This window comes from Schistocerca nitens, chromosome 1, assembly GCF_023898315.1.
Source record: "Schistocerca nitens isolate TAMUIC-IGC-003100 chromosome 1, iqSchNite1.1, whole genome shotgun sequence".
Taxonomy (NCBI): domain Eukaryota; kingdom Metazoa; phylum Arthropoda; class Insecta; order Orthoptera; family Acrididae; genus Schistocerca; species Schistocerca nitens.
Window position 1 is genome coordinate 943,168,951 of NC_064614.1, and position 288,358 is coordinate 943,457,308.

Here is a 288,358-nt window from a genome sequence, read left to right on the forward strand (position 1 = left end):
GATGTTATTCAATCTGTATATTGAGCAAGCAGTAAAGGAAACAAAAGAAAAATTCGGAGTAGGTATTAAAATCCATGGAGAAGAAATAAAAACTTTGAGGTTCGCCGATGACATTGTAATTCTGTCAGAGACAGCAAAGGACTTGGAAGAGCAGTTGAATGGAATGGATGGTGTCTTGAAGGGAGGATATAAGATGAACATCAACAAAAGCAAAACGAGGATAATGGAATGTAGTCGAATTAAGTCGGGTGATGTTGAGGGTATTAGATTAGGAAATGAGACACTTAAAGTAGTAAAGGAGTTTTGCTATTTAGGGAGTAAAATAACTGATGATGGTCGAAGTAGAGAGGATATAAAATGTAGACTGGCAATGGCAAGGAAAGCGTTTCTGAAGAAGAGAAATTTGTTAACATCGAGTATAGATTTAAGTGTCAGGAAGTCTTTTCTGAAAGTATTTGTATGGAGTGTAGCCATGTATGGAAGTGAAACATGGACGATAAATAGTTTGGACAAGAAGAGAATAGAAGCTTTCGAAATGTGGTGCTACAGAAGAATGCTGAAGATTAGATGGGTAGATCACATAACTAATGAGGAGGTACTGAACAGGATTGGGGAGAAGAGGAGTTTGTGGCACAACTTGACCAGAAGAAGGGATCAGTTGGTAGGACATGTTCTGAGGCATCAAGGGATCACCAATTTAGTATTGGAGGGCAGCGTGGAGGGTAAAAATCGTAGGGGGAGACCAAGAGATCAATACACTAAGCAGATTCAGAAGGATGTAGGTTGCAGTAGGTACTGGGAGATGAAGAAGCTTGCACAGGATAGAGTAGCATGGAGAGCTGCATCAAACCAGTCTCAGGACTGAAGACCACAACAACAACAACAACAACAGTCTGTTTATATTGATTTAGCACTTTGAATCCCGTATGGCCACCTGTGGCCTCATGCTTAACACCATGTACCTGGCCTGGCCTGAAATATATAAAATGCACTAACTCAAGACATTTTTCCAGAGAGAAATCTGCTCTTTAATATAGGTGATAAGAGAGATGTCAGTAATTACCAACTTGTTTCACTGCTGACATCATTTTCCAAAGTTTTTGAGAAGGTGGATGTAATCTAGAATAGTACCTCACCTTTACAACAATAAAATCCTCAGCAAATCACAGTTTGAATTTCAGGAGGATCGTGCTACTGAGAATGCCATTTACATGTTCATGCATCAGATTTTACAAGCACTAAATAACGAAATAGTGCTCGTTGGTATTTTCTGTGGCTTGTCAAAGGCATATGACATCTGAATTATGATATTCTCCTAGATAAATTGAAGTTTTGCTGGATTGATAGTGGAACCAACCAACGGATAATGTCATATCTAACCACAAAAATGCAGAAAGTTCTACATGATAATTCAATCGATATAGTCTGGGGATGTAATTCTGACTGAAGAGAAATCACATATGGGTTCCCCAAAGGCTCAATCCTAGGTCATTATGTATATATATTCAATTTTAAAAAGACACAACATGTTCAGTTGTGCACATATAGGGGTACTACATCAATTATAAGTGAAACAACGATGAGGAAGTCACAAATTGGGTGGAAACTTCAAAATTCTTAGGTGTCCATACTGAGCAGTATTTAAACTGGAAAAATCACATTTTGGAACTCCTAAAACAACTTAGTTCAGCCACATTTGCACTTAGAATCATTGCAAATCTTGGGGATAGACAAATCAGTAATTTGATATATTTTGCATATTTTCGTTCAATACTATCATATGGAATAATGTTCTGGGGTAACACATCTTTAAGAAAGAAAGTCTTCATTGCAAAAAAGTGTGCTGTAAGAATAATATGTGGTGCTCACCCGCAATCATCTTGTAGACATCTGTTGAAGGAGTTGGGCTTTCTTACTACTGCTCCACAATACACATGCATCACTAAGCACGCAGCAGTCTATGCATTAATATATTTCAAAAGCTGCCACCCTGCAGCCCATTTGTTGCTCCCTGAGTCATCGCACTGGAGACTGAACATGTTGCTTGGAACACCTGGCTGTAGTCATGCATCTTAGATTTTGTGGCTGCAGGTGTCACTGCCATAACGTTAGAACTGCTGCTTCAGGCATAACTTGTAGGGGTGGTATACATGGGCAGTAACTCACCTAGCTCTTTGTAACAGATTGTTTCAAGGAATGCATGTAGTTCAAATGTGAGTGCAGTGAAAATTTTTAAACTTAACCAAGTGGAACTTCAGTGCACATATGCCTTTACTTACAACAGCACAAAATTCAAACAGAATTTGTCAAAATGATTATTTGAGATTAGGAATCAGAATACGAAATATCGGAAGGAAAGTTGGCTGTATATAATTAGCGCATAGAGCGACACTACAAAACTTCTACGGTATGCTCTGTGCAATCAAGGAAACAGTGGATCAAGTGTTAAAACTTGTCTATTTTAAGAATGAAGTGAAAGCCGCTTGAGAAGTTATGTGAAGTGTAATAGCTGATGTGATACGACTTCAGAAAGTAAGTTACACATTATTATGGCAGGCCAAGTAACATTTACTGAATGCTGCACTACATTTCAAAGTGAAACAGATATAGGGCACTAATTTTCAACATGGTTAGCAACTGTCTGTAAAGAGTCGTCAGAACTTTCTACCAATTGTTGAACTCCACGATGATAGCAGTTGGCTCCATGATATCATGGAGCCATTCAAGAACTATTGTGTGAATATCCTCATCATTGGAAAATCTCTTTTTCTCCTTCAGCAAGATATGAACTTCATCATCATCATCATCATCATCATCCATATATGTATGTCACCTTGTTCAAATTGTTGGCAGTGTTTCACTGTGGCTGGACGTGACATTGCATTTGGTCCATAAAATGCCAGAATTTCATGGTTAATCTGTTTGCAAAATAGATATTTTGCCCACAAGATTTGTACTGTGGTTTATATTTCAAGTGGAGTACATTTCCAATTGCCATGCCATTCGTGTCTCACACTGTGATGCATTTGTTATCCGTACCACAGCAGAATTTTGTCTGCGGGAAACCCAAACATGTCCTCTCTTTTGACAATGTGCCAATATTGTTGTGCAAGGGTCTTAAGATAGTACAACATGTGTAACTAACTTTATATATTCCTTACATACCTAGTAGAACTACTGAAAGACAAACAAAAGTAACTTAAAACCAATGTCTCAAATTATATTGTATTTTCTTTGTTGTAATTGGGCGGACTGATATTCAAAGTACAAGTGCAATGAATGTGCTCTTTATGTTCACCAAAGTATGTAAGTATTATGCAAGTAACCAAAAAGGAAATATTAAAAATTAATCATTTATGTAGCTTTTGTAATATTTCATGAGAAATATTGGAGTTTATGTAGGTCTGGCAGGCCCTTCTGTGAGCTATGGCTGTAATCTGCCAGTGTTTCACCTGAGAGACTAAAATTTCACACACACACACACACACACACACACAAATGATACTAATTTCTGATTGGAGATATTTTTATTAACCATAAACTCACTGCAAAATAACAATCTTTTATTTACTAAAACATCAGAATGACACTATTATAATACCATTTATAATTGTGTTTGATCTGTTTCAATATGATACAGTCAAACAGTCAAACTGAAATAACATTAAACATTATTCATTACTAACACAGACAGTAATGATGCATATCAGCTGTCTTAAAGGATTTTTTAAGTGTAAATTAATGTCAAAGCTTAATCTACATGACAATAATGAAGTCTTTATTAGAGATCTAATCTACATTTGCAGCATTAAGAGAGTCAATCATTGGCATTCAGCAATAAAGTCATGTTCAGTTACAAAAAATATGCAAGTAGTGTTTGTGGGTAATATTTTGATTGAAATGCTATTATTCAGTTGCAAAATTCATTTACATTACATTTACAGGCATTTATTGCATCTGCAAATGCTTTTTTATCTATATATCATACATTTTATGTTGTTTTTGTGCCTTCATCTCAGATTTTTAGTTACCTTACAGAAGTGTAAGTGAATTGGTAGACATTCAACTTCTACTGATATCTTCATACATCTTGATTTTATGGGTACTTGACGATAGGACACTGCAGAAAAAGAAGATAAATTATATTTAATGATAATTGAAAATGAATAAAATTAACTATTCTTATAGTAGAATGTTATACAATAGAATACTGAAATGGTAAAAATAATAATTGCAGTTAACTTCTTAGAACAAAAATGTCTTGAAAACTGACAATGTTAAACTCCCACAGCCCAATAAGATAGTTTCAAGGAAAGACTTGCCAGTAATTCATTTATGTGCTCTGAGAAATAGCATGAGGTAGCTATAGAATAGCAACTACAAATAGATTACTGCAGAAAACATAAATATTTTTTGTGATGTTCAAAAGATCCTTCTTGTTAACTTCAGAGAAGTCTGAACATAGACAAAAACAGAAACAAATCAGTCTTTAATCTTATTTAGTAAGCAATGCTAATAAATCAATTACAAGTCTAATTTATTGTTCGTATTTAAAAAAAAAAAAAAAAAAAAAGGAAGAAGTGATTTAGTAGAATAGAAAAGCAGAACAAACAGAAAAAAAGTGGTGTTGTGAAGATGAATATAAGCTTCTTGGTGACAGTAGATGTTTTTGTTTAGGTTATATGACAGTGTAAAATGTCTGTGTGAAAATTCGATGAGGGAAAAATAAATAAAAATAAAAAATAAAAAAAGAGAAACAAATGATCATGTGGCATTGTTGGCTGGGAGGCCACCGGCTTGCAGTCTTATTTCAAGTGACACCACACTGGGCGATTTGCATGTCGGTGGTGATGATGAAAATATGATGAGGACAACACAACATCCGTCCACTAGTGGAGAAAATCTCCAACCTGGCCAGAAATCAAACCTGGCCCACTGCATGGTAGGCAAACACATTACCACTCAGCTAAGCAGGTGGACATAACAAACACACTCAGTGTGTTTCCCAGCCTTTTGTTGTCTGTTATTGTTTCTTTTGTCATTTATTTGTCAATTTTTGCAGCCCCATCTTTTCTACCTCGACATATTGTTGTGCTCCACAACCCACCAATGTTACTGAGGTGATGCAGGCAGCCATACTGCAGGTGCAACTATATCAGAGAAGTATTCTCAAAGTGACCTGACAAGGATATGGTTTCTGAAGAAAAGCAGCAGCATTTTCAATAGTTGCAGGAACAGTGGTCTGGATGATTGAGTGATCTGGCCATGTAATGCCAAAATAGCCTTGCTATGTTGGTACTGTGAGTGGCTAGAAGCAAACTGAAATTATAGCAGCTATATTTCCTGAGGTTATGTAGCTCTACTGTATGACTTAATGGTGATGGCACCCCCTTTTGTAAAATATTCTGGAGGTAACGTAGTTCCCCATTTGGATCTCTGGGTGAGAACTACTCAAGAGGATGTTTTTACCTGGAAAGACAAATATTGCACCTTGCAGATTGGAGCATGGAATGTAATATCTCTTAATTGGGTGCGTATCTTAGAGAAATTAAAAGAGAACAGGGTACACTGTAATTAGATACAGTGGGAATTGGTGAAGTGCAGGTGCTGGAAGAATAGGGTTGCTAAACAGGTAAGAACAGAGTTATCAATGTAAAATTAAGTAGCAATAATGTAGGACTAGATCTGATAATCAATTAAAAAGGTAGGAATGCAGGTAAGCTGGGTATAACAGCATACTAAACACATTTTAGTAGCAAAGACAGATAAAGCCAACAACCACCACAATGATACATGTTTATATCTTGCAGGCAATGAAGAGAATGAAAGAATTCAGTCATACCAAACACTTGGTTTAAGAATCATGAAAGAAGGCTGTACACGTGGAAAAGATCTGGGAATACCAGAATGTTTCAGATAGGTTCTGTAATGGGAAGACATATTTTGATACCAGATTTTAAAATGCAAAACATTTCCAGGAGCAGACACAGATGCTGACAATTATTTTTTTGTTTATGAACTGTAAATTAAAACTGAAAAAAATTCTTAAAGTTAGATCATCAGAAAGATGATACCAAGATTGATTGATAAACCACCACCTGCAGAGAGTTTCAGAAGGAACATTAGCATGAGTGCAACAAGGCAACAAGAGACAGGACAATAAAGGACAGATGGGTAGCTTTTAGAGGTGAAATAATGGAAGCAGCAGAGCATGAAAACGGTAATACAAAAAGATCTCCTTGAACAGTGCATAAGATATTAAATCTAATTTATGAACTGAGAAAATGTAAAAATGAAGCAAGCAAGCAAGAAGAGAATACAGATGTATAAAAAATGAGATTGACAAAAAGTGAAAAATGCCTAAGCAGGGGTGGATAGAGGATAAAGGGAAGCTGTGGAGGCATGCATGACTGTTAGAGGGCTAGAGCCCAGATGAAAAGCCAGTACTAAGCAAAGAAGGGAATGCTAAAAATGGGGAAGAATATATAGAAGGACTACACAAAGTAAATTAATTTTAAGATAACATTATCAAAAAGGAAGGGAATGTAGATGAACATCAGATGATAGAAATGGCTGAGAAGAATTTACTGGATACTGAAAGACATTATTCAAAACAAGGAACCTGGAGCATATGACATTTTTTTCAGAATTGTTAAGATCTTTAACAAAACATACAGTACCCAAAGTATTCCATCGAATGCAAAAGATACTGAGACAATGCAAATACTCTCAAACAATAAGCACAATGTAGTAATTTCAACTCCAAAGGAGGCAGGTGTGAATATTACTGCACCATCAGTTTATCAACAATGTAGGAAAGGAGAGGTTGCTACTTACCATAAAGTAGACATGTTGAGTTGTAGGAGAAGACAGATTGCTGCTTACTGTGAAGAAAACATGTCAAAATGATGTGTCTTCTTTATGGTAATTTGAAGTAGCAATCTGTCTTTTCCTACAGTGTTGATATTCCTACCTGGAGTTTCCACTGTTTTATTTAAACTGTGAGTCTGTAAGTCATTGTAGCAAAGTACTGACACAAATTATTTGCAAAAGAAGGGAATGACTGGTAGAAGTTGACCTCAGGTAAGGTCAGTTTGGAGAAATGCAGAAACATGCAAGGCAATACTGACACTACAACTTGTCTTAGACTATGAAAAGCAAACATATGTTTATAGTATTTTTTTTGATTTAGTGAAGGCTGAGTGGAATCCACTCTGGCATTATAAAGGTAGCAGGGATAAAGTACAGGGAGAAAAATACCATCTATAACTTATTTGGAAACCAGACTTCAGTTATAAGTAAAATACATGAAAGGGAAACAGTAGTTGAGAAGGGAGTGACACAGGACTGTAGCCTATCCCCACTGTTATTTAATACATACACTGGGCAAGCGGTAAAGGAAACCAAAGACAAATTTTGAAAGGTAGTGAAAGTCCACGGAAAAGAAATAAAAACAGGTAGGTTTATCAGTGACATTGTAATTGTGGAAGAGACAGCAAAGAACTTGAAAGATCAGTTGAACAATATGAATAATACCTTGAAAAGAGGTTATAAGATAAGCATCAATAAAAGTAAAACAAGGATAATGTAATGTAGACAAATTAAACCAGCTGGTGCCAAGGGAATTAGGTTAGAAAATGAGGCACTAAAAATAGTAGATGAATTTTGCTACTTTGACAGTAAGATAACCTGCAATGACTGAAGTAGAGAGGATATAAAATGCAAGAAAAGTATTTCTAAAAAAGAGAAATTTGTTAACATCAGATATAAACTGAAGTTTTAGAAAATATCTTCCAAAGGTATTTATGTGGATATGGACTTGTATGGAAGTGAAACATGCACAGTAAACAGTTCAGACAAAATTTATGCTGAAGATTAAGTGAGTAGGTCAGAAAACTAATAAAGAGGTATGTAACTGCACTGGGAGAGTTGACTGATAGGACGTGTCCAGAGGCACCAAGGATGGAGGGAAGTGTGAGTATAAGAAGTGTACATGGAGACGGAGGCTTGACTACAATAAGGTGATTCAAATGATGTGGATTGCAGAAGCTATGCAAATATGGTGAGGCTTACATAGGACATACTAGCATGGAGAAGTGTATCAAACCTGTCTTCAGAGTGAAGACCACAAAAACAAATTTTTAAAAATTTATTATTGCTGTATTTTTTTCCCAGTTTAGAACGGTCCTGAATCTTGAAATTCTTTTGCCTGTGTTACCTTAAGGTTAAAATAAATTCAACTAATTTAGTGTTGGGGAGTTTGTACCATACTTCAGTATTCTCCACAATAATACCACTGTCTGAAACTGTCAGAAATTTTGAACATGGTTCTTCGGTGATCTTGAGACTTACCTATAATGTGTAAATGTATAATCTCCAGTTTAAGATAGCAAAATAAAATTTTACTTTGAAAATCAAATAAATGAAATAATACAACAGCTTGCAGGTCTGTAAACTAGAATAACTTATTCCTTAACACTGTATCAATGATTAAATAAGCTTAATGTACTAACAAAATCTTGTTGAAGAAATTATTGATTATTGTGTCTGTAGATGTAGGTGCATAATTTCTTTCAGTATAGGAATAGTAAATCAGTGCTGTTGAAATTACATTTGGAAGCCTGTCTAAATAATAATAATAATAATAATAATAATAAAGAATTTATTCAGCATATGTTGAAGTCAGTTGACAGGATGCCCAGAAACAGTCTGAAAACCTTGTAAGAGTATTGTAGGGGATGTTGTGCTGAGAAAAAAAAATTATATGTTTCACCATTGGCAATTAAATTAATCTTGAAGTTAGCCAATCAGGTCACTGCATGTACAATCAAGCAGCATGTCTGAGACAATGTCGCCAAACAAAGCTAACTTCTGCTCACCTAGCTTAAACTTGCCACTTCCATTAAAGGCAATTTTAACTGGTAATGAGTATTTGAACAAGTGGGAACTCACAGATCCACGTTTTAGCATGTGCAAGTGCATCAATTTGAATACACACTGACCTGACTGGCTAATTTTAATAACTCGTAAATGGTGCAACACACCGAATTTTTTACTTAACAGTTGTTTCTTAGCACAACTTCTCATGCCAGACCCTTTACAAGGTTTCCATACTGTTTCTGACCACCCTGTGAATGCATTTATGAATACAAAACTAACAAGTGAGAAAGCAGAGCGACATTTAGTTCATGATACGTGTTAAATAAATAAGTATATGACAAGACTTGCTCTGTGAAAACATTAAGTTTTAAGACAACTAACTAGTCATGTACTTTCTAGAAAGAGAGGAAAGAGTAGAAATTGTTATTCAATCAAGCTTTCAAAATTAAAATGTCAATGTTATTCACCACACATACCTCAACATGGTTAAGGCAGCACAACAGCGTCTTTGAAAAATCACACTTCATTTGGTCTGAAATAAATAGGTTACTGATATTAGAATTTGCTTGTATTCTCATCTGTATCATTTTATGTCACTCTTTTACATAGTTCAAAAATGAGATAAAAACAATATATTTTAATTTTTATATTTAACTTTAATTTTTATATTTTTATAGTATTCTTTCCAATATACCAATGCCATTCCTGGCATCATCTTCTTTTAATTGTTCTACTTTTTAGAGTGCAAAGTACAGTAGAGAGGACAAGGCCGCTGTAGTGGCGTTAGAGTGTTGGAAAGTATGGTACAGAAGAAATGAACTATAATCTATGGAGTTTTACATAATCACAATCATGAAAGTGTGCTTAACTATATAAATAATAAGTATCACATTCATTTATTCATCATATTCTATACATCTCATCTCAGGAATATGAAATGGGTCAAAGTATAACTTAACAAAAAGTAGCTGCCATTAGAAAATAAATTAATTATTAACTATTGTTAAGTTACTGGTACTACAAACTATTTGTGGTTGATTGGTCTAAACTTAATATAGTACAATCAGCAAGACCATTAATCTTTTTAAAGAAGCTGCTGCCATTTATCTTCTATATGTGGCTTAGTATTTACATGACATCTTTAGTATTTATTATAATAGAGAACTCCACACTGAACAAGGAGATAAAGTCAACATGAAAATAATTTTTCTGTTATATATTATCACTTTGTAAGTCACTATTCACCTGAAAGTGAGTTTTATTACTTAATAAATAAGTAACAATTACCACAAGGGCGTTGATGTTCAGTGAATTGGGTGTAAGAATTCCGAGATGTTTGAAAAGACTTCTTTGAGATGCTTTGTTACATACTCTATACCATATTCTTACTGCTAATTATTGCTAAATGAATATTTTATTTGCATTAGTTGCATTGTCAAAGCATGTAACTTGAAACAGCTACTCTTTATCTCCTGATAATGGTTAAAGACATATAACATGAAATTGCTACTCTTTATCTCCTGCTAATAAGTGAGTAATCACACTGTTGTTTATTTTAGAACAACAGTTATCCAGATACCATATGACTAGAGATTTATTTGGAATGAAATTGATACTTATCATGCAGATTAACTTTGTATTAATATTATTATATTTGATTAAAGACTTATTAGCTTAATGTGTCCTGAAGTGAGGGCTTCCTTATGATCCACTGCTAAGCACCATTTGAGTGGACGAGTAGTACATAGGAAGATGATAAGTAGGGTAGTCATGTGGACAGTTGCAGGTAATTAGCACAGATGAGCAATTAATACATTGGGACAGTGAAATAGCATGCAGATTAACTTTGTATTATTATATTTGATTAAAGACTTATTAGCTTAATGTGTACTGAAGTGAGGGCTTTCTTATTATCCACTACTAAGCACCATTTGAGTGGAGGAGTAGTACATAGGAAGATGATAAGTAGGGTGGTCATGTGGACAGTTGCTGGTAATTAGCACAGATGAGCAATTAATACATTGGGACAGTGAAATAAACTGTTAAGAAAAATAAATGCTCAAAGACAATGATAACACATACCTAAACTGAACTGTGATTTAGCTCATGAAGTATGTTCAAAACTGCATATTCTAATGTTAGTTGGATTACACAGATTGAACTGTGATTTTACTGGATGATATGTATGCCACAGATAAATACAGTTTTATCACAAACTATTGGTTGTGTAAGTCAAAATGAATTTGTAAGTGAGTAAGTGAGTAACGTACTTCAAAATGGGCTTGTAACCTGAAACCCGGGTTGTGCAGTAACTATAATAAAATTTGTGAAATAAGGCAAAAAACAATGTTTGTTTACTTAATCAAAATGAATTATTTGGAACAAACAATTGATACAAGACTTTCTGAGAGACTACAAGTATTTGTGTCTGGATTCAAGCCTAGAATCTTGCCTTTGGTGGGAACTATTGTTACCAGCTGAGCAAAACAAACACAACTCATGACTTGCATTCAAGCTTCATTTCTGTCAGTTTTGTTCTGAAAATTACACAGTTTTAATACTTTAGGTAGGTTCACAGCATTGTACAGTCTGCTGCAGACTGAAATATTCATAATAAATGTACTGTATGCGTAAATGCATACACTCATCATGTCACGAAAATGTGAGCAATGTAGAATATGAGACTCATCAGCAGTGTAGCAGTTACTGATAATGAACATTTCTGTGACAGACATTCACCAGTTTGATTTACATGAGTCAACAAAGTTCTTACTTATTAGTGCTTGCATACATCCTTTGTTTTTACTTAAACTTTTATGAAGAGCTAATATGAAACAAATGTTTTCATCTAACCTAAAGTACATCTTACATTGTTTTTAATGTTTGATTTATGTCACAACAAAAGAAAAATTGGTGTTTTGTATGAAAATCACAGCTAAAGTATAAACAGGTAAGAAGTATCCTAAATATAGTTAACAGTGGGAGTTCTTAAGAACAGTTTGGCAATTTTCAAAATATCAGGCAGCCAGGATCTAAGTGATACATTGGAAGTGGTTAACATGAAATTTTTTTTACTTTCTTTTGAATTCAGAGGAATTTGAATTCCTTAGTAGATTGTGGGTGAAAAGGCCTGCACAAGTGGGAGCTACATTTTTGGGTTTGATTTACTCTGAAAGAACACCTCTTTAAAATGTTAATGTGATAATGATATGTTTATCACATATACAAAAAACCTAGCCATTTATGACATATATGGCTTATTTGCTTACCTTGCATCTTAGAAGATGATTCTGTGCTTTTCTCAGTTTCCTCAGTGCTTTCAGTGCTACTTTCAGTACCTTCAGTTTCATCTTTCGATTCTATAAGACAGTGGTTTACTTGCTTCTTTGTCTGCTCTCTTTGTGTTGCATCTGTTACATTTGTTGCTAACCATGCTTCTATCTTAGACTTGCTGGGAACTCCAGCTTCATTGAGCTGAAATAGATATATTTTGGAACTTTGAAAAATGATATTAATTTTATTTAAGAGAATTTATAAACTGCATAGGTGCATTATTATACAGTTGATGGGAAGCATATGTTTGCAAATGCCACATTATTTCTCTAATTTCATGAATGTATTTATACATTTTTCAGTCATTTTAACTTTTTGAAGATATAGTTGTTTGTTACTCTTACTGTTTTTCAGAAAATAACTTTTATTTTATTATACTTAAAAATAGCTCTCCACTGTATGCAATAGAGAGGACAACAGAAAAAAATTAAAAGATGAAACAACATAATAATGAAAGTTTCATTACATTTAGCCAATTTTCTGATGTACACCTATTATTTAGCTTCACAATTCCTGACATATTGTATGACAAACAGTTAGTGGTATTTTTATTGCTTATGCTTCTTTTTATTCCATTGCTGCATGAGAAAATTACTATTATATGCTTCAGTATCTATTTTATTTATATCACTGTGGCCCTTGCACAATGTATTTGTATGGAGGATAAATATGTTTTTGTAATATTGTTCAAAGAGAGATTCCTAGAATTTTATAGGAAGCTTTTCACATGAAGAATTAATGAATAATGAATAAATAAATGAAGGAAAATTTGGATTCAAGAACCTGTTGACAAAAAGGGATACCTTAAATTGGATAACAATGACGAAGGAAAATGACCAAGTTCTTATCAAAGAAACCAACCTGACAGTCATGTTAATCAGTTTAAAGAAACTGTGGAAATGCTAAATCCAGATGGCCATATCAGATCATATGATGTATGATATATCTCTTGTGAGACCTGCCATTTACATTAACTGAACATCCCCATAATATCCTTGTGCTAAGAAAGTAGATCCACCACAAACTAAACAGATTTTTTGAGGATTTATAGTGTCTCCAGAGATTCCAAAATGATTATAATACCAGACAGCAAATATATATTCATGGATGGATCATTAGGGCACTGTGTAATTTACTCCTTCCATGGGGAAACTACAGTTTCACACAAGTTACCCAAAGCTAAAGTTTTAAATGGTACTATTGATTCTGGTGAGTGACTGCAAATGATACAGCTAAAAGTACTAGTAAATTTGGCCTATTTATGAAAATCATATTGTCTTTCCTTATGTTACAAGTACTGGTAGCTGCATCAAATATTAGTTTTCTGGACATCTTCCTGGATATCACACAAAGTACCTATGTAAACAACTCTATTATCTGCAAACAATCTCCACCTGCAATGAATAGCTATGTTCTACATTGGTCTAGGTCATAACTGATTACAATTTTGAAGTTGCTAACAAGGGAACCTCCCCATCGCACCCCCCTCAGATTTAGTTATATGTTGGCACAGTGGATAGGCCTTGAAAAACTGAACACAGATCAATCAAGAAAACAGGAAGAAGTTGTGTGGAACTATGAAAAAATAAGCAAAATATATGAAACTGAGTAGTCCATGTGCAAGATAGGCAATATCAAGGATAGTGTGATCTCAGGAGCACCTTGGTCCTGTGGTTAGCATGAGCAGCTGCAGAACGAGAGGTCCTTCGTTCAAGTCTTGCCTCTAGTGAGAAGTTTAATTTTTTTATTTTCAGACAACTATTTTGCGAAGTTGCACAGGTACAAAGGGCAGTATTGTTTACGTGATCGTGTGTCAATTATCAAAGTTCAGGCACTCACACATAATCAACTTCCCTCTCCAGAAATCCAGGACATGTTCAGATTTGCTTGGACATATGCAGGATTTGACGGTCTACACACGGAAAAATTTGAAAACGTTAAAAACATATGTTTTGACAGAGCATAGGGAAAACTGTGCGACTGTGAAACTGTTGCATTCATTTGTTGCAGTTTATGTGACAAACTTGATGTTTTCATCACTTTTTTGGGATCGATTATCACATGCACAAGAAAACCTAAATCGGGCAAGGTAGAAGAATCTTTTTATCCGTTCGCCATGTGTACAAGTTAGGTGGGTCAACAACATATTCCTGTCATGTGACGCACATGCCATCACCAGTGTCGCATAGAATATATCAGACGTGTTTTCCTGTGGAGGAATCAGTTGACCTATGACCTTGCGATCAAATGTTTTCGGTTCCCATTGGAGAGGCACGTCCTTTTGTCTACTAATCGAACGGTTTTGCGGTGCGGTCGCAAAACACAGACACTAAACTTATTACAGTGAACAGAGTTGTCAATGAATGAACGGACAGATCATAACTTTGCGAAAATAAAGAAATTGAACTTTTCACTTGAGGGAGGAAATTGAACCAAGGATCCTTCGTTCCGCAGCTGCTCACGCTAACCATGGGACCACAGCGCTCCTGAACTCACATTATCCTTAATTTTGCCTATCTTGCGCATGGACTACTCAGTTTGTATGTTTTGCTTATTTTTTTCATAGTTCCACACAACTTCTTCCTGTTTTCTCGATTGATCTGTGTTCAGTTTTTCAAGGCCTATCCACTGTGCCAACTTGTAACTAAATCTGAGGGGGGTGCGATGGGGAGGTTCCCTTGTAAGGAATAATCTTATTTTGTGTTGTTGGATTTCATCAACTTGGATACTGGCACACCAAGAGATGAGATTAAGTTCTACACAGAATACGTTGACTCAGTTCACAAAATACAGTAGGCATTTCCCACCATACACAGACACAGGGGAGCAAGAAGAAGAAAATATACCAGGTTTGATACTTAATAGGGACATGAATTATCAACACTCCAGAAGATCAACAGCAAATGTAACTACTTTGGATAGCAATGCATGCATGATTTGGAACTTTCTGGGACATGCCCCATAATGCTGTTTGCAGGTTCTGTAAATATGTTCTTCTAATATTCCCTTGTTTTGATTTGAGCTTCCAAGGGTTCTGTAACATTTGATTTTAGAATTATTATGTGGTACTGGTCTATCTGTAACTATGTATGTTCTGTCTACAATGTGTATGTCTGTATGTGTGCAAACAAACAAATATTCTAACATTAATTTTCTATCAATACCTTCACATTTTATGGAAAGATGAGCTAGCTGTATGGTGTTAGCTAAAGGTAAATAAATTAAATGTGGGGGCTCTAGTTGGTGGAATCATCTTTGCAATGTACCTTACTAGATAACACCATGCCTGTTCCACATGATCCAGAACCAGCAGAAATGTAGATTATTTGATTTGTCTGATGTCCTCACTCTCCAAACAGCTATGTTTTCACTGACATTATAATCTATGAAGATTAAGTTATGACACACTGCAGTATGGCAATTCAAACATAACCTTCATTACATCAGTAGAACATTTGTCCCTTGTGATGAATCCTTTGCTGAAGACATGCAAGAGTGTTGGTACACTCATCATAATAGCCACCTATATGTCCACCACAACTTTCACATTTCAGTGTTTTTGAATGTAGTACAGTTTTGCACATTTTCCCATCACCAGTCAGCAATGAAAATTAATTTTGGCACTGGAACATAACCCTCACCTTCTGTCACAGAAGTAGTATGGAATAATTAAAATGGGTAAGTGCTACGTTAAGTATGGAGAGACGAATAAGTTTTTGATGACGTTTGTATGGTCTCTGTATCACTTCATCTCTTACTTCTACACAATATTATACTGCTGGTTTCTCATGTTAGCAGGAAACCCTAGGACATGAGCCATACACTGGAATTCTTTTCTGTTTCTGATACTCTCTTGAAAAATACATATGGAACTGATGGTTGGAAAGTATTCTTTCTATAATGTGATTTACAATACCTTGTTGTCAGTCTGAATGAACTGTATGATAATAAGATAGCCACCATGAAATGCTCACTAACACAAAAATTATCTCCAAATGTTTAACCTACACTCAAAACTACTTGCACCAGGATGACACAGTTGGCAGCTGTAACACGTGGTACACATCTCTTTGCCTCTTTGCATCTTCCCACCACCTGCCTTCTTACAAGCATGGTGGACTAGTCCCAATACTATTGTTTATTACACCTCTGCAATTGAGCACTGCAGTTTGTGGCTGATATAAACTAGTAGATTTATGTTTTTGCTGTTGGGGCAAAGAGGAAAATTTATACAAAATAGTTGCAAAGGCACTACTAGAAAACTGAGATGGTGCCAACATAGACATTTTGGAAACTAACAGGTCCAACTTCCATGAAATTTTTACAGATGACGGGTGATCACAAAACAGTTGCAGAGGTGTTTGCTTATTTTTTTCTGGTTTTCTTTCTTTTATTGTTAAAAAAGCAAGAAAACTATTTTTGCTTAAAAATCAAGTCACATACAAATTGTGAATTACCACAACAAGTTTGACTTCCATGACTGCTTAATTTTCTTTTCAAACTTGACATAAAATTTTTGAATGGACTCATAAATACACGTTTCCAAAATTCATCTCCGTTCATACACTGAAGCACCAAAGAAACTGGTATAGGCATGCACATTCAAATAAAGAGATATGTAAACAGACACAATATGGTGCAGCAGTTGCCAATGCCTATAGAAGACAAATAACATCTGGCACAGTTGTTAAATTGGTTACTGCTGGGAAGATGGCAGATTTTCAAGATTTAAGTGAATTTGAACATGGTGTTATAGTTGGTGAATAAGCAATGGGACACACATCTCCAAGGTAGTGATGAAGTGGGGATTTTCCCCATACAACCATTTCACGAGTGTACTGTGAATATCAGGAATCAGTAAAACATCAAATCTCCAACACCACTGCAGCCGGAAAAAGATCCTGCAAGAAAGGGACCAATGACGACTGAAGAGAATTGTTCAACATGACATAAGTGCAACCCTCTTGCAAATTGGTGCATATTTCAATGCTGAGCCATCAACAAGTGTTAGCATGCAAACCATTTGATGAAACATGATCGATATTGGCTTTCAGAGCCGAAGGCCCACTCATGTAACATTGATGACTGCATGACACAAAGCTTTACGCCTCACCTGGGCCCGTCAACACCAGCATGGGACTGTTGATGGCTGGAAACGTGTTGCCTGGTCAGACAAGTCTCGTTTCAAATTGTATCGAACAGATGGACATGTACAGGTATAGAGACCTCATGAAGTGCAGCTGGAGTGACATGGGATCCTTGATAGTTTAGATATGACTCTGAGGGGTAACACATACGTAAGCATCCTGTCAGTGATCACCTGCATGCATTCATCTCCATTTTGCAATCCAACAGACTTGGGCAATTCCAGCAGGAAAATATGACATCCCACTCATCCAGAATTGCTAAAGAGTGGCTACAGGAACACTCTTCTGAGTTTAAACACTTCCTCTGGCCACCAGACTCCCCAGACATGGACATTAATGAGAATATCTGGGATGCCTTGCAATGTGCTGTTCAGAAGAGATCACCACCCCCTCATACTCTTATGGATTTATGGACAGCCCTGCAGGATTCATGGTGTCAATTCCCTCCAGCACTACTTCATACATTAGTAGAGTCCATGTCACATTATTTTGCGACACTTCTGCATGTTCACGGGGGCCCTACTTGATATTAGGCAGGTGTACCAGTTTCTTTGGTGCTTCAGTGTATGACAACAGTTTTAGATTTATAATGAACACTAGTAGACAAACCTGGAAATGCAATTTTATATTATAAATGAGTTTGTAGCATAATACTGAAAAAATTTCATTCCCATGTATTCGTGAAAACACCTTTGAAATTATGAAACAGTCATACAAAGAAATATACATTATTTACAAATGTATAAGTGCAGCTGCTTTAAGTGTCCACAACAGGATTTTGTAAACATTCTGTGGCAACACATCTCCATAGCTCTATAGATGGTTATTGTCCTCGCTTAGAGCCATTTGTGCTTTGCAAGTGAAAGCTGTCAGAAGCACTGCCTATAGTTAACTCAACTATAGGAGTGACTTAAGTGTAAAGGATAGTTACAGAAAAACTTCATATGGCATTTTTTCACCCATCTCAGTGTTCATGACATCACATCTCTTGAACTATGTGTTTTACAATGATGCAATTGTGCAGGTACATTCAGCAGGATGTGTGGCTACTGCATGCAAATTGTACTGTGAGTAGAGTTAGTAGCAATGAAGTAATAAATTAAAATGTCATGCATAATGTGGCAGTTTTTCACACATCTCAGTGTTTATGAACTATGTGTGGTACAGTAATATAATTTTGTAGGTGCATTAAGCAGCATATGTTGATATTGTCTATAAAATCTATTGTGAATAGTAGCACAGAAGTAATAAATTTAATGTCATGCATGATTTGGCAGTTTTTTATGCATTTCATTTTTTATGACATCATATCTCCTGAACTATGGATTTATGGACAGCCCTGCAGGATTCATGGTGTCAATTCCCTCCAGCACTACTTCATACATTAGTAGAGTCCATGTCACATTATTTTGCGACACTTCTGCATGTTCACGGGGGCCCTACTTTTAGTCCCACAGCGATTGTTGGCTGACAGTAAGGGATATGTGTACACATGCACACACACATATTCATTGTTATAATATTTATGGATTTCATTACAATGTTGTAGTATGAAGTTTGATTAATAAATTATGAACTTTGGTGCCATATGATATCAGGCTAGTGTAACATGATTGTATGTTTATACATGATAACAATTGTTGTGTGAACAATGCTGCACAAATGACAACAGTGAAATGTTAAAACAGACCAGAAAATTTTAGTTGAGGGAGTATAACAGTATCTTCACTTTTTCTGTAAGCATTTGAACGTGAACCTTCTAAATTATCTATGTAGTGTAAAATGGAACATAACATTACTTCTTACAGCACAAACAGATACATACATTGTGGATCAAAATATTTACATATTTTCTAGGAGGAATTAATAGGGTATGGCTTAGTGAAAACAATTTTGTACACACCTAACAGTAGATCATTTAATTGTTTAATGTCTTATTGTTCAGACAGTGAAATTCTATCACGTATCAATGGATTTAAAGTTTTTTGCTATTGCTACCATTAATGCTGTACTTTGCACTCATATTCTACTTTCACTTAGAGCCCAGTCACATAAGAGATATGCATATTCAAATTATGAGAATATTTGTGGCAACTGACTGTTGAGTGTTATATATTGACATGATCATTAAATTGTTAGCAGTATGATCACTCAATCATACTAGATTTATGTTTAGATATAAGGAATAAACAATTGCAGTTCTGAATATATAACAACAGTGCTGTGTTCCAATAGTAGAAATACTTCTCCCTGACGTTTCGTTGCCAGCTGCGGGCAACATCATCTAAGGTGAGTCTACGTCGTAGACTCACCTCAGATGATGTTGCCCGCAGCTGGCAACGAAATGTCAGGGAGAAGTATTTCTACTATTGGACCACGGCCTCTTAGCCCGGAAGTTTTAATTACTGAAGACGCCGGCCGTGAAAGCCTACACGCTATGATTAGTGCTGTGTTGTCACAAATGTAATTTTTTTACTGCACTTGAGTACTATTGAATTGGGAAATGTTTATGCCAGTATTTGTGGCTTTATCTCTTCTCATGGGTATCATTTAAATAGCCCGTCCCTTGTTTCTTCTTCATTCTTTCTTAGTTCTCACCTCCACTCTTCTTTTCTTCCTATTTGATATTTTTGCAGTAAAAAATTACTTCTTTTTTTTATGTGCTTCTACTTCCTTTACTCCTCTCACATATAATTAAATTACTGGTATTTATAATTTTGATGTGTTTAATTACCTTTCCTTAATTTTAATTTATGTCTTTTGTGCCATGTCGACATACAATTTGTTGCAATTGGCATACTGGACTTGTGTATAAAAATTGCAGTTTGATGATTATTAATTTTAAAAATTAATTAAAGAAACTAGACTGCTGATCACTGCTCAGAGTGCGAGGAAAGGTATGTTGTTGTTGAGGTCTTCAGTCCAGAGACTGGTTTGATGCAGCTCTCCATGCTACCCTATCCTGTGCAAGCTTCTTCATCTCCCAGTACCTACTGCAACCTACATCCTTCTGAATCTGTTTAGTGTATTCATCTCTTGGTCTCCCTCTACGATTTTCATCCTCCACGCTGCCCTCCAATAGTAAATTGGTGATCCCTTGATGCCTCAGAATATGCCCTACCAACCAATCCCTTCTTCTAGTCAAGTTGTGCCACAAATTTCTCTTCTCCCCAATTCTATTCAATACTTCCTCATTAGTTCTGTGATCTACCCATCTAATCTTCAGAATTCTTCTGTAGCACCCCATTTCGAAAGCTTCTATTGTCTTCTTGTCTAAACTATATATCGTCCACGTTTCACTTCCATACATGGCTACGCTACACACAAATACTTTCAAATACGACTTCCTGACACTTAAATCTAGACTCGATGTTAACAAATTTCTCTTCTTCAGAAATGCTTTCCTTGCCATTGCCAGTCTACATTTTATATCCTCTCTACTTTGGCCATCATCAGTTATTTTGCTCCCCAAATAGCAAAACTCATTTACTACTTTAAGCGTCTAATTTCCCAATCTAATTCCCTCGGCATAACCTGATTTAATTCAACTACAATCCATTATCTTCATTTTGCTTTTGTTGATGTTCATCTCATATCCTCCTTTCAAGACACTGTCCATTCTGTTCAGCTGCTCTTCCAGGTCCTTTGCTGTCTCTGATAGAATTACAATGTCATCGGCGAACCTCAAAGTTTTTATTTCTTCTCCATGGATTTTAATTCCTATTCTGAATTTTTCTTTTGTTTCCTTTACTGCTTACTCAATATACAGACTGAATAACATCGGAGGTAGGCTACAATCCTGTCTCACTCCCTTCCCAACCACTGCTTCCCTTTCTTGCCACTCGAGTCTTATAACTGCCATCTGGTTTCTGTACAAATTGTAAATAGCCTTTCGCACCCTATATTTGACCCCTGCCACCTTCAGAATTTGAAAGAGAGTATTCCAGTCAACATTTGTCAAAAGCTATCTCTAAGTCTACAAATGCTAGAAACGTAGGTTCGCCTTTCATTAATCTATTTTCTAAGATAAGTTGTAGGGTCAGTATTGCCTCACGTGTTCCAACATTTCTACAGGATCTAAACTGATCTTCCCCGAGGTCGCCTTCTACCAGTTTTTCCATTCATCTGTAAGGAATTCATGTTAGTATTTTGCAGCCGTGGCTTATTAAACTGATAGTTTGGTAATTTTCACATCTGTCAACCCCTGCTTTCTTTGGGATTGGAATTATTATATTCTTCTTGAAGTCTGAGGGTAGTTTGCCTGTCTCATACATCTTGCTCACTAGATGGTAGAGTTTTGTTAGGCCTGGCTCTCCCAAGGCTGTCAGTAGTTCTAATGGAATGTTGTCTAATCCTGGGACCTTGTTTCGACTTAGGTCTTTCTGTGCTCTGTCAATCTCTTCACACAGTATCATATCTCCTATTTCATCTTCATCTACATTCTCTTCCATTTCTATAATATTGTCGTCAAGAACGTCGCCCTTGTATAGACCCTCTATATATTCCTTCCACCTTTCTGCTTTTCCTTCTTTGCTTAGAACTGGGTTTCCATCTGAGCTCTTGATATTCGTACAAGTGGTTCTCTTTTCTCCAAAGGTCTCTTTAATTTTCCTGTAGTTAGTATCTATCTTACCCCTAGTGATATGCACCTCCACATACTTACATTTGTCATCTAGCCATCCCTGCTTAGCCATTTTGCACTTCCTGTCGATCTCATTTTTGAGACGTTTGTATTCCTTTTTACCTGCTTCATTCATTGCATTTTTGTATTTTCTCCTTTCATCAATTAAATTCAATAACTCCTCTGGTACCCAAGGATTTCTAATAGCCCTCGTCTTTTTACCTACTTGATTCTCTGCTACCTTCACTATTTCCTCTCTCAAAGCTACCCATTCTTCTTCTACTATATTTCTTTCCCCCATTCTTGTCAGTCGTTCTCTAATACTCTCCCTGAAGCTCTAAAACCTCTGGTTCTTTCAGTTTATCCAGGTCCCCTCTCCTTGAATTCTCACCTTTTTGCAGCTTCCTCAGTTTTAATCTACAGTTCATAACCAATAGATTGTGGTCAGAGTCCACATCTGCCTCTGGAAATGTCTTGCAATTTAAAACCTGGTTCCTGAATCTCTGTCTTACCATTATATAATCTATCTGAGACCTTCCAGTATCTCCAGGCTTCTTCCATGCATACAATCTTCTTTCATGATTTTTGAACCAAGTGTTAGCTATAATTAAGTTATGCTCTGTGGAAAATTCTACCAGGCGGCTTCCTGTTTCATTTCTTAGCCCCAATCCATATTCACCTACTACATTTCCTTCTCTCCCTTTCCCTACTGACGAATTCCAGTCACCCATAACTATTAAATTTTCGTCTCCCTTCACTATCTGAACAATTTCTTTTATTTCATCATCCATTTCTTCAATTTCTTCGTAATCTGCAGAGCTAGTCGGCATATAAACTTGTACTACTGTCGTAGGCGTGGGTTTCGTATCTATCTTGGCCACAATAATGCGTTCACTATGCTATTTGTAGTAGCTTACCCGCATTCCTATTTTCCTATTCATTATTAAACTTACTCCTGCATTACCCCTATTTGATTTTGTGTTTATAACCCTGTAGTCACCTGACCAAAAGTCTTGTTCCTCCTGCCACCGAACTTCACTAATTCCCACTATATCAAACTTTAACCTATCCATTTCCATTTTTAAATTTTCTAACCAACCTGCCAAATTAAGGGATCTGACATTCCATGCTCTGATCCATAGAACGCCAGTTTTCTTTCTCCTGATAACAACGTCCTCCTGAGTAGTCCATGCCCGGAGATCCGAATGGGGGACTATTTTACCTCCGGAATATTTTACCCAAGAGGACACCATCATCATTTAACCATACAGTAAAGCTGCATGTTCTTGGGAAAAATGATGGCTGTAGTTTCCTCTTGATTTCAGCCGTTCACAGTACCAGCACAGCAAAGGCCGTTTTGGTTAGTGTTACAAGGCCAGATCAGTCAATCATCCATCTGTTGCCCTCACAACTACTGAAAAGTCTGCTGCCCCTCTTCAGGAACCACACATTTGTTGGCCTCTCAACAGATACCCCTCCATTGTCATTGCACCTACGGTACGGCTATCTGTATCACTCAGGCACGCAAGCCTCTCCACCAACGGCAAGGTCCATGGTTCATGGAGGGAGAGGGGGGGGGGGGAGGGGGGAAGGTAAGTACTAGTTAAGTAAGTTCTTTAATCTTCTATAATCTGTAGTGGCATTACAAAAGAGTCTGAGTCTGTAAGTCATTATACTCTGTGTTCAAATAAATAACAAGGATGGTGCTGTACAGTGACTGAATATAGGTCTATACCGAGAAAACCAAAAATGAGTTTTAATTTTTGGACTGTGGGCCTACACATGTAGAGAAATAACTGCTAGATAGGAGGGTTATTCATTTTTGTACCAGTGGCTCATAATATAACACTAATGTCTACTTTGGCCTGTTCGTACGCACACACAGTGTTCAACAGTGTCATAAATGATGAATATAATGCAATAATATGTCTTCACATAGTTAGCCTAGACTTGGATGTTAAGGGAATTCAGATGATGCAATTCATAGCCAAACAGCATGGAATCATGCCAGTTTGTGTGCAAATATGAGTGTATAAAGTAAGCAAATAATATCACAATCTTGAAGTTAAATCTAGAAAGAAAGAATTTATATTTGTACGTAATGAACAGTTAGCAAATAAGAGAACAATGAAGATACTATGAACAAAAAATAACAAACATTTCATAAATATAGTATAGAATTATTTTCTAAACCCCAACAATAGATACGAAATAATATCCAGAGGAAAAGAAGCAAATAAAGTAGCTTGGAAACAATATAAATACTGTAAAACTGTCCGATTATGTATGTCTCTAGCCCGGATACACTCATCACATGCTTTTAAAATCCTGTAAGGTCATAGCTATTTATAATAAAACTGACTTGCATTATATATGACAAATGTGAGTTTGCTAAAATAAAACTGTTTCAGTATACATATGTTATAAGAAGACAAGGTGAAAATTTGTAGTGACATTGCCTCATGCTGTATTAAGTTACTGTACTGAGCAAATAGTTATATGGCAGAAAAAGGCATTACTCCATTGATAAGGATTGTCAAGATATTTAGCACAGGGCTGTTATTCCTTAGTTACAGAATGAAAGAAAAGTAATTTAAGAATTTCCAGCATGATGCTGTAAATTGTAGCTGTCATATTGTTTCATTACCAGTAACTCTACTAATTGTTTCAATTTCAATGAATCTTCCAAACACAACAATTTAAACTGTACATTATCAAAAATATTATATTTTATTTCATGAATACCATATAAGTGTAACAAGATAAAACATCTCTTGAAGGATAATTTGGTTATACTAAAATTGTAAGAAATGCTTTTGTGTATTCTTACTAATTATTTTTAGTATGGCTTCAGACTGATGAAGGAGTTTTTTTAAACAGTCTCACATTTTGCTTTTTGGTATAGTAATGCCACAGGGACACATAATAAATGTGGGGAACATAAGTTAAATTGCATGTTTTTGTAATAATATTGACTATATTTTTGGAACCTAACTTTTTAGGTGTCAGTCAGTCTGCTGAAAAAAGATCGAAAATTTTCCCAATCAGTTTATTTAATATAAAGAATTTAGTACATTTTCTTACCCAATCCAGCTTTTTCAGAAGACAGTGGTAGTAGAAAGACTGAAATAAATGAAGAAAATGGTTATTATTTTCATTTTATAGACAATCGTGTGAAATGATTCAGTTTTTTAAATATTCAGTAGGTGTGTGAGAGCAGTGAGCCTTGTGAAATAATGGTAATTGACTTCTACTAGTACAATTATATAGGATGACTAATAATGTGAAATTGTGTAAACAAATACATGCATGTGAAACAACTATGGAATAGTTGCAGTGAATATTCAGGGTTGTCACAAGTTTCTCCAAGTGAAATTCCCTGATATTTCCCTGATTTCCTGACAAATTTTAGCATTTTTCCCTGACAACTTTTGAGATCTCAAAAATATGTAAGGACGTCTGTATTTCTCCCTTGTTTGCACAAAAAATCTTAATGGCTAACATTAACATATTTCGTAATGAATTGTTTTTAGATGGAGAAAGCAAGTCAAATGGTTTACGTGTTTCATTAAAAATACTGTCCTTATTTTATTTCAATAAAATGAAACACATTTGGTGACAAAACACTTTTTCTTTGCAGTCATAAGATGTATTTAAAATACCTTCACTATTTTCAGAAATAACCTCATAAGAAATTAGACCTCTTGAAAGAGGGGTATAAGGCAGGGAAGAGTTGCGTAAACCAGCACTATAGCTGACCACCAATAAAATGTTGGTTCTACTATGTTCGTTATTGTTGGTTATTACCTGCTGTGTTATGTCTATTATTTTATAGGTATTGTGTGATGTTTCTTACAAGAACACAGCATACAAACCACCAGTGACTGCCAGAATTTTCTTCTTCTTATTGTCCACACCTTCTAATATATAAACTACTTTCGTAGTGCCAAAACGTATTAAATAAATAAAATATTTATAAGAAGCTGCACTGTACAATGCACTTTGATGAGACAGTCGCAATACCTGAAATCCATCCCCCATGGCTTCTGGCCTTCCGAGGTCCATGGATAAACCATGAAAATCTATTGCATTATGCCACACACAAACAGAGCCAGCCTGAGGACAGATTGGTGAGACTAGATTCCATTGGCAGGGCCTGCACATTAGTGGAAACAATGGGCTTCAGATCGGCAGGCCCTATCTGTTAGAGATACCTGCAGAAATGGCCTGCAGTTGTGGCCTGTCATGGAAATCCACTCATGTGGACAGCTATTCACTTGTCACAGACACCATTTTGATGAAATGAGACTGTGGTGATGAATCCATGCAACAGATAACTTGCACGAATACTTTGAGAATCAATACTAATGAGGATAGGTATCAACTCACTGTATAGATCAGGCTGTTCCAGCTCATCGGCTCCATTGTGAGTCGCGGAGCGCTCCCTGCTCCAGGGAGCCGTGTCGCTCGCTGTGACCATTCAAGTGGGCCAGCACGCCGGCACGTGGCACGGCTGGCTGAGGCAGGCGGCAAGGGAAGCGTTTCGATGTGCCAGATGCGTCTTACAAGATCGACAACCTCATACTCTTAGCTGCTAAGACGTGGTGACATGCTACACCAGGAAATACAATGTTCAGGAAATAAATAAAGACTGCAAGCTCAGCAAGTGCGGTGCTTTCGTCAAGCGCTAGCAATAATGCAACAAAGCTCTGCTCCTTTTTCCTGAGCTGTGTCTCTAAATCCACTGCCATGTCCAGGATTCGACGAGACATTGTTTGCTTTGACAAGCAAACCCCTTCAATTGCCTGCACCTCCCTTGGAAACAAACATTCTACAACTGCTACCATTCACGATTTTACGAGTGGTCCCACCGAAAACGGCTTGCCACTTGTCGCAATGATGTGAGCGACCCTGTAGCTTGCTCGAATTGCAGATTCAGTAGTGTTTTCTCCGCTCTCGTTCACCTGAAAATTATAAACACATTACAGAACACGAATTATGTTGCATGTTTTGATACCCTTCGTATTACGAAACCGTATTTAAACTTACGTCTCCTCGTATGTCGTTCTTAAGCCTGGCTACCAGTTCTCTGCGTGCAACGCCTTGTACTTGATCATAGTGCGCTGCGTGAAGATGTGTATAATGTCGTTGTAGATTGTACCTCTTCGCAGAATTAAATACTTTATGACATACAAGACACTGCAGATGACCATCCCTCTCAGTGAATAGAAAGGTATCCTCCAATAGAGGTACAGGGCTCCCGCGGCTAGTCATAGCTGTTATTGAACACAGATTATTGCGTCAGTTGTGGCTGCATGCGGCCAGGGGGCAGTGAGTACACTTTCCCCCTCCACGCCAGCTCCGAGCTGCCACAGTGAGCGCTCCGGAGCGCTCCGGCTCCCTGGAGTTCGGTTGGAACAGCCTGGTATAGATGATCGATGAGCTGCAGACAGGCACATACAGAAGACAATCACGCTCTCAGAATTAAATTTTTGGCTATAGCCTTTGTCAGAAAATGAGAGCACACACATTCACACAATCAGTCAGACACGACTCATTGATATATGACCACCATCTCCGGCTGCTGTGCCAACAATCTCTGAGAATCAGATCCAAACTAACAACACCTCATGCCTACCTGCCTCTTGTTGGCAGCTGCTAGGCTAGCAGCAAATAATGGTGGCTTACTGCAAACTGAGGGGAGAGGTAGGAAGGAGTGAAGCAGTAGGAAAGAGGGAGTAAGGAAGCAGCGGGCATATTCAGCTGCGCCCAACCACTGACGATGTATGACATCTCAGTATAAATAAACCATTTCATCTACTGAGACAAAAACAATATTTTTCCAGTGTTTTTTTGTCAAATGTCTCTGATATTTCCCTAATTTCCCTAAAACATTTGAAATTCCCTGATTTCCAGAACTTGTGGCAACCCTGATAGTCTATAAAAATACACTGATAGTAAAATTACAAAATGAAATCTATTTACATAAACACAGAGGGTGCATAAAAATATGGAAACACCAGAACAGAACACATTACCATGCCTAATACGGTGTAAGAAAAATTGCCATTCAAATCAGCTTCCAGTCATCTCCGAGTGGATGGATACAAGTTCTGTAGGGCTTTCAAAGGGATCTTATACAATTCTTCCTGCAAAATAGAGGCAAGTCAGGTAACAATGCTGGAGATGGATTGTGGTCTTGCACCTTCTCTCCAAAGCAGACCACAAAGACTCAATGATATTGCTGTCCAATAACTGTAGTTACCAGGTGAGATGCAGCAATTTATCCTAATGCTCACAAATCCAGTCCTGTATGATATGAGCTGTGTGAACAGGGCCCCTGCTGCCTTGGAACACAGCATCACCATTGGTGTAACAACCATTGTGTCATGGGATGGACCGGATCACCCAAAGTGTTCACATAATTGGTGGCTTTAATGTGACCTCGCAAGGTAGCAATGGGACCTATGGAATAATATGATACGGCTGTCCAAATCATCACTGAATGGGCAAGTAAACTTAGCCAGAGGTTGGAATCAGTATGAAACAAGACTCATCTGACCAAATGACCTCGTTTTATTGATCTTATAATTAAATGTTTCCCTGAGACATTTAAGTCTCTTTATTGTCTACGATAATGATCAAAGTAGAAGAAATGAGTAAAAATTTGTGCTGTGGCCAGGACTAGAACCCAGGTATTCTTGCTTGCTAGGCAGAAATGCTAACCATTACACCACCACAACACACCATTGTATGTGTACAATGATTTTTACAGCTGTCATCCTCATATTTTTTTTGTCAGAATCCTCTTCAGTGAATGTCTGTCATGATCACACAACACACACTATGTCTGCATTGACTTAGTGAACAATGTGTATCCTATTCCGCAGTAGGTGGTATGAATCTTCAATATGGTGCCTCTTGAAACACCAAGCACTTCATCTACCTTGGCTAGGGAAGCACCCACCATATGAGCACCAACATTTTGTCAACATTTGAAGTCACTTAGCTCTGACATGATGCACTCACAACTACAAGGGACACTATGATAATGATGGAAACTGAAGAAATGAATTAAAATTTGTGCTGCAACTGAGACTCAAACCCAGGTCTTGTTACTTATTAGGCAGAAATGCTGACCATTACACCATCATAGCACTATGGCCAACATTGTTGCATGGACTACCCAAGTCAAGTGCCCTTCCCAACACAAAATTCAACTCTTATCTTCAGCTTATTTTTCCCCTAAATTGTCACAATTTCCAGGGCTCTCTGGCTTTGGAATAGCACCCCAGTGTTGGACATAGAGGGGAAGTCCTGTACCTCATGTGATCTTATAGATCTTGCTATTTCAATGCCAGGGAGCTCTGGCAATAGTGACAATTTAGAGGGAAAATAAGCTGAAGATATGAGTTGAAGTTTGTGTTGGGGAGGGCACTAGACTTGGGTAGTCCATGCAACAATGTTCATCCCAGTGCTTCAGTGGTGCAATGGTCAGCATTTCGGCCTAGTAAGCAAGGAGACCTGGGTTTGAGTCCTGGCTGCAGCACAAATTTTAATTCATTTCTTCTGCTTACATCGTTGTCATAGATAAAGACGAGACTTAAATGTCTTGGGGAAAATTTAATTATAAGATCTACAAAGGACACTGTTTTGCCCATGACTGACACTTGCACGGTACTGTTTGTGGTGAAATACAACAGTACAACTTATGTTAAAGCTAGCATTTTTTGTGGTGTTTCCATGTCTTTGTCCAACCCCTGCATGTATGTGTGTGAGACTTTCAGGAAAAATAGAACATAAACAATCTCAAAAATAATTACAGTCTTATTCAATGTTGCATAGTATAAACATTTATAACAAATAATTTTGCGACCCACACTTACCATGTGAGCACGGTGCTTATGTCCTGGTGAATGTGTTGTCTCTTCTGAGGAGGCTGTATCAGGTACTGTTTCCAGCCTGATTGTTGCTGCATTGGGTGCCTCCTTTTGAATCACAAATATGTCTTTAGTTGGTGGAGCTGTAATGAAAGCAAGTTTCAGTGTTATAAAGTATTCAAAAATAAAAAGAACTACTCAAGTCCAGTTTCAAAACTAAGAAGATTTATATTAACAAATACTCCATTGTGCCTTGACTACTATCTATTTTTTAGTAAAAGGGCTATAATTGTCTTGATAATTCATTTATCTTTTGTTAACAACAGAGTCCTAGTTTATCTTTTGTTGCTGGGAAACTGCAGCCTGAGTAGTTCATAATCTTTAAGATATGTCCTAGCAAATGAACTGGACCACTGTTTTAGACAATTTTCCCGAATTTGTCTGTTTTATTAGTGGTTTAATCTCTAAGTGTTGCTTCTCTTACCATCTTGATAAAACAAAAATAACTCAATATGTATTTCTAGTAGGTTTAAAAACTTTTACAAAACAAGGCACTCTTTTAAAAAATTGTAAAGCTTTTGAAAACAAAATTATATGTACATTTCCTAAGAATCAACTTAAGCATACCATAATTATTTCTTTCATATAAACAAACATAGTATCATTGAGTTTTATTTTGTATTTTTCACTCCTGCTATACCACCTGCTAGTTCACTGGGAACTAGTGAGTGTAGTAATTACATTCATTTGCTTCAATATATATGAGTGTTAGAAGTGTGTGTTTGTCTTTAATGGGAGTATTTACAGAATGCTTCTGCATTGACACCAGTGGTAAGATTTCCTGTCAGTATCAGTACAAGTTGTGATTTGGTACTCGCATGCACACACTAATGAAAAAACAAAGTCATAGCCAGAAGTAGCACACCCTTCCACATTTATAGCAATGCTGACTTCTACCATACACTTTATAAGATGCCAAAAGCATTGAACAATCGTGATTTTAGTATCCCTGCCAATGGATATCAAGATGGATGCAAAGGAACCAGCTTGGTTATCGCAGTGTAATAGTATGGGGCACTGTCATGCAGGGCATGAGTGAAGTGTGGCCAGGGCAGAGCCACTGACTGAGATGTTTACCTGCTGGTGGCAATAGGCATGGATTGGCAGTTTTTACACTGATTTCAACTATCGTGGACCAGTCTCTCGTCTTATGCCATGCTCTGTCTTGTGCAAGCTTGTGACAGCTGTTTGCATAGTCCAAGTTTGTGTTCATCTCCAGGCTTCACCTGTACCCGGTATTTGGACTCCCTGCTCCCCTGTAGATTGACTCACACTTTGAGTTTCATCCCCTCTTCCAGCGGTCAGCTCGCAGCTTGTTGTCAAGCTACTGTTGACTTGTATAACATACATTCGTGCCAACAGTGGCAATTCATAACACACTGTCACATCTTGTATGGATACTAAAGTGGTGATGCAAATCCACTCAACAGCATCACAGTGATGTTTAGGACTGGGGTAGGAAATGCACACAATTCTGGCAGTGCACGTAATATGACTGACATCACATCAAAAGTCATGTATGTCCTCCAAGTCTATAAGATAACTTAAGTGAACATTTCATAGATATGTCTTATACATCTACAACTCCTAGCTAATATTTTATGCTGGCCGCTGGTGGCCGAGCGGTTCTGGCGCTACAGTCTGGAACCGCGTGACCGCTACGGTCGCAGGTTCGAATCCTGCCTCGGGCATGGATGTGTGTGTTGTCCTTAGGTTAGTTAGGTTTAAGTAGTTCTAAGTTCTAGGGGACTTATGACCTCAGTAGTTGAGTCCCATAGTGCTCAGAGCCATTTGAACCAATATTTTATGTTGTTTCCATGGAGGTGCATAAACACAAAAACAGAGAGGAATAGGTGTAATATGTGAACAGACAGAAGGTATATTACTGTGGTATTTAACTGGAAGAGAGGAAAGGATGTTATTTTGAGAATTGGTGATGGATGTCAGCTGAAACAGATAGCAGTGAGATATATTGGGAAAATTTGAGCATGTATTGAAAGGATAGCCTAATGGTAAATGGAGATGGTGTTTGTCACAGTAGACAAGAAACTAAAAGCCACCACAGAAATTGAAATTGCATGAGAGATTGTCTGGCAAGACTCTGTATATAAAGGATGGGCATAAACTTTTAACTGGAACCTTCTACCAATAACAAGACTCACCTTCAGAGGTAACTGAAAACTGTAAAGAAAACCTAATTTCACTACTGCATAAGTTCCCCAATCTGACAATTATCACTGAAGGAGACTTTTGACATCAAACAATCTATTTGGAAAATTACAATTTTGCAAGTGGGGAATGAAATATTATTAAATGCATTCTCTGAGAACCACTTAGAACAGACTTTTGGGAAGCCCACTCATGATGGAAATATATTGGATCTAATAGCAACAAACAGACCTGACCTCTCTGAGGATGTTGACATAGAAACTGATATCAGTAACCATGAGACAGTTGTGGTAATAATGATTACTAACATACAAATGGTGACTAAAACAAGTAGAATGATTTATATTTTCTGAAGTTTAGATAGATAGGCAGTAGTGTTGTACCTCAATAAGGAACTTGAAACAGTTAGTTCTGGACAGGAGCATGAAAAAGACGTGTGCCTCAATTTTAGAAGAATAGTTGACCATGTACTTGATCGTCATGTGCATAGCAGAACAATTCATAATAGAAGGGACTCTCCATTGTATACAGTCACTGTAAAGAAACTTCCAAAAAAACAGAGACTACTGCATAAAAGGTGTAAAACAAACAGGTAGAGATAGAGAGATGCTTAATGAAATGTGTTAGGCTGTCAAGAGGGCAATATGATGAAACCTTCAGCGACTGCCTTAGCAGAATATTATCAAACTCTCTCTCAAAAACCAAACAAATTCTGGTCATATTTAATGATTGTTAATGGTTCCTAAGTTAGCGCCCAGAACCCAAGGACGAGACAGAGGCTGAAATTAACAGTAGCAAATCAAAAGCAGAAGGGCTAAACTTGCTTTACAAAGGTTCCTATACAAATGGAGATCCAGGAGTATTGCCCCAAAGGTAATTATCACACCACTGCAAAGAAAAGTGATATAGATATTAGTGTCAGTGTTGTTGAGAAATATGTGAACTCACTGAAACTGAACAAAGTACAGTACCAGGACCAGATAAAATCCCTGCATATTCCATATTAATTGATGGCTGAGATAGCCTCGCTTTTAAATATAAACTGTTTATGTCCTTGAACAAAACACAGTTCCAGCAGTTGGAAGAATGCACTGGTCACACCTCCTCCATGTCAAATAGCAAGAATTGTTGAAACACTGATCATGTGAAACTCAACGTGCACTTTTCTCACACGACATACTGAAAGCCATGGATCACAGCAGTAAGGTAGATGTAGCATTTCTCAATTTCTGAAATGCATTTGACTTGCCACCACATGCTCCCTTATTACCAAAAGTACAATTGTATTAGATATGAAACGAAATTTATGACTGGATTGAGGATTTTTTGGTAGGGAGGATGCAACATGTTATCTTGGATGGAGAGTCATCGATAGATGTAGAAGTAACTTAGAGTGTGTGCCATGGAAGTGTGTTGTATTGGGATCTTTGCTGTTCATATTTTTAATGACCTTACAGGCAATATTAACTCAGACTTTTTGCAGATGATGCAGTCATCTATAATGAAGTATTGCAAGATAAAAAACTGCACATATATTAAGTGAGATCCTGATAAGATTTCAAAGTGGTGCAGAGATGGACAACTTGCTTTAATTGTTAAGAAATGTAAAATTGTGCAGTCCACAAAACAAAAAGACATAGTATCCTGTGACTGTTGTATCAATGAGTCACAGTTAGAATTGATCAACTCATACAAACAATTGGGTGTAGCATTTTGTGGGGATATAAAATTGAACAGTTATGTAGGCTTAAGTGTAGGTAAAGCAGGCAACAGATTTCAGTTTATCTGTAAAATACTAGGGAAATCCATATGACCCATCCTAGAATACTGCTGAAGTGTGTGGGACCTGTACCAAGTAGGACTAACAGGGGGTAAAGGAAGTATACAGAGAACAGCAGCATGAATGGTCACATGTTTGTTTGACCCATGGGAAAAAGTCACAGAAATGGTGAAGAAACTGAACAGGCAGACTCTTGAAGATAAAGATGGACTATCCCAAGAAAACCTACTTACAAAGTTTTGAGAAACAGCGTTAAACATCGACTCTAGAAATAAGCTACAATTCCCTACATATAGCTTCCATAGAGATTGTGAATACAAGCTTAGATTAATTATAGTGTACACAGATGTATTTGAGCAATAATTCTTCGAGTGTTCCATTTGCGAATTGAGAGAGAAAAAGCACTAATATCTTCTGTCATGCACTCCACAGTGATTTACTGAGTGTGGATGTAATTGTAACTCATAGGGCACCCACCCCCTTCAGTGGGCATTGAAAGCCATCAGCACCACCATCACCACCGCCAGCCGGTCACTGTTACAACTCATCTGTTTTTCTGCCTCTGCTACTGTGGGATTCAGCTGCCAAAAACAGGCATGGCTGCAAATCTGCTATGCAGGATGTCCATGCAGGTGTCCCCCCCCCCCCCCCCCCAGCACCATGCTGAGTCAGGATTCAGTATGGTCATCTTTTTATGTGGCTTCCAGTAGCCATTCAGTCCTTTTGTCTTTACTCATAATATTGTGCACTTATCATGTACAAAAAAAACTCTTCACTGTTATACTGAATTATTCTTTTGGCTTGTTCTTGGACAAATCTGTGACACTTGCATCAAAAGTGGACTGTAAATACATACTAAAACAATAAAAATCCAAAAAAAAAAAGATGCACCCCAAATGAATTATCTGAACGGGATGGAAAGAGCCTTCAGCCTGGAATCTCATTGACTGGAGAAGAACTGTCTTTAGTGATGAGTCATGCTTTGAACTGAACCCAAATGTCCAGCACAGATGTCTTTGTAGATGCCCCAGGCAGCAATGGGATATCAACCTGACTGTAACCCATTTTTGCAGCCTGAAAACCAAGAGTGATGATCTGGGATGCCATTTCTTTCCATAGCAGGATCCCTTCGGTCCATGGCATCCTTACAGCTCAGTGGTACATTGCAGATGTTCTGCACCTTGTTTTGTTGCTCTTCATGGCACGCCATCCAAGGCTTACATTTCAGCAAGATTTTGCCAGCCCACACATAGCAAGAGTTTCTACTGCTTGTCTTCATGCTTGTCGAACCCTATTTTTGCCAGCAAAGTCACCGGATTGCTCATTGGTCAAGAACATTTGGAACACTATGGGCAGGGTACTACAACCGTCTCAGAAATTTCTGACCGAGCGAGGTGGCGCAGTGGTTTGCACAATGGACTCACATTTGGGAGGACGACTGTTCAAAACCATGTCTGGCCATCCAGGTTTAGGTTTTCTGTGATATCCCTAAATTGCCCCAAGCAAATGCTGGGATGGTTCCTTAGGAAGAGCACAGCGAATTGCTTCACCCATCCTTGATGTAATCTGAACTTGTGTTCCGTCTCTAATGATATTGATGCCGACAGGGTGATAAACTGATTCTTCCTTTCCGTCCAGAATTCTGACAATTTAATGTGTCAATTGGACAGGAGTTGGTATGATATTCCTTAGGAGGACATCTAACAACCCTATGATTCAGTGCCAAGCCGAATAACTGCTTATGCTAGGACCAGAGGTAGACTGATGCATTATTGACTTGCTCAGTTTGTAAAGTTCTTTTGACTTGAATAAATCATGCAATTTTTCTGAAATTGGAATCATTTGTTTATCTGTGCATGTACAACAAACATATCCAACACTTCTGGTTCCATTCAGATAATTCCTTTGTGGTGTATCCTCCTTTTGGTGACAATTGTGGTCAAACCTAGTGTCACACTTTGTGAATGTTGATCCAGAGCGGCATCAGCCACTATCAGATGGTTGTTTATCAACAATTAGTATAGTCAACAAAGGAAAATTAGTGTAAAAATTGTGCAGTCACAAATTTTTTGCACAGTGCAAGGAGCAAGTGTCTTGAACAACATAATAAAAATCCTGAACAGTGGGGTGTGAGTTTTGGGGTGGGGCAGGGGTTATTTAAAGGTCACTTTTATATGTTTTTCTTGAATAACTTGAAATTCATGGCTTCTATGGAAAATATTTTTCAGTACAAAATTAGACTACATTAAATTCCTTACAAAGAATGTTTCCTGTAGGACGAATAATTTCCACATTGAAGGGAATGGAAAAAAGGGAAGATTATCAGAAACATTGTTTTAATGCTATAAAATTAATGTTCATCTTTGAATGAAGTTGGTTAAAAACAAATATTAAATGTGTGTACCACGTCTAAGTGTAGTAGAGATATATTAAGGCATAAATTGTCTTCTGGGGGTGTAACAGATTGAAGGGGGGAGTTGTGTGGGGTACAAGCGCAAGGGAAGGTAGGTCGGCGGATTGTGTTCATGCACTTTTCTCCTTCACAAACATGCAAAAGGAGAGAGGATGTGATTCCTCACTCCATCTACCCCACTACGTCACCAGAAGCAACTACAGAGTGTTTCATAAAGTTACACTGATTTTCTTCAGTGCACCTTATCAATCACTGACAACGCTCTGCAGGCACATGCCCATGGGTGTTCATTTTCCACAGAATGTGTTAATAGCAACTACATGGAATGCAGATACACACTAATAATATTGACACAAGTAAAGCATACACCTATGCTCACTGTTATAGACTTCTATATGGGAAATTGATTCTTAGTCGCCTTGTACAGCAGCTGTAGTGTTCTTATGGGAAAGGTTACTTCCCTAACCACAAGCACTGCTTGATTTTGATTTGGCAGACAGATTACACCTACCCAGCATTTCCTGTCCTTATCACAGTAGACAAAATAACTTCACTGAGCTTATGTTACCATAGTGGAGTTATTTTCAGTTTACTAAATGAGTGCACGTGTTAACTAAGCCTGTGTGTAAAATATGTTCTTGTAAACAATGACTGAGAAGTGTTAAGTAATATAATTTCCTGTGTGTTTAATTTGTAATTGTGTTGTCAGTGACCTATGTAGTGATGGTGGGAAAGGGATGTCACATTTTGCTGCTGTCTGTCATTGACAGCTTATTGTGATGTCATGTAATTATGATGCAGTGTGATGTGGTGGCTTAATGAATGACCAGAAAGTTACTGCACTTCTATCATCTCTTCCATTCAGGAATTACTGACACTGCTGGAGTGGGCTGCACTGAATGGAGCCACTTACAACATATCCACAATATATCTTCCAAACCATGTGTTTGGTGGAATGGGGCTGACCATGTTCAAGTCTAGAACAGTAATCTGATGTAAGGCATTGCTTGAATTATATTGAAGTATATCAAGTTTCATAACAGCTAGGTGACCTACATCTGATACAGAAGGATGCAGTTTAAGCCTCTGGGCCTCTTCAGATGTTGCAAGAGCTGAGATTGGGATGATGCATTTGTTACTTCTCAAGGAGCAAAAAGTATTCCAGACGGTGACATTGGAGATGATGAAATCGACATCATTGAATATATATTGACAGCATGTTACACTTGCAACAGACTCTTCAATGTGGTGAACAGTTGATAGCTCCTGCTGTTGAGATTTTTTACTAATAACTCACTTAACAACCACAAATAAGTCCTCACTTAATAAACTCAAAATAACACCACTCTATAAACATAAGCTCAGAGAAGTTATTTTGTCTATTCACATAAGAGAGCTGGACAGAAAATGCTGTGGAGATTTAGTATCTTTGTAAAGTGAATTTAAATAGCATTCGTTACGCGCGGGGGGGGGGGGGGGGCGGGTTCCTTTCCTGGAAGGACACTAAAGCTGCTGTACAGGGTGACTGAGAATCAGTTTCCTTCCAGCAGTGTACAACAATGTGCAGGGATTTACCTACATTCTGTTCATATTCGTTTCATGTATTAGTGTTATTAGCAGCTTATATTAGCATCCCACGTACAGTTAACACATTTTGTGGAAAATAAACATCCCCCATGCATGTCTCACACTACATCACCAGTGATTCATAGGGTGGGCTGCAGAGGGTTGGTTTAACTTTATGAAACCCCCTGTAGTTGCTTCTTGTGACATAGTGAGGTAGATGGAGTGGGGAATTACATACTTGATCTTTGTTTGTAGTCCTATGAAGGAGGGAATGAACACAATCCAGTGATCTACATTTCCTAATACTTGTACTCCCTCCCTCCCTCCCCCCCCCTCCCTTCACCCTGCTTCACCCCGGAACACAATTTATCCTTTAACATGGCTCTGCTCCCCCCCCCCCCCCCCCACCCATGAACCATAGACCTTGCCGTTGGTGGGGAGGCTTGCGTGTCTCAGCGATACAGATAGCCGTACCGTAGGTGCAACCACAACGGACGGGTATCTGTTGAGAGGCCAGACAAAAAGAGGGGCAGCAGCCTTTTCAGTAGTTGCAGGGGCAACAGTCTGGATGATTGACTGATCTGTCCTTGTAACACTAACCAAAACGGCCTTGCTGTGCTGGTACTGCGAACGGCTGAAAGCAAGGGGAAACTACAGCCGTAATTTTTCCCGAGGGCATGCAGCTTTACTGTATGGTTAAATGATGATGGCGTCCTCTTGGGTAAAATATTCCGGAGGTAAAATAGTCCCCCATTTGGATCTCTGGGCAGGGACTACTCAAGAGGATGTCATTATCAGGAGAAAGAAAACTGGTGTTCTACGGATCGGAGCGTGGAATGTCAGATCCCTTAATTGGGCAGATAGGTTAGAAAATTTAAAAAGGGAAATGGATAGGTTAAAGTTAGATATAGTGGGAATTAGTGACGTTCAGTGGCAGGAGGAACAAGACTTCTGGTCAGGTGACTACAGGGTTATAAACACAAAATCAAATAGGGGTAATGCAGGAGTAGGTTTAATAATGAATAGGAAAATAGGAATGCAGGTAAGCTACTACAAACAGCATAGTGAATGCATTATTGTGGCCAAGATAGATACGAAGACCATGCCTACGACAGTAGTACAAGTTTATAAGCTGACTAGCTCTGCAGATTACGAAGAAATTGAAAAAATGTATGATGAAATAAAAGAAATTATTCAGATAGTGAAGGGAGACGAAAATTTAATAGTTATGGGTGACTGGAATTCGTCAGTAGGAAAGGGAGAGAAGGAAACGTAGTAAGTGAATATGGATTGGGGCTAAGAAATGAAAGAGAAAGCCGCGTGGTAGAATTTTGCACGGAGCATAACTTAATCATAGCTAACACTTGGTTCAAGAATCATGAAAGAAGGCTGTATACATGGAAGAAGCCTGGAGATACTGACAGGTTTCAGATAGATTATACAATGGTAAGACAGAGATTTAGGAACCAGGTTTTAAATTGTAAGACATTTCCAGGGGCACATGTGGATTCTGACCACAATCTGTTGGTTATGAACTGTAGATTAAAACTGAAGAAAATACAAAAAGGGGGGAATTTAAGGAGATGGGACCTGGATAAACTGACTCAACCAGAGGTTGTACAGAGTTTGAGGGAGAGCATAAGGGAACAATTGACAAGAATGGGGGAAAGAAATACAGTAGAAGAAGAATGGGTAGCTTTGAGGGAGCAGAGGATCAAGTAAGTAAAAAGACGAGGGCTAGTAGAAATCCTAGGGGAACAGAAGAAATATTGAATTTAATTGATGAAAGGAGAAAATATAAAAATGCAGTAAATGAAGCAGGCAAAAAGGAATACAAACGTCTCAAAAATGAGATCAACAGGAAGTGCAAAATGGCTAAGCAGGGATGGCTAGAGGACAAATGTAAGGATGTTGAGGCTTATCTCACTAGGGGTTAGGTATATACTGCCTACAGGAAAATTAAAGAGACCTTTGGAGAAAAGAGAACCACTTGTATGAATATCAAGAGCTCAGATGGAAACCCAGTTCCAAGCAAAGAAGGGAAAGCAGAAAGGTGGAAGGAGTATATAGAGGGTCTATACAAGGGCGATGTACTTGAGGACAATATTATGGAAATGGAAGAGGAGGTAGATGAAGATGAAATGGGAGATATGATACTGCGTGAAGAGATTGTCAGAGCACTGAAAGACCTGAGTCAAAACAAGGCCCCGGGAGTAGACAACATTCCATTAGAACTACTGACAGCCTTGGGAGAGCCAGTCCTGACAAAACTCTACCATCAAGTGAGCAAGATGTATGAGGCATGCGAAATTCCCTCAGACTTCAAGAAGAATATAATAATTCCAATCCCAAAGAAAGCAGCTGTTGACAGATGTGAAAATTACCGAACTATCAGTTTAATAAGTCACGGCTACAAAATACTAACGCGAATTATTTACAGACGAATAGAATAACTAGTAGAAGCCGACCTCAGGGAAGATCAGTTTGGATTCCGTAGAAATATCGGAACATGTGAGGCAATACTGACCCTACGACTTATCTTAGAAGCTAGATTAAGGAAAGGCAAACCTACGTTTCTCGCATTTGTAGACTTATAAAAAGCTTTTGACAATGTTGACTGGAATACTCTCTTTCAAATTCTGAAGGTGGCAAGTGTAAAATACAGGGATCAAAAACTATTTACAATTTGTACAGAAACCAGATGGCAGTTATAAGAGTCAAGTGACATGAAAGGGAAGCAGTGGTTGGGAAGGGAGTGAGGCAGGGTTGTAGCCTGTCCCCAATGTTATTCAATCTCTATATTGAGCAAGCAGTGAAGGAATCAAAAGATAAATTCGGAGTAGGTATTAAAATCCTTGGAGAAGAAATAAAAACTTTGAGGTTCGCCGATGACTTGGAAGAGCAGCTGAACGGAATGGACAGTGTCTTAAAAGGAGGGTATAAGATGAACATCAACAAAAGCAAAACGAGGATAATGGAATGTAGTCGAATTAAGTCGGGTGATGCTGAGGGAATCAGATTAGGACATGAGACACTTAAGGTAGTAAAGGAGTTTTGCTATTTCGGGAGTAAAATAATTGATGATGGTCGAAGTAGACTGGCAATGGCAAGGAAAGCATTTCTGAAGAAGAGAAATTTGTTAACATCGAGTATAGATTTCGGTGTCAGGAAGTCGTTTCTGAAAGTATTTGTATGGAGTGTAGCCATGTATGGAAGTGAAACATGGACGATAAATAGTTTGGACAAGAAGAGAATAGAAGCTTTTGAAATGTGGTGCTACAGAAGAATGCTGAAGATTAGATGGGTAGATCATATAACTAATGAGGAGATATTGAATAGGATTGGGGAGAAGAGAAGTTTGTGGCACAACTTGACTAGAAGAAGGGATCGGTTGATAGGACATGTTCTGAGGCATCAAGGGATCACCAATTTGGTATTGGAGGGCAACGTGGAGGGTAAAAATCATAGAGGGAGACCAAGAGATGAATACACTAAGCAGATTCAGAAGGATGTAGGTTGCAGTAGGTACTGGGAGATGAAGAAGCTTGCACAGGATAGAGTAGCATGGAGAGCTGCATGACACCAGTCTCAGGACAGAAGACCACAACAACAACAACGGATCTGCTGCAGTTAGACATGGTACACACATTTAATGTTTGTATTTAACTGACGGCACTTAAGGATTTTATTGGTACCGTTAAAACAGTATTTTTAATAATCTGTGATTTTTCCACACCCTTCAATGCAGAATCTATAGAGCGAGAGAAAAAATGAATAGGAACTTTTTTTGCAGGAAATTTAATGTAGTTCAATTTTTACTGGGAAATATTTTCACTAGATACTCAGATTTCGAGTTATTCGATAAAAACATAAATAGTGACCTTTAAACTCTCTCACGCACCCACCCGCCGACCCACCCAACCAACACTCACACAGTAAAGATTTTTGGTATGCTGTTTAGGACACTCGCTCCCAGCACTGTGCTAAAATTTGCAACAACACGATTTTTTGCGCTAATAGGCTTTTCTTGGTCTTTGTTGACAGGGTTAAATCGTTGCAACAGCAGTTGGAAGAACAGAAGCGGTAGGAGGCCGTCTTGGTCAAATTGCTTTCCAGACACCTGCATATCTGCCACTGCTTCCGCCGTATAATGAAATGGCTGAAGTGATATGCGTACTAGACGCTATTCCGGCAACATTTCGCCGCATTTTCAGGAAACAGAGCTACATTTACATCTATATCTACACTCCTGGAAATTGAAATAAGAACACCGTGAATTCATTGTCCCAGGAAGGGGAAACTTTATTGACACATTCCTGGGGTCAGATACATCACATGATCACACTGACAGAACCACAGGCACATAGACACAGGCAACAGAGCATGCACAATGTCGGCACTAGTACAGTGTATATCCACCTTTCGCAGCAATGCAGGCTGCTATTCTCCCATGGAGACGATCGTAGAGATGCTGGATGTAGTCCTGTGGAACGGCTTGCCATGCCATTTCCACCTGGCGCCTCAGTTGGACCAGCGTTCGTGCTGGACGTGCAGACCGCGTGAGACGACGCTTCATCCAGTCCCAAACATGCTCAATGGGGGACAGATCCGGAGATCTTGCTGGCCAGGGTAGTTGACTTACACCTTCTAGAGCACGTTGGGTGGCACGGGATACATGCGGACGTGCATTGTCCTGTTGGAACAGCAAGTTCCCTTGCCGGTCTAGGAATGGTAGAACGATGGGTTCGATGACGGTTTGGATGTACCGTGCACTATTCAGTGTCCCCTCGACGATCACCAGTGGTGTACGGCCAGTGTAGGAGATCGCTCCCCACACCATGATGCCGGGTGTTGGCCCTGTGTGCCTCGGTCGTATGCAGTCCTGATTGTGGCGCTCACCTGCACGGCGCCAAACACGCATACGACCATCATTGGCACCAAGGCAGAAGCGACTCTCATCGCTGAAGACGACACGTCTCCATTCGTCCCTCCATTCACGCCTGTCGCGACACCACTGGAGGCGGGCTGCACGATGTTGGGGCGTGAGCGGAAGACGGCCTAACGGTGTGCGGGACCGTAGCCCAGCTTCATGGAGACGGTTGCGAATGGTCCTCGCCGATACCCCAGGAGCAACAGTGTCCCTAATTTGCTGGGAAGTGGCGGTGCGGTCCCCTACGGCACTGCGTAGGATCCTACGGTCTTGGCGTGCATCCGTGCGTCGCTGCGGTCCGGTCCCAGGTCGACGGGCACGTGCACCTTCCGCCGACCATGGCGACAACATCGATGTACTGTGGAGACCTCACGCCCCACGTGTTGAGCAATTCGGCGGTACGTCCACCCGGCCTCCCGCATGCCCACTATACGCCCTCGCTCAAAGTCCGTCAACTGCACATACGGTTCACGTCCACGCTGTCGCGGCATGCTACCAGTGTTAAAGACTGCGATGGAGCTCCGTATGCCACGGCAAACTGGCTGACACTGACGGCGGCGGTGCATAAATGCTGCGCAGCTAGCGCCATTCGACGGCCAACACCGCGGTTCCTGGTGTGTCCGCTGTGCCGTGCGTGTGATCATTGCTTGTACAGCCCTCTCGCAGTGTCCGGAGCAAGTATGGTGGGTCTGACACACCGGTGTCAATGTGTTCTTTTTTCCATTTCCAGGAGTGTACATAACCAATCCACCGCATGGTGGATGGTATCCCGTTCCTCTCCTGTTCCACTCGGAAATACAGCGAGGGAGAAACGACTGTCTGTACGCCTTTGTATAAGCCCTAATTTCACGTATCTTATCTTCGTGGTCCTTACGCGCAACTTATCTTGAAGACAGTAGACTCATTCTGCAGTCAGCTTAAAATGCAGGTTCTCTAAATTTTGTTAATAGTGTTCTTCAAAAAGAAAGTCCCCTTCCCTCCAGCGATTCACATTTGAGTTCAAAAAAATGGTTCAAATGGCTCTGAGCACTATGGGACTCAACCGCTGAGGTCATTAGTCCCCTAGAACTTAGAACTAGTTAAAGCTAACTAACCTAAGGACAACACAAACATCCATGCCCGAGGCAGGATTCGAACCTGCGACCGTAGCGGTCTTGCGGTTCCAGACTGCAGCGCCTTTAACCGCACGGCCACTTCGGCCGGCTCACATTTGAGTTCCTGAAGCATATCCGTAACACTTGCTTGTTGTCCATACCTACCAGTAACAAATCTAGCAGCCCGCCTCTCGAAGGGCTTCGATGCCTTCCATTGATCCAACCTGGTACGGATCCCAAACACTCGAGCAGTCCTCAAGAATAGGTCGTACCAGCGTGCTATATGCGGTCTCCTTTACAGGTGATCCACACTTTCCTATAATTCTCCTAATAAACGAAAGCCGACCATTCGCTTTTCCTACCGCATTACTCACATGCTCGTTCCATTTCATGTCGCTTTGCAACGTTACGACGTGACTGCGTCAAGCAGGAACATTATGGGTTTTCTTTTCCTATTCATCCGCATTAAAGTCCATTTTTCTACATTTACAACTATCTGCCAGTCATCATACCACCTAGAAACTTGGCCTAAGTCATCTTGTATCCTCTTACAGTCACTCAACTTCGTCACATTGCCGTACAACAGATGTATGTGGATGTAAATGTAGAACTGTTAAATAGATCTTTTTGTCTTGGATTCCACCCCAGACATATCGGCTTCTTTGCAAACTTGGCACCCTCAATGAACTGGCTCAGATCGCTTTGGATGAAACGTGTGATCTCTCTTAAATGCTCATTTTCAGTGGCATTGTCATATGGTATCGTCACGGATGGAATTCTAGCAATGTCGAAAACAGCCCAGCCTGTCACACCGCGCTGATCGGCTGAGCTACAGGGGCCCAGTAGACAGGGAGAAAGTTGGTGATTGAAATTTCCTGGGAAGGTCCTGCTGCAACGAAAAACGCGTTTGTTTTAATCATTGCCATCCAAATTGACATATCATGTCCGTGGCACTCTCTCCCTTATTTCGCGATAGTGAAAAACGAGCTGCACTTCTTCCTATTTTTTCGATGTTTCCCTCAACTCTTCTGATGCAGATCCCACACTGCACAGCAATACTCCGTAAGGGGGTGGACAAGCGTGAAACAAGTAGTCTCTATGGTAGACCTGTTGAACTTTCTAAGTGCTCTGTCAGTAAATCGCAATCTTTGGTTAGTTTACCCACAATATTATCTATGTGACCGTTCCAGTAGAAGTTATTCAGAATTGCAATCCCTAAGTATTTAGTTGAGTTTACAGCCTATATATTTGTGTGATTTATGGTGTAACCGAAATTTAGCCGACTTCTTTTGTACTCAACTGAATGACTACATATTTTTCATTATGTGGAGTCAATTGCCGCTCTTCACACTATACTGACATTTTGTCTAAATTATTTTGCAATGGATTTTGATCATCTGATGACTTTACAAGACGGTAAATGACTGCATCATCTTCAAACAACCTAAGAGAGTTGCTCTGATTGTCTGCCATGTCGTTTATGTAGATCAGCAACAGCAGGGCACCTATAACACTTCCTTGGGGAACGCCATATATCACTTCTGTTTTACTAGCTGACTTTCCGTCATTTACGACAAACTGTGACCTTTCTGACAAAAAATCGCGAATCCACTCTCATAACTGAAGCGATACTCCATAGGTGCGCAATTTGATTAGACGACGCTTGTGAGGAACAGCATCAAAAGTCGTCTGGAAATCTAAAAATATGGACTCAATTTGCATCCATTGTCGATAGCTTTCAATACTTCGTGAGAATAAAGAGCTACTTGTGTTTCACAAGAAAGCCATTTTCTGAATCCGTGCTATTTCTCAATAAATCGTTTTCTTGGAGGTAATTCATGACGTTCGAGCACAGTGAATGTTCCAAAATCCTAATGCAAATCGACGTTAGTGATATTGGTCTGTAACTCAGCGGATTACTCCTATTTCCTTTTTTGGGTATTGGTATGACTTGTGCAACTTTTCAGTCTTTAGGTGCGGACCTTTCGACAAGCAAGCGGTAGTACAAAAAAATGGTTCAAATGGCTCTGAGCACTATGGGACTTAACATCTGTGGTCATCAGTCCCCTAGAACTTAGAACTACTTAAACCTAACTAACCTAAGGACATCACACACATCCATGCCCTTGGCAGGATTCGAACCTGTGACCGTAGCAGTCGCGCGGTTCCGGACTGAGCGCCTAGAACCGCTAGACCACCGCGGCCGGCAGGTAGTACATGATTGCTAAGTATGGAGCTATTGTATCATCATACTCTGAGAGGAACCTGATTGGTATGCGTTCTGCACCGGAGGCCTTGCCTTTATTAAGTGATTTAAGCTGCTTCGCTACACCAAGGATATCTGCTTCTAAGTTGGCAGCTGTTCTAGATTCGAATTCTGGAATATTTACTTCGTCTTTCTTGGTGAAGGAGTTTCGGAAAGTTACTCATGTTTGCATTAATTCTTGATTGCATTTCTGGCATATTTACTTCATCTTCTTTGGTGAAGGAGTTACTTCCGCCAGTGCCTCATCTCCTATCTCCCAAACTCCACAGCAGGTCTCCCGCACACCTTTCAGGACTAGCACTCCTGGAAGAAAGGATACTGCGGAGACATGACTTAGCCACAACTTCGGGCACTGTTTCTAGAATGATTTTTTCAGTCTGTAGTGGAGCGTGTGCTGATATGAAGCGCCCTAGTGAAACTTTCTAGCCCTGCAAGTTACGCAGGAGAACTTCTGTGAAGTTTGGGAGGTAGGAGACGAGGCACTGGTACAAGCAAAGCTTTGAGGATTGGTGGTAAATCGTGCTCGGGTATCTCAGTTGGTAGAGCTCTTCGCTACGAAAGGTAAAGGTCTCAGATTTGAGTCCTTGCCCGGTCCACAGTTTTAGTCTCCCTGGAAGTTTCGTAAATGTGACTGGACTGAAGCAAACACAAGTTCACCTTATTAATATGCTGCCAGAGGAAAACCAGTGCATCCTTTTAGAGGTTTCCAATTCATTCAAGATTTATTGTTGCAATAGTGCATATGGAGTACATGAAATGATTACATTTACAAATCAGTAGCACAAGCAGTTCTGAGGTACCAGGTTTCGACTGATCTTTACAGGAGGCAATACAGGCAGTGACTCTGGCATCCAATCGACTGTACAGATGGCGAATACTGTCCGGGACGGGTTACGCCACGCCTGCTCGACCTGTTCACGTAGTACTGTAAGAGTAGTTGGCTGACGGGTCGCGCGAGTCATTTCTCTCTCATCGTATCCCACATATCTGACTTCGAAATAAGTGTCCAAGGAATAGAAAAGCAACTGAAATCACTCAACAGAGGAAAGTCCACTGGACCTGACGGGATACCAATTCGATTCTACACAGAGTACTCGAAAGAACTTGCCCCCCTTCTAACAGCCGTGTACCGCAAGTCTCTCGAGGAACAGAAGCTTCCAAATGATCGGAAAAGACCACAGGTAGTTCCAGTTTTCAAGACGGGTCGTCGAGCAGATGCTCAAAACTATAGGCCTATATCTCTGACATCGATCTGTTGTAGAATTTTAGAACATGTTTTTTGCTCGCGTATCATGTCATTACTGGAAACCCAGAATCTACTCTGTAGGAATCAACATGGATTCTGCAAACAGCGATCGTGTGAGACCCAACTCGCTTTATTTGTTCATGAGACCCAGAAAATATTAGATACAGGCTCCCAGGTAGATGCTATTTTTCTTGACTTCCGGAAGGCGTTCGATACAGTTCCGCACTGTCGCCTGATAAACAAAGTAAGAGCCAACGGAATATCAGACCAGCTGTATGGCTGGATTGAAGAGTTTTTAGCAAACAGAACACAGCATGTTGTCCTCAATGGAGAGACGTCTACAGACATAAAGTAACATCTGGCGTGCCACAGGGGAGTGTTATGGGACCATTGCTTTTCACTATATATATATAAATGACGTAGTAGATAGTGTCGGAAGTTCCATGCGGCTTTTCGCGGATGATGCTGTAGTATACAGAGAAGTTGCAGCATTAGAAAATTGCAGTGAAATGCAGGAAGATCTGCAGCGGATAGGCACTTGGTGCAGGGAGTGGCACCTGACCCTTAACATAGACAAATGTGCGAATACATAGAAAGAAGGATCCTTTATTGTATGATTATATGATAGCGGAACAAACACTGGTAGCAGTTACTTATGTAAAATATCTGGGAGTATGCGTACGGAACGATTTGAAGTGGAATGATTATATAAAATTAATTGTTGGTAAGGCGGGTGCCAGGTCGAGATTCATGGGGAGAGTCCTTAGAAAATGTTGTCCATCAGCAAAGGAGGTGGCATACAAAACACTCGTTCGACCTATACTTGAGTATTGCTCATCAGTGTGGGATCCGTACCAGGTCGGGTTGACGGAGGGGATAGAGAAGATCCAAAGAAGAGCGGCGCGTTTCGTCACAGTGTTATTTGGTAAGCGTGATAGCGTTACGGAGATGTTTAGCAAACTCAAGTGGCACACTCTGCAAGAGAGGCGCTCTGCATCGCGGTGTAGCTTGCTCGCCAGGTTTCGAGAGGGTGCGTTTCTGGATGAGGTATCGAATATATTGCTTCCCCCTACTTGTACCTCTCGAGGAGATCACGAATGTAAAATTAGAGAGATTCGAGCGCGCACGGAGGCTTTCCGGCAGTCGTTCTTCCCGCGAACCATACGCGACTGGAACAGGAAAGGGAGGAAATGACAGTGGCACGTAAAGTGCCCTCCGCCATACACCGTTGGGTGGCTTGCGGAGTATAAATGTAGATGTAGATGTAGCCCCTGAGAAGCTCATCTGCAGAAACCAGCACGGTTTTAGGAAACAGCGGTCGTGCGAGACACAGCTGTCCCTCTTTGTGCATGATATACAACAGGTTATAGATACTGGCTCCCAGGTTGATGCCATATTTCTCGACTTTCAAAAGGCGTTCGACTCAGTTCCGCACTGTCACTTGCTCCAAAAAGTGCGCGCTTACGGTCTATCCGATGACATATGCGGTTGGACAGAAAGTTTTCTAACAGACAGAGAGCAGTATGTCGTCCTGAATGGGGTGGCTTCAACAGAAACAAGAGTAACTTCAGGTGTGCCCCAGGACAGCGTAATAGGTCCATTGCTTTTTGCGATTTACATTAACGATCTGGTTGATGGTACTGACAGCGGCATTAGACTGTTTGCCGATGATGCTGTTGTCTACAGGAAAGTAGTGTCACACGAAAGTTGTGAACAAATCAATGAGGATTTGCAGAAAATAAATGCGTGGTGTAATGACTGGCAGTTCTCTCTCAATATTAGTAAGTGTGACCTACTGTGTATAACAAGGCGAAAATCCCCATTAATGTACGAGTACAAAATAAATGCCCAGTCTTTGGAAGCAGTAACATACGTCAAGTATCTGGGTGTGACTATTCGAAATGATCTCAAATGGAATGATCAGATTACACAAGTAACGGGCAAGGCGAACTCTAGATTGCAGTTTATTGGTAGATTCCTGAAGCGATGCAGTCCTTCAACAAAGGAAATTGCTTACAATACGTTAGTTCGTCCAGTTTTAGAGTATTGTTCGTCTGTAAGGGATCCTTACCAGTTGGGTCTGATTCAACAGATTGAGAAGGTCCAAAGAAGAGCGGCAAGATTCGTGACTGGTACATTTAGCCACCTCGAGAGCGTTACAGATCTCATAGAAAGTTTGAAGTGGGACACACTTGCAGATAGACGGCGCGCTAAACGGAAGGGGCTGCTCACTAAATTCCGAAGTCCGATCTTCGCCGAGGATGTAGAGCATATATTATTACCACCAACTTTCAATTCGCGCAATGATCACCATTCCAAGATTAGGAAAATTAGAGCTCGTACTGAGGTGTTCAGACCGTCGTTTTTCCCTCGTGCGATCCGCTCAGCGAGTGGAACAAAGGGGTGGTGTGTGTGTGTTTGGGGGGGGGGGGGAGGGGAATATGACTTTGGCGCGAATTGTGCCCTCCGCCACACACTGCTTGGTGGCTAGGGGAGTATATATGTAGATGTAGTTTGGAGACAAGTTTGGAAGTCGTGTTGGCCAGGGAAGTTGCTGCAAGCCTTGTAGAGCACGTTGAGTTTCACACGCTGTGTGTAGGTGAGCATTATCCTGTCGGTACAATACATCGCCCTCCTGTTGCAAGAATGGCAAAAGAACGAGTCTAACAACATTCTGCACGTACCCAGCGCCGTTTATCGTCCCCTCCAGAAATCCCATAGGTGAACAAGAATTGTTGCTTACCGCAAAAAATGTTCAAATGTGTGTGAAATCTTATGGGACTTAACTGCTAAGGACATCAGTCCCTAAGCTTACACAATACTTAACCTAAATTATCCTAAGGACGAACACACACACCCATGCCCGAGGGAAGACTCGAACCTCCGCCGGGACCAGCCACATAGTCCATGACTGCAGCGCATGAGACCGCTCGGCTAATCCCGCGCGGCGTTGCTTATCGCACCAGAGACCATATGGCCTGAGGTGGGCCCAGTTTGTCTCGGACGAATGCACTCTACAAGACAGTGCCCACCATGTGTACGTCATAGTCGCAAATGATCATCACTTGCATGCAGGCAAAATCTGCTTTCACCGCTAAAGACCACGGTGCCATCCAAGTGACCCTCTGACACCAGCCTAGCCGTCCACGTCGATGCTGTGGCGGGAGCGGAAGATGGGCAACAGGTGTGCGTGTCTGTAGTCCCCCGCTAATAAAAGTTTCCCAACAGTTAGTGTTGACATGCGTGGGCTCAAAAGCCCTCTTATCTGTGCCGTGGAAGCTGTACGACTACCACTGCTGCCCTTACAATACGACGATTCTATTGGGCGGATTAAAATTGTGTGCCGGACCGAGACTCGAACTCGGGACCTTTGCCTTCCGCGGGCAAGTGCTCTACCGACTGAGCTACCCAAGCACGACTCACGCCTCGTCTTCACAGCTTTACTTCTGCCAGTACCTTGTCTCCTACCTTCCAAACTTTACAGAAGCTCTCCTGCGAACCTTGCAGAACTAGCACTCCTGAAAGAAAGGATATTGCGGAGACATGGCTTAGCCACAGCCTGGGGGATGTTTCTGTGAGGACGGGGCGTGAGTCGTGCTTGGGTAGCTCAGTCGGTAGAGCACTTGCCCGCGAAAGGCAAATGTCCCGAGGTCGAGTCTCGGCCCGGCACACAGTTTTAATCTGCCAGGAAGTTTCCTATCAGCGCACACTCTGCTGTAGAGTGAAAATTTCATTCTAGATTCTATTGCGCGTTTGTGCTGTGTACGTTAAAAACCTCATCTACAGGTGTGAGAACGTTCACGTACCAGCATCATTGTACAAATGACGCAGCACGCCCAACTTGTGTGGCAGTTCTCTGAAAGGATCATCCGCCCACTCGCAAGGCCACAATTTGACCCATTTCAAAATCGCTCAGTTGGCTGTAGGAAGCACGGGTGCATCTCCTTGGCACCATTGCCTGCGTGCTTCACAAGTTTGCTCCACACTTGGCCTTCTTGATGTGACCATTCCTCATTAAACTGTAGACACTACGCTATCTGTTGACGGACGACGCTGAAACCATTATCAGTACATCTACTATTCCCCAGGTGGCATACGCTGTCATCCGATCAAAATCGGCATCATCTTTCCAGGTGTACTAATTTTTTCCGTTTGTGGTTCAAACGGCTCTGAGCACTATGCGACTTAACTTCTGAGGTCATCAGTCCCCTAAAACTTAGAACTACTTAAACCTAACAAACCTAAGGACAGCACACACATCCATGTCCGAGGCAGGATTCGAACCTGCGACCGTAGCGGTCGCGCGGCTCCAGACTGTAGCGCCTAGAACCGCTCGGCCACAACGGCCGGCTTCCGTTAGTGTATATGACAAGAAAAAAAAATCGGTTTATTAAGAATGATTAACCGTTAACGTCATCAGCTTGCCCCTGTCTCTCCTGTAATGCGGGAAATGCCATGTTATGAAGGTCGTGTGTACGTGTATCGTGGGGTCCTGTCCCGTCGGTAGAAAGAGCAGTGGCAGGCAGCGTGCCACAGTTCCGTAGGCGTGCTGTGCTCTGGCAGTGGGCGCAGGAAACGCCTCTCAGCCGACACATTTGTCCCAGCCACGAGATGACGCCTCGAGAAACAGCGATGATCAACACGCACAGCAGTTCAGAATCTACTACATGGCAATTCAGCGTTTGTTATAGTGCGACTCTTATAAGTACTCTTCAAACAATGACGCAGTAGGAAAATCGATCCTCATAGCATAACACCCCATAAGAACTGTATTTAGATTTTTCTTTCACATTAATAACCTTTTTTTCCTTTATTGTTATTTTAAAACCTTGTACAAAAGATAGGCCAGCAGCGGCCTCTCTACGCCACTCTTCAGACATAGAAAACCAGAGGACAGATAACATGTAGACAGATATACAGTAAAATATGAATATGAAAAAACAGATGACACACGCAATGATAATAACGAAGACTTTCGAACTGAAGACACTGAATTGCATAAGTAAGTGCAACTGTACACGAAGGCACAATGAGTACACTGTGGAACGATGGAGGACACGGAGAGACACAATTGCACTGGAACGGAGAAACACTGAACAGAAAACATTGACGATGATCTTTGACGCACTGCACACACTATTTCACAAAGAAAACGGGAGCTGCCACAGGGAATAGGGGAGGGGGTAGGAGGGAGGTGGGGAGGACACCAGCGGGAGAGAATAAATGATGGAGGGGAGAGGGTAGGGTTGGGTGTGGAAGTCGGGGGGGGGGGAGGAGAGGGAGAGAGGAGGGGGAAGGAAGTTAGGAGGGAGAGAAGGGAAAGAGGGAGTCCTGGAGAAAAAACTAATGAGGAGGAAGGGGAGGATCAAATATGGTAGGTGGGGTATATGGAGGGGATGAGGGCATCATCCAGGTGGGGGAGTTGGCGGAAGCCACCTTGGGAAAGGGTATGGGCGGTGCTAAGATGGAGAGCAGGTGGGATGCAGGAGTACAGGTGCGGTAACGGATTGGGGTGGGAAAGGACAGGAGAGACAAGTGGGTGAGGGGGATCAAGTTTACGGCAGGTGTAAAGGATCTGCATCCGTTCAAGGAAGAGGAGGAGGTGTGCTATTAATAACCTTTTTTTTCTTTATTATCATTTTTATACCTTACAAACAAGGTAGGCCGGCATCGGCCTATTTATGCCGCTCTTCAGCCATAGAAAAGACATACAGTACAACAGGAATACAAGAAAACAAACATACATGGAGGACAAAAACGGGAGACAAACATAGTAAAATAAACGAAGTCATTCACTGATGCACTGCTCCGATAAAAAAACATTCAACACTGCACACAATGGAGAATATAGAATGTCACATGTGAATGGAGGAGCTCAGATGGAGAGACACTGATGCACTGACGGGACGACAAACACGAGCACTGCGGCGACGATCTCCGGCGCAAGAAAACGCACTGTCCACACAAAAAAGCCGGGGGCCTGCCAGAGGGAAGAGGTGAGGGTAGGAGGAAGAGGGGGCAGGGATTGATGCCAGTGAGAGAGAAGAAGGGAGGGGGAGGGAAGAGGGTAGGGGGGTGTGTGAAACCCCAGTGAGGGGGGTAGGGGAGGGGAGGGAAGGGAAGGAGGAAGTAAGAAGGGAAAGGGGATGCCCTGGAGGAAAAACACAGGAGGAGGAAGGGGAGGATCAGAGTTGGTAGGAGGGGTAGATGGAGGGGACGAGGGCAGCATCAGGGAGGGGCAGTTGGCGGAAGCCACCTTGGGCAAGGGTATGGAGTGTATTAATCATCTGTCGTACAAGTCATAAAACGTCTGTGAAGAACCAAGTGCGTGTGAGCAGTTCAGTAAGAAGACCTATATCTAAATGACAACGTGCCTTGCAAATGCGTGCATGCGTGTGAACAGATATGTCTAGAAGCACCAAGTAGGGTCATTGAACACAATAACATATTGAGGATTTCTCGGCAGCTAGGACGTAGCCAGTTACCTCGGACGGAGAACAATCGACGGATGTAGATATGCCAGGTGTAGAAGTATGAAACCGGAATTATTCCTGTAGATGGTGCTAGCCGTAAGTGTAGGGCCCGTGAGACTGCGTCTGCAGCGCCATCTGCTTCCTGTAACGGCTGACGACGAATGTCAGCACACAGTAACCCAACTTCCATACATCGGTATCTGTTACAAACCTGTTAACATGTCGACTTTCGTGCCTGCGAACTACGATTTAGAGACAACATTGGTTTTCTGTTATCATTTTTAAAAAAACTGCTGCAGATTCGCATAGAATGCTTGTCGAAGCTTTCGGCAAACATACTCTTGGGACAACACAGCGTTTAGAATAGTCCAAAACATTCAAAAGTAGTGATTTTGACGTGAGAAACGACGAGCGCGGGAACCACCAAAAACGTTCGAACACAACGAATTGCAGGCCTTATTGGATGAAGATGATACTCAAACTCAACAATAACTCGCGGAACAATTGACTGTGATACGCAGAAAGCCGTTTCTCTTCGGTTGAAAGCTATCGGAAAAGTGCAGAAAATGGGAAAATGGGTTCCACATGAACTGAATGAAAGACAGGAAGCAAATCGAAAGACCATTTGTGAAGTGTTGCTCGCCGGATACAAAAGAAAGTCGTTTGTCCATCGAATGGTGACAGGTGATGAAAAATGGATATATTCTGAGAATCCTAAGCATCGTAAATCACGGATGAATCCAGGCAAACTATCGACATCCGTTGCAAGACCAAATCGCTTTGGAAAGAAGACAATGCTCTGTGTTTGGTAGGATCAGAAGAGTATCTTCTATTACGAATTGTTAAAACCTGGCGAAACTGTTAACACTGATCGTTACCTTCAGAAAATGATCGATTTAAATCGAGCATTACGTGAAAAACGATCGTAATATGGAAGAACGCAACACAAAGCCATATTACTCCATGATAGCGCCCCATCACACACAGCGAAACGGGTCAGGGAAACGATCGAGGCGTTCAATAGGGAAATACTAGGGCGTGCGGCTTGTTCTCGAGCCTTGGCTATGTCCGATTATCATCTGTTTGGGACACGCTCTCGCTGAACAGCGCTTCAATTCGTATGAAAATGTACGAAAATGACTCGCTGATTGGTTCGCTTCAAAAGAAGAGCTGTTTTTTTGGCGTGGCATTCATAGCCTGCCGGAGAGGTGGGAGAAATCTATAAACAGCAATGTAGATTATTTTGAATCAAATACTGTTTATCAGTTTCGAAACACAGACGTTTAATTATTGCAACCAAACTCCGATTTCATGCTTCTACACCTGGTAATTTCCAGAATGTCCCAGGGAAGTTTGTTGGAGCCCTTGCTGTTGATGTTGTGCATTAATAACATGTCTGACAACGTTAATAGTAACCTCAGACTCTTTTTGTAGATGATGCTGTTATCTATGAAGAAGAAGGCTGCTGTCCAAAAAAACCTGCACGGATATTCAGCCAGATATTGATAAAATTTCAAAGTAATGCAGAGATTGGTAACTTTTTATACAGGGTGGTCAGAAAGAGTCTGAAAAGCTTTTAAGGACGTTGCAGGGTACATTGTGCAGATAAATAATTGTTAAGAAAAAAATTCGATACTTTGCAACGTTTCCGATTTAATTAGCACTGACGTTAGCAAATCAGGTAATCAGGTCGTTGAGCGCGCAAATTCAAACACTTGCACGCGCTAAAATTCGATAATGCACAGACATCTTCGGGTCTGTGAGTTACCTCTTGTTCAAATGTTCATTACCAGTTAAAATGGGCCTTTTTCTAAGGTGATAAATTTGAGCCCGTTGAGAAAAATCTACGTTTGTTCGGTTTCAGGAAACCAAACATAGAACACGTTTGACGACATTGTCTCTGGTAGACTGCTTGGATTTGCGCTCCAAACGACCTAACTGGCTAACTTGAGTGTAAATAAAAAACAGCGCAACGTTTCTAATCGTTTTCTTAACAGTTATTTCTCAGCACAACCTCCCCTACAATACCCTTACAAGCATTTCAGTCTATTTTTAACCACTCTGTACATCTTAGGACAGGTGCAATTGTGAACTTCACAAAATGCAAAAAAAAAAAAAACTTGCTATCCTTCGATTGCAACATCAATCAGCCAGGATTGGAATTAATCAACTATTGCAAAGACCTGCGTGTAACAATTTGTGGAGATAAGAAATGGATTTGTCACGTGGCAGAATTCAGTTCATTGGTAGGATACCGGAAAAATTCAGTAAGTCTACAAGGAGATCGTATACAAAACGCTAATGCGACCTATTGTAGAATATTGCTGAAATTTGTGGGATCCGTACGAAACATATTCTTTAAATCGAATTTACGTGTATAAAACAGCTTCAAACGTCTAATTAGTAACGCAAATGAGTTAATGCGTCGAATATTTTACGTGAAGCATGTAAGAGAAGAAATTATGTAGATATATTAAAAAATATCCAACAGACAAGATCGCACAAGACATTTTTTTATTTAAGACAACCGGTTTCAACAGACAATGCTGCTGTCTTCAGATCTTAAAATCCTCTGTTGTAAAAAATGTTCATTTTACGCTGATTTCACGCACAAGATATCAAATGAATAAAAATAGCATATTATAAGAGGTTTGTCATCGCTAAAATATTTAACGTCGTAATAGTCGGACATGATACCATGTAATTTCTTATTCTTCGTTCCAACTCCTCTCTCCACGTAGATGCCAAAATATGTTGTATGTGCTCTATTTAAAGCAGCTCATAAACCAGTTAATAAGTTTTAGAAGTTAAATACTAAGTACTATAAACTATTTGTATATGTGTGTATGGGTAAATAAAGGATTTTTTTAAAAAAAAGAGCCTTTTAGACGTACTTTATGAAGTCGAAAATCAGTTTTAGTTGTGTTTGCTACTTATTTCGCAGCACTCGTATGAAAACTATACACAACTTAATAGGTGCGTCCTTCCTTAAATCTCTCTATTTCCGAAAAGACATCACAAAATCATTTGTTCCGGTGCTGCTCTAGCCTCTCCGTTCACTTTGGCAAAAAGTCCAGGCCGAAGACTTCCTATGCTTAGCTTTGACGCCTACAAGGAAGGCAACCGTAGCAGCTCGGCAGTACGCGTGCTTGCTAACCCTTTATCAAGCAAGTGCACTGGGGCATATTGTGTTTTACAGAAAGAGCAGCTCTAGGTTTTGGGGTTAACGTTGCTGCTTCTCGACCTCTGGTCCCAGGTTCGATTCCTAGCCGTGTGTGTGCGTTGTCCTCATCATCATTTCATCATTATCGATGCGCAAGTCACCGAAGTGGCGTCAAACAGAAAGAGTTGCACCAGGCGGACGAATTCCCCAGAGGAAGATCCCGGCCCAAATGCCATACGCACGTTTCATTTCATTTCACAGAAGGGACAATGAAACAGAACATTTCTGGTATTTGAAGCAGACAAATATTGCCGCTGTGTATGATGAAAAGTTAAGAGACTTGGCAGGACAGACTAGCGTAAAAAGTTGCATCAAACTAGTTTTCACGCTAAAGACACCACCACCACCAACAACAACAACATACAACAAAATTAACAGATTAGATTTGAATAACCTGATATTTTTGGGTAATTAAAACTCAATAATTATTTTACTACATTTTAACAGCTAATGTAAGAAGTGTGACCTGGAGTTATCACAGGTAAAAACATCAAATACTACTCCCTTGAGCTAATTCATTATGGAGGAAAGTCTTTTCAAAACTGTCACCGTAATCCGGGTACTACTATTCGAATGTATTAGAAAGGTCAAGTATAAGGGGCGATCAAGAAGAAACGACCCGGAGTCTGGAAAGGGCAAACCTGTGACAGGGGGGTAATATCGTGGCGTGTGTAGCGAGGTGTGGCTCCGACCAGAGCGTGGAAGTTCACAGCCCGTCAATAGAGCCACGCGTGCAGGTCACGTGACTATACAGAGCTAGCAGCAGCATGCATCAATCGTCTGCCGTTTTGCAATAGTAGATGGCAGCAGCGATAAGCGGTGGTGCAAGTGATTGGTCTTAAGTGTCATACATTAAGCACAGGCATTTGTAAACATATCACCATCAAAATATTAGTCGATTTGTGACTGCGTCGAAGTTATTTTACGGAGAGAGATTGTGATAAATCCAACAAATAACTGAGGATGTTTGGTGTAAGAAGACGGAAGATAGTGGGGATGCAGGGGGGGGGGGAGGGGGGAGGAGGGGGCATCAAACCAGTCGGCAGACTTATGACGCAAGAGAAAGAAGAAGATAACGTAAATTACATACCAGACTGATCCACCGAAAATTCGCGCAACAGCTTTTCACCATGCTTCAGAAGGAAAGTGAAGATAAACTGTGTTAGGCGTTAGTGAAAAGTTTTTCTAGTAGATTAAACGTCGTAACAACGATAAATGAAGATCCAACGCGCTACAATTAAGTAGCTGAGGCTGGAATCAACGGCAATGGGTACGGAAGTTCTTCTGGCATACAGCTTAGCCACAGTCCAGTGTCAAACGTTCTATGACTATAGGTAATATGTTACATTCATGATTGCGTATCTGTTGGGTCTGTTGGGTTGAAGACTCTGAAATCATTCCTAACACATGCCTTACAGGTTACCCTTGAAGTTATTATTATTCTAAATGATTTCAGTTCTTGTGCTACAACGCAGCTTCTTGGCGCCCGGGACCGACCTATTTTCCTTGCACGAATCCCACCGTGTAGCAAGCGCGTGGATTGATGCTTGGTTGAAGAAGACGCAGCGTACAGCGGTACTCACCCATGCAGGGGGCGTCCTTCTTCTTCTTCTTCATTTCGTTGTACTCGGCCATGCACTGCTGCTCTATCTCGACGACCTCAGGCCGCCTTGTTGGGCATGAGAAACTCTGGAAAGTAAAGTGCGATTGTACAGTAGTCTTCTCCAATGGCCTATAGCTGAGAGAAATTAAATTAAAACACTGCTGTCATTTCACAGCTTTCCCACAATGACTACTCATGTTTTAACAGTCACAGTTTGAATCGCAAGGAAAGATAAACTGCTAGCGCATAACAATAAAGTACAGATTAGATTAGTACTTGTTCCATAGATCAAAATGGTTCAAATGGCTCTGAGCACTATGGGACTCAACTGCCGAGGTCATTAGTCCCCTAGAACTTAGAACTAGGTAAACCTAACTAACCTAAGGACATCACAAACATCCATGCTCGAGGCAGGATTCGAACCTGCGACCGTAGCGGTCTTGCGGTTCCAGACTGCAGCGCCTTTAACGGCACGGCCACTTCGGCCGGCTCCATAGATCATGAATACGACACTTCGTAATGATGTGTAACGTGTCAGGTTAATGAAAGGTGTCTATACAAGATATTACATTGCACAAAATATTACATAACACTTAATATTTTTAATTTTTTTTGTGGGGTTGGGGAAATTACCCACTTACTACACCCAAAAATTCATCTAATGAGTAGAAGGAGTTGCCATTAAGAAATTCTTTTAATTTCCTTTTAAATACTATATGGCTATCTGTTAGACTTTTGATGCTATTAGGTACGTGACCAAAGACTTTTGTGGCAGCATGATTTACCCCCTTCTGAGCTGAAGTTAGATTTAATCTTGAGTAGTGGAGATCATCCTTTCTCCTAGTGTTGTAGCCATGTACGCTGCTATTACTTTTGAATTCGTTCGGATTGTTAATAACAAATTGCATAAGTGAATATATATATTGTGAGGCTACAGTGAAGATCTCTAGCTCTTGAAATAAGTGTCTGCAGAATGATCTTGGATGAGCTCCAGCAATTATTCTGATTACACGCTTTTGTGCAATGAACACTCTTTTACTCAGTGATGAGTTACCCCAGAATATGATGCCATACGAAAGCAGAGAATGAAAATAGGCGTGGTAAGCTAATTTACTCAGATGTATATCGCCAAAATTTGCAATGATCCTAATAGCATAAGTAGCTGAACTCAAACGTTTCAGCAGATCCTCAGTGTGTTTTTTCCAGTTCAACCCCTCATCAATGCATACACCTAGAAATTTTGAATATTCTACCTTAGTTACCAACACTATTACGGACCAACAGGTAATGAGTAATTTTATTTATTTTAAAAAATAACCTTTGCTTGTAAATACAATCATATTTATATTCTTTTATTACAAGTTTCAACCAGATCAAACAGCTATCTTCAGATCAATGTTTAGCACAGTAAACATAGCCTCGTTGAGGGTCAATTTGCACTCACTCTATTTTTCAAAGTCTCCAGTCTTTGCAGCTCCTGCCAAACCGCTTCCAATCTTCCACTACTTTGTCGATCCCCGTATACCAACTACTCTCGAACTCCTCGATAGTTGTTTTGTTTTTCTATTTTACTATTATGGCTCTGAGCACTATGGGACTTAACATCTATGGTCATCAGTCCCCTAGAACTTAGAACTACTTAAACCTAACTAAGCTAAGGACAGCACACAACACCCAGTCATCACGAGGCAGAGAAAATCCCAGACCCCGCCGAGAATCGAACCCGGGCGTGGGAAGCGAGAACGCTACCGCACGACCACGACCTGCGGACTTTACTATTACTCTCAGAGAACTTTTATTAGGTTCTAATACTTAACAACATTATAAAGTTTAGCTTACATCCATTCGAAGAATTTTAAACAACGTTTTCAAATATTTCCATTTTTCACTGCTACTGCGCTAGGCTACCATAGCTAAGGAAATAATGAATCTTACGAAGGAGTTACGTGAAAAACGAAACGCCAGTAGATTAGGGATATATTATTCTCCATTAAAAGTTTATGTCGTCATGTTTTATGTTTTCCGTCGTTCCTTAGTTTTTTCTGTATTGGAGATGTGATTCGTGTAACGCAGGCATGAGCGACCTTAGGTGACTCGCGGGTCACACTGACATAATTACGAGAGAGTGCTCAAAAGCAAGGCCTCCGAATTTTTTATATGAAAACTCTTAAAGCTATTTTTAATAAAGCAAACGTTGGAAATCTGCTCTCTGCTGCTACAGGTCTACGAACTGTAGCGTGTAACATGGCGGTGTGTAACGTAATTACGTCGGCGCTTGTGAAACAGCGTGCTGTAATCGATTTTCGTCCATACAAGAGGCACACTGTCCTTCAGCTTGACAGTGCCCGACCACACACAAGCGCTGCGACATCTGTATCAATCCGACGCCTTGGTTTCACTGTCATAGATCGTCCTCCATACAGTCTACATTTACTACCAACCGATTTCCATATTTATAAAACTTCACATTCGAGGGCTTCACTTTGATAGTGAAAAAGCGGTGCAAGCGGAGGTGACGTTATGGCTCCGTCAACAAAGTCAAAGTCAAAAATCCGGAGGCACTACTTTTCGGCAGGCTCTCGTACTTAAGCCCGCGGGCCGCCTCGTCACGTGACCCGACAGCAGCGCTCTTGGCGCATTAAGTCAGAACTACAGAGTCCGTGACGTCATGTCTATGGGGTAACGTTCCGACATCAATAGCACACTGCTGCCACTGTTCAAATCGCCAAATTTCGAGGGTAGTCGGTAACTTTCGTGCCACTGTCGCGTACTATCAAGGTGTAGAACAGACGTAAGCAGTAAGCACTAAGTGTGCTGTCAGCACTGATCCAGCAACGAAAGTACTTCTCTCCGCACCCCTTCAAGGTAGTGAGCTATTTCCTCACCCTCCTCACGCACGTGAGCACATGGAGCATAACTTCGCACTCACGCTGGAAATACACTACTGGCCATTAAAATTGCTACACCATGAAGCTGACGTGCTACAGACGCGAAATTTAAGCGACAGGAAGAAGATGCTGTGATATGCAGATGATTAGCTTTTCAGAGCATTCACACAAGGTTGGCGCCGGTGGCGACACCTACAACGTTCTGACATGAGGAAAGTTTCCAACCGATTTCTCATACACAAACAGCAGTTGACCGGCGTTGCTTTGTGTAATGTTGTTTTGATGCCTCGTGTAAGGAGGAGAAATGCGTACCATCACGTCTCCCACTTTGATAAAGGTCGGATTGTAGCCTATCGCGATTGCGGTTTATCGTATCGCGACATTGCTGTTCGCGTTGGTCGAGATCCAATGACTGTTAGCAGAATATGGAATCGGTGGGTTCAGCAGGGTAATACGGAACGCCGTGCTGCATGTGTAACGACCCGTGGCTCTACCCTTCATCCGATCCCTGCGAAACCCTACATTTCAGCAGGATAATGCACGACCGCATGTTGCAGGTCCTGTACGGGCCTTTCTGGATACAGAAAATGTTCGACTGCTGCCCTGGCCAGCACATTCTCCAGATCTCCCAATTGAAAACGTGTGGTCAATGGTGGCCGAGCAAGTGTCTCGTCACAATACGTGGTATCGTGTTGAAGCTGCATGGGCAGCTGTACGTGTACACGCCATCCAAGCTCTGTTTGACTCAATGCCCAGGCGTATCAAGGCCGTTATTACGGCCAGATGTGGTTGTTCTGGGTACTGATTTCTCAGAATCTATGCACCTAAATTGCGTGAAAATGTAATCACATGTCAGTTCTAGTATAATATATTTGTCCAATGAATACCCGTTTATCATCTGCATTTCTTCTTGGTGTAGCAACTTTAATGGCCAGTAGTGTATGTTTCTCTTTGTTGTTCAAATCCAGCGGCGGCGAAATTGTATTGTGCATGCGCGGGGTAAGCTAAACTTTCACTGATATGCGTCACGACCTGCAAACCCGAGGCGAGCCGTGAGTCCGCAGAAATATCCGAAAATAAGTCCAGGGTGGAGTACAATGCGAGCGCCTCTCTCTCTCTCTCCCGCCCATGAATTTCTTCCACGGGTCGGACTGAAACCAATCGCGGGCCGCATTCGGCCCGCCGGCCGCCGGTTGCCCACCCGTGGTCTGATGCAACTAAATGAAAGGCTGTTTGTATTGTGCCATACGTGTTTCTCCTCTTTTTATTTGTGGAGCGTTTTCTGCGGTGATTTGCGATCTTATTAATGCATATGTGCCGTCCTGGAGTTGGCTGATCAGCGTACCTAGGATGTCTGATATTTTGGTTTTCAAGCCAAAATACAGTGAACGGTGAAAGTGCGGGTTTAAGTCGAAATGTGTTCGAAAAACGCCGAAAATCGGACATCCTGTGTACGCTGGCCAACTAACATGGGGAACTCCCCACTGCACCCTTCGGATTTAGTTGTAAAATGGCCCCAGCGGATAGCCCCCTCAAAAACTGAACTCAGATCAAGCAGGAAAACAGGAAGAAGTTTACTGAACTGTGGAAAAAGAAGCAAAATAGAAAAAGTAAACGCTCGAAGCTCAAGATGTGCAACAGCGAGAAAACTGCAAGTATAACGGTGTTGTGGTTGTGTGGTCACGGTGTGGAACTGCAAAGGGGAGACCCGTGTTCAGTTCTCCCTCGAGCCCAACTTTTCTTTCTTTTTTTTTCACAAATTTAGGAACTGTCTGTCCCGTCATTGACGTGTCTATTCTCCTTCTGTAACCTTGGCAATTTTCATGCTATACATTGGTTATAAAATATAAGTCATGTGGTAAGAATGTATTACCGTCGCAAGTAAATATGTTGAACAGTAAGAGCAGGTGAGATGCCACATAAACCTCTCACAGAATTGACAACAACAAATAAACTGGTGTGAACTACTCGTATTTTAGAATAAAGGAATTCAAGAGTCAAAACTTCCAAAACGGAATGCAAACGTCATAACATGTGGTACTTGTGTAGAACGAATAGAAGGTATGTAAGTTTGGAGGTCCTTCCCTTATACCTCGCTGCTGAAAACGGACGTTACGCCACGGCACAGAGACAGATTTGAATACGACGAACAGACACGCCAATGACAGCACGGACAGCTCATAATCTAGAGAAAAAAATGAGGCAGGAGGGAGATTCGTGCACAGATCCCCTCTTTCGCAATCCAACAGCACTCCCGCATAACTACAACGCCAGGGCATTCAGTCGCTCGATGTTGCACGTCTTGAGTTTGGACCGTTCACTGTTTATATTTTGCTTCTTTTTTCACAGTTCAGTACACCTTCTTCCTATTTTCATGCTTTATCTGTGTACAGTTTTTGACGGGCTATCGTACCACTAAGTCTGATGTGGGTGCCGTGGGGTTTTTACCTTGTGAGAACAATATCACAAACCGCTTTACAAATAAAAAGAAGCGAAACACTTATGGCAAAATATACCAATGGTCGTATATCTGTGGAATCAATTGTTCGTATGGCCAGCGGTTTTCAACCGTATTTTACGAGGGCAGTTCAATAAGTAATGCAACACATTTTTTTTCTCGGCCAATTTTGGTTGAAAAAAAACCGGAAATTTCTTGTGGAATATTTTCAAACATTCCCGCTTCGTATCGTATAGTTTCATTGACTTCCGACAGGTGGCAGCGCTGTACGGAGCTGTTAAAATGGCGTCTGTAACGGATGTGCGTTGCAAACAACGGGCAGTGATCGAGTTTCTTTTGGCGGAAAACCAGGGCATCTCAGATATTCATAGGCGCTTGCAGAATGTCTACGGTGATCTGGCAGTGGACAAAAGCACGGTGAGTCGTTGGGCAAAGCGTGTGTCATCATCGCCGCAAGGTCAAGCACTGTCTGATCTCCCGCGTGCGGGCCGGCCGTGCACAGCTGTGACTCCTGCAATGGCGGAGCGTGCGAACACACTCATTCGAGATGATCGACGGATCACCATCAAACAACTCAGTGCTCAACTTGACATCTCTGTTGGTAGTGCTGTCACAATTGTTCACCAGTTGGGATATTCAAAGGTTTGTTCCCGCTGGATCCCTCGTGGTCTAACTGAACACCATAAAGAGCAAAGGAGAACCATCTGTGCGGAATTGCTTGCTCGTCATGTGGCTGAGGGTGACAATTTCTTGTCAAAGATTGTTACAGGCGATGAAACATGGATTCATCACTTCGAACCTGAAACAAAACGGCAATCAATGGAGTGGCGCCACACCCACTCCCCTACCAAGAAAAAGTTTAAAGCCATACCCTCAGCCGGTAAAGTCATGGTTACAGTCTTCTGGGACGCTGAAGGGGTTATTCTGTTCGATGTCCTTCCCCATGGTCAAACGATCAACTCTGAAGTGTATTGTGCTACTCTTCAGAAATTGAAGAAACGACTTCAGCGTGTTCGTAGGCACAAAAATCTGAACGAACTTTTCCTTCATGACAACGCAAGACCTCACACAAGTCTTCGCACCCGAGAGGAGCTCACAAAACTTCAGTGGACTGTTCTTCTTCATGCGCCCTACAGCCCCGATCTCGCACCGTCGGATTTCCATATGTTTGGCCCAATGAAGGACGTAATCCGTGGGAGGCACTACGCGGATGATGAAGAAATTGATGCAGTACGACGTTGGCTCCGACATCGACCAGTGGAATGGTACCGTGCAGGCATACAGGCCCTCATTTCAAGGTGGCGTAAGGCCGTAGCATTGAATAGAGATTACGTTGAAAAATAGTGTTGTGTAGCTAAAAGATTGGGGAATAACCTGGTGTATTTCAATGCTGAATAAAACAACCCCTGTTTCAGAAAAAAAATGTGTTGCATTACTTATTGAACTGCCCTTGTACAATTACATATGTCTAGCAACAGTTAATTTTAGGGTATTTCCTGGGGCAGACGTGAACTGTGGCCACAAGTTACTGGTTTTGAACTGCAGACTAAAACTAAAGAAATTGCAAACAGGTATGAAATTAAGGAGATGGGACCTGGTTACGATGAAAGAACTAGAGGTTGTCCTTGGATATCAGAGGATATATTGAATTTAATTGATGACAGGAGAAAATGTAAAAATGCAGCAGGTGGAAGGTAATAGAAACGTCTAAAAATGAGATTGACAGAAAGTAAAAAACAGATAATCAGGTTCAGCTAGAGGTTTTAGAAGCATATTTCACTAGAGGAAAGATAGATATATGGCACAGTTAAATTAAAGAGGTCTTTGTAGAAAAGAGCTCTACGAATTTCAAGAGCTAAGATGGAAAACAAATTCCGAAGCAAAGAAGGGGAAGCTGAAAAGTGGAAGGACTATGCAGAGGGTCAGTACGATGAACTTGAAGGCGCTATTATAGAAAGGGAAGAGGGCATGGATGAAGATAAGGTGGGAGACATGATACTGCGAGAAGAATTTTACAGATTATTGAAAGACGTAAGTCGAAAGAAGACCCCCTGCAGTAGACGACGTTCCGTCGGAATTAGTGATAGCCCTGCCCTTCCTGGTCGCAGGTTCGAATCCTGCCTCGTGTATCGATGTGTGTGATGTCCTTAGGTTAGTTAGGTTTAAGTAGTTCTAAGTTCTAGGTGATTGATAACCTCAGAAGTTAAGTCCCATAGTGCTCAGAGCCATTTGAACCTGCCCTTCCATCTGGTGAGCAAGATGTACCCTCAGACTTCCACAAGAATATAATAATTATAATTCCAAAGAAAATAGGTGCTGACACGTGTGAATATTATCGAACTATCAGTTTAATAAGTCATCGTTGGAAAATACTAACACGAATTCCTTACAGTTGAATGTAAAAACTGCTAGAAGCGACCTCTGCAAAGATCAGTTTGGATTCTGGAAAAATCTAGGAACATGCGAGGTAATGTCTTAGAACATAGGTTAAGGAAGGGCAAAGCTACGTTTTTTAGAACTTCTAGATTTCGATAGAGCTTTTGACAATGTTGAATACTCTCTTTGAAATTCTGAAAGTAGCAGGGTAAAATACAGGAAGCAAAAACTATTTACAACTTGCACAGAAACCAGATGGCAGCTGTAAGAGTCAAGAGGCATGAAAGAAAAGCAATGGTTAAGAAGGGAATGAGACAGGAGACTGCACACTGAGCAAGCCGAAAAGAAACCAAAGAAAAATTTATGGTAGCAATTAAAACTTCTATGTTTGACGGTGACATTGTAATTTTGACAGAGAAGTCAAACGACTTGGAAGAGCAGTTGAACGAAATGGATAGCGTCTTTAAGAAAAGATATAGGACGAACATCAACAAAAACAAAAAACAATGATAATGGAGTATAGTCGAATTAAATCGGGTGATTTTTACGGAATTAGAGACACTAAAGTAGTAGATAAGTATCTATTTGGGCAGCAAAGCAACTAATGATGACCGAAGAAGAGAGAATATAAACTAGCAATGGCAAAAAATCGTTAATGAAGGAGAGAAATTTGTTAACATCGAATATAGATTTAACTGTTAGTGAGTCGTTTCTGAAAGTATTTCTCTGTAGCGTAGCCATGTATGGAAGTGAAACATAGATGATAAACAGTTTAGAAGATCAGGTGCAAGTGGAGCAGCAGTTGCAATCTCTTCAACAGGATGGGTTATTTGAAGTAGCACTTCCTGAAACGAAGGGGCATTGTGTGACTTCATCTGAACTGGTAAGCTTCCATGGGAGCCTTTCAAAGAAGAAATTCCATCCGAAGCATCAAACTATGGTGTACAATTTATGTTTCAAGAGCAATGTGTTTCATTATACGCTCAGACCATAAAAATTAGCAAATTCAGCTGAAAATAACTGTATGGTTACTGGCAAGAGTTGCGAAACACGATAGGCGCTTTCGGATACACGCTACGGCGTTAGTTATGCATTGGGAATATTCCAACCTCTTTCTTCCCCTACAGTTTTTACCCTCTGTGGCTTCCTCTATTAACACCACTATTCTCTGGTGTCCCAACACATGTAATATCATTCTGTGCCTTCTTCTTGTCAATGTTTTGCGCTTATCCCCTTCCTCGTCGATTCTGCGAGGAACTTCCTCATTCTGTACCTTACGGTCCAATGATGTCCTTAGGTTAGTTAAGTTTAAGTAGTTCTAAGTTCTAGGGGACTGATGACCATAGATGTTAAGTCCCATAGTGCTCAGAGCCATTTGAACCATTTTTTGAACCTTACGGTCCACATCTGAAACGCTTCGTTTCTCTTCCTTTAAGGGGAAAGCAAAACAAGACTTTAATCTACAGACGGGCAATGACTAGGAAAGGCGGGTTTTAATTTCTACACCGAGAAGTCTGTGTGCACTCTCTTTAACCTTCACATTCTGTTTTAAACTTTTCCTAGCTGCAGATGGGGGACACTGCTCTTAATTGTAAAGACACTGTGAAGTTTCTGGACCGCAAATTTGATTCTAAGCGTACATGGTTGTCCCACATTGCGGAATCTAAAAGACTGTCCCCAAAAGTACTCATTATTTTAAAATCTTTTAGTAAAAATTCATTGGGAGAAGATCGAACTTTTCTGCTCCAGTTTTACAGGGCCTTGTATGATAGCCTCTTGACTATTGGTGGCACTGTGTATGGGTCTGCACGATCCTCTTCCTTACGGAGAGGGAAGGAATTCGACTGGCCACCGGGAACCTTTAGAACCAGCCACGTACAGAGCCTTTGCGCTGACGCTAGTGAGCCGCCACTTTACGTCACACGGCGACTCCTCATCGTGCGACTGGCTGATAAAACAATGTGCACGCCATATACGCTTGCAGACCGCACCATTACACGCCCACCAATGGAAAGGCTTTTCCAATCGACAACGGTCGGCGAGGCCCGATTGGATTCGTACGAAGCGACCAAAGGGGACGTAAATGACTCGATATCTAATATAGAGCGGTGGGAGGAAGGAATGTATAAAGATAGGAAGACGTCCTCGAAACTCTATTCATGGAACTGCCAGAGGACAATATGGTTCGAGATAGTATCGTAGGCCTTCTCGATGTCAAAAACATACTGCATAGTTGAGCTCGGGGATGGAAAGATCATTGTATAGCCACTTCCAGGATGACCTGTTTGTCAACGGTACACTATCGGTGAGAAATTACTGGAAACAGTAACGATTGTAAAATACCTCGGACTAACCGTCCGAAGCGACCAAAATCAGAATGCCCACATAGAATTAGCAGGAATAATGAGATGCCGGACTAACATTCATTGGGAGAAACCCAAAGGAAATGTAATTGCGAGTTCGATTAACAGAAAAGATAGAGAATACCTAACAAAGAGCGGCACGCTTAGTTAGAGCGATAGGTAGATGCTCAGCAATCTCCAGCGGTAGACACTACAAGAGAGGTGTTGTGTATTACGGTGAGGTTTATTGTTGAAAATTCCGAGAGTGTATACAGTCCAATCACATTAATGTGACCACCACCATTAATCGAAGTCAACGTACAATAACGACTCATGGTAGCTGGCAGCACTAGTTGTGGAAGGTATTAAAGTGAATAGGAGTGACGCGAAAACAGTACAGTCGTTGTCTTATCATGGAAACAGAGCGATTTATCTACCATAAAAACGGACATGTTCACTGGCTTTCAGGCCAAGGGTGGAGGCATGTCAGAAAGAGCTAAGTTTGTTCGCGTGCTGCCGTGGTTAAAGTATATCGTGCATGACAAAATGGTGCTATCCAAAACTGGTGCTGAAGTGACTGTGGTTATGTCATGTTAACCAGGGACCTAGAAACGACAGAGAGGCTCCGTCCCCGCCGCAGCCGCTGTGGTCCGCAACCCCACGACGACTACCGCAGTCCAATTCGCCCCTCCGCTGCCCCACACCGAACGCAGGGTTATTGTGCGGTTCGACCCCCGATGGACCCCCCAGGGAACGTCTCACACCAGACGAGTGTAACCCCTGTGTTTGCGTGGTAGAGTATTGCTGGCATACGCGTACGTGGAGAACTTGTTTGCGCAGCAATCGCCGACATAGTGTAGCTGAGGCGGAATAAGGGGAACCATCCCGCATTTGCCGAGGCAGATGGAAAACCGCCTAAAAACCATCCACAGACTGGCCGGCTCACCTGACCTCGACACAAATCCGCAGGGCGGATTCGTGCCGGGGACCGGCGCTCCTGTGATGACTGGGTGTTGTGTGATGTCCTCAGGTTAGTTAGGTTTAAGTAGTTCTAAGTTCTAGGGGACATGACCATAGATGTTAAGTCCCATAGTGCTCAGAGCCATTTGAACCAACCGGCGCTCCTTCCCGCTCGGAAAGCCGTGCGTTCCACTGCACGGCCAACCGGGCGGGCGGTGACTGGTACACCACACACGATACGGGAGAATGATAGATGCGTAGGTGCGTACTGGCGAAAAGACGTGCAGTTGTTGAGTAACTGACCGGCCAGATGAACCAACGGGCTACTAACAGTGTCTCTTCAACGAACGGATCATTTCGCGAACGTAGCTGCATATGGATCTCTGTCGCAGGTGCCCAGTTCATGCACCCGTACTGACTGTTATTCATCGGCAACGAGGGCCAAAATTTGCACGCCAGCACAGCACCTGGACGACCATTGACTGGCGGCAGGTAGTCTTTTCAGATACGTGTTATACTCCACCGGACAAATCGCCATTGGCGTCTACATCGTGAAACGTCTGAAAGGAAACACAGTGCAACAATCGTGTGAAGGGTACATGCCTGAGGGCATTCCCTGCGCGATCTCGTCATTCTGGAAAGTGCAATGGATCAACGTAAGTTTGCAACTGTCAACCTCTACATGCAGTCTGGTTTTCCTCGGCACGATGGCATCTACCAGCAGGACAATACAACATGTCACACAGCTCGCAGTGTACGTGCTTGGGTCTAAAGGCTCCAAGATGAGATTACAGTACTCCCCTGGGCACCAAACTCTCCGGGTTTAAACCCAGCCGCGAATCTGTGGGACCACCTCGATAATGCTGTTCGCGTTATGGATGCGCCACTGAGGATCCTATTGCAGGTGGCGACAGCACTGGAGTCGGCATGGCTTCACATCCACGTCGGTACATTCCAGAACCTGAATGACTCTCTCCCTACTCGTCTCTCAGCATTCCGCTCCGCAGAATGTAACTGTTCGCACTTTTGGAAGTTAGTCACAGTAATGTGGTTGGTTCAAATGGCTCTGAGCACTATGGGACTTAACATCTACGGTCATCAGTCCCCTAGAACTTAGAACTACTTAAACCTAACTAACCTAAGGACATCACACAACACCTAGTCATCACGAGCCAGAGAAAATCCCTGACCCCGCCGGGAATCGAACCCGGGAACCCGGGCGCGGGAAGCGAGAACGCTACCGCACGACCACGAGCTGCGGACCACAGTAATGTGACTGGAGAGTGTAGGTCCCAAGAAGAGTCAGGCAACATTTCATTTCCTCCCGCACACCTCTCTCGAAATGAGACGAAAAACTCAGAGAAATTAGTGCTCATAAGGAGGTTTATCGGCAATCGTTATTCACATGCACTTACGAATGGAATATGGTAGGGGGAAGAAAACACCCTCAGGTGGCCTGCGGAGTATAGATGTAAAGGTTGATGCCCAGAACAGTTCAGAACTGGCCATCTTTCAACGAGGCACGCAGGAGACACTCCGGAAGTACGTAAGCTCTCTGACTAAACATGCAAGATTTTAGAGGCTTAGGAATATTTCCGTATCCGAAACAAAGAATGGGAACAAAGAGTTCGCTGGAAGTGAGGCGCCAGGGCGTGGGTGCGCTGGCCAGCAGGAAGAGGCTGCCCGGAAGCGACGCGCCGGCTTCCTGTTTGGGCCGGGCGCGCCCCTCGCTACCTGTTGTCTCCAATCAAAACAATGTGTTTCGCCTCCTGCGCAGCTAAGCTCGTCTGTGGCGCCGTAGTGCAGCAGTGTTCATCACCGACGAGCCGATACACTCTGTTACACTTCCGTAACTGAATCAGTAGGTAGCCTATGTCGCCAGTTGCCGCTAGGGCATCATCCCCAACAGCAATACGCAATGCAGGAGATTAAATCTGCACTACTGAGCATTAAATTTGCAACATAGTGAAAGGAGCATGCAACAAACGTCAAATTGATACGATGTGTACTACATTTCAGTGCAACCACACGAAGGACGTTTCGAAGTGTTTGCGTCAAACGTCTAGAGGTGAAAGATCATGTCATGGGAAACAACTCCTGTTAGAGACAATAAGCACGCTGACACTTACTTGCGAAGCTAGGCGTTCTTTAGCATTCGCCGGCCCTGGGAGCACGAGATTTCAACGAACTGGCAACGTCTACTATACAGGTCTGCTATATAACTATTCCAGTAAAATAATTGAGTGATTTTCAACAAGAAAGAAGAATGTCTCTATGTAGAGTATACAGAGTCGTTATAAATAAAATGCAATGGAGGTCCAGTGTGGGCTTGGTAGATATGCTAATGCATTAATCTGGAATTGATTTACGCTGGAAAACAAATTAGTTCCAATTGTGACCATGAGGTGCAGATCTGGCGGTATACACTGAATGTGAACGTTATGGCTACCGAGAAGAGAGACCGCTTGCTGTTAGTGGAACTGTTTTGTATGAACGGCAGCAATTACAGTGAGAGAGAATCGCTGACTGAAAGGTGAAAGGAGAGACCCGACGTCATTAAACGGTTTAAAAACCGCGAGGGAGCTTCTACATCTACATCCATACTCCGCAAGCCACCTGACGGTGTGTGGCGGAGGGTACCTTGAGTACCCCATCGGTTCTCCCTTCTATTCCAGTCTCGTATTGTTCGTGGAAAGAAAGATTGTCGGTATGCCACTGTGTGGGCTCTAATCTCTCTGATTTTATCCTCACGGTCTCTTCGCGAGATATACGTAGGAGGGAACAACATACTGCTTGACTCCTCGGTGAAGGTATGTTCTAGAAACTTCAGCAAAAGCCCATACCGAGCTACTGAGCGTCTCTCTTGCAGAGCCTTTCACTGGAGTTTATCTATCATCTCCGTAACGCTTTCGCGATTACTAAATGATCCTGTAACGAAGCGCGCTGCTCTCCGTTGGATCTTCTCTATCTCTTCTATCAACCCTATCTGGTACGCATCCCACACCAGTGAGCAGTATTCAAGCAATGGGCGAACAAGTGTACTGTAACCTACTTCCTTTGTTTTCGGATTGCATTTCCTTAGGATTCTTCCAATGAATCTCAGTCTGGCATCTGCTTTACCAACGATCAACTTTATATGATCATTCCATTTTAAATCACTCCTAATGCCTACTCCCAGATAATTTATGGAATTAACTGCTTCTAGTTGCTGACCTGCTATATTGTAGCTAAATGACAAAGGATCTTTCTTTCTATGTATTCGCAGCACATTACACTTGTCTACATTGAGATTCAATTGCCATTCCCTGCACCATGCGTCAATTCGTTGCAGATACTCCTGCATTTCAGCACAATTTTCCATTGTTACAACCTCTCGATATAGTACAGCATCATCTGCAAAAAGCCTCAGTGAACTTCCGATGTCATCCACAAGGTCATTTATGTATATTGTGAATAGCAACGGTCCTACGACACTCCCCTGCGGCACACCTGAAATCACTCTTACTTCGGAAGACTTCTCTCCATTGAGAATGACATGCTGCGTTCTGTTATCTATGAACTCTTCAGTCCAATCACACAACTGGTCTGATAGTCCATATGCTCTTACTTTGTTCATTAAACGACTGTGGGGAACTGTACCAAACGCCATGCGAAAGTCAAGAAACACGGCATCTACCTGGGAACCCGTATCTATGGCCCTCTGAGTCTCGTGGACGAATAGCGCGAGCTGGGTTTCAGACGATCGTCTTTTTCGAAACCCATGCTGATTCCTACGGATTTTTAGTCTCCAGAAAAGTAATTATACTCGAACATAATATGTGTTCAAAAATTCTACAACTGATCGACGTTAGAGATATAAGTCTATGGCTCTGCACGTCTTTTCGACGTCCCCTTTTCCAATCTTTTGGAACGCTACGCTCTTTTGGAGACCTACGGTACACCGCTGGAAGAAGGGGGGCAAGTTCCTTCGCGTACTCTGTGTAAAATCGAACTGGTATCCCATCAGGTCCAGCGGCCTTTCCTCTTTTGAGCGATTTTAATTGTTTGCAGCAACTGGAAGAGGAAGGCTTCCTATCCCGGTGGAAGTTACTGTCGAAGTTGCTGTCGCTGTAACTGACCACGCATGACGTGCCTCGCGTAGTGCTAGTGCTCGCGCAATTTCACAGCTCAATAGTAGGTAAGTTTTGCGCTCTATTTTATGTTGGTACCCGTACAAGATCCAGATGGTGGGACAAGTGAAACCTCATGATCCGTAGCAATATTCTGTATTTGCTCTTTGGTTTCTGGCACGGCTCGAAGCTGACGACATGGGGCCGGGCAATGTTCTACGGAGTGACGAGGCAGATTTTACACTACGGGTTGCAGTGAATGCACAGAACTGCCGAATTTGGGGTACTGTTAAACCACGTGTTGTGCACGAAGAGCCATTGCACTCGCCGTGTGAGACTGTGATGTGGACTCATGTTGCTTACATTCTTTGGAGAGAATACACTCAGAGTGCCTGCCAGGTGTACAGTGACGGCTGCACGTTATCAAGACCTCCTAGTACAGCATGTGGTTCCTGATTTGGCACAGCGCAATTGTGTGGAAACCACTATTTTCATGCAAAATGGAGCGACACCTTATGTCGCTCGCCCAGTGAAAATTCTGCTTAATACAACTTCCCACAAACGTGTTGTCTCCAGAGGTTTCTCAGATGTATGCCCTGCAGGATCACCTGATCTGAAACCATGCGACTTTTGTCTCTGGGGATATCTAAAAGAACGCGTTTACCAGGACACGTTCGTCTCTATCTGATCTGAAGGCCAGTATATAGGAATACTTCGCTCAGATTTTACGGGAACCGCTATGAGCAACTGTTGATCACATCATTTTACGGATTCAGCGTACCGTCGACGTCTCCAGTGCTCATATTGAACAAACTGTATAAAGGTCGGTAAATAATAAAATCAGCACTATGCCTTTCTCACTTGTTTGGCCTCTTCTGCCCATGTCCCATATCTCACTACTATTCGGGGTGCCTCCCTACACGTTTTCAGCCTGAAATCTCACTGAGTGGAGTACAGTTGTCTTCACTGATCATTTCCGCTTCGAACTGAGTCCCAAAGACCACCTAAGACGTCTGTGGAGAATCCCCGGACAGTGGTGGATACCAACCAAATGAACCGACAACCAGGAATGATGGTCGTTTCACAACAGCACCGCTTTGGTCGTCATACGCGGCACTGTCACAGCACAGCTGTACGTCAATGATATTCTACGTCCCGTTATGTTGCCCTCCATAGCAAGCCATCCTGGGCTTAATTCCAGCAATATAATGTCCACCTGCACATGGTGAAACTTTCTACTGCTTGTCTCCGTGCTTGGCAAACCATACCTTGGCCTCAAAGATAGCCGGCTCTATCACCAGTTGAGAACTTTGGAACTTTATCGGCAAGACCCTCCAACCACTTCGGATTTTGACGATCCAACCAGCCAATTTGACGGAATTTGGCACAATATCCATCAGGAGGACAACCAACGACTCTGTAAATCAATACAAAGAAGAATAACTACTTGCATAAGGGTCAGAGGTGGACCAACGGCCGGCCGGTGTGGCCGAGCGGTTCTAGGCGCTTCAGTCTGGAACCGCGTGACCGCTACGGTCGCAGGTTCGAATCCTGCCTCGGGCATGGATGTGTGTGGTGTCGTTAGGTTAGTTAGATTTAAGTAGTTCTAAGTTCTAGGGGACTGATGACCACAGATGTTAAGTCCCATAGTGCTCAGAGCCATTTTTTTTTGGACCAACGCATTACGGACTTGCTCAGTTTGTGAAACTCTTTCTCTTGAAAATCAAATGGTTCAAACGGCTCTAAGTACTATGGGACTTAACATCTGAGGTCATCAGCCCCTAGACTTACAACTACTTAAAGCTAACTAACCTAAGGGACATCACATACATCCATGCCCGAGGCAGGATTCGAACCTGCGACCGTAGCAGCAGCGTGGTTCCGGACTGAAGCGCCTAGAACGGCTCGGCCACGACGGCCGGCCCTTTCTCTTGAATAAGTCATTGTACGTGTCTGAAATTATAATGTCTTTTTTTTTTGTCTGTTTACGTACGTGACATCTGCCTATTTCCGTCATGTTCGTATCATTTTTTCGTGGTGCGTTGCTTTTTTTTGTCTTAGAGTGTTTTCTCAACATAGTTTATCAATTGGAAACTGATGTGGATTGAGTATTCATAAAAATAAAGGCGAACTAAATCCCAGATATTCGTTAGTATGTATCATAACAGCAACATTTATTTGAGTGCGGCAAATGGAAAGATATTTATGAGAAATAAAAACGAGTTTATGGCGCTCAAATAATTATAATTCCAAAGAAATAGTCAACGTGTGATCTGAAGAGTGGTGATTGAACGATCGTCTTTATTATGAGCTATCGCGAAACGTGACATTAAAGATCATTAGCTATGCATTGTAACGGGAAGAAGGTCCATATGAGTAAGTTACGAAGTTTGAATCAGTATGAATTCTAAGAGAAGTAGACAAGTCATAAATCTGACAGTGTGACGTAAAATATGTTATCAAAACGATGTTAAAAACAACATCGACACGGTAGTGACGAAACGTAGTGCAACATCTCGTGTTTGGCACGGCATTAGGTTTTGTGACACACATACGGTTATAATGGAAGAAGGTTTATCAAGAGACGGAAGTAAAAGAGAATGTAGAGAATTCAAGCTAATGTCACATTTCGAAAGCACCTTCTTGGCAGAGAAAAGCTGTGTGCTGCACCAGGGGCCGAAACTAGGAACTTTGCCATTCGCGGGCAAGAGCCCCACTCACTTTTTTTATTCTTCCACCAGTACCTCACTTAGTACAGGAATTTAAGTTTCCGTTAGATGTCTGTGTCCTTCGCGTCAAAAATATTTTTTTTTCACGAATGTAGGCATTCGAAACATCTACGACGGTTGCTTCCACGTCGTTTCAGCAGATTCCTATTCGCGACAGGCGCATTAGAACGAAATTTCCAAAGACGTGAATAGATTGTTAAGAAATGCATTCGCTCTCATCGAAGTGAGTTGCGACTGTGCACCTACCTTGCCTTCCACATGGATCTCGTCGTCATCGTCGTCCTCGTCATCAGTGGCATCGTCATCGGCGTTGTCATCATCTGCAGAAAAATAAGTGTGACTGTCATATGGATCGTACAAAACTTTATGTAAGATAGAGAACAAATGACAGATAATTTACTAAACATTAAGACAGCCTGGTACTAATTGCCACAAAACCTGCAGTGCGGATAAGACACACTATTACAGTAGTTCAAGATCTGCTTCATGGCTAAACAAAGTATCTTACGTACTGGCCAGTCAAGCTTTGCATCATTTACTTTTGGGACATCTCGTGGTTTTTAATACACGACTGGAATTAGTATATACAGGTATATAAAACTTAATTCTATACATAGTCGTTTCTTCCAGTTTTTGCTTTAATCCTCGTTTTTAGTGTGAAAAACTTTTGGTGCACATTTTTTAGCGTTTGTAAAGCCCTCTTAACTTTATTTTCAATTTTTCGTTATCAGTTGCCGTTTTGTGCTGTGATGGTCCTTTTTGCCTATTGGTAATACATTGCAGTAGACTTCAGTAGCACTTACAAAAGAAGAAAATGAAGGAAGATCGGGTGTAACGTCCCGTCGACATCGAGATCATTAGAGACGGAGCACGGCTCGGATTGTGTCAAGGGCCGGGAAGGAAATCGGCCGTGCCCTTTCAAAGGAACTATCCTGGCATTTACTTGAAGCGATTTAGGAAAATCACAAAAAGCCTAAATCTGGGTGGCTGGACGCAGATTTCAATCCGTCGTCCTTCCGAATGCGAGTCCAGTGTGCTGATCACTGTGCCACCTCGCTTGGTCGTAACACTTAAGTCACACTTCAGTTTTATTTCGCGTGTGAAAGCGACCAGTAGTTCAGCTACCTCCTCTCAGAGAGCTCTTGTTGCTTCTATTGAATACGTTTTGGAATTTGTGACGTTATGTCTTCATTTGTTTGCCACACTGAAGTGAAGGCGCACGTTGTTTGGTAGACGAGTGGAGTCGGAAAGGACGGAAAGAGGAGGATGGACGATGAGAGGGGAAATGGGAGGTGTGTGTGTGTGTGTGTCTTTTAGGACATTCTGATAACATGGGTTCATTTAGCTCGAAATAATAGCAGAGCGTACGGAGTAGGAAGTTTGGACGGATCTTATTCTGTAGTCCAGTTCTTAATATTTTATTAACTAATGAGATCAATGGAGTCTTCGAAAAGAAATGAACGGAATAGGATGTGACTTTAAGTAAAAAGTTATTTTTTGTAGTAAAACGGTCTTTACACAAAGGAAAAACACACCTGATTTTAGCACTAATGGTAGGAAAAAACACGAAAGAAGAAAATGGGAATCTTTGAAAATTTTGTGCTAGAACGTAATGCTCAGAATAACATCGACAGGCATAATTCACAATGAGGATAAATTAGACAAATGAAATGGGAAAAAAGTTTGTGGCACCTTTCTACGGGACAACTAGTTTGGTAAAGATTGGGGCGAAGAGCGTAAAGATTATAGGGGACAACAATGATTGAAACATATAAAGTGTTGCCTAACTTTTCATTCAGATTTATAGTGGAGGTCGAGAATATCATAAAAATATTCTGGCTATAGTCACTGATATTAGCCTGGAATACTGTGGAACACATATATATTAGAGAATATCATGTGTGTGATATTAATACGCTGAGGAATTTATTTTTAGTGTTCAAACACATGCAGCACCATCTTGGAGCATTGACTGTGAGATACATTCCACGATATACGAGTACTCTTAATAGCTTAACGGCAGCTGCGGCTACGGCAAGCTCTGTGATGTAGTCCTCTGCGTGTGATTTGTCGGTGTGTATTTAGGGGGTTCGATTAAGCAGTTATTAGCGCGTTGCTAAAATGAGACAAACGTGGTACAGACGATCGCGTGCCTGCTGTCATCGTAATTGAGAGGAGTTACCTGCTGCGGAGCCTCAAGTTAAACAATGTGCGCTGAACGATGTGTTCCGAAATACTTATATCCGGACCAGCATTGTACTCCGTCGTTAATCCGCGACAGGTCTCCGCCTACCCTGCTTTACGGATTGGGCAAGCCTTCGAGTTCCAAGCCATTTTTTGCGCCTCGGTTGCAAGTTCAGATAAATTAATGCGTCGTAAGTTTCGGTTTCTTTCTGGGACATTCCAGCGAACACGTGATGAGAATTATGTCACGGGCGGATATGCCAGGTTCCAATATTTGAGAAATACAAATTACTCTGTTACAGCATTCCGTTGCAAATATATCTATGAGAGTGTGACTGCTGTTCGTATGATAGGTAGGAACAAGTTGAAATAGCGACGCGTTTGAAGAAGAAAGCATCCGCTTAAATTTTGCACTGGATGGGCTATTGTATAGAAAATTTATATTAGCATCACTAGCTATAATTACATGCTCGAATGTCGATTCGGGATTTGAAACAGCGGTTTCGAAGCGTACTTTAGGAGGTTTGCGCAAGCCACATGACAGGCACTTTCTGTTAAGGGATTCGATCTCTATGAACATACACTACTGGCCATTAAAATTGCTACACCACAAAGATGTGCTACAGACACGAAATTTAACCGACAGCAAGAAGATGCTGTGATACGCAAATGATTAGCGTTTCAGAGCATTCACACAAGGTTAGCGCCGGTGGCGACACCTACAACGTGCTGACACGAGGAAAGTTTCCAACCGATTTCTCATACACAAACCAGTTGACCGGCGTTGCCTGGTGAAACGTCGTTGTGATGCCTCGTGTAAGGAGGGGAAATGCGTACCATCACGTTTCCGACTTTGATAAAGGTCGGATTGTAGCCTATCGCGATTCCGCTTTATCGTATCGCGACATTGCTGCTCGCGTTGGTCGAGATCCAATGATTGCTAGCAGAATATGGAATCGGTGGGTTTAGGAGGGTAATACGGAACGCCGTGCTGGATCCCAACGGCCTCGTATCACTAGCAGTCGAGATGACAGGCATCTTATCCGCATGGCTGTAACGGATCGTGCAGCCACGTCTCGATCCTCGAGTCAACAGATGGAGACGTTTGCAAGACAACAACCATCTGCACAAACAGTTCGACGACGTCTGCAGCAGCATGGAATATCAGCTCGGAGACCATGGCTGCTGTTATCCTTGACGCTGCATCACAGACAGGAGCGCCTGCGATGGTGTACTCAACGACGAACCTGGGTGCACGAATGGCAAAACGTAATTTTTTCGGATGAATCCAGGTTCTGTTTACAGCATCATAATGGTCGCATCCGTGTTTGGCAACCTCGCGCGAACGCACATTGGAAGCGTGTATCCGTCATCGACATACTGCCGTATCACCCGGCGTGATGGTGTGGGGTGCCACTGGTTACACGTCTCGGTCACCTCTTGTTCGCATTGACGGCACTTTGAACAGTGGACGTTACATTTCAGATGTGTTACGACCCGTGGCTCTACCTTTCATTCGATCCCTGCGAAACCTCACATTTCAGCAGGATAATGAACGACCGCATGTTGCAGGTCCTGTACGGGCCTTTCTGGATACAGAAAATGTTCGACTGCTGCCCTGGCCAGCACATTCTCCAGATCTCTCACCAATTGAAAACGTCTGGTCAATGGTGGCCGAGCAACGGGCTCGTCACAATACGCCAGTCACTACTATTGATGAACTGTGGTATCGTGTTAAAGCTGCATATGCAGCTGTACCTGTACACGCCATTCAAGCTCTGTTTGACTCAATGCTTGGCGTATCAAGGCCGTTATTATTGCCAGAGGTGGTTGTTCTGGGTACTGATTTCTCAGGATCTATGCACCCAAATTGTGTAAAAATGTAATCACATGTCAGTTGTAGTATAATATATTTGTCCATTGAATACCCGTTTATCATCTGCATTTCTTCTTGGTGTAGCAACTTTAATGGCCATCTTCATTACTGTTGAATGTATGTAGAACGCCGGTGTTCAGGCGCTCTGCATTAGCCGTATGACTGCCGTCCATCGTGAGGATCGTTTGCAACAAACCATCGAGGACTTGATACAGTGGGCCACCAAATGGCGAAAAGACGCAAGCCAGCATGGTTGATCATCGACCAGTGCTCACCACTACCACTCGTTCAGGTCCCTTTGCTTTGCTCTCAGACATTGTGTACTCAAATACCAGGGCTTTATGATCGACCGCCACCTCACTTCGAAGAAACATACTGAGAACCTCTTGTGATTGGCCACAGGAAGACTGCGGGTTCTATATCCGTTACTGAACCCTCAGACCATGATTCCGCTTCAGCTGGACGTTGCGATCTAGCTGGCGCTCGTTCGCTCCGAGTACGTGCAGGTTGTCTGGGGTAACGCGGCGGACTGGCGTATCATTCGTCCGCAGAGGTTTCAGAGGCGTTTCCTCCGCCCGACCCTCCACTTGCCGCGACGCTTCCCCACAGACGACCTTCTACGGATCAGTGAAGCACCTCCTGTTCGTGAGAGGTCCCGCTAGGCTGCACCTGTATTCTACCGACCCGCACTTATTCGCCCTTGGCACGAGAGTGCGGAGATTCAATTCCACACGTTGGCTGCACATTCTGAACTGCCAGTACGAAATGTCAAGAAGACAATACAGTTGAACATCGCTGGGGATAACCAGTCCTTTACGACATTAAACGACTCCGTATCGAATTTGAAGGCATAAATCTAAGACACATGCGGGAATTAAACACATCAGCTGCCAGTTGGCATTGATTTATATCAATGGGGCAAGTCGATAATTTGTGTCGAACAAAGATTCGAACCTGTGTCTCCTGCTTACTACCCAGATGCACTGACCACTACGCCATCCGAACACAGTGATCACCACAACTATACGGACTAGCCTAGCATGCCTTAATGTCGGACCCAAGTTCATGCTTGGTTTGCGTCTGCACTGAATCGTCTGGATTATATATGTTGCGTCTGTTCCTTCGGACATGTCCAAATATATAATTCAGGCGATGATGGCCAACTATCTTTTCAGTGCAGACGCACACCAAGCTCGATCTCGTATGGAAATCGGCGAGATGCAGTGAGTAATGATGCTAATGAGCAGGGGCCCTACATCAGTAGTTTGTGGTATAAGTTGGGAATTTGGGTCTGACAGGTGGTGTGTTAGGGTTGCCCATGCTGTTGTGGAGACCACTGTGTCCAGATAGCGTAGTGGTCAGCGCATCTACCTAATAAGCAGGAGACCAGGATTGGAACCCCTGTCCGGCACAAATTTTTGATTTGTCCCATTGAACATAAATCAGTGCCCACTGGTAGCTAATATCTATTATTCCTTTTTGTCTTGGTTCATAGTGGCTGCAGGATCAAACTGGTTTCTGTTCTTTCGGACATGGTGAACGCCACGTCAGCAGGGGATGAGAAGAAATCCCGCCATTTGCAATATGTGATGTGTGTCAAGGTCACTCCCAGGCAATACCTCGTCAGAATGCGCAGTATAAAATTGGCTGGAGTGTCGCAGGATTATGTTCTAGGACTCGTGTTGCACTGCTATCTACATAAACAGCTTACCCAAGCAGATGTACTCCGATGATACTGCACAAGTCAAGTGCTGACGCAACCTAATTTGCATTTACAGCTACCTCCAGAGGCATGTAGAAAAAATCATATAGCTGTGTAATGTCTGGTAGATGAAAACCAACCGCAAGTAAAGCCAAGTAGTTCTGCTCACTACTATGCTGAAGCACCTTAACCACAAACTCACAATAGATCGTACGGACTTGACTTTGTATGTCTCAGTCAAATACCTTGTTCTCATAACACACGAGAGATTGACTAGCCGACCAAGCATAAGCAATGCCGTCAACAAAAATTGCGGAATGATCAGACGTCGTAAAACTGCCCATCTGTCGTTTCATCACACTTCCAGCCATTCTGTAGGGTTGGGCAGTGCGGTCAATGTCAGGCTGAATGTCTGCAGTCTCTTTTTCGAATTGTCATCAATGCTGATCACTATACACTCAATAGCTACTATACACGTGGCGTAATCATAAATCTTCATTACCCAACAGTACCCATCAAATTTTATGGAAAAACAAACATTTTTCCCGCCATTCCATAAACTCGGAAAGCCAAAATTCCCAAAATTGCATTCACGAAGGTCCAAAATAATCTTCACAAAATATTTAAGTTACTGACACACTCTTTTACAGACAATACAAACACATACACTGTCACACAAATGACATGTTGTTGTCGTCTTGTTATGGTGTTCAGTCCGAAGACTGGTATGATGCAGCTCTCACACTGGTCTATCCTGCGTAAGCTTCTTCATCTCCACATAACTAGTGCAGGCCGTATCCCTCTCAATCAGCTTACTTTAGTCGAGTCTTGGTCTCTGTCTATAAATTTTATCCCACACACTTCCCTCCATGACTAGCCTGATCTTGATGCCTATGGACGTGTGCAGTCTACCGATCCGCTCTTGTGGGTTATACCATATATTCCTTTTATCCTAAATCCGAGTCAGTACCTCTTCATTAACTATCCAATCTTTCTATCTAACCATCTTCGCTCTTCTAGAGAACCACATTTTGAAAGTTTCTATTCTCTTTTTGTTTCAACTGCTTTTCAACCACATTTCACTTTCGTACAAGGCTACACTCCATAAAGATACTTTAAGAAAAGACCTAGATTTACTCTACATTCGATGTTCACAAATTTCTATTTTTCAGAAACGTTTTTCTTGCTATCCTCTCTACTTTTTTACTGTTTAATTTCCTAATCAGATTCACCTGATTTAATTCGACTGCATTCCACTATCTTGTTTTACTTTTGTTGATGTTTATCTTATAACCTCTTTTTAGACACTATCCTATTGCTCTTCCAAGTCATTTTCCGTTTCTGACGGAATTACAATTACAATGTCACTCACAAATCGTGAAATTTTTCAAATGGTTCAAATGGCTCTAAGCACTATGGGACTTAACATCTGAGGTCAACAGTCCCCTAGAACTACTTAAACCTAACTAACCTAAGGACATCACACACATCGATGCCCGAGGCAGGAGTCAAACCTGCGATCGTAAAGGTCGCGCGGTTCCAGACTGAAGAGCCTAGAACCGCTCAGTCACACCGGCCGGCGTGAAGTTTTTATCCCCCCCGATTTTAATTGCCTTTCAGAATTTCCCTTTTATTTTCTTTACGGCCGGCCGCGGTGGCCGAGCGGTTCTAGGCGCTGCTGCTACGGTCGTAGGTTCGAATCCTGCCTCGGGCATGGATGTATGTGATGTCCTTAGGTTAGTTAGGTTTAAGTAGTTCTAAGTTATGGGGGACTGACGACCTCAGATGTTAAGTCCCATAGGGCTCAGAGCCATTTGAATCATTTTCTTTACGCCTAGCTCAATGTACTTCACCAATAAGATTGGGGAAAGGCAATCTTGTTTCACTCCTTTGTCAACTACCGTTACCCTTTATCTCTTTCGACGTTTACAACAGCAATCTGACGTGTGTACAAATTGTAGAAAACCTTCCGCTGTTTGCATTTTATTCCTGCTACATTCTGCATTTCAAAGAGTGCATTCCAGTTGTCAGAAGCATTACACTGTAAACGTAAATTTGTCCCTTTTCAATCAATCTCTTAAGATAAGTTTTGGGGTCAGGAATGCTTAGCCTATTCCCACATTTCTCCAAAACCCAAACTGATGTTTCCTGCATTTAGCACCTAGCAGTCTTTCCATCCTTCTGTTCAAATTGTCATATTTCTAGACATCTGTACCACTGTCGAAAATCAGACGATTACAGTGCCCAATGGAGATTTACTGCTGTGGTATTACAAGTGATCTGCTTGACTCTGGACTTGTATTGCGGTTTTGTTTGCAAGTTGTGTTCAGTCTGTCAACGAATACCGTTGTGACTATAGAAAATGTACCTCTTCAGTTAATTTGAACGAATAGCTTTGCAACACTTGTGTGGTACATATTCTTGACGATGATGGGTCCAGTACGTTGGCAGAGATGAAGGTCTCAGAACAGGACTTAAGGAAAGACAGAATTAAATGAAGTGAAAAATAAAGAGGACCATGTGCGCTCACCGTCATCCTCTGCACTGCTGCTTGTGGTTGTGGCATTGGCGGCCGTGTCGTTGTGCATGTCCATCTCGTGGGACAGCTCTCCAGACATGCGCATTGACGCCGGGTGGTTCGGCATCGCCTGCAACACACGCGTCCACAACATTAGACGCCTCTCCTAGAAACGGCAATGAAAGAGTATATTGCAGAGGTTACGGTACCTACCGTGCGTAGCCGATACAGGATGACTCTAATGTGAGACGACCCTCCCCTCCATCCCCCACCCACTTAACGTTCAAATTGTGAAAACTCTCAAGAAGTGTAGTTACAGGAGGAACAGTAAATACGTATTTTTGGTGATAGTAGGATAGACTACTTCTAATAAACATTCTAAATAACATGTGTCGTTTTTTATTAGGGTCTACTTGTAGAAATATAGCTTGTTACAGAGTTGATTTTTCATTTTGCCTGTTGGTACTTCAGTTTATGTATGACAACGTGCATGACTGTCATGCGAATATCGAAGTCCTGTGTTCAGGAGGGCCACACTGGACCATGCAGCATCCCGACAGGCTCATGCGACTAGCGCCCGAGAGGACTGCCCATTGTTCTCTCGAGCGTGCGGTATCGGACAGCCATGTCACTTACCTTCAGCCAGGAAGTGATCTTGTTTGCAGTGAAACTAGTATCCCCACGTACAGTGCGGCGACGTATGGGGCACAATCGATTATCAGCAGGGCGTTCAATGTTGTTGCTTCCGTTGACAATGAAGCAGAGAGAGGTGCACCAATAGTGGTGCGCCCAAGGACAATTCTGGACACAGGAGTGACACCTCGCCGCCTTTTCAGCTGAGTCTGGAGACCACTGTGCAGCGACTACCGTCGGTAATGCAGGTAATGTGTTCAAAGAATGTGGAATCGAAACTTATGATCCCCTTATGATTTCTCAACATAATTTGGCTGTGGATGAAACCACACATCGTTTTCTTGTAATGGAACATGCAGAGAAGGAAAAGATTCCTGCTATGAGTATGGCACCTAAAGACTAAACCAAGGAAATTCACATTGATACTTGATATGAATATTATACAGCAAAAAGTTAAAAACCACGACTTTCAAAAAATGGTGCTCCCTTAAGCCAAAACAATGCCGAAGTGTTGTTGATTTTAAATAATGTCTCAAATAAAAACCATATGCGAAAAAACGCAGAAATCTAAGTAAGCTAAATGCGAGTCGTTTAATAACAAGCTCAACTATGAAGCAGACATTGATTGATAGGGAAGCACGCAGAGTAAACAAGAACGTTTAACGTAACACAGGAAAACTTCTTAATAAAGTATAGTGCACTGTTAGTTACAAAGTCTTTACTTCATTCACTAGGCTACATGTTTCGACAGTCCCACCATCATCAACAAGTGGAACTCGTGTTTGACGTAGCCTTCGTTAGTGGGTAGCATCGCCGGTTGCCTGCAGCTGCATGTGAGATGGTTGGGAATTTAAGTTACGACTCGCACTGTTACAAACTAGCGAAATTAACCACACCATTTATAGATGTGATGTAGCAGACAGTATATAAATATAAAAGGTAGACGCGATGTAAGAACAGTATGTGCGCTGCAGTCTGCTGCGAAAAACACCTATGGGTCTCACAATACCTAATATATGACATATGATTTTACACGTCAGACTGCAGTGTATATACTGTTCTTTGGACTGTAACTGCATAAAAGATACCACCCATCTGATGATTGCGGTGCAACCGTTGAAACGCATAGTGCATGTAGTAAAGACTCTGTGACTGATGCGGAATCAAAAGTTTTCGTTTTAACTAGTGTTCGTAGACCTCGAAACACAGTCCATAACTGATTTAAAGTTATAGTGCATTGTCCTGAATGTGATTATACTTTTACTCTCCTGCAGAAGACCGGATAGAGTGTTGCAACTGACACAAAAATGCTCTAAATTTGGTGGAGGAATCTTTTTGTGTGATTTTTGCTAACGAAAAGCACAGATATTGAGTTACATTAACTTTCAACATGAAAATTCATTCTCTACATGTATTTCAGTAAGAAATAAATAGCAGTGTTTAACTAATTAATGTACTGTTTTATACTTTCCAAGATTAAAAATGTATTCCACTTTTATCAGTACGTCGTTTGTCCTGTGGTCAAAGAGATGCTGCCTCTATGCTGGGGCAGGATAAAACTTTTTCATTCGCTTTTAAATTTGGAAAAATAAATCTGAGATATTAAAATTAAACAAATTACGATGAGGTACAATACTGAAACTAGGGAGCAAAAAAAGTCTCCAGAAATGAATTTATTAAAAAACATTAACCGCTGATGTCGTCCACATCGGGAATCTATCCACCGTTTGATTTCAATGTCAGTGTTTATCTGGGCTTCGCCCTATCACCGCTATTATTAACCTCTGCATGGACCCAGCAGCGTATAACATACAAATATCTCGTCCTTGGAACTTATTTAGGAGGACTGTGATCCTAGCCCAAGAAAAACGCCTGAACAAACTGGATGCAAATGGGCTGCATCTTAGCGCTAAGGTTGGATACCTGGAAGGTTGTCCCCTGACGTATGCTACCATCAGAACCAGTGGCAAACTCCCCAGTAGACCATGCATTTTAAATACATAGGACCCATTGTCACCTCAAGCTGTGGTGGCACTTCTGATACCCAGCCAAAGTTGAATGAAGCTTAGTTGACATATAGAAAAGTCACCGGAATCATCTGCGATGAAAAGATGCCGCAGCCTTTATAAGATCACTTCGTTGCCTGCCTGTCTGTCCATACGACGCTTAAGACCCCTTTTTCTCAGGAACAAGTACAAGTATTAAGTTAAAATTTATATCAAATACTAACGTCTAGGGTCCGTTGGCAGTGTTCATAATTTAAGCTTCTAAGTCATCACAATCAAAAGGTACAGGCATTTATATCCCATATTTTGATACTAGCAAACACACTCATCGCACCTACAAGATACTTCTCGTTGACCTAGAATCACGATATTTGGCAAGAAGCAAGGTTCAAAGTACAAGTTAAGGTTCAAAATGATTCAAATGGCTCTGAGCACTATGGGACATCTGAGGTCATCAGTCCCCTAGACTTAGAACTACTTAAACCTAACTAACCTAAGAACATCACACACATCCATGCAAGAGGCAGGATTCGAACCTGCGACCGCAGCAGCAGCGCGGTTCCGGACTGAAGCGCCTAGAACCGCTCGGCTATAACGGCCGGCTACAACTTAAGGAAAATATCCAAAAAATTGTTAGTTTATAATTATATCTCATAAAAATATTTTTTGCCATTACAAACTTACACTGCGTTCGTCATCTGTCAAAAATCTCTGGAACTACAGTGATTCACGATGAAGGTGTGTATGTATAATTTATAAATATTTCGTGCTAATTGGCAGAGCTACGATGGAAGGAAGTCTCCTGCCGTTGTGAGAACGCTGTGTTTACCACTTAGCGGTGACAGGCGAAAGGCCGTCCGACTACTGCGCTGACAGTCTATGGCTGCGACACGTACGGCATCTGTAATGTCTCAGAGCAAAGTAGTACTCGTAACTGATGCAAGTTTGCATTTCCGTCGTTTGCGGTGAGGTTCCGAAATTCCATAAAATATCAATTAAAGCGTTCCGCAGAACAATTCGTCTTTTGCGTTACAATAGCCGCATGGCCGACTGTACTGTTTTCTTCTCTGGAGACTTCTGTCAAATCATTCCAGTAATCACAACAGGGGAGGGTAGACTAATTGGCTGTTAGCACACCACGTTACTGTAACACGAAAATTAATAAAACAAATGAAAAATTACAATAGAGGTTGTGTTAATTACACAAAAATATAAACTTACAATTAAACCATTCTCGAAAGTCTTAGCATTCGTGGGACTGAAATCTTGACAGTATCGGCATCAACAACAGCCAAAAATTGTTGAAATTATCTTTTCTTAGGATGGAAGAACTATTTACATAAATAATTACGTTTGCGGGGAATCCTTTGCGCGCGAGTCCTATAGGCACTTATCCGAATTTTTTCATTCTCCTGAAGAATATAAGATTTGGCACTTAGAACCTTTTCCCTTTCCACCCTTCAAATGATGTTAGTTGCCGCCCACTGGATTAGGACTGTACCGATGTTTAAGAACAGATTAGATCAAGTGATCATTGAACTACATTCCCACACACAATCTTCGTCCTCTAGTTATGTAAAACTTCAATCAAAAAATCATTTTAAATTGTTGCTAATCTGTGTGGCCATCTATTTTTGCCATAGCTCTTGCCTAACCCTATTTGACACTGTGACGAGTTAGTTGCTGCTTGCAAGCAGGCCATCACAAAACAGCATCTCCTTCAACGGTAAGGGCTCCTCATCATCACACATTGGTACGTTTGACGCCAGGTACATTGCGTAAATACAAAACCGCTCGTGACAGACAGAACAGGAGGGGACACACAGCCGCCATATGACGTCAGCAGCTTGTTGGGACGAGTCGCACATTTGCGCCGCGGGTACTGGGAGGCCTTTGTGATGGTGACGGTGCTGCCGAACACGGCTACATAGCGTCACCGTTAACGATGAGCAGCGGGGCGCGGGGCAGAGCAGAGCAGAACAGTCCCCCAGCCAGCCGCCCCACCCACGCCTCATTCACTGACTGACGTTTCCCGCGGCACCGGCTTTTGTCCTGCCGTGGGAAGAGCTCGCTGCCGTTCAGCAGCAACTCTCCACCGGCAGGAGCCATATAGCCTGCTCACTTCTGGATCGTCACTACAAGAAGCGTGTAAAAAGCTGACGTAAAACGGAAACAAGAAAAGATACACGCAAAATTCTCATTTGTTGGGCCGGCTGGTGTGGCCGAGCGGTTCTAGGCGCTTCAGTCTGAAACCGCGCGAACGCTACGGTCGCGGGTTCCAATCCTGCCTCGGGCATGGATGTGTGTGATGTTCTTAGGTTAGTTAGGTTTAAGTAGTTCTAAGTTCTAGGGGACTGATGACCTCAGATGTTAAGTCCCTTAGTGCTCAGAGCCATTTGAACCATTTTTTCATTTGTTGGTTTTCCTGTTTTTAGTAGTCACAGGCATTCAGAACTGTGTTAATGATATAACTATCGCCCTTTGACAGTTACATTATTTCCTTTCGGACCCTTTCGCAATTGTCGCTCTATAGATACTTTCAAGAACTTCATACATGTGTATCATACACTGAAGCGCCAGGGAAACTGGTATAGGCATGCGTATTCAAATACAGAGACTTGTACGCAGGCAGAATACGGCGCTGCGGTCGGCAACGCCTGTATAATACTAAAAATGTCTGTCGCAGTTTTTAGATCGGTTACTGCTGCTACAATGGCAGGTTATCAAGATTTAGTGACTTGGAAAGTGGTGTCATAGTCGCGGCACGAGCAATGGGACACAGCATCTCCGAGGTAGCTATGAAGTGGGGATTCTCGAGTACGACCGTTTCACGAGTGTACCGTGAATATGAGGAATCCGGTAAAACATCAAATCACCGACATCGCTGCGGACGTAAAAAGATCTAGCTGGAAGGTGACCAACGACGATTGAAGAGAATAGTTCTCCGTGACAGAAGTGCAGTCCTTCTGCAAACTGCTGCAGATTTCAATGCTGGGCCATCAGCGTGCGAACCACTCGACGAAACATTATCGATATGGGCTTTCGTAGCCGTAGGTTCACTCGTTTACCCTCGATCACTGCACGACACAAAGCTTTACACCTCGCCTGGGTTCGTCAACACCGACGTTGGACTGTTGGTGACTGGAAACATGTTGCTTTGTCGGACGAGTCTCGCTTCAGATTGTATCGAGCGGGTGGACGTGTACGGGTATGGAGACAACCTCATGAATCCATGGTCCCTGCATGTCAGCAGGGGATTGTTCAAGATGGTGGAGGCTCCTCTGTTATTGTGTGGAGCGTGTGCAGTTGGGGTGATATGGGACACCTGATACGTCTGGATACGAATCTGACAGGTGACACGTACGTAAGCATCCCATCAGATCACCTTTATCCATTCATCTCCATTGTGCATTCCGTTAGATTTGGGCAATTCCAGAATTGCTACAGAGTGGCTCCAGGAACACTCTTCTGAGTTTAAACACTTCCGCTGGCCACCAAACTGCCCAGACATGAACATTATTGAGTATATCTGGGATGCCTTGCAACGTGCTGTTCAGAAGAGATGTCCACACCTACGTATTGTTACGGATTTATGGACAGCCCTGCAGTATTCGTGGTGTCATCTCCAGCACTGTTTCAGACATTAGTCGAGGCAATGTCACGTCCTGTTGCGGCACTTCTGCATGCTCGAGGGCGTTCTACACGATATTAGGCGGGTGTGTGTATATACGTATGCATATATGTACGTATGTATGTATGACTGGATTATTAATCTTGTGTCAGACATGAAATACAGGGTGAATCGCCTAAAACTTGCACCGCAAATATTGCGGAAATGGAAAGCGCTGTTGATCTGCGCCTTTCGTAGAATGGATTGGCAGGCAGTGGCTTGTATTGTTAGCCTATCAAAAGATCGTAATAATACTTACAAAGTGTATTTTTGTGCAAACATAAATTTTACTAAATGGAACAATGTCTGCACAAACAATACACCTTCTAAGTATTATTGCAATCTGTTTATTGGCTAACAATACGAGCCCCGGACTACCAATCCATTCTGTGAAAGCCACACATCAATAATATCTTCCATTTCCGCTATGTATGCGGTGTTTGTTTTAAGTGAGTCAGGCTGTATGGTAGGAAACCCGTTGGCATTCGAAACAGCTTCCAGCCATCTGGGAATGCGTAAGTACACGTTCTGCATCGTTTTCAAGGGAATACTCTACCGTTCTTCCTGCAAAATAGTGCCAAGTTCAGGTAATGATGGTGGAGGTCGACAGTGATCAAGCACACTTCTATCCACTAATATTGAGATTTGGCGGCTGTGGTGGCCAGAACAGAGGCCGCAATCCATCCTCGTGCTCTTGCAAAACAGCGTCACCACTGGGGAGCAAACATTGTAGCAAGCGAAGGACCGGAGCAGATGAAGTGGTCCCATAGTCCTTTGCAGTACTGCGACCTTGCAGCGTTACCCTGGGGCTATGGCATGTCACGATGTGGTAGTCCAAGCAATCACGGAATCCCCGCGTGTTTCACTCTTGGGACGAAAACTCGGCCAGGAAATAATGTGAAACAAGACTCAAATGGCTCTGAGCACTATGGGACTCAACTGCTGAGGTCATTAGTCCCCTAGAACTTAGAACTAGTTAAACCTAACTAACCTAAGGACATCACAAACATCCATGCCCGAGGCAGGATTCGAACCTGCGACCGTAGCGGTCTTGCGGTTCCAGACTGCAGCGCCTTTAACCGCACGGCCACTTCGGCCGGCTGAAACAAGACTCGTCCGGCCAAATGACGTTTTTTCATCGCTCCATTGTCCACCTTTTTGGCTTCGTTACCACTTTCTCCTGTTCGATCTGACCCATCTTGTCGTGTTCTGTGGCCTTCCATGAACCATTCTGCACACACACATTGCACTGCTGAAACACATTGTCCCACACGAGCAACAGTTTCCTGGATGGATGTATCACATTCTCTCTTGCCAATAATGTGCCCTGTTTGAATCCTCTGATTTGACAGTATGGACAGTATGGTTCGCGTATATGTCTGTGAGACATCCTACAACTCTGCCCATGTCACACTGATCCATTACCTTCGGTTTATTGTGACGAGAGCCGCAGGTGTTTTTTACTGGTAGGTGCTGTTGTGCCACAATATCTGTGTTGACCTTGATCCAATGGGCTGATGTGATTCAAATGATAATCATTTTTGCAGAACATACTAATGTACATCTCCTGTCTTATCTCTAGTCGTTCAAGGCGGTCCGTTTTTTTTCTGAACGTGAGTGTAATAATGTGTAGAAGCAGCGTGAATTTAAATCTAGCAGAATGAATGTTCATGTTTTGGAATTTCAGCTCGCCTTGCAATTCCCTTCTTATGGAGCTCCCTCCGTGTTTTTTTTTGGCGCTGACGTGGATCGCGAGTGCGACATTCAGTTCTACTCAGTTCTACAATGACTTTTGCAGCTGTCGTCCTCTTATTTTTTATCACAGTCTCTTCTTCAATGACCGTCCGTCACAATCACTCAACACTTCACGATCACAAGAAACAACTAGCTTACAGCTGTGTATAATAATGAATGATCAACAACTGTCTCCTACTGAGAAGAATTTGTTTCTGATGAATGATGTAGCGATGTACATGGTGATTTTGTCCACTGCGTAAGAACTCTGAGACTGATCGATGAGAGGATACGGAAAGAAAGGTCTAATGAAGTTATGTTCCGAAATGCTAGAAACCATTTATTCAATCATAAGTTGTTACAGAGACTGCAGTCTAACACGCGCTACACCCTGCAACCACAGTTACAGTATGTGTTGAAAATGGTTTCCATGGGCCTCAAAGCATTTGTGTACGCGCCGTAGCATGTTCTGTCTCACACGTTCCCATCGGCCAGGCTGCATCCGAACAGTGTCAAAAGCAGTATAAGTACGCTGCTCCAATGTCTTCATGGGCCCTGCACACACAAAACCAGCAATCGCACAGGCTGCGATCCGGTGAACGAGTAGGCCATGCAACTGGACACCCTCGTCTGATCCATTGACCAGGCAAGACGCGATTGAGATGCGCCCGGACGTTAACGTCGAAGTGGGCTGGAGCATCATGTTGCAGCCACATAACCCTTCGAACTGTCACTGGCACTTCTTCCAGCAGGGGAGGCAAAGTCACCCGCAAGAAACGCCGATAGTTCCGGTCTGTTAGGCGACGTGGAAGGAAGACTTGTCCCAAAATACAGTCGCCAATTATCCCGGCCGACACATTCCCACTGCACCGATGCTGATAATTCGCTGTTCCCAAGATGAGTGTTATGAAAGCTGAAGATACCGCTCCGCGTAAAGGTGGCCTCATCTGTGAATAGGGTGGATGATACAAATCCCGGAATCGTGGTTGCCTGGTGAAGAAACCAGTAGGAAAACTGCTCCCAGTGTGGGAAGTTTGTCTCTAGTAAACCCTGCACGCGCTGTAACTGATAAGGGTAGTAACAATTGATCTGGAGAATGTTCCACAGACTCGTCTGGCTTATCTTGTATTGGCTGGGCAAATGCTTCCACTGACACGGTGGGTTGCCTTCCACAGTGTTAATCACATTTTCCTCCAAGTCTGGTGGCCGAAAATTTCGGGTACGTCCTTCATGATTTCCTGCTCCCTGAAACGACCCTGTTTCAGACAAACGGCGAAACACTGTTGCAAACATTGCATTCTGTGGTTGTTGTCGGCGGGGATATGTCTCCTGTTATAACCTTGCTGCCCGCCGCCCGTTGCCATTTGGCTTTCCGTAAGTAAACACCATGTCGACAAGCTCTCGATTCTAATATGGACCCATTGTGTACAACGTTGTATCACATCCACTACAAGGTGAGTCAGCAAGAGAAGTGAATCGGACACAACATTGCCAACTACTATGGCAGAAGAGGGCGCTAGGGCACAATGTATGAGGAACAGTGCCACCATCTAGGAGGAAACCATGCATTCTGTATCTGTGGCTGCATGGTACAGTGCCAGTTAGATGCAGTCTCTGTAACAAAGTGTGATTGAATAAATGGTCTCCAGCATGGAAATCATGCATTTCCCAACTTAAGTTTATTAGACCTCTTGGTTTCGTATCCTCTCATTGATCAATCCATAAGACTTTGTAAACGGCGGAAAAAATCACTCTATATAGAGACATGTCCGACATTTTAGACGTTGAGGAGGTAACGATATAATCTTAAAAGTATTGTATCCTTGATTTCCAAATTCCTAAACACATATTTGTTTGTGTGTGTGTGTATGAGGATGGGTGGGTGGGTGGGTGTGTTTGAAAGAGGGAGAGGTAGAGGGAGAGAGAGAGAGAGAGAGAGAGAGAGAGAGAGAGAGAGACGGTTCAAATTGCTCTGAGCACTATGGGACTTAACATGTGAGGTCATCAGTTCCCTAGAACTTAGAACTACTTAAACCTAACTAACCTAAGGACATCACACACATCCATGCCCGAGACAGGATTCGAACCTGCGACCGTAGGAGTCGCGCGGTTTCAGACTGAGGCGCCTAGAACCACTCAGCGACGGCGGTCGGCAGAGGGAGGGAGAGAGAGGTAGAGAGTGAGTGTGTGTGTGTGATTGTGTACGGAGGAGGAGGAGGAGGAGGTTAGTGTTTAACGTCCCGTCGACAACGAGGTCATTAGAGACGGAGCGCAAGCTCGGGTGAGGAAAGGATGGGGAAGGAAATCGGCCGTGCCCTTTCACAGGAACCATCCTGGCATTTGCCTGAAGCGATTTAGGGAAATCACGGAAAACCTAAATCAGGATGGCCGGAGACGGGATTGAACCGTCGTCCTCCCGAATGCGAGTCCAGTGTGCTAACCACTGCGCCACCTCGCTCGGTGTACGGGAATTAGGAGGAGAACAGTCTGTATAGTACGTTTTCGATTTTCATAGATTGGAGGCATGTATGGTCTCTAGATTCCACGGAAAAGACCCTCTTTTAGAGGAACGTTCAAGAAATATTGAAATATTTGTGTGGATATTTACTTGAATGCAAAACATAGTGGCGAAAGTAATTTTCGCATGATGTGACACTGCCGAGTAACATAGCACGATGAAACTACACGTAGAAGGAGCTGCTACGATATAGTATACAAGGTAACTGAAAGAAACACGCGATAAGAAGAACGCAAGTAACACAATTTTGAAACTTATATTTACGCTGAAGTTACCGCGATTCATGATGGTCCTCTGGACATTGTAAGTGGCAGAACATGGTACTCAATACGCTGCATGATAGCCGAGAAAGGCAGTGCATGTTCTGTAACTTGCTCCCATGCTGCCCACAAGATTACTGAGAAGTTGTTATGGTAGGGCGTTCCATTTCCGCACCAGCGCTGTTTACAACTGTTGTATGGTCGTCGGTGCGTGTGGACGTGCTACAATACGTCTGCCCAACGCACCCCATACATGCTCAAAAATGTTCGAATGTGTCTGAAATCTTATGTGACTTAGCTGCTAAGGTCATCAGTCCGTAGGCTTACACACTACTTAACCTAAATTATCCTAAGGACAAACAGATACACCCATGCCCGAGGGAGGACTCGAACCTCCGCTGGGTCCAGCCGCATATCATACATGCTCGATGGCGTTTAAGTAGGGGGGAACAGGCAGCCCAGGTCATTCGCCGAATATCCTGTCGTTCCAAGAGCTTCCTTATCTGCGCAGTTAGATGCGGTAGCGCATTGTTATCCATAAAAACATGAGGTTTTTGGTGGTCCAGGCGTTATGGTGTGGAGAGGCAAAATGTTGCATGAGCATACTGATCTCCAAATCTTTGTACAAGATACAACCGCCGGTCAACATTATTGTAGCACTGCACTCTTTCTGCACGTGCATGTTTTCAGTAGAGCGTTCATGCCTGACTTAAATTTTATGGATGACAATGCGCGAATGCATCGAAATGTGTAGTTGGAGGTGCTCTTGGAACGAGATGATATGCAGCGAATGGAGTAGCCTGGCCGTTCCCCCAACTTAAATCCCATCGAGCACGTGTGGGATGTTCTGGTGAGACATTGTAACACATCCACACGCAACAACGACTATCCACAGATGTCAACCGCACTGGTGGAGGAGTGGGAAGCCAACCACAAGAACTCCTTATCAATCTTTTGGCCACCATGGCAGCACGTTGCAGAACATTCATTGCTATCCATAATGCTCATACAGTCTATCAACAACCATGTCCTGCCTTCTGTAATGTTCATGGACCATGAAGAATCAGAAATGGTTCAAATGGCTCTAAGCACTATAGGACTTAACTTCTGAGGTCATCAGCCCCCTACACTCAGAACTACTTAAACCTAACTAGCCTAAGGAGAGCACACACATCCATGCCCGAGGCACGATTCGAACCTGCGACCGTAGCAGCAGCGCGGTTGACTGATGCGCCTAGAACCGCTCGGTCACTACGGCCGGCTCATCAAAAATCGCGGTGACGTCAGCGTAATTATTGTCATTGAATAAAAGTGTCATTTCTGTTCGTTTCATTGGGTATTTCTTCCTTTCAGTTATATTTTGCAATATACTGTAGCAGTTCTTTCTATGTATGTCCACGTTTCGTCGAGCTATGTTACTTGTAATTGACACATCATGCGAAAGTGACTTTCGTCCTTACATCTTGTACATCAGTGTACTTTCAAATCGGTGTATGGTGTTACAAAAGACTGCTGAAAATTAAGTGGAGTGTTACTAAATGGACCGATGACCTCAGCAGTTTGATCCCTTAGAAATTCACACACATATGAACATTTTTTTGACTGATACTAACTTGTGAGGTCCTGTGGTCCTCAGCAGTGTAGCGAGGAAGGGAACATGCGGAAAACGCTGACTAGAATTCAGATAGCTCTGTGTTGTGAGTTTGGCTTTTCCATTTCAGACATGTCGTTCAGATTTATACGTGCAAACTCAGACTTCAAACAAAAAGTATCAAGAACACGCCTTCAGCGTCGGATCCAGTAAACTAGTGTCGCCTCTCAAGCGACGCGGTCAGCTAAAGTGCTACCGCCACAGAGGAATGTACGAGCGTCACTTTCTGCGCTCTGTGTTGAGTACTACTGTGAGAAGCACCTCATGACAAGCACCTAAAAATATGTTCTAGGAAACACGTGTATATATAACGACAGGAAGAAACAGTTACACATCACGTTTAGAGTACGAGCGACACGTGGATTTCGCTGCTCGCGTGCAGACTCATTATGCGGGTAGTCAGTGTAGCGTTTGAAATAACTTCCTGTAAAAAGTTTCGCTGCTGCAAACGCCGGATGCACGTCGACGCACAAAAGGTGAAAGCACAGCAGGGATAGACCATCGAAATTGCAGCCCAGCCACCACTCGACTGGCTCGCGTAATGTAACGGCGACGTTCATTTCCTCGCTACAGCGAGACAAAGCGGCAGGTGACCTATTGTTATTCGAGCCGGAGAGCGCCATCACTTGTTAACAGCCATTGTCAACATTTACAGTTCTCCGGCGTGATTGTGTGCTGCTGTTCTGTTATTCTGACAGCTTTCTCCAACAGCTTTTATAATTCGTCCACGTTTCAAATTTGCGACTCGAACTTTAATTCCTCTCTCTTTACTGGTGTAATTTCTGTAACCTTAACGTACAGTGATTGGACAGAGCAATATGATCACTTGCATATTTCTCGTTTAGACCCACTTTTGATATCAAAAATAGCTCGAATCCTTCGGAGGAACAATGGAGATTCTTGAATGGTCGTCGATTGGATTTTATACTTTCCTTGTACAAATGCTGTTTCAATTCCTTTCACAAACGTTCGATTGAAGACCGCAATAATATTCAACTTTGCGGTTGTGGAGGGCACGTCAGACGGTGCATAGCATCCAAATGTTCAGCAAACAAATCTCCAAGACGATGCAGACGAACTGGGTATTAGCATCTCTATGATGTACGATGAGTACCTAATTAGGCAGCTATAAAAAAGCTTGCGAGGAGTAAGGTGGGGAGAGGGGAAACAGACTTTCCCCTCTCTCCGCAGAACCCCCACGGCTGTCCAATGTCTAAGACAAAAATACTAGATTACTAATCAACTATGTATTATGTCTTGTTGTTCCCTATGTGCGGTCTCCTATTTTTGATTTATAGTAATGGCCCCAAATGGGAAAATTATAGCGAAATGAGCATGTATCCATCATGTTTCCATTGTAAGCAAGTAAGAGTCGAGAAAACCCTACCACTGTTACACAAATGAAAATTTGACGAATATTTTCCCAAAAGTATCAGTACACTGAAAACCTGACATGATTTAACGTATTTACGTCACTCCAACTTCGTGAGATAAGTCACAGACACAATATTTTATGTGACTACATTCATGAACATGTTTTTAGAATGACTTATAATAGTCTGCCCTGGACTACATCACAACGCAATCCCGACTCGCTGCCACATTCCTGTAGAGGACATTCTTGTCAACAGCGTACAGTATAGAAACCGCAGGCCCATACGTGCTCTCTTCAGAGTACTCTCTCGCGGTCGCATTCTCGCTTCCCGAGCACGAGGTCCCGGGTTCGATTCCCGGCGGGGTCAGGGATTTTCACCTGCCACGAGATGACTGGGTGTTTGTGTTGTCCTCATCATTTCATCATCATTCATGAAAGTGGCGAGTTTGGACTGAGCAAAGGTTGGAAATTTGTATGGGCGCTGATAACACCACAAACCAAACCATCATCATCATTATCATCATCATCGTCAGAGTACGCCACATGGCACTATCAGTATCGGCGTAGGAGTTCTACCACTTAACATAAGAAGGAAGAGAAAAGGTGGCCTGCACTGATGACTAACGCTGCGCTTACGTACATACTGATGGCGGGATATGAACTCGTCCAGCTTGTCTACTGACGTATTTCAGGCAAGGATGGAGGTATTCTCATGTGCAAGATATTCAAATGGAATGAAATTAGCTCGTGATGCGTTAACCAACGCCTCTTCCCAGAAACTATACCGAATACACACCGACGAATCGATACATCCTTAATTACGTGTTGGTCCACCTTTGGAGCGTAACAAAGCAGCGATTTTGCGTGGCATGAATTCGACAAGTTCTTGGTAGGTTTCCGGAGGTCTAAGCACAAGTCACGCAATTCCCGAAAATGACGACCTTGTGGTTTGTGTACGAGGAGGTGGCGCCCGATAGTCTCCCAGACGTGATTCATCGGGTTAGATCAGGTATATTTCGTGGCCAAAACACCAACGCGTGTTCTGTGTCATGCTCCTCAAAACATTGTAGCACGATTATGGGCTGAGACGGACAGTTGTCTAGCTGAAAATACGTACCATCGCCGTTGGGAAAGACAAGCGTAAGGGGATGCAAGTGGACCGCAATGACGTTCATCGGATTTTTCGACCTGCAATGTCACTTCTGAGGAAAACTGGGGTAATCTATACGGAGAGACGTGTAATATACAACAAGAGCCAAGAAGGAGTAATACGAGGGCAGTTCAATAAGTAATGCAACACATTTTTTTTCTGAAACAGGGGTTGTTTTATTCAGCATTGAAATACACCAGGTTATTCCCCAATCTTTTAGCTACACAACACTATTTTTCAACGTAATCTCCATTCAATGCTACGGCCTTACGCCACCTTGAAATGAGGGCCTGTATGCCCGCACGGTACCATTCCACTGGTCGATGTCGGAGCCAACGTCGTACTGCATCAATCTCTTCATCATCCGCGTAGTGCCTCCCACGGATTACGTCCTTCATTGGGCCAAACATATGGAAATCGGGGCTGTAGGGCGCATGAGGAAGAACAGTCCACTGAATTTTTGTGAGCTCCTCTCGGGTGCGAAGACTTGTGTGAGGTCTTGCGTTGTCATGAAGAAGGAGAAGTTCGTTCAGATTTTTGTGCCTACGAACACGCTGAAGTCGTTTCTTCAATTTCTGAAGAGTAGCACAATACACTTCAGAGTTGATCGTTTGACCAAGGGGAAGGACATCGAACAGAATAACCCCTTCAGCGTCCCAGAAGACTGTAACCATGACTTTACCGGCTGTGGGTATGGCTTTAAACTTTTTCTTGGTAGGGGAGTGGGTGTGGCGCCACTCCATTGATTGCCGTTTTGTTTCAGGTTCGAACTGATGAACCCATGTTTCATCGCCTGTAACAATCTTTGACAAGAAATTGTCACCCTCAGCCACATGACGAGCAAGCAATTCCGCACAGATGGTTCTCCTTTGCTCTTTATGGTGTTCGGTTAGACAACGACGGACCAAGCGGGAACAAACCTTTGAATATCCCAACTGGTGAACAATTGTGACAGCAATACCAACAGAGATGTCAAGTTGAGCACTGAGTTGTTTGATGGTGATCCGTCGATCATCTCGAATGAGTGTGTTCGCACGCTCCGCCATTGCAGGAGTCACAGCTGTGCACGGCCGGCCCGCACGCGGGAGATCAGACAGTGCTTGACCTTGCGGCGATGATGACACACGCTTTGCCCAACGACTCACCGTGCTTTTGTCCACTGCCAGATCACCGTAGACATTCTGGAAGCGCCTATGAATATCTGAGATGCCCTGGTTTTCCGCCAAAAGAAACTCGATCACTGCCCGTTGTTTGCAACGCACATCCGTTACAGACGCCATTTTAACAGCTCCGTACAGCGCTGCCACCTGTCGGAAGTCAATGAAACTACACGAGACGAAGCGGGAATGTTTGAAAATATTCCACAAGAAATTTCCGGTTTTTTCAACCAAAATTGGCCGAGAAAAAAAATGTGTTGCATTACTTATTGAACTGCCCTCGTAAGAGTGGACGGCCAAGAAAAAAGTGCTCTGATTAAAATGGGAGTAAGACAGAGATGCAATCTTCCACCCCTACTGTTCAATAACCTAAAGAAAGGTTCAAATGTGGAATTAAAATTCAAGGTGAAAGGAAATCAATGATAACGTTTGCTGCTGGCATTGCTATCTTAAATGACAGCGAAAAAGAGTTACAGAATCTGCTGAATTGAATGAACACTATAATGATACAGAATGTAGACTGAGACTAAATCGAAGAAAGACGAAAATAATGAGAAATAGGAGAAACGAGAACAGCGAGAAACTTAACATCAGGATTGATGGCCACGATGTAGATGAAGTTAGGGAATTGTGCTATATAGGCAGCAATATAAACAGTGACGAACAGAGCAGGGAGCACATCAAAAGCAGACTAGCACTGGCAAAATGGGCTTTCCTGGACAAGAGAAGTCTATTAGTATCAAATATAGGCCTTAATTTGAGAAAGAAATTTCCAAGAATGTACGTTTGGAGCACAACATTCTATAGTAGTGAAACATGGAGTGTGGGAAAACTGGAACAGAAGAGAATAGAAGCATTTGAGATCTGGTGCTATAGACGAATGTTGAAAGTTACGTGGACTGATAAGGTAAGGAATGACGAGGTTCTGCACAGAATCGGAGAGGAAAGGAATATATGGAAGAAACTGACAAGAAGAAGGGACGGGATGGTAGGACATTTGTTAAGAAACCGGGGAATAACTTCCATGGTACTAGAGGGAGCTGTAGAGGGCAGAAACTGTAAAGGAAGACAGAGATTGGAATACATCCAGCAAGTAACTGAGGAAGTAGCTTGCAAGTGGTACTCTGAGACCAAGAGGTTGTCACTGGAGTGGGATTCAAGCCGGACCACATCAAACCAGTCAAAAGACTGAAAAAAAGGCGTCACATTTCCCATGGAAGAATTGTCTTCAGTAATGAATCCAGCTTCGAACTGAGCCCCGATGACTAGCGTCTGGAGACGCCCCGGGCAGCTGTTGGGTACCAAGGTGGCTGTCGTCCGCCGTACATCCTCCAGCAACCAGGAATGATCGTCTGGGGGGCCATTTCGTTTCATAGCAGAACCCGTTTCGCTGTCGTTCGCGGCGTCCGTACAGCACAGCGGTACACCGACGATATTCTACGCCCCGTTTTGTTCCCATTCATGGCAATCTATCCTCGGTTTACGTTTCAGCAACATAATGTCCACCCGCACAGGGCGAGAGTCTCTATTTCTTGTCTTCGATATTGCCAAAACATATCCTGGCCAGCAAGGTCGCTGGATCTCAGTCCAATTGAGAAAGTTTGGAGCATTATGGGCAGGTCCCTCCAGCCAACTCGGGATTCTGACGATCTATCGCACCAATTGGACAGAATTTGGCACGATATCTCTACAGAGGATATTCAACAACTCTGTCAATCAATGCCAAGCCGAATACTGCTTGCATAAGAGCCAGAGGTAGACCAGCGCGTTACTGACTTGCTTAAGGTCTAGAAGGAATGAAGGTCTTTCTCCTGAATAAATCGTCCATTTTTTTAAAACCAAATCCTTTTTTGTCTGTACATGTACATCACATGTACCGATTTCCGTACCATGCGGATAATTTATTCATGGTGCGTCTTTTCTTTCTTTTTTCGTGTAGTGTAACATGCTCGTCAATTTCTGACAAATGAATTATAGTGCCAGCGGCTAGACATTAAATCGCAACACCGTGAAGGCCGCATGCAACGAACATAAAATTAACATGATATGTACTATACGCTTAGATGCGCAAGTGATTGGCACTTCAGCTCAAAAGCACAAGGTAATACACTACTGGCCATTAAAATTGCTACACTAAGAAGAAAAGCAGATGATAAAAGGGTATTCATTGGACAAATATACTAGAACTGACATGTGATTACATTTTCACGCAATTTGGGTGCATAGATCCTGAGAAATCAGTACCCAGAACAGCCACCGCTGGCCGTAATAACGACCTTGATACGCCTCGGCTTTGAGTCAAACAGAGCTTGGATGGCGCGTACACGTACAGCCGCCCATGCAGCTTCAACACGATACCACGTATTGTGTCGAGACACTTGCTCGGCCACCATTGACCAGACGTTTTCAATTGGGAGATCTGGAGAATGTGCTGGCCAGGGCAGCAGTCGAACATTTTCTGTATCCAGAAAGGCCCGTACAGGAGCTGCAACATGCGGTCGTGCATTATCCTGCTGAAATGTAGGGTTTCGCAGGGATCGGATGAAGGGTAGAGCCACGGGTCGTAACACATCTTAAATGTAACGTCCTCTGTTCAAAGTGCCGTCAATGCGAACAGGAGGTGACCGAGATGTGTAACCAGTGGCACCCCATACCATCACGCCGGGTGATATGCCAGTATGACAATGACGAATACACACTTCCAATGTGCGTTCACCGCGATGTCTCCAAACAGGGATGCGACCATCATGATGCCGTAAACAGATTCATCTGAAAAAATGACGTTTTGAAAGTCGTGCACCCAGGTTCGTCGTTGAGTACACCATCGCAGGCGCTCCTGTCTGTGATGCAGTGTCAAGGGTAACCGCAGCCAAGGTCTCCGACCTCATAGTCCATGCTGCTGCAAACGTCGTCGAACTGTTCGAGCAGGTGGTTGTTGTCTTGTAAACGTCCCCATCTGTTGACACAGGGATCGAGACGTGGCTGCACGATCCGTTACAGCCATGCGGATAAGATGCCTGTCATCTCGACTGCTAGTAATACAAGGCCGTTGGGATCCTGCACGGCGTTCCGTATTACCCTCCTGAACCCACCGATTCCATATTCTGCCAACAGTCATTGGATCTCGACCAACGCGAGCAGCAATGTCGCGATACCATAAAACGCAATCGCGATAGGCTACAATCCGACCTTTATCAAAGTGGGAGACGTGATGGTACGCATTTCTCCTCCTTAACACGAGGCATCACAACAACGTTTCACCAGGCAGCGCCGGTCAACTGCTGTCTGTGTATGAGAAATCATTTGGAAACTTTCTTCATGTCAGCACGTTGTAGGTGTCGCCACCGGCACCAGCCTTGTGTGAGTGCTCTGAAAAGCTAATCATTTGCATATCACAGCATCTTCTTCCTGTCGGTTAAATTTCGCGTCTGTAGCACGTCATCTTCGTGGTGTAGCAATTTTAATGGCCAGTAGTGTATATGTGAAGTACATAAGTAGAGATTAGATAACGTGTTTCATATTCATGGATCGTATCTGAATATTGTTTCTTTGTAAGAAGATAGCGCTGTGGCTCGTGTAAGAAGAAGAAAAGCCTGCCAGCACATTTCGGAATTCGAAAGCAGCAAGGACATTGGCTCTCGAGACTGCAATTTACAAAATGGTTCAAATGGCTCTGAGCGCTATGGGACTCAACTGCTGAGGTCATTAGTCCCCTAGAACTTAGAACTAGTTAAACCTAACTAACCTAAGGACATCACACACATCCATGCCCGAGGCAGGATTCGAACCTGCGACCGTAGCAGTCGCGCGGTTCCGGTCAGCGCGCCTATAGAACTAGTTAAACCTAACTAACCTAAGGACATCACACACATCCATGCCCGAGGCAGGATTCGAACCTGCGACCGTAGCAGTCGCGCGGTTCCGGACAGCGCGCCTAGAACCGCTAGACCACCGCGGCCGGCTGGAAACTGCAATTTACAGTTCCATGACATTTCTGCCATGTGGACATTTCTGCGATGTGAATATGGAATCGATGTGTTCAGGGGGCCACACTGAACGCCACGCAGCATCTCAACAGACGCACGCGACTAGCGCCTAAGAGGACAGTATACTGCTCTCTCGTCGGTGCGGGATCGTACAGGCGCGTCACATGCCTTCGGTGAGGAAATGGCCTTGTTTGCAGAAAGCCAGGTATCCCCACATACAGCGCGACTACGCGTGGGTCACCATCGACTGACAGCAGGGCGATCAATGTTGCGACCTCCCTTGATGCGGAAACAGAGGTGCGCCGATACTCGTGCGCCCGAGGACAGCTCTGAACAGAGGAATGGCACTTCACCGCCTTTCGGACGGGACCTAGTAGTGGATAAATCACAATGGCCGCATCCGTGTGTGGAAGCTTCGAGTAGAAGGAACGTTAACAGACTGTGTTAGTTATTTCTTTAAGGGCCTAGCACTTGGCGTGATGGTACGCGTTGCCACAAAACTATTACGTCTAGCCCGCTGAGACAATAATCTGAACAGCAGCCGTTAAATTTCTGACATGTGGGTATTCAAGTGTTGTCCTGGTCAACACGATTTACAGCTCACTGGCCCATTCAAAACATCTGGTCGTGGAACGTCCACTACGACAGATGGACCCAGCACTGAGATACTGTGCATGAAATGACGTACCGTATCTATCGTCCAAACTCAGTTCGAATCGACGTCCAGCCGGATAAGAGCAGTTGCTGTCGCCCGAGGTGGCAACTGTCTGTACTAAATTTCACGCTCTGTATAGCCTGAATTAACCCATAAATTTACTCAAGTACTCTTTCAGCTATACTGGATACGCACAATAAGTAAAACGACAGTATTTTCTATCTATCTTGATGTTGCAATTTTAATGTTCAGCAGTAGGTTTTCTACCCTCCCTACACGATTCGCTTAGGACATGTCGACCAGTGGAGCAGCTTAGAAACACACCACTAAGAGCAGGACAGCATTTGGAGACGGGCGGAGCAGAAATTAAGAACGTCATTTGTTTTGTATAACGGAGAAATTTGAGTCGCGGTTCGACTACAATTATCTTGAGTTTTTGTAGAATGCCTTAGTCACATCATACGATCGCCGCGTTGGACTGTTTAGCAATTTCCAAACTAACAAGCGTCTCGCTGTACAGCTACGGCTGTTGGTAGGACTTTAGGGACTTTGACGAAACAGTATTATGGAAACAATCTGACGACTGACCATAGAATGCAGGCGCTCGCGGCGGTATTTACATTCTCGGTGATTTCTGTTGCATGAACAATGGGAATGTTTAAGACTGAAAATCAAATTTGTAGCCTCTTAGGACGCCTCTAGAATTAGGAAACATCTGACACTGAGACGTGAATTAGAGCACGGACTAATGCCCATAAAGCGGGAATCACCAAGGGTGTGAAAACCTGCCGATTGTTTGTTTGGAAGGGCACGTAACCGAACTGCGGTTATCCAGCTTACAAACGTAATCAAGGATTTTCATGAACATGAAAATGACCAATATGGTGCAATGCTTATGGTTAAGGGACTGAGCCCGCATTTGGGAGGAGCCTTCAGAAATGCATTCTCCCATCCAAATTCACGGTTTTTGTAATTTTTCTACATCGATTCAGGCAGATGCCAGTAGATTCCTTGAAAACAACACTGCTTGTTCCAAACACTGTTCTATATGAGCCTGTTCTCTAATGACCTCGTCGTCTATGCGAGGATGAAATGCAGTCCTCCTGCGTTTCATCGACAAGATGTTTAACAGTTTTAGATGTCAATATGCTACGGAGATCACTATGCAATTCTCGGCGGATGTTCCCTTGTTCTTTAATTTTTCAATCCTTTTGCTACTGCGCTCACGTATGATTTTCACGACGTTTGACTAGCACCAGTGGCTGCTATTACGAAAGATTTACTCCCCGTTGATGAGTGCCTCGAATCTGCCAGCAGCCATCGACGGTGTATATTTCACGATACCAGCCTCTCATGCTAGTCAAACGCCGTGAAAATCATTAAACAAACTTGGGCTAAGCATTCAGCGAGGTCAGTAAGGGGCCACGAAAGGCTCAACAATTTTGTTAGACTACTGGAAAAAGGCATCGGAAGACACGGCATCTGAGGCCACGACGTTTGGAACGCGGATTTACTGCAAACTTCGTACACTCGTAGTACTCCATGAGGACAACAAAATGTGTAAGCAGTAGCCCGTGCTTCTCAAGTGTTATTGAGAAAATCGCAAGATAATTTCGGTTGTCAAATATATACCTGTGCGTGGCCATTTTTACCAGGAAGCGGCGGCAGCCGAGTGGTTAGCGTTCAAGCCCTGTAATCACTGGATCGAGTCCCGTTCGTCTGTTTTTTTTAATTTTCAACACAGTCATTTTATATACTATTTATATTACAATTGATATAATGGGGAAAATACATGTAATCGGATGAACTTTTAGTAAATGTACAATATTATTTGGCCGCCTACTAATTTTTACTGTCACAAATAATGTAATATTCGTAACTATCGACTAGTAAACGACTAAACGCATAAAGTGATACTGAAAATGTACACTTGTCCGTGATTTGAGAAGTCCCTTATACCTGGAAGGAGCCCGAAACGACTTGTTACCTCCAAGTTTTGACCGGTACAGACGGCTTTCGAAAGATGTACAATTAATCGTCGCTTTCGACGTTACGAGTACAAGTTGCAGAATGGTATGTTCCGTAAAAACATGGAAAACATAAAGTTAAACGGCACCAGCTGCATTGAATAAATGCTATGTTTCCGCATACGCAAGGTCTTTTAACGTTTTCCGTGGGAAAACAAACCTCGTTAACATTTTCAAAAACCTCTCTTTCAGATGATAATTTGGAAGCAAACCATGCATAACGCAGTATTTCCTTAAAAATCGGCGCTGATAATTGGTTATGCAGTATCCAGTGTATTTTAATAACATCTTCCGAGAAGCAATTTCTCGTTCTCTTTCAATTAAATACGAACAGTTTTGAAGACACGGACAAGCATACATTTCCAGTATCACTTTATGCGTTTGGTCGTTTACTAGTCGATAGTTATGAATATTGTATTATTTGTGATAATAAAAATTAGTAGACTGCCAAATAACATTGTAAATTTAATAAAAGTTCATTCGATTATACACGTATTTTTCCCTTTATATTAATTGTAATATAAATAGCAAAGAAAATTAATGTGTTGAAAATAAAAAAAAAAAAAACAGACGAACAGAACTCGATGCAGCGGCTTGAACGCCAACCACTTTTTTTTTCACATTTTGTTCTATAGTGTTCGTCGAATTTGTTCAGGGCGGACGTCCGATGACACCCGTTCGTTGATCCGTTCGCTCAGTTTTTTTATTAGAAAGGGTAGCTAACGCTGTGACCGAACACGCGGAGCTACCGTGCCGGCACCACTCGGCTGCAGCCGCATCATGGTAAAAATGGCCACGCACAGATATACGAGGTGTGGCTAGAAAAAAACCGGACTAGTACTGGTGAAACAATAAAACGAATGCAATAAGGCTGAAAGTCGCGTGGCCTGTCACGTGACTCTCGCTCCGCCTACTGCTCGAGTTTCATCTGCCTCCTGCACTCAGTCTGCCCGTGGCGTCTGTTTTAAGTAGTTGACGTTTTGTCTGTGCGTCGGAAAATGTTGAGTGTACAGAAAGAACAGCGTGTTAACATCAAATTTTGTTTCAAACTAGGAAAATCTGCAAGTGAAACGTTTGTAATGTTACAACAAGTGTACGGCGATGATTGTTTATCGCGAACACAAGTGTTTGAGTGGTTTAAACGATTTAAAGATGGCCGCGAAGACACCAGTGATGACACTCGCACTGGCAGACCATTGTCAGCAAAAACTGATGCAAACATTGAAAAAATCGGTAAACTTGTTCGACAAGATCGCCGGGGTGGGATCACTTTCAAAGTTTTCCAGGATGTCAGAACAAATCATTCTTCGGTGTTCCTTATGTTCAATTGTGAGACACTTTGGAACCATTTTTGAACACACTTTGTTCATGTTGAAACTTTCATGAAGAATCTGCCTAACACTTTCCTTGTCAACTCCTGTTAACTCAGACACTGCTCTGATTGTTAAACGGCGATCTTGTCGCACAAGTTTACCGATTTTTTCAATGTTTGCATCAGTTTTTGCTGACAATGGACTGCAAGTGCGAGTGTCATCACTGGTGTCTTTGCGGCCATCTTTAAATCGTTTAAACCACTCAAACACTTGTGTTCGCGATAAACAATTATCGCCGTACACTTGTTGTAACATTACAAACGTTTCACTTGCAGATTTTCCTAGTTTGAAACAAAATTTGATGTTAACACGCTGTTCTTTCTGTACACTCAACATTTTCCGACGCACAGACAAAACGTCAACTACTTAAAACAGACGCCACGGGCAGACTGAGTGCAGGAGGCAGATGAAACTCGAGCAGTAGGCGGAGCGAGAGTCACGTGACAGGCCACGCGACTTTCAGCCTTATTGCATTCGTTTTATTGTTTCACCAGTACTAGTCCGGTTTTTTTCTAGCCACACCTCGTATATTTGACGACCGAAATTATCTTGCGATTTTCTCAGTAACGCTTGAGAAGTACGCGCTACTGCTTACACATTTTGTTGTCCTCATGGAGTGTACGAGTGTACGAAGTTTGCAGTAAATCCGCGTTCCAAGCGTTGTGGCCTCCCCTTGTTGGACGTTTCTCTCCGTGCTTTACGTTCACCTATCCGCCTCCGCAGCTAAGTGGTCAGAGTAGATGGCTGCCATGCGGAGGACCCAGGTTCAATTCACGGTACCACCAAGAATTTTTCCTGGACCGGAGGACTGGTACGGGGTGCACGTAGCCTCGCGACTCCAATTGAGGAGCTACGAGACCGAGTAGTAGCGGCTCCTCTGTCTGCAAAGTCGGCAAAACGGCAGGGAAGGCCGAGTGCTGATCCCATGCCCCTCCGCATGAAGCCGTGAGGCACAGGATGACACTATTGGCGTAGGGTGTGAAGGGCACAAGTGCAGATATTTTTATTAGTGAGCGAAGGCGGTGTACTGAATGACATTACATCAGTATTGACGTCATTTGCAGACTAATAATTATAAATGTTAGAGTAGTATGTTTCTGGGTTGGTTAATACCTCCAAGTATGTGTGGTAAGAGCCATTAATGCCTATTTTCCACTGGGCAGCGAAGTCATGCAATGCAGTGTGCCTGCGTGGATGCGAAATGATCAATCTATACTGACACGTGTAGTCCACTTAGTGGTGCAGTTACGACCAAACAGAAAACATAACATCGTAAAGTTTGTAATGTGTTTGTAGGAAGACTGTTAAACGCAGAGAGAAAACAACCAACACGCTGATGCGTGTGCATATTAAGGTACCACAATAAAAATGTCTGCACTTATAGACGTAACATTCTGTGTATCGTAACAGTCATAATCAAACACAATCTTACGATCAAGCAAGCGAAGTTGTCTTGCTGGAAAGTATTCTGTGAGGAAGTGGAAGGTACAGCTACTTGCGCTAGTCTTTTTAAAATCCTCACTAGAATACCAACTAAACCAGGAGGTCCTATAAGGAAGGGGGATGGTGAGTATAAAAGGACAACGAGTGAGATACTGGATGTGTTCGCAAGACTCACTTCCCCCAGTGCACTCTATCAGATAATAAAGACCTGGAGTCAATCCATGACAGCCACTGGTTTACGAGTAATCGAAGGGAAAACTGGGAATCTCCCAGAGAAAATTTTGTAAAAAAAAAGGGGGGGGGGGGAGATCGGCGGTGGGAACGTTTCAACCATTTAAGTCACGATTCCCAGATGGTATCTTTCCAGCTGTACTGCAACAAGCAGGAAAGGATTTAATTAGATTCCTATGCAAACTGTGTAGGTTTAGCCTGGCAGCATGGATCATTCGTAATGCTTGGAGGAGATTAGAGGACAGGCCGAATCACCAGATGAACGAACAAGTTTGAAGTCAAAGTGCATGGGATAACTTGAAGAAGAATGTAATAATTCCAGTTCTGCTGACAAGTGTGAATACTACCGAACTATCAGTTTAACAAGCCATGGTTGCACTACACTGACACAAATTATTCACAGAATACTGGAAAAAACTGATAGCAGCCGACCTAGGGGAAGATCTGTTTGCGTTCCAGAGAAATGTAGGAACATGTGAAGCAATACTGACTATGACTTGACTTAAAAGATAGGTTAAAAGCAAAAGATAACCTACATTTATAGAATTTGTAGATTTAGAGAAATTTTTCAGCAGTGTTAACTGGAGTACAGTCTTTGAATTTCTGAAGATAGGAGGCATAAATTACAGGGAACAAACGGCTATTTTCAACTTGTTCGCAAACCAGACTACAGTTAAAAGAGTCAAAGGATATGAAAGGGAAGCTGTGGTTGGAAGGAAATTTGAGAGCTGCAGCTTATCTTCGATGTTTTGCAATGCCTACATCGAGCAAACTGTAAAGTAATCCCAGGAGAAATTTGGCAAGAGAGTTGAAATTCAGGGGAAAAAATAAAAACTTCATTGTTAGCTGATGACTCTGTAATTCTATCAGAGACAGACAGAGGACTTTGAAGAATAGTTGAATGGAAGGGATAGTGTATTGAAAAAAGGTTATATGGTGTGAAACGAAATCGCAATCCAGATACAGGTCCAGTGTGTCCAACACGCAGCCAGGTTGGGTGCAGTTCCTCAACTAAGCTCCTTCTAACCAAACCGCCGCCATCACAGCATCTACGTAGAATCAGCTTTCATCAGAAAACACAACAGACGTCCACCTGCACTCCAGTGGCCTCTCGCTTGACACCACTGAAGTCCAAAATGGCGGTGGTTTGGGATCAGTGGAATGTACACTACAGGGCGTCTGGCTCGGAGGTGTCCTTGAAGTAACCGATTTGTGACAGTTCGCTGTGTCACTGTGGTGCCAACTGCTGCTCAGATTGCTGCTGCAGATGTAATACGTTGGGCCAGAGCCACACACCGAAAACGATGGTCTTCCATCTCGATAGCGCCACCTGGTCGACCAGAGCCTGATTTTCTGGCGACTGTACATTCTCGTGACAACCGCTGCCAGCAATCACATGCAGTGGAATTACTGCCAGGTCTTTGTGCGGTAGGCTTCTCCTAGCCCCATTACACGACCTCGTTCAAACTCAGTCGAGTGTTGATAATGGCGTCTTTGTGGCCTTAAAAGCATTCTTGACTAACATCGACTCACAACGTCCAGTTTCAAATACAGCTAATGGACACGACCGCTACAACGTGTATTTAAAGCACACCTGATTTGCATCCTCATACAAGTGCTATTATCGTCACTCTTATGCGGCTGGCACGAAATTTGAATGGAAATCATCTTTCAGATGTAGAAACGCACCTACCAACTTCAGTTTATGTGATACAACTGCTTTTTGGTGCTGCGACTTTTTTCAGTCAGTGTATGTTCAAAGACGGAAAGTACTGTTATGAGCACTAGAAGATCCTGTGACAGCTAATGGGTTCGAAACCCTAGAAGTATGTACTGGATGTACATCACTGTGATGAGACCTATGATAATGTACGGTACTACAGTATAGTGGAATATAGTAGAACACAAGGTGAATTCTAAGGTGCTTGGCAAGGAAATTGACCTGCTTAGCCAGAATAGGCGGAATTAGCAGCACATCCACTGCTGGGATGGTGACCGTGCTGAATATGCCCCCATTACGTCTTTTAATTACAATGGAGGCAGCGGTAGGGGCATACAGGTTAAGAACTGGAAACATCTGGATTTCTTTAGCATATCCAGAATCTCACACCAATATAGTGAGTATGGTGAATGTAGGAATGGTCGGGGAAATGCCGGCCGACCATACAGTAACTTGCAGCAGCATCAATCACTCTTAATGTAACAATTGGAAGAAGGGAGAAGTGGAAGAACGAACCAGAACACCGTCGAAAACAGATGAAGGCGCCGGGGTCTGACTGAACGGATAGTTATATGGATATGGTGTCCGTTCTTTCGGACATGTCCGACGCCATTGATGACCCGCAGCCATATAGAACGAAATTAGAATTATATATTAATACCATCAGCTGCTGACGGGTGTTGATATATATCAACAGAGACAGGTGTAAATGTGTGCCCCGATCGGGATTCGAAACCGGTATCTTTTGCTTACATGGCAGACACTCTATCCATCTGAGCCACCGAGGGCACGGAGGATACTGCGACTGCAGGGACTATCTCGCGCACGCCTCCCGCGAGAACCACATTCTCACCTTTTCACTTGTCCCCGTTGATATATATCAACGCCTAATTTCGTTCTAGACGGCTGCAGGTCATCAATGGTGTCTGTTCTTTCGGGCATGTTCTGGCAATACCGGCCATGACCTTCTTCTTCTGTGCGGGTGCACACATATTACCCGAACTCTAACGGGACTTGGTAAGAATGTCTTCCACGAGTAATGAGTGTGTTGGGTAGGGACACTACGAATGTAGTGTGTGGACATACAAGGTGAGAAAGTGGATCTCGCGGGAGGCGTGCGCGAGATAGTCCCTGCAGTCACACTATCCTCCGTGCCCTCGGTGGCTCAGATGGATAGAGCGTCTGGCACGTAAGTAGGAGATCCCGGGTTCGAGTCCCGGTCGGGGCACACATTTTCACCTGTCCCCGTTGATATATATCAACGACTATCAGCAGCTGAAGGTATTAATCTATAATTCTAATGTACGGGTAGTCCTGTAGACTGGCCAGAACAGGCGTGACGACTCCATTTATTGGATCTGAACCCGTGCTAACCAACACCAAAGTGATTGTAAAAATCAAAACTATGAAACTGAATCACGAGGTAGTATGTAGAATATTGGACTATGGTCTAAAAACAATGATCATAATTCAGGGAAATTTTGTAATCTTGAACTTGAATAGGGAACAGATTAAACTCATGGCAGGACACATGAGTGGCCATGGGAACATTAAAAAACACTTACACACTATGGTCACAGAGGAAGAAGCCCCTAAGTGTAGATGAAACAGCACGACATCTAATCTTCAAATGAGAAGCTCTGGAGAGCAAAAGACAGAATATTCGAGTCGGTTGAGCCTGAAGAAATCATATCCAATAAGGAACTGGAAAAAAAGGCCTCCTACTATTTATCAAGGGTGTAAGTGGGCTGTTTAGGTTTTTATGTTGGTAACGCCACGTAGCGCTCTGTATGAAAATCACTGACTGTACTGTGTACAGTCTGTGGCTGGTTTGCATTGTTGGAATATTTGCTATTGTAGTGTTGGGCAGTTGGATGTGAACAGCGGGTAGCGAGAGAGATGGCGGAGTTTTGAGAGCGGATGATCTGGACGTGTCTCCATCAGAGACAGTAAATTTGTAAGACTGGTTGTCATGAACTGATATATATATATATATATATATATATATATATATATATATATATATATATATATATATATATATATATATATATATATATATACGAGGGCTATTCCGAAAGTAAGGTCCGATAGGTCGCGAAATGGAAACCACGGTAAAAATCAAAAATGTTTTATTTGCAACAGTTAGATACACCTTGCAGCTACTTATCTCCATAGTCGCCGACCCGACTTAGACGTGCATCGTAGCGTTGTACCAACTTTCCCATACCCTCGCTATAGAAGGCAGCCGCCAGTGCTCTCCGCCAATTCTCTACGCTGGCCTACGGCTCGTTGTCTTGTGCCGAAATGTTGTCTTCATAACCAGCGGTTCATGTGACCTGAGCAGAAACTCAGAGGGAGACAATTACGGGCTGTATTGTGGGTAATCTCACATTTCCATTTGAAAACGATGCAGGAGCATCTTCATTGCCCCTGCAGAATGCGGCTGAGAATTGTCTTGAAGACGAAACAGCACGACAGTTATGTAATGTTAGCTGCATAGCTTCAGGGGAAATTTCTCACCAGGCCCCCGTACTTGGCGGCAGACACTATTTTCTAGACATCTTTACGCACTCACTGCGAGCTCAGAAATGAGAAGAGCGACGTGATGCTAACTGGGGTTATACTAGAGACACTACCCAACACATCTGTGCAAAGATTTATCGGATTTTCATAGTCGTTTCCATTTCGTGACCGATCGGACCTTACTTTCGGAATAGCCCTCGTATATATATTATGACTTTTGAACACTATGAAGGGAAATACATTGTTTGTTCTCTATCAAAATCTTTCATTTGCTAACTATGCCTATCAGTAGTTAGTGCGTTCAGTAGTTGGAATCCTATATTTAGCTGGCAGTATTGGCGCTCGCTGTATTGCAGTGGTTCGAGTAACGAAGATTTTTGCGAGGTAAGTGATTCATGAAAGGTATAGGTTATTGTTAGTCAGGGCCATTCTTTTGTAGGGATTATTGAAAGTCAGATTGCGTTGCGCAAAAAATATTGTGTGTGAGTTTAGTGTTGATCAGAATAGGTAAAGAGAGAATTGGCTGAGTACGTTCAGTTCTGCTCGGCTGTTTGAAAATCAAATAACGTAAGAGGTTTACCAGCATTGTCATTCTTAAATTTTTCTAAGGGGACGTTAGAAGGGTACCGATTGACTTTACTACAGTCACAAGGGGTGAAGTCGCACAATAAACTTAGTTTAGGTGCGAGTTATAGTAGGCTAATAAGAGTGTAGTTTTTGTCTGCTTGCATTAATCAAATCAACCGATAACCATAAGGTACTTAGGAGTAACCGTCCGAAGCCGACCTGGAGTATAACGTTTAACTGAAACAAACTGTAGGAGAACCAGATTCCAGTCAGAGATTGTGAGAGTCTTAAGGAAATACATTTCATCTACGAAAAAAAAATTGCTTGTAAAACATCTAGTAGACCGATTCTTGATCATCAGTCTTGGGCCCTTAACAGAAGAGAGAGAGAGAGAGAGGGAGGGGAGAGAGAGAGAGAGAGAGAGGGAGAGAGAGAGAAGATCCAACGAAGAGCACCACCGTGACGAGATCGTTCAGGTGACCGCGACAGCATTACGCAGATGCTCAACAAACTTCAGTGGCTGACGTTACAAGAGAGGCATTGTCTACCACTGAGAGATTTACTGCTCAAATTCCGAAAACGTACATTGATAGAAGAGTCGGGCAGTATTTTAGGTTGGTGCGTAAGTTCGTAGCGTTTTCGATAAGTTTAATAAACATAAAATGGCTGGTTCAAATGGCTCTGAGCACTATGGGACTCAACTGCTGTGGTCATAAGTCCCCTAGAACTTAGAACTACTTAAACCTAACTAACCTAAGGACATCACACACATCCATGCCCGAGGCAGGATTCGAACCTGCAACCGTAGCAGTCGCACGGTTCCGGACTGCGCGCCTAGAACCGCGAGACCACCGCGGCCGGCAATAAACATAACAAATGTATATAACGAAGACTTTAGTCATCAATAATATATTTACAAAGGCCTACCAACCCTGGGATAACTTTTCGGTTCCGCGACTGTAGAAATCAAGTGAGGTGAAGAATTCTTAGAGACATGTTCGGAGCGCATTTTCATCCGGAGAGGCAGTTCCTTGAAGGATGTTCGATAGAGAGCGGAAAAGGTGAAAATCTGAGGGCTCAAGATCAGGTGAATAAGGTGAGTGCGGAGTGACTTCCCAACCCAACTCCTGCATAGTTTCTTTCTTTTTTTTTTTTTTTTTTTTGTCAATCTAGCAGAATGCGGGCCGATGTTAACATGGAGTAGCATCGCTTCACGCAGTCTCTCTAGTTGTTGTTCTTGGATTACACCTGCAAGACGTCGCCTGGAGACGTCTCAGTTGTTGACAACAGATGGCAGCAGTGTGGTTACACCCTGGGGAAGCAGTTCGTAGTACAATACACCGTCGCTGCTCCACCAGATGCTTAACATTATCTTTCGTGGAGGCGCGCAATCCTTTGTACACAGAGTTGCTGCTTTGTTTGACCGCAACCATTCCCTTCTTTTAGTTATGTTAGCATAAAGACACCATTCCTCGTCACGAGTAACGATAAAGGATAGGAATGATCGTTGTTGTTCACGAGCCAATTGATGACGACCAACTAGAGATGCACAAATGGCCACTCACTCATTTTTGTGATTTTGGCTTAGAGCACTCATTGCACGCAAATGTCGAACGATGATGTAATGATGACATTTTATAGTATTTGCCAGTTCTCGAGTACTCTGATGTGGACAATTGGAGATTAATGTGTTTAAACGATCTTCATGAAACTCCGAAGGTCTTTCTGAACGTAGAGAGTCACTAATGCCAAAACGATCCTCCTTAAAACGAGAAAACCATTTTCTTGCCGCGATCTGTCCAATGGCATTCTTCCCATATACGACGCAATTATTTGTGGCCGCCTCCGCTGCTGCACCCCTCCATCAACCTCAAACAGAAGCTGATGTCGGAAATGTTCAGATTTCGACACTCGGAACTCCATTTTGTAGCGTCAATAGCTCCACTGTCTCCAAACGTCAAAATTACAATATGAAAGCTCAGACAGCAGCGCTGAACTGCAAACAAAAAACGACACTGATGAATTCTTGTCGGGTTATCAGCCGAGTGGTGGCGTCGTCTTGTCGCAACGTTTCAATGAATTTCGCACCCATCATCTTCTTGCGAAGTCTTCGCCAGAAGATGATGGGTGCGAAATTCATTGAAACGTTGCGACAAGTCGACGCCACTACTCTGTTGATAACCAGAGAAGAATTCATCAGTGGAATACGCCGAGAAAGACGGCAAACGAAAAGAAAACGACAGTTGATAAATAAACCCAGAGCAACCGGAATACCAACATCTAAAACAAAAACGCTACGAATTTATGCACCAAACTATTATTACTTCATCCCACATATGTAAAATGACCACGGCCGGAAAATAATAGAAATCAGAGCTCGTATCGATATTCGTTTCCCTTCCAGGCAAAAGGGAGAGGGTTAAAGGTAATGGCACCAGAAGTATCTTCCACCACACGCCATATGACGACTCGCGAAGTACAGATGCATATGTAAGTACGAATTTCGTACCCCACACAGTTTCAACAAGCACCGAATGTTCAACGCAGCGAGTTGCATCTCTAAGAGGAAGCAGTTTCATATAAGGGGCAGTCAAACGAAAACGAGACAAATGGAAGAAAAGTAAGTAAACTGTTTATCATTTCAAAGGTAATCCACTTTTATCTGTTAATACATTTATCCCATTGTGAGGCAAGACGGTCAATGACCTTATGGAAAAATGTTTGCAGTAGCGTAAGGAACGATGTTTGCACCCACGCCTGGACTTTTTCTTCGTCCGAAGTAAATCGATGGCTACGAATGTCTTTCTTCTGGGCTCCTAAAATATGGAAAACTCATGGGGAGAGACCAGGACTATATGAAGAGCTTATTTCAATAGTGGTGCAAGTCCACTTTTGTTCATTCTGAGATACAGAGTCCTAAAGTTAAATGAGCGCTGAAAAATCTGCAGTTGAGATACCAGAAATATTCAAGCATATGGCTTCTTGCTAGAGATGAACCTTTCTTTCTGTTTGTTTGGACCATTAATGTCAGAAGCATTATAGACAGAAAAGTGGAGGTAATGGCCTTGTACCACTATTGAAATAAGACCTTCATGTACACGATATATACGGGCTTCCCGGCGAAACACCTGCATCGTAGTTGAATCAACCTTGGCAACATGTGAAACGGCATTTTGTTGGCAGGTTGTTTCAACTACGATGAAGACGTTTCGCTGGGAAGTCCCGATCTCTTCCCACGCGATTTCCATATTTTTGGAGCTCTGAAGAAAGACATTCGTCACCGTCGATTTTCTTCGGACGTAGGCGTGCACGCCTGGGAAGAATCGTGGTTCCGCAGGCAACCGAAAACATTTGGTTCAAATTGTTCAAATGGCTTGAGCACTATGGGACTTAACATCTGAGGTCGTCAGTCCCCTACAACTTAGAACTACTTAAACCTAACTAACCTAAGGACATCACACACACCCATGCCCGAGGGAGGATTCGAACCTGCGACCGTAGCGGTCGTGCGGTTCCAGACTGAAGCGCCTAGAATCGCTCGGCCACTGCGGCCGGCGAAAACATTTTTCCATGTTGGTGTAGACTTCCTTGTCTCACAGTGGGATAAATATATTAACACTTAACGCTATTACTTTTGAAATAATAAACAGTTTACGTGCTTTTTTCCCTTAATCTCGTTTTCAGTTGACTGCCCCTTATGTCTGTAGTTAGAACAGACGTTGGCACCTACTATGTATAGTGCTAGGAAGGGATCTGACCTTCCCTAGTTAAGCACAAAGTGATCAGACAAAGCCGGCTGGAGTGGCCGAGCGGTTCTAGGCGCTACAGTCTGGAACCGCGCGTCCGCTACGGTCGTAGGTTCGAATCCTGCCTCGAGCAGTTAGGTTAGTTAGGTTTAAGTAGTTCTAAGTTCTAGGGGACTGATAACCTCAGCCCCATAGCGCTCAGATCCATTTGAACCAATTTTTTTGAACAGAAAAAATAAACATAATATTATACTTGGTATCAATTAAAATAGGAGAATATCTTTATCCACTTTCTTTGCGATTCCACCAAGAGTTTGGGGGTATACTACTGAGAGCTGCAGGTGGATTCCGTGAACGTTAATGCAACACAGATATTGATTTCATGTAGGCAGGTTTATGAGCAACCTGTAGTACAGTCTAGAGGTGGACTGTGTAGACATGTCTCTTAGTTTACTCACAAAGTTACATACAGAAAATCAGCTCTAATTTTAACTGAATGAATTTGACTGAAATGCTTCGTGGAATCGCAAATTAAGTGACAGGTCACACGTATTCTCTGTTCGAACTGATGTGAAAAACAGTCACCGTTAGGCAAGCATTAAACTGTTGGCGCTCAAAGTATAGCATAAAGAGCGCAGAGTTGGAAGCTTACCAGGGCACAGTGCAAAGCCAGAAGCAGCACGGCGAACGAGAGCAGACGATACATGATGGCGGCGCGGTGTTTCTGCCCAGGAACAACAAACGCAAATGGTGGCAGTCTCGGTGCGCGCGCACTATATAAGCTCGCCTCGTTAGACTGTAGGGCGGTAGGGGCGGGGAGGAGGTAGGGGTGAGTGTAGGTTGCGCGCGGGCGTGCCCCGAGAGGGGTGGTGGAGGGGGGAAGGGGGGGGGGGGAAAGGGAAGGGTGGACGGCTGGGTGCAATCCGCTGACCTCAGCCGTTCTGCTGCTGCACGCCCAGGTCAACGCAATTGTCCAATTGGCGGCCATTTAGCATTAAATCCCATTTACAGAGGGGACCGCCCGTAAGGCTAGCGAACGCCGCCGCAGGCGCGGGATGAAATATTGTTCTCGCCTTCCACGCCGGAAGCTGCGGGGAAAGGGGCGGGGAGGCGGGAGCGGGGGGAGGGTGGTTCGGTCAATCTCGGGGCTCGCGGTCGCTCGTAATTCATGTCTTCCGCCACGCGATGTCACTAGGTTGCCTGCACCTGGCGCCGTTGCCAACTACACGCGTATTTGGAACGTCATGTCTGTATACTCGCACCATGTCGTTGTTGTTGTTATTGTTTTTACATTTACGCACATTTCATTTTGTTTCTGTACCGCGGGATAATATTTTCAGAAAAATCAAGAAAAGACAGGAAATTTTGTAATGTGACTACAGGGCGAAGGCGAACTCCACCGACAATGTATCGGATGTTGTTCAGAAACATTTTCTAAGAATTTTAATATAAAGGACTCATGTTCTCCAGTTACTCATTACAGAGCAATATTGTAATTACGTGTTGTTTCGTTCGTTACCCCAGTGAAGCCAGTGAATAGCCTGTAGTATGCCTTCTCCAAACCGTACAACACACAATATACAATAAAGCAACGGCATTCTGACAGACGCAAAAGTACTGTGATGTTTCTTGTGGCCGGCCGCTGTGGCCGAGCGGTTCCAGGCGCTTTAGTCCGGAACCGCGCGACTCCTACGATCGTAGGCTCGAATCTTGCCTCGGGCATGGGTGTGTGTGATGTCCTTAGGTTAGTTAGGTTAAAGTAGTTGTAAGTTCTAGCGGACCGATGACCTCAGATGTTAAGTCCCTTTGTGCTCAGAGCCATTTGAATCATTTGTTTCTTGTGGTCAGTTACGAACTGAAAATTCTTAACACTATCACCTGTTATTTGTTTATTCCAATGGAAGTTTCCTTGCAGTTGCATTTTTTAATTTTATTCTGATGTCTATCTCATATATCTACTATCGATTTCAAAGCAGTATCGTGTCGTCCTATTACCTACGTAACACAAAGCGTCTACTTTACATTCCTCATTTCACGCAGTGTTTCATATCTTTGTCCGTCACAGGACCTCGACACAGAAGGTGTTCGATTGTTGACTCGGCCAGCACGTTCTCCAGCTCTGTCACCCACTGGAAACATCTGGTCATCGGTTGCTGACGAACTACTACACAATCACTCACCGGCCACTACTACTGATGAACTCTGGCATAGAGTTTTAGCAGCATAGAATGACGTAGCAGCATACATCATCCACGATCAGTTCCACTCGCTCCATTGCCGGTTTAGGGCCATTGTTGCTACGAGAAATAGCAGCTGTGTGTACTGAATTTCGCACCGAGTACACTCCCAAGTAATCCAAAAATTTGATAATGTACCCCGCCTACTGATGATTATACACACAGTGAGTAAAATTTGCTTATTTTCTTTCCTTCACGCTCTTCCGAATGTTAATGGCCGGCAGAAAATTATGATAAATAAACATGAAATATTTTAAAACATGTGTATTTGGTCATTTTTGATTTCTGATTTTTTCCCATGACGCGATGCTTGTCCTGAAGAACCATTCATAATTTTGTTGGTATCATCTGATGTATATTTGCTTCGTATGCGTATTGATTATTTGACTCGCTCTCCCTTGATGGGATAGTCAATCCCTTGAAAACGACCTCTCTCCTAGGCAGCGTTCCCTACTAACAAACATCCATACATGTGTAAGAACACAAACTATTTAAGTTATTGTCTTCAGGTCTTAAGTTCTTGTGGCTTGTGGAGTATAGATGTAGATGCAGATGAACACTGGTGTCCAAAATTAAAGCAACAAACCGCTATTTCCCCGTCCGGTGTGTAATCCACGAGATAATCATACTAACTGCCAACCAGATATCCGTGCGATCGTGTTCTGCACCTAATATGGCATTCCATCAACGGATAACCATGCTAACGATGACGTCAGGGCACCTATAAAGCAAGGCAGTGTTTGCCGGGTAGCCCCACATTGACAATCGCTGTGTACGCAGTTACAGACTGTGCAGTGTGGCAGAGAAGATACCTACCAAGGCCTTAGAAAGAAAGGAAGCAGGGCAGGCGAAAATTGATTTGGACCGATGGCTTAATGTCAATCGTTCTGTTGTTCCTGGGATATGGCGACCGTTTATAGAGACCGAAACTGTATCCCGAAGAGCAGGACAGGACGGAGCACGTGTGACTTCAGAAGAGAGGACCGTTATTTGGCCGTAAGGGTACGACATTACCGCTTTAGTAATGCACGGCAACTGACATGTGAGCTCGCAGCATGCACTGGACGTGTTTTACCGAGGCAAATGGTGTAGAGAAGGCTTCGACAGAGTGGCCTTTATTGTCGGAGACCGGCTGTATGTGTGCCTCTGCCCCGTCTTCATAGAAGGGGACATTTAGAGTGGAGTCATCAACATGCCACCTGGACGGTCGAAGAGTGGGCCAATGTTCTTTTCACAGATGAGTCCCGATTTGGTCTGGACAGTGGTTCTTGACGGATTCGCATCTGTAGGGAACGTGAAACACGATTTCGGGACCCAAACATTGTGGAAAGGGACTGATGTCGCAGAGGATTCCTAACTGTGTGGGCAGGGGTTTTGAACACCGTTCGAACACCTCTTTATGAAACAGTACGGGTGAATCGGCAAGGTTCAACTGCTGACATGTATCGTGACGAGGTCTTGGGGTCTCATGTGCGGTTGTTGCGAGGTGCTGTGGGCCCAGATGTATTACTGGACGATAATGCTCGACCTCATAGAGCAAGAGTGGTTGATGCTTCCTTGTAAACGAAGATACTGCACGCATGGCGCGGCCTGGTCGCTACCCCGATTTGAATCCATAGAGCATGTCTCGGATGCACTAGGGAGACGGCTTGCATCATGTCAGCATCCACCAACCACTCTCCAAGACTGTGAGCAGCTCTGCAGGAAGAATGGGCGTTACTGCCTAAACATGAGAGTGATGACGTCATTCACAGCATGCCCCGTCGTTGTCAGGCTTGTATTGCTAACAGAGGTGGTCACACCCCCTACTGAGCACATTAACCAGTTGTCGGAACGTGTGTGTAAATCCGCTAAGTTGAAAAAAACGACCATTTATTCTACCGCTATGTATGTTGCAGTTGAAACTTCCTGGCAGATTAAAACTGTGTGCCGGACCGAGCCTCGAACTCGGGACCGCAAACCTTGCAAAGGTCCTGATTTCGAGTCTCGGTCAGGCACACAGTTTTAATCTGCCAGGAAGTTTCATAGCAGCGCACACTCCGCTGCAGAGTGAAAATCTCATACTGTATGTTGCAGTTGTTTGTGTTCAGTATTCTTTACATTGTTTCTACTTTACTATTATCTGTTTGTACTGACAAAATAAACGCAACCTTGCAAAATTTCCTTTTGTTGCTTTAATTTTGGAGACCAGTGTAGAATACTGCACTTGGATGCAAGTCTCCTGTGAATCACCTCCACAGCTCCCCCTATATTGTGTAACTTGTTACAGTTTACACATAAACATAGGTTCTCTTTTTTTAAAAATGTCAAACAGCAGTATTTTAAATCTTAGAGATAACATTTTTTTCTTTGTCTTTCGAGAGCCAGTTTAGGAACCACGCAGGACACTGTGGCAGTAATTGGTGACGAAGAGGCTACCTCACCCGCGTTAGCCTCGAGAGTGAATAGTCCTATTAGAGGACAGTGGGAAAACTGTCGGCTTCCTGGCTGGTGTGATAACGAAGACTGTCACGGTGGCGCAGTGTTCTTCCAAAATTCGCTCGCGTGTGGGCGAGGTCTTCTTGAGAGTGAGTCATCCTCAGGCACAAGACGTGGGCCGCCGCAATGTGCCAACTGCTGGTTCCCACACCGCCGACCTCACCAGTCCACCGACTTGCTCTGCGACAGCTTCGTCGCACTGGTAAAGGACCTCCTTGGAAGTCACGTTCTTATACTAGGGAAAATATTTCATCGGAACGTGGAAGATGCTCTCCAGCACTACAGATTTTGTTGATGTGATCTTCAGTCTGAAGACGGATTTGATGTGAAACCAATCTGTTTCTTTGCTTCGAAACAAAAAGCCGCGAGTGCTATCCAGTCGTCAGCACAACAAACAGCTCTGTGTGTTACGCAACATGCCATTAATGGTGGTGGTGGTGGTTAGTGTTTAACGTCCCGTCGACAACGAGGTCATTAGAGACGGAGCGCAAGCTCGGGTTAGGGAAGGATTGGGAAGGAAATCGGCCGTGCCCTTTCAAAGGAACCATCCCGGCATTTGCCTGAAACGATTTAGGGAAATCACGGAAAACCTAAATCAGGATGGCCGGAGACGGGATTGAACCGTCGTCCTCCCGAATGCGAGTCCAGTGTGCTAACCACTGCGCCACCTCGCTCGGTGCCATTAATAATTTACCCGCTTCGCATAACGAAGACCACCAACAACACCACACTGTAACAACGCACAGCGTATTCCTGATTGTATTTGTTAAAAAAGGGCCGCTTAATCACAGGTTAAGTTGTAGGAAGTGCGAAAATTTGCAATTGACCCTAAATATTTCATCGGAACGTGGAAGATGCTCTCCAGCACTACAGATTTTGTTGATGTGGTCTTCAGTCTGAAGACGGATTTGATGTGAAACCAATCTGCTTCTTTGCTTCGAAACAAAAATCCGCGAGTGCTATCCAGTCGTCAGCACAACAAACAGCTCTGTGTGTTACGCAACATTCCATTAATAATTTACCCGCTTCGCATAACGAAGACCACCAACAACAACACATTGTAACAACGCACAGTGTATTCCTGATTGTATTTGTTAAAAAAGGGCCGCTTAATCACAGGTTAAGTTGTAGGAAGTGCGAAAATTTGCAATTGACCCTAAATAATGAAAAAATGTGAGGTCATCTACATGAGTGCCAAAGGAATCCGTTAAAATTCGGTTACATGATAAAGGCCGTAAATTCAACTAAATAGCTAGAAATTACAATTGCGAACAATTTAAGTAGGAAAGAACACGTAGAAAATGTTGTGGGGAAGGCAAACCAAAGGCTGCGTTTTATTGGCAGAACACTCAGAAAATGTAGCGCATCTACTAAAGAGACTGCCTACACTACGCTTGTCTGTCCTCTTTTGCAATACTGCTGCGTGGTGTGGGATCCTTACACATCGAGATAGTTCAAAGAAGAGCATCACGTATTGTATTATCCCGAAATAGGGGAGATAGTGTCACTGACATGATACAGAATCTGGGATGGACAACATTGAAACAAAGGCGTTTTCCGTTGCGGCTGAATTTTCTCACGAAATTTGAATCACCAACTTTCTCCCCTCATGCGAAAATATTTCGTTGATGCCGACCTACATAGGGAGAAGCTATAATCATAATAAAATAACGGAAATCAGGGCTCGCACGGAAAGAAATAGGTGTTCGTTTATTCCGTGCGCTGTTCGAGTTTGGAATAATAAAGGATTACTGTGAAGGTGATTTGATGAAGCATCTGCCAGGCACTTAAGTGTGATTTACATCCATGGAGATGTATATGAAGTAGGGTTCTAAATGGAAGCTAATTTCATAAATTACTGAAGTTTTATTCAAGTTTAAACATCACATGGAATCTTACACTAGGTAATCAAAAGTATCCGGACACCTGGCTGAAAATGACTTACAAGTTCGTGTACCGTTGGAATGTCGTAATTTTAACTCCAACGTAATTCGTCCTGGGTAGTGAAAATGTTTACAAGGAGTGATGATATATGGAAATTTTCATTCAACGACCCTGTCTCATTTGTAGCTAGCCAAATATGGAACTACAGAAACATTTTGTACCCTGTAGACTCGTGTAATACGACATGTTTCTATTACAGCTTTTCTAGTCGAAGAAATGTTACACGACATCTTCAGGTAAGACGTGTGCAGCATAAGAATATCACAAAAAGGTGTAGAAACAGACCGCACTACCGCATTCTCGTTACTCTAAGCCTGTAGTTAATTTTTCGCTGCCTGTTTCTTTATCCCTGCTATCTTCAGAACCGTGAATATTGTAGCACTGCAGAGCTAGCTGGAAGAATGCCGCCAACAAAAAAATCTGTGCGTGGGGCAGGGCCCCCGAACTTTCAGAGTTTGAACCTGTTGTGAATATATATTTTAACTATAAACGTTCATAACACATAGCTAAAGAGTTTGGCTTGAGAGCTCCTTCGCCTTCAGTCACAAAAATAACCTTCATTTAAATTATACAACATATTTCAGAGCCTTTGGATTTGAACCGTTTTTCTGATTTTTACAATATCCGCACATATCCTTTTTTTACGTGTCATTTTTTGTATTAACAAAAAATTTATTTATGCAATTCGAACATCATTTATAGGATTTTAAGACTTATTGACAGGAGAGGCACTCCCTACAAATCTATTGAAGCCGTTGTGGACTTTCATGTGTTCCCTCTCCCATTTTGCGTTACACCCTGGTATGCAATTTTTCACTCGAAGACAATAATCTATGTGTGACTTCAGTTGTTATTATTGGTACAACTTTTTTGTTTACAGTAGACACCAAAAAAATCACATAAAACGACACATGTATATGCTTAGAAAACCAGTGTAGCAAAATGGTTCAAATGGCTCTGAGCACTATGGGACTTAACATCTACGGTCATCAGTCCCCTAGAACTTAGAACTACTTAAACCTAACTAACAGCACGCAACACCCAGCCATCACGAGACAGAGAAAATCCCTGACCCCGCCGGGAATCGAACCCGGGAACCCGGGCGTGGGAAGCGAGAACGCTACCGCACGACCACGAGATGCGGGCTGTGTAGCACCTGAAGTAGATCATAGGAGGCAAAACGCCATTATGCGTGCTTTTAAAATAATAGAGTTTTAGGAGGAATATACACTCTTAAGACCATGAAGAAATTATCCGAATGCGATGGAAATCGGTATACGTGATATACTGTACAGGCAAACAAATGATTTCAATTTCAGAAAAATTGGATGACTTATTGACGAGAAAGAGTTTCACGAACTGAGCAACTCATTGGTCCACCTCAGGCCCTTTTGCAAGCAGTTACTCGGCTCGGCACTGATTGACAGTGTTGTTGGATGTCCTCCTGAGGGACATGGTGCGAAATTCCACCCAATTTACCTGTTAGATCGTTGGTTGGAGGGCCACGCCCGTAATGCTGCATCCGTTCTCAATTGGAGAGAGATCCGGCGACCTTGCTGGCCTAGCTAGGGTTTGCCAAGAACTCAGACAAACAGTAGAAACTCTGCCAGCGTGTGGGCGGGCATTGTCTTGCTAGAATGTACGCCCAGGATGGCTTGCCATGAAGGGCAAGAAAACGGGGTATAGGATATCGTCGACGTATCGCTGTGCCCTAAGGCTGCCGCGTATGACAACCAAAGCGGTCCTACTGTGGAAAGAAATGGCACCCCAGACCACCACTGCTGGCGGGCGACAGTTGGATTGGTTTCCCAGCGCCGTCCGGTGAGTCTCCAGAGGCATCTTCACTGGTCGTCGGGGCTCAGTTTGAAAGAAGATTCATCACTGAAAACAATTTTACTTCAGTCAGTGAGATTCCAGATCGAAAACATGTCAGTTGTACTGGCAGCAGAAAGTCATGAGACACTCCGCCGCTGTCGTAGAAGCCATGACAGTGAACAGGTGTTTATGTGCTAGACGACTGTATGGAATTAATGCAGTAAGACGGATCGGTGTGGGGAAGTGACATAATGGCGGAATGTAATTATCGTGTTTGGACATGCCGATGACCATAAATGCCTGAATCAGAGTTGTCGATGGATGAAAATTGCGTACCAAAGTGAGCTCTGCATCATACCTCTTCAAGGCCTGTCACAGAGACGTGCCGTATTAAACCGAAACAGGGGAGATCTATCCCCTAACGAATAAGATGACCTTTTATCATCGTTACGCGGCACACAAGTAATCAGTGAGAGACAGAAGAAAGCCGACACGGACTGCCTCAGCACAGAGTCGCGAGAGGCTAGACACTGACTTAGCATTAGACTTCAGTGCCAGAGATTTGGCCGAGAAACTGACGCCGTCATCTAACTTTCCTCTAAAACCCGAATTTAAATTTAATCCGCTGTTGGATGAAAGTTTTTTCATTAAGGCAAAAGTTGGTTCTGAGATTACTTACAGATTGGCTGCTATAAAATACACAAGCAGAAAAACAAGTTTGTCGGAAGGTGGAATTTGTGATGTAGAAAAACAATGGCCATTACCGCTGTACTGACGACACCAGTGGCATTATGAAGTGTCAGAAATGTGAGAACAAACGGACAGGCAATTCTTAAACATTTGTTATTGGCAATACAGTTCGAATCTTTGCCATATTGAGAAAAAACACTTTAGGTTACTTCCTTAACAGAACAGCTAGAGCAATCTCTTCACTGTAAATGATTACTAACTAAATCGTATCTGAGGAAAAGTGTTGAACGTATTTTAATCTCACATGTAAGGAATTTGTTAACTGTATAAAGAAGTAATTTTAAAGCATTTGTTACAGTAACTTGTACATTCGAAATTTTTTAGAATTTTGGCTTTGTTTGTTTATGTGTTGGGTGGAAGCCCTAGTTTACTTGCAACTAATGAAAAACTGGTCTATCCGCGTAGAACAGTGCATCGGTAGCCATGTGACTGCAAATGTTACGTGAGAAACGTTCTGAATAATGACACTACTACTTTTTATATAGCAATGTAACGAGCATATGAATATGAAGAGTCAAATCTAATGGCTATGCTAACAGACCTCATGTGCGTACCGATATGTTGATTAGTGCCTGTAACACATCGTAAAATGCGAGTTTGATAGACACTGAGTGAACTTTTGAATATAGCCAACTAACTTCTATAGAAATGGTTAAAGGTAATATTGCTGAAAAATCTGGATGCGAAATTGACGCAAAGGACATTGTCATTAGTGCACAATTATCATCATGATCAGCAGTGATAACGGAACTACAATACGAACAATTACATACGCAGAAGGGTAATCGAAAACATGACAACGATAGAATGTAGGGCTAAATGAACAAATCAGATACGTAATAACTTTGCTTAAGAAATATTCTCCAACGTTTAGTTTGTGTAACAACCAGAATTTCTTACAGTTTCCTGTAGAACTCTATAAGCAGCTAGACAGACTTCGAAGTACTCAAAAAAAGGCTATATTTTGGTAAAACTGTTTCGTTTATATGGTGAAGGCTGTGGCAGTTGTGAAGAGTGATTTATTTACAGGTCGCAACGACAGGGAGGTAATCAGTGTGTGTTTTTCAAAGTGGTTCAAATGGCTCTGAGCACTATGGGACTTAATATCTGAGGTCATCAGTCCCCTAGACTTAGAACTACTTAAACCTAACTAACCTAAGGACATCCCACACATCCATGCCCGAGGCAGGATTCGAACCTGCGGCCGTACAGCACAAATTTATTTGTAAGCAGACCCGGACAGTAGACTATGCTTCAACCTCAAGACGACTGATAATCCAGTTTTATGAATGTGTGGTGTCTGTTCTTTCGGACATGTCCGAAAGAACAGACACCACACACTCATATAATCTGATAGGCCTAGCTGGGCAGTGAATCCACCTTCTTCAGTGTGGTTGCACAAATACGCCCGACCTCATGTGGGAATCTCGGAAGAGCGAATATGGAGGAAATGGAGAAGGGCTGCGGATAGGTGGCGCCCGATGGGAGTGTAGATCGGCAGTGAGGCAGACCGGGATAGTCCAGTTGCGATAACGCTGTGTCCCGGAAGGCGGAGTGGTTACCAAAGCTGCCTAGCAAGCGGGAGATCCCGGGTTCGAATCCCGGTCCGGTACACATTTTCACTCTTCGCCGCCGATTCGGCGTAATGTCCCAGTGCAGCTGACAGCAGTGATCCCTCCCCTTTCTTTTCTCCCCCCCCCCCACCTTCAATTTACATATAACTCCAACATTTTGAAGCGGGCACCATGGATAGTCCATGACAAACAATGTAGGCTAAATACATCTGGATGAGTGCCAAAAGAAGAGGGAAGAGGTGACAGCAAAAAGTCGTGTTGCCAGAATATACAGAAAGCGATGCTGCTGTTGACATCGAAGAAGTCAACTGGTACACAGAAACGACGAATTATTCCGGAAGGAGAAAGAAATACGCAGAAACGACGAAATATTCCGGAAGGAGAAAGAAACGTCGCAGAGGAAGATGCAATACTACAGTAAAATCCCTTCATGGAGATGGCAAATGAACAGACAAGAAATAGCAGTGGGGAGATTACTGCTGTGAACCATTCTGGGACTCGAATATGGGACCTTTCCCCTTCGCGGAGAAGTGAACCTAACTATCCAAACACGATCACAACCGGCCCTCAAAGAGTCGTAAACAGCCTTTAAGACCAGTGGTATATGATTTACCAGTGTCAGTCTGCTAAAAGAAGTCATAAACTGTCAAAACTAGTTGAGGCGTAAGAAAAACTTTAATAGATGTTTAGAAGTCTATATAAAAATGTCAGTTACATTATGTTTTTTTCGAAAGAAAATCTGGGGGAGAAAAACAAAAAAAACTGCCAGAAAGTAACCCCATCTAACAATCAGCACTTTTGCATGACACTGAGCGTATTTGAAGCGCCCTTCCTGGTTCTGATGGCGTTGCCAGCTCTCTGTAGCTGCAGTCTGTGTGGCCCAGCAGGAATCACGTCAGTCAATGTCCGGCCTCTGTAACGGTGTTTGGCGCTTTCCGCTATGACTCACTGTCAGCTTCACGCTAGTTACCACGTGCCCATTGTTCGCGTGTGAACGCACTTTCGTTTTGCTTCTGTTAAGTAGAAGCGACCTCACGCTGTTTACAGTCAGTGTGCTTTCTATTTACTTGCAGTAAAAGCGTTCTGTTTGTGACCCATTGATTTACTAGTTACTCAGAAACACATGAGGCTGGTGCAAGAGGACCACTACAACCGCAGGTACTATATCTGGAAGCCTATATTATATCTACGCCTGTCCTTCGCATGTCACCTTACGGTGTGTTGCGGAAGGTATTTGTGAGGGTATTCCTGACACCAATATCTGTTCCCCCTTTCCCGTTCCATTCGCGAATGGCGCGTAGGAAGAATGATTGTCGGTAAACCTCCGTGTCAGGTCTATTGATATAGTTGTTTCGCGAGCAGTATGTGGGAGGACATTGTTGATCGACTCCTCCCGGAACGTACTCTATCGGAAATTCAATAATAAACCTCTGTGATGCGCAACGCCCCACTTGCATCGTCTGCCACTGGAGTTCGTTCAGCACCTCCATAACCCTCTGGCGCCAATTAAACGATCCTCTGACGAAACGCGGCGCTCTTCGTTACATTTCTGTCTATCTCTTCTGTTAATCCAGCGGGGTGAAGTCAAAGGACTGGTTAGCAATAGAGATGGCAACGTCGTTCAACCTTGGGAACTAGTTCACTGGTGATCGCTCTTGTTTGGGATACGTTCATTTTTACTCGTTCGCCGTTCATTGTGCTTGGTATATGGTTCTTATGAAAAACTGAAAATTAGTAGCATAGGGGACTGAAGATGGAAGGCGCCAGGAGGGGGCACTTGCTTCCCCCCTGGAGTACAGAGTTTTTATTCATAACAGAATTCTCACACACTTGTAATTTTCGTGATTCTGCAAAACATCTCGTTTAGCCAACTGTGGCGTTATGTGGCTGATCGCAGTGAAACAATAGAAGGTGGCGCACGAATAACCGGCCCCGAGTGCAGACTGCTCGCCAATTACGCACGATTTGTTGACCGCTAGAAATAGCAAATAAGCTAATGCAAACAACTTCGAAACAATAAATGACGACTAGTAAGCGACAATAAGAAGTATAATACTCGGGGCCGATTCTGCGTGCGCCATCCTGTTTCACTGAAATAATATTGCATGAGTTATCATATTCTCTCTACAAAATGTGACACCATACACTCGATTACGAAGCACAGGCTTCATTCGGTTGTAAGTCGGCCTGCCTTCCATAACAATGAACATGCTCTTTTACCTTGGATCAAAAAAAGACGGAAAATGGCCACTCGTGTGTGCCGTGCCGACTTCCTTCGCATGTCTAATAACAAAGAATCTTACCTTTTTACAAATATTTCTTCTACTTTTTATCGAAATAATGAAGTAAGCTCATACGCCGTTTTGTTGCCTGAAAAGATGTATGTATTTCATACCACGTAATTTTTATGTCATTTACGTAATTATAAAATACATTTTAATTGCCGTCGTGGACGCTGAATAGAATACGAAAAGAACCACGAGTTCGGAGTTAAAAAAAGGTTTGAAACAGATCTAGAATGGCCGTGCGAAGCGAACGAAACGAACAACAACAACTCGATACTGAACTATGAGCAGTCGGCAGTGGAACTGCGACGAGTGGCCACGCGAAGAAGGACGAGTCCGGCCGAGCGAGACCGAGGCCGAGACAGACGGGAACGGGACCGAGGCTGGAACGAGACCGTCCGACGTGCCGTTCGGGTACGGGACCGACCGTATCCCGTTCACGGGAACTATAAGTAGAAAGCCGCGACCGAGGTGAACTATGAACGTTCCTTAGAATTCGTTCCTCGATCGTTGCGTTCATCTTGGTGAACCGTTCCTTTGGACCCGTTAGTTCCTGAACGATCCATCTCTAGTTAGCAATACTCAACAATCGGTCGAACAAGTATTTTGTAAGCCACTTCTTTCGCGGATTAATTACATTTTCGTAAGATACTTCCTATGAAGTTTGGCCTGGCTTCCGCTTTTCCTACAATCTCTTTTATGTGGCCATTCCACTCTGAAAGATTCCACGTAAGTATTTTACAGTAGTTATTGTTTCCACAGGTGTGTCACCAATAGTAAAATGGTACAGTAGCGGGTCTTCTCGTATCTATGCATGTTCCCATTAATCTAGGTACAGGGTCAACTGCCAGTCCCTGCACCAGTCATGAAACTCTGCAGTTCCTCCCGCATTTCGCTGCAGTCTTCTGTCGTTGCAACATTCCTATGGCAACAACAGCATCTGCGAACAACCTCTTGTAACTTCCGACATTATCTACTAGAGAACTGTAAACAGCAACGGTCCCATCACACTCCTTTGGAAAGAATTAGTGAAGTTACAGATCTGAGAGGGATTTTTGCAGAATATACACTACTGGCCATTAAAATTAATACACCACGCAGCTGACGTGCTACAGACGCGAAATTTAACCGACAGGAAGAAGATGCTGTGATATGCAAATGATTAGCTTTTCAGAGCATTCACACAAGGTTGGCGACACCTACAACGTGCTGACATGAGGAAAGTTTCCAACCAATTTCTCATACACAAACAGCAGTTGACCGGCGTTGTCTGGTGAAACGTTGTTGCGATGCCTCATGTAAGGAGGAGAAATTCGTGCCATCACGTTTCCGACTTCGATAAAGGTCGGATTCGAGCCTATCGCGATTGCGGTTTGTTGTATCGCCAACTTGCTGCTCGCGTTGGTCGAGATCCAATGATTGTTAGCAGAATATGGAATCGGTGGGTTCAAGAGGGTAATACGCAACGCCGTGCTGGATCCGAACGACCTCGTATCACTAGCAGTCGAGATGACAGGTATCTTATCCGCATGGCTGTAACGGATCGTGCACCCACTTCTCGATCCCCGAGTCAACAGATAGGGACATTTGCAAGACAACAACCATCTGCACGAACAGTTCGATGACGTTCGCAGCAGCATTGACTATCAGCTCGGAGACTATGGCTGCGGTTACCCTTGACGTTGCATCACAGACAGGAGCGCCTGCGATGGTGTACTCAACGACGAACCTGGGTGTACGAATGGCAATACGTCATTTTTTCGCATCAATCTAGGTTCTGTTTACAGCATCACGATGATCGCATCCGTGTTTGGCGACATCGCGGTGAACGCACATTGGAAGGGTGTATTCGTCATCGCCATATTGGCGTATCACTCGGTGTGATGGTATGGGGTGCCATTGGTTACACTTCTCGGTCACCTCTTGTTCGCATTGACGGCACTTGGAACAGTGCACGTTACATTTCAGATGTGTTACGACCCGTGGTTCTACCCTTCATTCGATCCCTGCGAAACCCTACATTTCAGCAGGCTAATGCACGACCGCATGTTGCAGGTCCTGTACGGGCCTTTCTGGATACAGAGAATGTTCGACTGCTGCCCTGGCCAGCACATTCTCCGGATCTCTCACAAATTGAAAACGTCTGATCAATGGTGCCCGAGCAACTGGCTCGTCACAATACGCCAGTCACTACTCTTGATGAACTATGGTATCGTGTTGAAGCTGCATGAGCAGCTGTACCTGTACACGCCATCCAAGCTCTGTTTGATTCAACGCCCAGGCGTATCAAGGCCGTTATTACGGCCAGAGGTGGTTGTTCTGGGTACAGATTTCTCAGGATCTATGCGCCCAAATTGCGTGAAAATGTAATCACATGTCAGTTCTAGTATAATATATTTGTCCAATGAATACCCGTTTATCATGTGCATTTCTTCTTGGTGTAGCAATTTCAATGGCCAGTAGTGTATATTAAGTCAAAAGTAGTCTAAAGTGAAAAAATAAGTTACAAATCAATTTAGTCTGTCAACCTTCTGATATGCGGACTTTGCCGACGTAATTTAAACTAATGCCGTTCTGTGACTAAGTGCACCAGTACGGTTTACTTGGGTTGATTCTGAAATGCGACGTGACCCCAGAGTGCCGACAACGCTGGAAGGAGCTCTCATCCGACAATATTATGTGGTTCAAGGTACAAGAAAGAAGGTTGAGGGGTTTCAGCCACCGCGCCAAACCTGGTGAAGCATCAGCGAGACCACATCACCATCTTTGAAAACGGAAGGTCGCACCGTAATTCGGATTCCACATCAAAGCTTGCATTCCCCTAAAACTGGCTGGGTGAGTCCGTTCCAAGGTCAGAGCTAGACACGGGCACCCCATCTGCTGTAAGACCATGCCTAGTAAAGCACTGTCGAGTTCAAACCACCCTTTGGGATGAGGATAGTTTTACTTTTAATTTAAACTCTACAAGGATGAAATGGAAGAAGAGGAGATTTTAACGAGGTTTTAACGTCCCGTCAACGACAAGGTCATTAGCGACGATAGCCTGACCTGAAATGGATGTAGGCCGCAGAGCTTAAGCAGGGATGAAGACGTTTGCACAGGATGGACTCGCGTGTCGAGCATCAAACCACTCTTTGGAACGGAGACCAGAACGAAAACATGTGGCAACTTACCGATACGGAGCTCCGAAAACTGATGTAAGAGAGTTCAAATGGTTCAAATGGCTCTGAGCACTATGGGACTCAACTGCTGTGGTCATAAGTCCCCTAGAACTTAGAACTACTTAAACCTAACTAACCTAAGGACATCACACACATCCATGCACGAGGCAGGATTCGAACCTGCGACCGTAGCAGTCACACGGTTCCGGATTGCGCGCCTAGAACCGCGAGACCACCGCGGCCGGCTGTAAGAGAGTGCTACCGACATGCTGCACCACATCCAGTCTCACATAAAGGCTTGTATGCTAATAAAACGCAACGGCTGCTGAGCAGAGGCATTTGGACTACTGTCTGCTGTCGACAGTTTACTTCCGTATTCAAACCGCACGAAATATTTCCGAGTAAAATCCTTTTCAGCAATAGCTGGATCATTCTACAAAGGTAAACCAGACCTAAAAATCGAAGAAACCATCTTTTCGACTGCCTCCCAGCGGAAATCTTCACGTTCGTGTATATGCTGGGCTCTAACTTTCCAACACATTGCCTGTTCTTTTTTTTTTTTTTTTTTTTTTTTCACATGGCAAGCGATCTCAAACAGTTCGGCGGTTGTGGGGTGAAGTGTATGTTGGTGAAACCAGGACAGCGGTTAGAACTCGCTACGAATGACAGGGGACACGCGGTGAACCAGCAATATGTTAACACCGGCTAGCCTATGATCGACATATTAAGTTCAGAAAAGCTCGACTGCTTGCCTGGCAGCCATAGATGCAGCACCAGAAGATACACTGATCACTAAAACATTATGGTTGGTTGGTTGGTTGGGGGAAGGAGACGAGACAGCGAGGTCATCGGTCTCATCGGATTAGGGAAGGACGGGGAAGGAAGTCGGCCGTGCCCTTTGAAAGGAACCATCCCGGCATTTGCCTGGAGCGATTTAGGGAAATCACGGAAAACTTAAATCAGGATGGCCAGACGCGGGATTGAACCGTCGTCCTCCCGAATACGAGTCCAGTGTCTAACCGCTGCGCCACCTCGCTCGGTATAAAACATTATGACCGCTGCCCACTGACAGATTGAATGCCGCTTGTTGCGAGCACGTGACACAGTAAGGGAAGTATATAAGTGGAGCAGAGACTAGTGGGGAACCGTTCTACTGACGACACGGGACGTAAATGGGGAAATTCACTGATACAAGCGACTTTCACAAAAGCACGGCACCTGGCAATGTACAGTCTTAGACAATAAAACTGACCGCCGGCCGGCCGCCACAGAGACTAAGTCCGAGTCATTCACTTAAGGTGGCCAATAAAACTGACCGCCCCTGACAACTCTAAGTCCGGCCATATGCACAATCTGGCAACACTGTAAGATGCGGAAGTGTTAGGAGGAAGTATTGTCTACTTCCGAGACGTTGTCGGACTATGTGAGCCCGTGGTTTAGTGGCAAGCGTCGTGCGTTCTAAGCGTATAGTCGCCTGTTCGCGTCCAACTGTTTTTTTTTTTTCCCACAGTCGGTCTAAAGTTATGAGTCTGACTGAACATCAAAGATAATTCGCTTAACATTCTACCCACCAGCAATAACAAGTATTCCAGAAACAATTCCGCAGGACAGCTCGTGGCTGCGTTGCGATCATAACAGCTTACGCTCGAGCGTTTCCTCGCGCTGCAGCGGCTACCGGCCACCGGCCAGGCGCCACCCGCCGCCTGAAATCCGGCACCGCTCAGGTGAACGCGGCGCGACGCTGTCAGTGTATGTATCAACTGTCATTTTCGAATTTGAAGTTCTAGTTATCATCTTGCAGTTAAGCATTGGATTTTGCATACTTGAGAATCATGAACTACAGTTAAGCATTGTAAAATTGAGTCGCAAGTGGAAATAGGTGTAACATCTGCAACACAACGTTTACTTTTGGTATAACAGAGGGGTGAATGCAGAGGAGGCAGCTAGAAAGATTTGAATTGTGTGTGGAGCGAGTGCTTTTGGGAAAAATACGCCAGAAAAAGATATTCTTGTTTCAACAAAGATCGTTCTGGCATCAATGATTTTCCACATTAAGCAAGTCTCGACTACTGATATATGTGATAGATTACCATTTTACCATCATGCGACATTTGCATTCAACAGGCAAAGTTCAGAAGTCTGGTGTACGAGTACTACATGCTCTAATTCGAAACAACAAAAATCAACGGAGTGACTATTATTGAACGTCATCAGGTCGCTCATTGAGCATTCGTATGCAGTACTGTAACTGGTGACGTGTTATGATGCCTTTATCATTAACTTCCTAAGAAGAAATGAAAGGCTGAGCCCCTCCAAAAGACATAAACTCGAGCAAAGAGTAGTGTGAACATAATATTTTACATCTGATAGCTCCAAAAGTGAGTTTTGGGCTACGAATTCTACCAAAACACAGCTGGAATTTGTTGCCAACAACTGAGACACCTTTCGGTCTCAGCGTAAGAAAATCGAGCAACACAACTACATCACATGTTCTACTGCATGATAACGGACTTCTTGATTTGAGAAACAAAACTATCCAGGAGATTGAAATTAAAGTCGTCTCTCAGGCACTTGTATTGATAGAGAAGTCCTCTCTCAAGCACTTGTCCCTCTCGTCATATATTCGTTAAGTTTTACCTTTCCCGCTCTTGATCGATCAACCGTCGACGCAATTCATTTCTAGACGAAAATACTCTTAAAACTACTCTGGTATAATTATATCGTTGAAACCAGTAGGTTTCTACTGGCGTAGAATTTGTAAACAACTTTAGCATTGTCAGATCGTTTTAGATATCGTGAAAGAAAATTCTTTTGCTGATTAATTTCTCATTGATGATTACTGTTGCGTTTAGTAAACTATCGGAAAATCCAATTAAAATATTCACTGTACTAATACAAAATAAATTCAGCTTACTACAGAAACATCACGACGGCAGACTATCTTAATAAAGCATTAAGTATCTGTGAGACGATTGAGCGTATTTTAACACGAATTAGTAGGACATTACCGACTTTTGACTTCGAAAAGATCCGTATTTACTTCATTTCCTGTATCATCCGCTATTATTATGAAAAGTGGCATTTCATGGATATAATTATGTATTCACAACAACAAAAAATATGTCGTCATTATGAATTTGGCAGTACCGTAAGGTTTTCGCTCTGACACTAAGGGTTACTGAAAGTAGCAAGGCGCGTTGTCTTACGATTCCCTTATTGCGTTTGTATCTGCCTGCTTGTAGCTCTGCTACAAAAGAATTAAAAATCTGGCTTTCAGCGAGTCTCGAAAGGCGAACGAAAGCAGCTTGCACCTGGTAGCCAAACATGTTTCTTGGGAACAGGCTACTTCCTAAGTGGGAAGACATTCTTTTGTGGTTGAATTGTTGGCAAATGTCAGTCAGACGTGTGCTGTTGGTCTAAGCGTTTCGGTGTGTTGAATTTGTACCAATGATTTTTCTACAGGTTTTTTCTGTCCCAAATAGAGAGTTGAAGCCTCCCATTAGTATTTTCACGTCATCTTGGTAAATTTTGCTCATAGTATTTTCGAGTGTGTTCCACAATTTTTCGACATTTTCGGTGTTTTCCTTATTTTCGATGTTGGTGGTGGTGGTGGTGGTTAGTGTTTAACGTCCCGTCGACAACGAGGCCATTAGAGACGGAGCGCAAGCTCGGGTTAGGGAAGGATTGGAAAGGAAATCGGCCGTGCCCTTTCAAAGGAACCATCCCGGCATTTGCCTGAAACGATTTAGGGAAATCACGGAAAACCTAAATCAGGATGGCCGGAGACGGGATTGAACCGTCGTCCTCCCGAATGCGAGTCCAGTGTGCTAACCACTGCGCCACCTCGCTCGGTCGATGTTGGTGGGGGCATGTGCATTTATGAGTGTATATTTTTTATAGGGGCTCTGAATGAGCATCGTCATAACTCGATTGTTGATGGGTGTGATTTCTTCGACAGAGTTGTTGATAGATCTGTGTTCGAGAAATGCAATGCCGAGGATTGGTGCGAGTTTCGCTACCTTTTGTTGTATTTTGAAGATGCCATGGTTTCCGTAATGCAAGTTTTAATTGTCAATTAATCGTGGTTCTTGAAGAGCAAGGATGAGAATTTTTTGGCGGACGATTTCTTTTGTGAGATTATTTAGGTTTCTTGTTTGGATCAATGTATCGATGTTTAGTTTTCAAATGAATGTTTTCTGCTTGTAGGGAAATTTACCAGAGATCTTCGATATTCTCTGCCGTGCTAACCTGGACTCCCCAGAGTGCGAAAATCCAACTGCCGCCTATCGGTGGCCAGGTTGTGTACCACCTGGGATAAAGTTACCTTTGCTTGCATAGTTCATGTTTTCTTGTGTTTCATTGGTTTGGCCTGGGTGATACCAGGACCGGACAGGACCAGAGGGTGTTGAAGCCTTTGGAAGCAAATATTTTCAGCCAAGCTCATTGAGCTAACAGACGGTGACCAGAGTAGCGGTGATTTTCACTCAGATGTGTCTGGATTTTGGGTTCAACGGATTGAGTAGCCGTTCAGGATTGTGTTAGTATTTGGTTCACCACAAGTATTTGATTGCCACGGTACCATCCATATGGGGGAGGGTTTCCCCTACCGGCCACACGGGATTTTTATTATTATTATTATTATTGTCATTATGTCATCAGCAAATCCGATATGGTGTATCTTCCCTCCACTGAAATAGATGTGTGTTGTTCGATTCAGTATTTCCATCACATAAACATGGTTTATAATTACGTTACATTGCTGCTAGTAGACATATTTCTCACTTTTTCTTAGACAGTTGCTAGCTGTTACCCCATCATAGGAATTTATGTGCGCAGCATTGTTGCAATACAGACGTTCAAATTATCCGATTTCTGTAATTTCATTTCGATACAAGATCGTCCTAATCGGATTCAGCCAGTCAGTCTTAATGTGGCTATCCGACCACGACGCTCATCATACGATAGACTGGGTGAACCACATTCTTAATCGGACTGTTGAATCCAGATCACTTATCTATGACAGGGAATGAATTCTTAAACACTTATACGTTATTTAAATATAAATATATGAACTAACGACATAACAATGTGTTGACAGGAGCAGAGACCCATCCATCATAGTAGAGCAGTGCGAGATTGGTTTCAGGGCCAAGAGAGGATGAAGCTGTAGCCGTTTGTTCCACGATCACCGAACATCAACCAGATAGAGAATATGTGGGCACAGGTAACAAGGTCATTGCCATGTGTCCCTACAAATGCAAGCGACCTTTGGACGAATATAGAAAACGTATGGTGGGAAGTAAACCATCACGCTACACTGTCGACGACTTAATGAAATCAATTTCCCTACGCCCTCGAGAAATCTTACGTAATGATCGTGGGTGGGTTGGTTACTAAAAGTATACTCGTCCACAAAGCCCATGTGGACAGTTATCTGATAATCGGTCAAGCTTTGCTTTGTCGCAGCCCTTTAGCATACATCAAGTCCATTTACTTTCAGTCCCCTCCTTACAATTCTTGCAGTGCAAGGTAATTGAAAAATCTCATCCACTCGACGCCAACTGAGGAACTGACTGGTGCATGTGTTGTTCAACACACAGTAGTTGTCACCCTCACAGGAATCAATGACTGTTTGTGTGTGTGTGTGTGTGTGTGTGTGTGTGTGTGTGTGTGTGTGTGTGTGTGTGTTTTCGTGTTAACGCACGATGTGAATCAATACTATTAACATTAGAGAGAACCAACAATAAATATTGCATCAAATATGACTGTAAAGTATTTTAATGCGATGGGAAGCTACAAACTGAATTTTTACCCATCCCATGTCCTGCGTATTCCGTTAAGTAAGATCTATTAACTCCATAGTATCGTTAGCAGAGACAGTGCGCTCTTGTTGTCGAGGCTCGCGACAAGTGCAGCGATTAGCAGTGCCCAATGCCGCCGCGATTTGTTTATGTTGGCTGAGCGTGGACACTGCAGCAGACGCTTCGCCCTAAACAGAAAGAAATCACCTTGGCTCTGACTCCAGTGAGCGGATATCACTGCCTGCGTGTTCTTATAGTAACCAACGTGAGACTCTACTCACAGGTGCCATGGAGAAATTGCAACGGGTATCATGTCATTAGTCATCAGAATATTAACCAGTGATGAAACGTCCACTCTATTTGAATCCCAAGACAATAGGAACCTTGTCACAAAGGAATGTGAGGTGATATCAAAACTTATCCAACATACAAAAATTAACTGCAGGGCTTTCATGTTTGCAGTAATAGCACACAAGGAAATATTATGTCTTGGAAGCGTATATTTCATTTCCTCTTCTCATATTAACGCCCTTGTTTTAATATGAAGTGAGAAAATAAACACGAAAAACTAAAGTTCCTGAGAAGCATATAAGTCATTTCCTCGTCTCATATCACAACTTTTGTTTTAGTATGAAGTAAAAAAATAAACAGTTTAGAGTTCTGAAGCATAATATGACACCAGATTCTTATCGTAGGCGCTATCGGAAACGCTAAAAGCAGGGAGCTGTCCATTCTTTCGTCTAACAGTCTGTTTCCTTTCATGTATTTATTCCTCCCGCTAGGAGATTATTATTTAAGGACTTGTGGGCATCAAGTTCTTCAGCAGAACAAGCCTTATGTTATTGTGCTAATTACCGTATGGAAAAAATGCAACAAACACGAGTTCCGCTAGAGCAGTGAGGTTATTTGCACATGTGTGTATTCAGCAATGACTGCCAGCTGCCACAACACTTTACAGAATCCTTGCGGCAGGCAACACAACTGTGCGTGCACTTCAGACTTCATTCAGTGAGACGTCAGGAGATGGATGAAAACGTCAAATTAACGTCGCTTTCCGAGTCGTATTCAATCCAGAATGAGGTGTTATTAAGGTAGTTGGGTGATCTAGCAATTCCACTTTTATGATTCCCATATGAGTATTTCGATAGCCAAAAGACCCCGTTAGTGTGAAACTATCGGGAACTGCATTATATCAAACTGCAAGAACTTCAGACAATACGTGGACTCTACTCTTCGCTGGGTGACCTATTACTGTTATTTAGCATTCTCTCCGTCCTAGTCAAATGGTTCAAATGGTTCTGAGCACTATTGGACTTAACATCTGTGGTCATCAGTCCCCTAGAACTTAGAACTACTTAAACCTAAGTAACCTAAGGACATCACACACATCCATGCCCGAGTCAGGATTCGAACCTGCGACCGTAGCAGTCGCGCGGTTCCGGACTGAGCGCCTAGAACCGCTAGACCACCGCGGCCGGCTACGTGCTAGTCGTAATGCAAATGGAACTTCAGAGGCGCTTTCCGCTATTCTTGACAAACATCAGTAACCTGTAATCACTGAGAGTCACAACTGCGTTCTAGGCGCTCAGTCAGGAACCGCGCGACTGCTACGGTCGCAGGTTCGAATCCTGCCTCGGGCATGGATGTGTGTGATGTCCTTAGGTTAGTTAGGTTTAAGTAGTTCTAAGTTCTAGGGGACTTATGACCACAGATGTTGAGTCCCATAGTGCTCAGAGCCACTTGAACCATTTGTCACAACTGCGTGATGATAATGGTTCAGGTTGTCAGTAGTTGTGGTGGTGTTACGTTGTCAAACTGCTTACAGTAACGTTAATGGTGGCGCACATACTTAACGCTGACTACCTACTTAAGTAAAGATAGTGTTGTGGCGTTGTCGCTTGTCTTTATTTGGCCTCAGCTTGAGTAATCCGATTTAACGAACATGGTACTCCAATCGCGGGCTCCTAATAAAGTATGACTGCAGAGATTATCGTGCGGATATTACATTAATTCTGCAATGAAATGCTTAACAAATCTTACCCTCAGATATGCAGCTGGAATGACTAATTACACAGGTACTCCATGTTGCACTAAGTGATCAGTTCGCTGCAATCCTGCTTGTACTGTTCGTAAATACTCGTATACTTCAGAAATGGTTCTAATGGCTCTGAGCACTATGGGACTTCACTTCTGAGGTTATCAGTCCGCTAGAACTTAGAACTACTTAAACCTAACTAGCCTAAGGACCTCAGACACACCATGTCCGAGACAGGACTCGAACCTGCGACCGTAGCGGTCGCGCGGTTCCAGACTGTAGCGCCCAGAACCGCACGGCCACTCCGGCCGGCTTGCCATATGAACCATTTGAACTATTTAACACAAAATGACATTAAAAATTTAAGTTATTCACGAGCAGCTAGTTGAGAATATGTATGAACATTAAATGACACGACGAACCGTCTTGTTCTGCATGTGGATTCAAACCCACCTCATGCAGACTAAGCAAAGATTTCGTGACTGACGGAAACTAACAGTCATTCCTGATTAGGCATACAGAGAGTGATATACCTCGATTTTAGACAGTATCAGTTAGCAAATATCAACTTTAAATTGCATAACGCAAACATTTTTAACAGACGCGAATTGCTACCCAGCATCTATTGTCCCTGTTAACGAACTACGAGAGATGTTAAATATTGCTTCTTCACAAGTAACTTACTTGAAATGCCGTGAGGTAAAGCTGTGTGTTGGACACGGATTCGAACCCGGAACCTAATCGGATTGCTATCGAAGCACAGTCAAATGTGACATAGCGGAATTTCGCGGCAGTAGCTAGATGTTTTAACTGAAATGACGAGACGAAACATTAATTTTTTCCTTCCCAGGACTCCAACCCGGCACCTATCGCTGTTATATTCTAGAGAAAACGAACGTTAAATATGGGTTTGTTGCACCAGCAGTGACATGTGAGCATGTTTGAACTGAAATAATATGACGAAGAGTTCAGCGCTCACTGGGAATAGAGCCCCACACATATCGTTGTTGACTACACACAAAGAGACGTCAGCTACCGAATTTTTCTCCACCAGCTGCTCAGAATAGCATCTTGAACTTACAGTCATCTCGCAAATAGTTCTGTGTCTCACTGGGAGTTAAAAACGTCAGATATCGTTAGTGTTGACAGCGAATGAAAATACATTAAAAATCGAAATTATTATCCACCAACAGATAAGTGTTCTCATGCTAGAGCTTGATAATACATAATTAAATCTTTAGTGCCGGGCTAGGATTCGATCCCATTCACGTGTAATATGTGAAGGTGTTGAGGAATCTGCAGTTTTGAACAAACAACAAATTGTAGCCGAGCTGTATTGCCACGAAGGGACCAAATTCCGCGTTAAGGGCGGTCTGAGTTGCATTCCCAGTTCAGAACCAATTTTATCGACATACAGAAGCTCAAATAAAAGATGGAATAAGTGTCCTGTGACCATACATAGCGTTTGTGTCGTCACTTGAAATAAATAACTAGTATAAGAAAGGTTACTGGTGATAGAGTTTCTACATGTCGCCACTCCAGACTTTATTGTGGTTCAACCTACCGTCTACTTGGTAAAGAAGGAATATCATCTTTAATGTGAATTTCCAGACCACGCAGCCATTATATCTCCTTCACTTGGTGTAGCCAGGAGAGAATGGAATCTGTCTCTCCCTATCTAAAATCATTGACAGAAGTGGGAATTGAACCCAGACCATAGGTATAACAACCTACCATCCGTCCAACAGACCACGAAATCCTCTTCTCTGCGAGTCATTTTTCTATCGTAACGCAGTTGCGCCACACTGGATGAAAATTCTGACACACAGGCTCCCTGTAGTAATTTGCAGCATGTTCAGTAAATTCATTTACTTGGTTGACCGAATCACCATGAACTAGCTGCCTCGCCTACCCAGTGCATACATTCGACTATTTTGTAATCACAGAAATAAAATCACGTAACTGCCACCTACACACAACTGCCAACGGTGTAGGATGCAGAAGTTTAAATAGGAAGTGTTCCTTTCCACTTGAGCTATTCTATTGCGCTATCTGTTACTAGAAAACGTCGTTCAGTCCAAAAGAAAAGCTGTAACTGTTTGTCTCTCAGAAGTCAAGACCTGGCCATATGCATAATCTCACAGTGCTGTGGAATCCAGAAGTTCTCGAGGAATAGTTGCCGAGCTCTGGAGCTGTTGTAGCTACATGTCAGCTTGTAGCATAGATAAGATGTCGCGAGTTCGAATACATTCAGTGCTACATTTTTTAAAACGCAATTCTGCTCTCTGCTGAAGTTTTCAATCTAATGGAACTTTGAACATAATTCCCTTCACTTCTCAACCCAAAGTAGCCGCATGTGGAAAAAGGACTAACTACTGTGACATTTTGTTCTATTCAGGTTTAATAGACAGCAGGCAGCAGATGCATCTCGAAGATGTGCAGGGAGAGCGCATCGTGCCATAATATGTCAGAAAAGTATTTTCTACATTAGCCGTCGTGTGGTAGTGATATTTTAGTCTTCTTCAAACTTTGTTTGACAGCTTTAACTCAGAACAAGTTTTCTACATGCATGTAATCAATAAACTGCATGTGCATTGTCAGACTGTCATAGGTAACATCAGAGAATTCGCATATATCGTTGATGATTAATGTCTCTCTCATGTTTACTATTGTTTTAACAACACTAAAGGAAACCTTACGAAAATTGTGCACTGTATTATAGGAAATGAAATAAAACTAACCATGATAACCTTACGACGAAAGTATCTGTACACAAGCATGCCTCTATCGACACGAATTAGTAAAATGCTACTCACTTAGATTTTGATTGGGTCTGTGTTTAATTGGTATGCTGTGTCATACTCAAGAGGGATGCAAATGTGGCATTTCATAAATATAGTTACGTATTCCTAGAAACCCAAAATTCGCTTGTCAGCAGTGGAAAGAGGCGTTACCTGTTGTGCAGCATTGTAAGTTTTTCAACATTGCACTATGAGCTGAAAGCATTTTCTTGCGATTTCCTTTTGATGTTTGATCTGACTGCTTGTAGCTCTTTCACAGAAGGGATAAAAACGTTACCAGTCAGTGAGACTGGAACTGCGAACCGTAAAAGACGCTCTTTCACAGGTCAGCACGTTACCACAGAGCTGGCGAGGAGGTATGGGTCTCAGCTTCCTATTACGAAGGCAATAGTAACTAGAACTCGTAAACCGCTATATAAAGGTCGAGATTAGTTGCGATTTCCACTTGCAACGACTTTCCTGGGCTGAAAACCGTAAATTTTCAATCTTTTGTTACCCTTCAAGCGATAATAACTCAGATTATTCAATGGAAATGACAGGTAAAATCAAGTGAACTTTGAGGCTTAATTCCGTGCACACCAGGAAGTAACTCGTCGATCACAGAGTTGCCAAACATACGTTGCCCTGTTGCCAAATCTCAGTTACAGTACCAGCAGGAAGAAGACGAACCGATGTGATCCTACAGCGGTCTGGGAAGTGACCATAGCTGGTGTCTCCAAGTCGCGGCTGCTACGGCCTGGAATACGTAATGCGTCTGATTCGCTTTCTGTAACTAGGTTTAGGGACTGGAGCGTAGTTACTAATAATACTCAGAACTGACTGCAAACTGAGCATCATAAATCAGCAACTCTCATTGTTGTTTTTATATTTCTTTCGTAAGTGTACTCAAAACTAAGAAAGTCATTCACAGGCGTTTTCGTGCCTCGCCGATAGTCGAGCACAACATACAAATAAAAATAAAAAAGAATGTGTGTGTGTGTGTGTGTGTGTGTGAGAGAGAGAGAGAGAGAGAGAGAGAAATAAAAAGCAATGAGAGAGAGTGTAAAAAACTGTTGTAAAGAAATTGAATCATGGTATTTAAAGAAATCTTTCATTAAAATGACACGTTCCACATCATTACGAAATGTCGTATTCATGATCTATGGAACAAGAGTTAATCTAATGTAATCTAATGTAATCTTCTCACATCATATTGATGATTAGCCATGAAGAGTCATGAATTACCGAAATTTTTGCCAATACCAGTAACCAAATCTAAACTTGACAATAAAAGACGACAATTTTTGTAATAAACCGTGACTCCTATCAAGACCCTTTCGTCCCTGTTATCTAACCACGAAAGATGTCTGATATACCTCCATTCTGAAGTAACAAAGTGTGCATGCATTTAAAGATGAAGTGCATGATGTGAAGTTCTGTGACGGAGATACGAACCCAACACGTAATCCAATTGTTAACTAAGAAAAATCAAATGTTACGTATCGGTTTTTCTTACGAGCCGCTAGGTGTCTGAATCTAAAATAAGGATACAAACTTTTGTGCCTAAGCGACAATCGAACTGCACACCTACCGTGCATCCACGAATATAGCTTAAGTATCAGTTGCCTACTCATGAACAGTAAGATGTGTGCGTGTTTGACCAGAAATAACGACACCTGTTGCGATTGTTGGCAACACATGAACAGACATTGAAATTGCGCGTTAATTTTCACTAGCAGGTGGGTGTGCACTTGATAAAGCTAGAAATGAAATTATGAATATTTTTGTACTGGATCAGGTTTCAGACCCACATACTTACCTTTGGAGGAGACCTAGAGAAGATTGCAGTCTTGGGAAAAGGAACGAAATGACTGAACTACTGTTCCGAGAGAGTCAGATCCTCGAAAGAGGAGATACGAATTCGAATCACAGTCCAGCACCAAATTTTTAAACGTCTCTAGTTCAATCAAGTACAAGTAAAATAACAGCCCTGTCCCTTTAAATGGCTATCGGTTCATCAAATAAAATAAAATTTTCTAATGTAAGTAAGCTTACTGGCGACTGTATTTCTGGTTACCATGACTTCCGCTGTGTCATTTCCCAACGTAAACCGGCTCTGCCTAGTTGGTAATGAAGGAACGTGATGTTTAATGCGGATTCTGGATTATAACGTCTTTCTCTTGAGGTTACCAGAGGTAAAATAAACCTGTTTGTGCCTCTTAAAAGTAAATGCCTGAACCCACGCATTGCACCTGTGATAGTTCGTTCCACCAGACCATTGTGGCCACATTACCCAGCCCCAGGAGTGTGCTGTAACGGATGATGTGCTTAGCTTACAAAATTAGTCACCGGTGGAAAAAATGCGAGTCTATTAAATGGTCAAGTAGAAGCAAGCTTCTGACGCAGAGATTATGCTATTCTCATGTCAGCAGGATGTAAAGACTCTTCTAGGCATCATAGGCTGGATGTGAAGCCATTTTGATTTTTCACGAATTCAACAAATTTCTTAGTTCGAGAAAATCCACTGTGACGCGTGAAGGTGCCGGATAATTCGATTATTACTGTTATTATTAATATCATTTTATTCATACCGCCGCTGGAACACGACCGTAGTCTTGAGGTAAAACGCGAGACCAGCTAATATGACGTCTGGCGACCGAAAGCACATATCGACAAAATTTTTATCGCCTCTTTCCTCTCGGTGCTGAAGCTATGAGTGTAATTCAAGCGCATCTACAATATCATATTAGCTGGTCTCGCGTTTTACCTCAAGACTACGGTCGTAGTCAAGAGTAATGTACTAAGACCGGAGTCAAGACCTCCTCTGGGAAGTGCCGCAGTCTATATGTTGCCAGATCGAGCATATTGCCGGACATAGATTTCTGAGAGGAGCACGACTGTATTGTCCACCTTACGTGAACGACTCGGCGGTCAATTTTTTGGTCTGAGACTGTATCTACTACACATATTGCACACTGAAGACCCAGAAGAATTAAAAAAAAAAGTAGTTTATGAGAGCAACGTTAACCATAGTGTTCGAAGTATCCATAGTATTGTATACGTGTGTGTAAACGCCTTCCAATGACCACTCAAGGAAGACAAGGATACACAGTCTAGCTTCAATATTACAAATACGCCTCAGTTAGTGGATGAACTCAGACTTAGGTTGATAATAATTTTGAAAATTTAGCAGCACTGTACCCATTGGTGTTAAACTCGTTTTCACCCAATGATTCCCATAGCTACGGGGATACTACTTGTGATACCTCTTGGACAAAATACTTAAGCAGTTTTATCAGACGAAAAGATCAACCTGACACAAACTGTGGGACGTTTGTTTTACAACCTTCGTACCTGGATATTCAGCTTTTTCCTATTTGAGATATCTGTGAACGTTGCTGCTTAAGACGATTTAAGCAGAAATTAAATTCCCTCAGCTTCGACAATGTTTAAAGAAATCGTCTTATGGGCACTAAATCGTGGTTTGTGAATTGTTTACCGGCCGTACTCTTCCGTATTTTGCCGGTTGGAAGGCGAAAGCATACTGAAAAATTTCACACAGAAATTACTGTTACAGTGTACTTATGGAGCCAAATGAGTGAATTGCGTATTTTCCGGTGAGAAAGAGCACTGGCAAACCGTCTTCGCTACATTAGGTTATTTAAACTGGTGTCACTCTGAGCTAGAATCTATAGTCAGCGATTAAGTGTAAGGTCAACGTTTCGGATGCGAGTTTTGCGACTGTGAAATACTTTCCTACATTATAGAAGCGAATATTAAATTTGAACTAATATTGCGAAAATTTTGTACTTGATCAGCTTAGAATGAAAATACTTCTGTTTATTGCAAAGGGAAACAATAGATTTTCTAAAACACTGTCTGTCATACACAACTTGAAACAGGTCATGTCGACCAAATCATGTGGCAGAACTGACAGCAACGTATATCGGAAGGCAGTAAGATCTATTGCCTTTTGGTTTGTCAGTACTCGATAGCCATTTCTAGGCGAAAGTAAATGAAGAAAGGCAGTGCGTTTGTGTTACCAAGTAACGTCTTCGTCAATTACTTTAGTTTTATTGTAATCTACGAGTAATTGCTGGTGTTTGATATTAACATGAAAAGGATTCCGTAGACAGGGAAAGAACCTGTTCTTGGGAAACTACTTCTATAGTGACCAAAAGGCATTAAATGATGTTCAAGCACTTGTGTTACAGCAGCGGTATGAATAAAATGATATTAATAATAACAGTAATAATCGAATTATCCGGCACCTTCACGCTTCACAGTGGATTTTCTCGAACTAAGAAATTTGTTGAATTTGTGAAAAATCAAAATGGCTTCACATCCAGCCTATGATGCCTAGAAGAGTCTTTACATCCTGCTGACATGAGAATAGCATAATCTCTGCGTCAGAAGCTTGCTTCTACTTGACCATTTAATAGACTCGCATTTTTTCCACCGGTGACTAATTTTGTAAGCTAAGCACATCATCCGTTACAGCACACTCCTGGGGCTGGGTAATGTGGCCACAATGGTCTGGTGGAACGAACTATCACAGGTGCAATGCGTGGGTTCAGGCATTTACTTTTAAGAGGCACAAACAGGTTTATTTTACCTCTGGTAACCTCAAGAGAAAGACGTTATAATCCAGAATCCGCATTAAACATCACGTTCCTTCATTACCAACTAGGCAGAGCCGGTTTACGTTGGGAAATGACACAGCGGAAGTCATGGTAACCAGAAATACAGTCGCCAGTAAGCTTACTTACATTAGAAAATTTTATTTTATTTGATGAACCGATAGCCATTTAAAGGGACAGGGCTGTTATTTTATTTGTACTTGATTGAAATAGGGACGTTTAAAAATTTGGTGCTGGACTGTGATTCGAATTCGTATCTCCTCTTTCGAGGATCTGACTCTCTCGGAACAGTAGTTCAGTCATTTCGTTCCTTTTCCCAAGACTGCAATCTTCTCTAGGTCTCCTCCAAAGGTAAGTATGTGGGTCTGAAACCTGATCCAGTACAAAAATATTCATAATTTCATTTCTAGCTTTATCAAGTGCACACCCACCTGCTAGTGAAAATTAACGCGCAATTTCAATGTCTGTTCATGTGTTGCCAACAATCGCAACAGGTGTCGTTATTTCTGGTCAAACACGCACACATCTTACTGTTCATGAGTAGGCAACTGATACTTAAGCTATATTCGTGGATGCACGGTAGGTGTGCAGTTCGATTGTCGCTTAGGCACAAAAGTTTGTATCCTTATTTTAGATTCAGACACCTAGCGGCTCGTAAGAAAAACCGATACGTAACATTTGATTTTTCTTAGTTAACAATTGGATTACGTGTTGGGTTCGTATCTCCGTCACAGAACTTCACATCATGCACTTCATCTTTAAATGCATGCACACTTTGTTACTTCAGAATGGAGGTATATCAGACATCTTTCGTGGTTAGATAACAGGGACGAAAGGGTCTTGATAGGAGTCACGGTTTATTACAAAAATTGTCGTCTTTTATTGTCAAGTTTAGATTTGGTTACTGGTATTGGCAAAAATTTCGGTAATTCATGACTCTTCATGGCTAATCATCAATATGATGTGAGAAGATTACATTAGATTACATTAGATTAACTCTTGTTCCATAGATCATGAATACGACATTTCGTAATGATGTGGAACGTGTCATTTTAATGAAAGATTTCTTTAAATACCATGATTCAATTTCTTTACAACAGTTTTTTACACTCTCTCTCATTGCTTTTTATTTCTCTCTCTCTCTCTCTCTCTCTCTCACACACACACACACACACACACACATTCTTTTTTATTTTTATTTGTATGTTGTGCTCGACTATCGGCGAGGCACGAAAACGCCTGTGAATGACTTTCTTAGTTTTGAGTACACTTACGAAAGAAATATAAAAACAACAATGAGAGTTGCTGATTTATGATGCTCAGTTTGCAGTCAGTTCTGAGTATTATTAGTAACTACGCTCCAGTCCCTAAACCTAGTTACAGAAAGCGAATCAGACGCATTACGTATTCCAGGCCGTAGCAGCCGCGACTTGGAGACACCAGCTATGGTCACTTCCCAGACCGCTGTAGGATCACATCGGTTCGTCTTCTTCCTGCTGGTACTGTAACTGAGATTTGGCAACAGGGCAACGTATGTTTGGCAACTCTGTGATCGACGAGTTACTTCCTGGTGTGCACGGAATTAAGCCTCAAAGTTCACTTGATTTTACCTGTCATTTCCATTGAATAATCTGAGTTATTATCGCTTGAAGGGTAACAAAAGATTGAAAATTTACGGTTTTCAGCCCAGGAAAGTCGTTGCAAGTGGAAATCGCAACTAATCTCGACCTTTATATAGCGGTTTACGAGTTCTAGTTACTATTGCCTTCGTAATAGGAAGCTGAGACCCATACCTCCTCGCCAGCTCTGTGGTAACGTGCTGACCTGTGAAAGAGCGTCTTTTACGGTTCGCAGTTCCAGTCTCACTGACTGGTAACGTTTTTATCCCTTCTGTGAAAGAGCTACAAGCAGTCAGATCAAACATCAAAAGGAAATCGCAAGAAAATGCTTTCAGCTCATAGTGCAATGTTGAAAAACTTACAATGCTGCACAACAGGTAACGCCTCTTTCCACTGCTGACAAGCGAATTTTGGGTTTCTAGGAATACGTAACTATATTTATGAAATGCCACATTTGCATCCCTCTTGAGTATGACACAGCATACCAATTAAACACAGACCCAATCAAAATCTAAGTGAGTAGCATTTTACTAATTCGTGTCGATAGAGGCATGCTTGTGTACAGATACTTTCGTCGTAAGGTTATCATGGTTAGTTTTATTTCATTTCCTATAATACAGTGCACAATTTTCGTAAGGTTTCCTTTAGTGTTGTTAAAACAATAGTAAACATGAGAGAGACATTAATCATCAACGATATATGCGAATTCTCTGATGTTACCTATGACAGTCTGACAATGCACATGCAGTTTATTGATTACATGCATGTAGAAAACTTGTTCTGAGTTAAAGCTGTCAAACAAAGTTTGAAGAAGACTAAAATATCACTACCACACGACGGCTAATGTAGAAAATACTTTTCTGACATATTATGGCACGATGCGCTCTCCCTGCACATCTTCGAGATGCATCTGCTGCCTGCTGTCTATTAAACCTGAATAGAACAAAATGTCACAGTAGTTAGTCCTTTTTCCACATGCGGCTACTTTGGGTTGAGAAGTGAAGGGAATTATGTTCAAAGTTCCATTAGATTGAAAACTTCAGCAGAGAGCAGAATTGCGTTTTAAAAAATGTAGCACTGAATGTATTCGAACTCGCGACATCTTATCTATGCTACAAGCTGACATGTAGCTACAACAGCTCCAGAGCTCGGCAACTATTCCTCGAGAACTTCTGGATTCCACAGCACTGTGAGATTATGCATATGGCCAGGTCTTGACTTCTGAGAGACAAACAGTTACAGCTTTTCTTTTGGACTGAACGACGTTTTCTAGTAACAGATAGCGCAATAGAATAGCTCAAGTGGAAAGGAACACTTCCTATTTAAACTTCTGCATCCTACACCGTTGGCAGTTGTGTGTAGGTGGCAGTTACGTGATTTTATTTCTGTGATTACAAAATAGTCGAATGTATGCACTGGGTAGGCGAGGCAGCTAGTTCATGGTGATTCGGTCAACCAAGTAAATGAATTTACTGAACATGCTGCAAATTACTACAGGGAGCCTGTGTGTCAGAATTTTCATCCAGTGTGGCGCAACTGCGTTACGATAGAAAAATGACTCGCAGAGAAGAGGATTTCGTGGTCTGTTGGACGGATGGTAGGTTGTTATACCTATGGTCTGGGTTCAATTCCCACTTCTGTCAATGATTTTAGATAGGGAGAGACAGATTCCATTCTCTCCTGGCTACACCAAGTGAAGGAGATATAATGGCTGCGTGGTCTGGAAATTCACATTAAAGATGATATTCCTTCTTTACCAAGTAGACGGTAGGTTGAACCACAATAAAGTCTGGAGTGGCGACATGTAGAAACTCTATCACCAGTAACCTTTCTTATACTAGTTATTTATTTCAAGTGACGACACAAACGCTATGTATGGTCACAGGACACTTATTCCATCTTTTATTTGAGCTTCTGTATGTCGATAAAATTGGTTCTGAACTGGGAATGCAACTCAGACCGCCCTTAACGCGGAATTTGGTCCCTTCGTGGCAATACAGCTCGGCTACAATTTGTTGTTTGTTCAAAACTGCAGATTCCTCAACACCTTCACATATTACACGTGAATGGGATCGAATCCTAGCCCGGCACTAAAGATTTAATTATGTATTATCAAGCTCTAGCATGAGAACACTTATCTGTTGGTGGATAATAATTTCGATTTTTAATGTATTTTCATTCGCTGTCAACACTAACGATATCTGACGTTTTTAACTCCCAGTGAGACACAGAACTATTTGCGAGATGACTGTAAGTTCAAGATGCTATTCTGAGCAGCTGGTGGAGAAAAATTCGGTAGCTGACGTCTCTTTGTGTGTAGTCAACAACGATATGTGTGGGGCTCTATTCCCAGTGAGCGCTGAACTCTTCGTCATATTATTTCAGTTCAAACATGCTCACATGTCACTGCTGGTGCAACAAACCCATATTTAACGTTCGTTTTCTCTAGAATATAACAGCGATAGGTGCCGGGTTGGAGTCCTGGGAAGGAAAAAATTAATGTTTCGTCTCGTCATTTCAGTTAAAACATCTAGCTACTGCCGCGAAATTCCGCTATGTCACATTTGACTGTGCTTCGATAGCAATCCGATTAGGTTCCGGGTTCGAATCCGTGTCCAACACACAGCTTTACCTCACGGCATTTCAAGTAAGTTACTTGTGAAGAAGCAATATTTAACATCTCTCGTAGTTCGTTAACAGGGACAATAGATGCTGGGTAGCAATTCGCGTCTGTTAAAAATGTTTGCGTTATGCAATTTAAAGTTGATATTTGCTAACTGATACTGTCTAAAATCGAGGTATATCACTCTCTGTATGCCTAATCAGGAATGACTGTTAGTTTCCGTCAGTCACGAAATCTTTGCTTAGTCTGCATGAGGTGGGTTTGAATCCACATGCAGAACAAGACGGTTCGTCGTGTCATTTAATGTTCATACATATTCTCAACTAGCTGCTCGTGAATAACTTAAATTTTTAATGTCATTTTGTGTTAAATAGTTCAAATGGTTCATATGGCAAGCCGGCCGGAGTGGCCGTGCGGTTCTGGGCGCTACAGTCTGGAACCGCGCGACCGCTACGGTCGCAGGTTCGAGTCCTGTCTCGGACATGGTGTGTCTGAGGTCCTTAGGCTAGTTAGGTTTAAGTAGTTCTAAGTTCTAGCGGACTGATAACCTCAGAAGTGAAGTCCCATAGTGCTCAGAGCCATTAGAACCATTTCTGAAGTATACGAGTATTTACGAACAGTACAAGCAGGATTGCAGCGAACTGATCACTTAGTGCAACATGGAGTACCTGTGTAATTAGTCATTCCAGCTGCATATCTGAGGGTAAGATTTGTTAAGCATTTCATTGCAGAATTAATGTAATATCCGCACGATAATCTCTGCAGTCATACTTTATTAGGAGCCCGCGATTGGAGTACCATGTTCGTTAAATCGGATTACTCAAGCTGAGGCCAAATAAAGACAAGCGACAACGCCACAACACTATCTTTACTTAAGTAGGTAGTCAGCGTTAAGTATGTGCGCCACCATTAACGTTACTGTAAGCAGTTTGACAACGTAACACCACCACAACTACTGACAACCTGAACCATTATCATCACGCAGTTGTGACAAATGGTTCAAGTGGCTCTGAGCACTATGGGACTCAACATCTGTGGTCATAAGTCCCCTAGAACTTAGAACTACTTAAACCTAACTAACCTAAGGACATCACACACATCCATGCCCGAGGCAGGATTCGAACCTGCGACCGTAGCAGTCGCGCGGTTCCTGACTGAGCGCCTAGAACGCAGTTGTGACTCTCAGTGATTACAGGTTACTGATGTTTGTCAAGAATAGCGGAAAGCGCCTCTGAAGTTCCATTTGCATTACGACTAGCACGTGGCCGGCCGCGGTGGTCTAGCGGTTCTAGGCGCTCAGTCCGGAACCGCGCGACTGCTACGGTCGCAGGTTCGAATCCTGACTCGGGCATGGATGTGTGTGATGTCCTTAGGTTACTTAGGTTTAAGTAGTTCTAAGTTCTAGGGGACTGATGACCACAGATGTTAAGTCCAATAGTGCTCAGAACCATTTGAACCATTTGACTAGGACGGAGAGAATGCTAAATAACAGTAATAGGTCACCCAGCGAAGAGTAGAGTCCACGTATTGTCTGAAGTTCTTGCAGTTTGATATAATGCAGTTCCCGATAGTTTCACACTAACGGGGTCTTTTGGCTATCGAAATACTCATATGGGAATCATAAAAGTGGAATTGCTAGATCACCCAACTACCTTAATAACACCTCATTCTGGATTGAATACGACTCGGAAAGCGACGTTAATTTGACGTTTTCATCCATCTCCTGACGTCTCACTGAATGAAGTCTGAAGTGCACGCACAGTTGTGTTGCCTGCCGCAAGGATTCTGTAAAGTGTTGTGGCAGCTGGCAGTCATTGCTGAATACACACATGTGCAAATAACCTCACTGCTCTAGCGGAACTCGTGTTTGTTGCATTTTTTCCATACGGTAATTAGCACAATAACATAAGGCTTGTTCTGCTGAAGAACTTGATGCCCACAAGTCCTTAAATAATAATCTCCTAGCGGGAGGAATAAATACATGAAAGGAAACAGACTGTTGGACGAAAGAATGGACAGCTCCCTGCTTTTAGCGTTTCCGATAGCGCCTACGATAAGAATCTGGTGTCATATTATGCTTCAGAACTCTAAACTGTTTATTTTTTTACTTCATACTAAAACAAAAGTTGTGATATGAGACGAGGAAATGACTTATATGCTTCTCAGGAACTTTAGTTTTTCGTGTTTATTTTCTCACTTCATATTAAAACAAGGGCGTTAATATGAGAAGAGGAAATGAAATATACGCTTCCAAGACATAATATTTCCTTGTGTGCTATTACTGCAAACATGAAAGCCCTGCAGTTAATTTTTGTATGTTGGATAAGTTTTGATATCACCTCACATTCCTTTGTGACAAGGTTCCTATTGTCTTGGGATTCAAATAGAGTGGACGTTTCATCACTGGTTAATATTCTGATGACTAATGACATGATACCCGTTGCAATTTCTCCATGGCACCTGTGAGTAGAGTCTCACGTTGGTTACTATAAGAACACGCAGGCAGTGATATCCGCTCACTGGAGTCAGAGCCAAGGTGATTTCTTTCTGTTTAGGGCGAAGCGTCTGCTGCAGTGTCCACGCTCAGCCAACATAAACAAATCGCGGCGGCATTGGGCACTGCTAATCGCTGCACTTGTCGCGAGCCTCGACAACAAGAGCGCACTGTCTCTGCTAACGATACTATGGAGTTAATAGATCTTACTTAACGGAATACGCAGGACATGGGATGGGTAAAAATTCAGTTTGTAGCTTCCCATCGCATTAAAATACTTTACAGTCATATTTGATGCAATATTTATTGTTGGTTCTCTCTAATGTTAATAGTATTGATTCACATCGTGCGTTAACACGAAAACACACACACACACACACACACACACACACACACACACACACACACACACAAACAGTCATTGATTCCTGTGAGGGTGACAACTACTGTGTGTTGAACAACACATGCACCAGTCAGTTCCTCAGTTGGCGTCGAGTGGATGAGATTTTTCAATTACCTTGCACTGCAAGAATTGTAAGGAGGGGACTGAAAGTAAATGGACTTGATGTATGCTAAAGGGCTGCGACAAAGCAAAGCTTGACCGATTATCAGATAACTGTCCACATGGGCTTTGTGGACGAGTATACTTTTAGTAACCAACCCACCCACGATCATTACGTAAGATTTCTCGAGGGCGTAGGGAAATTGATTTCATTAAGTCGTCGACAGTGTAGCGTGATGGTTTACTTCCCACCATACGTTTTCTATATTCGTCCAAAGGTCGCTTGCATTTGTAGGGACACATGGCAATGACCTTGTTACCTGTGCCCACATATTCTCTATCTGGTTGATGTTCGGTGATCGTGGAACAAACGGCTACAGCTTCATCCTCTCTTGGCCCTGAAACCAATCTCGCACTGCTCTACTATGATGGATGGGTCTCTGCTCCTGTCAACACATTGTTATGTCGTTAGTTCATATATTTATATTTAAATAACGTATAAGTGTTTAAGAATTCATTCCCTGTCATAGATAAGTGATCTGGATTCAACAGTCCGATTAAGAATGTGGTTCACCCAGTCTATCGTATGATGAGCGTCGTGGTCGGATAGCCACATTAAGACTGACTGGCTGAATCCGATTAGGACGATCTTGTATCGAAATGAAATTACAGAAATCGGATAATTTGAACGTCTGTATTGCAACAATGCTGCGCACATAAATTCCTATGATGGGGTAACAGCTAGCAACTGTCTAAGAAAAAGTGAGAAATATGTCTACTAGCAGCAATGTAACGTAATTATAAACCATGTTTATGTGATGGAAATACTGAATCGAACAACACACATCTATTTCAGTGGAGGGAAGATACACCATATCGGATTTGCTGATGACATAATGACAATAATAATAATAATAATAAAAATCCCGTGTGGCCGATAGGGGAAACCCTCCCCCATATGGATGGTACCGTGGCAATCAAATACTTGTGGTGAACCAAATACTAACACAATCCTGAACGGCTACTCAATCCGTTGAACCCAAAATCCAGACACATCTGAGTGAAAATCACCGCTACTCTGGTCACCGTCTGTTAGCTCAATGAGCTTGGCTGAAAATATTTGCTTCCAAAGGCTTCAACACCCTCTGGTCCTGTCCGGTCCTGGTATCACCCAGGCCAAACCAATGAAACACAAGAAAACATGAACTATGCAAGCAAAGGTAACTTTATCCCAGGTGGTACACAACCTGGCCACCGATAGGCGGCAGTTGGATTTTCGCACTCTGGGGAGTCCAGGTTAGCACGGCAGAGAATATCGAAGATCTCTGGTAAATTTCCCTACAAGCAGAAAACATTCATTTGAAAACTAAACATCGATACATTGATCCAAACAAGAAACCTAAATAATCTCACAAAAGAAATCGTCCGCCAAAAAATTCTCATCCTTGCTCTTCAAGAACCACGATTAATTGACAATTAAAACTTGCATTACGGAAACCATGGCATCTTCAAAATACAACAAAAGGTAGCGAAACTCGCACCAATCCTCGGCATTGCATTTCTCGAACACAGATCTATCAACAACTCTGTCGAAGAAATCACACCCATCAACAATCGAGTTATGACGATGCTCATTCAGAGCCCCTATAAAAAATATACACTCATAAATGCACATGCCCCCACCAACATCGACCGAGCGAGGTGGCGCAGTGGTTAGCACACTGGACTCGCATTCGGGAGGACGACGGTTCAATCCCGTCTCCGGCCATCCTGATTTAGGTTTTCCGTGATTTCCCTAAATCGTTTCAGGCAAATGCCGGGATGGTTCCTTTGAAAGGGCACGGCCGATTTCCTTTCCAATCCTTCCCTAACCCGAGCTTGCGCTCCGTCTCTAATGGCCTCGTTGTCGACGGGACGTTAAACACTAACCACCACCACCACCACCAACATCGAAAATAAGGAAAACACCGAAAATGTCGAAAAATTGTGGAACACACTCGAAAATACTATGAGCAAAATTTACCAAGATGACGTGAAAATACTAATGGGAGGCTTCAACTCTCTATTTGGGACAGAAAAAACCTGTAGAAAAATCATTGGTACAAATTCAACACACCGAAACGCTTAGACCAACAGCACACGTCTGACTGACATTTGCCAACAATTCAATCACAAAAGAATGTCTTCCCACTTAGGAAGTAGCCTGTTCCCAAGAAACATGTTTGGCTACCAGGTGCAAGCTGCTTTCGTTCGCCTTTCGAGACTCGCTGAAAGCCAGATTTTTAATTCTTTTGTAGCAGAGCTACAAGCAGGCAGATACAAACGCAATAAGGGAATCGTAAGACAACGCGCCTTGCTACTTTCAGTAACCCTTAGTGTCAGAGCGAAAACCTTACGGTACTGCCAAATTCATAATGACGACATATTTTTTGTTGTTGTGAATACATAATTATATCCATGAAATGCCACTTTTCATAATAATAGCGGATGATACAGGAAATGAAGTAAATACGGATCTTTTCGAAGTCAAAAGTCGGTAATGTCCTACTAATTCGTGTTAAAATACGCTCAATCGTCTCACAGATACTTAATGCTTTATTAAGATAGTCTGCCGTCGTGATGTTTCTGTAGTAAGCTGAATTTATTTTGTATTAGTACAGTGAATATTTTAATTGGATTTTCCGATAGTTTACTAAACGCAACAGTAATCATCAATGAGAAATTAATCAGCAAAAGAATTTTCTTTCACGATATCTAAAACGATCTGACAATGCTAAAGTTGTTTACAAATTCTACGCCAGTAGAAACCTACTGGTTTCAACGATATAATTATACCAGAGTAGTTTTAAGAGTATTTTCGTCTAGAAATGAATTGCGTCGACGGTTGATCGATCAAGAGCGGGAAAGGTAAAACTTAACGAATATATGACGAGAGGGAAAAGTGCTTGAGAGAGGACTTCTCTATCAATACAAGTGCCTGAGAGACGACTTTAATTTCAATCTCCTGGATAGTTTTGTTTCTCAAATCAAGAAGTCCGTTATCATGCAGTAGAACATGTGATGTAGTTGTGTTGCTCGATTTTCTTACGCTGAGACCGAAAGGTGTCTCAGTTGTTGGCAACAAATTCCAGCTGTGTTTTGGTAGAATTCGTAGCCCAAAACTCACTTTTGGAGCTATCAGATGTAAAATATTATGTTCACACTACTCTTTGCTCGAGTTTATGTCTTTTGGAGGGGCTCAGCCTTTCATTTCTTCTTAGGAAGTTAATGATAAAGGCATCATAACACGTCACCAGTTACAGTACTGCATACGAATGCTCAATGAGCGACCTGATGACGTTCAATAATAGTCACTCCGTTGATTTTTGTTGTTTCGAATTAGAGCATGTAGTACTCGTACACCAGACTTCTGAACTTTGCCTGTTGAATGCAAATGTCGCATGATGGTAAAATGGTAATCTATCACATATATCAGTAGTCGAGACTTGCTTAATGTGGAAAATCATTGATGCCAGAACGATCTTTGTTGAAACAAGAATATCTTTTTCTGGCGTATTTTTCCCAAAAGCACTCGCTCCACACACAATTCAAATCTTTCTAGCTGCCTCCTCTGCATTCACCCCTCTGTTATACCAAAAGTAAACGTTGTGTTGCAGATGTTACACCTATTTCCACTTGCGACTCAATTTTACAATGCTTAACTGTAGTTCATGATTCTCAAGTATGCAAAATCCAATGCTTAACTGCAAGATGATAACTAGAACTTCAAATTCGAAAATGACAGTTGATACATACACTGACAGCGTCGCGCCGCGTTCACCTGAGCGGTGCCGGATTTCAGGCGGCGGGTGGCGCCTGGCCGGTGGCCGGTAGCCGCTGCAGCGCGAGGAAACGCTCGAGCGTAAGCTGTTATGATCGCAACGCAGCCACGAGCTGTCCTGCGGAATTGTTTCTGGAATACTTGTTATTGCTGGTGGGTAGAATGTTAAGCGAATTATCTTTGATGTTCAGTCAGACTCATAACTTTAGACCGACTGTGGGAAAAAAAAAAAACAGTTGGACGCGAACAGGCGACTATACGCTTAGAACGCACGACGCTTGCCACTAAACCACGGGCTCACATAGTCCGACAACGTCTCGGAAGTAGACAATACTTCCTCCTAACACTTCCGCATCTTACAGTGTTGCCAGATTGTGCATATGGCCGGACTTAGAGTTGTCAGGGGCGGTCAGTTTTATTGGCCACCTTAAGTGAATGACTCGGACTTAGTCTCTGTGGCGGCCGGCCGGCGGTCAGTTTTATTGTCTAAGACTGTACATCTCGGAAACGGCGAAGTAGGTCGACAGTTCGCCTGGTACTGTCGTGAGCGTCTAAGGTTGATGGTTAAAGGATAATGAAACCATGAGTAACGGGTAAGGTGCTGAATACACACATATCATCACGGAACGTGGAGGTCGAAGGATTCTTCGCTCTCTAAATTAGGACAGGCGGGATCTGTGGAAGATCTAACGATAGGGAACAATGCTGGTCAGGCACAGGTGTTCCGGAGCACACCTTTCTGCGCACATTTGTGAACACAGGACGTAGCAGCAGACCATCCTTACGCGTTCGTATGTTGATCCAAGGACAGCGTCAGTTAGAATTGCAATCAGCACAAGATCATTGAGATTGGATCGTGCATCAATGGAAACATATTATCTGCTCTGATGAAAGACGTTCCTTCTCCTATTAATGACGCAACTACCTGTCGAAATAACAGCAAGTCCATTAACTGTGACCGGAACAGTTGTTATGTGGATAGCGTATCGAACATCGATGAGCAGTGAATTCAGCCTTTTCAGTAAACTATATGAAATATGCGAAAAAATGACGTGTATAGACACGCCAGGGGATTGTGTTGACATTTCGCGACTTTTTTATCAATGAGTTACTCGCCACTTTCTGGTGAAGTGCCAAGATAACGTGAGCGTCCCGTATACAGGGTGTAAGTTTTAAGTTGACAAACCAGAGTAACTCAAAAAATGAGCTTCACACAAAAAATGTGTAGAATCCAAAGTTGATTATTTTCGAGGGGGACATCTGTTGGTGCTAAAATTAGCTCGCCAACCCAGCGGCTTGGGGTTGGGTGGGAGGCAACACTAAAATTTCAAATGGGAACCTTCGCTTTTCATTGCAGAATCTGATTCTACAAAGAAACTACGTAAATTTTGTCTTAAACATTTGTTTTGATTCTTGGTAGTTGGCGCTGTAATTCAAGAAAATCCATGTTCTCATTTTTAATATTTGGGTCAACATTTGTAAAATTCTAATTCCTCTCTCTCAAATCCAACCCTATGGGGAGAAAGGGAGAGTTTTAGTTTCAACGAATCAAAATTTACGAAGTAAATAAGTATTTTTCATTTATCCGTAACCATTTTCCACGCAAAAATGAGAACATGAAGTTTTTTTATGTAGAATCTGATTCTGCAATAAAAAATGAGGGTTCCTACTTGAAATTTTAAAGTTGTCTGTCGCCCCACCCCGAGGGGGCTGGGGGTGGCGGGCTGATTTTAGCAGCAGCAGATGTCCCCACTCGAAAATAATCAACTTTGGATTCTACACATTTTTTCGAGTGAAGTTTATTTTTCGAGTTATTCTGGTTTGTCAACTTAAAATTTACACCCTGTATATCTAAAAGTGTAAAAGATATTGTCCGGAATGATACAAACCACTAACGATAGAAAATTGAAATTTGGAGAGGGTGTTGACCTTATATTGTAACTGTCGTTTAAGAAAGGATTTTTCGAAATTCCACCCCTATGGAGTGAAATAGGGGATGAAAAGTTTTTTGGAGATTTGTCGCTATTAAGGCAGCTTTGAAGCTAAATCTACAGAAATTGATATTTATCTTATCTGTTATAAATAAAGAAACACGTGTTTCAGCATTTGCGGAAATTCAATCCTTTATGGGGATGAAAAAATGGAGGAATCTTTTTTGAAAAGAAATCGTTGCTAAAGAGCTAATAATGTATTTTTAAGGCTAAATCTACGAAATTTGGTATATCAGTTCTCGATCAGTTGTAAAGAAATATGTGTTAGATGATGAAAATTTCCATGGAAATATCACCACAAGAACCAAATGGCGTGACTAACAAAACCCTTGGACTCCAGCTACCAAAATCGCTTTCTGGTCAGAAGCACATACGGAAAAAGTATGCTTCTATAGCCTTAATTAGCGTGAAAATCCTAGAAGGTTGCTTTTTTTGGAACAAAATTCGACTGAAGAAAAACAAACAAAATCTGGCCGGCCGGGGTGGCCGAGCGGTTCTAGGTGCTCCAGTCTGAAACCGCGCGACCGCTACGGTCGCAGGTTCGAATCCTGCGTCGGGCATGGGTGTGTGTGGTGTCCTTAGGTTAGTTAGGTTTAAGTAATTCTAAGTTCTAGGGGACTGACGACCTCAGAAGTTATGTCCCATAGTGCTCAGATCCATTTGAACCAAACAAAATCTCTGCAGACCATGCAGTCTACGCGAGCGAAGCAGCGGACACTAACCTAGTACTACACACTGAGGTGACAAAAGTCATCGAATACCTCCTAATATAGTGTCGGACCTCCTTTTGCCCGACGTAGTGCAGCAACTCGATGTGGCATGGACTCTACAAGAACGTCCCCTGCAGAAATATTGTGCCGCGCTGCCTCTGTAGCCACCTAAAATTGCAAAAGCGTTGCCGGTGCCTGATTTCGTGCACGAACTGACTTCTCGATTATGTCCCACAAATATTCGATGGGATTCAAGTCGGGCGATATGGGCGGCCAAATCATTCGCTCGAATTGTCCAGATTGTTCTTCAAACCAATCGCGAACAACTGAGGCGAGGTGCCACGGCGCATTGTCATCCATAAAAATTCCATCATTGTTTGGGAACATTACGTCCATGAAAATGGAGTGGGGGCCGAACATAACTGTTTCCAGTCAATGATCGATTCCGTTGGACCAGAGGATCCGGCCGATTTCATGTAAACACAGCCCACACCATTATGGAGACATCAGCAGCTTGCACAGTGCCTTGTTGACAAGTTGAGTCCATGGCTTCGTGGGGTCTGCGCCAAACTCGAACCCTACCATCAGCTGTTACCAACTGAAATCGGGACTCATCTGACCAGGTCACAGTTTTCTAGTCGTCTAGGGACCAACCAATGTTGTCACTATCCCAGGAGAGGCGCTGCAGGCGGTGTCGTGGTGTTCGCAAATGCACTCGCGTCGGTTACCAGCTGCCATATCCCATTAACGCCGAATTCCGCCACACTGTCCTAGCGGATACGTTCGTCGTACGTCCCACATTGATTTCTGCGCTTATTTCACGCAATATTCCTCGTCTGTTAGCACCGACAACTCTAAGCAAACGCCGCTGCTCTCGGTCGTTAAGTGGAGGCTGTCGGCCACTGCGTTGTCCATGGTGCAAGGTAAAGCCTGAAATTTGGTATGCTCGGTACACTTGACGCTGGGGATCTCGGAATATTGAATTCTCTAATGATTTACGAAATGGAGTTTGCAATGCGTCTAGCTCCAACTACTATTCCGCATTCAAAGTCTATTAATTCCCGTCGTGCTCTCATTATCAAGTCGGAAGCATTTTCACACGAATCACCTGAGTATACAGGGTGTTACAAAAAGGTACGGCCAAACTTTCAGGAAACATTCCTCACACACAAAGAAAGAAAATATGTTATGTGGACATGTGTCCGGAAACGCTTACTTTCCATTTTAGAGCTCATTTTATTACTTCTCTTCAAATCACATTAATCATGGAATGGAAACACACAGCAACAGAACGTACCAGCGTGACTTCAAACACTTTGTTACAGGAAATGTTCAAAATGTCCTCCGTTAGCGAGGATACATGCATCCACCCTCCGTCGCATGGAATCCCTGATGCGCTGATGCAGCCCTGGATAATGGCGTATTGTATCACAGCCGTCCACAATACGAGCACGAAGCGTCTCTACATTTGGTACCGGGGTTGCGAAGACAAGAGCTTTCGAATGCCCCCATAAATGAAAGTCAAGAGGGTTGAGGTCAGGAGAGCGTGGAGGCCATGGAATTGGTCCGCCTCTACCAATCCATCGGTTACCGAATCTGTAGTTGAGAAGCGTACGAACACTTCGACTGAAATGTGCAGGAGCTCCATCGTGCATGAACCACATGTTGTGTCGTACTTGTAAAGGCACATGTTAGCAGCACAGGTATAGTATCCCGTATGAAATCATGGCGGTGAATCGAGGAAGTACAGTACACACTAACGAAACTAAAATGAGCTCTAACATGGAAATTAAGCGTTTCCGGACACAAGTCCACATAACAGCTTTTCTTTCTTTGTGTGTGAGGAATGTTTCCTGAAAGTTTGGCCGTAGCTTTTTGTAACACCCTGTATATGACACCTCCGCCAATGCAGGGCTCTTTTATACGCGATGCTACCGTCATCTGCACATGTGCATATCGGTATCCCTTGTGTTTTGTCATACATACTGGCTAAACCAGAACTCCACCGACAAACTTTCAGAGGCGGTAGTATGGAGCTAAGCAAGAAATAAAGCCCAGTAAACATTGGCTCTAAAATCTATACCTTTAGATCTACCAGCACTTGTTCGTATATGCTACTCTGAGACACATCTCTTCAGCTGAAGGCTCTTTGCTTTCCATATTTTGAGAGATAGTAGTATGGCTCAAAACAAGAAAAAATATCCAGTGAATAGGAGCTCTAAAGTACGTGAGTTATGATCATTTGTTCATCTTCCCCAATGTGAAACACATCTCTTCTGCCGAACAAGCGCTAGTAGCGCGTTTTAGTGTCCATGTATACTGGACTTCCTTTTCTTTTTTTGGTCCATACTACCTCCACTCAAACAATGGAAAGCAAAGAAGTTACAGCAGAAGAGATGTGTTTCACAATCGAAGATGAACAAGTGCCCACAGCTTTTAAGGTATACATTTTCGAGGACATGTTTATTTCTGCACATTTTTTTCTGTTTTGTTCCGTACTGCCACCTCTGAAAGTTTGTCAGAGGGGTTCTGGTTCACCCTGTTAATGAGGCGCCTGCGTAATCACTGCTCTTCGCCAGAAGAAGATGAGAGTGAAACTCATCGAAGCGTCACGGAATTTCAACTCAACCACTGGGATCGAAGCCCGAGAAGATGTCGTCAGCGGTATACGACGGGGAAGTCTACATTCAAATATATGACGTATATTGTTCGTGACCTTCGAGCTCGCCCAGTGTTTGAGATGACACCTCCTTTACGGTTCATTAAGGTTTCCAGACTCAGACTCAGAGCAAAATTTATCATTTAAAACTGTGCTGATGTGTTTATAAATCAAAAGTCTACGCAGTTCCTTCTGAGCAGACCTGGAATGAGTACCGCACTATGCGTGACAGCGTTAAAGAGAAAGGAATTCTGAAAGTTAATACTTAATTTTATTCTGTCGCCCTACCCTCTCGGAAACATTTAGTTAATTTACAGTGATAACTCTCTGTGAAGAAAAGTCTTAGATCACAGACATCTATATTCCGCGAATGCACCTCTTTCTGTCATGCTGAGCTTTGAAATTAACGGCAAAACAACGTGACGAATGGATATAACCGAGTCGCGGGATATTTGTGCTACGTGAAATGTCGATAAGAATCTCAGTTTTTCCCATTTGTAGTTGGAAACACGCACTGATTTTAACAGTTAGCGAGCTGATGCATTAGCATTGCGAACGTGACGCTATAGTTCACGTAGGTTGTACGATATTTCAAGCATTAATGTGATGGTTATCGTTTCTACATTCTTTCAAGTAAAAGAGCAACAAACACAGTTGGAAACATACTGCCACATCTGTACATTTTTTATTGAATTCTGTTCTGCATTTCAGAGTGATACAGATGCATGATGCTATTTATCAACGTAGTTTCGAAGTCTCTGTAAATGAACGGTCAGAACGTCTACAAATCGTCCAGATCCTGGACTAGAAAATCCGCTCCTGCTCAGGGACCCATTCGAGAATCGCTATGCGAACATCCTCATCTTTGGAAAATCCCGTTCCGTTATTTCAACTTGCCGAAAGGGTGGAAATCATGTGGTGCATTTGTATTCTTAGTTGAAGTTTAGGTTTCACTCGTTCCTGTCTAAAATGAGGCATTGAATTTTCATTGGTTAATTAAAATTCATTTTGGTAGACAACTGAGTGATGTTAAGGACAGAAGTCAATCTAGTGATGCGCCCATTCTATTATCGATGAAGAACCATTACTGTGTTCCATGTTTTACATTCGACATTTTTGTACACTTGATGTTAATCTGTTCAGAAATGGCTCAAATGGCTCTGAGCACTATGGGACTTAACATCTGAGGTTATCAGTCCCCTATAACTTAGAACTAGTTAAACCTAAGTAACCTAACGACATCACACACATCCATGCCCGAGGCAGGATTCGAACCTGCGACCGTAGCAGTCGCGTGGTTCCGGACTGAAGCACCTAGAAGCCCTCGACCACAGCGGCCGGCCTGTTAATCTGTCTGAACGTTACTCGTGAATGGTAGAAGTGAGTTACCTGATTCGTATTTGGAGGCAGAGAGCACCCCCGTTCAGGCTACATATGAGCCAGTCGATCCCGACGGACTGTCGTGTCCTCTTCAGTCAACGGAGTCAGCGAGAAGCAATACGGAGGGCCGGCCGCGGTGGTCTCGCGGTTCTAGGCGCGCAGTCCGGAACCGTGCGACTGCTACGGTCGCAGGTTCGAATCCTGCCTCGGGCATGGATGTGTGTGATGTCCTTAGGTTAGTTAGGTTTAAGTAGTTCTAAGTTCTAGGGGACTGATGACCACAGCAGTTGAGTCCCATAGTGCTCAGAGCCATTTGAACCATTTTGAGCCAATACGGAGGGGCGTGGCGTCAGCACATCGCTCTCTCGGCATCTCGGTCAAGTAGCTCCCCAACTGGCATCACGACGCTGGGTGTACCCCATTCCTCTGCTGCCACCAAGGAAAAATCATTGGCAGTATCGGGAATCTAACCCCAGGCCCCTACATGACAATTATCAGCGATGACCATTCGACTGCCGGCCGGGGTGGCCGAGCGGTTCTAGGCGCTTCAGTCTGGAACCACGCGACCGCTACGGTCGCAGGTTCGAAACCTGCCTCGGGCATGGATATGTGTGATGTTGTTAGGTTAGTTAGGTTTAAGTAGTTCTAAGTTCTAGGGTTCAAATGGTTCAAATGGCTCTGAGCACTATGGGACTTAACTGCTGAGGTCATCAGTCCCCTAGAACTTAGAACTACTTCAACCTAACTAACCTAAGGACATCACACACATCCATGCCCGAGGCAGGATTCGAACCTGCGACCGTAGCAGTCGCGCGGTTCCGGACTGAGCGCCTAGAACCGCTAGACCACCGCGGCCGGCTAAGTTCTAGGGGACTGATGAGCTCTGCAGTTAAGTCCCATAGTGCTCAGAGCCATTTGAACCATTTTTTGAACCATTCGACCACGGGGTCGTACTCTATAAAAATGCGGAGGCCACAGGTGTTCCTCCTATGACTGTTTATAAGGACTTTATTCAGAACATTCTTCTAGACTTGTTACTGAATGTGCCCCTGCAAGTAAAAGCAAGCTCGTACCTTATGCTTGTGACTGACCTCTAACCAAATAATGCGCTCACAACGAACGTTAGGTAGGAAAGAATCAGTTTTGTTGGTTGCGTATTCTCCCGACTTAGCGTTTTGGGTTATTGTCTACGGGGCTCCCTGGTTTATACGGCAAACTTTGCTGATGTGGAGATGCCTCAACGTGTCACGGAAGCCGGCGAAACCATTCGACGCCAACTGGGCTGTCGGGAAACCTTCGACTGACAGTCCGTGTTCCGACGAGCGTGTGGAGGCAAATGGAAGATACTTAGGATGGTTATTATTCGTGTCTTTAACAGTGTAAAATGTTCTTTTCTTAGTCTCCCAATAAAAATGCGGAACTTCTTTCTTGGTTTGATGAACACGCCAGCAGAGATTTTAACCCTATTGCTGTTACACCACGTACATCGATAAAATTGTAGACTCAATGGGCTCTTCTCGTGTTCTGTTAACGTTGCAGTATTACACCGGAGACAAGCATACGCCCAACTATCTATGGAGTGAGTATATTCAGATGCGCAGAAAGGAATTTTTGTCAACACATACATTGACCAGTTAAGTCAGATGACTATGGTGCGTTTATGGTTTATTCACAAGCGCTCAGTAGGTTTTGAATGTCAGTTACCTTTTAGGTACTGTAATGTTCTGTGTCATATTTTTAGATCCAGAGTAAAAAGTTATGCTACGGTAACAATGCAGAATCGCTTCCTAGCACTCCAAATTGAAAGTGCCGCGCAGCCGTGACGTGAGCAGTTTACCGATTTATACTTTTCTAATATTTTATCACTTTCTTCTTTATTAATTTTTCTCTTTCCAATAGATAAATCCACAATGAAAATTTAGATATTACGGTATTTAGCTTTCATAGTTTGTATCAAATGTCCACTATATTACAGAATACACCACTGCCCACCGAGACATCAGAGCACAACACTGGTGCACACAAGAGTTTCGAAGCACAACGTTCAGCGCTCATTTTTGAACATGGGGCACCGCAGAACACGACCGTTACTTGTTCTCACATTGACCCAATTCGTTCGTCAGTTGCGGTTGTAGTGGGCGTGAAATAATTGAGACTGGACTGTGGGTCAATGGGAATGTCTCAGGTTTCTTGTTATAACAGCTCGATGGTCATGTCCGGATATACCGTCATCGAGCCAAACGGCTGCTCTGAAAATGGACCTCGCCAGTTACGCAGACCAGTTGGACATCCACCTGGACTTACATGGGACTTGTGCTAGTAGCCGAAAACGGCACGATATGTGTCGACTATGTGAACATTACTGATGGTTACAATTACACTGCCGGCCGCGGTGGTCTAGCGGTTCTAGGCGCTCAGTCCGGAACCGCGGGACTGCTACGGTCGCAGGTTCGAATCCTGCCTCGGGCATGGATGTGTGTGATGTCCATAGGTTAGTTAGGTTTAATTCGTTCTAAGTTCTAGGCGACTGATGACCACAGAAGTTAAGTCGCATAGTGCTCAGAGCCATTTGAACCATTACAATTACACTATGTAAACATTTCTGCGGTTGTACAGTGTCTGTGTATACACAGTACAATGCGTACATTCTGAAGATACGGTCTCTGTCACTGACTGTACGGCTGTAGTAGACAATGCTGTCCGGCACAAATTTCCATGTGTCGCAGTCAACTGATGTCAATGCATAGTCGCAGAGGGTGTATATACACTCCTGGAAATTGAAATAAGAACACCGTGAATTCATTGTCCCAGGAAGGGGAAACTTTATTGACACATTCCTGGGGTCAGATACATCACATGATCACACTGACAGAACCACAGGCACATAGACACAGGCAACAGAGCATGCACAATGTCAGCACTAGTACAGTGTATATCCACCTTTCGCAGCAATGCAGGCTGCTATTCTCCCATAGAGACGATCGTAGAGATGCTGGATGTAGTCCTGTGGAACGGCTTGCCATGCCATTTCCACCTGGCGCCTCAGTTGGACCAGCGTTCGTGCTGGACGTGCAGACCGCGTGAGACGACGCTTCATCCAGTCCCAAACATGCTCAATGGGGGACAGATCCGGAGATCTTACTGGCCAGGGTAGTTGACTTACACCTTCTAGAGCACGTTGGGTGGCACGGGATACATGCGGACGTGCATTGTCCTGTTGGAACAGCAAGTTCCCTTGCCGGTCTAGGAATGGTAGAACGATGGGTTCGATGACGGTTTGGATGTACCGTGCACTATTCAGTGTCCCCTCGACGATCACCAGTGGTGTACGGCCAGTGTAGGAGATCGCTCCCCACACCATGATGCCGGGTGTTGGCCCTGTGTGCCTCGGTCGTATGCAGTCCTGATTGTGGCGCTCACCTGCACGGCGCCAAACACGCATACGACCATCATTGGCACCAAGGCAGAAGCGACTCTCATCGCTGAAGACGACACGTCCCCATTCGTCCCTCCATTCACGCCTGTCGCGACACCACTGGAGGCGGGCTGCACGATGTTGGGGCGTGAGCGGAAGACGGCCTAACGGTGTGCGGGACCGTAGCCCAGCTTCATGGAGACGGTTGCGAATGGTCCTCGCCGATACCCCAGGAGCAACAGTGTCCCTAATTTGCTGGGAAGTGGCGGTGCGGTCCCCTACGGCACTGCGTAGGATCCTACGGTCTTGGCGTGCATCCGTGCGTCGTTGCGGTCCGGTCCCAGGTCGACGGGCACGTGCACCTTCCGCCGACCACTGGCGACAACATCGATGTACTGTGGAGACCTCACGCCCCACGTGTTGAGCATTTCGGCGGTTCGTCCACCCGGCCTCCCGCATGCCCACTATACGCCCTCGCTCAAAGTCCGTCAACTGCACATACGGTTCACGTCCACGCTGTCGCGGCATGCTACCAGTGTTAAAGACTGCGATGGAGCTCCGTATGCCACGGCAAACTGGCTGACACTGACGGCGGCGGTGCACAAATGCTGCGCAGCTAGCGCCATTCGACGGCCAACACCGCGATTCCTGGTGTGTCCGCTGTGCCGTGCGTGTGATCATTGCTTGTACAGCCCTCTCGCAGTGTCCGGAGCAAGTATGGTGGGTCTGACACACCGGTGTCAATGTGTTCTTTTTTCCATTTCCAGGAGTGTATTTCGTAAGTAAACAATATTCCGGACCACCTGGTTCCCTTCATGCTTGTTGTCTTCCCGAAGCCGATGGCATCTTCCAGCGGGATAGCAATCCTTGTCACAAGGTCATAAGCGTGCTACAGTGGTTTGAGGAGCAGAACAGCGAACTCACATTGATATTTTGGCCATCAAAATCACCTGATCTGAAGCCGAACGTGGATTGTCGTACGAAAAGTGAAGTCCCAGGTTAAAATTGGTACCCCAAGACGGAATCACAGACTAAAGTCAGTCACAAGACGCAGCCATGACTGAGCGATGTCGTCGAATACACGCCATCGCTCCTGGAAGTCTGCTTACGTGACAGTGCAGCGCTAGTCGCCCTGTGTGTGGCAGGGATGCGAAAAACGAACCGGTTAAAAAAATGGCTCTGAGCGCTATGGGACTTAACATCTATGGTCATCAGTCCCCTAGAACTTAGAACTACTTAAACCTAACTAACCTAAGGACATCACACAACACCCAGTGCTCACGAGGCAGAGAAAATCGAACCGGTTAAAACCGAACCGGTATTTTTATTCTCAGTAACCGATTTCTTCTATGTTTAGTCTCTGTTACGCAGGTTTTTTTTCTTTTTACCAGTAGCTGAACTAAAAAACTGCCATATCAAATTGTCACAGCAGCAGTGCTAAAATTTTTGGTTTTTAAATAAAATTAAAAAAAAATTCTATTGCTTTGAAAGACTGGGTTACTATCGAAAATGGGAAAAGCGATCAATGCTATTCAAGTAACGACACTGACTGTTAGAAACTAACAACAAGCACATGACAAGAATTGGTACAACATTGATGAGACAATGATGTACCTGTCGCAGTGTGGTGTGGCCTGTTACCTCGTAGTTTCTCGCTCTTGTCGTTGGACATCGGTAGTGTTGCACAGTGGTACCATTCCTAGTTTGATTTTTTTTATGAAGTTCGATAGCAGTGAAGTAGACTGCTCCATTTGCTTTAAAAGATTAAAAACGGGAGGAGACACAACAGGCTCGCGACATCATATAAGGAGTAAATATCACCGTTGTTCCTTGGAACTCGATTGATATACCTATAATTTTAATTTCATACTACAAACTTGGGATAATTACTGAATCCTTAATTTTGTGCTTGCTTCAGGAGGAAAATTGACACCGTCCAGAGTCGACGATGCGCGGAAGTCACCAGCTTGTGACCTTCCTCTCGCGCCGCCGCCATGCCCATCTCTATCACCCTCCCCATCTTTACTGGTGACACGGAGACCGATTTCCGCCCCAACCCCATACTGAACGAGATCTGCTACTCCTTCATCTTCATTAGAATTTTTCCATCTCTATTCGAAGTGTGCATTTATTACTGGAGATAAAAAACCACAAATCGGTTATTTCAGAAACCGGTTATTTTGAACGATTTTAACAATGAGGTTAAGCTGGAGACGGAAGACATCGGTATAACCGAAAATCGGTTGTGACAGCGATAACCGCCATCCCTGTTGTGGGGAAGCCGACTATGGCAGGAATATCGTCATAGTTCATATCCGGCAATGCATTAGTCAGAACTGTGTACCAAAGTATATAGTTAAATGTACATTGATATATGACTGCCATTCAGTGCTGTTCAAATTTATCCTTAGCTCCTGTATATTGTCATTCGTGTGAACATAGTTTTATCCAAGTTAAGTATTCTACATTAAAGAGCTTTACTAAAGGGAACTAGTGTACTATGTGTGTTGTAGTAACCGCACGACCTTCTCCAGAAGTTAATCTAGGCTTGCTACCACATACAATAGAAATAATATTTCTTCAGCGTTATCGGGAATCAGCTCCGCGACCACAAAGAACCGACCATAATGTACAAGGTTTGCTTGACCTGTTCCAGGAAATCTACCAAGACTTATTCGAAGCTATGACACGCCGATTCGTCATTGTTCGGTATTATAAAGGTGGGCTACGAGGGTATTAAGCAGGTGACCATGACGTTTGGCTCATTAGTATTACGTGAAAAAAATCAGACTTTAATGAATGTACTACACAACCAGCTAACTGCTGTAGACACGAGAGAACAAACAAACACACACACACACACACACACACACACACACACACACACACACACAATGGCTCTGAGCACTATGGGACTTATCATCTGAGGTCATCAGTCCCCTGGTACTTAGAACAACTTAAACCTAACTAACCTAGGGACATCACACACATCCATGCCCGAGGCAGGATTCGAACCTGCGACCGTAGTGGTCGCCCGGTTCCAGACCGTAGCGCCTAGAACCGCTCGGCCACTCAGGCTGGCACACACACACACACACACACACACACATACACACACACACACACACACACGCGCGCGCGCGCGCGCGCGCGCGCGCGCGCACACACACAGAACTCTGAAAATTTCTCCCCATTTAAGTATTCTCCTGTAAACCGTTTGGATGCTTAACTTCAATTATTTTTAGGGGCGAGTTTTCATTTTATGGTACCGTTTTCTGAGTTTTCGTTCACTGTTACGATAACTAATCTAGTGAAGAAATATAATCATAAGGTACAGCTTCCAACGGTAACCACTTTAAAATACGGAATATGGCTTGTAAATCCGTATTTACAAAAGATATGAATGCGACATTTTGTAGAAACCTTACCTGCAGATCAACGTTGTTCAGAACGTGTACAGATTCAACTTATTGGCTGGCAATACGCTACAGCAACAATCAATCGTCTCGTAAAGTTATCACAAGTTATACAAGTATATTGAATATTCTCGGACTTACTGCCGCGTCAGTTGTAGGTGAAGGCTTGGCCAGACATAACGCGCTCTGACTGCACGGCCTGCGATCCTGAGCCGTGGCGGCCAGTCCGCGTCGTTGAAATACTTACTACACTGAGGTCACAAAACCCATGTGATAGCGGTATGCACTTATACAGATGGCGGAAGTAACGCGTACACAAGGTACAAAAGTGCGGTGCATTGGCGCAGCTGTCAACTGTACTCACGTAATACTTGTAACAACTTTTCCGGTGTGATCGTGGCCGCACGACGGGAGTTAATAGACTTCGAACGCGGAGTCGTAGCTAGATGTAGACGCACGAGAAATTTCATTTCGGAAATCGTTAGTGAATTCAATATTCCGAGATCCACACTGTCAAGGCTATACCGAGAATTGTCTTTTTCAGGCGTTAACTCTCACCAAGGACAACGCAGTGCCAGACGGCTTTGCTTAACGAGCGAGAATAGCGACGTTTGCGTAAAGTTGAAAGTGCTCATACTCAAGCAAAACTGCGTGAAATAACCGCAGAAATCAATGTAGGTCGTACGACGAAAGTATCCGTTACGACAGTGCAGCGAAATTTGGCGTTAATGAACTATGACAAGAGACAAAATCGCCTGCAGCGCCACCCCTGCGTTCGTGACCATATCGATCGGACACTAGATCACTGGAAAACTGTGGCCTGCTCGGATGAGTCCTGGTTTCAGTTGGTCTTAACTGATGGTAGGGTTCCAGTGTGATGCGGACCACACGAAGCCACGGACACAAGTTCTCAACAAGGCAGTATACAAGATGCTGGTGGCTCCATAATGTTGTGAGCTCTGTTTACGTGGAGTGACTGGTTCCTCTGGTACAACTAAACCTATCATCGACCAGAAATTGTTATGTTCGGCTTCTTGGAGGCCAGTTTCAGTTGGTCATAACTGATGGTAGTGTTCGAGTGTGATGCAGACCACATGAAGCCACGGTGCAAGTTCTCAACAAGGCAGTATACAAGCTGCTGGTGGCTCCATAATGTTGTGAGCTGTGTTTACGTGGAATGACTGGTACCTCTGGTACAACTGAACCTATCATCGACCAGAAATTGTTATGTTCGGCTTCTTGGAGGCCAGTTTCAGTTGGTCATAACTGATGGTAGTGTTCGAGTGTGATGCAGACCACATGAAGCCACGGTGCAAGTTCTCAACAAGGCAGTATACAAGCTGCTGGTGGCTCCATAATGTTGTGAGCTGTGTTTACGTGGAATGACTGGTACCTCTGGTACAACTGAACCTATCATCGACCAGAAATTGTTATGTTCGGCTTCTTGGAGGCCAGTTTCAGTTGGTCATAACTGATGGTAGTGTTCGAGTGTGATGCGGACCACACGGAGCCACGGACACAAGTTCTCAACAAGGCAGTATACAAGCCGCTGGTGGCTCCATAATGTTGTGTGCTGTGTTTACGTGGAATGACTGGTTCCTCTGGTAAAACTGAACCTATCATCGACCAGAAATTGTTATGTTCGGCTTCTTGGAGGCCAGTTTCAGTTGGTCATAACTGATGGTAGTGTTCGAGTGTGATGCGGACCACACGAAGCCACGGATACATGTTCTCAACATGGCAGTATACAAGCTGCTGGTGGCTCCATAATGTTGTGAGCTGTGTTTACGTGGAATGACTGGTTCTTCTGGTACAACTGAACCTATCATCGACCAGAAATTGTTATGTTCGGCTTCTTGGAGGCCAGTTTCAGTTGGTCATAACTGATGGTAGTGTTCGAGTGTGATGCGGACCACACGGAGCCACGGACACAAGTTCTCAACAAGGCAGTATACAAGATGCTGGTGGCTCCATAATGTTGTGAGCTCTGTTTACGTGGAATGACTGGTTCCTCTGGTACAACTAAACCTATCATCGACCAGAAATTGTTATGTTCGGCTTCTTGGAGGCCAGTTTCAGTTGGTCATAACTGATGGTAATGTTCGAGTGTGATGCGGACCACACGAAGCCACGGACACAAGTACTCAACAAGGCGGTATACAAGCTGCTGGTGGCTCCATAATGTTGTGAGCTGTGTTTACGTGGAATGACTGGTTCTTCTGGTACAACTGAACCTATCATCGACCAGAAATTGTTATGTTCGGCTTCTTGGAGGCCAGTTTCAGTTGGTCATAACTGATGGTAGTGTTCGAGTGTGATGCGGACCACACGGAGCCACGGACACAAGTTCTCAACAAGGCAGTATACAAGATGCTGGTGGCTCCATAATGTTGTGAGCTCTGTTTACGTGGAATGACTGGTTCCTCTGGTACAACTAAACTTATCATCGACCAGAAATTGTTATGTTCGGCTTCTTGGAGGCCAGTTTCAGTTGGTCATAACTGATGGTAGTGTTCGAGTGTGATGCGGACCACATGAAGCCACGGTGCAAGTTCTCAACAAGGCAGTATACAAGCTGCTGGTGGCTCCATAATGTTGTGAGCTGTGTTTACGTGGAATGACTGGTCCCTCTGGTACAACTGAACCTATCATCGACCAGAAATTGTTATGTTCGGCTTCTTGGAGGCCAGTTTCAGTTGGTCATAACTGATGGTAGTGTTCGAGTGTGATGCGGACCACACGGAGCCACGGACACAAGTTCTCAACAAGGCAGTATACAAGCCGCTGGTGGCTCCATAATGTTGTGTGCTGTGTTTACGTGGAATGACTGGTTCCTCTGGTACAACTGAACCTATCATCGACCAGAAATTGTTATGTTCGGCTTCTTGGAGGCCAGTTTCAGTTGGTCATAACTGATGGTAGTGTTCGTTTGTGATGCGGACCACACGAAGCCACGGACACAAGTTCTCAACAAGGCAGTATACAAGCTGCTGGTGGCTCCATAATGTTGTGAGCTGTGTTTACGTGAAATGACTGGTTCCTCTGGTACAACCGAACCTATCATCGACCAGAAATTGTTATGTTCGGCTTCTTGGAGGCCAGTTTCAGTTGGTCATAACTGATGGTTGTGTTCGAGTGTGATGCGGACCACACGGAGCCACGGACACAAGTTCTCAACATGGCAGTATACAAGCTGCTGGTGGCTCCATAATGTTGTGAGCTGTGTTTACGTGAAATGACTGGATCCTCTGGTACAACTGAACCTATCATCGACCAGAAATTGTTATGTTCGGCTTCTTGGAGGCCAGTTTCAGTTGGTCATAACTGATGGTAGTGTTCGAGTGTGATGCGGGCCACACGAAGCCACGGACACAAGTTCTCAACAAGGCAGTATACAAGCTGCTGGTGGCTCCATAATGTTGTGAGCTGTGTTTACGTGAAATGACTGGTACCTCTGGTACAACTGAACCTATCATCGACCAGAAATTGTTATGTTCGGCTTCTTGGAGGCCAGTTTCAGTTGGTCATAACTGATGGTAGTGTTCAAGTGTGATGCGGACCACACGAAGCCACGGACACACGTTCTCAACAAGGCAGTATATAAGCTGCTAGTGGCTCCATATTGTTGTGAGCTGTGTTTACGTGGAATGACTGGTTCCTCTGGTGAAACTGAACCTATCATCGACCAGAAATTGTTATGTTCGGCTTCTTGGAGGCCAGTTTCAGTTGATCATAACTGATGGTAGTGTTCGAGTGTGATGCGGACCACACAAAGCCACGGTGCAAGTTCTCAACAAGGCAGTATACAAGATGCTGGTGGCTCCATAATGTTGTGAGCTGTGTTTACGTGAAATGACTGGTACCTCTGGTACAACTGAACCTATCATCGACCAGAAATTGTTATGTTCGGCTTCTTGGAGGCCAGTTTCAGTTGGTCATAACTGATGGTTGTGTTCGAGTGTGATGCGGACCACACGGAGCCACGGACACAAGTTCTCAACATGGCTGTATACAAGCTGCTGGTGGCTCCATAATGTTGTGAGCTGTGTTTACGTGGAATGACTGGTTCCTCTGGTACAACTGAACCTATCATCGACCAGAAATTGTTATGTTCGGCTTCTTGGAGGCCAGTTTCAGTTGGTCATAACTGATGGTAGTGTTCGAGTGTGATGCGGACCACACGAAGCCACGGACACAAGTTCTCAACAAGGCAGTATACAAGCTGCTGGTGGCTCCATAATGTTGTGAGCTGTGTTTACGTGAAATGACTGGTACCTCTGGTACAACTGAACCTATCATCGGCCAGAAATTGTTATGTTCGGCTTCTTGGAAGCCAGTTTCAGTTGGTCATAACTGATGGTTGTGTTCGAGTGTGATGCGGACCACACGGAGCCACGGACACAAGTTCTCAACATGGCAGTATACAAGCTGCTGGTGGCCCCATAATGTTGTGAGCTGTGTTTACGTGGAATGACTGGTTCCTCTGGCACAACAGACCCTATCATCGACCAGAAATTGTTATGTTCGGCTTCTTAGAGGCCAGTTTCGGTTGGTCATAACTGATGGTAGTGTTCGAGTGTGATGCGGACCACACGGAGCCACGGACACAAGTTCTCAACATGGCAGTATACAAGCTGCTGGTGGCTCCATAATGTTGTGAGCTGTGTTTATGGGGAATGACTGGATCCTCTGGCACAACAGACCCTATCATCGACCAGAAATTGTTATGTTCGGCTTCTTAGAGGCCAGTTTCGGTTGGTCATAACTGATGGTAGTGTTCGAGCGTGATGCGGACCACACGAAGCCACGGACACAAGTTCTCAACATGGCAGTATACAAGCTGCTGGTGGCTCCATAATGTTGTGAGCTGTGTTTACTTGGAATAAGTGGTTCCTCTGGCACAACAGACCCTATCATCGACCAGAAATTGTTATGTTCGGCTTCTTGGAGGCCAGTTTCAGTTGGTCATAACTGATGGTTGTGTTCGAGTGTGATGCGGACCACACGAAGCCACGGACACAAGTTCTCAACAAGGCAGTATACAAGCTGCTGGTGGCTCCATAATGTTGTGAGCTGTGTTTACGTGAAATGACTGGTTCCTCTGGTACAACTGAACCTATCATCGACCAGAAATTGTTATGTTCGGCTTCTTGGAGGCCAGTTTCAGTTGGTCATAACTGATGGTAGTGTTCGAGTGTGATGCGGACCACACGAAGCCATGGACACAAGTTCTCAACAAGGCAGTATACAAGCTGCTGGTGGCTCCATAATGTTGTTAGCTGTGTTTATGTGGAATGACTGGTTCCTCTGGTACAACTGAACCTATCATCGACCAGAAATAGTTAGGTTCGGCTTCTTGGAGGCCAGTTTCAGTTGGTCATAATTGATAGTAGTGTTCGAGTGTGATGCGGACCACACGGAGCCACGGACACAAGTTCTCAACAAGGCAGTATACAAGCTGCTGGTGGCTCCATAATGTTGTGAGCTGTGTTTACGTGGAATGACTGGTTCCTCTGGTGAAACTGAACCTATCATCGACCAGAAATTGTTATGTTCGGCTTCTTGGAGGCCAGTTTCAGTTGATCGTAACTGATGGTAGTGTTCGAGTGTGATGCGGACCACACGAAGCCACGGTGCAAGTTCTCAACAAGGCAGTATACAAGCTGCTGGTGGCTCCATAATGTTGTGAGCTGTGTTTACGTGAAATGACTGGTACCTCTGGTACAACTGAACCTATCATCGACCAGAAATTGTTATGTTCGGCTTCTTGGAGGCCAGTTTCAGTTGGTCATAACTGATGGTTGTGTTCGAGTGTGATGCGGACCACACGGAGCCACGGACACAAGTTCTCAACATGGCTGTATACAAGCTGCTGGTGGCTCCATAATGTTGTGAGCTGTGTTTACGTGGAATGACTGGTTCCTCTGGTACAACTGAACCTATCATCGACCAGAAATTGTTATGTTCGGCTTCTTGGAGGCCAGTTTCAGTTGGTCATAACTGATGGTAGTGTTCGAGTGTGATGCGGACCACACGAAGCCACGGACACAAGTTCTCAACAAGGCAGTATACAAGCTGCTGGTGGCTCCTTATGGAGCTCCTTGTGAGCTGTGTTTACGTGAAATGACTGGTACCTCTGGTACAACTGAACCTATCATCGACCAGAAATTGTTATGTTCGGCTTCTTGGAGGCCAGTTTCAGTTGGTCATAACTGATGGTTGTGTTCGAGTGTGATGCGGACCACACGGAGCCACGGACACAAGTTCTCAACATGGCTGTATACAAGCTGCTGGTGGCTCCATAATGTTGTGAGCTGTGTTTACGTGGAATGACTGGTTCCTCTGGTACAACTGAACCTATCATCGACCAGAAATTGTTATGTTCGGCTTCTTGGAGGCCAGTTTCAGTTGGTCATAACTGATGGTAGTGTTCGAGTGTGATGCGGACCACACGAAGCCACGGACACAAGTTCTCAACATGGCAGTATACAAGCTGCTGGTGGCCCCATAATGTTGTGAGCTGTGTTTATGGGGAATGACTGGATCCTCTGGCACAACAGACCCTATCATCGACCAGAAATTGTTATGTTCGGCTTCTTAGAGGCCAGTTTCGGTTGGTCATAACTGATGGTAGTGTTCGAGTGTGATGCGGACCACACGAAGCCACGGACACAAGTTCTCAACATGGCAGTATACAAGCTGCTGGTGGCTCCATAATGTTGTGAGCTATGTTTACGTGGAATGAGTGGTTCCTCTGGCACAACAGACCCTATCATCGACCAGAAATTGTTATGTTCGGCTTCTTGGAGGCCAGTTTCAGTTGGTCATAACTGATGGTTGTGTTCGAGTGTGATGCGGACCACACGAAGCCACGGACACAAGTTCTCAACAAGGCAGTATACAAGCTGCTGGTGGCTCCATAATGTTGTGAGCTGTGTTTACGTGAAATGACTGGTTCCTCTGGTACAACTGAACCTATCATCGACCAGAAATTGTTATGTTCGGCTTCTTGGAGGCCAGTTTCAGTTGGTCATAACTGATGGTTGTGTTCGAGTGTGATGCGGACCACACGGAGCCACGGACACAAGTTCTCAACATGGCTGTATACAAGCTGCTGGTGGCTCCATAATGTTGTGAGCTGTGTTTGCGTGGAATGACTGGTTCCTCTGGTACAACTGAACCTATCATCGACCAGAAATTGTTATGTTCGGCTTCTTGGAGGCCAGTTTCAGTTGGTCATAACTGATGGTAGTGTTCGAGTGTGATGCGGACCACACGAAGCCACGGACACAAGTTCTCAACATGGCAGTATACAAGCTGCTGGTGGCTCCATAATGTTGTGAGCTGTGTTTATGGGGAATGACTGGATCCTCTGGCACAACAGACCCTATCATCGACCAGAAATTGTTATGTTCGGCTTCTTAGAGGCCAGTTTCGGTTGGTCATAACTGATGGTAGTGTTCGAGTGTGATGCGGACCACACGAAGCCACGGACACAAGTTCTCAACATGGCAGTATACAAGCTGCTGGTGGCTCCATAATGTTGTGAGCTATGTTTACGTGGAATGAGTGGTTCCTCTGGCACAACAGACCCAATCATCGACCAGAAATTGTTATGTTCGGCTTCTTGGAGGCCAGTTTCAGTTGGTCATAACTGATGGTTGTGTTCGAGTGTGATGCGGACCACACGAAGCCACGGACACAAGTTCTCAACAAGGCAGTATACAAGCTGCTGGTGGCTCCATAATGTTGTGAGCTGTGTTTACGTGAAATGACTGGTTCCTCTGGTACAACTGAACCTATCATCGACCAGAAATTGTTATGTTCGGCTTCTTGGAGGCCAGTTTCAGTTGGTCATAACTGATGGTAGTGTTCGAGTGTGATGCGGACCACACGGAGCCACGGACACAAGTTCTCAACAAGGCAGTATACAAGCTGCTGGTGGCTCCATAATGCTGTGAGCTGTGTTTACGTGGAATGACTGGTTCCTCTGGTACAACTGAACCTATCATCGACCAGAAATTGTTATGTTCGGCTTCTTGGAGGCCAGTTTCAGTTGATCATAACTGATGGTAGTGTTCGAGTGTGATGCGGACCACACGAAGGCACGGACACAAGTTCTCAACAAGGAAGTATACAAGCTGCTAGTCGCTCCACAATGTTGTGAGCTGTGTTTACGTGGAATGGCTGGTTCCTCTGGTACAACTGAACCTATCATCGACCAGAAATTGTTATGTTCGGCTTCTTGGAGGCCAGTTTCAGTTGGTCATAACTGATGGTTGTGTTCGAGTGTGATGCGGACCACACGGAGCCACGGACACAAGTTCTCAACATGGCAGTATACAAGCTGCTGGTGGCTCCATAATGTTGTGAGCTGTGTTTACGTGAAATGACTGGTTCCTCTGGTCCAACTGAACCTATCATCGACCAGAAATTGTTATGTTCGGCTACCTGGAGGCCATTTTCAGCCATTTGCGATGGAATTTGTATGGATGACAATGCGCCACGTCAGTGGGCCATAATTGTTCGTGCTTGGTTTGATGACCATTCTGGACATTCGAGCGAATGGTTTGGGCATCCAGATCGGCCAACATGAATCCTATCTAATATTTATGGGACATAATCGAGCGGTCAGTTTGTGCACAAACTCCTGCACCGACAACACTTTCGCAATTATGGACGGCTATAGAGGCAGCGGTTCTGTTATTTCTCCAGAGGACTTCCAACGACTTGCTGAGCCTGTATCTCGTCGACCTGCTGCACTGCGCCTGGAAAAAAGATGTCCGCCATGTTATTGGGAGGTATCCCCTGACTTTCGTAAACTCAGTGTATTGCACTGTGTCGGTACACAAAGGGTGACTTTTACGCGGCGACCACCACCCATACGCCATGGCCAGTGCCCGGCTGTCTCAAAATACAGATTCGCTGCCTCTGCCGCCGGTTATCCGTGCCTGCATTTTTATCGTGTTCTCACACTGACTGCGGCGGGAGGCAGATCTGTCGTATCGCTGAGCGTACAGTGGATATGATGAAAACAGAAAAGATTACTGATCATGTCAACAAGCACGACCTCTTGAATCATACAGGTGATGCACATTCTAAAAACATGATGAAGCTTGAAGCGATATAGCTGCTGAACTGGATCAAAATGGTAAATATTTTTGCAAAAATTTTAATAATCACACACGCAATATGTTACATAGCTTGTGATGAAATACAGTATTTAGTACTGGAAATCGGTTAGTGTATATTACATCTTAAATTATCTGGAAGATATGCTGCAAGTACACAAGAAACAATGAAATCAGAACTGAAACAACACACAAGACATCGAAAGAGAAAGAACTGTCACCTTGTTGAAGTCGGTCTTCATACAGGCCTATTATGTATCTCGTTTAAACAAAAATTGTCTAGCCTTACATGGTATTTCTGATGTCGAAACGATTTTTTCCGTGTTTGCTTCTCTTAGCAACAACCTAAGATTTTATTCGACACGGTAGTTCTGTGATACAATTTAAAGCAGTTTCTCCGATCTGATGAGAAATATCTTTGGCATAATTTTTCTAATGCACCAAAAAGTTATTGTGTGCTTAACATCTGCAGTCAATAAAGAGTTTACCTACTCATTAAAACTGAACAACGCCTCAGGGCCCATTCGAAACCCTTTAAAATTCCATACGCAATTTGTGGCCGAGATAGCCCTTACGTTAACTAAAATCTGTCATAGATTTCTTGAACGACAAGCCGTGCCCAGGTCACACCCATATGCAAGAAAGTCAGCAGAAGCAATCTCACAAAATTACCGTTCAATATCTTTCACTTCCATTTGTTGTAGAATCTTAGAAGATCTTCTGAGCGCAAACGTACTGAGCTTTGTCTGCTCCATGCCAACCAGCATTGATTTTGAAAACATCGATCACGTGAAATTCAACTCGTCCTTTTCTCACATGACATACTAAAATCAAGTTAGTCAGGTAGATGCGGCATTTCGCGATTTCCGAAAGGCATTCGTCTCAGTACCACACCTACTGTCATTATCAAAGGTACCATCGTATGGGTTATCAAGCAAAATTTGTGACTGAATTGGTGATTTTTTTTTTTGTTAGGGAGGATGCAAAATGTTATCTTGAAGAGCCATCGACAGACGTAGAAGTAACTTCGGGTGTGCTCGATGATGATGATGATGTTTTGGTTGTGGATCGTTCAACTGCGCGGTTATCAGCTCCCGTAAAAATTCCCAACCTTCGCTCAATCCAATCACGCCACTTTCATGAATGATGATGAAATGATGAGGACAACACAAAAACCCAGTCATCTCGAGGCAGGTGAAAATCTCTGATCCCGCCGGGAATCGAACCCGGGACACCGTGCTTGGGAAGTGCGAAGGCGACCGCGAGACCACGAGTTGCGGGTGGGTGCGCTCGAGGAAAGTGTGTTGGAACCCTTGCTGTTCATGTTATGTGTTGATAGCTTCGTGGATAACATTAATAGTAACCTCAGACTTTTACAGGTAATGCATTTATCTGTGATGAAGTACTGTCTGAAAGCGGCTGCACAAATATTCAGTCAAACCTTGCCAAGATTTCAAAGAGATGAGTGTTAACTTGCTTCAAATGTTCAGAAATGTAAAATTGTGCACCTCACAAAACGAAATGACTATGGTATCAAAGTCACAATTATAATCGGTAAGCCGGCCGGTGTGGCCGAGAGGTTCTAGGCGCTTCAGTCTGGAACCACGCGACCGCTACGGTCGCAGGTTCGAATCCTGCCTCGGGCATGGATGTGTGTGATGTCCTTAGGTTAGTTAGGTTTAAGTAGTTCTAAGTTTTAGGGGACTGATGACCTCAGCTGGTAAGTCCCATAGTGCTCAGAGCCATTTTTTATAATCGGTAAACTCATACAAATACCAGGGTGTAACACTTCGTACAGATATGAAATGGAATGATCACGTAGGTTTAGTCAGAGGTAAATCAGGCAGCAGATTTCGGTATATTGATAGAACACTAGGGAAATGTCATCGATCTACAAACAAGGATACTTACAAATCACCAGTGTGACACGTCCTGGAATACTGTACAAATGTATGGAACCGTTAGCAAGTAGGAATAACAGCGGATATTGAACATATACAAAAGAAGGACAGCACGGATGGTCTCAGGTTTGTTTGATTTGTTGTTGCGGTTTTAGGGATGTACATGAGCTCAACTGCGAGGTTAACAGCGCCCATTAGGCTGAAAGAACTTAACTGGCATGTACTTCATAAAATACCCCGAGAAATTCTACTTAAATAGTTTCAAGAACTATCTTTAATTTATCTAACTAGGAATATACTACAAGCCCCTAGAAATCGCTCCGATGGGGATCGTGAGGATAAGATTAAATTAATTACGGTAGGCACAGAGGCATTTAAACAATTGTCCTTTCCGCGTTCCATACGTGAATCGAAGTCGGAAAGCTCTTGCAACTGGTGCAGTGGGACGTACCCTGTACCATGCATTTCACAGTGACTTGCAGAGTATATATGTAGACGAACATATAGAATTATATAAGGCTAACACAAAAAAGGCGCAGTGGTTAGCACACTGGACTCGCATTCGGGAGGTCGACGGTTAAATCCCGTCTCCGGCCATCCTGATTTAGGTTTTCCGTGATTTCCCTAAATCGCTTCAGGCAAATGCCGGGATGGTTCCTTTGAAAGGGCACGGCCGATTTCCTTCCCCATCCTTCCCTCACCCGAGCTTGCGCTCCGTCTCTAATGACCTCGTTGTCGACGGGACGTTAAACACTAATCTCCTCATCCTCCTCCACAAAAAAGGACTTCGATGTTCATTATAGTTTCGCAGAGTTGTCACATGGTTGGCTGTCCTTTAAGGATATTCATTTATTCCAGTGAGATGCTGTAGTAGTCCTTACTGAAAACACGACATAGCTTGCTCTGCAGCTGATTATGTTGTGAGATATTAGAGGGTATGTCTGTGTGGCTACGATAGACTCAATTTCTTAAGTGTTGACGTAGATCAGATAATTTCTTATGTAATTGTTTAACACATGCCAAATTTACATGAAAACGTACTTACTGTCTTGAAACCGGCAGAATTTTCTACCTGAAGCGATAACGCAAGTGTTCTGCTTTTGTTTGTAGTTGCCACGTATGTGGAGAAACACCGTTCACAACAGAGTAATTGTTACATAAACTACCTATAGTCATTAAAGTATTTTGACTTTTCTTACTTTAGTGGTGTGGCTAATTTTGCGTCTGGCGTTATTGGATATACACTCCTGGAAATTGAAATAAGAACACCGTGAATTCATTGTCCCAGGAAGGGGAAACTTTATTGACACATTCCTGGGGTCAGATACATCACATGATCACACTGACAGAACCACAGGCACATAGACACAGGCAACAGAGCATGCACAATGTCGGCACTAGTACAGTGTATATCCACCTTTCGCAGCAATGCAGGCTGCTATTCTCCCATGGAGACGATCGTAGAGATGATGGATGTAGTCCTGTGGAACGGCTTGCCATGCCATTTCCACCTGGCGCCTCAGTTGGACCAGCGTTCGTGCTGGACGTGCAGACCGCGTGAGACGACGCTTCATCCAGTCCCAAACATGCTCAATGGGGGACAGATCCGGAGATCTTGCTGGCCAGGGTAGTTGACTTACACCTTCTAGAGCACGTTGGGTGGCACGGGATACATGCGGACGTGCATTGTCCTGTTGGAACAGCAAGTTCCCTTGCCGGTCTAGGAATGGTAGAACGATGGGTTCGATGACGGTTTGGATGTACCGTGCACTATTCAGTGTCCCCTCGACGATCACCAGTGGTGTACGGCCAGTGTAGGAGATCGCTCCCCACACCATGATGCCGGGTGTTGGCCCTGTGTGCCTCGGTCGTATGCAGTCCTGATTGTGGCGCTCACCTGCACGGCGCCAAACACGCATACGACCATCATTGGCACCAAGGCAGAAGCGACTCTCATCGCTGAAGACGACACGTCTCCATTCGTCCCTCCATTCACGCCTGTCGCGACACCACTGGAGGCGGGCTGCACGATGTTGGGGCGTGAGCGGAAGACGGCCTAACGGTGTGCGGGACCGTAGCCCAGCTTCATGGAGACGGTTGCGAATGGTCCTCGCCGATACCCCAGGAGCAACAGTGTCCCTAATTTGCTGGGAAGTGGCGGTGCGGTCCCCTACGGCACTGCGTAGGATCCTACGGTCTTGGCGTGCATCCGTGCGTCGCTGCGGTCCGGTCCCAGGTCGACGGGCACGTGCACCTTCCGCCGACCACTGGCGACAACATCGATGTACTGTGGAGACCTCACGCCCCACGTGTTGAGCAATTCGGCGGTACGTCCACCCGGCCTCCCGCATGCCCACTATACGCCCTCGCTCAAAGTCCGTCAACTGCACATACGGTTCACGTCCACGCTGTCGCGGCATGCTACCAGTGTTAAAGACTGCGATGGAGCTCCGTATGCCACGGCAAACTGGCTGACACTGACGGCGGCGGTGCACAAATGCTGCGCAGCTAGCGCCATTCGACGGCCAACACCGCGGTTCCTGGTGTGTCCGCTGTGCCGTGCGTGTGATCGTTGCTTGTACAGCCCTCTCGCAGTGTCCGGAGCAAGTATGGTGGGTCTGACACACCGGTGTCAATGTGTTCTTTTTTCCATTTCCAGGAGTGTAAATATATATTTCATTAATTGTTCCTGAAGGCTTCTTTGACCAGATTTAGAACAGTTAAACTGTGAATATTTAACCTGAAGGACTCATAGAACTTTGTCTTCGTTTAATAAATGACGATTCGTAAGTGTTGTACAGAAACTTTCGTCAAGCCCTGTCTTAAAGATGGGACGTGTTTCAGCTTTCCATTATGTCACTGCTGGAGTAGAATATCTCCTTCTTCTACTTTTTCATTTTATTCGAGCAGTAATTAAATAATTCGCGATGACTAATTTGAAAAAGGTGTGTCTATTTCCACAAACTGTTCGTGACTGACCTGCGGTACTTGCCCGTCGCACGCTCACACAGTCGCTTGGTGCCAACGCGCACAAATAACATACTTCTATTTTCTCCATTCTGCACTGAGATGTGGCTTTCGTTCCAACTTTAAAACCAATTTCGATATGTTAGCTACATTTAGTACACAGCAACGTGTGACCTAAAACGAACGAAACGTAAACTAGTTAGCGACCATATTTTTCATGGCAAACTCTTCAAAATTTATGCTACACAGTACTTTGAAAATAATTATCGCGATAGCTGTGAACAGTATCAAAAAAATAGACACTTCATCATCACGCTGTGATATGAAACTACAAGATACGATAAAATTACTTTTGCGTACCAGTTAGTTTCCTCAGACTAGAGTGAGAATTACAATATAGTGAAGCAAATGCGCAAATCGGACTCAAGTAGTTCATAATTTTTTAAAGTAAAAGGCGAACCTGTACTGAAAAGCTTATTCCGGAAGTTGATGTAGCTTTGCTTAATTTACATACGGTATTTTTTACAGCAAATCAGAAAACTCATCTTCCTTAAGTACTGCTGTGTTGCTGTTGTGGTCTGGTTTGATTCAGCTCTCCATGCTAGTCTATTCTGTGCAAGGCTCTTCACCCCTGGGTAACTCCTGCAACCTACATCTCTCTGAACCTCCTCACTGTATTCATCTCCTGGTGTCCGTCTACACTTTCCTCCAGTACTAATTTGGTAATCCCTTGATCCCCCAGAATCTGTCCTACCAACCGATACCTTCTTTTAGTCAGCTGGTACCACAAATTTCTCTTCTCCCATGTTCTATTCGGTACCTCCTCATTAGTTACGTGATCTACCCATCATTTCAACCACATTTCAAAAGCTTCTATTCTCTTCTTGACTAAACTGTTTGATTTCCATGTTTCACTTCCTTACATTAGTACACCCCATAGAAATAATTTTAGAAACGACTTCCTGACACTTAAATCTATGCTCGATGTTAGCAAAGTTCTATTCTTCAGAAACGCTTTTCTTGCTATTGATAGTCTACATTTTATATCCTCCCCACTTCGATCATTATCATCAATTCTTTTGTTCCTCAAATAACAAAACTCATTTACTACTTAAAGTGTCTCATTTCCTAATCTAATTCCCTCAGCATTACCTGATTTCATTCGAGTACATTCAGTTATCCATGTTTTGCTTCTGTTGATGTTCATCTTATATCCTCCTTTCCAGACACTGTCCATTCCGTTCAACTGCACTTCCAAATCTTTTGCTGTCTCTGACAGAATTACAACGTCATCGGTAAACCTCAATGTTTTTATTTCTTTTCCCTGGACTTCAACTCCTACTCCAAACTTTTCTTTTGTTTCCTTTACTGCTTGCTCAATATACAGACTGAATAACATCGGGAATTATCTACAATACAGTCTCAATCCGTTCTCAACCACTGCTCCCGTTTTATGGTCCTCGGCTCTGATAACTGCTATCTGGTTTCTGAACAAATTGTAAATAGCCTTTCGCTCCCTGTATTTTGTCCCTGCGACCTTTAGAATTTGAAAGCTATCAGCCGCTTTCGTGGGAACCGCTTCCCGTGTGGCGCTCCTTGCCGCTGTAAGCCGATGCCAACCAGGCCGCTTACTGTCTTTGGAGCTTTCGTCTTTGTTTGGAGCAGCAAACTGTCAAGGCTTCTTCTTTGGTGGATTATATAGTCCATGGACGGCTTCTGCCGTAGATAGTAGCAATGTCTGCGCTGGTGGCGCCACAGCTCCCGTAGGAGTATAAACAACGCGAGAACAAATGCAACCGACACAGTGGGTACAAGTTTTATGGTACGTGGAAGCAGGCATTCTACAGACGGAACAGAGAAATTCGCTCGACAAAGCTAGCTGCGGAATGATTAGTAAAAACACATGATAGTTAAATCTCTGCAACCGCTGTATTATCGAATAACCTAAAAACATTACCTCACAAATGAAAAGGTGGATAAACAAATTTGCTCTGGACAATTGGTAAATGTGTACATTTAACAAATAATAAAAATTAAAATCACACGTAGTGGACAAAGCATCAGCACTAAAAAGTATTAGTAATTCCTTACAAAAGAAAGAAAAATAATTAAATGAAGCGTCCATTCAAATGCACAGAACAAAATACTGAATTACTGAAGCTCAGCTCCTAAATGTGTTTGTAGAGAGGAAGAATATACAAACCATGTATTCCCATAATGTCCTCGGGAGACGTATCACATCAACGTCCTTACGAGTAGTCTTCGGGCGCTTGGTCATCAGATCCAGAGCAGGCTCTAAACCTCGTTAGTATCCAACGATATAGCAACGTATAAAATACTGTACGAGTTTGTTAACAGTGCCAATATCTAGATATAGCTCCCTGCGCTGCTAATCTAACGCTCTTGGTAATTAGAAGGCAGGAGAAGGCCAAAGCACAATTAAGTGACTCATTTCCCACATGCTGTCCAGCAACATGTGTGACGTTCAGCCTACAAATGTGCACCACTGTATACTTCCTATATGTATGTGTCTGAATACTTGTGTATCTATACGTATGCCTGTAATATCTAAATCTGGTTATCGTATTGTTCTCAAGTTGTGTACAAATGGTACTTACTGATCTGCACAAATATCCAATTACCTACCCTCAGCTTTTGAAACTATTCTTACAGGACTTACAAAATAACAGTTTATTGTTAAAATGGATTCTACTGGGAATATCCGAGATGTTGTACGTTTTATCATTTTTTATTGTGTTACCAGAATGATTTTATAGTGTGTCCTAGGTTACATTTTCGACTTGTCTATTCTGTTCAATATAATGTAGATATAAAACTTGTATGTCGAAATAAGTTCTTTGTTAAGCCTATGTTACTTTGTACCAGGGTACGAATTAAACTAATATATAAACTATGGTGCCAACGCAACCTGCAGAATCACATTTCCAGTGTTGAGACGGTTGTATGGGTGAGCACCAAAAGCCAATAAATTAAAAAAAAGGTAGGTCGAAGGAAGATAAATCTTTGTTTATAGGATCTGTATACTTAGAGAAATCTTTTGAAAATGTTCTCTGACTATACTCTCTTAAATTTGAAGGTGGCGGAAAAAAATGTTGTTGTTGTGGTCTTCAGTCCTGAGACTGGTTTGATGCAGCTCTCCATGCTACTCTATCCTGTCAAGCTTCTTCATCTCCCAGTACCTACTGCAATCTACATCCTTCTGAATCTGCTTAGTGTATTCATCTCTTGGTCTCTCTCTATGATTTTTACCCTCCACGCTGCCCTCCAATACTAAATTGGTGATCCCTTGATGCCTCAGAACATGTCCTACCAACCGATCCCTTCTTCTGGTCAAGTTGTGCCACAAACTTCTCTTCTCCCCAATCCTATTCAATACTTCCTCATTAGTTATGTGATCTACCCATCTAATCTTCAGCATTCTTCTGTAGCACCACATTTCAAAAGCTTCTATTCTCTTCTTGTCTAAACTATTTATCGTCCATGTTTCACTTCCATACATGGCTACACTCCAAACAAATACTTTCAGAAATGACTTCCTGACACTTAAATCTATACTCGATGTTAACAAATTTCTCTTCTTCAAAAACACTTTCCTTGCCATTGCCAGTCTACATTTTATATCCTCTCTACTTCGACCATCATCAGTTATTTTGCTCCCCAAATAGCAAAACTCCTTTACTACTTTAAGTGTCTCATTTCCTAATCTAATTCCCTCAGCATCACCCGACTTAATTCGACTACATTCCATTATCCTCGTTTTGCTTTTGTTGATGTTCATCTTTTATATATATATATATATATATATATATATATATATATATATATATATATATATATATATATATATATATAGGAAGCAAAAAGTTATACTCGACTTATACTGGAACCAGACTGCAGTTATAAGAGTCGGCGGGCATGAAAGGGAAGCAGTACTTGAAAAGGCAGTGAGATTCAGTTGTAGTCTATCCCAGATTTTACTCAAACTGTGCAGTGAGAAAGTTGTGAATGAACCAAAGAGAAATTTGGATAGGAAATTATTCGAGGACAAGAAAATGAAAACCTTTTAATTGTGACACAGTCGGCAGAGGACTTGGAAGAGCACTTGAATGGAATAGACAGCGTTTTGAAAAGGGTTTATAACATGAAAATCACAAAGGTGAGACAAAGGTAACGGAATGTAATCGAACTGAATCAAGCGACACTGAGAGATTTAGATCAGAAAACGATGCAATAAAAATAGTAGATGAGTTTTGATATTTCAGCAATAAAAACAACTGATAATGTGCGAAGTTGAGAAGATATAAAACAGAGACTGGTAATAGCAAGAAATGCAGTCCTAATAAAATAAAAATTTGTTAAGATCGAATAAATAAGAATTAGGGAGTTTTTTTAAAGTATTTGTCTGGATTGCATCCCCGAACGGAAGTCAAACTTGGACCATAAAGAGTACAAAAGGAGAAAATATAAGCTTTTTCGGTGTGGTGCTGTAGCAGAACGCTGAAGACTACATAAGTAGATCGAATGATTATTGAAGAGGTACCATATCGAATGAGGACAAAAGAAATTTATGGCACAACATGACTAAAACAAGATATCGGTTGATACGACGCATCCTGAGAAGACAATAAGTCGTCAATTTTGTAATGGAAGGAAGTATGGGGAGTAGAAATTGTGAAGGGAGACCGACGCTCGGATACAGTAAACAGGTTCGAATGAATATAGGTAGCAGCAGATCAAAAGACTTGCAGGGCATAGACCCGCGTGGAGAGCCGCATCACACCAGTCTCGTGCTGAAGACCACAACAACAACAACGTTACAAAAAAAAACCTCTCTTTTACAAATTAAAAATTTAAAGGCCTGTCGTGCAGATGTTATCAGAGCGAAGAGAAGCTGAAGTGTCACCTGTTGACGGCTTTTGCGTGACTGCAGCGGTGAACTCCCGCTGTAAGCGCTGATTCCTGCCCACATAGGGCCGGCCGGTTGCGTGCGGTGCTAGGAGGTGAGAGCAGCACTACCGTTGTGCCTTACTGACACGTCCGTAATTACGGGTTTTGTCTGCCCGCTGCATTCACGTCAACGCTGCATCGCTTTGTTCGTGAGCTTGCACTGCGGAACATGAAACGAAAATACACCGTGCTGTGTGGATGTCCAGTCAGAAATACGACACTCTCAGCGGTACACATGGAGTACTTTTCACGTCGTTCCTAATCGTCACGCTATCCTGGTAAAACATGGATGATGGCGTTAATATAATTAAATTCTAAGACAAAAAATGAAAAAAAATAAGGATACAGAACGAAGAAATTATCCGAATGGGAAGCAAACAGAGAGATGTGACGTACATATATAGACAAACAAATTATTACAGTTTCATAAAAACTGGCTGATTTGTTCAACAGAAAGAACTTCACAAATTGAGCAAGGCAATAATGCTTTGATCCTCCTCTCGCCTTTACGAAATCAGTTATTGGCTCTGAGCACTATGCGACTTAACTTCTGAGGTCATCAGTCGCCTAGAACTTACAACTAATTAAACCTAACTAACCTAAGGACATCACACACATCCATGCCCGAGCAGGATTCGAACCTGCGACCGTAGCGGTCGCGCGGTTCCAGACTGTAGCGCCCAGAACCGCTCGGCCACTCCGGCCGGCGAAATCAGTTATTGATCTTCACACTGATTGATAGGTTGTTAATTGTCATCGTGGGTGATATCGTGCCACATGTTGTCCAATTAGTGCTTTAGACTGACAAAATCCCGAGCTAGTTCGAGGGCCCCACCCATAATGCTCCAAACGTTCTCAATTTGGGAGAGATTTAGCGATCTTCCTGCGCAAGGTAAGGTTTGGCAAGCACGAAGACAAGCTGGCCAAGGTAAGGTTTGGCAAGCACTAAGACAAGCTGGCCAAGGTAAGGTTTGGCAAGCATGAAGACAATCTGGCCAAGGTAAGGTTTGGCAAGCACGAAGACAATCTGGCCAAAGTAAGGTTTGGCAAGCACTAAGACAAGCCGGCCAAAGTAAGGTTTGGCAAGCACTAAGACAAGCCGGCCAAAGTAAGGTTTGGCAAGCACTAAGACAAGCCGGCCAAAGTAAGGTTTGGCAAGCACTAAGACAAGCTGGCCAAAGTAAGGTTTGGCATGCACGAAGACAATCTGGCCAAGGTAAGGTTTGGCAAGCACTAAGACAAGCTGGCCAAGGTAAGGTTTGGCAAGCATGAAGACAATCTGGCCAAGGTAAGGTTTGGCAAGCACGAAGACAATCTGGCCAAAGTAAGGTTTGGCAAGCACTAAGACAAGCAGGCCAAAGTAAGGTTTGGCAAGCACTAAGACAAGCCGGCCAAAGTAAGGTTTGGCAAGCACTAAGACAAGCCGGCCAAAGTAAGGTTTGGCAAGCACTAAGACAAGCTGGCCAAAGTAAGGTTTGGCAAGCACGAAGACAATCTGGCCAAGGTAAGGTTTGGCAAGCACTAAGACAATCTGGGCAAGGTAAGGTCTGGCAAGCATGAAAATCTGGCCAAGGTAAGGTTTGGCAAGCACGAAGACAATCTGGCCAAAGTAACGTTTGGCAAGCACTAAGACAAGCCGGCCAAAGTAAGGTTTGGCAAGCACTAAGACAAGCCGGCCAAAGTAAGGTTTGGCAAGCACTAAGACAAGCCGGCCAAAGTAAGGTTTGGCAAGCACTAAGAGAAGCCGGCCAAAGTAAGGTTTGGCAAGCACAAAGACAATCTGGCCAAGGTAAGGTTTGGCAAGCACTAAGACAATCTGGGCAAGGTAAGGTCTGGCAAGCATGAAAATCTGGCCAAGGTAAGGTTTGGCAAGCACGAAGACAATCTGGCCAAAGTAAGGTTTGGCAAGCATGAAGACAATCTGGCCAAAGTAAGGTTTGGCAAGCACTAAGACAAGCCGGCCAAAGTAAGGTTTGGCAAGAACCGAAGACAATCTGGCCAAGGTAAGGTTTGGCAAGCACTAAGACAATCTGGGCAAGGTAAGGTCTGGCAAGCATGAAGACAAACTGGCCAAGGTAAGGTTTGGCAAGCACGAAGACAATCTGGCCAAAGTAAGGTTTGGCAAGCACTAAGAAAAGCCGCCCAAGATAAGGTTTGGCAAGCATGAAGACAAGCTGCCCAAGGTGAGATTATTTGCCATTTCAGTCGAAAGCGCCACTGTACATCTGCAGTTGGGACTGATCTATCTGCTGTGTAATTCCCGTTTAAAAGGCAGACTCTTTTACGTTAAAACACTCCAGAATTTCTAAGTTGTCTTCCTCAGGAACAGTTGTCACGTTTCTATGAAGAGATTGTAAACGTGTTATCAATGTTTCGGTCAACACATGTTGGTGAAACACTTCCTTCGATTATGAAACTTAGTAAGTCACGATTACGTGGCGACCTGAGTGACAACAGTCTGTGAAACTGACTGTGTGTAACCATATATAGTCCTAGAAGTAAATTTTCTTATGTCTTGAGCACGCCATAAACAATTAAATAATACTAAAAATTCGTTTTGTTTGCGATCTTCGACAGACATAGTGGCAGGGTAGAGAGAGAAATGTGCACAGAGGCTGGCACCGCAAGCGAGCCGATTCTTTGCTGTGATGGTCTAAATGGTGTCAATACTGCATATTAATCCTACATGTGTGAATTTCGTGTGATATCAGTTCTACCATGTGCTGAATTACTATAATGGTTTCCATATATAACCAAGATTGCATGATTTGTGCTTCACAAAAAATGTGGTGGCCGTCCATAATAATTGCACACGTACATCGTGGTGTCAAATATCAGGCTAAATCTTTACAGCAATTCGTTTATTGTAGGTGAGGAAACATGTAAACAGATGTGCAGCTGTGTGCTGTTGCTGCTGCAAGGGACAAACATCTTTACAAGATTCGATGTGAGTGGATAGGAATGTCAGAAGTGTATCTATTCTTCCAACTGCAACACACATGTAAACTGGTGGTTATGGAACAGCCTGACACCAGTCTCATATCTTCGACAGAAATGTTGGATGGGTAGAAAGATTAAAAACCGAATCATCTTAAGTGATAATTTTCATAACTAGGAGCTTAGATGAATTTTATTTTCTAACATTTCCATCACATTCGTATTTTGTTCCTCCCTACAGTAGTAACATACATTATGTGATCAAAAGTACCCGGACACCCCCCAAAAAATATACTTTTTTCATATTAGGTACATTGTGCTGTCACCTACTGCGAGGTACTCCATATCAGCCACCTCAATAGTCATCAGACATCGTGAGAGAGCAGAACGGGCGCTCCGCGGAACTCACGGACTTCGAACGTGGTCAGGCGATTGGGTGTCACTTGTGTTATACGCCTGTACGCGAGATTTCCACATTCCTAAACATCCCTAGATCCACTGTTTCCGATATGATAGTGAAGTGGAAACGTGAAGGGTCACGTACAGCACAAAACCGTTCTTGAATTAAGCATTCCTGAATTAAGAAGGAAAAAAAATCATTTCTGTAAGTCTCAGCTCCTCCATACCAAGCTATTAATTATTATTACGAAAAGATTACTATCATGCATAAGAAAGAAAGAAAGAAAGAAGAAATTACGCCCGAAGGAGGACAGGCATCTGTCCTTGTCGTTCCCGTTTGATGAACGTCTTTTCTACAAGGGCAAAGGAGAAGAAGATACACTACTGGCCATTAAAATTGCTACACCACGAAAATGACGTGCTACAGCGCGAAATTTAACCGACAGAAAGAAGATGCTGTGATATGAAAATGATTAGCTTTTCAGAGCATTCACACAAGGTTGGCACTGGTGGCGACACCTACAACGTGCTGACATGAGGAAAGTTTCCAACCGATTTCTCATACACAAACAGCAGTTTACCGGCGTTGCCTGGTGAAACGTTGTTGTGATGCCTCGTGTAAGGAGCAGAAATGCGTACCATCACGTTTCCCACTTTGATAAAGGTCGGATTGTAGCTTATCCCGATTGCGGTTCATCGTACCGCGACATTGCTGCTCGCGTTGGTCGAGATCCAATGACTGTTAGCAGAATATGGAATCGGTGGGTTCGGGAGGGTAATACGGAATGCCGTGCTCGATCCCAACGGCCTCGGATCACTAGCAGTCGAGATGACAGGTATCTTATCCGCATGGCTGTAACGGATCGTGCAGCCACGTCTCGATCCCTGAGTCAACAGATGGGGACGTTTTCAAGACGACAACCATCTGCACGAACAGTTCGACGACGTTTGCAGCAGCATGGACTATCAGCTCGGAGACCATGGCTGCAGTTACCCTTACGCTGCATCACAGACAGGAGCGCCTGCGATGGTGTACTACTTAACAACGAACCTGGGTGCACGAATGGCAATTCGGATGAATCCAAGTTCTGTTTACAGCATCATGATGGTCGCATCTGTGTTTGGCGACATCGCGGTGAACGCACATTGGAAGCGTGTATTCGTCATCACCATACTGGCGTATCACCCGGCGTGATGGTATGGGGTGCCATTGGTTACACGTCTCGGTCACCTCTTGTTCGCACTGACGGCACTTTGAACAGTGGTCGTTACATTTCAGATGTGTTACGACCCGTGGCTCTACCCTTTATTCGATCCCTGCGAAACACTACATTTCAGCAGGATAATGCACGACCGCATGTTGCAGGTCCTGTACGGGCCTTTCTGGATACAGATACTGCTGCTCAGGCGTATCAAGGCCGTTATTACGGCCAGAGGTAGTTGTTCTGGGTACTGATTTCTCAGGATCTAAGCACCCAAACTGGGTGAAAATGTAATCAAATGTCATTTCTAGTATAATATATTTGTCCAATGAATACCCGTTTATCATCTGCATTTCTTCTTGGTGAAGCAATTTTAACGGGCAGTAGTGTAGATCCGGTGATCAGTGTTGAGGAGACAGGGTTACAGATGGCCTTGTTCCGTTTCCTTTTCAAGAACACCTTTTATGTGGGAAAAGGTTTATTGCATGCAGGCTGAGCAGTGAAGAGTAGCCAGTCAGCAGTGACAGTGAGACGTGTTTTGGTGCTCTCTGGAGGGCATCATATTTTGTGCTAATATAGGCACATGCCATTGCGAGATTACGTTTGTTGACGATCCTGCATTAAGAAATCGTCTCTGGTAATTATCAGCCACGTTTACAAGACTTACCAAGCTAAATTACGGTATTGCAACGTTTGTACAACCTGACTTCATACAGGATTAATAAGGTCAGCCGTTGTGACGCCATTGTTATGTCGTTTTAACGAGTAACATGAAGTACTTGTAGAAATATTTTGACACCATATCCTCAACTGCACTGTTCATAACAAGCAAGCTACAAATCATTTTTTTAGCTCCTATAAAAGGAGAGCCAGACTTAATAAAACACGTACTGTGAAAACATGTGTTTTTGGTCAATACAGACACTATTTAATTTGATGTGACCATTTCAAAATTCTTAAATTCTACATCAAAATTTCTCAATGCTGATTGTAACAGGAACAACAGTTATTTCTATGTTATACTCAATCGATTGATAAGAATATTACGTATCTTTGATCGTTCGCTTTGTTGCAGTACTTGAGTAAAATTAGTTTGCGTAAAATCATGTCCTTAAATATTAAGAGTAAATTAACTCTATTCGAACGATAAGTAGTAACTTCAAATGTTACTTGAAAACACCTAAAATAACGAAAGTAAGTCGATGAATATCTTGTCAGTTTCATTCCGTATATCAAAAACAAGTTGTAACGTAATTAAAACGTACATCAAACTACCTCTCCAAATTGTATGAACAGATTTAACTTCCAAAATTCGTTCCATCAAAACGGGGAGACCGTTACTATCAAACAGTAGAGATGAATTTCAGGAAGAAGTGCTCTAGATGAGTTTAGTCATGATTCCTGTTCCAGTAGCAAATGCAGTCACTACCTTTAGTGGAAATCATAAATGATGAAAACGATCATTTAAGGTAAACATTGAAGTGTGACGAATACTTTGTTGCTGAATCCAACGCCCCAATAGTTTGTTCGCTAAACGCTTCAGAAGAAATTCGATAGCCAAAGTCAACGCGGTCAAGATTAATCAAAGAGTGTATGGTAGTCTAATATACACAGATCAAAAAAAGTTTTGCATCACTACGGTTCCGAGAGTTCCGGAACCTGTACAGAAAACTGGAATAGAGGTCAACGTAAACATTATTTCAGCCCTTTTTATGGTTCATTAAAACCACACATTGCATGTTGTACCACCATAAGCGAGACCCTCAGGGGTGGTGGTCCAGATTGCTGTACACACCGGTATCTTTAATACCCAGTAGCACGTCCTCTTGCTTTGATGCATGCCTGTATTCGTCGTGGCATACCACCCACAAGTTCATCAAGGCACTGTTGGTCCAGATTGTCCCACTCCTCAACGGCGATTCGGTGTAGATCCCTCAGAGTGGTTGGTGGGTCACGTCGTCCATAAACAGCCTTTTTCAATCTATCCTAGGCACGTTCGATAGGGTTCATGTCTGGAGAACATGCTGGCCACTCTAGTCGAGGGATGTCGTTATCCTGAAGAAAGTCATCCACAAGATGTGCACGATGGGGGTGCGAATTGTCGTCCTTGAAGACGAATGCCTCACCAATATGCTGCCGATATGATTGCAATATCGGTCGGAGGATGGCATTCACCTATTGTACAGCCGTTACGGCGCCTTACATGACCACCGACGGCGTACGTCGGCCCCACATAATGCCACCCCAAAAGATCAGGGAACCTCCATCCTGCTGCACTCGCTGGACAGTGTGTCTAAGGCCTTCAGACTTACCGGGTTGCCTCCAAATACGCCTTCGACGATCGTCTGGTTGAAGGCATATGCGACACTCATCGGTGAAGAGAACGTGATGCGAATCCTGAGTGGTCCATTCGGCATGTTGTTGGGCCCATCTGTACTGCGCTGCATGGTGTCGTGGTTGAAAAGTTGGACCTCGCCATGGACGTCGGGAGTGAAGTTGTGAATTATGCAGCCTGTTGTGCACAGTATGAGTTGTAACACGACGTCCTCTGGCTACATGAAAAGCATTATTCAACAAGATGGTGCTGCTGTCAGAGTTTCTGCGAGCCGTAATCCGTAGGTAGCGGTCATCCACTGCAGTAGTAGCCCTTGGGCGGCCTGAGCGAGGCATGTCATCGACAGTCCTGTCTCTCTGTATCTCCTCCATGTCCGAACAACATCGCTTTGGTTCAATCCGAGACGCCTGGACACTTCCCTTGTTGAGATCCCTTCCTGGTACAAAGTAACAATGCAGACGCGATCGAACCGCAATATTGACTGTCTAGGCATGTCTGAACTACAGATTGTATCATCAACATTTCTTTTGGAGTACATTATTTTGTTTGAGTGTTAGTGTTTAGTTGAGAAGTACTTTTGTTCGATGTCGTTGTTGTAAATGTCAGCTAACATCCCAGTCGAACTACTTCCCATTGCAAAGCCAAAATGTTGTCGGTAACATTTAAGCTAAAATAATTGTGCCCCAGGACGAATGTATTTCTAAGAATTCACATGTCTCTGCAGATTTTCTTGTACCTAAGCATGTTTTGACTTGTATTATACATAGCCTCTTTAACAGAGATGTTCATGTATGGATTGACTATTCCCAGTGATGCAAATGTAGCTGTGGGTGGGAGGTGGATGTCTTGAGTAGAGGCTACGAGTTAATGTGTGTTGTATGTGGTGTAGCTATTTTCGAAGGTATAATATTTGGCAATGAGGTCTTTCATCTTACAACTCATAAAATATGCAGGGCTGTTTTTCAAGTTAACTATCAGGTGAATAGGACAGCTTTCTTTATGAATCTTTGACTTGCACATAGTTTTGGTGTTGAGGTATTCATTCTTATACAGCTGCGGACTGCTTACGTGTTGAATAAAAAGTTACAGTTATTTAGAAGTTTATGGAGCTTAGTTTGGAATTTCATTGTGGGATTAGAATTTATTTCAGTAATGTTGTTGCTAAATAAAATTGTAAAATTTTTTCTGTGTATTCCTTTTCAATTAATGTGACCATGAAGCTTCCTTTATCAGCAATTAGTCTGAGTGCTTTACATTCAGATAATTTGATGTGGACATTTTTAAAACATTTTAGCTCAGTGCTTCTGTGGGTATTATTTGTTTGTAACTGTTTCAGTGTCAATTTATTTGACTCTAAAGCCAGTGCTAACTGTAGAGTTTTATTGTAAGATTACGTTTCAGAACTTTATTTAATCGGGTAAGCTCACTGACCTACTTTGGGCACATAACGACAAGACATGATTTGCTGGAAAAGACAGTGCTGCGGAAGATCAAAATTACAGGGAGATGAGGGCGACAAAGGGTGAAATGGATCGATAGCATCTACATCTCCATCTACACTCTGCGAAACGCTGGGAAGTGCATGGTAGATGGTACGTCCCATTGTACCATTTATTAGGGCTTTTCCTGTTCCACTCACATATGGAACAAGGGAAAAATGATTGTTTAAATGCCTCTGCGCGTGCTGTAATTAATCTAATGTTATCATTACGATTTCTGTGGGAGCGGTATATTGAGGGATAGCTTCCATCTATCTTCAAGGGTCTGCCATATCACTGATGCTCTCCTGTAGGTCAAACAAACATGTGATCATTCCTGCTGCCCTTATCTGTATATGTTCAGTATCTCCTGCTAGTCCTATTTGGTACGGGTCCCACACACATGAACGGTATTCTAGGATGATTCGTATGAGTGGTTTGTAAGCTACCTCCTTTGTACACTCCTGGAAATTGAAATAAGAACACCGTGAATTCATTGTCCCAGGAAGGGGAAACTTTATTGACACATTCCTGGGGTCAGATACATCACATGATCACACTGACAGAACCACAGGCACATAGACACAGGCAACAGAGCATGCACAATGTCGGCACTAGTACAGTGTATATCCACCTTTCGCAGCAATGCAGGCTGCTATTCTCCCATGGAGACGATCGTAGAGATGCTGGATGTAGTCCTGTGGAACGGCTTGCCATGCCATTTCCACCTGGCGCCTCAGTTGGACCAGCGTTCGTGCTGGACGTGCAGACCGCGTGAGACGACGCTTCATCCAGTCCCAAACATGCTCAATGGGGGACAGATCCGGAGATCTTGCTGGCCAGGGTAGTTGACTTACACCTTCTAGAGCACGTTGGGTGGCACGGGATACATGCGGACGTGCATTGTCCTGTTGGAACAGCAAGTTCCCTTGCCGGTCTAGGAATGGTAGAATGATGGGTTCGATGACGGTTTGGATGTACCGTGCACTATTCAGTGTCCCCTAGACGATCACCAGTGGTGTACGGCCAGTGTAGGAGATCGCTCCCCACACCATGATGCCGGGTGTTGGCCCTGTGTGCCTCGGTCGTATGCAGTCCTGATTGTGGCGCTCACCTGCACGGCGCCAAACACGCATACGACCATCATTGGCACCAAGGCAGAAGCGACTCTCATCGCTGAAGACGACACGTCTCCCCTCGACGATCACCAGTGGTGTACGGCCAGTGTAGGAGATCGCTCCCCACACCATGATGCCGGGTGTTGGCCCTGTGTGCCTCGGTCGTATGCAGTCCTGATTGTGGCGCTCACCTGCACGGCGCCAAACACGCATACGACCATCATTGGCACCAAGGCAGAAGCGACTCTCATCGCTGAAGACGACACGTCTCCATTCGTCCCTCCATTCACGCCTGTCGCGACACCACTGGAGGCGGGCTGCACGATGTTGGGGCGTGAGCGGAAGACGGCCTAACGGTGTGCGGGACCGTAGCCCAGCTTCATGGAGACGGTTGCGAATGGTCCTCGCCGATACCCCAGGAGCAACAGTGTCCCTAATTTGCGGGGAAGTGGCGGTGCGGTCCCCTACGGCACTGCGTAGGATCCTACGGTCTTGGCGTGCATCCGTGCGTCGCTGCGGTCCGGTCCCAGGTCGACGGGCACGTGCACCTTCCGCCGACCACTGGCGACAACATCGATGTACTGTGGAGACCTCACGCCCCACGTGTTGAGCAATTCGGCGGTACGTCCACCCGGCCTCCCGCATGCCCACTATACGCCCTCGCTCAAAGTCCGTCAACTGCACATACGGTTCACGTCCACGCTGTCGCGGCATGCTACCAGTGTTAAAGACTGCGATGGAGCTCCGTATGCCACGGCAAACTGGCTGACACTGACGGCGGCGGTGCACAAATGCTGCGCAGCTAGCGCCATTCGACGGCCAACACCGCGGTTCCTGGTGTGTCGGCTGTGCCGTGCGTGTGATCATTGCTTGTACAGCCCTCTCGCAGTGTCCGGAGCAAGTATGGTGGGTCTGACACACCGGTGTCAATGTGTTCTTTTTTCCATTTCCAGGAGTGTAGAATGATTCAGTTCTCTAGTATTCTACCGATAAACCGAAGCTGATACCTGCTTTGCCCACGACTGACCCTATGTGATCACTCCAGTTCATGTTGCTACTAAGTGATGCAACCAAGTATTCGCATTGTTTACAAATTCAAAGTGTGACTCAGTGATAGGATATTACGTTTTTCCGTTTTGTGATGTGCAAAATTTTACAATTTTGAATATTTATAGCAAGGTGCCAATAATTGCATCACTTGGAAATCTTACCAAGGTTCGACTGTTCGTTCAGACTGTACTTCGTTGCAGATAACTGCATCATCTGCAAAAAGTCTGAGGTAATATTGATATTGCCCGCAAGATCATTAATACACAACGTGAAGGGCAAGGACGAAACACACTCCATCCAAGATAATATGTTGAGTCCTCTCTACCAAGAACTCCCCAATCCAGTCACTTATTTCGTTTGATGCCGCAAATGATCGTCCTTTTGACAATAAGCGAAGATGTGGTACTGAGTCAAATGTTTTATTGGATACAGATAAATACTGCATCTACCCGACTGCCTTGAGCTATGGCTTTCAGAATGTCATGTGAGAAAAGTTTGACTTGGGTTTCGCATGATCAAGGTCGTTCTGTTCGAGGTACCTCATTATGTTTGAGCTAAGAATACGTTCGATGATTCTAAAACAAATGGATATGAAGGATACTGAAAAGAATGTAATTTTCACTCTGCAGCGGAGTGTGGTCTGATATGAAACTTCATGGTAGATTAAAAGGACCGAAACTCGAACTCGGAACCATTGTCTTTCGCGGGCAAGTGCTCTACCGACCGAGCTACCCAAGCAGGGCTCACGCCCCGTCCTCACAGCTTTAGTTCCGCCAGTACCTCGTCTCCTTCCTTCCAAACTTCACAGAAGCTCTCCTGCGAAAGCACTTGCCCGCGAAAGGCAAAGGTCCCGAGTTCGAGTCTCGGTCCGGCGCACGGTTTTAATCTGCCAGAAAGTTTCAGGATACTGAACGGTAGTTTTGTGGATCACTTCCGCTATGCTTCTTGTAGGCAGGTGTAGCCTGTGCTTTCTTCCGCTATTGGGCACAGTCTTTTGTTCGGGGTTGTACCAGAAATTATAATTAACAGTGTGGTTAACTCAGCAGTGAATTGTGTATAGACTCGGATAGGGATTCCATCGTGCCCTGGGGCTTTGTTCAGTTTTAACGATTTCAGGTGTTTCTCAACGCCAATAACACTAATGTCTACTTCACTCGTCTTTTCAGGACTGTGAAAAATAAGTAGGAGCAACACTCCTGGTTTTTTTCTTTGTAAAGCAACCTTTGAAAACAGAGTTTAGCATTTCCGGTTTTGCTCAGCGACTGTCAGTTTCAGTTCCTGTCTCGTCGATGAGTGACTGCACACTATCTTTGGTGCCACTAACAGCCTTTACATACGATCAGGATTTCTTTACGTTTTATGAAAGATCTTTCGAAATATTTTACTACGGTGGTCACTGAAGGCTCCACGCATTGCATTCCTGACTTTCGAATGCGTTTCGTTCAGAATCTATTTATTTATAGCGCTATGCTTTGTATTATACATATTACGCAGTAGTCTCTGCCTCTTTAGACATTTATTTACACTGACTGTATATCATGCAGGATCTGTCCGATTATGAACTGTTCTAGTGGGTACATATCTATCCAGTGAATGATCAACTATTCTTTTCAACTTGACCCAGAGTACCTCTACACGCTATTATCCTGAGCTAAAAGCTTCAAGTTCCTCGTTAAGATAAAATACTATTGTTCCTCTGTTTAGTCTTCTGAACATATAAATCTTTCTGCTCGTTTTAGCTGCCCTTCGCGGTTTGGTGTCCATTTTTTCTATAACTGCCCTATGGGGTCTCACATCTGTTTCACAGAAGTAATAGATTCTAACTTAGAAAGTCTGTGAGATGGCGCAGGCCAGAAGAAATGGTGTGCTGTAGTTCACGGGGTCACGGAGAGTCGAATCGACTAAATGAAGAGAGAGAGAGAGAGAGAGAGAGGGGGAGAGAGAGAGAGAGAGACTCCTCGGAATGTTTTCACGCGAGGAACGGCAGAACTTAATTGTCGTAGGAAGTTGGATCATTAAAACGCAGTGAGATCGTATAATTCAGGTTCCCAGTATGACCTTTGTACCAAAACACGTCTATAATGACACGGGATTTTTATGCTAGCCCTCTAAAAGGCTGGTTCAGTCAACAGAAAAACTTTTAATTTTTAAACTTTTGCGATACGTTCGGGAACTGATGGCTGGACTCTTGTAATTAAACCGAATCATTCAGTAAAATAGCAGAACAACTACAATGTTTGCCAACGGTATTTACAGTTTTAACAGTAATATTTATGAAATGTAAATAGCTTGGTGTGACGGTGATTTTTTGATGGGCTGGTGCTCGTGTTTGTGAAAAGAAACCGTACACCATCTGTCGCTATGAGGTGAATGACAGGTCGGTCATAGCCCCGGATGTGACATATATACTGTAGCTATCGCGCGTGCGATCACTTCCGCTGTTGGTGATAGAAAAGTAGCGGTTCACCACTCCTGCAGTAGTCCTCTCACCCAAGCTCACAACGCGATGAGAAGCAAATAAGCGAGAGACTAATATTTCGCATGAAACTGGAACATGTGCGTGTGGTGAGAATTAATTAAAATTAATGTCGTGTCGCATTGTTTTTAGAGAATTCTGCTGAGTTGAAATTCCATTTCTCTGTACACGTGACGAGTGAGCGTATGCCGACACAGGACTCGTTATTAAAATTAATCGTGCTGATGGGAAGGGACGGGGGAAGTGAATGAACAAAGAGAAAAAGTGACGATTAATTTTCATGTAACTGCGTAATCCAACACCGTGGGCAAGGTCTCTGCATCGTGGATGGCACTGTGTTGACCGACTTGAAGTTAGCCAGTTCGAAATACGGTGTCGAAATATTCTTAATACCGAAATTTGGCCCCCAGTGAGAGGACACGCGGCGCTGTACGGTTCCTTATCAGAAGAAGGGGCGCCAACGCCCTGAGCGATAACACAAACTTCTTCGCAGTAACGAATGCAATGAGGAGGTGACGCCGTTGATGATCCGCGCGTCTGAGGAAGACGTTCAAGCTAATGCTTAGAAATTTTATCCTGTCATAGCCGGGTTTAAAGATGGCTGTATAGAAGAAGAGAAAATTTGGCAGCACAGGTATCACTCTGTTCCTTCAACAAGAGAGGCACAAAATTGCACTTCTTTTCTTCATTTCTCCCTCTCCCAATCCCGTCAATAACAGCTGCAGTTACATCTTGAAATACAGTTCTGTGATAATAACATGACAAGTGCGCGAGAACTAATAGTATCTTTCCATTTAGTGCGGCTGAAACAATCTTGGAACTCCCACTTCATAATACTGTAACAGTTTATCAGGTGCGAAGAAAGGCCGGCCGAAGTGGCCGTGCGGTTAAAGGCGCTGCAGTCTGGAACCGCAAGACCGCTACGGTCGCAGGTTCGAATCCTGCCTCGGGCATGGATGTTTGTGATGTCCTTAGGTTAGTTAGGTTTAACTAGTTCTAAGTTCTAGGGGACTAATGACCTCAGCAGTTGAGTCCCATAGTGCTCAGAGCCATTTGAACCATTTTGCGAAGAAAGGGCACGAAAATAATTACTTGCAGTTGGACCTGGAGGTTAATAATAGAGTCTTTGGTTTATCAAAAAATCATACATGGTGTCTGCATCCAAATGACCCATTTTCAATCTGTTCCCAACACAAAAGAAAATGAAATAAATTTATATCCTTATCAAAAACAAGTTGTATATCAAGTGTTAAAAAAAATTACAACTCAAAGTAAAACACGTTCATGTGAGTCCTTGTGATGACGCGAAGAATGTCTAGTCAGTATTTAATTTCCATCCAGATCGGCTGCAACATATCCGGAGGGATTCTACAATCCGAGTTCACTTGTGTTGAAGGTCCCGAACTGCAGTTTCGAGCACCTTGTCCTTCGCGTAGCCCCAGAGAGATAAAAAACAACGTTGTTATGTGGAGGCCAATTCACAGGTCCATCTAGTCCAATACACCGTCTAGAAATTTTCGATTCAGAGTTTTCCGAACATTCTGCGACCAGTGACGTGGTTCACCGTCTTGTTAAAACCGAAGGTTTGTTTGCAGATCTTCAACGTGGGGAAAAGCAAACATCTGCAGCATGTCTAATTGCGTCGTTCCTTTGACAGTATCCTCAGCAAAGAAGAACGGTGCAATTACTTTGTCGCACGTGTGGCCATGCCAAATGTTCACTTTCGGGCTACTTCGCAACTTTTACGTGGTACTGTTTAGATTCTGTGATCCCCAGGCGCGAACATTTCGCTTACTCACAGTTCCAGAGACGGGGAATGTAACCTCATCGGAAAACATTGCAGTTGACAACTAAGAAGCATGACGGTCGATTTGGTTAACCATTTCACATGCAAATCCACGTCGCCGTTGTTCCACAAAATTTCGGGAGAACTGCCGGATGTTCGTAACTTCCTGCCACAATAGTCCGGCGCAGAGTCTTCTGGCCATCTTCAGGTGATACTGGCGAAAACCCCCTGAGCTCTGGTATTTAAGGCCCAGCCGGCACATGAGTGGTGGATTCACTTGGCGTTGCGCGTGCGCCACTTGAGTGCGTTCGATTCTGCTGCGCCGCGCGCCCTCCGTGGCGAAAACTCGCCGCATCGATATCAATTCGATTGTCTTCCTGAGGTTCCATCACACAACTACGCCGGCTACGAAGGACACGAAGTTTTTCGACGATTGGATTCCATGCCGAATTCAATTGGAAACCGCCGTCACGATTAATAAAGAGACTCAATGTCAGACAGCCGTATTTCCGCGGATTTATTAATAATAGAACTCAAAAAGCTAGTCGTATGGGCTACAATTTTTGTCTCATTGTAATTCATGACATGACCAGTGGAAATACAGTGTTCGGCGATGGCAGACTTACAAGGCTGAAGAAGGCCAGCATGCCGCTGATGTTCCACAATGCGATCCTGCACAGTACGCGTCGTTTAGCCTATATAAGATTTGCCGCATTCACACGGAATCCTGTAAACACCTGCCTTGTGCAGCTCTAGGTCGTCTTTGACAGATCCCAACAGTGACAAAACTATTTCAGGAGGACGAAAGATAGCTTTCACTTTATATTTTCTTAGTATTCTGCCTATTTGCGCTGAGATATTACCAATATATGGTAAATAGGCAGTCGTTTTAAAGGTCTCTTCCTCTTATTCTCTTTAAATCTCACATATCGCCGTTGCTTGTCATCGGGCTTTATGGCCAGCAGAATCTGCACCTTGTATGAGCAAAGACGAAGCCGCTTTTTCAGGCGCTTATGAATAGTTGCATGTGGCATCTGAATTTCCTGTGAAGCCTGACGAATTGATTTGCGTGGAACGCTTGTCGGACATTCTCAACTTAATCTTCAGAGACACGGCGACGCCTTGTATGCCACTTCAGAGTGCTGCCATTGTCCAGAAGGTGCCTGTGTCATGCTTTTATCCTCTTGGTGTCTGGTGCTACTTTCCTGTAGGTAGAACGAAACTACCTTTAGACCACAACAGTGGATTTAAACCTTGCGTGCCAATGTGCAGTTTCTGTCTTCACCTGAACTGACGCGTTTCTCTTGGACGGACAACAATGAAACAATGAAAACACGTTAAAGATTGCCAAAAATCAGGCAGTAACCTTAGGTGCTTTCTGCACCCAATGAGTACGTTAGAGCTGAAACAGAGAAAGACTTACTATTTTTAAACCACCTCAAAAAATAGGGCATTTCGCTAAAGAACCGTTTATTAATTCAAGGTCAGCCGTCAACCCAAGTTAAGACTCATTATTACAGTAGCTGTGTGTCACTGTAATTGGTAGTTTGTCAATGGAAAGTATGTCCCCAACATAATTTGTGTAGCGAATGTCGATAGCATAGAGTTTTTCACAACACTTTTTGTGAGGAAACATTTCAGAAGGCGATACAAACACAAGACATTAGAGAAAAATCTTATAGATGCAACCAACGCATCCGGGTGAGGATACGTTTCCGTCATTACACTCGTTACGACAGAAAAGCTTGCATTGTAACCCAGGGCATTGGTGCTCATCCTTGTTAAAATAAACTGTACGACACTGCCTATTCTCCCCTTGCCAGTGAAATTCCGATTGGCAGCAAATAAAGCGGCACAGAAGCCTCGATGTCAAGGAGATACTGCGTTACGACACAACATGGCAGATCCTGGACTGTACTGCCGACTCTGTTTCAAGAAATCAGAGTTTGAAAATACCGATTTTTATTTAAAGCACGACCTGATTCGGTCTCTTATATGCCCATCATCAGACGTTATAGCTTTGTGCTATGACCCCGGGCTCCTCGGAGGACGAGTACAGGACACGGTGTGTCACCAGGGAGTGCAGAAGAGCCTGAAACCGGTTGTGTCTTAAATAAAAATGAGGTGGTATTTTGAACCTCTGCTATGAGGCTCAGTTTTAGATGTTCCTCCGACGGGATTGTTTGTTTCAACAAAAGTTGGGGTAGCGCTTTAGACTTATACGTCAACCGCCGTCCGCCCCACTGCGAGAGGCTGGTACGGAAGAAGCAACAAACCTACAACAGCAGAGCTCAACAGCTGCGACAGTTGAACAGCCTACAGCGCTTGCACGCCGATCGTGTAGCCCATTTTACACCGAAGCGAACACATGTGAACGTGCAACAGCGAACGAGAGTTCGGTCTGGTGTAAACGCTAGACGCGCGCGTGCGCAGCGGTATTTCGTCGTCTGTGGTTCGCATTCTTAGGTGTTCGCTCATGTCCCGCTAGCTGTCGGTTTTCAGCGGACCATCAAACGAAGTTTGCGTGTGTCCGGTGCTGTTAATACAGATAGTTTTCTACTACTATGTTGACTACTTTTGTTGTTGTTGACATGAGTTGCGTGAGGTATGGAGTCACTCGAAGAGAATGTTACGTTGCTGGTAGCAGAATATAATCATTCGTGCTTCTGGGATCCAAGAGCCCACATGAAAAACGCCTACCAGAAATATGGGTGTTAGAAAATTGACGAAGCATTCAAAGATCCTACTGAGGGCGAGAGGAAGAATATAAATTCTATAGAAGTTTGTATCAGGCAGTAATGGAGTGAATATGCACAAACTTCATAATTCTTTCTATTAAAAAGAAAACGCATAATAAATTTCCTTGAAAGCAAACAAGTACGATGTGTGTCTCTTATGCTCACTAAAATTAAAAACCTTCAAAAAACTATCACTCTCGTTGCTTACTTTCATGGTATCTGTAATTTTTTTTTTTGGTCATCAGTCTACTGACTGGTTTGATGCGGCCCGCCACGAATTCCTTTCCTGTGCTAACCTCTGTATTCCAATCTCTGTCTTCCTCTACAGTTTTTTCCCTCTACAGCTCCCTCTAGTACCATGGAAGTCATTCCCTCATGTCTTAGTAGATGTCCTATCATCCTGTCCCTTCTCCTTATCAGTGTTTTCCACATATTTCTTTCCTCTCCGATTCTGCGTAGAACCTCCTCATTCCTTATCAGTCCACCTAATTTTCAACATTCGTCTATAGCACCACATCTCAAATGCTTCGATTCTCTTCTGTTCCGGTTTTCCCACAGTCCATGTTTCACTACCATACAATGCTGTACTCCAGACGTACATCCTCAGAAATTTATTCCTCAATTTAAGGCCGGTATTTGATATTAGTAGACTTCTCTTGGCCAGAAATGCCTTTTTTGCCATAGCGAGTCTGCTTTTGATGTCCTCCTTGCTCCGTCCGTCATTGGTTATTTTACTGCCTAGGTATCAGAATTCCTTAACTTCATTCACTTCGTGACCATCAATCCTGATGTTAAGTTTCTCGCTGTTCTAATTTCTACTACTTCTCATTACCTTCGTCTTTCTCCGATTTACTCTCAAACCATACTGTGTACTCATTAGACTGTTCATTCCGTTCAGCAGATCATTTAATTCTTCTTCACTTTCACTCAGGATAGCAATGTCATCAGCGAATCGTATCGTTGATATCCTTTCACCTTGTATTTTAATTCCACTCCTGAACCTTTCTTTTATTTCCATCATTGCTTCCTCGATGTACAGATTGAAGAGTAGGGGCGAAAGGCTACAGCTTTGTCTTACACCCTTCTTAATACGAGCACTTCGTTCCTGATCGTCCACTCTTATTATTCCCTCTTGGTTGTTGTACATATTGTATATGACCCGTCCCTCCCTATAGCTTACCCCTACTTTTTTTCAGAATCTCGAACAGCTTGCACCATTTTATATTGTCGAACGCTTTTTCCAGGTCGACAAATCCTATGAAAGTGTCTTGATTTTTCTTTAGCCTTGCTTCCATTATTAGCCGTAACGTCAGAATTGCCTCTCTCGTCCCTTTACTTTTCCTAAAGCCAAACTAATCGTCACCTAGCGCATTCTCAATTTTCTTTTCCATTCTTCTGTATATTATTCTTGTAAGCAGCTTCGATGCATGAGCTGTTAAGCTGATTGTGCGATAATTCTCGCACTTGTCAGCTCTTACCGTCTTCGGAATTGTGTGGATGATGCTTTTCCGAAAGTCAGATGGTATGTCGCCAGACTCATATATTCTACACACCAACGTGAATAGTCGTTTTGTTGCCACTTTTGGTGAAATTAAAAGCAACGGTGGTAACATTAAGAGTGCAACGGGAATTCCACTGTTAAATGCAGAGGAGAGAGCAGATAGGTGGAAAGAATACATTGAAAGCCTCTATGAGGGTGAAGATTTGTCTGATGTGATAGAAGAAGAAACAGGAGTCGATTTAGAAGAGATAGGGGATCCAGTATTAGAATCGGAATTTGAAAGACCTTTGGAGGACTTACGGTCAAATAAGGCAGAAGGGATAGATAACATTCCATCAGAATTTCTAAAATCTGTAATTACGTGGAATATATATATTTTAGATGATAAATAAAATTGGTTTACCTGGGGTCATGTCACCTGCCCCCTAATGAACTCGTATATAGGAGATTCTATCAATTGGCTTATGTGACAGGTTGTATTTATATTACCCATTTTATTCATCATATTTTATTAATATTACCTACTTTAACAAAATCCTTGAAGTGCTTCAGTAGGTCACTGCAGCCATCATAAATTACCTGAGATACAGCAGCTACTGTAATGCAAACCTGTCACTAATGTTAATGTCATCAGTTGTCAATAACCACAGTGGAAGTGCTAGGTTTTTTTCATGTTGCGTTGGTCATCAGTAGTTAGTGTCCTGCTTTTAAATTACTTCCTCAGTTGTGATGAGATGCCAGCAAAAGGCATCAACTGACATAACTATGTGCGAAATTTTGGACTAAGCTAGGAAAAGCTGGAGTTACAATTCAAGTGCACTACTCCCTTGGCAACTGTCAGCGACTTTTGCCATATATATTTAAGTTACTCATGCAGAGAATCAGTATTTTTCTATAGACATGAAACTGTTCTATTGCGTCCACCATATACCTCACGTAATGACCAAAAAGACTAGGGAGAAGGTGACATGGATAGTAGGCATCCGGATTTTACAGACCTTACCTGAGCTTGATCCATAATGACAGTAAGATACAGCAAGACATGATCAGAAAATAATAATTACACTATATCAACAAAAAGCAACTGCATTAATCTCATGTAACGAAAACTAACAAAACAATATCTTCCAATATAAGGGCAGGGGCATGCATACGTAAGTTAAAGTGAAACGCATTTTGGAGATGAGCCAAGCAGATGGTTAATGGCATTGGAAAACCCCACTTAACAAGAGAACAACGAGCTTCAGCGCAGAAAGGGATAAGGCCAGGACAATACATTGTTCCTTTTAGCGTAAATATGGCCAGGACTGAGGGTAAGTGGCTGGACAGCTTTAACAGGGCTAGGCAGCGACCTGGAAAGAAAAATAAAATTCACCTCTAATGACACAGCGATTGGCTGAAGCCATATTGGGCGACACAGACGTGACACGGTCGGGAGATATCCATTATACACTCCTGGAAATGGAAAAAAGAACACATTGACACCGGTGTGTCAGACCCACCATACTTGCTCCGGACACTGCGAGAGGGCTGTACAAGCAATGATCACATGCACGGCACAGCGGACACACCAGGAACCGCGGTGTTGGCCGTCGAATGGCGCTAGCTGCGCAGCATTTGTGCACCGCCGCCGTCAGTGTCAGCCAGTTTGCCGTGGCATACGGAGCTCCATCGCAGTCTTTAACACTGGTAGCATGCCGCGACAGCGTGGACGTGAACCGTATGTGCAGTTGACGGACTTTGAGCGAGGACGTATAGTGGGCATGCGGGAGGCCGGGTGGACGTACCGCCGAATTGCTCAACACGTGGGGCGTGAGGTCTCCACAGTACATCGATGTTGTCGCCAGTGGTCGGCGGAAGGTGCACGTGCCCGTCGACCTGGGACCGGACCGCAGCGACGCACGGATGCACGCCAAGACCGTAGGATCCTACGCAGTGCCGTAGGGGACCGCACCGCCACTTCCCAGCAAATTAGGGACACTGTTGCTCCTGGGGTATCGGCGAGGACCATTCGCAACCGTCTCCATGATGCTGGGCTACGGTCCCGCACACCGTTAGGCCGTCTTCCGCTCACGCCCCAACATCGTGCAGCCCGCCTCCAGTGGTGTCGCGACAGGCGTGAATGGAGGGACGAATGGAGACGTGTCGTCTTCAGCGATGAGAGTCGCTTCTGCCTTGGTGCCAATGATGGTCGTATGCGTGTTTGGCGCCGTGCAGGTGAGCGCCACAATCAGGACTGCATACGACCGAGGCACACAGGGCCAACACCCGGCATCATGGTGTGGGGAGCGATCTCCTACACTGGCCGTACACCACTGGTGATCGTCGAGGGGACACTGAATAGTGCACGGTACATCCAAACCGTCATCGAACCCATCGTTCTACCATTCCTAGACCGGCAAAGGAACTTGCTGTTCCAACAGGACAATGCACGTCCGCATGTATCCCGTGCCACCCAACGTGCTCTAGAAGGTGTAAGTCAACTACACTGGCCAGCAAGATCTCCGGATCTGTCCCCCATTGAGCATGTTTGGGACTGGATGAAGCGTCGTCTCACGCGGTCTGCACGTCCAGCACGAACGCTGGTCCAACTGAGGCGCCAGGTGGAAATGGCATGGCAAGCCGTTCCACAGGACTACATCCAGCATCTCTACGATCGTCTCCATGGGAGAATAGCAGCCTGCATTGCTGCGAAAGGTGGATATACACTGTACTAGTGCCGACATTGTGCATGCTCTGTTGCCTGTGTCTATGTGCCTGTGGTTCTGTCAGTGTGATCATGTGATGTATCTGACCCCAGGAATGTGTCAATAAAGTTTCCCCTTCCTGGGACAATGAATTCACGGTGTTCTTATTTCAATTTCCAGGAGTGTATAAAAGCATTTTGAGAATTAAAATTTCTAGAAATCTCTCTCGGCTCACTGCGGACCGCACAAGTGTGTGGAAAATAGCGAGGGCGTTGAGAGCTTTGCTTCTGCGACATGTGGATGATATGCTTCTGTGACGTGTGGATGATATGCTTCACATATCATGGCGACAGACAGCAAAGAGATAGTTAATTATTCCTGCGGGAATTTTTGCAGGCAAATAAATTGTGCATGTCGCTCCAACCCTTAGCAAGTGTGCAATAGCCATTATTTCGACTAGGGGAAAATTAACATTCTACGGAACGCACAAAAGTTGAGACTGAGTGAATTCAGTGAAGGCCAGAGTAGGGAATTAGCGTTTCAGATCCAGCACGGGGACAACGCCGTTGCAGATCCCACTTGGTAAAGTACCGTCGCGCATTAGGCCACAGTAAGTGTTGAGTCGAGATGTTGCTCACTCCTACTTGTGTACTCTTTGACCATTGAATATCAAAAGCTAGGATTCTAACCTACCCTTACATTGAGTACATGAGAGTTTTTCTTTGGTTTAAAAAGTAAAATTATTCTCCACCAGCTCAGAGCATTGACCAGCTACGCCATCATAGACATAAGTTAGCTGACGAAGATTTTTAATCATTCTTGCCTATGATAAAAACTTTCATATGCAGAGATGACAAATTTAATAATCGCCAATTCAATATGTCCAAGAGTTAAATATTTTGTTATTGGGTGTTACAAGTAATTGAATATGATTTTTGTGTGTCATTTGACCCTGAAAGCACAGTGATAAATTATATGTAGAATGAAAAAGGGAATAGCTGTTTTGTCTTTCTAGATTAGATTCAAATCTTTCACTTTTATTAATGTATGCATTCTATTTACGTGACAGTAGCATTTCTAATTGCACGTAATATTAGCTGCATTACAGGGCCAGGTTCATATTTATCTAGAATGTCTGTTTAACACCCTGGGCTTGAGAAGACAGTTCAGATGTTTTGTCGATTAGCGGACCTAACAAGGCGGCCTGGCATTGCACCCTTTGTATTGACTCTGAAGACAACAACTGTGCTGAGAATAGAGGTGAACAGTGTTTGCAACATCCATTCTAAGGTACAATAATGCTCCACCATAGAGTGCGTATTCCTGTTGAATAACTTCAGCCATTTGAATGGCGTCGCATTGTGTGACTGGGGAATCTGGCGGATGGATCGACAGATTGCTGCAGATGTTGAGCACACTGTGCTGGTGGTGTGCTGTTGGTTTCAGCAGTGGTCCCAGGAACATTCTCACACCTGTAGACCAGGTTCTGGTCGTCAGTGAAGCACAGGCACACACCCGAGTGATAAACGTATGCATGTATGGTGTAGAGCAGGTGAGTTGATTGTTCAAGTGTACATTTGCCCACCACACACAGGTCCCATCCTAGGCTTCATGGTGTGGGGGAGTCATCAGTTACAACTCGTGGTCACATTTGATGTTTCTGCAGGGTAAAACAACCAGCGCCCGCTACATAGCACAGGCTGCAACAAAAGATGCTAGATGCTTGGGACAATCTACAGTAGCATACATTTCATTTGCATGCGAGAATACACGTCTGCGTTGCCACAAGCGGAGGATACATCGTGTATTGATGCTGCTTTTGGAAAGCTTCTACTGTGTTATGTGTATTTCATTTGGACTGAATTTCGTATCATATACAGGGCGCATGAAAAAGAATCATCCGATTTGGCACGTCTATATTTCTGAAACTAATAAATATATATGATGAATTTAGTTTTTTGATGAATGGGTAACTCAGAAAAGTTTTTTCATACCTTTTCATGGGTGTTCAAAATGCCCTCCTTGAGAGGCACGCCATATGTCAATGAGGTATTCAAATTGTTCCCACATTGCAGCGAGCATGTCTTGAGTTAGAACTTCCACAGCTGCTATTGTGTAATGTCTCAGTTCATTCACTGTTGTTGGCAACGGAGCCACATAAACAGAGCCTTTTATAAACACCCACAAGAAATAATCATATACTGTTAGGTCTGGTGACCTTGGAGTACTGTAATGTAAGGTTGAATCATTTGGTCCAGTATGACCGATCCATCGTTCAGTAATCCTTTGATTTAAAAATTCCCGCACTTCCAGATACCAGGTGTGGCGGTGCCCCATCCTGTTGGTAAATGAAGTCGTTCGAATCAGTCTCCAACTGTGGGGAAAGAAAATTGTCAAGCATATCGTGATATGTGCTTCCTGTAACAGTGATCTAGGCAAAGAAAAATGAACCATACACCTTTTCCCGTGACACTGCACAAAACACATTAAATTCTGGAGAGTCTTTCTCATGTTGTACAACTTCTTGTAGTCGTTCCGTACCCCATATTATCACATTATGATGGTTCACCTTTCCATTTAAATTGAATGTTGCCTCGCCACTAAACACAAAGCGTGGGTGAAAATGTCATCCATCTTGCCAAGAACGCAATTACAGAACTCCACACGTTGTGTAAGTAGGCTGTTTAGGTTTTTATGTTGGAAACGCCACGTAGCGGTCTGTATGAACATCACTGACTGTGCTGTGTGCAGTCTGTGGCTGGATAGCATTTCTGAAATATTCTCTATTGTAGTGTTGGGCAGTTGGATGTGAACAGCGCATAGTGTTGCGCAGTTGGAGGTGAGCCGCCAGCAGTGGAGGATGTGGGGAGAGAGATGGCAGAATTTTAAGAGCGGACGATCTGGACGTGTGTCCGCCAGAAAGCATAAGTTTGTAATACTGGATATCATGAACTGATATATATATATATATATATATATATATATATATATATATATATATATATATATATAATGACTTTTGAACACTATTAAGGTAAATACATTGTTTGTTCCCTATCAAAATCTTTCATTTTCTAACTATGCCTATCAGTAGTTAGTGCCTTCAGTAGTTAGAATCTTTTATTCAGCTGGCAGTACTGGCTCACGCTCTATTGCAGTAGTTTGAGTAATGAAGATTTTTGTGAGGTAAGTGATTCATGAAAACTGTAGGTTATTGTTAGTCAGGGCCATTCTTTTGTAGGGATTTTTGAAAGTCAGATTGCGTTGCGCTAAAAATATTGTGTGTCAGTTTAAGCACAGTCATTTATAATTTTTCTTGTGAAACGTCCCCTTAGAAAAATTATACATGACTGTGCTTAAACTGACACACAATATTTTTAGCGCAACGCAATCTGACTTTCAAAAATCCCTACAAAAGAATGGCCCTGACTAACAATAACTTATACCTTTCATGAATCACTTACCTCACAAATATCTTCGTTACTCAAACTACTGCAATGAGCGTGCGCCAGTACTGCCAGCTGAATAAAAGATTCTAACTACTGAAGGTACTAACTACTGATAGGCATAGTTAGAAAATGAAAGATTTTGATAGAGAGCAAACAATGTATTTACCTTAATAGTGTTCAAAAGTCATTATATATATATATATATATATATATATATATATATATATATATATATATATATATATATGTGTGTGTGTGTGTTCATGATATCCAGTATTACAAACTTACTCTTTCTGGCGGACACACATCCAGATCGTCCGCTCTTCAAATTCTGCCATCTCTCTCCCCACATCTACCATTGCTGGCGACTCACTTCCAACTGCGCAACGCTATGCGCTGTTCACGTCCAGCTGCCCAACACTACAATAGAGAATATTTCAACAATGCCACCCAGTCACACACTGCACACAGCACAGTCAGTGATTTTCATACAGAGCGGTACGTGGCGTTGTTGTTTGTTGTTGTTGTTGTGGTCTTCAGTCCTGAGACTGGTTTGATGCAGCTCTCCATCCTACTCTATCCTGTGCAAGCTTCTTCATCTCCCAGTACCTACTGCAACCTACATCCTTCTGAATCTGCTTAGTGTATTCATCTCTTGGTCTCCCCCTACGATTTTTACCCTCCACGCTGCCCTCCAATACTAAATTGGTGATCCCTTGATGCCTCAGAACATGTCCTACCAACCGATCCCTTCTTCTGGTCAAGTTGTGCCATAAACTCCTCTTCTCCCCAATCCTATTCAATACCTCCTCATTAGTTATGTGATCTACCCATCTAATCTTCAGCATTCTTCTGTAGCACCACATTTCGAAAGATTCTATTCTCTTCTTGTCCAAACTATTTACCGTCAATGTTTCACTTCCATACATGGCTACACTCCATACAAATACTTTCAGAAATGACTTCCTGACACTTAAATCTACACTCGATGTTAACAAATTTATCTTCTTCAGAAACGCTTTCCTTGCCATTGCCAGTCTACATTTTATATCCTCTCTACTTCGACCATCATCAGTTATTTTGCTACCCAAATAGCAAAACTCCTTTACTACTTTAAGTGTCTCATTTCCTAATCTAATACCCTCAACATCACCCGACTTAATTCGACTGCATTCCATTATCCTCGTTTTGCTTTTGTTGATGTTCATCTTATATCCTCCCTTCAAGACACCATCCATTCCGTTCAACTGCTCTTCCAAGTCCTTTGTTGTCTCTGACAGAATTACAATGTCATCGGCGAACCTCAAAGTTTATATTTCTTCTCCATGGATTTTAATACCTACTCCGAATTTTTCTTTTGTTTCCTTTACTGTTTGCTCAATATACAGATTGAATAACATCGGGGAGAGGCTACAACCCTGTCTTACTCCCTTCCCAACCACTGCTTCCCTTTCATGCCCCACGACTCTTACAACTGCCATCTGGTTTCTGTACAAATTGTAAATAGCCTTTCGCTCCCTGTATTTTACCCCTGCCACCTTCAGAATTTGAAAGAGAATATTCCAGTTAACGTTGTCAAAAGCTTTCTCTAAGTCTACAAATGCTAGAAACGTAGGTTTGCCTTTTCTTAATCTTTCTTCTAAGATAAGTCGTAAGGTTAGTATTGCCTCACGTGTTCCAACATTTCTACGGAATCCAAACTGATCTTCCCCGAGGTCCGCTTCTACCAGTTTTTCCATTCGTCTGTAAAGAATTCGCGTTAGTATTTTGCAGCTCTGACTTATTAAACTGATAGTTCGGTAATTTTCACATCTGTCAACACCTGCTTTCTTTGGTATTGGAATTATTATATTCTTCTTGAAGTCTATGGGTATTTCGCCTGTCTCATACATCTTGCTCACCAGATGGTAGAGTTTTGTCATGACTGGCTCTCCCAAGGCCATCAGTAGTTCTAATGGAATGTTGTCTACTCCCGGGCCTTGTTTCGACTCAGGTCTTTCAGTGCTCTGTCAAACTCTTCACGCAGTATCTTATCTCCCATTTCATCTTCATCTACATCCTCTTCCATTTCCATAATATTGTCCTCAAGTACATCGCCCTTGTATAAACCCTCTATATACTCCTTCCACCTTTCTGCCTTCCCTTCTTTGCTTAGAACTGGGTTGCCATCTGAGCTCTTGATATTCATACAAGTGGTTCTCTTCTCTCCAAAGGTCTCTTTAATTTTCCTGTAGGCAGTATCTATCTTACCCCTAGTGAGACAAGCCTCTACATCCTTACATTTGTCCTCTAGCCATCCCTGCTTAGCCATTTTGCACTTTCTGTCGATCTCATTTTTGAGACGTTTGTATTCACTTTTGCCTGCTTCATTTACTGCATTTTTATATTTTCTCCTTTCATCAATTAAATTCAGTATTTCTTCTGTTACCCAAGGATTTCTATTAGCCCTCGTCTTTTTACCTACTTGATCCTCTGCTGCCTTCACTACTTCATCCCTCAGAGCTACCCATTCTTCTTCTACTGTATTTCTTTCCCCCATTCCTGTCAATTGTTCCCTTATGCTCTCCCTGAAACTCTGTACAACCTCTGGTTCTTTCACTTTATCCAGGTCCCATCTCCTTAAATTCCCACCTTTTTACAGTTTCTTCAGTTTTAATCTATAGGTCATAACCAATAGATTGTGGTCAGAGTCCACATATGCCCCTGGAAATGTCTTACAATTTAAAACCTGGTTCCTAAATCTCTGTCTTACCATTATATAATCTATCTGATACCTTTTAGTATCTCCAGGGTTCTTCCATGTATACAACCTTCTATCATGATTCTTAAACCAAGTGTTAGCTATGATTAAGTTGTGCTCTGTGCAAAATTCTACCAGGCGGCTTCCTCTTTCATTTCTTAGCCCCAATCCATATTCACCTACTACGTTTCCTTCTCTCCCTTTTCCTACACTCGAATTCCAGTCACCCATGACTATTAAATTTTCGTCTCCCTTCACTATCTGAATAATTTCTTTTATTTCATCATACATTTCTTCAATTTCTTCGTCATCTGCAGAGCTAGTTGGCATATAAACTTGTACTACTGTAGTAGGTGTGGGCTTCGTATCTATCTTGGCCACAATAATACGTTCACTACGCTGTTTGTAGTAGCTTACCCGCGTTCCTATTTTCCTATTCATTATTAAACCTACTCCTGCATTACCCTTATTTGATTTTGTGTTTATAACCCTGTAGTCACCTGACCAGAAGTCTTGTTCCTCCTGCCACGGAACTTAACGTGGCGTTACCAATTAAAAGCCTAAACAGCCTACTTACACTTGTTGTTTGTCAGCTTCACGAAGAACTTGCAGCAACTGAGTTTTGTATGGTTTCATGTGTAAACATCGACACAACACACGTCAGAAGGACAGCGAGGGCAAGTTGAACTGCCGAGCTGTGCGGCCAATGGACTTCTGCGGACTCCCTGTGAAACTGTGGCGGATGCGTTCCATGTCTGTGTCAGACACTCGGGGACGGCTCGGCGATTTGCCTTTACACAAACAATCTGTTTATCGAAATTGTTCACGCCATCATCTAATGCTCTTTGCTGTAGGAGAATCCACAGCCGCGCGGGATTAGCCGAGCGGTCCTAGGCGCTGCAGTCATGGACTGTGCGGCCGATCCCGGCGGAGATTCGAGTCCTCCCTCGGGCATGAGTGTGTGTGTTTGTCCTTAGGATAACTTAGGTGAAGTAGTGTGTAAGCTTAGGGACTGATGGCCTTTGCAGTTAAGTCCCTTAAGATTTCACACACATTTTTGGAAAATCCACACAATACCTATTACGAAAGTCACGCTGAACGGTTATTAGTGACCTGCACTGCGCAAAACGTAGAGCAAAAAACTCTTTCTGTTGTCCCGACGCCATTTTTAGTAGAACTGAACTGGGCGCACACTGCTACTAACTAACTGAAACAATGTAAAACTCGAGGATTTTCTCTTTCCAACAGTATGTTGTTCACGCACATATATCAAATAACATAATAGTTATGATTCGTTTAAATCGGATGATTCTATTTGATACACCCTATCTTTCTACAATAATGAACCGCCTGTCACCTCATTTGCTAGTAAAATTGTCTTTTCCTTGAGGGTGCTGAATATGTTTTTTTTTCTTTTTTGCCACAATGTAGTAACCATTTCTTCCGAAATCATAGTTTTGCAAAGGCAAGCTGTGAATGGAAATGGGTAGAAATTGCTTATGAAGTTTCCTCACTGACGCGCAATAGACATGGAAATCAGCTCTGTACAGCTCAGGCGGGTGTGCTGGTGGACCCTGCACTTGCCCGGAACCGGGCTCTCCAGCCATCCAGCCACTAAAGTGGACGACAATGAGACCTAGCAGACGCCCTTGGTGCCAACGAGGGCGCTTGACGTCAGACACAGGCCAATTTGACGCTATCATCCACTAGAAGAGTTAAGGCGGCGCTCCCGTACCGCGTGGTAAATGCACCCCCCACCAACAGCGCCACTGCACTCAGAGCGGTCTCGCATCGCCTGCTTGCTGCTTCCCAAATAAACTACGGTCGCCTCTATAAAGATGGTCAGCTACTTCTTAAGAAGCGAGTAGGTCTAGCGTCGTGTTTAGCCGAATATGTTAAACAATACTTTTTATTTAATAAGTCACATTAGTGGGTTGATAACTTATCGTCGTGCTCAACATTTTGGTCAACCGCGCGAGAGGTGAATTTACACTTTAGTGAGTGTATTTTGGATTTCTTTCTTTCCAGCATGAGCTAACCGCTTTCTCACCTAAATCAGTTGATCTCTCGTCTTCTCGCGAAACAGCAGGTATCGGAATAGTTGTATTAACAGGTGGGTGGAAGAATCATTGCACCAGACATAAAGCGTTTGAACGCTGCGTTTCATGGAAAATCACGTAGTGCACGAGCCTGTTCAGAGCCACCCATTCGGGAGGACGACGGTTCAATCCCGTCTCCGGTCATCTTGATTTAGGTTTTCCGTGATTTCCCTAAATCGTTTCAGGCAAATGCCGGGATGGTTCCTTTGAAAGGGCACTGCCGATTTCCTTCCCCATCCTTCCCTAACCCGAGCTTGCGCTCCGTCTCTAATGACCTCGTTGTCGACGGGACGTTAAACACCACTAACCTCACTTCACCTCAGAGCCACCTCCCGACAAAAACTCATACGGCATTCTTTACATTACCTTCCTATCTCAGTACCTCGCAGAGATGAACTGGATTGTCCTGAAGGGCATTCCTTACATCGAACTCCTATCTCAGTACCTCGGAAAGATGAACTGTATTGTCCTGAAGGACACATCATTATATTATGTCAGGTTTGTATGTAGAACTGTAAACGGATCCTAGTCAAGGCTCGACATACCTTACGTACCAAGAATAATGGAGATGTAACCCTTGCGCGTAATTTCTGATTAAGGGGCTCCGGAAAGGCTCAAAACCATGAAAAGTTCAATTTTTACTTTTTTGCGTTTTCTGAATCTGCAGGCTATTACCTTTTAATAGATATATAATTTATTCAATTCCGAAGACTACAACTATTTTTAATTTTTTTTTGAAATGTGTTCTACATGGGCGTGACCCACTGTGGCGCTGTTAAACTGCTGTCAAATGGTGTTATTATACAATATTATGCAATAATGGAGGTGATAAAACCTATTTTCAGAGACTTAGCAGCACCTGAACTGTTGAAAAAGTGTATTCACGGAAAAACTCAAAACCCCAATGACAGTGTAAATAGTGTTATATGGTCGAGAATCCCCAAGACTGTATTTGTTGGAATAGAAACACTTCACTTTGGTGTGTATGATGCTGTTGCGACTTTCAATGATGGCAACATTGTAAGGTGCAAGGTATTTAGAAATATGGGAAGGAAGATAGGTTCTAACATGGTACGAGCGATGCTTGCTTTAGACAAGGAACGCCTTCGGGCTGCAGACAGGGCTGTAAAGAGTCTAGAAATACAAGCAAGAGTAAACAGGAGGAGGAACAAGAGGAAGCTGGAGGAGGAGTTTGCAGAGGATGAAGATAATCCATCCTATGGACCTGGAATGCACTAACAAGTTAATCCAATCTTTGTCGCTCGATTCCCAAAACTTTTATTTTCTCATACTAATTACATGTTTTCTAAGGATCTTCCAAACATATTTGTTTCAAACTTTCAGTAAATGTTACACAGTACCTTCTGCATAATTTAACACAGCCTTTTTCCAAAAAACTGTATATTTTTGAATATATAAATAAAAAATTGCAAAAAATGTTGTGAATTTTCACTACAATTGAAAAAAAATCATCTTTAATAACTGAACTAAAATTTTGTAAAATCCCTGTGTTAAGTTGTAGCCCATATTCCAATAAATAATCTGTAAAAAGTTCAACTTCCTACCTCAAATACTTTGTGAGGAAAGATGTAATTTATAAGCGTTATTTTAACATTGCAAGTATAGGGCGTTCCGGAGCCCCTTAAGCAACCTCACAAGGACAGTTATAAATTTAAAAATTACATGGTCGCCACCAGCCCAAGCCCTTCTGACAATTAAGAAAAGACCGAACTGGAAACTATCAGTTTAATTAAATTAAGAATTTAATTATAAAATGCATTTTTTAAAGAAACTAACAAGATGAACAGCATTCTATGTCGTATATCGATGACCTTGTTTAATTAAATGTGATAATTTCTTAATTTTGAGACAGCACATCGTTCAGTTTGATTTTTCCTCCCATTTTTGTTCATCACAAGCAAGCAGATTAACTTAAAAAAAATCAGGGAATAGAAAATTAATTTGAAAACTTGCATCAATGAGAAACATAAAGGACGCAGAGTTTATCTTTTACGTAGCACATTTATTTATTACTGAATTTGTTACACATCCTATGAATACACATGACTGATGTCTGAATAAAAAAGTTTAACTAAATAATTCGCAAAAAATGGTAGAATCGCGCAATTAAAAAGGAGAAGCACACAAAAGGGAAGTGGAACACAATAATTCTACATACCCACGACTGTCCGAAAGAAACAAACCAACTTCCACACTTTTAATTTCAACCACCATCATCGCCGTTTCTTAACAAAATAATTATGCCTCATTCCGAAAGTACATAACTACACACGCTTCAGGTAAGCATGTGTAGTTCTAATTCGAACTACTTCCTATCAGCAGAAACCTTCTCTAGGAGCTACGAACCGTACTCACAAACTGCTAGCTGCAGAGTGTCCTTTCACCACCTAGCTTCGCCTAACTACCGGTGCAACGGAAGCTACCAGAGGGGTAGGCTTCCGCCACCAACCTGACAGGCAAACCAACCTCAGACTAAAAGGGGTAAACTGTCCAGGTACTGCGATCCTAAGTTGGTCATCCTGTGCTACCCTCCAAACAGATGCAAACATCACCTGCAACTAGCAGACGACAACCAACACAGCGTCCCCCACAAAAGAAACCCGAAACCACTCCTAAAAACACTCATTCAGTCACATTCACGCACACATGGGGTAGGGTGAAGGGAAAAACGTAATAAATACAGGTCATGGTTTCCTATGGAACACAAAAAAATCAAACATAATATCATTTAATAAGCCTTAGTTTGATTGCTCAGTCTTTCTGGCAGAGTTAATAAATTAAACCGCAATCAGGCGGTGGACAGAATAGGATGCACAGAATCCAACGATACAAGCGTCTATGGAACGACTTCACAGAGACGTTTCATCACATCGAACCCCCCCCCCCCTCCCAAAAAAAAAGAAAAAAAAAGAAAAGAAAAAAAAAGACTGTGTTATTGCCATGCTATGAATTTACCCAACAGGCTTTTCAATTAAAAACCGAGGATTTGTTCCCTTCTTCAAACTGGTTACGAATAAGGCATTAAAACTTCTAATTACAATGTCGAAAGTAGTAATATTTCATAGAACATTCATAATCAACATAAAGAGGAAATTTCTATACTTTTCACGGGTTTGGAAAACATTATCTATGTAATTTACTCTGGAAGTTATTACTGGTTCAAATGGTTCAAATAGCTCTGAGCACTATGGGACTTAACATCTGAGGTCATCAGTCCTCTAGAACTTAGAACTACTTAAACCTAACCAAACTAAGGACATCACGCACATCCATGCCCGAGGCAGGATTCGAACCTACGACCGTAGCAGTCGCGCGGTTCCGAGTTATTACTGTTCTTGACTTTCGCCGTCCTATGCAGTAGCTGTTGTTGGTCTTAACACCATACCATAAAATGGCCTGTACTCACAAAGGATGTATGTAATTATGTTGCGTTCATTCTGAAACTTCTTGTCTTGTACTGGAATTTTTCAACTGATCGTCATTTATAATGGAATGTGGGGTACTCCTACGTTGTTCTTTCGCAGCACGGAAGTACTTTCCGCGACATAATCAGTGAACTCAGATGCAATTAAATAACTTTTAGGTTACAAGTATTCTAACTGCCTGTACTTGAAAATCGAAACTGAGGACTTTTCCAGGGACTTCGTTGTTTTTCTGTAGAGCATTGGCCACCGGTGCTTGAAATCCAGTATACTTCCAGCAGAGATTTGAATAACGTTGAGTTCTGTCTTCCTTGGGGATTGAATCAAATCAATGTATTGTTGTGGTGTGCAAATTTTGCCTAACCGCCTGTTTTTCCCTTTCGTAGTCCCAGAATTACGATCACATTGAAGAAAGCAGAGCTCTTGCAATGGGAAGTACCAATAAATCTTTATAAATCGCACTGTAGCAGCCAATGCAACGAGAAAACGCACTTAAGTCTTGTTGAGGTTTTTACCTCTGCAGGCGTCACTGAAAAAGTGAACTCTTTAATCTCAGGGTCCATGTTGTTTATTTTCAACCACAGCGTACTAAACACTTCGTCAGATCCACGTTTAGCTTCTCCTTCCGGATAAACCCAGAAATCGGCAGAATCTGTTTTCAAATCGTGTATGCAGGATACATTTAAAACGTTTCCTAAGAACATTTTCCTAACAGGCAATTTTGGTAAGGGGAAGTTTTTCATATAGTCAAAACAAGTAAAGAAATTCTCCAACCTTCCGATCTTAGTACAAAGAGTTTTTTTATTTCTTTCTGTTATAAAACTTCTGAGTCTGTCGCATGAATTATCTTTTTGGTGACAGAAGCTAGCTTTGCATTATCGTTGAGGTATGGGCCTTTTATCTGTGTAGTTAGTTCTTCAGAAGTACTACAGGCGTCCAAATCTAAAATCATAATATATATACAAAAATCATATTGAATAGTCTATTAAGGCCGCTTCTACGTCAGTGGGAGGAGGGCATTGTTCGCCTAAGTAAACAAACCAGCCCATAGCACTAGAGTAATCTAATGGGCCGCATGTAAACAAACTGTACACTTGGGTGCATGTTTTGTTTATTCATGCCATAATTATTGGGCAATTATTGTCAAGATAATGGCAATTAATGGGCGGTAACCGTCATGATTATTATCATAATTTATGGACAAGATGGCCGCCTAATACGGGACATGGCTTCAAGTTTACTCAAGTGTTCAATGATTTTAGCTTAAAGTGACAACTGTCATTTTTAATTATGGTAATTTATGACCCAAAAAAGGATTCTCTCACTGTGCTGCTATGGGTCGTTCCCCACTTACACCCCCCACCCTCCATAGCGTCCTCCTAGCATCCTGAGACTCACTTACAGTCTGGACCTCACTGGAGTAGCAGCAGCAGCGAAAGCTACTTCAGGTGATACTTCAAACAGCACCCAGTGGTTTTGGATTATATTTCATGAATGTTCGGCTAAACCACCGCTATTTTCTGGAATATAAACGCTGTTTACGGTTTTCTAGCTAATTCATACTACTAATTTTTTAAGAAGGCATATATTTCATTGCTATTTTGTCAATTTCCCAATTTTTTAAAGTAAAGTACATGTAGATATCGCTTGTTATTTTCGCCCACTTTTCAAGAATATACACGTAAATATGAATTTCCTGGCTAATTTTACCGATTCTTTTAAGAAAACACACATAAATACGGATTTCACTGCTATTTCCTGGATTTCAGGAAACACTTAAAATACATACTTTCGAATGTTTAATAAGTAACACCACCAACATAAGACAATATTTACAGTTTCCAGAGAAAGGTATATACTTCGCTATTATGCTCCACACCTGCGCTGCTACCACCAGGGTAAGAATAGGAGAGCTGTGCATTGTGTTAAAAATCAGTAACTTTTTATACTTTGCACTATTATTCCCACACTGAGGGAGACTCCGAGCACACTGCATCAGAGCGCTTCTGGGTGTGAGAGATGCGGCCTCAGCCAAGGGTTGCCCTCGTAACTCCCCCTCCCATCCCCACAGCGTGCATACTGAAGATTATTGTGTAACCCGTCAGGACATAATGCCGTCAGCTGCTTACCGCTCTTGCTGCTACCGGGGGGACCGACGTCGCTAATACTCAGTTTAACAAAACTTATTCAAGAATTCATACCCATGTGAGCGATGTGCAATGTTATTGGAACCATCCGGACAGTAACTAGCGAACGTTAATACTCCCGTCTACACGTAAAAGAAAAGACAAAAGAGAATCGTCACAGACAAGTTTGAGACGTCCGCACAGGATATGTGATGCGTTGAAAGTTCTTCACTTTTTTCGAAGTACTGTACCACAGTACCCCCTAGGAATCAACAATAACGTTTCCACATTGCTTAACGTGTTTTGTCTTCTAAATACACAGAAACAGAGATGTAATAATATGATTACAGCAGCTTTTGAATCACGTAGTTGTGTGGGACAAACACTCTGTTTTATTCCGACAACACCTTCGAAGATACACACACACACACACACACACACACACACACACACAAAAGCGCGCGCGCGCGCGCGCGCGCGCGCGCGGGCGCTATTTACAAATAAATACACCTTTCACACGCTCAGTCACTCCAGTGAATAGTGTGAATACAATAGAGACTCAATCTCATCCTTACAGATGAATCGTTTATTGTCATCATGTTGGAGGCCACATTTAAGTTGCGAGATAGTGTACACCTCACGGTGTCGTGATCGAATACTCTCTCGGCATACGATATGTGGAGAAGAAGAACCTTCCAAGTAATCATCAGTCACGAGAGCCATCGAGACTTAGCCCGCCCATCTGTGGCAACTGTTTCTGTACAGTACGCTTACATTTTGTACCTAAGACCCACACCTCTGCTATCTATGAAACATTCGCCTTGTCCTTCATGAGGCTGATAACTTTATTGTTATGAGGTGTAATACTGTAAGGATTATTCGCTGCTATCCACAAGTGTCGAATTCTTCGGGATAGTACTTAATTACTTTATATGGATAGCAGCCTTTCTCCCAGTAGATGAAACTATCTATAACCGTATAAACTACAGACTAGCGAATTTCTTCTTCGCAAAGTCAGTGAAATCGGTACACGTGGACATTGTAAAGGTCCAATACACACATAGCAACATAAACAGGTTTCATAGAACGTATCGAAACTTTACTCATCTCCATGGCGATTAATCCTCCATTGAAGATTGTGGCACGTTTAAAATTTGGCCTGGCGACATAATCCTATGGGCCACAACGCCCATCCCAGTGGTAGCCTAATGAATTTTGCGGTGGTCTCTTAAACTCTCCATAGTTTTCCCAAAAATAGCATTACCCATTAATTAAAAAAAAATTCCTTCTCAAATTCACGTGTCACAAGAGCCCTCCATTCGCTATTAATATCAATATACTCCTTCAACCAGTATCTCTGCCTAAAGGAGATGACCTTAATCAGTACCATTCTTAAATAAAGGCACTGCTAGAGGTTTCTATAGTGCACGATATATTTCCGTCTCCCCCCCCCCCCCCCCCCTCCTTAAGCACTGTCAACAGTTTCGAAATGTAACCATTGCATAGGGCTAGGTTTTCCAGACATAGACGCAAATCGCTGCGTACGTCATGCAAACTAGAAGGGTATGCCATGTCTGCCTCCAAAAATATCGTTTACCAAAGTCAGCTGCCATACCAGTGAAATCACTTAAACTGAGGATGCCGTCATTGGATAGCCAATGAAGTTCTGGAAGGGGCAGATACCATTGCAAGGCGTATCCGTATAAGTTGTTGACATCAAGGTACATGATGTAACTCTCGCCTTCAGATGCTCTGAACTGTCCACCTATTCATGTGTTATATGCCTTAGTATGGCTATGGACCCACTGGCGAAGTCCCTTGTGAAATTAATGTTTGAAAAAGAGCAGCATGTCGTCATCAGTCAGTAATTCAATACTGACATGTATCTTTTCCAACATTTGTCCCATGAAAGCCCTAGTGTAGTATAATAAAATGCAGGAATCAGAGTGTGTGTGGTCGTGCATACACTCCGGAATGTCTCGAAAGTATCTGCTAGTAGTCATACATTCATTTACATATATAGCTCTATATACTTACATAAATCAGAGATATTGAATTTCTGTCAAACATACACCGCATACCCAAATCCCATATACATTACGGCTTTGCCTGCAAGATTACTGGTGTAGGCAGCTATGTTAGACAACATGGTTTCGTTGTCTCCCCATAGAATCCAGGTATTTGTAAGAAAAGGCCCCTTATTTGTCTTGAGCTGAAACGATGCATGATCGGGAAATGCAACTGCTATGTGTGTCATCCTGATACGCCATATCAGCATGTTTCTGAAGTGGAGCGTGCATACGTCCGAGCGAGTCCAGGAACCACAAGGCGCTGTTCAATATCATGTGCTTAGACAATGAAATATATCCCTCAAAGCTCTCAGGTAGGACACTAACGTTTCGTTGTGTAAAACGAAATCTCTCAGGTGCTCAACAATGAAATGAGCATCAGATTGTGCGAAAAGACACGTATGTATCGTGGCACTTGATAGTTTAGATTGCATGCATTGTGTGCTGCACTACGGAACTTCCCTGCTAAATGGCAGTGGTCTCTATGTGAAGCTTCCACTTTTCTGTGTAATAGGTCCACAAATATGGCATTTGATGATTTTCGGCTTTATTCTCCTGCGAGTTGGTCATGAGGATGTTGATGTCATAAATGCGATCAACTACTCACACACATTTTTCTTGCTCAGTGAGCAACCATCTCACAGGGTTATCATTGACGTATGATCCGAAACTATATTTACTTGAATCATATGAGCATACAACCTGATATGCAACTGCATATTGTACGTACTGCTTTGTGAAGTTTGTATTGGAGGCAGTGAGGTTTCTCCCACACAGTGGCACAGGAGCGAACCGGCGTTCTAAATCAGCATATACTACAAGAGGACAACACTCCGATGGTGAAAATTTTTTCATTTTTGAGAACATATCTCTTTGTGAACAGCGGTTTATTTTACTTAAAAATGAACATTAACAGTTACAACCGAAAGAAACTTCTTTTTTATGAAGTTACCGGTTTCGGTGTGGTTTAGATCATCTTCACACCTACCACCAGGATGGTAGGCGATGGTGGAGAATGGAGCATGCACTACGACTCCACAAATGCGAACTGCTCCTGCTTTTGCGGAGTAGTAGCGCCCGCTCCGTTCACCACCACTACTATCAAGACGTAGTCTAAAATAGACAAAAACTGCTAACCTCATAAATAAAGAAATTTCTTGCGGCTATGCTCATGTTTATTTTTAAGGAAAATTTTTAAACTTGAAAAACTTATCTTCCTCAGTTGGCATTTCCAGGAACACTGGTTCCCTAGTGGAGCAATCAGTCAGATGTTTCCATAGCCCATCATTCATAGTATAACAGTTGAGGCATTTAGAGCAATAATATTGTGCACTATGTGGTTACTCTGTAGTATGGAAAGTAAGAGGGACATGTTCTTGACCCATACATAGTGCTATTTGTTTCCCTTTGAGAATAAAAGCAAATCTACATGTTTGCACACTGACTGGCTGCTTTGGAAAGTAGAGGGGTCTGACAACTTTATGCTTCGCTTATTTTCCTTTTCCCCCACATTGCGTGCTCTTCTTCTTCTGGCTCCTTCTGCAGGCTATAAACATGAACTGGATAATGCAAGTTCTGCCTCTTGAATTTAGGTGTGTTCTGCCACGGGCAGTAAATTTAAAAAGAATATCGTCCATTCCATATGTGTTTGGACACTGACCATATCCGGGATAATATCTTTCACAACCTAGTATTGACCGTGGGAAGCAGAATTCGCTGCCGAAATTTTTAACATTGATCCACGTCTTATATCTGTAATATCCTTGTAAATAGCTGGACCCCTTGTAATGTGTCAAAGACCCCAGATGTGGTGATGGCCATATAGACTGCCGGTCGTTGTGACTGCAACCACCAGTGGTCCCGAATGTGGTGATGGCGTTGTATATGGCCCTAGTCACGGGAACTGCACCATGACATCACTAGACGTGGTGACTGCAGCCACAATGACCTCCCACGTGGGGACTGCAGCCTCTATGGCCCCAGTCATGGCGATAGTGGTGTAGACAGATCCACATATGAGGAGTGCAGCTACAAAGGACACACGCGTTTTGGCGATGGTGGTGGTGCCAGGTGAATTAACGATGGTCTAGTAGGCGGTATCCTCGAGTATTATGCAAGGAAAAGACAAGGACAATGGTAAGTGTCTTGCATGTTTAACGATGTCGGGGACAAAAAAATCATATGACAGTAATTATTTGTGGTATTTACGCTTACATTGATCTGCAACTTTCCGGGACATTCACAACTGTTGTTAAAAATTTTCATGATGTATGAATCCACTCCAGTTGTTCTTGATAGATACTTCATTTGCATAAAATCGTACACGTGACCAAGTTATCAGGATGTAAATCCCATCTTCAGGTGCTACAATAAATGTTATGCAAGCTTGCATAAGATTAAAGATGACTTAGGAATCTTTCATATACAATCAAAAGAACCGGTCCTTAACATTTTGAAGAGATAGAAATCATGAAGTGCAAGTTGTAACATCCATACATTATTGTCAATGAGCAAACCAAATATCTCACCAATTATCTCTAATGTCTACAGCGATCCACTACAATAGGTTGTCGTATCGGTCATCTTGGCGTAAGTTGTACTTATATTTTCAGAACTACGTTCAGTTTTTCTTTTATTGGGATGTTAGTAATATATTGTTCCAAGGCTTAGTACCTAAGGTGTAACTCTGTAGCACTATATATATTTAGCATTTTTTGGAATTTGCTAATCATGCTGGCTTCTCCATCACAGGAGATTTTAAGCATTATGTTTATGTAGGCTACCTCGTACATTGTGTTGTACTATGGGCATCATTCATAATATGATGCATTCTTAATATAATGCACTCTGTATACTGAGATACCTTCCACTATTATGTGTAATATATGGTATGGTGGTTTATTACTTTTGTATTTTGTACTGTGATTTCATTAATTTTGTTTCTTGATAATTTCATTATAAATTTTTATTACTTTTATTCCTTGATTATTAATTATACACTGCATGTCTTACTTTTATTGTTTGCTCTGTACCAGGCATATTTTAGCTAATGCCCCCATAACCAAGACGGATTTAACGCTATTAGTAGTGAGTGGCATCCGAAAGGAAATGTGGTGATGCAGCTGTGACGTTAGCTATGAATTCTTCGGTGGCCCATCCCGCCCTCAATATTAGTTCCAGTGGCGGCCACTCTCTGACGCACATGTGCCCTCAGGCGCCACATTACAGTTCGTGCTGCAGTCTGTTGACAAGTCTTGCTCGTCGTCCCTGACGTGCAGCAGGCTGGGCACTTATACAGTAACCTACTTTTGAGGTTCAGTAATTAGCATTTTACGGCTTTTGTGCCTTCATTTTAATTTCTTAAGAACATGCCATATATCTAGTCGTGTGCAGTTGTTTCATAGGTTACATTAGGCTGGCAATGTGTCTTATTTGTTGTAACATTCATGATTTTCTCAATTGGGTCCTGTTTACCCAGTGTGGTACTGGTTGATTCTGAGAACCATTTCATGTCTCACCGGCACTGGACCTCGCATGCTACTTGCAAAACTAGCTGGATTTTTTACATGAGTGGTGCGACTTTCTTGTACACAATCAAAGTATGACCTGATGTTCGCATTTGTATGGACCGTTTTAATGTTAATTAATTTTATGAAGTATCCCTCTTAGTTTTCCCGATAGGGTGCGAAATTTTGTCCAACTGAAGAATTTGTCAAGTACAATTGGAGCGGATTCGTTCATCGTAAAAAATCATAGAAAAAATCTACAAAGAGGAAGAAGAAACATGTAGCAGTATTCTCACACTCGAGGAAAACAAAAACAAAAATAGACAGTATCATATAAGTACCATGTGTAAGAAAAAGAACTTAGAGGTAAGATCGCATTAGCACTCACCATGTTGTTGCTGACTAGTGGAATTCCTACACACGAGGTGTCAGTTTGTGGGGTGTCCTGGAAGTACCCAGCAGTCTGGCTCAATCTAGGCTGCATTCACACCCCTCCCCCCTGCCCGCCCCCCAACATCATTGAAAAAAGCTACACAGAAGAAGAGAAAATACATCAGATAATTTCAATAGTATTCAGGGATGCTCACACACACACACACACACACACACACACACACACACACACACTCAACCACCCACCCACCCAGCCACCCACACTCCCACACATACTCCCCCCCCCCGCCCACACACACACAGGAAACCACACCACACACACACACACACACACACACACACACACACACACACAAACAAACACACACACACACACACACCCATGCATGCATCCAACACACACAAACAAATATGAGCACCCATAGAACGAAGTAATATGCTACATTATTGTAGATCACAAAGATGTGCACTCACGTTCACGAAAACCTCCAGTTAACGGCATTGGAGACACAGGTCCGAACTAGCTCACTCCCCCCTCAGAGCAATCGGCGAGTAGGAAGTCAGTCACGTAGCCTCCCACTAATGATGATAGTACACTACCATCACCAAATTTTTTTACCATCATCTGATGTAGCGTCCGACAGATAAGGCAATGCGCTACAGCTCTAACCAGAAGACAGCATCAGTACTGAAGTCGACTGAGTGGCGTTCCCACTGTCTGAACCGGTTGCATACTTACACAAGTGTGCGTCTTGGCAAAAAGGTAAGCCTTTCACTGTTCATGTGATTTTAATAAATGGACTCACCATTAAAACATCTGTTGACAAGAGAAGTAAGTCAAATGCGTAATTTACTTTTTTAAAAAAATCAATCATTGATCACCTAACTTAAAAGTCATTTCACATTATTTGAAGCAGAAATAAAAGCATTGTTCTGTTCATCTTCTTCTTCATACATTTTGAGTTGGTGGATTGCCAGACAACAATATGGTTCAAGGTCATGTACTGAAGCGTTCTTGAATATTTTCTTCAATCAGAACACTTTTTCACTGCCTTTGAAGCAAACTACACTATCGATGTGTTAAGAATTCCAAAACGGCATCAGCACACGTTCCAGAGACAAGCCAGGTTTGTCCCAGTCCTTTGAATGGTGGTTTAGAATCAATCATAATATTGTTCTCCGAGCTTTTGCACACTAAATATTTCTGTATAGTCTAGGAGCCTGAACCATCGCAGAGAATATTGCTATTACACTCTTGATGCTCATAAAAGCTAGAAATTCCAGATCTTTATACACACTATCCAAATTCATCCATGAACGCTTGGGCGTCTGCAATAACATTCACACTCTGAGACTCCACCGTGAGATGGCGCTAATGTGATGTAGTTCTCGTTAATCTATGCCATCCACAGCACGATTCCAGTCAGCCGACAATAATTCACCATCCCATCATGCAACAGCGACGCAAATGTGGTAGTTTCTTTGAGGACTGTCTGGTAACTCAAATTCTAAATGAATATCAACAGGTGTACCTTTTATAAGCTTGTTCTGCTTTGGCGTATCTATAACAACAATCGGCGCTAAGTTCTTAAACTTCTGTGGGCTCAATATGCAACTGAATCCGTCATCCGACTCATGATATCAGGGACAAAACTTCGGATACATGTTGTAAAAGAATCTGTACACTGTATTACTCCAGTTCAGCTGTAAGTTACTGTATGGGCAAGATTCTCCATTTAGACAGACACAGTTTTAAAATACGCTTGACTATATCTTCAAATTCCCCTTCCTTTTGCTCTGAAGCATCAGTATAATGAACTGCAGAGTTTCCACCTGAACACTCGTTTTAACTACGCAAGACTGATGTCCAGTTGTCAGAAGAGCTGGATATTAATACAGTTTACATGAACAAAAAGAGAATGGAAGCATAGCAGCGGAATTCAATACCTCCAGGAATCGTAGGCACTCTTCGTCCAGTACTGTAATGTGCTACATGTTTCAGAATACCTTCTTCTGCACTATTTTACTCCTCTGGATTTTCCTCTCCCCAATATAATAGTTGTTACCCATTGCAGTTCCCACTAAAATCAGTTCTTGCCTCAAGTATCTAATCACATATTTCGTATCTTCGAAGAATCCCGTAAGCATCTTCAGTGGTACGCATACGCTAAAGCAATCATATTCACTTATCGATCTGTCTATGAACCATCCTGCATTCTGCAGACAATTCTCGTCAGAAGTAGAGGCGGAAACGTATGTCTTGAGGAATGATGGGATAGACACGTTGCAAGCGCAGTTGATTTCGATTCCGTTCAGTTCATATCTTATTTCTTGAAACGGAAAGGGTACGTGTTATAGAGGAGTCGCCAAGTGGATGTGGGCTCCCCAACCTTCTTTAAAAACCATCCTTCTGGATAAAGGAAACTGCTGCTCGGATGTGTCAAAATATCATGGAGTTGAATCAAAATTCCTATATCATTGTTACTATTAAACATCGTTGATACAAATGATTTAGGGGAAAGATATTCCTGGCGGATGAATTGTTCGTCCTACTGAACTGGAGGTATTACATTCAGCACTGCCATATACTGACGATTGTGAGAATCACATTTATATCTGATACCTGTATTGTTCCAGGTGGAGACGTACAATTATCTCTTCACCACAAAAATCAACTAGATTTCCATCCTAATCTAGAATATTAATCTATAGATAGCCTAATGTCTGGACAGTCACTAGAAGATATATTGGGCTGTGTGAAACATGTACAGGGACCGATGGCCTTTGTAGTTTGGTCCCTTCAACCCCCACAAACCAACCAACTAACCAAACCTGTACAACCTTGCATCCTAGGCCTACTGTAGAGCGGGACACATAGATACTACGTATCAACCGGTTGTTCAAGTATAAATTCTTCACAGAATTTGAGGTGAATAATGTTAACCAGTAATACATTCACACGTTCTGCCGACTTGTAAAATTTAACAGATTTGTTCTGTAAAACTTGGCACCTTGAGCAACCAACCTTTCTTGGTAAAGTCTATCGTCTGCTCCACTGTTTTTATATCTGTTTAAAACATGTTAACTTTTGCATGTAACTCGAACCTTTATATAAATACTTTTATATACACATTAAGATCGTCAGAATCCTATGAGCGAGGAGGTATTTCCGAAACCCTGCTGTCTGCTAAATAAAGCTTGTTATTCGTCTCGGTGTTTTTCAGAATGCCATTGTACATTTCAAGACCGATTAATGCAATACTCCATTCTCCCATGCTTAGATCAATTGGCGGAAAGTTATTCGCTTTTAATACCGAGGATCATTCTGTGAAATAGGTGTATGACATATCTAGATATCATCCGATACACTGATGTACCTGCTCTTTGTATTTATGCATTTGTCGAGAGAAACACTAGACACTAATGTGCACAGTGATATGAATAGAAGTCTTGGTAGCATCAGCAACATGCTTGTTGTCAGTAAAGTAAAAGCACAACTCTTCTAGTACACATTAATCACCATACAAGTAATACACATTGTTCCCATTCTTCTTAACATATACGACCCTGTGACTTTCAGATCCTTCTGCAACATCGAGGTTCACAATGCCGGATTCTCCACTTTCCCACATCTTCTTCGGTAGGCCATTTCTCATAAACGCCCCACAGAGCAGCCGGATGCAGGATTTTTTGGGCCAATGTGAGAAAATTTGTATTTTTAAGTGGTCTTTCAGGGAGTATGGCTATGAGCTTTCTTTCCTCCCATGAACAGTCCAAGCCCTTCCTTTTGTGGTATTAAATAGAGTGCTTTCCCAACAGCAATAGTTTCTGTAAGCTTGTTATGTCTTTGCAAGTCCTGAAGTCGCAGTTCCATGCTCTGTACGTTCTTCACTGCCAGCCAGAGACCCAACAGTTGGTAAGGTGGGCCAGGGCCCGAATTAACAACAGAATAATTCCACCCACTGTCTTAGCTAATGCTAGAATCTGAGGCGTTTTAACCAGTCTGCTTCTTACTTCTTTCCACTTGACATCACTTTTAACTGCTGACAGCGATGACTGAATACAACTTTTTAAACACCCTTGAACATCCCATGGATTTCTTCCGGTTCTTAAGTGGGCACGAGTGGCGTTCATACTCTCATTGAAAGTTATCCGAGCACTCAATTTAAGTTTGGCACACAGCGCCTTATCAACTGTGAATATTGTAATACATTGACCTGTGCCTCTATCCCTTCTTCCACATGTTTGTTTAGCTTTATTGGCTAAAATTCGACATGTTATGTGACATTCTGCTAAATGTTTGTTTGCAGAGAATGCTACATCATGCTCCTTACATGACTGGTCTAGTAAATTAATCCCCTTATCACAACGCACCAGAAGCTTTTGTAATTTTGTTCGATGTCCACAACAATGCACTCCTATATACGCAATTCGACTGGCAGACTATCAAGATTGTTACCTTTGCTATGCGTGATACGCATCCTACAACACACATTCTGACACTGTGTACTTAGAAAGATTGTAAATTTGGATGCTCATTATCATAGATATCTGTAGGGGCATTTTAATGGTATTACATCGAGAGTGGTTATATTACGCAATTATTTTTGGAAAAATATTTAGCCCTTGATATGATTCTTGAAGATTAAACTGAACCCACATACCATTTTTTTATTGTGCTGTTCAAATGCTCGACAATATTCGCTTTCATATTAGTGAATGTGGTGTAATGACATATTCTGTACCGCTCCCTTACTACCCTGAAACAGCGATTGTAGAATTCAACTCCATGATCAGTTTGAAGATTTTCAGGGTAGCGATTTATCCCTGTCTGCAGCAGTTGTTTAAAGACATCTGATATTTCCTTACCAGTCTTCACCATCACAGGCAGAGCCCAGGCGAATTTCATATACACATCTACAACCATTAAAATTTGCTTGAACTCTCTATTTGCCCATGAGTAGCTTTCATATCAGTGAGGTCTGCTTGACAAAAATCAACAAAACCACTATTCATAACACACCTACGTTCAAATATTTTTTTGCACTGGTTTATGTAGCACTCAGATAAACGTTTCCATAATTACTCAATAATGCATCTTTCTCTTAGTTCGGAGATGACTGATATAATTTCATTCCTGTGTGTGCTGTATTCCCCATGGTGGATAATGTTCTGAGCAGCCATAACTTTTCTATAATTTTGTTAGGGTTGATATAATGCATGCATTCTACAGATCGCTTGTTATTCTCTTATGCTCGAAGCTGATACTTTCACCCATACCATGTACAGCTTCTAGTGCGGTTCCAATAATATTTAAGTATTTCTTACTGTTCAGAATTTTTATTCATCCACCCAGCACATTGTTTAGCCTATGTGCGTTAGTCATACAAAGTACTTCAGCATATGATCATATCTCTTTGGGAATATATGTGCTAGTATTCGAAGTTTTTACAAATATCAGATCCACTAAACCAAGCGTTCACTCACACTCCTCTCCAATGTGTATCAAATACATGATGACGTGTATCCGAATCTTTCCCAACACATGTGGTTTATCCCTGGTTAGTCCGTATGTCCTACCTATTTGCCAGCACTGAGATGGTTATTGTAATCGGTAACAATATACCCCTCTTCTTCATCCTCTTCTTCGCCCTTTCTTCTGTCTCTATTCTCCAACTGTGAGAGCCTTTTAGGACTTTCGGTTACTGACCTAAAAATCACTGAAAAGAGTGTTATCTTGCTTTTGCTTCAACTGTCCTAATTTCAGCAGTTGTAATGTATGGCAAACAGTCTTAGGTGAGTGTTGACTGAGTTTTGTTAACATAGTGCTGCATACTAAACTGAGTTCAAGATTAGTATACAACTCATGTATACATTAGAGCACAGGTTTTCACTTTTTTATGTCTAACACTAATTCAGTCTTGTAAACCTTTGCATTTACTGTATTTTTTAAATTCAGAGTGGTTCTAACGTTTTCTTCCTGTGCATTTCTTTGCCCAGTATTTACAGGAGGGTTTTTTCATATCTTCTAATGTCACTTCATTTTCACGGGCCTGTACAGTTACTGTTCTGAGGGCATCCCCCAACACTTGCATGGCACCTAAGCGTTTTGGTGGTTTTTTTACAATAGAGCTTTTAATACTTACAACATTTGTGTCTATGTATAGATGGAGATTTGGTCTGCACATCACACCCTCAGAATGAATGCATGGTGTCCTTGCAAACATGTCCATAGCAAACAATATACTGATGCAGTTGACTCAAATAAAAGACATTGACTTTCATATGGCGGCCAAACCAGAAATATTTTTGTATCTCATACTGATTCTTCACTGTAGCATCGTCAGTTATGGAAATGGTGTTTGGTTAGATTTTGTCAGGTGGGGAAACATTGCTGCTTTTGTTTAATATCTGTATGTCTGGCCCTCGATGCTGTGCAGAATATTCTGCCATAACTGATGCTTGGGCTGAAACAATGTTTTTGTATATATATATATATATATATATATATATATATATATATATATATATATATATATATATATATGTATATATGCTAGAAGCGGATTCTCTCAGGCTGAGTTAGCAATGACGGAACCAAATTAGTTTCTCCACACCCTTAAGAACCAATAAATAAAATGCAGATGAAATTGGGAAGGAGCGACCCTTTCCTCTTCTTCTTCTTCTTCTTCTTCTTCTTCTTCTCCTCGGCGTCACTGTGGGACCAGTTAGTTACTGCAAAGTCCTTGTGATGAGGAAGTTTTGTCCACTCAGTCATGGTGATGACCAGGGGTTTGCATTAGCATGCAGGGGATTTTATAGAGAGAAAACACATATTTCTCTTACACTTTTATTCATTTACAAATCCTTACACATTATAGGGCAAATATACATTGTTAAATACGATTGTTGTTTATTGCTCGCATCCGGCATTGTTGGTTCATATATATTCCCATATATCGATGCACAGCATGCATTGTACAGTTGAGCGACGATTTCTTCCAATTGTTTAGAAGTTTGGCGCACCAGTTCCATCAAATTGGTCCACATTTTCCATACAATATGTACACATATGGCTGTAAGCTTAGCCACCTCTCTGGACCATGCTCAATTGTGTATCTTGCATACAGTTCTTAAATTTCTGCTCCTGTAGATTTTCTAAAACCAACCCTGAGTAGAAATCACAATCTGAGATCATACCTACACCAACACATTTACTGCCACTGATGTTTAAACTGCAGGTGACGTTATATATCCTAATCCTAAGATCCAATAGTTTCGCCTCACCTGCAGGAAGACGAAGAAATATGCATCACGTTCATACATGTATGGTTATTTGCTTTTTTGCTAACTCCACCTTGGCTAATACTTACTTGTCCCCTGTATCAATAAGATGGGTTGAGATGCGCTGTTTGACATATTCTCCTTTTAAGAGTTCTTATTCGACTGATACAGAGGTATTTTAAACCGCTGTTAAAATATATAACATTCACATAACATTAAAAAAACGAAAAACCAGGTGTATATCATTTTTGGTTTGAGATAAGATGAACTATGCAGAGAGCGCCACAGTCGCTTCATTGTATCACATACGATGAGTAGGGTCATGACAATAGACGCTAAATGCAATAAGACGAGAATAATTGCTTTAATCGATAATTAACACACAGCTGATGAGTGTAATACTACAAGTTCTCAGCACCAAAACATCTTTCAACACACTGCAGTCCACCATCAAGACCTGAGAACAACGATTGCAGGAAATTTTTTTTTTCAGGGAACCTACATATTCAGGCCCAAATTATATCAGGCAACGGGGAATGATGGTGCAGCTATAAGACCGCATTTGACAAGATGGAGGGTGCCGATACATATTAAATATTCAAATGGTTTAAATCTTAAAAAGTATGTAAGGCTGTTCTTGAAATTTATAAGAAACTTATGGATGAATGTCATAACTTGAATGGTATGGACTACTACTTCTTTCCTAAAGATCTGATACCAGCTGTATGTAACATTAAACTCAAATTTGAGAAGCTACTGCCAGTTTTTCTAGTGATGAGTCTATTTCCAAGTACAGCTACTGTAACAAGCATTTTCAGTGGTATGGAGATTACAATGTTGACAGTCCATCCCTGCTAAACTGGATTGTGATGGTTGTAAAAGAAGAATCAAACGAAAAACAAATAGTTTTTTAATCTGTCCTATTATTTTCATATAAAATGCATGACTGATTTAGCACAATCGGCTGGTAATGATGGAGACGAAACCATTTACTGTATTTGCTAGTTTCTTAGTGATTGACCTAAACCAGGTGCACTTATGCTCTTTGAATAAGGTGTTGATCCTACAGTGGGGTCGAATGTTCATAGTCCAGCATGGAGGAGGAGGTGTGAAGGCCCTACCAGTCTGGCAACTGCTGCATTTCTCTGACGTCCCACCATCGTATGCCAGCAGCTGTGGTTGACTCGCAGAGGCGCCTGTGCACTGCGCTTCCATCACCTACCCACTCAACCGGCACCAGTCGACTACAGTGGAATTTTATAAAGAAAATAAACTGCATTGCTAACCTATCCCAGTGCAGTTTGCTGTAGCACTGGAGCAGCAACAGCATATTTTTAGTGCATTGAGGTGTTCATAGCTGTAGTCTTTTTAAAGAAAATCGGTAAATAATATTGGGCTCCATTATCATGCTGGAGATTGAACACGCCTCATCGGGATGGCAGTGTTGCCTGAACGAGGTTCACATTACGCAGGTCTGCAAAAAATATTTTTTGAAAGTTGTTTGAAGTTTGATAACTGACTTTTATGTACTTTTCAGCGCTGATTTAAAAAATGCAATCCATTTTTTCTATCATATCAGGTTTTCTCTCAAAAAAGGGAGTATTTTTTGGTATAATAACAAAATTTAAGCAATTTATCTCATTTTTTCCAATGTTATAAAATTTTATTTTATTTATAGATCATGTTCTAAACTACATTTCCAGTACACTTCCATTTCTCTTTAAGCTCATAAGTCCTTATAAGAACGCTTTCGCTTTCTGTCGAAGCTTCTTTTATTGCTTTTCCGGCTGTGGACTTGTTGAGGATCATCTCTTTTTTTCATCCAGCAGTAGTCCGCTATCATGTTGACGTTCCATCTTCCTTGATATCTTCTTTATATTTCTTTGATGTCTTCGTGTAATCTTTCGCCCTGCTCTCCACTTACATCACCCAGGTTTTCAGCGAATTAGTCAAGATGCGAGTGGAGAAAATGAACTTTAATGCTCATGTTACAGCCCAGCTTCTTAAAGTTGTCGAGCATGACTGCGACGATTGTCTTGTAGCTTGGATTTATTTTGTTTCCTAGGAAACCGGTAACAACTAATTTAAGAGATGTGCATGCAGCCTTTTCTTTTGTCCATTTTGTCCACAAATTTGGGATCTATCATTAGTTTTCTAATGTCTGGTCCGACAGATTCCTTCCTTTAGCTTTGCCTCGGATAAACCAGGAAACTGTCCACAATGTATCTGAAACACTCCCCTTCTTTTGGCAATGCCTTAACAGATTGTTTCGTCAGCCCCAACTTAATGTGAAGTGGTGGGAGTAACACCTTTTTGGGATCCACAAGGCTTTTCCTCTCAACATTTTTAACCCATACCTGTAAGGTTTTTCTCAAGGGCAAAGGTTTTTTACGTAGTGTTGCTTTCTGTCTCTACTGTCCCATTCACAGAGAAAGCAAGGAAATTTTGTATAGCCACTTTGTTGACTAAGCAGCATTGAAATCACTTTTAAATCACCATATAGTGTCCATTTGTGGTCTGAATAGCAGAGTTTGCTCAAAACCAGTCAACGTTTACGTAACATTCTTTTAAGTCTCCAACTGGTATTGAAGCATAATTACTGCCATTGTGTCGAAGTACTGCTTTAAGGCTTCTTTTTGAAGAATCAATAAAAAGTCACAACTCATCAGGAGCATATTCTAATTTTAAACGTGCCATAAGTCTATGAACATCACTGCAAAACACCAGGTCACCTTCTTGAGAGAAGAAAGATACAAATTCCTTTTCCCTCTATCGATACCAAAAAAAGGATGTACCTGGAGCCAACATATGTTTATCTTCCAGTCTACATCCTAAAACCTCTGCCTATTCTATAGAAAGGCCTAGGTCTCTAACTAAATCGTTCAGTTCAGATTGTGAGAATGGAATGGGATCGGTTGTGCCAGGATCGTAGAAATCTTTGTCTTCTATCACCTTGCTGAGCCAATGGCTCGTGATCATCTATATCATCCAAAGAATCTTGAGGAGAGGGTATTGGTACTTCAGGTCCATGAGGAACAGGGCGAATGGCTGATTGAATGTTAGGGTAAGAAATATTCTTTTTGTTTTTCAAATTGAAACCTCGTGCGTTGCAAGAACACAGTCATCACTATGATTTTTGGGTTCCCTCCAAACCACTGGTATTCCAAAACGTAAGGACTGCTTTTTACGTTGAAACCATTGCCTCAGTTCTTCAACACACACTAAACAAACTTTGTGTGGGGCCCAAGGCTTATCTTGATCGCGTAACTTTATACCAAAATAGGCGAAATATACTTTTTCAACAAAATCGGAAATGTTTGTTACTTTTTAGCGGTATAGTTACCACAAATGTAGCAGAAGCAATCTGGCGAGTTTATACATCCTCTGATAACCGTTGTCCATTGTCCATAAAACAACTCCATAACACAAGAAAGCAACAACACGTGAACAGCACAGAGTGAAGAGGTACTGTGAACTGAAGGACAATAGCAGAAACTCTCTGCTTGGAGACGGCGGGGGAAGGGGCAGCGCGACAGACAGGCACTGACATGAAAGTACTGCTGGTTTCTCCTAATTACTCTTTATTTTACGTATATCTAGTAAAAAACGGCTAAATAACAGTTTATGGAGATCCTAAAAACCAAAGTTGAAACTCACTGGAGTGCTGAAATATCTAAAAAAGTTAAAACTAGACAAGCAGTTTGTGAAATAACTGTACGTGGTGGAATTTTTTCACGAATTTTCCCGATATTAGCTTCGAAAACACTATAAAAATCACGTAACAAATTTGAAACAGTTTTTATGTCGCAGACCTATGTTATGAACGCTAATCTAGGGATGTTAAGGAGCAGTGGGGGTGCTGTTGTTGGTTGGAAAACGACCAGTAGCAGCACAGTGGGGACAGTGGGGCAAGAAGACGCCATTTCTGTAGGTCGTAGATTACCGTAACTAAAATGACAGTTACCACTTTAAGCTAAAAGCAATGAACACCTGGGAAAACATGAAACAAGGCCTCCATCTTGTCCATAAATTATGGTAATCATCATGACAGTATCTGCTCATTAATTATGACCTAAATAAACAAAAGATGCTCCCAAATGAACAGTTTTTTTACACAAGGGTCATTACATTATGCTAGCGCAAGTGGCTGATTTGTTTAATTAAGAGAATAATGTCCTTATTTGTCTTGAACTCTCATACTCATCTTAGTATCAAGCAGCTTATGTGACATATTCCACATTTAGTTCATGATATTTTATTGACGTTAATTTCCTTATATCTGCTTTAACAAAATCCTTGAAGTGCTTCGGATGTGTCACTGCAAACGTAAGAAACTGTCTGATATACAGTGTGGGGTATGTATATTATTTTGGTCTCTATGTAAATTAAGTTTCTTATGTAAATGTTGATAAGCATAGTTCGCACAGAGCAAAAACATGTAGCTCAGTGATCTCTGACTATTGCTACAATATTTTTGTGTTGCTGTTGCTACACTCCCTCTGCCACAGAGCTCCACGCATTCTGTGTCATTCTGTGTTGAGCAGTGTTGAGTAGTAGACGTATTTTGAAGAGTAGTCAGGAAATTTTCTTTATAAGTGTGATATGAGACTGATGGATTGGAGTAAGAATATTTTCAATGAAATTATGGAGTGAGAAGTTAAGGAGATTATCTGTGAGTTTTTCTGGAATCTTGAGAGATTGAGGTGAGCATGCAAGTTGTAGCCTTTATTTATTTAATTTTTGTTATTGAGTTTGTAAGAACGAAGCTCATATGGCAGGGTTGTTATATGTATTGCTCTAAGAGGAAGGTGAGATTCTCCTTGCTTAAAGATATTTCTTAAGGTCGTGTTACGTAAATACATGAACATTCAGTTCATTTTAAAGCATTACTTTTGAATATAGGTTTCATTTGAACTTTTCCCAGAGTCATCTCTTACCAGTTGATATTCACGTCTATCATTCAGTTTATTATGTACGTACGCACAGTGCACTTTGTGGTACAGAATTTTCAGTAAGAGTTTTCCAGCGTTGCCTTGCTGCTGTAGCTGTGCGTAGCTTTCAAGAAATCCAGAACAGTGTTTACCAAGAAACAAGGTAAGTGTCAGTTTATGGTCATGAATTTCTTTTGTAAGTTCATTTGTGCATTTATTTCAGAAGCCAGGTTATATTCAGGGTATTTTCATAGAAACAGTTAGCTTGAATTTGTAGACAGTTTGAGAGAAAATCATGTTAAGTTTTTGTAAAATTCAGTATAGTCAGAGTTTTGCACAGTACACGAGTTTAAGTTAGGAATTAGTTTGTTGATGATCATTTTTGAGAAGGTTTGGTAGATAGTGTCAGGAAGATTCATTCAGACAGAGAGAAGCAGAGAAGTTGAAATAGAAGCTGTGGAAATGGAAAAATGTCACTAACGTGAACAGTTGTTAATAACCAGAGCGTAAGTGCTAGCCTTTCTTCAGTTTGTTATGTTTGTCATTGATAATTAATAATCTGCTTTTAAATTTCCACTTCGGTTGTACTGAGAAGCCAGAGATAGCGTTAATCGACATACGTGAAAATTTCGGACAAATGCTAAGGAAAGCTGGAGCTGCAATTCAGTGTTAAGTGCAGTAACTCCATGGCTTTCACGTCGTGCTTTCTGAGTCAAAAGTAGTGGGCTCGCAAATCAAAACAATCCTCTCTTCAAATGGTTCAAATAGCTCTGAGCACTATGGGACATAACTTCTGGCCGGCCGGAGTGGCGGAGCGGTTCTAGGCGCTACAGTCTGGAACCACGCGACCGCTACGGTCGCAGGTTCGAATCCTGCCTCGGGCATGGATGTGTGTGATGTCCTTAGGTTAGTTAGGTTTAAGTAGTTCTAAGTTCTAGGGGACTGATGACCTCAGAAGTTAAGTTCAAAAATGGCTCTGAGCACTATGGGGCAATCCCCTCTTAGTGTCGCAGTTTTTCATCATGATACTGACTACATAGTGTTTCATCCTGCGTGCCAATTAATTATCAGTGCCAATGAATAATGCGGCATTCATAGCCTCTAATTACAAATGTTTGTTGGTAGTGAAGTTAGGGGCAAGGTGGCAGACAGCTCCAATTTCTGTCGCTAAGTGGCATCACTGTCGCATCACTGTGGTCGCTTTTGGGGGGGGGGGGAGATTCAAAAAACGACAGGACATTCAAAACAGCTCAGTTACTTTTACTGTAAAATGGAGGGACATTTTTTAAAAATGGTAGGAAGTTTAAGAATCAAATATGGTGAATGTTGGAAAATTTTTAAAAAATTGATGGGAAATTCAAAAAATGAAGGCTGGAATTAGTGGGAAATTTTTAAAAATTGGTGCAAAATTAAAAAAAAATCCAACTAGCTCTACTGTGCTTTATGGCCAAACTCTCCGCCTGTCTTCTACCATCCAATCACGAAGTATTAAAAAAAGGCATCCAATCAGAATAAAATAAATTTTAAAAATCAAACTAGCCCAGTTGTTTTTCATACCCCTCTCCCCCTCCCTCTAGCCAATCATAGTGCAGTATTAAAAAATCCAAAATAATGGAAATAGTCGAGTTTCTTTAGTGGAAAAAATTTAAAAACCTCTCCCATCCTCCTATTTCCAACCAAACACACAGTGCAGTACTTTCTATCTCCAACCAAACAAATCCGAAAGAATCCAAGACAGCGGAAATAACCCAACTGCGTTAACAGAAAATTAAAAACTCTCTCTCCTCCTTTCCCCCTCGCCCCCAGTACTTCCAACCAGTCATAGTGCAGTATTAAAAGTCCAAGATGAGAGAAACAGACCATGAGCTTTCCCCCTCCTCTCTTTCCACCCAGTCAGAGCGTAATTTTTAAATACTGTGTAAAGCTGGCGTCAAATTACATTTACGACGTACTCTTCCATATCCATAACACGTTGTTCAATGGAATTCATTCCTTCGGTGCGCTACCCTCCTTCAGTGGTGCAAGTGATCGCTCTCAGCTGCGGCGCGCTTGGAGACTGCGAAAAGCAGCAGCTAATGGGCCGTCGGTGGGCGGCGGCGGCATTGCTGGAGCGCCCGTGATTCCAATTGGGAAACAAGCGCCGGCCAGAGCCGCGGCACCCACGCCTATCTGTGCGCGCCCCCGCTGCCAGATTCCATCCGCCCGCTCTTCTGAGTCCCGAGTACGACAGCAAAGGAAAAACTCAAATTGTGCCACCCAGCAAGATCGCAGAGTCACTTGTTTCAAATCATTCAGTGTTAACTTTTGCAAGTCTTGTAAGTGACAAAGTCAGCCGTCGACAATACAACGCACTTTTGCGACTGAATGAATCAAGGACATGAGTGACAGAGAAGAAAGGAAATGGTTCAAATGCCTCTGAGCACTATGGGACTTAACATCTATGGTCATCAGAAGAAAGGACACAGGAAATTTGCGGTATTATGAAGGATTCGTTGGAGACTGTAAGCGGACCGGCTATCACTGGACACACTGATTATTAATGTTTTGGCGTAAATTTACTCCAGCAGACGATAACGTCCCTTCCCACAGACAAGTATCACGACTAAGATAATAGGGGAGGTACCTAAGTGCACCTACCTGCTCTATACCACCTCGATTCACTCAAGAGTATCGTTTGTGTTGTCCTTACCAGTTGGTGCGGTTGAAAAAATATGCATCTACATACATACTCCGCGAGCCACTGTACCACTACTACACATTTCCTTTCCTGTTCCACTCGCAAACAGAGCGATGGAAAAACTATTGTCTACATAATTCTGTATTAGCCCTAATTTCTCGTATCTTATCTTCGTGGTCCTTACCTGAAATGTGTTTTGCGGCAGTAGAATCGTTCTGCAGTCAGTTTCAAATGCCGGTTCTCCAAATTTTCTCATCAGTGTTCCTCGAAGAGAACGTCGCCTTACCTCCAGGGATTCCCTAGCAGCCCATCTCTGAATTACTTCGATATATTCCTTTAATCCAACCTGGTGTGGATCCCAAACACTCTAGCAGTACCCAAGAACAGGTCGCACTAGAGTCCTATATGCGGTCTTCTTTACAAATGAACCACACTTTTCCAAAATTCTCCCAATAAACAGAAGTCGACCATTCATCTTCCCTACCACAATCCTCACATGCTTGTTCCATTTCATATCGACTAGCAACGTTACGCCTAGATATTTCAACGAAGTGATCGTGTCAAGAAGAACACTGCTGATGCCGTATCAGAATATTACGGGTTATCCGCATTAACGTACATTTTTCTGCATTTAGAGATAGCTGTCAATCACCACGCCATCTTTTACCCTCCTACAGTCACTTTACTTCGACACCTTCATGTACACCATAGCGTCATCAGCTGAAAACTGCAATAAAACTGTCACTTGGACATTAGGAGTGGGCTTACACGTGAAGTGAACTCGTGAGCCACAATTAAAGACAATAGGGGGTGACTATAAAGTCTGGCTATCATTTCAAAAAATCTTAACTTGGTAACTATTAGGGACAGAACATCATGGTTCGTCGTAAAACGTTTAGTACCCCTCAAAACCTTTTCTTTATGCCATAATTTCAATGCGTGCCTCACTCGCCGCTCATAGAATATCGAGGCGATGTTCGAGTCGTACCCACGTACGTGTCAGGAGTGCAGCATCGACAGTTCTGATTGCTTCATTGATTCGTGCACGAAGCGTGGCAGTGGCAGTGACTGGTGTTCCCTGCACGCGATCCTCGACTTAATCCTAAGAAAGGAAATCTTGTGGCGCGATATCGGGAGAACGTTGGCAGCCGTGTGATGGAAGAATCACGAGCCATTCACTCTGCAGCAAGTGTGTCTTTCAGCATATCCCTGTTTTCCCCCGGTAGTTGAGTGGTCAGCGCGACAGAATGCCAATCCTAAGTGCCCGGGTTCGGTTCCCGGCTGGGTCGGACATTTTCTCCGCTCAGGGACTGCGTGTTGTGTTGTCCTAATCATCATCATTTCATTCCAATCGACGCGCAAGTCGCAGAAGTGGCATCAAATCGAAAGACTTGCACCCGGCGCACGGTCTACCCGACGGGAGGCCCTAGTCACACAACATTTACTTTTTTTAGCATATCCCGCACGTTCAGTCTTCAATGTGGGGCAGTGCTGACATGCAACTTGCAGTCTGTCGTCACGTGCTTGAGACAGAGGGAGAGCGTCCACTTCGAAGATCTCTCGCATTAGCAATCTCTTTGAAATTTTTGAACCGCCTCAATATGCTTGTTTCTACCGATCGTGTCCTTACATACTGGAGTCGATAATTCCGTACTGCCATTGCCACAGATTTGGATTCCGCATACCAGATGACACATGGCACCTTCACCTAGTCTGTCGCCATTATGGTGCACTCCGAGTCAATTCTGCGACAAAGGACAGAGGAAGGAACTTTGAGAGCTGCTAAACGTTTTACATCAAACCAGGGTCCTCTGTCTCTAAGAGTTTTCAAGTTATGATCTTTTAAAACGATAGAGGAACTTACTTTGACATCTTGTTTTGTTTCAATAAGCACAATTAATGTGAGGGTATTTTTGATCCGTCGTTGCAACTACAAAAATGCTTGATTTTTTTCACTAGGCGCGTTTTGCTTTACTGAGGTAAGGCATTATCAGTGGTGGTGATTTTTCGGCTGATTTCTCGCTTACATCGGGAAATGCCATCTGCTGCACATCGTTGTTTTTCTGTGTTACACACTGATAATTTCGGTCTAATTTTTAGATGTTCTGTAGCACTAAGCATTTCTCACAACACACTTTTATGCGCACCACTGTATCCTGTTTGTTACAGTAGTGCGCATAAAAGTGCCCATGGCTGCCACTAATCATTTCAAACATTCCCGTTATTCTGTGTCAGCATTATACGTGTGAAATATAAACTCTATGCTTCTTGCAAGCTTCTCATATCGATACCATCTCCTCCTAACCCGCGAGCTGAGAGCTCGCATGTAACGTTGAATTCTGGTGAGTCGATCAATTAAGCAGCTGCGGGTGCTCAAACGCACATCTTTGTTTTCTAGCGATGTAAATAACTAGAGTATTTGCCTTCGAATGTAATCATTATCCTTTCTCACTTGGCAGCAAGAGCAGCTGTAAGAGAGCTTCGTGTAAAGTAGTAGAGCAGACATATCTGTAACATATTTAGCTGGAGTCTGTAGCCAATTGGAGTAGATGGAAATTACCTTTGTGAATCAGTTGTTTGAAGTGTTTAGGAATACACTAGGTAGAAGTGTGAACATTTATTATTTCGTAGTTAGTGATACATCGAATTTTTACAATACTGCAATGTTTCAGATTTCTTCGCACAGGAAAAGCCGGAGACAACAATCATACTCTGAAGGTAACGAAGGCAACTCATAAAACCTGCGAAGTACCAGATAAAAAACTATTCGATGTATGTTCACTGCCAAAATTCTGCAAACTGACATACACGTATAGTTAGATTTGTCAGGAATGGGTGGTTTGACATTTTATTGAAACTGACATGTTGCAGAGTGTGTGTGGGGCAGGAGGGGGGAGGGAGGGAGGGCAGAAGAGGAGAGAAGAGCTGAGGGGGAGAGAGAAGCAGTGAGGGGGAGAGAGGGGGTGCAGAGGGAGAGAGGGGGTGGAGAGGGAGAGAGGGATGGAGGTAGAGAGAGGGGTGGAGTGGGAGAGAGGGACAGAGAGAACTGAAAATGATTAAGCACAAATAACCATATGAAACAATTACGTAGCTTAAGAAAATCGTGTTGCGTTGCTATACTTTTTATTTTCGTTGAGAATATGTTATCAGATCACAGTCTAGATATACGCTCCGCAAATCACCATGAAGTGCATGGCAGAGGGTACTTCGTGTTGTACCACATACTAAGGTCTCTTCCCATTTCAGTCACGTACGGAGTGCGGGAAGCATGCACTGTGCGCTCTGTGGTTAGTCTAATCTTGCATTCGCGATTCCTACATGATCGATAAGCGGGATACTACAGCATATTGCCTGATTCTTCATTTAGAACTGGTTCCTAAAACTTTGTAAACAGGCTTTCGCGAGATAATTGGCGACTATGTTCAGGTGCCTGCCAATTAAGTGTTTTAGTCATTAACGCGAACTTTCCGATCACAATTCTCGCTTTGTATACGCTCAGTATTCCTGCCAGTCCTATGTGATGTTTGTCTCAGCATTAGAGCAATGTTCTAAGATAAGGTGCACTAATGTTTTCTACGCAGTTTTCTTTGTAGGATGATTACATTTCCCAACTATCCTACCAATGACCCAATGTCTACCACCTGTTTTAGCTACGAATGGGCCTATGCCATCATTTGATTTCATAACCCTACAATTACGGTCACGTAGTTGTATGATATAGTTGTTTCCAAATCATACTGAATGACACTGTAATCATAGTACAGAGCTTTACTGGTTTTTTAGTGCATACTTTTACATTTCATTACACTATTCTTGTATCCTGTACTATAATTATTGTTGTGTTATTAACGTCATAGATGTCATCATCATCATCATCCTTATTATTATTTCTATTATCACTATTAGCAGCTGCAGTAGTACAAGTGCTGGCAGTATTAGCTTTATTAGTTCATAGTGAATATAATTTACTCACACTATTACTTCTTAGGTAATTGTGATGTAACAGATACCTTATGTGCAAAACTCTGCCCTAATCAGATCAGGTTAAATAACAATAACGAAAATAAAGCAGATTACTAATCTTTTCGCCACACCGAAATCTTATCAGGATTTGATTACGTTAGATATTTGTGCAGCTTTTTTTTTCAGGTAGCTCTTTAACACTTACTTGGGGCACAGTTGAAATTTCCTGTACTTCTGGCGGTAACTCTATTTACAAGGTAGCATTAAAAGTTTACTACTGTGCATAAAATACCATGCCCTGGGAGCGAAAGCCAAATAGAAATTTCCTATTCCTTGGAAGATTACGTGAAAAGAAACCAACCTGGGAGGACAGCTGAATAAAAGGTTCCTGACGTCTGTAAACTGTACGATCCTGGTAAGGGAAGCTGAATAAAAATATACTGTTACTATTAAAAGCTAGGATCTGCCAACAGCCTCTAAACAATATGCATCTGCTCTGTAATTTCGTCATATATAATAATTAGTTTATCTAATTTCTTTACCGTTTTTTAATTACTCTGAGTTGATAATTACTTCTTTTGACATACTGATTCGTGTGAGATCTCATCTGATAATGGCTCTTCAGAAAGAAAATGCAACAGATAATTATCTTCCTTAATTCCCTGAACCATACCAATTTCTACCAATTAAATTTTTGTCTCATTCCTCCACAAATGCATCAGCATGAGGAATAGGACTGCAATGTTGAAATCATGATTTTTTTAAAACTGCCGTTAGAATGAGTTACTCTGCCCAACAAAATTAGATGTAGACCAAACATACATAACGAAAGCACACACATTAACATATCACATGGCGTGGTTCCTGTTTCATAGGAAGGATAAATTATCAGTGCACCAAACTGAGGAGTCATAGGAGCTGGCCGGAGTAAAGAAAATAAACATGAATCAGGATGGCACTCTCGTCATCATACACTCGTTCATACCTCAGGAAATAAACACCGTTTACCACCACCAATAACTACTAAGAGGCCCACTGCATATCTAGCTGCGAAGTCTAGCTCAACACTGAGCAGGTCACAAAACACACAAAAAATCATTAAATTCCACAAAGTAAACGTATTCATTACGCTTAAGGTGTAAGAGTTTGCCGAAAAACTAATGAAGGAAGGAAACAAGTTTGCAAATAATCTATCAAATTACACAACTACAGAAGGATCTGGCCAAGTAAGTATACATTCTACTATGCTAGTTGACATAACCCAATAATTCATAAACAACTGCGTTTCACTGTACTTTGAGAAACAAACGGTGATTCATACAAAGCAAACCCTTCTGTTTCCGAAAGACTTACAAGTCTCTAAAACTCACAAAGAACAAAAAATTCAACCTCACAGTTCACGCAATTACATTCATTGAATTTATCTTACAAACTGAGAATGATTTCACTGTACTGAATGTATGGGTTAGTAAAATTTCTTTATATCGCACTACAGGTGAAACCTAATTCACAAACACGTAAAGTATTTCCCACAAAAAACGCAATAATGATGGTTAATTCAGACGCGAAGTTCCTCTTACAATGATTAGCGTTAATCCACTGTAATATCGAAAAGAATGAAACAAAAATGGTCAAATTTACGCACGAAATAACTCGATCCACAGACTGTTCAGAGACGCGCCCATTCTTTCCATTAGCACACTGGACTCGCATTCGGGAGGACGACGGTTCAATCCCGCGTCCGGCCATCCTGATTTAGGTTTTCCGTGATTTCCCTAGATCACTTCAGGCAAATGCCGGGATGGTTCCTTCGAAAGGGCACGGCCGATTTCCTTCCCCATCCTTCCCTAATCCGAGCTTGTGCTCCGTCTCTAATGACCTCGTTGTCGACGGGACGTTAAACACTAATCTCCTCCTCCTCCTCATTCTTTCCCATTTGTTCCAATAAAGTGTACCTGGCACTGACTGAGTACTACCTGCTTCGGCTAACCCTATGGTGGAGGCGTTCACTCCACAGATGCCTGTGGCAGCCACTTACCAACCTACTTGCTGTATGTCTGCCCTGGTGGTCATGTTAAACCTCTCTGCCCCTTTCGCCTAAGCGACAACTACTGGCAAGATTGGATGAAAGCAGACAACAGAGACTGCCTACTCTTACGAAATCACATATTCACTCATATCAATCAGATAGACAGGTTAAATACAGGACGAGGGTATAGGAAGGACACAGGTGCACAGTTACCAATGAAAATATAGAGACTAAAACGATTCAGTCACTTCTGAGAAGAAAGCGGGTGCCAAAGCAGAACAACAGAACTGATCTGTCGTTAATAAATCGTGTTGTACAAAGTTAAATGACGATTAGAAGTCAAGAAGTACTGTATCCATGTAACTAACTTGCTCTATGGCTCTTTGGATCTCTTGTAAGGAAAGTCACAGTTGGGTTGCACATGAACAATGTTTTCGGAATCCATGCCGCCTGGCATGCTGAAAGTTATCGTGCTCGTGATTCCTCATAACGTTTGAGCTCAGAATATAGTCTAAGGTTCTGCAATATGTGGATGTGAACGATATTATACGGTATTTTTATGGGTCACTTCTTGTAGACGGGTGTCAACTGTCCTTAATTCCAAACACTCGACGCGGTTTTTACTGGAGGGATCTAAAATATGTTATGGTGGAATAACTCAGCTGCTAATTACACACAGAATTCGGCAGGTATTCCATTTTGGCCTAGAGATTTCTTCAGTTTTAGCTATTATGGATATTTTTCAAGGCCATTGACACTATTTATATGAATCATCTTTGCAGCAGTGTGTGAATTAATATGGGATAGTGCTCTTCTACCTTCCTTCGCAAAGAAACACTTGGAAAGTGTAGCCAGCATTTCTGCATTTGTTTTGCTAGTCTCGATTTCGGTTGCTGTATTTGACCAAAATTTCTTTTGTTTTTTGAGAGATTATACGGCAAATCTGAAGGGTTCACGTATTGCCTTTTTGACAGCAAAACGTCTTCAATTTAACTACTTTCTATATACAGTCTTATGCTTTGTTTGACATCTATTATGCAGTAGCCTCTGTTTTCTTATAAGTTTCTTTACAGTGGCTACGCACCATGGAGGGTTCCTTGGATCATAAACTCTTCAATTAGGTTTATATCTACCAGCGGCTTATCAACTATTCTTCTAAACGTAAGCTACAGTTCCTCTATACGTTCCTTTCCAGAGAAAAATATTTCTAGTAGCTCCTCAAGATATGACGCTGCTGTCTTGTGGGGCGGCGGATGAAGTTTATGTTGATAATAATGTAGCATTTGTAATGTAGAAAAGATGCACTTCCCGGCCGTTAACCATATGTGGGGCGGTGGGTGGATTTATCGTTATTTAATGTTCCTATTATTTATTCTGTCTTTTGCCGTTCTCAACACTGGCTCTCTAACTACAATATTGGCAACCAGAAAGTGATTAGCAAAACGTGAAGCCTGTAATTAGAATTCCTAGTGCCCACTTCATCTGAGAAATACACTTATAGCTACAACTTATAGCTCTGAGGAATTAGGAGATTGTCTGGGATTCATAATCAAAAACGATTCTTTAAAAATGTTCACTATATTCTGAAAGTCACAGACCAAAAAGAATTCACACAATCCAACTAACAGAGCAGTTCAGAGTCTAATGCGCTGATACAACTGTTCAAATTAAATGTTTAAGTGAATGCTCGCCATAATTTGATGATAATGTTCATCAAACGCCACGCTAAATAATGGTAGAATGTCTGTCCCGCGGCGGCACGTGAAAATACGACATACGCAAACCGAAGATAGATCATTAAAGTCATCCCAGAATTAACACTTTACTCGAAAACGATTTCATGGTTACGGGTATCCCGAGTAACTTATTACGGCATCCGAGGCTGTTTATAGCATTGATACCGACGCGACGCGACTCTGGCAAACTGGCACAGGTGGTGTGCTATTCAGCGTCTGGAGAGAACTGGGGCCTTCTCTCGCGCAGCGTTCTTATATATAAAGCCGCGGTGCGGACCGCTAAAGGAACGCCTGATTAAATCCGCTCTCCCGACTAGCCGCTGGGCTAGTAATGCACCACTTTAAGATACTGAATAAATCATTGCTTCCTTTGCTGATGGCCGATGAAGCTCTCAATTTAAATGTGCAATAAGCACACAGGTAAGTAATCATAATAAAAGTCTGACGTGGCTAAGTCAAATATTTTGGGCGAGAGAATTAATTTAATTACACTACACGCAGTAGACGAGCTCTGAACTTGCCCTTTGGAGATACGCTATTGCAATAGTTTTATAGTTATTCAGTTGCAACTTCTCACATCTTTATGATTATAGCGGATCTCCCTTCTACTTAAATTTAAACATCCTAGCCTTATTTATTCGCCTACTTAATCTATCTTGCTTCCTTAATTTTTAAGACAAAAACCAGAAAATTATGAATTTCAACTAAAATTTTAATTTGTGAGATCCAAAATACTGTTTCTACTAAATTATTATGAAAAAGGAATCTAAATACAAATTTTTAAGTTTCTAGCTCTTTTCTGTTGCGCCAATGATTTTTACAGAAAAACGTCCAAATTTCGAAAATGGTTATAGTTATTGGACTGGCATTCAACACATATTGATTTAGTATTACTCCTGACATACTAGAAACGTTTCAGGTTATTTACTTGATTTTTAAAGTATTGCGCAACATTTATGATGTCAGAGCTAGGCTGGCACACAATGGAAAGACTGATGAGAATTTTATAAGGCGTGAGTAGGCTGCTTCCCTACAGTCTCTTTATCTAGTTTGCTGAACATACCACGTTTTCTATTTATTTTACTTGCATCCTGAGCAATAACCACATTACACTATCAAAGACCTGGTGTTCAGTTCCCAGTTGATTCCTAGAGATCTGTGGCCCTATGTATAGGGTAGTCGCTAGTGTATGTACGAGGGTTGTCCATAAAATAAGTTCCGATCGGACGCGAAATGGAAACCACTGGGAAAATCCGGCAAAGCTTTGCCCAGATGTGTTGGGCAGTGTCTCTAGTATACCCGTCGATCGTGACGCTCTTTTCTGTTTTGAGTGAACAGTGAACACGTAAAGATGCGTGGGGAATAGCGTCTCCCGCCAAGTATGAGGGCCTGGTTAGAGATTTCGCCTGTGTTATGCAGCCCACATAACACAACTGTCAAGCAGTTCCTTCTTCATGCCAATTCTCGGCCGCACACTGTAGGGGCAATGAAGACGCTCCTGCAGCGTTTCCGATGAGAAGTGTTTGATCATTGAAAATATGGTGTGTGTATTTACAGAATTAGCTAGAAATTAATCTGTTACCCCATGTATATGTTATTCTTCTTGTTCACAAAATTCTGTACCTCGGTCCCCACATTCCAATCACATTGAGAGTTCCACTATACACACAGAGACACACACACACACACACACACACACGCACACACACACACACACACACACACACACATATATATATATATATATATATATATATATATATATATATATATATATATATAATAAAAAGTGTCTCTCCATTCACTCAAAAATACGACACTACAATACAGTAATCAAGCCCGAAGCACTATATGCCAGCGAAACACTCACACTCCATAGAAAAGGCGACCTGGAAGGCATCCTGAAAGAGGAACGCAAAATTATCAGAAAGATTCTTGGCCCAAAAAGAACTGAAGATGGATACAGGTTACAGTCTCGGAAAACTACAGAAAAATTATCTAACCTCGCCGCAGACATCCGGAAAAGAAGACTAAAATTTTACGGTCATATCCACAGACTCCCAGCACCCAGACTCTCCCACAAAATTTTAATATACATTGAAAAATTGAAAACCATACCCTGGATGCAAGAAACCAAAACAGATCTAGCAAATGCACAAATAAATTCTTCAGAAGTTATAAACAGAAATGTATACAGGCAAAAAATCAATAGTTGGAAAGTACAACCCGAGAATGAAGTTTGCAAGAGACAGGGGACAAAATGGACAGAGGAAAGAAAGAGAATTCATGGGGAAAGAATGAGAGAAGTGTGGAGAATTAAAAAATTGAATCGGAAAAGCTTTGCGTGATCCGTATGGGTCCAATCGCACATAATATATATATATATATATATATATATATATATATATATATATATATATATGTTGTTGTGGTCTTCAGTCCTGTGACTGGTTTGATGCAGCTCTCCATGCTACTCTATCCTGTGCAAGCTTCTTCATCTCCCAGTACCTACTGCAACCTACATCCTTCTGAATCTGCTTAGTGTATTCATCTCTTGGTCTCCCTCTACGATTTTTACCCTCCACGCTGCCCTCCAATGCTAAATTTGTGATCCCTTGATGCCTCAAAACATGTCCTACCAACCGATCCCTTCTTCTAGTCAAGTTTTGCCACAAACTTCTCTTCTCCCCAATCCTATTCAATACCTCCTCGTTAGTTACGTGATCTACCCACCTTATCTTCAGCATTCTTCTGTAGCACCACATTTCGAAAGCTTCTATTCTCTTCTTGTCCAAACTAGTTATCGTCCATGTTTCACTTCCATACATGGCTACACTCCATACAAATACTGTCAGAAATGACTTCCTGACACTTAAATCTATACCCGACGTTAACAAATTTCTCTTCTTCAGAAACGATTTCCTTGCCATTGCCAGTCTACATTTTATATCCTCTCTACTTCGACCATCATCAGTTATTTTACTCCCTAAATAGAAAAACTCCTTTACTACTTTAAGTGTCTCATTTCCTAATTTAATTCCCTCAGCATCACCCGATTTAATTTGACTACATTCCATTATCCTCGTTTTGCTTTTGTTGATGTTCATCTTATATCCTCCTTTCAAGACACTGTCCATTCCGTTCAACTGCTCTTCCAAGTCCTTTGCTGTCTCTGACAGAATTACAATGTCATCGGCGAACCTCAAAGTTTTTACTTCTTCTCCATGAATTTTAATACCTACTCCAAATTTTTCTTTTGTTTCCTTTACTGCTTGCTCAATATACAGATTGAATAACATCGGGGAGAGGCTACAACCCTGTCTCACTCCTTTCCCAACCACTGCTTCCCTTTCATGCCCCTCGACTCTTATAACTGCCACCTGGTTTCTGTACAAATTGTAAATAGCCTTTCGCTACCTGTGTTTTACCCCTGCCACCTTCAGAATTTGAAAGAGAGTATTCCAGTTAACATTGTCAAAAGCTTTCTCTAAGTCTACAAATGCTAGAAACGTAGGTTTGCCTTTTCTTAATCTTTCTTCTTCTAAGATAAGTCGTAAGGTTAGTATTGCCTCACGTGTTCCAACATTTCTACGGAATCCAAACTGATGTTCCCCGAGGTCCGCTTCTACCAGTTTTTCCATACCAGTCTGGGTGAAGCAAACCACAGATTTGATAGGTAAATATTCATTTTTTTTAATTCAGTTAACTTTGCAGGGTATATTTTCATATACAAATACACACCTATTTGTGTAGCAATGTCAGGTAGTGATGATGCCGATGTATCATACATACTTGTACAGAAGTAAAGCACAAATAGAAAACGTAAAAGCGACCTCTGTAGTGTTCTAAAGGGAAAGGTTTGTTAGCGCATACCATATATTTCAAAAAAATCCGTAAACATTCTACCACCTCTGAAGATGCTGATTCACAGCATTTTCGATAGCCGAGCTAGTTCACGTCAGGTTTCTGCATATTGGCTCCTGAAAGTAAGTGCGCTGTGTGGCATTATCGCTGTTGTATATTTTAACTGTTTTTTGGGAAGGCCGCTACACAAACTGCATGACAATCCAGTGACGCCGGAGCTGCCTGAGTGTTGAACTTTGCAGTTATCTTTGTAGAGCTGTTACATTATTCATACCATTCACGGCCTGCAAGCACTACTTTCGTGCCACTAAATTACGTATTATCAAACATTGTCGCTACTCTGAATTCATCATTAGAGAAGATGCCAACAACCACGAGTTTATTCTTACTGACATTTAGAATGTAAAGGGTGCACATAAATTAAAGTTCCTGTTTCAAATCGCTGTAGAAAGAGAACCGCTGCTCACTGCTCAGAATGACGTCAAATTTGAACAGCGTATTATTAACGCAGGGCAAACGCCACGGAACAAAACAAAATTTAAAGAAAATTGTACCAATAGATAGCGCTGCAAACGTCTTAGCGTAAATAGCGTAGGCTACAAATAACAGATGGCTCGCAGTACGACTGCTACGGTTTGAGTTGCACGTTACACCATCCGCACTGTCCCATATGCATGACTGCACAAGTTCGGCAGTCAACAGTTCTGGCACTTTTAGTTAGGTAAGCCTGTGCACCACGGCAAGGTCAAAACACATCGGATGGGAAAAATCGATTTTTATTTGTCCTGAAACCAAAATCCGTGTAAAAAGCAAATTGGCAGGGGTTTCTAACTGTCGTGAGATTGGCGCAAGACAAGTACAATTTGCTGTCCACCGCTCCCGCCACAAGGTGAAATCGACAAACGGCATGTTCCAAAACAGATCGGTGTGTCTCAGGGGTCTTATTCAGAAAGCGTTGCGCAATGCGTGCCTTCAGTTCAGCTACGTTCGTAACTGGGGCACTTAACACAGCATCTTTCAGATAATCCCGCTGCCAGAAGTCACACGGATTAAGGTCAGGTGATCTGGACGGCCAGGCTGTAGGGAAAAGACGGCTGATATTACTAGCATTTCCGAAAAGCTTATACAGCAGCCGCTTCACTGGCTGTGCAATGGCCGCAGGAACGCTATCTTGCTTAGAAATGATCCTACCCGTTAGGTTGGAATGATGCCCGTGCGCAAAAAACTCTCGTCGCGTTTACCAACGACAGCCCTACGATAAAATATTCCGTTAACACGCACCACACAGTCACCTCTGTAGGATGAAGTGGTACCGGTTGATGTGAGTGCTAATTATCTGTTGCCCATATTATACACTTCTGCATATCCACACGTCCTTTTTCACGGAAAACGGCTGCGCTTGACCTTGGAATTTCCATGGGCATCCATTGTCCACTTCCATTGGAGCAAGAAATTCCAAAGCGAACTTTTGTTTTGCTGGCAGCTCAGCAGGAAACACTCCTGAACATGGGAGATTTTGTGTGGATAGCAATGCAGGGTGTTTCGTAGGATTTTAAGCAACTTCGTCCCATGCATGTCCAACGTTCCGTCAATTTCCTGTCAACTACATGTTTGCACATCACCTCTCGACCGTTCCTGCAATGCTGTGGCCACATCTTCGACAGACGCCGGATCAACTGCTCTGCCACACTGCACTCCAAAAGGACGTATGAAAGTTGTTTGCTCCGACTCGATCGTTCGTTCATTCATGAGAATTAAAATTTTTACCTGCTTTTCACTCAAAACTGAATGTACTGTCCGTTGTTATAAAAAAATGGTTAAAATCGCTGTAAGCACTATGGGACTTATAGGGACTGATGACCTTAGCAGTTAAGTCCCATAAGATTTCACACACATTTGAACATTTTGAACTATGGGACTTAACCTCTGAGGTCATCAGTCCCCTAGATTTAGAACTACTTAAACCTAACTAACCTAAGGATATCACACACATCCATGCCCGAGGAAGGATTCGAACCTGCGACCGTAGCAGCATCGCGGTTCCGGACTGAAGCGCCTAGAACCGTTCGGCCACAGCTGACGGCTCTGTTATAAAAATGTTGCACTGAAATCATTATAGAGAACAGCGTGTGTCAGTGCACACTTTTACATAAAGACAAAACTAACTGGAGTTTGCTGAGCAGCAAAGTAAATCAAAACTGTTACTCAAAAACCAACACTGAAGTCAAAATGTACTCTACCCAAAATATTGAGACACTGGCGTTAGGTAGCAACGAGCAGTATCGATAATGGGGATAGCGGAAACTGAGAGTCCTGGGAGAAAGTTATTTGTATGCCCTGCTGCTACGATGTGTCGCCTGTGGGCCACTGCTGCTTTGGTGCAGATTCAAAGTCAGGCGATAAATCAAGTAGGCCGACTGGGTACTGTAGTGAAAATTCGAACAGTTGCTGTGGCCCTGTCCCATAAATTAGGTATGTAGACTGTGTGCTGCTAATGATCCACTGCATCATCAGGGACCCATTTCACTGCGAGATAAATAATAAAAAATGAAAATACATGTAGAAAAGAGCTTGAGAGAGAAGGAGCGATTAATAATCCATTCTAATGTGAAGGTATTCCTCTTCCTTTTATTCTGCTGGGGCGATCGCTGATCTCTGCTCCTGCTGCCACTTCGTGGTGATCAGCCAATCTACAAAGCACGAAAGGTGAGTCTATCTCATGACGAAGATTATCATATGAGGCTGAGTGGTGAGGGGATAGGGGACTGGTGGTGGTGGTCAAATCGCACCAATAGGATAACGTTCAAATGGCCTAGAGGAGTGGGTGATGGGAGGTAGTCATTTTATGGGTCATAAATTGTGTTTGTTGAGATTAGGCTAAATGCATTTGGTCATAAATTAGACTTGTATAAACGAAACGACGAGCGCAAATGTGTAGTTTGTTTACATTCAGGCCATAAATGAACAATGACGGGGCTTACTTTAGTGCTATATGTTCACGTAAGGACGCCAAGCCAAGCGGTCAGCTTGTTTACATAAGTACAATGGTCCCAATGTTCCAGAAAGTCCACTGACCCACTACATACGGGCGAGCACGCCTGTGTGTGTGTGTGTGTGTGTGTGTGTGTGTGTGTGTGTGTGTGAATCGGACAACCTGAAAAGATTATTGTATGAATAAATAAGGAAATACTGAACTGCCAGCGAATCAACCAGTACTGTAGATAGCAATCTTGCAATTAAGTGGTCCATGCTCTAGGGCACATTAACACGATTCAACGAAGTTGCTCCTCAATGAAGAAAGCTGTTATCTATATTCAGTATCGTGTATTACGCAATGTACTTCTGTTAAATTTATAAAATTGCTGAATCTTTTATAAAATACGAATATGAAAAAAAAAAAAATACCCGAACTTGCACCCGTTCATATCTCAGCTAGCGCCACTATCGACTACAATTACATTACAGTACATTCACAGATGGGTACTGAGTCTATGTCTTTGGTTTTACCATATCCTCTACGTTTTAACCACTGCTGTGTCATTAGCCGGCGGAGTGGCCGTGCGGTTCTCGGCGCTTCAGTCTGGAACCGCACGACCGCTACGGTCGCAGGTTCGAATCCCGCCTCCGATATGGAGGTGTGTGATGTCCTTAGGTTAGTTAGGTTTAATTAGTTCTAAGTTCTAGGCGACTGATGACCTCAGAAGTTAAGTCGCATAGTGCTCAGAGCCATTTGAACCATTTTTTTGTGTCATTAAATGACGTTTAGTTATAATAAATCATACCAAAAACGACGCATTTTTGATACATCTTCACCGTGCCGGTATCTTGAAAATTCTACTTTCACACTCAGAAAATTGTTATACAAAATGCACCAAATACAGAAACACTTTAACCACCAATATATCGTTTTCCTTCATTTTATTATACCAAATCGTATCAAAAACGACACGTTTCCGAGAGTTCCTCAACGTGCCGATGCTTTGAAACAGTATATATTCAGAAATTTAACTTATAATATAGGAACCACCAATTGCGGACTTCAATAGTAAATGCCGTAACCTCGTTGTGACGCAAATGCGATCTTGCACCTTACTGGCGTAGTTACTTTCCATAAATCAAAAATCTTGCATCTTTCCTTTCAAGTTTGAAAATGCTGCAGAACGTGCAATTCCACGTTTTGACGTCCCGAAACTTGACAAGCTTCTCGCCCGCATTAGTTTTCACGTCCCGTGTGAGGACCGGATAAGGAGCATAAGAACGACGTGAGGAACATTAAAGCGCTTCCAAGCTATACAAGCATTTTCTCTCGCTCCATTTCTAAATGGAACATGATATAAGAAATCACATGAAATCAGCGGAAGGCATCACCTGTGAGGTACGAAGTGCGATCAGCAGTCTAGCTAGCACAATCGCTGTGCGTAAGGAGTTAACAGATTGGGTACAATGGTCAGTTGCTCATAAGCCACAGATTTCTGTAGTCAATGCTAGTCGACGCTTGAGGTGGTGTAAAGGGCGACGTCACTAGACAGTGGATGACTGGGAAAGAGTGATTTGGCATAGTGAACCACGCTATACCCTGTGGCAATCACATGGAAAGGTTTGGGTTTGCCGAATGCCTAGAGAACGTTATCTGCCATCATGCGTACTGCCGGCAGTGAAGTCCAGAGGTAGTGGTGTTACCTTATGTGTGTATTTTTCGCGGTTGAGGTGTGGTCCTTTTATTGCGATCAAGAAAACGCTAAATGCGGGAGAAAGTGAACACAGTTCACAGCATTGCGTGCTATGTACAGTAGAGGAACTAATGGGAGACGATGATTATTCGTAACAGCAAGGAAATGCTCCCTGTCGTATTGGAGCATCCATGACGCGATGATCTGTGGACAATAACGTTCCTTAAATGTGCTGGCCTGCCCAGAGTCGTGACTCGAATCCAATGGAAACATTTCTGGATGGGGGCGGGGGGTGGGGCTGGGGGGCGGGCAACAGACCCCAGCGTCTAACATCATTACATTGTCTGGTTTCGGCTCTTCGGAAAGAATTTCATTTCCTTTACAGACATTCAGACACCTCAATGAAAGCGTCCCTGGTAGAGTTCAAGCCGTCATAAAGGCGAATGATGAACATGCCCCTCGTTACTGTTCACTATTAGGTGACCGGATATTTTTGGTAAGATAGTGTGTACAGGGTGTTACAGGAGGAATGGTCAGTATTCAGGGATATTACAGTAACGAACACGTTTAGTACACATGGGTTCTAAAATGCATCCTTCAAGAGCTATGAGCACTTCTTTATCTTCGATATTGTGAAGCGAAACTCTTCTAATACAAGTTCTTTGCTTTCCATATTTCAGGATAATGTAGTATGGACAAAAACTATAAAAACTGTGTAGTAAACATGAGCTATAAAATACGCAAATTAATAGCTATGAATCACTGTTCATTAAAAGAGATGTTTCACAGTAGCGAAGATGAACAAGTGCTCATAGCTCTCATGGTTTGCATTGGATAGTACATGTTTACTGTCTACGTTTTGCTGGTTTTTGTCCAAAATACATCGTCCTGAAATATGGAAAGCAAATAACTTGCAGTAGAAGTGCTTAGTTTCATAGTATCAGAGATGAAGAAGTGCTCATATCTTTCAGCTATGCGTTTTTGAGCCCATGTTTACTAGACTTTTTGCTTCGAATCATCGTTCCGGCCGTATTCCTGAATGTTGACCATTCCTGGGACTGCCCTTTTACACTCATGCTCATAAATTAAGGATAACTGTAGAATGTGGTCCCACACAACGTGGCACTACACAAAACTCGCGCTAATAGCATAGGCACATAGGGAACACACACGACCCATATCTGTAAGTCCACGGTATTGGTGATAAGTTGAGAAAACCGGCCCGAAACACATGTGCTACAAAACGCCACTGTATCCTGCGCATGTACTCCGACATCAGTATGGGATATGACCACCATGCACACGTACACAGGCCGCACAACGGGTTGGCATACTCTGGATCAGGTGGTCGAGCAGCTGCTGGGGTATAGCCTCCCATTCTTGCACCAGTGCCTGTCGGAACTCCTGAAGTGTCGTAGCGGTTTGAAGACGTCCAGCGATACGTCCACCGAGAGAATCCCATACGTGCTCGATGGGGTTTAGGTCTGGAGAACAGGCAGGCCATTCCATTCGCCTGATATCTTCTGTTTCAAGGTACTCCTCCACGATGGCAGCTCGGTGGGGCCGTGCGATATCATCCATCAGGAGGAAGGTGGGACCCACTGCACCCAGTGGTTCAAAATGACGTTCCGATACACCTGACCTGTTACACTTCCTCTGTCAAAGACATGCAGGGGTGTACGTGCACCAATCACAATCCCACCCCATACCATCAAACCACGACATCCAAGCAGATACTTTCAAGGACATTAAAGAGTTGGTATTTGGTTCCTGGTTCACGCCAGATGAAAACCCGGCGACAATCACTGTTCATACTATACCTAGACTCGTCCGTGAACATAACCGGGGACCGCTGTTCCAATGACCATGTACTGTGTATTTGACACCAGGCTTTACGGGCTCTCCTGTGACCAGGGATCAGTGGAATGCATCTTGCAGGTCTCCGGGCGAATAAACCATGACTGTTCAGTCGTCTGTAGACTGTGTGTCTGGAGGCAACTGTTACAGTGGCTGTGGTAAGGTCCCGAGCAAGGCTACCTGCAGTACTCCGTGGCCGTCTGCGGGCACTGACGTTGAGATATCGGTCTTCTTCTGGTGTTGTACACTGTGGACGTCCCGTAATGTAGCGCCTGGACACGTTTCCTGTCTGCTGGAATCGTTGCCATAATCTTGAGATCACACTATGTGGCACTCGGAGGACCTATGCTAGGACCTGCTGTGTTTGACCAGCCTCCAGTCGGCCTAGTATTTTACCCCTCATAATGTCATCAATATGTGTTCTTTGAGCCATTTCTAACACACCGTCACCATTAGCACGTCTGAAAAAGTCTGCGCACTTACTCGCTGCACCGTACTCTGACATGCACTAACACACCTCTGCGTATGTGGACTGCTGCCAGCGCCACCGTGAGACGAACGCAGGTAAAATGCACTGAATGGTCATACCCCGAGGTGATTTAAACCCGCAAACCATCCACCAGATCGCTGTTTCACCATGTATCAGCATTATCCTTAATATATGAGCATGAGTGTAGATGTATCTCTCCATGGCCATGGATATACAAGGAGATGACAAAAGTCATGGGATGCCTTCTAATATCGTGTCGGACCTCCTTTTGCTGGGCGTAGTGCAGCAGCTCGACAAGTTTGCGGCAGTCCCGTGCAGAAATGCTGTATCTATAGCTGTCTATAATTGCGAAAGTGTTCCCGGTGCAGGACTTTGTGCACAAATTGACTTCTCGATTAAGAGCCATAAATGTTAGACGGCACACATGTCGGGCAATCAGGTAAGCCAAACATTTCGCTCGAATTATCCAGAATGTTCTTCAAATTGACCGAGAACAATTGTTGCCCGACCATATGCCGGATTACCATCCATAAACATTCCATTGTTGTTTGTGAAAATAACGTCTGTGAATGGTTGCAAATGGTCTCCAAGTGGCCGAACATCCAAAGGATATAGTCCATTCCACGTAAACACAGCCCACACCACTATGAAACCACGATCAACTTGCACAGTGCGTTGTTGATAGCTTGGGTCCATATCTTCGTAGGGTCTGCCGCCACACTCAAACCCTACAATCAGCTCTTACCAACTGATTTCGGGACTGGTCTGACCAGACCACGGTTTATCAGTCTTCTAAACTGCATATGAAGAGTCACAACCGCAATAAACTTTTTTAAATAATATTACCGGCTTCGGTCTGTTTTAGATCATCTTCAGCCTCACACAGTGGTGGTACATAGTGGCTGTGAACGGAGCAGGCGCTACATCTCCACGAACGCTAACTGCCCAGTACTCAGATACTGATGCCGTGCTGATAGCAAAGGCACTCGTGTAGGGCGTCTGCTGGCATACATCATTAACGCCAGATTTTGCTGCACTATCCCAACAGGTACGTTCGTCGTACATCCCACATTGATTTCTGCGGTTATTTCACGCAGTGTTGGTTATCTGTTAGCACTGACAACTCTACGCAAACGCACCTGCTCTCTGTCATAAGCGATGACTAGACCACGGATTTTTAGGTCGTAAAAAGTGTTTTAGGCACCTAAAATAGGCTCCTTCATAAGTTCATTTACGCTACATAAAACCTAAAATAGGCTCTAATAAAAATGAGGCAGAGAAAATAAAAATAAATTAAAATACATAGTGTTGACAGTATGAACATCTTATTAGTCATTAAAACAAGGAGAATGAATATTTACACAGTTACAGAGCACAGCAATCTACAACATTAATGTTGAACATAACTCCAAATATTTTCGAGTTCCTGCAAGATAAAGATCTCCGTAAAAAAATGTGGCAATGGTTTAATTAATACATTCGTAGTTTCAGATATTCTGACCATAGTTGGCTTCACAATAAACAACCACAATCTTTTCTAGGTTCTCTAGTGAAAAACTGTGGCGCTTGTCAGTCAGAATCAATTTATACGCTGAAAAAGAACGTTCTACATCAACAGATGTGACAGGGGCGTATTTCATTTTCGGCACATCTTGGGCAGGAATGCTGCAGTCAGGAGTGGTGGATTTTCCACTAAGTATGTCGGCAGCTGCACACAACTCCTTCATGCCAGTGTTCTTCTGCAAAACCGTTTGCATTTTTGCCCGTACTTTTTCCCCTACGTCACCTGGCGCTTCATTAATTTTCATTTTGACTTCTTCAAGCAAAGAAATATTGTCGTAGATAGGTCTCCCTGAGCCTTCTAATTGTGAAATTATTCTTGCCATAAATGTGTACTGGGCCCTAATGTAAGATAAGTCCCGTTTTAAAGAAGAATCTTTGAGTAACTCCACTGCAGCATCCTCCGGTATATTTTCAGTCACTTTCTGGACAAGCTGAGAGATGCGTACTGTAGTATTCTGCTGCTATCAGCCACGTGCCCCAGTGGGTGACAACAGGCTCTGGCGGCAATCGGACATCTGGAAGCTGTTCTTTGAATGCCTGTATTCTTGGTGGTGCATTAACAAAAATTTTCTTCACCATAGATATTACTTTATTTACTTTAGGAGATTGTAACCTTACTTGCTCTGCTATGCGGTTCATCCCATGCACTACACAAGTTACGTGCAGCATCAATGGGTAGAATACTTTTAATAGTTGAAACGCTGATATCATATATGCAGCAGCATCAGCGACGGCCAGAAGCACCTTATTCTCATCCACTCCGTTTGGGTATGGCACCTTAAGCCCATTGTTCACAAACTATGCTATTGTTTGTTGGTTGTTTTTGCAAGCTGTTTTGAGGAAATCAGATGAGCCCTGGATGGAGCATCTGGATCTAGCTTGTCAATAATCAGGTTTGCAATGTAACGGCCAAGACAGTCAGTAGTTTCATCCACAGAAATCCATATACAAAATTCTCCAACATCTTCTCGGATTCTGTGCAGTGTAGCATTGTAAGCTGAATCCACATAATTCATACGTAAAGTTGACTCTGCAGGAACAGACTGATGGCAGTACTTCTCAAGAAAACCTCTGAAAATAGGGTTTTCTAGTTTCCGAAAGGGGATGTTTGCTGCCACAAGTGCATGACACAAATCACTGCAGAACTTGTTTTTTTCGGAGGATTCACCAGATTTATTGGTTAAAACGGTTTGCTTCAATTTTGACTTTCGTTCAACATTAGCTTTATGTGCGATTCCATCTGCATGCTGAGTAAAAGTGAGAAACCAAATACGAGAGAAAAGGGAAATGCAGTTTAGAATCGCGTATAAAGAGTATTTCGTATTACTAAAGGATAGCGATAAAAAAGAATCCTAAGTGACAGGAAAATAAGAAGTCTAATGAAAACATCATCTAACCTCCTTGTTGCATGCTTGGCAGAAAATAATTTTCCCACCTGTTGTATAATGCGGAAAATCTCGCAGCCACTGCCTTATATAAGAAGACTTTGAACTAGCTGCTTTCGGCATGTCACACAGGAACTAGAATTTATTTTGCACTTAGAACGTCAGTAACACTTAACACATCGGTCGCTACACAATGTACTGATTTGTTTTCGCTGGGAAAAAGGGAACGATGACCTGTCTTTTTTTTCTTTTTTTTTCTGCGGGCATGGGAGCGGTAGGGGAAGTACCGTACTCATTGCTGGACATGTGGTACCTGACAGATGGCCGCCCCTTCTGAACAAGCGAATGGAATCTACCGGTGCTTCAGATGAAAACATCTCACTACTGGCAAATTGCCGGCCGGTGTGGCCGTGTGGTTCTAGGTGCTACAGTCTGGAACCGCGTGACCCCTACGGTCGCAGGTTCGAATCCTGCCTCAGGCATGGATGTTTGTGATGTCCTTAGGTTAGTTAGGTTTAAGTAGTTCTAAGTTCTAGGGGACTGATGACCACAGATGTTAAGTCCCATAGTGCTCAGAGCCATTTGAACCATTTTGAACTGGCAAATTATTTTTCGAACCGGAAAATTCACGTATAATAACTTTCACGAAACAGAGTAGTTTTATAGGACTGCCTGTAGACAGCAGCGAGAAAATGCGCGAAGGGCAGTAATTTAGCTATAGAGGGCGCCTACGATCAACATTGTGATTTTTTAATCCGTGCTCAGCTTAAGGCCTATGAAACCGTTTCTTTGCGAAAATACACAGCTGGCCAGAATCCTATGAACGAAATATTTTCAAATATAACATTTAGTATTCCCACGTTCGATTCTAATGTGTAAGTCAAATCTTTGACCGGTTCCCATTCGCTCACCGAAGCTAAGCACTGTCGCGCTCGGCGCGTACTTGGATGGATGACCATTCAACCGTGCCGAGTGCTGTTGGTAGTAAGGCAAGCAAAGGAATTGTAAACAGTCTCTAACGACCTTCGCCTTCGACGAGACGTAAAGCCCTAAGTTTACTTCCTTTTTCTAATCTTTGAAAACACAAGAACTCTATGTCAGATTAACGAAATAGGTACTTTTTAGGATTTTGATGCCGAAATAGGCAAAATTGGGCGTCAACGTCGAAATACGCAATTTTAGGTCCTATAGAACTAACGGTATTCAGTTAAGTTAGTCATGAAACGCATAAGTACCAACTTATATGCAAATTGGAGCTTAGCAAAAAAAAAATAGGTTTTAACCTATAGATCCTTGATCTATTTTTTACATGTGAATAATAAAACACCTATAAAGAGTATTTGGTATTAACAGGGATAGCAATATAAAAAATAAAAAAAGACCGAAGTGTTAGGCAAATACGAAACATGAGCGCATATCAACTAGCCACCTTGCTGCACGCTGGGCAGAAAATATATTTTTCCAGCTGTCGTATAGTGTGGAAAAACTTGGAGCCACTGTCTTATATGATGAAATAGGCACTTTTTAGGATATTAAAGCCGAAATAGGCAAAAATAGGCACTAACGTCGAAATAGCCTTTTTTAGGTCCTATAGAATTAACGCTATTAAGTGTAAATAGTCATGAAACGCATAAGTACAAATTTTTATGCAAATAGGAACTCAGACATAAAATAGGTTTTTACCTAAAATCCGCGGTCTAGTGATGACCGTCAGCCACTGCGTTGTCCGTAGAAAGAGATCGTGCCCGATATTTGGTATTCTCGGCACACTCTAGACGCTGTGGATCTCTGAATATTGATTTCGCTAATGATTTCCGAAATGGAATGTCCCATGCGTCTAGCTTTACCATTCCACTTTCAAAGTCTGTTAATTCCCGTCTTGCAGCCTTAATCATGTCGGAAACCTTTTCACATTAATCATCCAAGTACAAACGACAGATCCGCGAATGCGTTGCCCTTGTGTACGCGATCGTGCCGCCATCTCTGTATGTGTAAATCAATATCCCGTGACTTTTGTCGTCTCATTGCATTTGCTTTTACAGTACAGGCTGTAATTTAGACATCGGGCAATTCACTGAAAAATGTAGACGCACCTTCAGGTAAACATAATTTTTCCCCATTTTTAACGCGGAATTATTTAGTTATAAGTCTCCAGTTGGATTTAGTACAATGCATTTGTCAATTCTGTGAACTGTGTACTGAAGTATAGGATCCACGGAGTGATATCATAAAGAGGGTGTGATATAGCTGCAGTGAAAAGAGCGGAGAGTTCCGAAGTGAAAATGAAATTCTCTGTGGAGCACGAGAGGGCTGTGCTTCTCCCTTTGGCGAGCGCTCGCGGCGCCGTACAGGGGGATGGTGATAAAAAAGAGCATCTGGCGCGCGAGGAGGGGGGGGGGGGGCAGTGGGCACAGGGTTAGTGGGGCAGGGCTCGGGGGCGTGCGCGTGGCGGATCTGGGCCGCCAAACTGGGTCACGCGGGGGGCGCGCAGCCGCTCGATACCACAACAGGTAGCAGCAAGCTGCCCCAACCGCACAGGTGGGCGGCTCCCTCTCTGTCACACACCAGCGAAAATGGGTGTCTGTCGCAACCGTACAGCCACATTTATTCATTTCATTATCCCTGATGGTACTGATACACCATGGTACACAAAACGGGTCAGATCGTTGTTGCAGAAGCAACGAAAAAAGCATGCCAAATTTAAAAGAACGCAAAATCCCCAAGATTGGTTAAGTTTTACAGAAGTTCGACATACAACGCGTACTTCAATGTGAGATGCTTTTAATAATTTCCACAACGAAATTCTGTCTCGGAATCTGGCAGAAATCCCAAAGAGATTCTGGTCATACATAAAGCACACCAGTGGCAAGACGCAATCAGTACCTTCACTGCGCGATAACAACGGTGAAGTCAGTGATGACAGCGCCACTAAAGCAGAGTTATTAAACACTGTTTTTCGAAACTCCTTCACCAAGGAAGACGAAGTAAATATTCCTGAATTCCAATTAAAAACAACTGCCAAGATGAGAAACATAGAAATAGATACCCTCGGTGCTACAAAGTAGCTTAAATCACTTAAAAAAGGCAAGGCCTCCGGTCCAGATTGTATACCAGTCACGTTCCTCTCAGAATATGGGGATAAAATAGCCCCATATTTAGCAGTTATATACAACCACTCGATCACAGAAAGATCCGTACCTAAAGACTGGAAAATTGCTCGTCACACCAGTACCCAAAAAGGGAAGTAGGAGTAATCCTCTGAATTACAGGTCTATATCACTAACGTCGATTTGCAGTAGGGTTTTGGAACATATATTGTATTCGAACGCCGGCCGAAGTGGCCGTGCGGTTAAAGGCGCTGCAGTCTGGAACCGCAAGACCGCTACGGTCGCAGGTTCGAATCCTGCCTAGGGTATGGATGTTTGTGATGTCCTTAGGTTAGTTAGGTTTAACTAGTTCTAAGTTCTAGGGGACTAATGACCTCAGCAGTTGAGTCCCATAGTGCTCAGAGCCATTTGAACCATTTGTATTCGAACATTATGAAGTACCGCGAAACAAACGATTTATTGACACATAGCACGAATTCACAAAATATCGTTCTAGTGAAACACAACTAGCTCTTTATACTCATAAAGTAATAAGTGCTATCGACAGGGGATGTCCAATTGATTCCATATTTTTAGGTTTCCAGAGGGCTTTCGGCATAGTTCCTCACAAGCGTCATCTAACCAAACTGCGTGCCTACGGAGTATCGCCTCAGTTGTGCGACTGGATTCGTGATTTCCTGTCAGAAAGGCCACAGTTCGTAGTAATAGACGGAAAGTCATCGAGTAAAACAAAAGTAATATCCGGCGTTCTCCAAGGAGGTGTTATAGGCCCTATATTGTTCCTGACCTATATTAACGACATAGCAGACAATGTGAGTAGCCGTCTTAGATTGTTTGCAGATGATGCTGTCATTTGCCGTCCTGTAAAGTCATCAGATGATCAAAACCACTTGCAAAATGATTTAGACAAGATATCTGTATGGTGCGAAAAGTGGCAATTGACCCTGAATAAAGAAAAGTGTGAGGTTATTCACATCAGTACTAAAAGAAATCAGCTAAATTTCGATTACGCGATAAGTCACACAAATCTGAGGGCTGTAAATTCAGTTAAATACTTAGGGATTACAATTACAAATAACCTAAACTGGCCGGCCGAAGTGGCCGTGCGGTTAAAGGCGCTGCAGTCTGGAACCGCAAGACCGCTACGGTCGCAGGTTCGAATCCTGCCTCGGGCATGGATGTTTGTGATGTCCTTAGGTTAGTTAGGTTTAACTAGTTCTAAGTTCTAGGGGACTAATGACCTCAGCAGTTGAGTCCCATAGTGCTCAGAGCCATTTAAACCATTTTTTTAACCTAAACTGGAACGATCACATAGATAATATTGTGGGTAGAGCAAACCAAAGACTGCGATTCATTGGCAGAACACTTAGAAGGTGGAACAGGTCTACTAAAGAGACTGCTTACACCACACTTGTCCGCCTTATTGTGGAGTATTGCTGTGCGGTGTGGGATGCGTATCAGGTGGGACTGACGGATGACATCGAAAAGTACAAAGAAGGGCAGCCAGTTTTGCATTATCGCGAAATAGGGGAGGCAGTGTCATAGACATGATACGTGAATTGGAGTGGCAATCATTAAAACAAAAGCGTTTTCCGTTGCTACGGGATCTTGTCATGAAATTTCAATCACCAATTTTCTCCTCCGATTGCGAAAACATTCTGTTGGCACCCACCTACATAGGGAGAAATGATCATCACGATAAAATAAGAGAAATCAGAGTTCGGATGGAAAAATTTAAGTGCTCGTTTTTCCCGTGTGCCGTTCGAGAGTCGAACGGTAGAGAGACAGCTTGAAGGTGGTTCATTGAACCCTCTGCCAGGCACTTTATTGTGAATAGTAATGACGTAGATGTAGATGTGTCAAACTTGAGCAGACAAGATACATACGTATACAACGGCATTCGTTAAGTAGAGCAACACATTTTCCTCTCAGCCAATTTTCGTTGAAAAAAATGCGGAATTTGCTGCAGCACGTAATGGAATATTCCCGCTTCAGCCCCCATAGTTTCATGAAGTTCCGCTATACGTAGCCTTCAAAATGGCGACTGTGACGAAGGTGCGTTCCAAGCTGAGCTGTCACTGGGTTTCTTTTGGCGGAAAACCAGAGCATCGCAGGTATTCATAGCCGCTTGCAGAATGTCTACAGAGACCTGGCAGTGAAAAAAAGCGTGGCGAGTCACTGGCCAAGAAGTTTGTCATCATCGCAGCAAGGTCGCACAAACCTGTCTTATCTCCCTCGATCCAGTCGGCCGCACACAGCTGTAACTCCTGCAGTGTTGGAACGAGCGGATAGTCTCATACGGATTGATCGGTGGATCATAATCAAACACCTCGCTGCTCAACTGGACGTCTCTGTTAGTAGTGCTGACACACTCGTCCACCAGTTGAGGTGCTTAAGGTGTGTACCAGCTGGGTTTCTCGCCGCTTACAGAGGACCATGAAGAACAACAAAGGTCCATCTGCGCGAAATTGCTTGCGCGCTACGAGGTTGATCGTGACAATCTTTGCCGAAAATCGTCACAGGCAATGAAGCATGGAAACAAAACGGCAATCTACATCTACGTGATTACTCTGCTATTCACAATAAAGTGCCTGGCAGAGGGTTCAATGAACCACCTTCAAGCTGTCACTCTGGCGTTCCACTCTCGAACGACACGCGGGGAGAACGAGCACTTTTTCTGTGCGAGCCCTGATACCTCTTATTTTTTGGAGATGATCATTTCTCCCTATGTAGGTGGGTGACAACAGAATGTTTCCGTAATCGGGGGAGAAAAATGGTGATTGAAATTTCATGAGAAGATCCCGTCGCAACGAAAAACACCTTTATTTTAATGATTGACACTCCAATTCACGTATCATGTCTGTGACACTATCTCCCCTATTTCGCGATAATAGAAAACGAGCTGCCCTTCTTTGTACTTTTTCGATGTCATCCGTCAGTCCCACCTCATGCGGATCCCACACCGCACAGCAATACTCCAGAATAGGGCGGACAAGGGTGGTATAAGCAGTCTCTATAGTAGACCTGTTGAACCTTCTAAGTGTTCTGCCAATGAATCGCAATCTTTGGTTTCTCTACCCACAATATTATCTATGTGATCGTTTCAATCTAGGGTATTTGCAATTGTAATCCCTAAGTATTTAGTTGAATGTACAGCCTTCAGATTTGTGTGACATATCGCGCAATCGAAATTTAGCTGATTTCTTTAAGTAGTCATGTGAATAACTTCACACTTTTCCTTATTCAGGGTCAATTTCCACTTTTCGCACCATACAGATATCTTATCTAAATCATTTTGCAAGTGGTTTTGATCATCTGATGACTTTACAAGACGGCAAATGACAGCATCATCTGCAAACAATCTAGGACGGCTACTCAGATTGTCTCCTATGTCGTTAATATAGATCAGGAACAATAGAGGGCCTATAACACTCCCTTGGGGAACGCCGGATATTACTTCTGTTTTATTCGATGACTTTCCATCAATTACTACGAACTGTGGCCTTTCTGACAGGAAATCACGAATCTAGTCGCACAACTGAGGCGATACTCAGTAGGCACGCAGTTTCATTAGAAGACGCTTGTGAGGAACTGTGTCGAAAGTCTTCTCGAAATCTAAAAATATGGAATCAATTTGACATCCGTTGTCAATAGCACTTATTATTTCATGAGTACAAAGAGCTAGTTGTGTTTCCCAAGATCGGTATTTTCTGATTCCGGGCTGACTATGTGTCAATAAATCGTTTTCTTCGAGGTACTTCATAATGTTTTTATACAGTATACGTTCCAAAACCCTACTGCAAATCGACGTCAGTGATATAGGCCTGTAATTCAGCGGATTACTCCTACTTCCCTTTTTGGGTATTGGTGTGATTTGAGCAATTTTCCAGTCTTTAAGTACGGATCTTTATGTGAGCGGGTGGTTGTATAAAATTGCTAAATATGGAGCTATTTTATCAGCATACTCTGAGAGGAACGTGACTGGTATACAATCTGGACCGGAGGCCTTGCACTTATTAAGCGAGTGAAGCTGCTTCGTTACTCCGAGGATATCTACTTCTATGTTTCTCATCTTGGCAGTTGTTCTTGATTGGAATTCAGGAATATTTACTTCGTCTTCTTTTATGAAGGCGTTTCGGAAAACCGTGGAGTGTCGCCACGCCACCTCCCCTCTGAAAAAAAAAAAAATGCAAAGCCGTACGCTCAGCCGGTAATGTCAGGCTGACTGTCTTCTGGGACTGTGAGGCAGTTATTCTGTTTACTGTGCTCCGTCATGGCGGAATGATCAACTCTGAAGTGTATTGTGTTACCATCAGGAAATAGAAAAAACGACTTCAGCGTGTCTGTCGCCACAAAAATGCAATGAACTTCTCCTTCTCTATGTCAGTGCACCCGAGAGAAGTTCACAAAACTTCATTGGACTGTTTTTCCTCTGCCACACAACAGCCCGGATCTTGCACCTTCCGACTTTCATCTGTTTGGCCCAGTGAAGGATGTACTCCGCGGGAAGCGGTACGTGGATGATGGAGAGATTACTGATGCAGCAAGACGCTGGTATCGACGACGACCAGTACAGTGGACGTACAGGCCCTCCTAGTAAGTTGGCGTAAGGCAATCGCGTTGAACGGAGATTACGATGAATAATAACTATCTGTAGCCAAAAGAGTGTGGAATAATGTAGTGTATTGGAATCCTGAATAAAATCAACCTGCTTGCAGAAAAAAAGCGTTGTACTACTTATTGAACGCCTCACATACATACATAACAACATTTATAAGCTAGTTCCTAATTAAAAAAAGAAACTGAAGACAATGTTATATGTAACAGATCACAGTCTAGATCAGTATAAATTAAAAGAATGGTAAACAGAATAAATAAGATCAAGATGGAAATCTGTGCAACTTAACCCCAGTATTTGGCAATCACAACGCCTTCAGAGCTTGTGGACATCAGATCCTGAGCGGTACATCTTTCAGGACATATTCTACATTGGTATAAGTGCTCCGTCGTTTGCCGAACTCCACAGTCGCAAAGGGCTGATGATGTTAGGTAACTTTATTTCTGCAAATTGTGTTTTGACCTTGCGACCCCAACTCTGAGCCTGTTAAAGAGGTGTCCATGTGGGCCATTATTCAGTGAAACCAGCAGCTAGACTTTCCGATGGTGTCATCCAGCGATGTTCAGGCCTCATCTTCCGTTTAGGTAATCGCGAACGTGTTTGTTGGACAGTGTTAGCTGTTGTTCTTCTGAAACTTCTGCTGGACGTCAGTCGAGATGGAAGGTACAAAGAGTGTTTATCGGAGATATCAGATACCTCGTGCTTTTCTCTGCAGGCATTCTTATGTCTGCTGAGGAAATTCCAGATAAATAAAATGTCGTGTGACTAGGGCCTCCGCCGGCCGGTGTGGCCAAGCGGTTAAAGGCGCTACAGTCTGGAACCGTGTCACCGCTACGGTCGCAGGTTCGAATCCTGCCTTGGGCATGGATGTGTGTGATGTCCTTAGGTTAGTTAGGTTTAAGTAGTTCTTAGTTTTAGGGGACTGATGACCGTAGAAGTTAAGTCCCATAGTGCTCAGAGCCATTTGAACCATTTGACTAGGGCCTCCCGTCGGGTAGACCGTTCGCCGGGTAAAACTGTTTCGACTTGACGCCACTTCGGCGACTGGCGCGTCGATGGGAATGAAATGATGATGATTAGGACAACACAACGCCCAGTCACTGAGCGGAGAAAATCTCCGACCCAGCCAGGGATCGAACCCGGGCCCTTAGGATTGACATTCTGTCTCGCTGACCACTTTTTTTTCCTTTCCTTGTTTTTTTCTATGCAATAATCTTTATTGAACAAACTAACAGTAATGTACATACACACAATGTAACAATTCTTCAAGGTACCTTTTAAACATATACAAATGATTGTTAGTTAAAACCACTTAGCTACCGGGGGAGGACAATTCCAGCAAAATGGAAGGGTATGCCCCGCGATGTAGGTTTCAGACATCCAGTAAGTCTACACGACTCATTAAGTGTAATCATATATAGTATTTCTGAAGCCAACACTCCTTTTTCTCAATACGTACCAATCGTACACGGATGAATGAGGTACGATCAGAAAGATTTTTTAAGCAGTTCCTGACGTTGCGCACCGCGTTGCGCTAAAACGTACTATTTGTGGAAAATTTTAACATAAAAATGAAATTTAAAAAAATAAATAACTACCATAGGCAAAAGGGAACCATGCATGTCCAGTTTCATACCTATATTTTATGAACCTAACTTATTAATCGCGAATAAGAGACTCTCTTTTCATATTATCTTATTACAGATACCATTTCATTCGTTTTAAAATACTTATTAACTGGACAATTTGTGTAAAGCGTTGTGACAGATAATAACCGTGACCACTGTGGTGGTCCATTATTTCTACTCCTCGTAGAAGCTCATTTTTCTAAACAAATATACTTCCCGAAACGACAAATATATTTGTCACTGTAGCTTTGAATTGTGATTTATCGATTGTTACAACGGCCTAGTGCATATTGTAACTGAAAATGTTTGTCGAGTTAAAGTTATAGTTTACGTGGTCCCACTGACTGTCCCTAGTCTCTGCCCGTCGTACAATCTGGTATAAACATGCCGAATGCAAAACACATGATTGGACACATGTATACGTTTATACAACGATGTGTCATAAATTCACGATTATCATTTCACGTCGTTCGGTTCATTTTCAAAGACTTTTCTCTCCATGCCTACAACTACCTCTGTCCCAATGATTACATTAATTCCAAATAATACCATTATTTAAAGCTAACGGTGTTAAAGTTTCGCATCGGTCCCCTGATATCCACATGTTTAGCATGGTCAAAATTATACCAAACATTGCTGGCATATTCACCTGCAGCGAAACACAGAGACGAAGCTGTAGTTGTAATTGTTTTTGCTGCTGCACCCCAGGACGCTTCCGCAATTTTGCGCAGTATGTTGTTTCTTGCAGATACCTTTCGTTTTACATTCAGAGCTGCTTGAAAGTCAATGTACGGTCAAGAGTGACCACAAGATATAGAAGCTGCAAATTTTGCTCTCACTAAGTGGCTCGCAGCTTTCTACCGATCTGTCAGTTCCACAGTTGGAATGCGCACCCTTGTATTTTGCTAGGGTTTGGTTTTAGTTGGTCCGTACCATACTATTAATCTGATTCCTCCAAGACAGCGTTAAGATTTAGTTCCACCTGTGCAAATATCTCACTCTGGGAAGAGAGGGCGATGTCAACATAGAAAACTTCGTGTATTAATAGGCTGGGGTTCATCGCTGGCATAAATACTCGTATTAAATAACAGTATCATGTAAATGGAAGTGGTAAGGCCGTGAACGCTTTCATCGAAAGCTACCGTACCGGTACGCCAGTATGTTCATATCTGTGGCATACCTTGATTAAAATTTCATGCTCATGCGAGCTTATTTCCTGTACAAAGAAACAGCGTTCCTGCAGCCTGCGTCTTGTACCGATACCTCGCCTCCCTTACCCTGCTGGTCGAAATCTCGCAACGCAGCGGCTTTACATTGTACATATACGCCTATACTCGACGGTGTGTAGCTGTGGGTACTTCGAATGTCACTGTCGCAAATGATCCGCAGGAAGAATGATTGTTGGCGAGCCTCTGGATGCGCCCGAATCTCTCAGATATTACACTATTGCCCATTAAAATTGCTACACCACGAACATGACGTGCTACAGACGCGAAATTTAACAGACAGGAAGAAGATGCTGTGATATGCAAATGATTAGCTTTTCAGAGCATTCACACAAGGTTGGCGCCATTGGCGATACTACAGCGTGCTGACATGAGGAAAGTTTCCAACCGATTTCTCATACACAAACAGCAGTTGACCGGCGTTGCCTGGTGAAACGTTGTTATGATGCCTCATGTAAGGAGCAGTAATGCGTACCATCACGTTTCCGACTATGATAAAGGTCGGATTGTAGCCTATCGCGATTGTGGTTTGTAGTATCGCGACATTGCTGCTAGCGTTGATCGAGATCCAATGACTGTTAGCAGCATATGGAATCGGTGGGTTCAGGAGGGTAATACGGAACGCCGTGCTGGATCCCAACGGCTTCGTATCACTAGCAGTAGAGATGACAGGCATCTTATCCGCATGGCTGTAACGGATCGTGCAGCCACGTCTCGATCCCTGGGTCAACAGATGGGGACGTTTGCAAGACAACAACCATCTGCACGAACAGTTCGACGACGTTTGCAGCAGCATGGTCTATCAGCTCGGAGACCATGGCTGCGGTTACCCTCGACGCTGCATCACAGACAGGTGCGCCTGCGATGATGTACTCAACGACGAACCTGGATGCACGAATGGCAAAACGTCATTTTTTCGGATGAATCCAGGTTCTGTTTACAGCATCATGGTGGTCGCATCCGTGTTTGGCGACATCGCGGTGAACGCACATTGGAAGCGTATATTCGTCATCGCCATATTGGCGTATCACCCGGCGTGACGGTATGGGGTGCCATTGATTACGCATCTCGGTCACCTCTTGTTCGCACTGACGGCACTTTGAACAGCGGTCGTTACATCTCAGATGTGTTACGACCCGTGGCCCTGCCGTTCATTCGATCGCTGCGAAACCCTAGAGTTCAGCAGGATAATGCACGACCGCATGTTGCAAGTCCTGTACGGGCCTTTCTGGATACAGAAAATAGTCGACTGCTGCCCTGGCCAGCACATTCTCCAGATCTCTCACCAATTGAAAACGTCTGGTCAATGGTGGCCGAGCAACTGGCTCGTGACAATACTCCAGTCACTACTCTTGATGAACTGTAGTATCGTGTTGAAGCTGCATGGGCAGCTGTACCTGTACACGCCATGCAGCTCTGTTTGACTCAATGCCCAGGCGTATCAAGGCCATTGTTACGGCCAGAGGTGGTTGTTGTTGGTACTTATTTCTCAGGATCTATGCACCTAAACTGCGTGAAAATGTAATCACATTCAGTTCTAGTATAATATATTTGTCCAATGAATACCCGTTTATCATCTGCATTTCTTCTTGGTGTATCAATTTTAATGGCCAGTAGTGTACCTTCATGGTCTCATCCAGAGATATTCTTGGTAGCGGACATTGTATTGGATAATTCTGATAGGAATATACGCTCTCGGAATTTTAGCAGTAAACCACATAGTGGTTCAGAACGTCCCTTTTGCAGCGTCTGCCACTGGAGTTTGCTGACCATCTCCGTGTCGCTTTCCCTCTTACTAAGTGAACCTGTAACGAAACGCGCTGCTCTTCTTTGGATCTTCTGTATTTTCATATGAACCCTATCTCGTACTGATCACAGACTGACGAACAATATGCAAACGTCGGACGAAGGAGGATTCTGTAAGCTTCCTCCTTTGTGGTGAACTACATTTCCTGAGGATTCTTCCAAAGAATCTGTCTGTGCATGTACCTTACCTATGATTAGTTTTATGTGGTGGCGCCACTGTAAATCACATACTATTAGATATTTTACGTATGTGCCCACTTTCATTGATCGTTCTGCAGTCGTGTAATCATTTAATAGCGCGTCGTTCTGCTACTTATGCACAACATGTGACATTTGTTTATGTCAACTGTCGCTCTCTGCCCGGGCCGCGCGGAGTGGTCGTGCGATTCGTGGCATCATGTCACGGACTGCGCGGCCACTCCCGCCGGAGGTTCGAGTCCTCCCTCGGGCATTAGTGTGTGTGTGTGTGTGTTGTTCTTAGCATAAGTTAGTTTAAGTAGTGTGTAAGTCTAGGGACCGATGACTTCAGCAGTTTGGTCCTTTAGGAATTCACACACATTTGAACATTTGATATTTGCGCCTGGAATCGGTCCCCCTCAGTTCTTCCTGCATTTTGCTACAAGGTTCTAGCGTTGTGACTTCTCTTTATGCAACAGCATAATCCTCATGGGTTTTCATGGTCGTGGAAACAGGGGCCGATGATGGTTCAAGTGGCTCTAAGCACTATGGGACTTAACATCTGAGGTCATCAGTCACCTAGACTTAGAACTACTTAAACCTAACTAACCTAAGGACATCACACACATCCATGCCCGAGGCAGGATCCGAACCTGCGACCGCAGCAGCAACGTGGATCCGGACTGAAGCGCCTAGAACCGCTCCGTCACAGCGGTCGGCCAGAGACCGATACCCTTTGCAGTGTGGTCCCTTCCACCCCACAAACCAACCAACCATCCTCATGGAACTTCTGACTTTATCCCCGAGATTACTTCTATATATGGTGAAATGCAAAGATCCTATAAATTCTCCCTTGCGGTAAGCCCAAAATTACTTACACGTCTGAAGATTTTTCTCCGCTGATAATGACTTGCTGTGTTCTTTGCAGTCCACACACTTGCACAGTTGGTCTGATAGACTCGTATTTTGTTCATAAGACGTAAGTGTGGAACTCAGTCGAACTCCTTCAAGAATTCAAGGAACATGGCATCTACCTGGCCGTCGGTATCTGTTGCTTCCTGTGTCTCGTGATCTTATGGGTCGAGCCCAGTTAGTTGGTGCCTAAACAATTATGGAGTAACCGCTTGTATCGGACACAGCGGTAAAACACCTAGATGGTCAGTAACACTTCTGTTTTATATCAAATTATATACATAAACTAGAATTACTGAATTTATTGTTTTTGACTCATTATGTGCCGCGTAATTAATGTGGAACGGTGAAATGGGGTATGGGAGTAGACAGTACCTACCCAACGACTAGTAATCATCAACAGCACCATGATTATGGACTAAAATAACAGAATTAATACTGGAACATATTGCAATTTTACCGGTAAGTGCTGTTAACAGTTTTCAGCGTCTGCTTAATTAACTTACTTAAAGATCCGGTGCTCAGGAATATTTTCCCAACTTACACAAAGTACCGGCCTTTGTAGCAAAGTGTTTCACATAGACTGGCGCATAATAATTTTCAATAGCAGTAATCGTCTATTAATGTGTGAAGAGGTAGCCACATTAACCATCTCCATTCAAGCTTGCCTTTAAATTGTGGTTCATAACTTTAACGCATTTGTACGTCCAGTCCTAGTGTGCATATCTTACTTTCATTGCAGTGTACGATCACGGTGACTGAAAAGATTAAACTCAGCGACGTTTGTGATGCGGACCAACGTCACATGCCGCAGGTTACAGTATGATTAACGTCCGATCGTAACCCCTTCATCATGGTGCTTACGTTACTGGCTGGCGAACTAAATTACGCCAGTCCCTTGATAAACAGTATGTGAATACCCATCGAGTGGTAGCCGGTCCCCTTACAAGATGAAGAATAGGACGAGTACATGATGGCTATTGGATATCTGTAACGTCATTGGAATTTTCCAGGTGGAGATGACTACAGACCCGGAGGCCCCATCTTCAGGTCTCAGATATAAGTCGAATCATTGGCATGAGGGGCAGGGGACCATCATGCCGACAAACCCGCACGGTGGCCGCAGTACTGAGGCTGCAGATTGAGAGATGACTAGATGGACTCAGGACAAAAATGTGGCAAGAAGAATAGACAGAGGTCTTTCCAGAAGGACTACACGACGAGCAGACCGCAAGATTGTTCGACTGGTTATGGGGGAATAGACGTGACCAACGGCCATTACAGGGAGTGTGTTATCGGCAACCGTCGGGAACACATAGCTGATAGCTGTGTTGAGGTCTTTAGTTGCCTTTCGTCACATGCGTCTGACACCAAGCCACAGACAACAGATACTTACGTCGTGGAGACCAGAGACGACTGGGATAGTGCATGACATTCTGTGGTCCTGCAAATTTCTTTAGTAACAATTTGGTAATGACAGGGCCTATTACGATTGAGCTAATACCTCGAATATGTAATGGAACGTGTACCATAACCTTTTTCGGTCCACTACAGCTTTTCACGGTTTTCACGAATACGCCACTCAGGTTTCTCAAGACCGAGCGTTATACAGGGTGTTACAAAAAGGTACGGCCAAACTTTCAGGAAACATTCCTCACAGACAAAGAAAGAAAATATGTTATGTGGACATGTGTCCGGAAACGCTTACTTTCCATGTTAGAGCTCATTTTATTACTTCTCTTCAAATCACATTAATCATGGAATAGAAACACATAGCAACAGAACGTACCAGTTTGACTTCAAACACTTTGTTACAGGAAATGTTCAAAATGTCCTCCGTTAGCGAGGATACATGCATCCACCCTCCGTCGCATGGAATCCCTGATGCGCTGATGCAGCCCTGGAGAATGGCGTATTGTATCACAGCCGTCCACAATACGAGCACCAAGAGTCTCTGCGTTTGGTACCGGGGTTGCGTAGACAAGAGTTTCCAAATGCCCCCATAAATGAAAGTCAAGAGGGTTGAGGTCAGGAGAGCGTGGAGGCCATGGAATTGGTCCGCCTCTACCAATCCATCGGTCATCGAATCTGTTGTTGAGAAGCGTACGAACACTTCGACTGAAATGTGCAGGAGCTCCATCGTGCATGAACCGCATGTTGTGTCGTACTTGTAAAGGCACATGTTCTAGCAGCACAGGTAGAGTATCCCGTATGAAATCATGATAACGTGCTCCATTGAGCGTAGGTGGAAGAACATGGGGCACAATCAAGACATCACCAACAATGCCTGCCCAAACGTTCACAGAAAATCTGTGTTGATGACGTGATTGCACAATTGCGTGCGGATTCCAGTCAGCCCACACATGTTGATTGTGAAAATTTACAATACACGTTGGAATGAAGCCTCATCCTTAAAGTGAACATTTGCACTGAAATGAGGATTGACACATTGTTGGATGAACCATTCGCAGAAGTGTACCCGTGGAGGCCAATCAGCTGCTGATAGTGCCTGCACACGCTGTACATGGTACGGAAACAACTGGTTCTCCCGTA

General features: G+C 42.8%; 1 protein-coding gene and 1 non-coding gene across 2 annotated transcripts; both read right to left on the reverse strand.

Moving 5' to 3' along the window:
- Window positions 1–3,546: 3,546 nt before the first annotated feature.
- On the reverse strand, window positions 3,547–120,034 carry LOC126194074 (uncharacterized). The gene is made up of 9 exons (XM_049932737.1): window positions 119,907–120,034; window positions 84,839–84,956; window positions 76,793–76,866; window positions 58,665–58,770; window positions 29,868–30,004; window positions 25,066–25,104; window positions 12,150–12,354; window positions 9,357–9,412; window positions 3,547–4,120 (listed from the first exon to the last, which is right to left on the reverse strand). The coding sequence occupies exons 1-9, from the start codon at window positions 119,958–119,960 to the stop codon at window positions 4,097–4,099; spliced, it is 813 nt and encodes a 270-aa protein (XP_049788694.1). The 5' UTR covers window positions 119,961–120,034; the 3' UTR covers window positions 3,547–4,096.
- Window positions 120,035–174,961: 54,927 nt separating this feature from the next.
- Window positions 174,962–175,045, reverse strand: Trnap-ugg (transfer RNA proline (anticodon UGG)). The gene has a single exon. It is a non-coding gene; the product is annotated as a tRNA-Pro (tRNA).
- Window positions 175,046–288,358: the final 113,313 nt, after the last annotated feature.

Excerpts from the sequence above, each read along its gene's own strand:
- LOC126194074 (XM_049932737.1), bottom strand. The coding sequence starts at position 119,960 with ATGTATCGTCTGCTCTCGTTCGCCGTGCTGCTTCTGGCTTTGCACTGT. Across the intron at positions 76,867-84,838 it reads CAGCAGTGCAGAGGATGACG|ATGATGACAACGCCGATGAC; the intron begins GTGAGCGCACAT and ends ATTTTTCTGCAG. Across the intron at positions 30,005-58,664 it reads GAAGGACGCCCCCTGCATGG|CTCCACCAACTAAAGACATA; the intron begins GTGAGTACCGCT and ends CTTTCATTACAG.